The sequence below is a fragment of the Ictidomys tridecemlineatus genome, chromosome 10 (assembly GCF_052094955.1).
Source record: "Ictidomys tridecemlineatus isolate mIctTri1 chromosome 10, mIctTri1.hap1, whole genome shotgun sequence".
Lineage (NCBI taxonomy): Eukaryota > Metazoa > Chordata > Mammalia > Rodentia > Sciuridae > Ictidomys > Ictidomys tridecemlineatus.
In genome coordinates, this window is record NC_135486.1 from 91,162,621 (window position 1) to 91,450,978 (window position 288,358).

The following is a 288,358-nucleotide window of genomic DNA, read 5'->3' on the forward strand; positions in this document are numbered from 1 at the left end:
CTGAATGTTTGAAATCCATGCCACAGGCCCCATCACCACAGTTCATTTGTTAAAGCCGTAGTCCCCAATATGATTTGAGCACTGTCATCATATTATAGTGGAAAATTCCAAACCTGACTTCATGTGACAGGTCACAGTCAAAATACAGATGCGCTAAAAATATGAAATAACCTTTGGAGTATGTGTATAAGATACATATGAAACAAATGAATTTTGTCTTTAGACTTGAGTCCCATCCCCAATTTGAGTCCCATCCCCAAAATATCTCATATCATATATGCAAATGTTCCTAAATCAGAAAAATCTGAAATTCAAAACATTTGGCTGATCTTAAGCATTTCAGAGAAAGGGGATTCAACCTTCTCTGTATTTGGAGATGAAGCCTTTGAGAGGTAATTAAGTCATGAGAGGGGAGTCCTCTTGATGGAATTCATAACCTCAGACAAAGAGAGAGGAGAGAACTTGCTTCCTCTCTGCCCTCAGTCATGTAAGGATATGAGGAGATGTCTGTTTATAAACCAGAAGGAAGGACTTCAATAAGAACCAATCATTCTGGCACTCTGATCTCAGAACTCCAGCATCCTAAACTATGAAAAATAAATATTTGTTGTTTGAGGTACCCAGTCCATGGCATTTGTTAGAGCAGTCCAAACTACAATGTATGTATTAGCTACTTTTCCAAAATATGTGGCCATTATGAGAATATGGAGGAAAAGGTGAAAACACATGAGATGGAAGGGTGTTGTTACGGATTCAATTGTACCTCCCCCATTCATATGTTGAAGTTCTAACCCCTCAATGTGACTGTATTTGGCAATAGGGAGGAAATGACGGTTAAATGAGAACCTAAGAACACATTTCTAGTCTGATAAGGCTGCTTTTTTCATAAGAAGTAGAATAGATACCAGAGATGCCTCACGCTATGCATGGAGGAAAGGCCACAAGAAGACACAGTGAGAAAATGCCAGTCTACAAGCCAGGAGGAGAGTCCCCACCAGAGACCAACTTTTACATACTTTGATCTTGGATTTTTTGCCTGGAGGACTGTGAGAAAATTAATTTCTCTTGTGTGAAGCCACCCCGCCTGTGGTATTTTGTTAAGGCAGCATGAGCAAATAAATCAGGCTTAAAAAGTGTCTTCATCCACATGCTAGTGGAAGGTAAATGGGAAAAAAATAGATGAAACACATAGAGGGGAACAATAACTCACGAACAAGGTCCTAGAGGAGATGAGAGGTAATGGAGTCCGTACAAAAGTGGCTTCCACGAAATACACCTATCATTCTCGCATCCTTGAGACAGGGACTCAGAGGGCTTCATGAGCATTCTGACTTTTTGTATGCACAGTGTTTAAAAGACATTCCAAAGCTGTACCTTTCCCCTTTTTTCAAAAGAAGAAAAGATTCATCTTCTAAAACTAAGCCTTCCACTTGTGCTCACAGTTTCAAAACTTCCAACAGGTTATACATCAGAACAATCACTATAGAGAGCGTTAGGGAGGTTCCTCAAAAACACTAAAAATAGATCCACCATATGATCCAACGATCCCATGTCTGGGTATATATCCAAAGGAGATGAATCAGCATATTGAGGAGATATCTGTTGTCCCATTTTTATTGTGGCACTATTCACAATTTCTAAGATAGGGGATCAACCTAAGCATCCATCAGTGGGTGAATGGACAAGAAAACTGTGGTAGATATAAACTGTGGAATATTCTTCAGCCAGGAGGAAAGAAGGACATCTTATCATCTGCAATAAAATGATGGATGAAAAGATATAATGTTAAGTGGAATAAGTAAGGCACATAGTGGCAAATACCCCATATTCTTTCTCCTATGGGAATATAGCCTGAATGTAGAATAGTGATAACTAGAGATTGGGAAGGAGGGTGGATAAAGGAAGGTTGGATCGCGTGCCAAAACACAATTAGATAAAAGAAGTAAGTTCTGGTATTCTGGAGCACAGTGGGATGACTGTAGTTCACAATAACTTATTCTATATTTTATGAAGATCTAGAAGAAAGGAGTTTGAAACCTCCAAATATAAATGATAAGAAGATGGAAACACTAACTATTGGTTCAGTCCATGTTGTCCACATGTGTTGGAATATTACACTGAACCCCATTGACATGTATGATTAATAAATGTTAATTAAAAGTGTGCTTTAATATACTTTCCATAACCCAAAGATTTCTCGCTCTTATCATTACCTTTCCAATCAGACCACTCCTCTCTATTTCCCCCCCAGCACCCAGTTCCAAAGACCCTAGTTTCAAGTCCAGCATTTTCCAGCCTCTGGTGACTTTCTATTATCATATCTTGCAAACAATTTCCCCTAGGATTTTTCATGGCATGAAAAAAATTAATTTAAACTAAGAAGGGTTTTTTAAAAGTTTAGATCAACATATTATGAAAGATCATATTATAAAATTTATTGAATATAATCTTCCATAATATCTATTCTATGTATTAAAAGGTTTAGCTTTTTCCCATTTATTATGTGACACATAATGTTTGATTTACTTTAATTATGTAAGAAAAGGGATGGTTTATTAATAAATTTCAAAATGATACTGTATGTGATTTGGGAGCTGATGTATATTAAAATGTAGATTAAAATTTAATTGCATGTGACATCATAAGGACTTGGCAACTTGAGTAGATGATGTTTAGAATTCTTGTGTTTTGAAGTTTTAAAAAAATCAACTGATTCATTTTTATACTTGTTAAGTCTAATGATGATATGAAAGGGTTTTTTAGGCTGTTATTTTGCAAGCACTTTCCAAACAACATATTTTTATTAGATGAAAGCCAAATAAGATAAGATTAGTACTATATTTTTGTTCTTTTTTCCTGCTTATTTTTTAAGCATTTAAGACAACTTGATGAGCTTTATAAGAATTTTGATATCTGAGTTGTGGAGCTGATGAAAATGATCTTGAACTAAATTTCTAGAAATTTAAATATCATTTACTTAATACTTTTTAATATCAGTGTCCCTTACATTCTGTGTTAAAACAAAGTCCCTCTTTTTAGCCCCAATATGTGGCTGGAAAAAAATTCACTAAAGGCTATATAAAGGTGGCAGCCAGTAACATTTGTCCAAGTAATTCTGATGTCCACAACTGTTGCATCTGCCCATTGGGGATGGGGTGGGAGACTCATGAATTGTTCTATCATTGCTCCCCTGGGACACCTTTTTCAATGATGGGTGTTTACAGATCACTGGTGAGAACACTGTGTCCTGGAGCAATGGACTTAAGCCAGAATTGAAGTCAACTGAAGGGATTGTTGAGACACAAGTCACTGGGCCACACCTCCTGAATTCTCTGATTCAGTGGATCTGGGGAAGGGCCCAACAATTGCATCTCTAATACTTCTCAAGAGCTTCTGATATTCCTGGTCTCAGAACCACACTCAGAGAACAGTACCACTCTCCTAAACTGTATTCCCCATTCATTTTCCAAGCTCCATGACTTCAATTTTTCTTTCATTTTACCACTCCTCACTCCATACTCCGAGTTCTACCTATTGAAATCCTACCTGTCCTTTAAGGCAAAATTCAATGCCACTTCACCTGCCTAGCTCTTTATCCTCTCTAGAACTCCCCATCCTCTCTGCTGCAAGATGGCTAGTTTGCTGATTGCTTAGTGTGCATACTTGGAACTCAAGCTATAAGATAAACTCAAAGGAAAATGCTCAGAGAACAGAATGTACAAAATGCAGATCTTCTCTTTAAAGAGATTAATTTGCATATTTCACTCTTATTTGCTGACTTGGAAACTCCTTGATTGTAAAAACTATATTTTATTAATTTCTAGATCCCCCCAAAGAGCCCAGAGCATATCTATATATTTAATAGAGTTGCCTCTAGTTTTAATTGACTCATGAAAAATATTATTTACATATTCAGCAAATACTTATTGGATGTGCTATGATGAAGGCAGACCTAATCCCAGCCCTCATAATACTACTGATAATCATGATGATTTATTGAGTATTTATTATGTGCCAGGTGCTATACTAAGTGTTTTATATTGGCTTACTCATTTAAACCTTAAACAATTCTATATGGCAGGTATCATAATTACCATAATTTTGTATTGAGAAAGTCTAAATCATCATTCCAATTCACATACCTAGGGAAGAAAAGAAACCAGGATTTGAAGCCAAGGAAATCTGGTCCCAGAGTCATTTACCATGATGTTATAGCTGCAGAAATACAGTCTAGAAAGGGAGATGGCATTGAAGATAAATGAATTAAACATAATACCAATATGTACTGTGTGTGAGAAGCACAGGATGCTGTGAACACTGTGTCATAGAAGGGGCAAATCCGGTTTGGGTGCAAAGTTTGGAAGAGCAGGATAGAGTATCAGAAAAAAATATTTTTAAAAATGATTTCTAAGCTAAAACATAAAGGATAGGCAGGAGTTCAAGTAGAGGAAAGAGTAAATTCAGAAAAAAAGCACATTTAGTTGAAAAATATTGTGAAATGTTTAAGGAATTCAATGATCACTTAAGTGCAGCAAAAAAGAAACACCAGGGCCACAACATTGAGGGACTTGGAGATGCTGTTAACAATTCTGAAATTCATCCTAAAAGCAATGAGAAGCTACTAAAGTTACCGGAGTAAGACAGTTGTTTTATTGGAAGGGTACAGATTGGAAAGAAACAAATATAAATGTGGGAGGTGGCTGATAGGCTACTACTCTAGCCCAAGCAAAAGTGGAAAGTCTCTCCTGTTAGGATTATGGCAGTGTAAACAGAGAGGAAATGAATGGACTTCAGTCAGATTTAAGAAAAAAAACAAAACTCACTTTTAACTGCATATGAATGAAGTCTAAGCACCAACAAGGATGTAAATTTCTGTCTCACAGAGGGATGTGATGCAGAATGAATGAAAGAGTGGTTTTTAAATTGAAAACTGAAAGATGAAAAAGAATCAGCCCTGTAGGAATCTAAGAGAGAAATTCGTAGGCAAAGTTAAGCAGCACATTCCAAAGCCCTGCTGTGGCAATGAGCTTGGGGAATATAAAGAAGAGATATCAGGCAGAATGGCTTGGGGATCGCCAGAGAGAGTGTGGAGGATGGCAGGAATGGGAGTCAGAGAGACAGGGCCTGGATTACCAGAGTCTCATAAGCCAAGGCAAAGGGCAGAATTATTGTACGTGCAATGGGGATGTGTTCACTGCCCATTGCTGTAACTAAGTGCCTGAGAAAACCAACTTAAAGGAGGATGGATGTATTGGGGCTCATGGTTTCAGAGGTTTCAGTTCATTTCAGCTGGCTCTATTGATTTTGGGTCTACAGTGAGCAAGCACATCACAATGGAGAGAGGCATGGCAGAGCAAAGCTGCTCACCTTATGGCTATAGATCTTTGGGGATCCAGATAAGAGCAATATCAGTGGTATGGTGGTGACTTCGATGAGGAGAGAATGTGGAGGAAGAGATGTTGACACGTTCTGTCCTAAAATGTGTGTGGTGAAAGCAAAAGAAGGAGCCTGAGAGTTGGAAAGGATATGGGAAATACTATGGCATGTTTTGGTGCCAGAGGAAATGGATGATGTAGGTTGGGCAGAGAGACAGCATAACTGTAGGACTGAAGCCTTTAAGAAGGCCAGGCTGGGTGACAGAATTAGAGGGAATGGCTTTAGATAGGAGCAAAGGTAGTCCAACTGAGATTGGAGGTAAAGAACCACACATGGTTACAGATGCCATTGGGTTGTTCAGATTTCGTGGATGGAAGATGAATTAATCATTTTTACTTCCTATTTTTATTTTTACAGTGAAGTATGAATTGAATAATCTGAGCAAGACAGGTACCTGAATATAGACAAGACAGAGAGTAAGAAGATTCACCATAGTCATATAAATTTGAAAGCAACAACAATAACAACAACAGAGAAGTAAAACAGTAAAGCATAACAATGTCCAGTAAAGACTGTGGTTATTAATTTACGCGAAACCAGCCGGCACAATTATGTGATGTTTCTCAAAATATACTCAGCAGTTTGGGTGACAGCATGGGATAGACAGAGAATTGGTTGAAATGGGGATGGAGATACGCCAGGCAAGTGAAAAGAAGGGAGGAGGGGCAAAAAAATGATGGAAGTGAAATTGATGATGAGCTATGGAAATTAAGGAGTGTTTTGTTAGCTCTTTCATCACTGTGACCAAAATATCTAACAAGAGTTACAGTAGAGGAAGAAAAGTTTATTTGGGGCTCAATTTCAGAGGTTCAGTTCACAGATGGCTGACTCCAGTGCTTTGAACCCAAGGTGAGGCAGCGTCATGGGTGAAGGGCCCACAACTGCTCAGCTCATGGGGAGGTCAGGAAGCAGAGATAAAGACAAGGGGCAAGGGGACACAGGGAAGATGCACCTTCAGGGCATGCCCCTAGTGACCCTACCTCCTTCAACCACTTAATCTGCAGTTACCACCCAATTAGTCCACTCAAACTAGGATTGACTAATTTATAGATCTCAGAATCTAACCATTTCACCCCTGAATAGTCCTGCACTAAGAGGAGCTTTTGGGGGACACCTCATATCCAAACCATAGCAGAGATAATGAGGAAAGAAGGAAGGGAATTAATAGATTTAAAATCTTGATAACATTTAAAAATTGCTGGTGTAGGGCCAGGCACAGTACGTGCATGCCTGTAATCCCAATAGCTTGCAAGGCTGAGGCAGGAGGATCATGAATTCAAAACCAGCCTCAGCAAAAGCAAAGCGCTAAGCAACTCAGTGAGACCCTGTCTCTTAAATAAAATACAAAAAAAAAAAAACCCAAAAAATTGGGCTGGTAATGTGGCTCAGTGGTTGAGTGCCCCTGAGTTCAATCTCTGATACTTGACCCCCATTCTGGCCCCCACTAAAAACAAAGAATTGCTGGCCTGGGATTCTAGAGTTAGATCACTTATCCTGCATTTTAGGACAGAAGCAGTTTTCAAAGTTTATGTGGCCAAATGTATTCACTAGTCAGAATTTTTTACATTTCAAAAAATAAATATGGTGCCTATGCCTTTTTTTACATAACACTCTGGTGAGGTTCAGGGTACTGCCTTCTAATCAAACAAATTAGTATTCCTATAGCAACATCATGCATTTCCACACTGAGTAGGATAAATAAAGGCTAGTAATAGACTCACAATAAAATCAGGTCAGTTGCTGTGCCAAACATGTTCAGATATGGTCAGGCTTAGCTTCTGAATGACTGGTCCATAAATATATAAACAAATGAATAAATAAATACAAGTGTCAGAGAGCTTTGAATGTAGAGAGTGTAGACAGGTCATGAATATGACAACTCTCTTTACCCTGACTCATTTTATTTTCATTTTTAAATTTCCCCTTCTTTTCTCTTTTTCTCCTTCAAGAGATTTCACACACTCCCTAAGGAAGAGACCCATAATGTTCAAACAATAGGCATAATTTTAATGTGCTCTTTCTCTGAATGTCACACGTTTATTGTGGCTCATCCAGAGGAATCAAAACCCACTTCCAAGTTTTACACACAACTTGTGAAAGACTTAACCTTCTGGAAAATATGTGAACAAATGTAGATTCACTGAGGTGGGAAGGAATGGAGGACATTCTCTCAGAGAATGGCAGCACTGGACTGGTCCTGAGGTCAGCCCCAATCCTCTGGTTTATATTTTTAGGGAGCATCCACCCAACAGCTGTGCCTCAATCATCTTAGAGATGCTCTCTCCCACTTACTGCCCTAAGTTAGTGAATCATAATCAAAAATTAGAGTTGAATGTGCTGGGAAATGTACATTATACTCCATTGTGCAGCTCTGTGATTACTGTACTGTGTATGCCAGTCCACAGATTGACTGAAAACTGGGTTAAACAGAGTTGTGGCTAATCCTGGACTCCATCCAGCATGCAGATGAATGGGATGAGCCTGATATTTTGGCAAGACCAGGGCTATCACTAACTACACTGGGCAAGTGAACTGAGGGGTAAGTAGAAGAATCAGTTGAGTGAAACTTTAGATTAGCAAGTTAATGAATGTGGCAAGATTGTTTGGAACAATTCCTTAGGATGGGCTATTTAAAAAGAAAGAAAGAACAAACACCAGAAAACTAACTCTCTACATCCTTAAGTTTTAGCAATGTTTCCAAGGAACTGATGAAAGTGTTAGCCTTCTTTTTAATTTACTGAAGTGAATATATTTTTCTTTGAGAATTATTTTAGCTTAAGATTCTGCCATAAAGATGAAGCTCAATGGTAGAACATCTGCCTAGTATGTGTGAGTATCTGGTTCAAGTCCCAGCACTGCAAAATAATAATAATAATAATAACAACAACAACAATAACAAAACTCTTGAGCCACCAGAGAACCAGTCTTTGCAATGATGGTCCAGTTAGAGTTTAATTTTTCACAAATATGGCATAATAAATTCCATTATATGTAATTATAATTCACCAATTAAAATAATTCAAAAGAAAGAAAATATAAAACAACAAAAAATTAATTTTCCAGGTTGGGGCATATCTCAGTTGTAGAGTAAATATTCATCATGTGTGAGTTCTTGGGTTAAATCCCCAGCATCAAAACAAAACAAACAACTGTATTTCAAAAATTTTATAATTTACCAGGCACGGTAGTGCAGCAGCTTGGGAGGGTAAGGCAGGAGGATCAAAAATTCAAAGCCAGCCTCAGCAACTTGTGTGATATCCTCAGCAACATAGTGAGATTATACATCTAAATAAAAAATTTAAAAGGGCTGAGCATGTGGCTCACTGGTGAAGCACCCCTAAGTTCAATCTCTGATACAAAAAATAATAATATTTTTTTGAAAAGCGTAAGGAAACCATACACTTAATTATGATAAGCCTAAGTAGTTAGTTAGCATTGCAATTATATTCCTGACAAAGTACCTCCCCGATGGGAGAGAGTAAACAAAGATAGAAAGACAGAAGACAGGGACATCCAGAGTGAAGTGCAACTGGACACAACATTTAGGTAGAAGTAATGGGAGAAAAGAACAGAAATGCCTAGCACTGCCCAGTTTTGAGGCTCTTAAATGCAAGCCTGAGGAATTAGAATTTAGCTGGTGTGCAAAAGCAATGCTATTGAACAGGTTTTGACTAGGAGAATGGCATTACATATTTACATAGCTTTTCCATAAAACTCAAACCACTTCACATTCTTTTCTCATTAAATATGTCTATGGCTGTAGGGTAACATCAAGTTAATTTGAGTGTTTGTCCTAGTGTTCATTGAATTCCACGACCTGGAATCTATAAATTAGTGTGCCGGTGACTCAAATTCTCTGAACTTCATTTATGAGTAATATGTAAGTGGGGATAATAATGCTAATCTTATAAAGTCCCTGCAAGGATCAAATGAGAGAATATATAAAACACATTTAGTAGTAGATGGCACAAAGTAGATGCTTATTATAAATCAGCTCTCCTCCCAGGCCTTCCAATAATTAGGATGATACTATCAGAAATGAAATATCCTCCTTTTTATTTCTTTTTTTTTTTTCTACTGAGGATTGAACACAGGGTCTCACACTTACTAGGCAAGTACTTTAAAAGCACCTTCTTTTATTTTAAGACAGGATCTTGCTAAGTTGCCCAGGCTGAATTCAAATTTGTGATCCTCTGCCCCAACTTCCCAAATATCTGATATTACAGGCAAGCACCACCACACCCAATCCTTCCCCTTATTTCTTTATTCAAGGTAACAAATTTATACATAGCACCTGGCTAGGGTCTAGGATGTAGAGACAGGAAGATTAGGCCTATTTTCTCAAAAATTCTGCAATGTCATAAAGGGAGTAGAAATCATATCAATCATCAGAACACCAATTAAGAAGGAGAATTAACCAAATACTGGAGAGCAGAGAGTTGGGGGACTAAGCCCAGCCAGTGGGTCTGGGAAGATTTGGCAGGAGAGCTGATAGTGTAGTTGGTCTTTAAAGAATGAAGAGTCTCGATTTGTGAACACAGAACAAAGGCATGTTCCTAAAAGAAAAGGAGGCTCAGGGTGAGTGAGCACTGGATGGTTCCCGAAAGAACACAAGACCAGGCTGTTCAAGAATGCATTTGTCCCACAGTGGGTGTGAAGTTTATCCTGTACCCAGGGATAAACCACTAAAGATGTTCCAGGAGATTTGTGAAACAAAGGTAGGAGAAGAGAGGAGACAGTGAAGAAAACAGGGACATCCACAGACATTTCCACATTTTCAGCTTTGATTACAATTTTAGTGAAAATTATAATCAACATGAAGATACCAAGAATAAAAGTTAGGACAAGTGGATTGAAGAATGAGGGGAGATTATTTGTGACCCTTTGGATTTGAATAGACTGAGGTCCATTGAAATAAAAATATGAAATGGGAGTTCAGTTGAAAGATCATGATGATTTGAGGAATCAGAGAGAGTAGGTGGGAGTTGAAGCCCAGGAAATGAACAAGTTCAACCAGGAGAATTTAGAGGGGTAAGAAAAGAGGGCTAAAGGTGGAATTACAGAGATCACTGTGAAACATAAAATGAAAATGAGAGATAGAGGGAGAGAGAGAGAGAGAGAAATGGAGAGAAAGGCATGATATCAATAATACAGTTAGAAAAAAGAACTAGGAAAAAGAATGTCTGGGAAGCCAGAAAAGACCAGCTGTGCTTTAAGCAGAAAGAAGGTCAAAACATATTTAGGGGAAAAAATAAAACTCACTATATTCCTTTTATAGTCACTTAAAAAACAAGACAAAATGTCTTTTTGAATTTTTTCTTTATGTCTTATTATGTATTGGTTCCAAATAGAAAAACAATTCCTGAAGAGAATATTAGCCTCCCTCACTCTTAGTTCTAAAGGCACCAGCTAGTCTTTCTGTGTCTCCTGTTTTATAACATAATCAATCTCATTTAATGACATAAGATACATTTTCCTGAAACTCTAAAGAACCCTAGGTTACTCCTTGTTGCTTATAGGACAAAGTATAAAAATTTTTTGGCATTAATGATCATTCTTATGCAAGTTACAATCTCATATTCTCTTCTAGAAATATTTCTATTGTCTATTCACGGTCACCAAACAAACCCTAAGCATCTATGCCTAAAATAGTTTACTGACATTTGACATAATTCTCACTAGCCTACAAATGGAAGCAAACCAACTCTGCCATGTCAATTCCCACACATCCTGGAAGCCTCTTTCCTACTAACAGTATACTCTGCTTTTCTAGGCCCAACCATGGCTTCTAGCCTGATAGTAACTCCTAAATAACCTTTGGAAACATTTCTGAACCTCAGTTTTCTCATCAGCAAGTTGAGATAATTTTTACAGTTCTCAGATTCCAACATGGTTTTATCTTATATGCTACAGTACATTCATAGCTGAAGAGATAGGACTTTCTAAAGCAGAACAGAACCATGACATTGTGTTTCTACACGGATGTGCATGCACACACCCACACTGACACAGCATTCCAGTAAGGAATGAAACTGAATATGTTCCAAAGAACTTGATGTGCTAACACTAGGAATTCACCAATGACCATGGATTTGTGAAAGAGCACACATGGGGGGCGGAATGATGGTTACAGTTGTGGGTCAACTGAAGAGTTTCACAAAATTAGAAGCCAAATTTCAGAACAAACTTGAACTTTGGAAAAACACTACCAATAAAATGACCACCTATTGTCTGACATAGGTGACCTCTTGAGACTCAGGTCATGTTGCTCCCTCTCTTGTATACTTCTCCATCCTGAGGTACAGTATCTGCTCAAGTGTTTCTGAGTGTGTCCACTACAGTTTCTGTTTCACCCCCTGAATTCTCTCTTTTCCTGGGGGATCATTATCCTTTCTGTTGTTTTTCTTTCAACAGCAGGTTTCTCTCAAATGTGTGTCAATCCACATTTTCCCCTTCACACTTAGTAAATAAGAAAGTCCTTTATGTGTCTGTCTTTCATATAACAAAATCTTTGATGGGGTATGGCAGTCTTTTATTTGCCTTTTTTTGACTGGAACATCTCACAAACGTGGGAATATTTAGAACATAATAATCGAGTCACTTTTTCAATTTGGAGTAAAGGTAACATTAAAAAATGAGGAGGACTGAGTCAGTTATGAAATCCTATTTTGTGACCAATAGTTGAACAGTTCTATCATTAATCACACAAATGGAAAGGTTTCACCTGAAAAAGAGCAAGCAGAAGGAAGTAGGGGAATGGAGACTTTAAGTGTAAAAGTCAAATAGTGATTGACTGTTGAAAATACCATTAACATGAGATGCACTTGTTCCATATCAAGCATCATTCTGAAAATTCAACATGTAATTCTCCCAACCCAAAAGGTAGATAACAATTTTGTTTTGCCATTTTACACACATGAAATTAAAAGTAAAAAACATTTAAATAACTTACTTGAGACCACACTGTTGTAATTGGTAAAGCCAAATGTGTTATCCAGACTATTTCTAAAATAATCATTTAGCCCCTGCAGACCTAACAATTATGCATTAGAGACTTTAGAATTTAGAACTGGGAGGAATTTATTAGCAATTAGAATTTTCCTATGATGACTTATAAGATTAAATGGCAAGAATGTCAGGAATGCATATTTTCAATGGTCAAGAAGTTACTCCATCAAGATCTCCAAATTCAGGAATGTTTGACAGTGGCTTTGAATTCATTTGTGTATCTGTTCTTTTCAAAAGAAATGTAAAATTCTTGGAGGTATTGAGAATGTCATAGAGTTTTTCATGTTCTTTCCATATTGTTCCATGTACATAGTAAGCAAAATATTTGTTGGTTAATTTTGAAATACTTTCCACTGGCAAGCCTTTTAGAACAGGGTCGATTATCTCTCCTCTGTGATGTTGAGCATGAAGGCAACGGAACAGATTGATGACTTCTAAAGCTCCCTTCTAGGGCTGTGATTTGGTAGGGAACAAAAATAGACAGGAAAAAGCACCAACATCCTTATGTCCTTCTGTGGCACAGTTGGAAAGTGCTATGCCAGGATTTCTGATTTTAAAGGTTGTTTAAAAAAAAAAAAAGAAAGAGAGAAAGATAAAATGAAGTTCTGAGCAATTCTCAAAATGGCTTATTGATCATGTCATCCGGGTCTTCTAAACTCCATCCTGGACATAAGAAATATCAACTTGGTGTTTGGCAAAGGAGCTGGCCTTTCTGATGGCCTCAAGGAAGGATATAAAAGTCATAAAAGCAAGCTGTCTAAATATTTCTAAACTATAGCATTCAAAGATAAGACAAGAGAAGCAATCATAAAGATTTCACTAAACAGTTGTCAGTAATAACACAACTGAAAAATTAAAGCAGGATTGGGGGTAATAGATTCCAAATATCTGCTAGAGTGTTGAGAATACTTTGAAATGATGATTTTTGCCTCCAAATAATGGTGATTTGATATTATAAACAGCACAATATAATAATTTTCAAGCAAAAACTATATGGGTCACTTAGCAATTGACTTTATACTTGAATGCATTATTGTTCTATTTTTTAAGGCTAAGTGAAATATTTCTGAGTCATGAAAGGAAGCACATAGGATAATGATAATAGCCCTCCAAATCTATGCTTGACAATTTAAAAAGAGTTTGTTGTACATAACCATTTTCATCCAAAAGCAAAAACACGAAAACATGATTTGAAGAAAAGAGATATATGTGCCCTTATTTTTAGGGGAAAGTGATGAGAGTACATCAAGTCTTTGAAAGCATCAAATGATCCAATAATATGAAATGTGGTTGATTTAAAAGTCATAATTTTGACCTCATTGAATAAGACAGGCCCTAACTTCTAAATAAGCCATGTATAAATTAGAATCAATTGCTCCTTAACAACTGCCCTCCCTAGTCTCCAAAACCTTTTCACACCCATTACAGATACCCAGTGCCTATGACCCTCTTCAAATCAATGAGCTAGGGCCGCTCCCGTCAGGAGTTATGCACACTGTTGGCCCCCTATCTAGCTATCACTTTATAGCCCAACTATTGAGGACATTCCTCCTTGAAATCTCATGAGAGCAAGCCAGTTGACAAAGACAAAAAAAAAAAAAAACCAACTAGGGTCAAGGTCATAAGAGATCTGACAGCTCAGAGCTGTCAATAATTAAAGGTCAGCTATGTGTGAGTCTAAAATATCTTAATAAACTGTCCTATTTGGCCTATCCTTTGTGATGTCATTGCTGTGGGAAACCATATACAGGTCTAACTATCTGATTTTGGAACAGATATCTAAATTCCTAGGCCAGGGACCAGGCATAATAATCATCTACCAAAATAAGCAGCAGAAGCTTAAATTATGGAATTGAAAATATTCCACTGGGAAAGAAGAAAAACTAAAATATTGAGAGTGTATATTTAATAGTTGTAGTTATAGAAAGAGAAAATCTATGGGCCAAAGAAAAAAGAAAAAGAAATTAAGAAGGCTTTTAGGTGAAACTAGTAGCAAATAATGACGTCCTGAGAACTCCTATAACATAATTATATTTCAGTCAGTTGATCCCAGAATCCTCCAGGCTTCAGAAATCAAGTTATTGAGAGTAGAGTATCTTTTGTATTGAGAATGTCCTCTTTGTTTTAGGCTAAAACTAATGTCAACACAGCATGTTGACAACAAACAAAAAGAAAAGAAAAGCAAGCAAGCAAACAAACAAACAAACAAATACCTATTTTAGTCCATCCTTTAAAAGAAAAATGCTGGGGGTGGGGATTGAGGGGGTGGGGAATAATGAGGCCTAGTCTCAATACTGATCTGGCTGGAATTGAAAAGGACATAATAAAGGTCACAATTGTATAGAACATGTGAACTCAACACTGAAGGATTTGGAAGCTGTGTGACTTTAACTTAATACTGTAAAATGCTTGTGCTTAATTATGAAAGCCTTTGGGGGTTCTTCCTGTTCCCCCCTTCAAATGCAGGGAGTCATTGGTAATAAAAATTACCTGGTCGTGATTAAGAAAGACATGCGTTAGAGGCCAACCAAGGTCCAACATGGTTCTAACAAATTACAACTGAGCCTCTATTTTAGGGCAGCAGGATATCACTCTGGGGGATTTTTCCATCAGCCAAAGTACACCTACCTGGACCTTTGTAGATGTGACCTTCAATTAAGGCAACGATTTCCTCATTACCCATTTTCTACAGGTTTATTTTACAGAGATACTCCCACGGAGCATGAAATGGGAAAACTCAGAAAGAATAAGAAAAGGGATCTTAAAACCAGAATAATCATTATAGCCCCAGGAGGAAGAGGTGGAATGTTTGGGAGTCTTTATAAAACTTTATTTTATTTATGCTGTTTTCCAAGGACAGCTTCTACTAACTGATGTGGTTGTCAAAATTACAGCTAATATATCTTTTGTCAGATAGATGAAGAAGCTCCACTCTGGCTCTCCTCTTGTGTGTTAGAACAGCATGTGGCTGAGGAATATTTTCATGTTAGCAACAAGATCCACCTGCTGGATTTCATAATATTGAGAATGTTTGCTATGGCCACAGCTTAATCAGTATGAGCCCATCCAATATCTGTGTGAAGAATCAAAAATTGCCCCAAAGCCTTCTTTATCAAAAGCAGGGTACTCTCTATGGAGAGCTTCCAACCTCATGAGCAAGTTGGCTATTAAGTCTAAGATTGGTCTGAAAAATACTCTGAAAAAAATAATAGACCTCTGCTACCAAAGCTAGAGATAATATAAAATGAGGACCACCACCAAAACGTGTTATTCTTTGTCTGCTGTTTAATCTAACACCAACAGTGCTTTGTTCCTGGTCTTCTGATCAAACTTGGGAGTGAAGAAGCAGAAACCTAGATCATGGCACATTCTATTTTCATTAACAGTATTCACAGAGGCATGATGCTCCCAGTAACACAACAGCACATGATCAGAGAAACAAAGAGCAATGTCTGTGGTTTGACCTATATCTTTTCAATAAATCTTTTTCTTAAAAGTTTCAATTTAGTTAATTTCCAAAGATTCTTCATGAAATAAATGCTCCTATTTCTCTGTTGAATAGTAAACTTCCTGACTTACCTTATACTTAAAAGTAATCAGGCAGGGAAGAGTTCTGGTGAGGGTTTCTGCATGTTCTCTGTAGATTCTTTGTTTCTTTTATGGTCTTGGTCATTCTCTGTCACTCCTCTAATAGTGCTTTATTTTGTTATCATATTTTTTGACATACTGTCAACTCTCAGTATATTGGACACGGTCTCCATGTTCACTTCAGAACTTCATGGTCTGTGTTAGAAACACATACAATTCAGAAAGAAAATATACTTAGAAGATTTCAAATATCAGAGAGAGTCAGTGTTGGTGAGAGCTATCTCATGTACATCCTGGTATTGTACTCCACAATATTGGATTTTTTTTTAACTGCTCACCAAACAGTGGAATTATTCAATTTTACATCTGAAAAGGTTCTGAAAGATCATTTAATTCAACACCTGTATTTTATAGATGAAAACACTGGAAGCCCAACAGAATGAAGTAAATTGCAAATCTATAGTTTTATGTTGCTTCCACATCCACTTGGAATGTAAGTTGGATTTCTCATACCAGAAGCAGGGCTTAGTCACTTTGACTTAATTTCCAGCTCTCTGCTTACTCCTTGTTCTTCAAGGTGATTGATCCAGAGATCTACTTTATGCATCCACCTCCTAGTGACCACCTTTCCATAGAATAGTTAAATGCAACCTACGATATTATCCTACAGATTCTCTCATCCCAAATAGACTGCACATATATGCTACAGTGACCTCCTCTCAGTCACTGTGGGCCTACACGGAACTCGTGCCTCCCAATCTACACCTGACAGTTGAAATACCTTGTGGGAAACCTGATCGAGTAATGCCCTGGACTTCAATAAAGGCTGTGGCATGCAGGCCTCTCCTCTTGTTCTCTGCCTACTGGTGGAGCATGCATTTGTATCCTTGACATTTTTCTCCTTCCCAATTGTCTTATGAGTCATGCTGCCCTCTTCCCTCTGGGACCTGTGAGTAATAAAATTCTTCTGTTATTTCATGCATTTTGTTGAGTCGTCCTCTCTGTGTCTCATCTGACTCTCACTCCAGAACCTAACATTCTCTCTAATCAGGGTCCTTCCAGAAAAACGATTATTCTTGGAAGGAATAAACTGAACATAGAACAAATAATAGCCATGGGAACATCTACCAGGATAAACCAGTTTTCTATGAGAGAGAAGAATGCTTAAAGGTCAGATATTTAGACCTTAGGCTGTCTACCAGATAACGAAATATCTTGTGAAAACCACATATAAATATTCAGAAGCACCACCCCTGGAACCCTACCAAGGGCAGGCCTGCTCCAGGAGATTCTGCAAAACCAAATTAGAGGAAATACAACAAAACAACATGATCAGAATTGCATGGTCAGAGTTGCAGGAGGGCAGGAAGTGGACTCCCAGCACAGTGCTCTGAAAGTAGGTTGTGCTTTCTGCTCTCCATTTTCATAGATGAGATTCCTTGATAATGTTCCCATCCCCATTGAAGCATGCATTTTAAAATTTCAAAAAGGTCACATTTGCAAAAGAATAAACTACACCACAGATGTGTGTGGGCCTATTTCAAATATATCTCAATATAGTCAAGTAATTCTTTTGTTTCAATAGTTAACATATCTCAAGAAAACATATCTCATTGGCTGAAAAACAGGTCATTTGAAGTCTTTACTTCTACAGTTTTGATTTCTGCTATTTGGTGAACTTCACACTGGGAGTCCACCAATTGTGGTCCATACAAAACACTTGTTGAAGAAAATTTAACTATTTTATAAATGATTATTAAGCCATAACTGTGTAGAAGTCTCCCCAATCTTCATTTTTCCTTTAAAGATAGTTTAAAATTTCAGAGTTCAATGGTATGCTCCAACATGAGTATTTATAATTGTAATCCAGTATCCTTATAAAAATTTTCTAGAAATCTCCTTGCCTCTAAAAATGGGCTACGTATTGCACTTTCCGGAGATAAATTTCTTCAAAGGCCTTTGTGAGAAGACAGAGAGAATAATAATGAAGACTATACACCAAAAAGAAAATGAAGTTTTAAAAATGTACTGCTGTCTGCTTTATAATTTTACTGACAATTGATCCTGAATGAAGTACTAGCTTCAAATATCATAGGTTCATACTATTTGGATTTTTTTTTAATTTTAAAAAACACTAAAAGCAAAGCAAAATCAAACTCAGCCTATGAATGCCAACCATAATAAAAACTAAGAACCAAAAGTTTTATGTATTCTCACTTGAAAAAAAAAACAACTAATGATAATAAAGAGAGGGGCCATTGAATTGTGGACTATTGTGTCTATTGACAGTCCGGCATCCCTTCCCATTTCTTCTGGTAACAAAATTCAAATTTTATTTTTTTCTTGGTTGCCTCTCTGCAGTCTGTCTACCATGCATTCTCATGGCCACATCCAGGTGGGCTGATCAGAGTAACCCCCATCTATCTGAACAACTGACTGGTCCAGGAACAGACACATAATCCATAACTCAAGTGGAGTAAGTCAGAATTTTATTAAAGGTAATTACATATTCTGGGGAAGAAACCATCTTGTCCCCCTAATCCTTTCTTCATGATCATGACTTTGAAGGACCACTTAAGCATGGAGCTGTCCTTAACCCTTTGACATGGTCCCGGAGAGCATGTCCTTGAGAAGGAAACCAACTCAGAAGAAAACACGAATGATGTTGTGCTGACTGGCATCAGTTGAACCTTTGGCTCTAGCTATGCATGAAGCCAGTCTATTCATGACCATTAAACCACTTCACTGTTTAAGCTAATCCAGGTTATGCCTCCTGATGTGCAGCCAACAAACCCTGACACTACTCAATCACGTATCCTGGAATTTTTAAGACACTTCCTCTGAAATGTGAAAGTTGCTCCACATATTTGCATAATAATAGGAATTCACTTGACATGATCAGAACAAATATCAAATACAGAAAATCAGATTTGATGAACCTAAGATGAATAACTGTTTTGAAACTCAAAGTGGATATTCTCAAACGAAGGTCCTAAGAGTCTTAGAAATCAATGAGACAGGAGTTTGTTTTGGCAGACAACATTAAATTTGAGTACGTTTGAGTAAATTTGAGTTTGAGTTAAATTTGAGTATGTTTGGCTACATCTAGTCCATGCCTCAACATAATTACTAAACTTGTGAAATCACAAAGGGGTTTATATTTGCAGAAAAAAAGAGCTACATTGGAGAATGTGATTTTGTACAACAGGCTAGACAAAATAACACCATATGAATTTAAGGATGCCATCTGACCTCATAAAGTACAAACTAATTGAAATTCCTGTAAATTTTCAAGAAGATAAACCAATTGTATTATTTAGCTTTATTTTATCATAGTTTTAACGTCACCTACAGACCCAAATTCAAAACATACATTTCTCATATTTTATTCCATCACAGAATTGCTGCATTGGAACTCTCCATAAGCCTCAGTTCTCACACTTGTGGCATGAGGGGAAGAAACAATGACTTCAGAGGATAGTAAACCCCAGGTCTGTTTCGAACTCTGTGAATGAAAATTAAAATTCAAAAGTCCCAATATGTGCTTGCTTTTTTTTTTTTTTGCTGTGCATTTAAGAATGCAAACTGATATATTTTGCTTTATCACTTGTCACATTACAACTTTACTATCTCAACTTTACATTTCTGTTCTTTTCAGTAGCTGCAAGTAATATTTATACTGGAAAAAATCAAGAAAAAAATGTTCATGAGTATTTTTTTTACCAAACATTTTTCCTTGCTGTCTGCATTACGATGTATCATCCCTGCTGGACTGTTTATATCATTTAAGCAAGAGGAAAATGTGCCTGCCAAAAAGTAACCTACTGTATTAACAGGCTGAAGGCTTCTTAAAATATAAAAGCTCCAAAAAGAAACTTCTTGAAATATAAAATTCCTGTTCTGTTATGTATGGCTTCCTTGGTATAATTTGAATATGAGGTATCCACCCCCAAAGTTCCTGTATTACAGAACTGTTCAGAGGTGAAAAGATTAGATTATGAGAATATTAACCTAATCAGTGGATTAATCTGTGTGATGGATTAATAATTTGAAAAGTCTACTGTAGTCGGCAGTAACTGTAGGCAGGTGGGTTGTAGCTAGAGGAAGTGGATCACTGGGAGTGTGCCCTGGGGATTATCTTCCTTGTTCCCCTAGTTCCTCCCCTCACCCTCTGCTTCCTGGCCACCATGAGCAGAGCACTATTTCTCTGTCTTCTCTTCTGCCACAATGTTCTGCCTTACCTTGGGCCTGCAGCAACCAAGTAGGTGAACTAAGAACTGAATCTCTGAACCTGTTAGCCAAAATACACTTTCCTTCTCTACATTGTTCTTTTCAGGTCTTTTGGTCACAGAGATAAAAAGGCTGATTAAAATAGGGGCTACATAGAAATTAGTACCAAGAAGCGAGGTTGTTGCTGTGACTAACCTGACCATGTGTCTCAGAAGCTTTTGGAACTAGTTTGTGGGAAGAGTTTGGAAAAGTTTGGATATATAGGCCTGAGAAGTCTTAGAATGTTGCAAGCAGAGCTTAATAGATAATTCTTGTGGGAGTTCAGAAGACTAAAATGCCAATAGGAATGTAGATAGTAAAGACAGTCCTCATGAAGGTTCAGATGGGAAGGGACTTTATTGGGAATTGGACTAGAGGCCATTTATGTTATATTCTGGCAAAACTTATCTTTTTTATATAGTAATTAATCTGGCAGAGGAAATTTCAAAGCAGCACAACATTTAGTCAGTGGCATGGATATTGTCATCAACTTTCAGCCAGATTTACTGTGATAACCAGAAGCAAAGAGCAAATAAGAAGGATTTTTAAAACTTGCTGCTTGGCAAAAAAAAAAAAAAAAAAAAAGCAGCAAGTAAATTGGGAACAAAGAAGGTATGGTTGTTAAAGTGATCACAGCCACTAAAGAGATAACAAGTACTTTTCACAGAGATAATATGAAAGACTGAGGGATCTCAAGAACTGGTAAGACCAAAACCTTTCGGTCTCAATGGGTAAAAGTAAAATTTCTTTCAGAAAAGACTATGGGGGCACCCTGCTCCCATGGGTGGGAGTGTCCTAGGAAGTTGTTTCACTGTGCTCAGCCACCAAAACATTCAGAAGCCATTGCTACCATACTCCCAGGGAACCCAGCTGCTGCTCAAGCTGGTGACAGAAATTGGCTTCATCCACATGGTACTGGTTCTGCAGGAATGCAAGATGTTGGAACTGGGTCATGGAGCCTTCCACCAATATTTAAAAGGAAAGTTTGGGAAGCCAGACAAAGAATAACAGGATCAGCATCCCTGCAGACTGCCCCTGAGAGTGTGGTGCATGAATTTGTAAAGGTGCAAGAGAAGCTAGAATGGAAGCCCCAAGAATTAAGAGATGCCAGTAATGTGCACTATCTGCTGAGGAAAGCTGTGGGCTCTGAAGAAAGGCCGGCTAAGAGAGAGGCCAGGTGTGCTACAATGGCAAGGCTAAAGTATGGACTGACTGTGGAGATGACATCTTACCACTGTGTGTTCCAGGAGCTATAAGATGGATTAATAATTTGAAAGGACAATTATATTGGGTAGTAACTCTAAACCGATGGGTGAGGCTAGAAGAGGTTGGTCACTGGGGGCATTTCCTTGGGGATTTATCTTGTTTGCCCAGCTGGTTTTCAGTCTCCTTTTAGTATCATCCTTTCTTCTATACCCCTGTTTCTCACTTTTGGAATGGAAATGTTTACTCTGTGCTATTTATATTCGGATATATGTAAATAACTTTTGATTTTTACAGAGTCTCATAGCCAAGAGTTTACATTGAGTCTCACATGAGACTTTGGACCTGGACTTTGGGGCAATGATGGAACAGTTAAGGCTGTGTGAATTCTTGGAGATGGCCTAAATGCATTTTGCATTGTGAGATTAGACATGAGCTTTTTGAAACTGGGTGGAATGTTATGTTTTAGATATGAGGTGCCCCTCCCCAAAGCTCCTGTATTAATACAGAAACATTCAGAGGTGAGGTGATTAGATTATAAGATCTGTGATTATAAGATCAATGGCTTAGTCCATTTGATGGATTAATAATTTGAAAGGGCAATTATATTGGGTAGTAACTCTAGGTACATGGGTGAGGCTAGAAGAGGTTGGTCACTGCGGGTATTTCCTTGGGATTTTATCTTGTGTCCCTTGCTGCTCTCTCCCCACCCCACTTCCTGGCCACATTGTGTGCAGCAGCACTCCTCTACCATTCTTCACCATGATTAGACCCAGAGCAATGGAGCAAGGCTGATCATGATGTAATCCCCCAAAACTGTGAGCCAAACTAAACTTCTCCTCTAAGTTGTTCTTGTGAGGTGTTTTGGTTACAGCAAGTCCATTGAAACAATGTATTGTGTGGATGAAATCAACCAACTTTAATTTGTCACCTCTTACATAGGAGGAAAGCACTGTGAAAATCTGATGGTTTAACATAATTAATTGAAGGAAAAAAAGCTTTATTGAAAAGAATGCCCACTGAAAACCTAACCAAATCCTTAGACTGAATCATCAGGGCCAGAAATCATATAACAATTTTTAAAAAGTCATATGTACCCATGAAAATGCGTGCAATAATGATGCTGAATCTAGACTTTACACCACTGGAGAAGTACTTTAGTCCTATTTTGCATCAATTGTACAAATAAAATTAATGTATGGATGTCTGGTATAGGTTATAGAGAAAGAAATTTCTCCCTTGAATATTTCTGGGCAGATAAAGAACAAGGAAAAGAATGGGGAGAGAAAGACATTTTTATTGCAAAGAGTTATTTGGCAGACACTTTCCCTGTACATCAATTGATATGTTCATTAATTTGTTGTAAATAATTGTTAGAGAAATTCCTTGTCTAAAAAATACGTTTCCTGAAACTCTAATTTGAAGCCTTAAAGCTGAAATAATACCATTAATATTATTATTCCTGCTTCATTATGAGTTAAGCAGATGTTTGTGAATTGCATGAAAAACTAGTCAACTTTTCTAGGAAGATATGTTCTACCCGAAATGTGCCACAAACTCAACTTTAAACTTAGAAAATTGACTGGACTGGACAGCTTCTACTCAGTTGGTAGAGTGCTTGCCTTGCATGCACAAGGTCTGGGGTTCAATCCCCAGCATCACCAAAAAAAAAAAAAAAAAAAAATTGACAACTGTTTCTGTGGCGAGCCTGGTCTTCCCTGTCAATATCCATTGCCCACTGGAGACCTTCAGCATCTTTCCTCTACCCTTCCTTTCATACATGATGTACTTCACTGGGAAAATGGAAGAGTATAGAGAAATTGCCCTCAACTAAAATAACAAACCTACTTAGAATTATACCCATCAGCTTCTCCTTTCCTATTGCTGCAACAGAGAGATGCTTGTATCTTTTTGCATTCATTCATCTGGGCTTCAGATTGCATACACTCTTGCCTTCTCAGGCTATTTACACCCTGATTATCTTTACTGTGCTTTAATCTCAACATTTCCCTAAACTGGACTCTACCCATCAATGTTTAAGAATGTTCAAAAGGACCCCATCTTAAAAACAAGCAAAAAATTAACCTCCCTTCACATTTATTCTTCCCAAAACTACTGTCTATTTCCTCCGTAGAAACTTCCAGAGCAAATTTTCTCCGTGCATTGTCTTTATTTCTTTGCTTTCCACTGATTCCTTAGTGCGTTCTAATCTGGTCTCTAATCTTGCTCCTCCTTCACTCTGCTGAAATGATTCTTGGTAAAATCAGCTCTCAGTAACCATCACACCATTAAGTACAATTGCATTTTAGTCCTCATCCAGCCAGAACTCTCAATGTTATTTTATGATTTAGATCCAAAATATCCTCCACAGGCCCATTTGCTAAAGGCTTGGTCACCAGCTGTGGCACTACCAGCAGGTAGTAGAACCTTGGAGGTGAGGCCCAGTAGGAGGAAGTTAGATGTGCCCTAAAGAAGATATTGAGACTCCAGCCCCTTCCTGTCTCTCTTTTTGCTACCGTGTACCAGGAGGTAAAAGGTCTCCTCCCTCATCCACCCATGATATACTGTGCCACCAAAGCAATGCAGCCAAGTGACCATGGACTTAAACTATCAGCTTAAATAAAACTTTACTCCCTTTAAGTTGACTGATTCAGGTATTTTTATCACAAGGATGGAAAGCTGATCAGCACAGTACTCAATTTTTGTCCAGTACTTCCTTTTGGAAATTCCCCTTCCAAAACCTTCTTCCACTGTACCTTGTCTATGTGAAAGTTATCACTACACATCCAGTTACAAAAACTTGAATCTTAAGGGTCATCTTTGACAATCCCCTTTCATTGACATGTTCACCTTTATCCTATTACTTCTATTTCCTAAATGCACATAGAATGCACCCTTTTCTAATCTGCACTGCCATAGTCCTTGTTCAAGCTCTTATTTAGTTTCTACTGTTGCTACTTCATAATTAGTCTCCTCACTTCTTCCCTTGATTCACTCATAACCCATTCTCTACACAATAGCCAGACTCATCTAATAAAAATACAACAAAATTAAATTATTTTAGGATAAATTAAAGAGTTCTTAACTGTGCTTTTGAAGACTTCGTTTGATATATATATTCCTAATTTTCAATTCACTGGAGCTCCTGGGCTCTGAAACAAATATATATATATATATAGTGTGTGTGTATACATACATATATATATATGTATATATATATATATATACATATATATATATATATATGTATATTGGTGCTGGGGATTGAACCCAGGGCCTTTTGTATGGGAGGCAAGCACTCTACCAACTTAGCTACATCCCCAGCCCCTTCATTTGATATTTTAAAAATTATTTTATTAACTTCTTTCAAGACTCCTTAAAATCTAGTTCTCAATTTACATAAAACTATGGTTAAATTTTAAGAGAGTAGCCACTTCCCTTTTTTAATTGCTCAGCTTACATTTAAAGATCATTCTACAAAAAGATAATTCTTTAGAAAATCAGAATATGTTGTTTCTAATGATATTTTTAACCTTGCTGTTTCTGTTACTATTATTTTAGTTTTCCTAATTTAAAGGTCAATGAAAGCAGAATAATCTAAGATAATTCTTCCAAATAGTATACTGTTTAAAAACCTAGCCTTAACTTCTGCCACCAACATTTTGAACCCACCAACATGATACAAAATTTAGCATTATCTCCCTTCCTTCCTCTTGTTTGTTATTGAATACACTGTATTACAAAAACTTCACATTTGTTTTAAAATTTTAGATGGTAGTTTTTTTGTTCAGTATTTGAAAACTTTTGAAGATAAGTTTTAAAAGTCTAAAAATGAAGAATCAGAAATGAAAGATTCATGTTTATTGTCTTCCTTCTCTGCTAATACAAATTAAAGAGATAGCTGTGAGACCCCAAAAGACACCTTTTGCATTATAAAGGAAGACAGAAGGGCCAGTTTTTACCTTTTCCTTGTTTCACTTCTCCTGTTCCGTTCCTTCATTTCAAATGTTGGTTAGCTCCTCCTAAAAATATGTTACTGTACTGTTTTTTTGAAATGCCTGAGCTTCGTTTACAAAGCAAACAAAAAATTCGACTATACTTGATTCACTTTTGAGCTACCAACATGAATCTCCATATTGCATCAATCTAAAGTACTTTGAGGAAGTTAGTGGCTCAAGTGGCCTTCTGGGAGCAATGGATCTCATCTTATTTCTGACAAATCAATGAGAACCTGATGAAAGAAAGGGAGCATTTACCATTCAGCCCATTCTTATAAAGGGCCACGGTTCCAGCCCTCCTCAGATGTGCCTTACTTCTGTAGCAGTCCCTAAACTGGAGGCAATAAGGCTGGGTATTCACCACTAAGGGCCTCTGCTGGGCACACTGTGGGGGAGAGGGGTAGATCAATCTTCCCTTCAGTGAAACTAGGTCCTATCTAGTATGAGGAACCGTGATATTAAAAAGAAGTGATGTTTTCGGGAGACCAAAATAAATTCAATTTGGGTATACTGCCAAATTCTTCCTTTGTCTATCACTTATTCTTATGTAAAGTCGGCCTGTCTCCCTTGCTGGGGAATTGCAGAAATCTAAAACTGACCCTTTTCACCAGTTACTGGAATCCAAAAGCAAAAGAAAGATGTTAGCAAGGACAATTTGCTCTGTACCAACGCAACAAGCCAGCAATTATCAATCAGTGCTGTAGGGTTTCATTACTGTGTGTGGAAACCAAAGCGTCCAGGAAAGCCGCAGATAACTTAAGACCAGACAATCAGAGGAAGAATTTAAATATACCTCTCGGAAAGCACATAGTGTATGTCTTATTAGTTGGTTGCCGAAGGACTGGCTAAAATATTCAGCTGGGGAGTCGGAAAGACAGACGTTTTCTGAGAGTTAACCCGCTGGAGCAGCCGGCCCTTCCTTAGAGCGAACCGCGGGAGGAAGCCAGAGGGGCGAGGTCAGAGGATGTTGGGGCTGGGGGTCTGTCCCTCCCGGAGTGCGCGGTCCGTGGATGTATTTGTTGGCCTGGCAGGTCTAGGCTGGGAAATGCACACTCAGCAGGGAAAAGGGAAGAGAGATCGGAGGCAGTTTTCTAAAAACAACGCAGCTCAAGTCTCCCGCTTGTGTCCCCTCGCTCACCCCATCCAGTCACAGACCGGAGGAAACACTCTCCCCGGAGCGAGCGCGTACCAGCGGTAAGATAGAGAGTATCTGCGACTCCCAGACGCCCTGGCCGCTGCTCCCGCCCGGTTCCCCTTCACTGTCAACCTGCCAGGTCCAGAGAGGCGCCTGTTCCTCCGAGCCCAGGACTTAGGTCGCTCGGGTCACCCGAAATGTGATGATGCCCCTCGACCCGCACAGCTGGAACTGGCGGGGCTGCGCCAGGTTAAGCAGGACAGCCGGAAGGCTGTTAATGCGTGCGGGTCGTAACCAGGCGCCCGGGCTTTACTCCGCCGCGCTGGCTCCCCCGGGTCTGTGCTGGGCGCGGCTGGAGTCCCCGCCTTGCTTCCAATTAGCCCTCCAGCTCCAGCCCAGAACTGCCAGGGACCCGGCTACGATCCCTTCCACTCGCCCGGGGCATTTGACCCCCAGCCTTTCTGTGAGCCCTTCCCACCCGCTCCTCTCCCGAGTGAAAGCTCTTGAGGAGGAAAGTGCTGAGGGAAAGGAGGCGCTCTCGGGGACTAGACAGGCTCGTGGCGCCCGGAGGGCTGAGTCTCCAGCTTTGCAGGTTGGCGGCAGGGTATCAGGGACTCGGGCGTTAGAGAAAGAAGGCTCCACCCGCAGCAGAAGAGCGGCAAGTGCGGACGCCAAGAGTGCAACTCGGCACCGCCCGGAACCCTCCTGCACCCTGAAGGGCACGCGTCACCACGCCCAGCCGCGATAGGACAGTGCCTGGCCAGAGGCCTGCGCGCCTTGGGCGTCCTTTCTCCCTGCATGACCCTAGTTCTTTCCGCCAAAACCTTTGACCAGTCTCCTTGCCAACATTCCTAAATCTCCTTTGCCAGCTCTTTGCACCAGGTAGGATGTAGGCTCTGCTTTAGGGGTGTGTACATAAACGCCATTTCCCAGAAGACGTATGACCTTTTCACCTCCCCAAAACTCCTTCAGAGGGGGGTCCGTGGGCATTTAGCCCTGTTAGTGCCTGATCAGTGCCCACAACCTGTTTGTTCCCTGAATTATCCTTGCTATTCATATCTGCATACGCCTTCAGTAGCAGTTCCCGGAAAGCCCTCGGGGATGGAACTGGGGGGCGTCCAGCAGTAACGGAGGACTCACGGCAGTGGGAGGTGGGGGTGGGCCAGAGCTTTGAGGCCAGCATATGTAATTGCCTGTGGCAGGGAGAAGGCACTGTGAGGATCCTGTAAAGATCACCTCTCTGTGTCACTCTTCTCCCTCCCTTGGGATGCACAGAAAAGCTCCACCGGATTCCTAATTTCCAATTCCCTGGAACTCCTGGGCTCTGAAACAAGCAAGGCTGGACAGTGCCTGGTGGCGGCTGCCCCCTAGTTAAAAAGTCCAACACCTCCCACCCTCTCGAGTTCCCTCTGACCCAGAGAGAAGAGCACCAGATCTCGGGGAACAATGAAGTCCGCAGCGTGCGGAGGGCACCCGGGCGCTATTGACACCCAGCCGGGAGCTCGTTTTCGGGCAGAGAGGCAGAGGAGGCTGAAGCTGGGCTTCGCCTGGCGGGGCGGTCTGACACGGCTTTACGTGGCAGAGACACTGCCTCCGCTCTTTCAACTCAGTGGTGCGTCTCTCGGTCTAACCAGGTTTCTCCTTTTGGCCCTGTAATCCCGACCTGAGGTGGCCAGGGGCGCGGGCTGCTTTCTACCATAAGTCTCAGGTTGGCACGGTGGGGAGTGACAGGGGTTTGGCACCACTGTCCTCACCGCCACGGCCACCAGCCCGGATTTAGAGTTTCAAGAAGCAGCCGCCACCTCCCGGGCACTCCTCTCTTCACGGCCGCAAGATCCTCGCCTCCCAGAGCTGCCCAGCTCTCCCCCCGGGGTTCCAGAGCAAGTACGCCAAGGTAGGCCAGCCTGAGGCTGGCATCGATCTCGACACCCCTTACTGAAACACACACATCCTCACGCCCTGGGCGCAGACTCCTAGAGCCTTTCTTCCCGTGGAGATCCCTGCAGGGCCTCCAGAGAGACAGACAGACGGACAGGGAAAGCACACCGAGAGAAACTTGTTCCTCCTAGTCTCCTGTCAGGCAATTACTGGCGAGCCTGTGCGGGGAGAGGGGAGGGAGGAAGCGAGGGAAGGGCTCCAGAAGGGGAGGGGGAGGACGGAGGAGTGGGGGAGGCGGGGGTGCAGTTGGTGAAACTCCTCTGTCTCCCGCTCATCTTTTCATTGCTTGCTCCTCTCCTTCCCGCAGACAACCCGGACCTCCCCTGGGCGCCAGCTCCTCGGCTCCAACCGGTCCAGAAAGAAACCGGATTTTTTTTTTCCTTCTGGAAATTGGCTTTGGTGTACGTCGCCCTACCTCCCTCCTTCCTCCCCCTCCCAGCTCCTTTTTTTTTTTTTTTTTTTTTTGAGACATGGCCCGGGCAGTGGCTCCTGGAAGAGGAACAAGTGTGGGAAAAGGGAGAGGAAACCGGAGCTAAATGACAGGATGCAGGCGACTTGAGACACAAAAAGAGACGCGCTTCTCTGGAATCAAGGCATTGCCTCGCTGCTTTCCTTTCCCCAGGACGGACTGAGGATTTTACGGCTCTAGGAGGAGTTGGAGCGCTTCGGATTGTTTAGATTCCCCTCTTTGCTGTGTATTTCCCCTGCACGTTCTCGTTCTCCCGCGTTTGCCTGGGGATCCGGCGAAGGGAGGATGGAGAGGGGGCTGCCGCTCCTCTGCGCAGCGCTTGCCCTCGCCCTCGCCCTGACCAGCGCTTTTCGCAACGGTAAGTGACAGGCGGAGGCGCGTGTGACAGCGCGGTGCCCCGGGCTTCCCAGCTGCCCGCGTCCTGCCTGGATTCGGCTTCCCGCCTCAGCTACGCGACTCTCACAGAGCTGCTGCGAGCGTCCAGGAATAACCACCTCCCGGGCGTAGGAAACTTTTATCTGGGCGGAGAAATAAAGAAATAAGATCAGTCGGTTTAGGGCAGGAGGATTTCAAGTCCTCTGGCTTCCTCCTGAACTTGGTTGTTTGGCTGTGGGGGTTTTCCTGCAGAGCTGGAGGTAGGCAGAGCTGCCTACCTTCCCAGATCAGCACACCAATTATCTTAATAATGTTTCCTCCCAAAGGCAATTAAATGAGACTCCTTTAAAAAATCTGATAGCTGTTGAAAGTTAATGAACACTTTTCCCCGAGAACTTCCTGGTTCTCTTTCAGTTTCCTTATACTGTTTCCTCTGGTGGGCGACTGCAAGAGATAGCGGTTTGTCTTGTCTGTTGCTGGAACTCCCCCGCCTTTGTAAATCGTCCCTGGTCGGTCTGGAGTATGAATGAAAGTTACATAGTGTCAATAAAGGGATCTGATATATACCGTGTAAGTCACCAGCATATCTGAAAATCCCCAACCTAGTTGCAGCTTTCACTTCGCTTTTAAAACCACTCATTGTTAAGTAAATGAAAGACTAGGGTATAAGCAGTACCATGTAACCTAAATAATGTGTTTTAAAATATGATCTGGTTGTAAGCATGTTCGATTTACACTGTAAAGTAGGTGAGAGAGCATGAAATGTCTTTACAGTAAATCTTCAGCAATTATTATTAACTAATGATCAAATATTTACTTTTGTCTGGCTTAGATTTCAATCAAAGTAATTAGAAGCAAAGAACATCCACTATTTACTATGGTATATTGTTTTAATAAGAGACTGCAAGTGGAGAGGCTCATAGCAAGAGGAATTTAAATCACGCCTTTATGATGGAAGTTAATCTCTCTAATGTGCTTTTTCCTTGAGGTTTTGTGATTTAAGCAATAGATTCCCCCCTGCACCCAGAGGTAACAAGCAGTGTTCTGATAGATAAGCAAAAAAAAAAAAAAAAAATGTGAAAGGGATGGAGCTCAATTTATTAATGAACCTAAGTTGGAGGCATCTTTGTGTAATCTGGCAGGGAAGCAAACACTCAAAAAATTGTGAATGTGGAGTTCGATTTATTAATGAACCTGAGTTTGGCATCTTTGTATAATGTGGAGGGAAGAAAATAACATTCCCTTCCAACTGAACGAACTCAATGGTTAAACTTTTAAAATTATAGCAATCTACCCTATATCCTTCACAATTCCTGATATTACATTTATAGTGGGGGTGGTTCACAAGATGGATTTGAAAGCTTGTTCAAAGAGATTTTACATTCTGAACTCCACAAATACACACACACACACACACACACACTTCTTAATTTCCTTAGCAGAAATCTGGGGAATGCTGAGAATCTGGGCTTCAGTCAGTAAGCTTGACTAGCTAAAGCCATATTGCTCTGCTTGAAGTGACCAGAGCCAGTAAATGCCTCAGTAAGTTAGCAGTCCTCCTAAAGCCATGTCCACCTCCTCCGAGTACCAGTGACTGCTAAATTAATTCATTAACCTTATTTAGGACTAATGGTCTACAGTCATTAGAAATTGCTCTTTCTTAATCAACTGTTAGAGAGATTTAACAGAGCCAGGGAGTCTAGCAGTCCACATTATCTTATTACACTGTCACTTTCTCAGAAGTCACAGATTAAAGAGCTCTGGTGTGGTACCAAGTCCACCTAAATGTCTTCTGAAGTGACTCTGTCGAGTGACTAGAAGCAGTGCTGTTTTATGTCACTCTTCTAACAGATGCCAGACACTGCCATGATGTTTGTACAGAGCTGGAGGAGACTTAATGAGACAGGTTCACTTTCCAAGTTTTCTGCACATTTGAAATAATGCACGAGTCTCAGTAGAATCACGTAACAGAGTCCAGTATGATCATTAGCTGAGATTCTGAATGCCAGTTGCAACATCATTTCTTCTTGGCAGACCTAAAGCTTTTAAAAGCCAATGCAAAGGAAACCAGTATAAGACTATGCCCAATCTAAGAAAGTCAGAAACATCTAGCAAATGAAGAAAACAATATAATTTATATTGTCTTCTTTTTAATTTATGGGAAATGACTTCTGTAATGCATGTAGCTTTATGCATTTTTGATGTGCACTTCATCTTTCATTTCCATTTGACCTGGTTTTCCTGTAATAAAATTCTGTAGATTTATAAATTCATGCTGAGAGCAAAGAATGCCATTCTCTTTCCACAGGGAATCTATTAGATGCAATATTAAAATCTATATATACCATTACTGAATATTTGTGATTGATAGGCTTATATATTTCACTGCTTTCATACCTGTTCCTCTTACATAGTTTATGCACCAAATTTTTATTGCTTAAAATTAAGCATCAATAAATGTGGCAGCATTCCAGGCCGAGGCTCTCCAGTATGAAATTCATCATAAAAAGTGACAATAGGGATCTATGCTGAACAATAAACCAACCCAGAGACTGGTTTATTTGACTTTCAGTGAATCACTTCAGCATTTTTTTAAAATGAGGGCTCAAAACTAGTTAGCTCACCTTTTCCAGAAATGAGAATGTGGAGACATCAGTGTGGTGGGGATTTTTTTCCCCCTCCAACATTTAGGTAATTAGAATTAATGCTTTGTGGCTATTTATTTTTCTTTCTGCCCCATTGCTTTGATCTGGCCTCTGAGCCTGAGCAACTTGGAGAAGTAAAGCAGAATTATTTCTGCTTCACCAACTATACTTTGTTCTCTGTTGATTTGGATCTCAGGAGGAGAGATAACTCAAAATCACTCAGATTTATGGGCAGATAAAACAACAACAAAAAGGGGTTTGGCTTTAAGCCAATCAAAGTCTTGGAGGACAATCCCCACTGATCAATGACATAGACCAGGCTTATCATCAAAAAGCAACACAAGGGGTCGAACAGCTTCTTTTAGTCACCTTCCACTTAGAACTTGCTACTTAATGTGATTACACTTCTTGGGGGATAATTAGGTCTAGCAGAAGCTCCCAGGGGACCATGTTAACATCAATTGAGGGGATTTAATGTTTTTAATGCTAGAAGACCTTTTTCTTGGGCAGAAACTTTGGGGGTGGAGAGAGTCTTCTCAAATCTCAATTTGCTTCTGCCAGAGCCAACCTCCCAGAGATCAAAGAGTGTTCCTTAGTGGAGTGTTGCTCTCAGGCCCACCTGAGGACTTGTGGGGACCTCTTGGAGTTCCCTTGAAAAAGTTATGGAATGTTTATTAACTGTTAATGTATATATAAAACTAAAATACCTAACTGATTGTCAGGGAGAGCTCTACTAAAATGTTATATTTATTACAGATAAATGTGGCGGTACTATAAAAATTGAAAGCCCGGGCTACCTTACGTCTCCCGGTTATCCTCATTCTTATCACCCGAGTGAAAAATGTGAATGGCTGATTCAGGCACCGGACCAATACCAGAGAATTATGATCAACTTCAATCCTCACTTCGATTTGGAGGACAGAGACTGCAAGTGAGTGAAACCATATTTGAACAGGGCACCACAGCACCATCTAGTGGTCATGCATGTCCACGGGGGAAATCCTGTGCAGTAAATTGTAGGATATAAATGGATCCAGAAGGGATTCCAATCTAGGCCAGATCATTTGTCTATGGTATAGAAAATAAATTACGTTTCTGAGTTCCAAAAACTAGGAAGATGATGTTTAAACGTCTAATCGCTCATACTATTTCCTGTTAACAGTTTTGTTTTGGGGAATCTTATAAGAAATGTGTATGTGTGGATCTCTTCTTTCTGGAAAGGACTTGGAGAACTAGAAAGCTAAACTTCTGCTCACATTTATATTAAACATCATGGGTCACCAGGACACATTTTCCACAGATGGTGGGGTTGCATATTTTTAAAACAAATTTGTGACACTTGATACAATGTAAGAACTGTATTATCTTATTGAATTTGACATGGAAAAAAGCAAATTGTCATTGAATCAAAGTCAAAGTGTATAGGATCAGTAAAATGAGTTTTTTTTTTAAAAAAATGGTAGATTAATGACTGAAAGACTTCATGAAATTCTAGAAAATAATTAAGGTACAGTGAATATAATGAGAACCCAAATATACCTATTTTCATCTATTATCCTCTCTGCTTCTATTGTTAAATTACTAGGCATCACTTTGTCATATTTTGCTATTACAAATACACTTTTCTATAGAGAAGCCCAAATTATATTTTTTCACTTTACTTGAAAATACTAGTGTGTTGATGTTGCTTTCCACAGTATGGAAATTATGTTTCCACATTGCATGTGTAAGTCCGCTCAGATCCATTTTTGCCAGTCTCTCTTGTTGTACAGTACACCAGCTGTCCATCTTGTCCACGTAAATCCATTCTGCTACACTAAACATGGTGTAGTCCCCAGAAACTTGAACCTGAAGTTTATATGTGTATATATGAGCAGTATTATCAAAGGAAAATAATTTCTTTAAATCTCAATTCTAAAATATTCCTCAGGGACTTGTTTTTGCAAGTTTTAAAATGGGTCACTTTGGTTTAATCATATAACAGTGTCTATAAGCTACTACTTCCATTGAACACAAACATTATCATGGAGACATATTCATTATTAAAAATATTCTCTCTGCACATACTTCATTTTAGGAAAGAATAGAATAATGTGAAAATATTCCCACCTGTAGGAAGTATCCAACAACCTGTTGAGTTAGTAAACTAACTCTTTATGGTCAATGAAATTAGATCATCTGGTTAATTCAACATTTTGGTGTCTGGAGAATTAGTATACAAGCATAGACTGATAATCGGTTTCTAAATAATCAGCATATATTAGAATGCAATAGAATTATGCTGATTCCAATTTAATCTTTATTTTGTGATTCAAAAATGCTTCAGGGCCTAGTGTTGATTTTTTCATTTTGTGTGGAAATTGCCATTAATAGAGTGTTCCAGTGACTACTAGGAAACAAGGGGTCTGTCGTATTTTCTTTTTCTTTTCCACGAATTCTGTGTGTGTGTGTGTGTGTGTATGTGTGTTGCTTGAGATTGAACCCAGAGCCTCACACATGTTAGGAAAGCACTCTGCCACTGAGTTATACCCCTTTGCCAACCACATATACAACCTGGAGACTTGTCTTCTATTTTAATTAATTAATTTTTGCTTTTTGACCATGCTTTAACTGCTATAGGAGATACTTTTAAGAAACTCTGATAAAACATATTTTTTAGAAGACTTGGGTAAAACAAAAAAATGAGGTCCTACTAGATTTCAATAAACTTATGTTTACTAATTCCTGGTCAAGAAATATGGCCATGTATATGTGTAATATAATAAAGAATTTAAAATAATCACTATAGTTATAAGTAGTGGTGTGCTGGTCAATGTTTAGCACCTGGCTCTTGGAAGGAGTTGACTCAAATTCTAAGTTATAACATTTGCTTCTTTCCAAGGTCTAAATTCCCACCATGTGAACTCCCCTTGTATTGTCATCATGCACATACTTGAAAAGAGACATTCACAACTGGTTCTCGTGACCTAGTGCAAACCAGGTCAAGCACATAACTGGAGTAGAAGTTATAGAAGGCAAGCCAGTTGCATGAGTTAATTATGTAAAGTGCTTACAACAGTGTCTGGTGCACAGTAAACCATAAATCATGATTTGTCATAGAATGGTATGGGACAGGGGAGGGTGGGATTGGAGGATCATTGTTTTCATTTTAAAGATAACATAAAGGATGATGGTAATTTATAGAAAGACAATTTTAATGATATCAACAAGGTATTAGAGAATGTAGCATAACTAAGAAGATTGTTTCTATAACAATCGAACGATGGTGAGGTTTGCTTCGTGTTTTCTTTTTGGTTTTTTTTCCGAAGTTTTATTTGTTTGCTTGCTGTGGAGTAAAGTGGTTTCTTAATTGTCCTAACAGAGGCTCTGTTCTCTGTGAAGCTGCCATCTCCTGGCCAGGGGTGAAAGATGGATACGTTTAGTCTGATGAAGTCAATAGAGATGATGCTCAAGGAAAATGTTTTGTGTCATATTTTGAAGTATAACTACCTGATCTTTTTAATCAAGAAAAATTCCAAGAGGATATAGGAAGACCGACTTTAGGCATTACCTCCACTGTCTTTCCAGGCAGATCCACATGACTCCTGGTCATTGTTGAGGTTGCAGTTGAGATTCTTCAAATGTGGCCCCCTACTTACCTCCTTTTGTAAGGCTGTGAGAGAAGTATCACAGCTTTCAAACCTACAGGTGATTAAAATTCCATAGAAAAATGGAAAAATAACAGAACCTCTTTAAGTGACAAGTTTATAGAGTCCAATGTTTATTTTAGATGCCACAAAACATAGCTTTTGTTTTCCCCTACTATTTTATTGGGGTGTTTGTTGTTTTTGATTTGGAATTTGTTTGTAGTGTAAATTAGGTGATTTACAAAAATAAATGGCACTGACACAAAACTTGACTCAGTATATCACATTTAGAGAGCCACATTGAGAGAGCTGGTAAGCGTTTAGTGACCACTCCTATTAAGAAGAAGCTGTTTATCTTATTTGAGACATTTTACAGATTTACCCTGTTGCAGCTACAGTGTATGTCTAATAGTAGCAGAGAGTACTTGCCATACTGATGTCCCTAGGTTACTGGTAGGATAAAAGGAAGTAACAGATACAAAAGTCCTTTGAAAAGTGAAAATCCATCCACCAAGTAAGTTTTCATCATCACTCTGATGTCTTTAACAACTTGGTTATTGTTAGAACATTTGAAAATGTGAAACTAAGCATATGTCAAACTGAATATATTGATCCTTTAATGGGATGATTGCCATAGAATACACTCTTCATTTTCTCTTGAAATTGTCAGTATTTGTTCAGTCAACTTTCACTGTGAGAAAGCTCAAGAAATCAATTTCTTAGCACATTTGCTTATTGAGAAACATTCTTGAGATACAAATAAGTGATTTTCTTTTCCAGGGTGTAGAATGGCTAACATTATTAGACTAGCTGAATAATTCTGGAAGAAGAATATTTTTATTTAAAATTTTATTGTTTTGGTAATAATTATGAAAAGAAATCTTTTCGTGACTTCAACAATATAGTGTATAGTTAGAGTTTTTCATGTGAATAGTTTTAAGACCAACCCAGTTCATAGGTAAACTATAAGCCCTACTTTACAAAATGAGTGTTAAATTTTCATGGTTGCTACGAAGGTGGGACATTTCCTCATGGAAAGTAAATGTGTGAGTTATGTAGGATAGTTTGAAAATACAATAATTGGTGTTGATGTCACCACTTAATCAGGCTCATCCTAAATAAACATAAAAACCAAGATAATGTGACCCCTTCAGTTTTTTTTTAATTGAACAAGGTGTGCTGTTAGTCAATCAATCAGTAGAACAACAGAGTATCTGTCCATAGGGCCAAACTAGGGTGAGGATTTCTATAGATATTGTTTTGTTGATGTAGGAGAAAACACTGGGGAATGTTCAGGGAGGACAAGGTGTTGAAGAAATGGATGATTTCTGTTTTTTGTATCAGCAAAATCCTGCATGCTCGTGAAGTACCATGATAAGTCCAAAAGAAAGAAAAATGCAGAACAACTGAGTGTTTCTCAGAAAGAAATATCCATTGTACACTGTAGATGGTTTCCAGTATTTACATGGAACTCGTTAGCTCTTACTTCACTAAAGTTTTCTTCAGTGGTGAGGCAGACATCTTGATTCTCATAAAACTTTATATCTGTATAATAAACAAGAATGTCATTGATACAGTAGTTAGAATTTATGAAACTTTTCCGGTTTCCCAGCCATGCAAACTATCAGCATGATAATTTATAATGGTTTGTGACAAATACTGCTGAGCAAAGAGGTGTGTGGTTACATTCAGATCATATGTCGTCATCTGGGGAGCAATAAAAATTTCACAGACATTGGGTTAAAAACATTAAGAAAATAAATGTGAAGCTCCAAAATTATTTTTTTAAAAGTCAAAAAAGGTAAGTAAAAAAAACCTAATAATGTTTTTTTTTTTAAATAACCTAAAAATAACCATTATCAGGGTTTTTTTCCTATTGACAAGACTCTGACTTCAATGTGATTTGACAGTGTTAGTTAATAACATAGTGGAGGTGCTTTTCTTTCCATAATTTAAGATTTATAATCTCATCTTTGTGTAGACCAATAATAGGTGTGTTTTTCTTAATTCAGCGTATTCAAAGGAAGATTTCACTCTTGTAACTTCAAATGAAGTCTAATCACTGAGAAATTATAATTAAATAGAGATGATAGTCAAGTTTGGGAATTTTATTGAAATAAATCACACATTGTCTCTTAATGCTATTTTTCAAATTGCCTAAATTATCACAAACATTAAAATACTACTAATCTTCTTCATTTTTGTGGAATAGAAGTCACTGAACGAAAATTAATCTGCCATTCATTTCTCAAATCTGATTATTCCTGCAAGTTTCATTTTATAATGGTCACATAGTTATTTAATTGGTCATTTTGAGGCTCTGCATTCCTTTTTGTTATTGTTTCTTTGAGTAATATTTTCTAATTTGACCCTTTTTCCCCTTCTTTTGTTCAGCATGAAGGTTTTTGTACACTTATTTTTAAAATATTGCATTAAAATACTGTTTATCTTGATTTTTGAAGTTTTTGGATTTTGTGTTGAAGGCAAGCGTCTCACTTTAGTCTTATATTTTAGAGCATCACTTAGAATTTTTCTAAAAAAACTCTTTGTTTCATGGCAAACATTGGGTAGTTTAAGACAAAGTATTTCTTCATTTTCTATATAAAATATAGAAGTGCATGTACTTATGATTAAAGTATAATATATTTAGAAAAAAATATATATATAAAATATACAACCTAAATGTACAAGTTCATATAAAGTTGAAAGGTAGCAAATGCACATAACCAATACAGAAACAGACTTTTCCATCTTCCAAAAAACCCCTGGAGTCTACTTTAGTCACTAACCTTTACCCGTCGGGGCAAGCCTAACTTGTGTAATTGCATTTGTATGAATTTCAAAATTGAACAAAACTCAACCATAGTCTTAGGAGTCTGTGTGTGCTATTCTCTGAATATAGACTGTGACATATTTTTTTGGAGTAGAGAAAGAAAAATATATACTGTTCCCCTTCTGACAAAAGAGCAGAGTCCTACTGAAGCATTTTCTAATTCATTTCAGTGGCTTCTGTAGGAATTCCTTGTGTTTGTTTCGTATACCACTGTTATGTTTAAATAGACAAAATGTTTTACCTGCTTTATATGCAAGGCAAATCCAGAAAACTCTTTCCTTATATTTTTCCTCATCTCTTCATTCCTGGTTTTGATATTGGAAGACTTTGCTCTGTGGGCAAGCTAGGGGTACTATCACCAAGCTCAATTCAATTGAACAAAGTATTGCGTGGGTAAGAATAAACCCTTCTAGAATAACTGCTGGCCAATGTCGTTATCACTTGCAACATCCTTGATTATTACTCAAGCAGATTATTATCTACTTTCTTCCTTTGGATTTTTTTCATTAACACTGATTTAATTTGAACAGAATCCTATGTGTTTAATAAAATTATTTTTTTTTATTATTCTTTAGTCTAAGTAGTCACATTTGATCATGATAAATTTTGAGTATGACAAGGTCACTTTGTCTTAGGCACTTCTGTCATTTAAATGAAGCAACCTTTATGAGAAGCTCAAAGGAGAAAGTTATTTGATATTTTATCAAATTGAATCAACATGTGTATGACATTTCAAACCAGACTTCTTTTGGGGGTGCAAGTACTTAAGAATTGATCCAAGTGAGACATATGCCTTCAGCTGACATGCATATTCTCAGCTCCTTTCTTTCCAGCATAAAACTTAATATTCATGTGCATGATAACATGCTTCAGCAAGAAGCACACACACCAATTCATATGTGCATGTAGAGGAGGCTAAGAAATAAACTTAACTAATTGCACTTGTAGTATCCATCAAACCTGATAAGTAAGCACCCCGCCCCCCCCCCCAAAAAAAAGACAAAATCAGTGTTCAGATCAGGTTCCAAATGTCCCTTAATTGGATATTTGTAATTAATCCTGACTGTAAGAATCAGTGATTTGGCAGTGTATAGCACTTCAAAGAAAGGTTTGTCCTGCTATTCTGTGTTTGATTAGCATGTGTCTAATATCTAGGTCAATAACTACCGTCTTATGATTGAAATAATCCAGAGTCTTTGCAGATAGTTTAAAAAATGGAGTGCATTTTTTCAGAGCTCTACTAAATTCTAGGATGAGTAGATGGAAAAACCAACCAACTTCTGGCTTCTGTCCACTTAGTTGCTTAAAGAGGTTCAAGTTCATTGGGGAGAACTTTTGCCTTACAACATGTTTTTCCTCATTTTCAAGCCTAAGTCTGTATTGCTGTATCTTATTTGGTCATTGTGGTTTTATTCCCCTTTAATTTAAATAATTATAGAATGTTTGGAAAGGAATGATGTTGAAGGGTTCTTACCACTGGGTCCTCAATATGTCCCCGCCATGGTGCTAAGCACAGGGGCACATGATGTCACTTGATCTTCCTGTCATACCTATTTTAGTGATGACAGCTCTGAGGTTTGAAAGACTTAAATTAAATGCCCAAATTCTCAGCTTCTGAACCTTTCCACCTTTGTGGCCAAAGACATACTTGGAATGTGCCTTTTGAATGAGAGAATTTTCATGAAACGTTGCTGGCTTATTTTTTTATTCAAATAGCCATCTTCTTCCATGAACTACCTTACATGAAAATTTAAACACAAACCAGCCACTTCTGAGGCAGAACTTAATTATACAACTTTTGTTCAGATTAAGTAAGTACTTGTGTAAACGGTGCACAAAAATTTCCAACCAATTGGTGGTGATTTTCCACTCAATCAAAATTTGCATCAACTTAGAAATGGAAACCCCAGGTGAGAAATATCTAAATTCTAGTCCCTCTGGTTGATGGAGCTTGAAAACACAAAGCACATATAAATACGCTATTTATTTAAAACCTGAAAACCAAGCAGCACATGGGTTGAATTATACAATTGGTTAAAAGGACATATGAGATGCCAGCTGCATCCAGCACCTAGTTCCAGACCCAGAAGTAAGGTGTATTCCCTTCCAAAAGCTGCTCATTTTCTTAATCTCAGGAAAGTATGGCTTCCCTATTCCCCAAATTTTGATGCTGGTACTCTCTGCTGTGGTTCTGTAAGGGTTAAGAGGGAATGTTCGCTCAGGCACTGGGTTCCTATGAGAAGCAGAGGAGTGTTTTTTGAGAAAAAACAGATGCTGCGAAGTATTTTGTTTTTATCTGGGTAGATACTTTGTACAAGCAGCCAGACCAGGTTGGAGGTGATTACTTATAGCTTCTGTGATGGACTGGCATGTCACCAAGACAGCTTCCAGTCCCGGCCTGAAAGAGGATGCTAAATGTCTCATGATTCAAGTTCTTGAATTTCTTTAGAATAGCCTGTGATGGCAAAGGCCAATCTAGTCACAATTCCAAATCCTTGTCTGATTCTCCAACCAGTGGATACTATGTGCAAAGCAACTATTATGCAGGATACAAGCTAACTGGGAAATAATGTGGAAAAAAAATAAAATGTGAGCAAATATTTTAGTCTGAGGAAAATAAATGTAAACATTTTTAAAGCATGAAACTCCCCCAAATAAAGAAAGAATATACTTTTAATGCTAAGATAAAAGGTCCCCACATCCTCCACAAGCTTGGTAGCATTTAAGCTCACTTTGTCTTGTAAGGAGTTGTGTTGGTTTTAGCTGGATAAATTAGATTGATATTTTACCTTTTTTTTTTTTTTTAAAAAAAAAGATCTTTCAGTACTAGGAATTGAACACAGGATCTCACTCAGGCAAGGCAAGTGCTCTACCATGGAGTTATGTTCCCAGTCATTTTTAAGATTTTATTTTGAGAAAGGGTATAAATTGCCCAGATTTATATCAAACTTACAATCCTCCTGCCTCAGCCTCCTGATAGCTGGGGTTGCAGGAAACTGCTGTTACTCTTTTCTCTTTATTTTACTCTTTTCTCTTTTATTATCTTAGTTCATACTTGTCTATCCATTCTTGAATAAATTAAGAAGTATACACTTAGTTGTTAAATGTTGTTATAGAAAAGATAATTAAAGTAAAAGAAAATTAAAATTTCCGGATGATCCACTCTTTTGGAAAAATGGCAGCCAGTAAAAATGACAAATACCAATTAATTTGATAGTCTGACATCCCCCTCCCCCATAGCACTGTATTTGCACATCTGGACTAACACCCATCTCCGGAGGTTCTCCATTCTAACTGTACCCAGTAAGCATTTGTTTCCTCATTGGTAGAATTCCACAAAGACAGTAGCTATGTCTTCCGTATGTCTCCACCCTTCACAATCCCAACAGAATGCTTTGCATACGCTAGGCACCAGTGTAATTCAACTAAACTACTGGCACTTTTACTGACATGGAAACCTGGTATATGAAGAGTAGAAGTGAAAAAAAAGACCCCACATATTTCACTGAGAAGAGTCTGTGGTTCACAGTAGGCAATATGGAGAAGAGATCAGCAAAATTCCACAGAGAGGGTTAAAGGGGAAATTTTGGTAACTGTTCAAGGGTTGAGTGACAATCTTTCAGGTAGGACTAATGGAGGCTACTCCCTGGACCTAAAGGCAGTAGCTGCATTTCTGCATCCAGAAAAATATGGTCACATCCATCCCTAGCAGCTTCTTTTCTTCCAAAGTAGGTAGCTCAGAATTGTATTTTTCACTAAGGGGTTCACTAAGTAGGCTGAGAGAAGGTTGAGGGTTTTGTTGTTTTGTTTTGTTAATCACTGATTAAAATTCCACCCCACCACCCGCAGGAAAAGTTTTGCATTTTCCTTACCCTTTATTCCAATGCCAATTTCTTTGTCCATGAGGCTGGGAACACTGCTGATTAATAATTAGGATGTATTGGTTCAGTCCTCCACGGCACACCTGCCTTTCCTACTGTCCTAGCATCATATCTGATGTGTATGTTAGTTCATTAACGCGAGCTGGGGATTCCTGATTATCAGGGGACTGTGTTTCCAGCTCCCTAGGAAAACGTGTTCTGGTGAAAATTAGGGACAAGGGTTATAATTGCACCTCTGCCATTCATTCCCATCTGTGAGACAGGAGATAGGTCATATGGACTAGGTCACAATTATATGAATGGCATAATTATGGCATAGTTAATGCTGCCACTCTGAGAAAGTCAACAAGTGCAGCTTGGCAAGGTGACACAAAGACCAGGCTGCCTACTTCAAGATCTGGCAGAGAAACACTACCTGCATGCAGCTTTTATTTCACCTTTTCTCCTTCTTTGTTTTTGAAGCAGTGCTGCTTTTCTGGTCCTGTCTACCTCAGTAATTCAGTGTTGCTGAGATGCTATAGGTGGAAGTGTCTTATGAATACAAGACAAATACGTGAAACAAAGCCTAGGTATCACAGGAAGTGCATCCGCAGGGTTTGTTCCTTAAAATAAATTTAGACTGTAAACAATAACATCTGCATCCTCAGGAGTAGACACAAATATTTCAAAAGCACCATACATGCCCACAGTAAAGATAGCATCTAATGCTCAGCATGTGTTCAACCAACAAGAATTTCTGAATGTCCTTGCAATAAGTTGACTGTGTTATAATCACCATCTTCTAAAAATCTGGATGGGTGGAGTTTCTGGGAAATCTCATGGAAGATACTATCTCAGTGTCGCAAACTTGATGATAATAGCATGAATGACTTTAAAAAAAAAAATCATTCTTTTCCCATGTACTTGTAAATATGCTCAGCACACTCCGAAAGTGAACCACCCTGTGCTTGAACAGCAAAGCAGTAGCCAATAGCATGGTGATTACTCCAGAGGAAGATCAGTCTAAGTCGTATAACCAAATAGCAGCATTATGTCTGTTTCCAAGAAAGAGGAAACACATGGATTTTTGTAGCATCCATTCATTGGGAAAGGCAACTGGGAAATAAGTATTTTTAAACTGATGGTACGTAACATTCTATCCCTTTCCCTCTTCTTTTTGTATCCCCAGTTCTTCTAGCCTTTTTATCTCTTTCTCCCATTTCTGGGTATGACAGACTGGACAACAGTGGTGGGGGGAATTCCCAGTGGTGACGAGCACGTTTTCAGGAAGGACCTTGGAATTATAACAGAGAAGAGATTACTATTTTAGTCCCTTCTCCCTGTTTCACCCTCATGAATAACCTTTGATGACATCAATGATATCTGCAGCCCTTCAAAAGTACTCTGAGCTCTGTTTTCATTTGATGACTACAGGTGTGCCTGGGATATCCAGCAAAAGGGATTTGTTTTCCTTTTGGGGGAACCACTGTGAGCCTCCATGGGTCAAATGGATTCTGTAGGTCTTTCCTGTTCATGAGGAAAAGAATTCCTCCTTTGGCATTGTTAACCCTGCAATAAGTATTTCATCTCTCTCTCTCTCTCTTTCCTCTCACTGCCAAGAGTAACCTTATGGTGCTCCAAACCATTGGCCATAACTTGGCCCTCATTTCTTCAGCATTTGTGCAACTCTGGGCATAGATGACTGTTTGCCATGTATCAGAACTGCTGCTCTCCTACATCTCACAGCACTGCACTTTCCCCCATCTCTCTGACTGCTTTTGTTTTGCCTGGGCTTCTCTTCCAACACCAAAATACAGGCTTTTCCCAAGATTTTGCCTTTGCCCTGAATTTCTCCTCCTTGAATAACTTTTTTGATCTTAGTCTCTTGGCTCAGATAACACCTGAAATTTCTGGCCAGCCCCATATCTGACCTAGTGGTTGGACTCAAATTTCCAAATACTTTCTGGATGATGTGGACTACCTAAATGATCGACCCCATCTACAACTGAAAACAATCACACTCTGCAGCTGCCCTTGCAAATGTTTTCTCTTTTGCTTTTTCTCTTATTGATTCTTTCATTTCCTACTTATCTGAATTTGAGACTCTGGAACGTCTCCTGGTTCCTGTTTGTCCCCACAGTGTAGTCAGTTTAAAGGCCTTTAAATTACATATCGGCAATCTTTCTCCTGCCTATTCTGTTCCATTTCTGCTGTAACCATCTGAATTCGAATGCGACTTAATCTATCTCTGGTGCTATTGCATCAGCTTCCTCAAAGGGCTTTTTTCTTTCTTGTCCTCTGCTTAGAAACATCCAGGGCCCCACACTTTGTCTTACTTTAGCCTTCGCTTCTCAGTCTTCCCCAATGTAGCTCCCACCTGTCTCTCGGACCTTATTTCCTAGGGTTTCCCTGGGTTCCCTGTACATTCTAGCCCAAACAGTCATCCTGTAGCTTTTCACACTCACCTACGCTTTTCCAAGGCTTAGACTGTTTTCTTCACAGGTATTTAAAGGCTACATGCCCTTTTTCAATAGAGTAGAATGGAACTAGGATGGTGCGTAGTGTTTCGGCAGGGAGACACAGGTGTGTAGCAACGTTTTGAGGGGGAGACACAGGTGTATAAAGGACCACACACCTTTGTTTCCCTGTCAATGTCGCACAACGTCCTAGTTTCATCTGAAATTAATGCTTTCTTCCTAAAGCCATTTTTTAAAAAAAAAAATAATGTTGAAACTAGTCTCTAGATCTTTTAAAATATTTATTTAGTTGTAGATGAACACACAGTATCTATGTTTATTTTTATGTGATGCTGAGTATTGAACCCAGTGCCTCACACATGCGAGTTAAGGGCTTTACCACTGAGCTACAGCCCAGTCCCTCATAAAGCCATTTTTGATGACCACCTGCAGATTAAATGTTCCATCTCTTTCTCTCTCTTCCTACAACCTTTAAGAATTGCACTTATGTGAGATTTTTTTCCCTTGATTTTCTGTTTTGTGTTATAATCACTGATATTCTTCTAATGTTCACTCAATTATATTAGATGATACAAACAGGGATGGATATTGCTTTCTACCACTCTCAGGGCATATCATAGTGCTTTACTATAGTAACTGCTCACTTAATATTTGCCTAATTGAATGACCAGCTGATGTTCCCCGAGTCTTTTCCAGCTTGTTCATGTAGCACAGGATGATCAAGTCACATCTCTTTGTGCAAGGTTTAACTTAGAATATAAATATGCATAGAATAGTTCTCATTGATATGGTAAGCCCTTAATTTTCTTGGGTACGAAAGTCAGATTTTTATTTTGCCTTTTAAAACCTCTATTTCTGAAAGCCTGAATTTCTATCTATGAGTAACTAGTTATATTTCCAAAATTTTCCCTGCAAAGGTAGTGCTTAACTGAGAGCTTTTCTTTCTCTCACAGTTATCTCCATAATCTGTTTTGGAGTTAGAGAGATAAAATGTATTGACATTGTAAGCACATACCTTGATTGCTGAGTATTTTTTGACATCCCCACAACTCTTGGAACTTTGTGTCACAATCCTATAAACTTAGTCTATTGTATATTCATATCTGGGCTCACATCCAAACCACCTTTACATAAATTTAACACAAATAAAATTGAGAGCCTTCTTCCGTTCCAGCTGGCAACCTCAGTCAATGCACATGTGAACTTTGGAGCAGGCTTGCCAGAGAAGATGTACAAAGTGACCTTCTCTGTTAGAAAAGGTAGCCTGGACTGTATTTCTTGCAAAAAGGTGTAAATATGTCAATTCATACCACCAGGAAAATACCAAGACCCATGTCCCAGGGAAAGATTCTTCCCAGAGAGGTGGTGACTTAGCTTGCCCCGGGTGGCTGCAGTGGGGTGTCTGAAGTGGACAGCAGTGGGGTTCACCTGCCCACCTGGCTCACACCCTTCCCACCGCAGCAAGTCCTAAGGCCAGGAGATACTGCAGGTGATGTCAGCCCAGGAGGAAGATGTGAAGCATTGGCACATGCACCACCACGCCTACAAGAGCGAGTAATCTTGTCATTATAGTATTTTTATCTCTCTTGCTGGTTCCCCCAGGTCTTTCTCTCACACGTAGTTTTCTGGAATATTTCCAGATGTTTCTGTTAGACTCAAACAACAACAAAAAGGAAGAGTGCTGCCTCATTCTCTTAGCCCTTGTAGGTCTGCAACCCCAGAACAGAATGACTTAGGGATAAACTTTTCTGTTTCTATGGAGATAAAAGATTAGCCAGGGTAGCAGCAGACACATGGCCTAAACAGACCCTTAGCTTATTCTGCCCTGGACCATTTCTCGGTTGACCATGTTCATAGTTCTCTTGCGTGGTTAATGGTTTAGCCTATGGCGACGCGGCAGATAGTCACTGTGACCCTGAGTTCTGGAACTCGTTCAGCCTCTGTGGGCTGTGTGGCTCGTTCATGTGTTTCCTCTTTTCTGGCCTCTGTATTTTTATCTGTGAAATAAGAGAAATGGGCTCTGTTCTGTTAACTCTTTTTGGCTTTTACGAAGGAGAATCCTGTTGCCATAAAGCAATCTTCCAAAGGTGTCTTCATGGCAGTGTAGCCTGGGTCGTCTTTGGCTTTTGTTAAGCCCTGTCTCACCACCACCAGACAACCACGCACACACCCTGAGTTCTCTTTCTTCTTCTCTGGATCTACTACTACTTTATCCCTGCCTTTTCTACCTCCTCCTCTACTCTTTCCTATTCTCTTCTGTTTTCTTAAACTCTTTAATCTTAAACTTATACACTAAAAACAAAAGACTTGCACATATTAATGGGGTACCATGTGATGTTTTGATACATGGATATATTGTATAATCTTCAAATCATGGCAAACATATCTTTCTTTTCAAATATTTACCATTTCCTTGTGTGAAAACATTTCAGAATTCTTTCTTCTAGCTTTTTGAAATATAGGATGCCTAATTGTGGAATTGAAGAGTTACCCTCCTGTTCAGTAGTGCACCAGGACTTCTTAACCCCCATCTAGCTATAACTTAGTAGCCATCCACCAACCTTTCTCCATTTTTCCCACCCCCTTCCTATTATTTCACCTGGACACTTTTTTTCCCCACTAGAGATTGAAATCAGAGGTACTTTACCACTGAGCTACATCCCCAGGCCTTAGTTTTTATATTGAGACAGTGTCTTGCAAAGTTACATAGGGCCTTGCAAGTTGCTGAGACTGTCGTTGAACTTGCAATTCTCTGGCCTCAGCCTCCTTGGGATTGCAGATGTGCAATCTTTTATGCAATCCATTTATGTCAATTTTCTACTCCTGAATTGTATCAGTTATTGTACACTGTATTTTGTCAAGATCTATTTAAAGGCATCATCCACTCTTTCACTTAGAACTTAATCTTATACATGAACAGATACATTGTACCTAATCAGTTATTCAGAAGAACAGAGAATGTGGCTCTTAGACATCCTTGTTCAGCTGTTGTGGAATATGACATTTTCAGTCTGGAGAGTCTATGTAGGAATGAGGGGTTTGGTCTTGAAACATGATAAGCTGCGAGCCAAATTTTAGGTGTAATTTAATATAATATGCAGTTGATAACCTGAGTATTAACCTAAACTCAGATTTGATCACTAACACAAAAGTAGCTTTTACTGTGTCTTTTTGTGCAACAAAACATTAAAATTAGATTGTAAAGAACAGAAATTACATTGGAAAAAAATATAAAGGTATGACAACAGGGATTTTGTTAATGAATCCCACCTCACTCTTTATGTCTCCAAGGCAGCGTACACCATGTAATAAGCTGTGTATCTATTTGTAAAACAGCCTCAAATTAAGGAGCTTATTCAGATGCCATTGTAAAAATAATTTTCCGAAATTGTGGTCTATCAACAGGAGATAAGATGGCACTTTGTTGTCGCCTGCCGAGGCCCATTATGAATATTGCATTTCAGAGGCAAATCACACTGTAAATACAATGTTCAGATTCATTTATTCCCACAATAGCATTTTTGCAAAGGTGCAATTTCATAATTTGACTTAGCATTGATAGCACATCATCATTTCAAAGCTCTTTATAACCACTGGTTAATTCACACTTCCATGGGAAATAGTTTATTTGTTCCAAACCCATTTCTAAATGAAATATCTAAAATGTATAAAGATAAAGCAACTTTCTAAAGGCTAACCAAGGACAGAGAAGTGTTTAAAACTTGGTATCTTTCTAAGCTGATCCTGATCTGACTGGGCACTCCTAAACAATTGAACATAGATGTGTTACCAATCAAGATTAAAAAGTCCTATTAATCATTCAATTACAGATACATGCAGATAGATGCAAAAATAAAAAGACTGTGAAATGAGTAAACATATTAATTGTACTTCCTTCTCTTTGGTCCTCCTGAGCCATGTTTTCATTAAAGCAAATGATCAACCATGGACTTACAGCTAAAGTTATTTGGGTTATTCCCAGCATTAATTGGAAAATGTCTAGTATTTCCAAACACCAGGATAAAAAAAAAAAAAAGAACTTGAACTGTCAACCCACATTATTCTTGTTATTACATCATTCCTGAGACTAACCTTGGGATTTAAACTATTCATGTTTCTTATCAATGTTGTTTTAGGGATTGCTTTATGTACTGAATATTATACAAACCCTGAGATTGATGGATGGTGAACATGAGTTCACTGTTAAACATTCATCACAGAATATACTTAGAAAAAAAATATATGCAGTAATAAATTCAGAACTCATGAACTTGGAACTTGGAGGAGACTTCAGGAATTCTCCCAAATGTTTTTGCTTGGGTCACCAAAATTTTTTCTCTGAAAATTTCAGCAGCTGCCTCCTATCTCATTCATTCATTCAACAAGTATTTATTGACCACCAACGTTGTACTAATCACTATATTCATGATAGAGCAGCGAACAAAACAGACATTATTCCTTGCCCTCCTGGTCTTTCTGTTCTAGAAAGACAGTGATAAACAAAATAAATCTATTATTCAGGGTCTCTTCTCTGGGCTTCTCCCATGCCCTTCCAGCTTGCCGATCCTCATTATCTTCACCTGCAGGTGCCGAGTCAGGCCCTCTTGGGACCTGGATCTTGGTCTAAACAAGATGTATAAAGAATGTCTGGCTGAGGCAATTGCAAACTGGGCATCCAGTTGGCTCCTGGTTGCTGGTGCTCTCTGTGTAATCCTTTACTGGGGTTCTACCCCTCGGCCAGGCTACTTCTGTTTCCCAAGTTCATTTTATCCCCAAACCCTGAATACTGGACTAGCATATGCTTATTCCCCACATCTGACACTCACTGAAGAGGTCTAACTTCAGTTAGTAATTGCAAGTCCCAGTTAACCCTCTTTCACCTTCCCACCATTTACTGTGTGCTCAGCCCTCATCTCTCAGTGGGGAACTGAACGGCCAGCTGTCACTTTTCAGCTTTGGTTTGTAGTCTTGGCGGCCATGTTACTGACTTTTAAGTGGCATAAATCATACCGAAAGGTTAAAAGAAACCATGGAAATATTTTCTTCCTCATATCCCCAGCCAGGGTCCAAGGATAATAATTATTCAATAAATACTAATAACTAAAGGAAGGAGTAGGATGCTTTATTTTTATCAATCCATCTTCATCTGCTCCCACTGAAGACCCCCAGCCACTCTCTAAAGGTTCCTGAATCTACCATGGTGGTTTCACTCAGATCTTGGGGCAATATGTGCTAACACAAAGCACGCAATAGGACCAAAAAGAAAGAAACATCTCAAGGAGACATGGAAGAACTGACCCAATGATAGCATTTGAGAAGAGACATGGAGACAAGGATGTTAATGACTATATGGTGTCTCATCTTTGAGTCGGAAAGAACAGTTTTACCAGTCACATAGACAGCAAAAAAGCAAGACAAGCAGGTCTGATTTCAGACATTTTGAGATGCTTTGGGGCATTTTAGAAATGTCCAAAAAGAGCCTGGTGCAGGGGCACACACCTGTAATCCCAGCAGCTCAGGAAGCTGAGGCAGGAGGATCTCGAGTTCAAAATCAGCTTCAGCAATGGCGAGGTGCTAAGCCACTCAGTGAGACCCTGTCTCTAAATAAAATACAAAATAGGGCTGGGGATGTGGCTCAGTGGTCGAGTGCCCCTGAGTTCAATACCCAGTAACAAAAAAAAAAAAAAAAAAAAAGAAGGAAAAAGAAGGAGGAGGAGGAGGAGGAGGAGAAATATCCAAAAAGAAACTTGAGCAATGGAAAACTGGACACAGTTGACTGTATAGATTTGGGGCCCGTATATTTAAAAGTTGAAAAAAATGGATAGCATTTCTTAGAATGGCAAGAGCAGAAAAATAAAAGAAATAAGGGCCTTGAGAAAAAGTTACCCTCCGGAGATGGGTGTCCAAAGAAGAATGGTAGGGAGTTAAGAGAAAGGTGTCAGAGCCAGAATAGTGACTGGCTAAAATGAGCATTTCAAAAAGGGAGACATACTTTACCATATCAGACTGTAAAAATAAATTGTAGACATGGTAGATTCAGGAACTGGACTCATGGGACTCTTGAGAAGGTGGTTTCACTCAGCTCTTGGGGCAATATTGCTAACACAAAGCATCAGGTATTGAATGCATGTGAAAAAAAACACAGACCATGACAGTAAACCCTTCTTTTTTACTTTGTATTTGGAAGAAATACACTTAAAACATTTTACTGTTTTCAAAGCAACCTGATCAAGTTCAAATATGTTTCACAGACCTGGGCATAGTGGTATACACTTGTAATCCCCGCTACTTAGGAGGCTAAGATAGGAGGATCACAATTTAGAGGTCAGCCTCAGCAATTTAATAAGACACTGTCTCAAAATAAAAAATAAAAAAGGGCTGAGATGCATGCAGCTCAATGGTAAAATATTTGCCTAGTGTGTGCAAGGCCATAAGTTCAATCTTAGTACCACAAAGAAAAAAAATGTATACGGTTAACCCTTTATTTTTGAGACAAGGAGGAAAACTAGAATCAATTTACATATCTAGGTTTGGTACCACAAATGTTTGCTGTCACATGGTACCCTTGATTTCTTAGCAGTACCCATTTGTAGTACCTTTGAGAGAATTGCTCAGAAAGGAGGTTCATAATGGATTGCAATGCCTGCTATGAACCTGAGGGGAAAATCACAGCATAAGCATCTCAAATCTACCATCTCTAATTCATATGCAGAAGTGACCTCTTTTGGAAATAGGCACATCACAGAATGGTAAGGAAGATGTTTATTTGGAATAAATATATTTGTAAATTAAATAAAAATGCATCTCTTTTTTCTAGAGCATGGAGTCATCAGACATAAATTTTAAAATATATTGTTATCTAAGTCCAATGACAATTTGTTTCCTTGTATTAAAACAAAGTCTGAAGTACATATTCTGTCCCATCACTTTTTAAACATTTAAAAAGTTACTATTTTTTTAGGTTCTAAATAAAAATCTTCCCTGTGCTTTTGCAAATTCCTTATTTTGCACCATAACCATTTTATAGAGACATATACACACACCAAGATTGCATATGTGCAATGGAACTATGCTGCATTTGTTCCCTTACATAAATATTTGAAAACTATAAGAAAATAAATTACCCACAACCCTACCACTCAAAGACAACTATGTATATTGTGTACAACAGTTTGTTTTCTTTACATTTGGAAATAAGCATATATTTAAAAGACTGAGATAATTCCCTTACTAGATAGACAGCTTTTACCCTACCATTGTCTCTTAAAATGACATATTGAGCATTATATTAGACTCATAAATATTTTTCAAACTTGTCTTTTATAAATCACAAAATAGTTATTTTTATTCAAGCTTCTTAGGGTCATTAGAGTGTTTTCAATTATTTAAAAAGTACAAACATGTCAATGATGGGATGAACATCTGTATGCATCAGTCTTTATGTATTTTGGAATTTCTTCAAAAGAATGTTCTAGAAGAATAGTGAGGGCCAAAGAATAGGACAGATGCAAATCACTCACTTGCTTTAGACGGCAACTCCTGGGGGTAGGAGAGGTTGGTAAAGTATATGTTAAAGCTACATTTATGTTTTCAAAATAATCATAAAATTTTAGTGGTATAAACTGATATTTTAAATCAGGAATTAGCACACTTTTTGAAATAAGCTAGGGTCTACATATTTTAGGCTTTGCTGGCAAGACGATCTCTACCTCAGGTGTTCAATGCCACCATTAAAGGATGAGAATACCCATAAACAAGAGGCACATAGATGAACACAGTTATGTTCCAGTAAACTTTTATTTACACATAAAATCAGTCAGGTTTGGTCCTCTGGTTTTCATTTGCTGACCTCTATCTTGATTGAAATTTCTGCTGTTTTGTAAAAACATCTGAATTTGTGGGTGTTGAGAATTGGGAACCAGGTTTACAGTGTTCCCTTTATAAAGGTTTGAGCTTGTGGAAGTCTGAATGCCAGTTATAATGTAGGGAAGGGAGGAAACCTGCTTTTGTTACAAAGTGATTTGGAAACTGAGCAAGGAAGCTATGAATCAGCCTGTTGTTTGAACATATGTAGAGTACAGAGAAGTCTATAAAGTCAGACTTCTGTCTGCCTCTGGCAGGCAGCTGCAGCTCTGTCCCAGTCTTCTTGTGCTTTGAGAAATTCACTCCAACTCCCACAAAATTGGCTGCATCCATGTATGCAAATTAATCTTATCTAATATTGATTCAGTCAAAGCCTCAGTCACTCATTAATCCCAGAATCTCCACACAATTCCTAGGAACACAAAGCTACTCTGAGAAAGAACTTTGTTCTCATGTAACCATCCCAACAGGAACTATTTTTCCCAGATGTTAAGCATGCAATTGCTTTTCCTCAGGTGACCCTTTATAGAACAGCTAAAACTCATCATTGACTACCTTTAGCAAACATGTGAAACACAAAGGAAATTTTTTAAAAAGTTATACTTTTCTAAACAATGCCCACCAAATTGTCAATAATTGGCAATTATCTCTCAAGGATATGTGTAACCTAACCATGGGCATAAAACATGTTTTACCATATGAATTTAATGATTGCTTGCCCCCCTGATCCTTGTTCTGTTGTTGCTTCCAAAAGAACATGGAATTCACACTCTTTATATCAAAATAGAGGGTGAGGAAAATTGCTTCCAATGACTACAAGCTGAATGGACACACACACAGGCACACACACAAACACCCTTCTAAACCCAGAATACAAAGGCAGCTGCCTTAGTAAATACTATATTTGAGTTCAGCAGTGATTTTTATGCTTACTGTTCTAGCTTGATTTATTTATGTTGGATAAACAATGTGAACTGGAGGTAGACAGCTCTCTGCCAATAATAGAAGTGTGTTGGTGGACTAGCCCAAGCAAGCAACAAAGAGTTGGGAAAAGATGAATTTAACCTTTGCAAATTAATACAAACAACAATTTTCCTTCACATACACACACACACACACACACACACACACACACACACTGCTGGAGTTAAAATTTTGATTAGAAATATGTTGTTACTAAAAGATCTAAAATTATGTTCCCATCGTCATAAGCTTTTAGCCATGATGTACATTTTTTAAATGTATAGAATTTTATAAACACACATACTCTTTGGTAGTAGCTAGCAGAGAAAATAGCTCCAGATTTGTACTCTGATCTCTGCATTTGAAGGATCCAGAAGCAAGTCTGGGCAGTGAGGGACTTATCCAGTGAGTGGATCTATAGTGAGAACTTGATTCTCAGGGTTCCCAGGACCCTGATCCTCCTCCTCAAATCACACTTCCTCTTCAACCACGCTCCTCTTCCTGCGTGTTGTTTTTTCCAGGTAGTGTATATTCATGATCTGGAATTTTGGGATGCATGCACCTTTTTTGTAACTAGTCCTCCAGAGGGTTTATAACTTATTCTGTATCATCCTTAGGGTACAGAAAGGGACCAAAGGGTAGAAATTATAGTTCTAATATATCATGACAAACCTTCTAACTTTCTTAAAATATTATTTCCCTGGTATGTTCAGGTTCAGTGTCAAGGTATTTCCACTTGAGAGGGACCGAAATTTCTTAAAAATGTTTTCAGTAGATGATAAATGTTTGTGCAAATGCAGTTCAGCTCATTATAGTACTTGTTATCCACCTAAACACATGAGAACAAACCTTCAAAACTGAGTTACAGCAGATCACCCTGCCTATGGACTCACACTGCCCTTTCTGGGTGCTATGGATTGGTCCACTGTAATAGCACAGGGTGCTCTTATGTAGCCAGAGCACACAGTCACAGAGCACATCATTCTGTAGAAAATCATTCTTCAAAAAGAACTGATTTGACTGTTTATGTTACTTTAGGTCAATCTAGTTGTACACATGCTTTTGCTTTTGGGGTTTCATTGCGTACACTTAAGGCATGTGGTTTTCTACTCAATTTCTACCCTATCAATGGACTGCCTCAAAAAGCAATGTGTTCCCTTCTCTCAGAAGCTTTCAAGCGGTGGCCAGATGCCATCTAAGCAGAGTACCATGCATTGTTGTGAAGACTTAGACCTAGATGGAATTGGATCCATAAATAAAAGGGAACAAGTAGATTATTGAGTACCAACCACATGGCCATTGGTCTAGACGGAATAATTTTCATTTCATTCCCCAGGGTACCTAATGAAAGACACAGCTTATCTCAAGGCTAGGTTTGAATTGGATAATATTATAGGGATAGCTGCTAGGGGACCATCATTGTGCCCTGGGTTTCTGGTACCCCTGGGTACTAAAGACAAAAGGGTCCATGAGGTAATAACTGGTAGCCAATGAAGCAAGTGCACCTCCCAGCCTGTAGGGTCTTGTAGAGCAGGGCACAGATGGCTGACAGAGGACCCATAGAAGGCAAATGTGTCCCAGATTCTCTTCTGGTGTTCGTTTTCTTCCCGGCTGTCTCCTTAGCTTTATCCAGTTTGTTTTTTTTTTCTTTTTGCAATGATGATATGTTATTTCTAGGGTTGGGAGTTGCATTCAAAGAAAGAAAAGTAAATCAGAACAAGAAGAGGGAACTGAGACCAAAAATAGGAAGAATTTTAATGAGAACATATCTTGGGTCAACTCCTAAACTAATTACTGTAATGTGTTTCAGTTATTTTCAAATGCTTGGCTTTGTTTATGTGTTAATCAAATTACATATAGTTATTTCCCAAGAACAGCTAAGTACCTCATAGGAAATACTTGCTCCCTCATGTGATTTGAATCCCCCATTTGGATCTTGAAGGAAACACAGACGCTCAAGATTTAGAAAAATTAGAATCTGCATTTTTTTTCTTTCTAATCATCATGCCAGTATTATTTAACATTATTCAGAAAATCATTTTTGAATTTATATTATATGCCAGTGCCATGGTGGGTGCTGAGCATAGAAAGAAGGACAATGCCTTGTTTGTTGTCCCCGAGGGCGTTTCAGTCAATGAGGAGACAGACTAGTGAACGGATCCTTCACAGCTTATGGTGGTAATTATTATAATGGAAATATAAATAAAATGTTTCATAAATGGTACCCAGTTTGGTTGTGTGTGCCAAACACATCTTAACATTTATTTTGTTCTCATTAATCACCAATTTGTGACTTGGAAACACTAAAAGTAAACATCCATTCACACCATCAAGAGTTGACCTCATTATTTCATTTTTCTTTTATGATGAATTAAGACCCCTATCACTGTCAACTGGAAATGAACTAAGGTAGAGTTTAACCATGAAACTCACAGGGATCTGTTAGTACTTATGGAATGTGGAAGGGAAAAGACAAAGAACTCTACTGCAATTTGTGGAATTTTAAAATATACTATTTTTTTAAAAGGTGGAGTTCATTCCAATGATACGCGAGCCAATGAAAGAAGCCAGTCTTTTAAGTGCCTGCTGATTGGTGCCCCAAATCTTGAGTGAGATATGAATTTGGGACTGGGGATAAAGTTCAGTGGTAGAGTGCCTACCTAGCATGCACAATGCTCTGGGTTCAATTCCCAGCACTGAATTACAAAGAAAAAAAAAATTCAAAGTAGCCCTTTTTCTTGTCAGGTAATTAAAAAAAAAAAAAGGATGAATTTCCAAGAGAAGGATATCTATACAGGAAATTTCCTTTTAAAATTTGTTTGTTTGTTTTGCTGTACTTTGATCTATTTGCATAGTTTAGAAAGAAGATAAAGGATAAGCTTTGATGGCTCTTGCTTGTTTCACTCTTACAAGCTCAGGTTCTCAGACAGGTGTGACTAATTAGAAAAGAATGACAGATTTTCCCTGAATTTGATAGTGCTAATGAAATCTCATGAAGAATATTAGCTGCCTTGGACAAATAAGCACCCAACTTTAAAAGCATGAGCTGTAACTATATCATAAAAAAAAAAAAATCAACCTTGAAACAGACATACCTAGTACTTTTAATGGAATGATGTCTTCAACTAAGGAATCATTGACTATGCTCCCTTTAGTCAAAATAGGCTATTCACTAATCATGGGGAGAAAACCAGTCCTATTGTTCAGGGTCATTAATCTTATTTTCAAACCCTGGTGTCCTCAAAGTTGCCAGAGAACCTCATGTAGTTCTCCTATCCCCCTGTCAGACTCTGAACTGAAGTCCTATCTACTTACCTTCCCTGACTGTTAACAAGGAGGGGACCTCAGCCTGGGCCATGGCTCAGAGGCAATCTTTGTGTTTCTTCAGCCCTACCTCCTCATTAACAAAGCTCCAACTTATTCCTACAACTTCTGTGTGGCCCTCAGACTCCTGGCAAGATGTGGAGCACCTCTGCCATAGATACCTGGTGATGTGCCCTCCAAGAGAGAATCTGACCTGGAAAATCTAGTGGCTGACAACTGGGGGAAGTCCTTATCCGAGAGCCATCTTTTGATCAAGGAGGGGCCCACAACCTCAGAGGAAATCTTTCCTGTTTACAGACTTCTGGCTTTGAAAAGCCCTGGCAGGCTAGGGGCCAGGCTCCTTAGCTTTTATGCAAAGAGGCCAAACAGGATGAAACCAGGATGGAAACTGCATATCATAGGAACCCAGAAGGACAGGAAGTAACCATGTTAGAAGGAATTCTTGATTAAAAGTATAATTGGAAGGTTTGTGTTGGGTGGGGAGAAGATAATGACATTAAAATATGACTCCTTTTTGTACATGTTGCTATAATAAAGCCTTTAGTCCACCTTTTCTCCTTCAGTTAAGTTCCCCATATCACATTATTCTCCAGTTTGAAAAACCTAGAATATTTTTTTCGGTATAGAGATTTGTCCTAGATCTGTTTGGAAGAAAAAACAATCAAAACTTCCTTCTTCTTCACAGGAAATAAAACCTGGGGAAAAACCTTGTTATCCTTTGTAGGATTAACTGTTCTAGAACTAGTAATTAGAAAATTGAAAATAAGAGAAAGGGGTAAAGAATAAAGTTGCTCTTTAGTATGCCTTTTCTACACTTAGTCCCCAAGAATGACACAGATGTTTGTGAATCTTATTTTTTTTAAATGATCAAAAATTAGGCATTGCTATGAAAAGAACAATTTTTCTTACTTCAAAAACTTTTGGATGTGTATGTGCGTGTGTGTGTGTGTGTGTGTGTGTGTGTGTGTTGCCTGCTTTACATATCTCACTTGTGGAATGGGGATTTCCATAAAACACCCTCTCTTTTATTTTATTTTTGGTGCTAGGAGTTGAACCCAGAGCGTCATGCTTGCCAAACATGTGTTCTACCACTGAATCACATCCTCAGCGCCATCCTCTTAATCCCACTCCTGACCTCACCCAGGCTTATGTAAATGGCTGAGCCTCACCCACCAGCTCTACATCCACATTACAGTGTGAGCTCTGCTCATCTGTTTCCAGACAGAAGTCAGTAGTGGCATGCTTTATAATTGTAGCCCTGTGCCAACTAGAGGATAAATTGTCATTACCAGATGGTTCAGTGTTTCAAAAAACGTGTTAGTACAGAATTCCACATCAGCCTCCTTGACTTCCACCCAGCAGGTGATATTTATGGACTGTTTACAAGTTGCTCACATATGGCATTCTAAGAGGTTTGTAACTTTTATATGCAGTCATCCAGTTTATTTATTTTATGAAAATCCCACTTGAAAGGTCAGCCTCATTCTACCTATCTCCTAAACATAAGACTGAAGGGAAAATCCTGAATGAAATCTTAGGTCAGAGGAGCTAAACAAAAATGCTCCAAACTCTCCAAACGTAGTGCTCCCCATGCACATATCCCTGACAACCTTGCTTGTTCCAGCTGCAGGCGTTAACTCAAATAAGAATGGTGTGGAGCCTCTTCTCTATGCCAGTAATGCAACATTCATGTTCTTTCTTGTCCAATGCCTCCTGCATTGGACTCTCTGCTCAGCTCATGTAGGGGAGAGAATGACAAGGCGTGTAAGGCCACACAGTTCATACACAAAAGCTGGCTGTCGTATCCTCCTGTTGGATGTGTGTGTTAGCTTTCTATTACTGTAACAAACACCTGAGAAAATCAGCTTGTGAAGAGAATGGGGTTTTTTTTTAGGCTCACAGTTTTGGAGATTTCAGTTCATGGTCAGTTGGTCCCGTGACTTTTGCCTGATGAGAGGCAGAGCATCATAGAGGAAGCTGAACTGCTACTCATTTTGTGGCCAGAGAGACAAAAAGAAGGGAAGAGGTTAGGGTCCCCTAATAACCTCCAAGGACACTTCAGTGACCTGAAGACTTCCCACTACTCCAGCTCTTAAAGGTTCCACCATCTCGTTTATTTTCTTCGGATACCTTGGACTAAAATCCTGGGATGGTGCTCAGGCAAGGATCAGAGGCAATTCTGGTGAGCAGAACAGATTGAGGCAGGTGTCTGATTCCATTGGCTAGTGTGTTGCACCATGTCTGCAGGGCTGATAGACCTCTGCTTGACAGCTGGGGGTTCTGAAGGGTTGATGGAGACTACTTTGTGGAGGGAGGTGGGACAGGCTTGACATATTCTCTAGAAAAAGAATAATAAGGTTTTCAGAGTCCTAGCTTTGGGGTAGACAAGACCCATGGCCAGCCACTTGTTCTGTGACCTTGGCCAATGTAACTTCATTTCTCTCAACTATAAAGTGGATCTAAAAATAATGCCCAATTTATGGGGTTATTGAAATGTGAAAATGAGATTTTGCAGCAGAAATGCCTAGTAAACTTTCTGGCACAAATAAGTGCTCAATGAACAGCCGATGGTAGTAGTACTAGTTGTGGTAGGGGGAGTATTTTGATTAGTGGGAAGAAAATGGAATTTACATTCTGGCAGATTTCCAGCGAAGACCTAGAAAAAATAATAGCTACAATTTGTGTAGTGTGTACAGTGTGTCTAGTGGAATGTTTATAAATATAATCTTTAATACTCATAAGCTCACTGCAAGATTTGATCATCTTATTTTGCAAGAGAGGAAGCAAAGAATAAAAAGATTAAAGATCTGCCTAAGAATGCAGAACTTGATATGGCAGAAAAAGAGCTTGAAAACAGGTCCTTGTGATATACCAAAACCATCCCACTTCAGAATGGTGTCCAGCCAGCAAAATGAAAATTATAGCCCCTGTCTACATAACTGAAACTATTGTGATTCTTTTCAGAGAGTAAGTGAACAGCACCTGGAAATCTGGGGAATTCAGGTATTATATACAGTTAGGACATTACACGGGCCTTTCAACTTCAAGGCTGAAAATTCATGAGACGTTTCTCCTGGCAGAATAACTGTGAAGAATGAAACAGGCTACATGGAGGGGTGGGACCCAACTGTGTAGACAGCGCATCCTTCACATCCATGAGACTTTCTTCAGCCTAGGCACTAAGTCCCTGTGAAGCAGAGACTATATAGGTCCACTTGCATCTCTGATTGCCCCCAGAGTGTTCAGTCACTGGAGGTGGATATAAGTTTAATGTGACTTTCACACACTGCTCCCGGGACCAGTGCCGAAAAATATCATGCCCTCTTATAAATTCCCTTTTACCAACTGGTAAAATATTCCCAAAGGATCCTAAGATCTTGAAAAGCTTCTTGGTTTCATACAAGTGGATGTTCATGCTTGCCAAAATGAGCAAAATTAACAGGATAACTGAATTTCAACTGTGATGTGTAGCTGATAGAGTGTGTTATCAACAGAAAACATGGCACTTGTTTTCAAGGGATAACATAATTCCAAGGAATTTTTTTTCTTAGAATAGCACCTCAGAGTTTGATTTCCTAGGGTTGTGAGGACATATCCCATCTGACTGCGGGATCTCAGCAAATCTCCAAGGTGGGTGGCAGTAATCCTACCTTTTAGCCCCAAAGGGTTTAAAGAAAAAGCAGTTTCCTTGGAAGTAGGTGTGCTTTGACCGCAGAACACATACAGTGGGGACTAAAATTTGCAGAGGCCCCAGCAAGGTTCTGGGATCCTTTATTTGAGTTAAGTCCAAAGAAAGGACTGGGGTTGTGGCTCAGTGGTAGAGCGCTTGCCTAGCATGTGTGAGGCACTGGTTTGGTTCTCAGCACCACATGTAAATAAATAAAGTCCATTGACGACTAAAATAAATAAATAAATAAATCTAAAGAAACTGAGAAATTCCTAGTAAATGACTTCTTGGAACATCCTTGGAGAAAACCACTTGACTCATAGGTTATGAATTAAATATACCCCCTCAGAAATGTGCTGCTGCTTATAGTCAAGCACGTGGTCCATGGCCTTACTGAATTTGCCATAAATTATTTGGCATCAAGAAGAGAAATGAGTGTTTTGTATTCGGTTTGTTTTAGAGCTTGTGTTGGCTTCCAACTTGTGATTTATAATCAGTTTGTAATTATTCAAGTACTAAATGAAATATTTTTTGTTTAAATTGGATTATTAAGATGAAAATGCTAATCCTGTCTGGGTTTGGTGGCCCAGTGAATTCACTGAATCTCTTAAGCCAACCTCTGTGTGAAGCCCTTAGCACATAGCTGTCAATTATCTGTTTCCTTCCCACCCTTCAAATTCACAGTTCTTACTCAGGATCCACCCTTCCAAGTGCTCTGTCTGCACCCAGACCTCCTGTGAGGACCCAGAAACATCTTGTCCTTTTTTTCATCAAAGAACAAGTCGATTCTGAGGATTCTAGATGAATATAGGCTGCCTTGGGTGTAAGGAGCAGGATTAAGATGAAAGGGCCATTTTTCATAAATCCACTTAAAGTAACTCAAAGCAAAGGAGACCACGGAGGAGTTCCAGAACAATCAAACTTGTTAGCAAGGTCAGTGGACCAGGAGGCAACCCAGCTTCAAACAGTCTCTTCCTATCTTGCTGCTGGTTTTTTCCTCACTGATGGGCCTGAGGATAGAACCAAAAGAAAAGAAAATGCTTCTTAGATTTAAGGACTGTACAGTGCTCTTTGAAAGGAAAACATTTCCAAGGACCTGTAATGTTGAAAATCATTTTTTTTACAATCTTATTTATTTCATGTCCACAAAGAAATTCTCAAATTCACTTATGCCTTATTTTAGTATTCCCATAAAACAAATAAAGCAAAGCATATTTGCATGTTGATACCAACATAAATACCAATCCAAAATAGATAACACCAATTTGATAGGCTGAATGATGGCATTTTGTAGACACAAAATTCCTGTTGCTTTATTTCCTTGAGTTTTAGCAGAATTGGCAACCCTTTTAGCAATTATCATTGTCTTTGCTGTTTTTTTTTAGTTTATTATTGTCATTTTAGCCATTGATGGGTCAATCTAATGGTATATTTCCAAAATATAATATTGGAAAAAAATTATTTTCATGAAAACTTCTTCACTGCCTACTTCTGCCTAAAGTTACTATTAGTGAATTGCTGCTTATCAGTTTCCCCAAATACTTGAACATGGTAACAATAGCCAGGATGCTGATTCTTCTGAGTGTAGTTTTCTATTACTCCTGTGTTCCCAGGTGACGACTCATCTTCTCCCACCACTTTTTTCCATTTCAACAACTGGGAAACTTTTCTTCATCAGATTCATGCATTCCTATAACCTTCACTTGGCACTTATTGAATCCTAAACACAAATCCACTTGTGACTATAAAAGTCACAGCAGTGTTCTGTGTATCTAGGGAGTCCACAATGTATTTACATTGTTGTGTCTTGAAGAGAATCGTCAAGATGAAAAGCTAAAACATTTTAATGCTTTTATAACCACTGATCACTTAAAGAATGCCTGGCTTGAGTTCTACTGCCCAAAGTATCAGGGCTTGTCAAAAACTCTGGGCTATGAGGAGCAGCCATGATGAGATCAAAGCTCAATGTGACTTTTTGAATCATGATGTGTTCTTAATGGAAAGGACCTCAGAGATCTTCTAGGACAATCCTCTCAGGTGGCAGATGAGGAGACAAAGGCCCAGAGAGGTAGGGTGATGCCAGCATTATCCACCTGTTACAGTGGTAGAGTCTGATTTAGATCTCTGCTCTCCTGATTTCTTAGTCACGGTTACATATCATATCACAGTCATATGCTTCCACTGGGCAGTGAACCCTGCAGCTTTGCAGATTGGTAGCAATGGCTCTAAGGAAATAGTACTTGTTTAATGCTATTGTTGCTGTTCAGATACAAAATGAAGATCATGAAGATCAATTCTCTCCCAGGTTCATTTATGCAGGGTGAGCCCTTGAGGATTTCACAAAAATGACATATTCGTTCTTTTCTTCCTCATTAACATTCAAATACTTACTCTTCTGGCCCCTTTGTATCTCTCAGTACAGTGATTAGACATAAGCTTTGCTGAGCATTATTCTGTAAAAATACCAAGTCCCTGATGAGGAACCATGAAAGTTAGTAGGAAGCCAAATGTCACACTAGACTTGCCACATTCTTACATTGTAAAGGCTCATCCCAGCTCCAACACTCTCCAAAGAATTTGAGGTCTGTGGAAACTTCCACTGAATAAAACTGTATGTACACATAAAAATCAATAAGGGATCACTGTTTTAGTTTGAAGAAAATGCATTGATTTTAACTAAGATTGCAAACCCCTACGTTCTACTTAGGTGAATTTGCTCTCACATGGCATTGTTTGGTGGTAACATGAAATCAAGAGCATATTTAATTGCTGTCGGTGACTTCCTTGGGTTCTTCTACAGTGAATTTTGAAGGAAGAAGATTATTAAAACTATGATTGACCAAAACAAAGCGGGGAGTGTGGGGCAGGGGAGGGGGGAGGAGAGCATGCACATTAGGAATGGAAAAGTAAAATCCATTTATTCACATGGCCATGCAAAAGTTATAAGTCCACCGTGTGGTAATAGTGCCACATCTTTCATTTGTTTAATTAATTATTAATTAATTCATTTGAATTTATTTTTAACTGATACACAGAAACATAAAATTTTACGGATCGATGGGTTGATGTTATCAAAACTATGTAATATTTTGATACTCGTATACACTGTGTGGCATTTAAATCAGGTAAAGTATATATCTATGTTCTCAAACATTTAATCATTTCTTTATGGTGAAAACTTTCAAAACCCTTTCTTCCAGTTTTATAAAATGTACAGAAATTATTATCTATAGTCACTCTACTATGCAATAGCACACCAGAACTTCTTATTCCTGTTTAACTATATCTTAGTACCCACTGACCAGCCTCAAATGCAAGTGCTTTACCACTGAGCTGCTCCCCCAGCCCCGAGATCAACATTTTTAGATTTCATGTGAGTAAGATCACAAGATACTTGTCTCTCCGTGCCAGAATGCCACATCCTTATTATGCAGATAAGCTAAGAGCGTTATGGGTTATGAGCATGTGAGTGTGCCCCTATAGATGCAAGCATTCTTCCCTCAGTGATAACATGTTTTCCGTTTTCTCCTCTTTTTGCTGATTATTGAGTGAACATGTTTTAATTTAAACTCAGGATTCAGAACAGAGATTCCCGAAGTCTGTACTGACTTTGCTGCAGACTGCTGGTTGTCCACAGAACTCACCAGGGGTTCTGCTTCTTTATTGGTAACAATTAGGCATCAGAGAAGATGCCTTTCAAATTCCCCTCTGTAACTCTAGTTCATGATAGTTTTGTTTTTTCTACTACTATGGAATTAATTGTATGCTTTGAATTCTTGAAAAGAAAGCCCTGGACTGTTCCTATTTTAAAGACGTAATAGTGCAAATAGTAGGATCCTCAGGAAGCATCCTGTTTCTGTTTTCCTCTGCCTTGGATGCCAAGATATGTCTTAAAGACATTACCAATTATGTCTGTTGGACCTGAAACATTTCAGGGAAGGAAAGGCCTGGAAAGAGTCCCTGCTGGATTATTGTGTTGAAGTTAATATGCAATAAACATCTCTTACTTTGTCTGAGAGAAATAGGTAATCTAAATATTCTGGGGCAAAAATAGATGATGCTGTGTTAGCATACATGTATACATGCCTTTTGACAAATGGAAAGAAACAGAAAATGGTCTCAAATTGAAACAAGACACAGATTGGAACTGTCTTCTAAAATCTTCTTGAAAGTAGGGTTACAGAATATAGGAATGTTACCAGAGAGGCTCTGGAATTTCTTTCTTTGGCGGGTTTTAAAAACAAAACAGACACAGTCTGCTCATCTGCCCGAACTGGATTAGGATGTACAAGTGAACTCTCAAGGACCTTTAGGGCCTGCTGATACCATGATTCCTCTCAAAATGCTCAGGATCCTCTCTTTTGCCTGTCAGTGTCCAGTGTCAAGGTCAGCTTAAGGGCTCCCACACACACACAAAAAAACCTTACTTTCTTTAGTACCTTTACTTGAGCCAAATCCATCAGAACCTCCTGATGAGTGTGTTTTGTTTATCAAAGATTTTAAAAATCACTTTGTTTAGCATTCATAATAGATCAGAAAGACAAGAAGACCCAACAATCAAGAGTTTGACATTGTTGAATTCTGATTTTCAATTAAAACTAAAAAGTAAGTAAATTAGCATAGAGGTATTGCATTTTTAACTCATACATATGGGAAAATATGTTTTGGGAAGTCCATGGAAAAGTATTAGGTTAGGGAAGTTAGAAGATCTGGACCTTTTGACATTAAAACTAATTCTTGGGCCACTTGACCTCTCTAAGCCTCAGATTCCATATTTAAAAATAAGCATATTGAACATTAGTGCATTTCAAGGCACATGCCTCTTCTAAATTTTCCCTCATTTAAACGATTCTCTGCGTCCAGGAAATGCTTAATCTTTGCTTTAAATGTTTATTATAAATAAGTTTACCATCTCTTGAGTTTGTGTGTTTTATTTGTGATAATTGTGTATTTGTATCCACTTTATGGGTGCCTACTTATTTATTAACTGCAGTCTAGATTTCCACAACACATTTCTGGTTCAGTATGGACTGTATACTTGGTTGCTGTATATGTAGTTGTCTGGAAAAGTCTTGTCTCCAAATATAGTGGCTTTCTTTTTCTTGCCTTAAGGCAACAAATGATGAGAGAAATATGTGTTTGTTTCTATTCTTCAGAGTCAGAGCTGCCTCAGGCATAAAATTCTTGACCCTCCGGATTAATCCAAATGCAGTGAGTCACAAAGTAAATATGAACCATGGCTGAATTGCATGGAGATTGTGCAGGTTAAATTAATTGTTAGGACCAGATTTGTACTAGTTAAACCTGGGATCCTAATTCGTGCTGACAAAAATGTCAAATCAGCCTACCAAGGTGCCTGAGACTTACTGCCCAGATAATAGCAGAAAATTTGAACTTGGTAGTTTTATGGATTGGTTTGCATCTAAAATGCAGGCAGCTTTTAAAAGCCCCAAATAAAGGTTTCTTTCTGTGGATACCTACAGCGGGACGATTTATAAAAGTACCCAGTCATTTTCCCCTCCTACAAGTGCTATTGGCACAATGAGGCTTGGTATTTAATCCATAACCCGCTATGCGCTGCACCCTACGGTGGCAAAGAACACACAGAGCCAAAAGAAAGAAATCAAGAAAGCATTAAAAATGTCAGGCCACAAGACCATGTTTAAATTATTAGGTGAGATGCTGTCTTGCATTTAACAATGGCCCAGTACACCTCGAGGCCAACTTCCTCTCCACTTGGATGTTTTGACGGGTTATTGCAATCTGTTCTAAAATTGAATTTCAGTTTGTTTCAATAGCATTTTCCAGTAAATAGGAGTGACTCTGGTATCTTGTTTGTGAATCTTGATGTAATAATCAGAGGTAATTGAAGCATGCACAAGCCACAGAGACTTATGACATGTTTTTAAACAAGTATTGACTGATATGAAACTAATTTAACAAAAACTGGAAATTGGACTCCTCTGAGAAGCTGAGCACAGAATACAGAATCCATCACAAGTGCACAGAGTTTGGCTTTAAAAATGGTGCATACAAGTTTCTTTACCATTCCTGAAAGCATTTAGGTGCAAGTTACTGACAAGCAGGGTTGTGACCAGATGACTACAGCTAATGATCTGATGGCTGGAATTAATCACTTATCCGTCCTGTGTTTTGGATTAACCAAGGTCGGTCATTGCCTTGTGCCTTGATGGCCTGTAGGGATCAGAAAATCTCTTAGAAATAAAGGCACACAAAATGAACTTCAAATAGCAAAATTTTATGCAAACGAGCACATTTTGGAATTTTTGTATATTGTAAATTAACCTTCTTTTGACAGAAAAGATTGTAATATTCTGCATTAATGTGCAGGTATGCATAAATATTTATAGAGAGAGACATATCCCACATAGGTATTGTATATCCTCAGGTTGCAATGTAACTGCTGGATTTATATCCCATTTAATGGAAGCTAAATACTAAAAAAAGGAGAAATGAAAGAGTGAAACCTGTAATTCACATCTCTAAACTATACAAAAGACAAAGATTAGTAGAGCAGTATGCACAATTTTCCATAAGCTTTGGATTTTCCGAAGAAGTAAAAATCATTCATGGAAAAGAATTTGAAATTTAAATGATGAAACAAGTAGTCAGTCTAAAATGTTGGCCTCTGTAGATACTGACCTTAAGTACAAATGGTGGTTTATTTTTATTTTCATGCACTCAGGAAAAGAATGAATTGTATGTAGCACGCTCAGAAGATGAGGGATAAAGATAAAGCAAAGGAAACTGGCTGATGCTTTTTGCCTAATTGGAGGAAGTAGAGGAGAGTGATAATGCAGACAGCACACATTAAGGGGAAAATAATTAACAGCTTCATTAGGCAAAATTTACCATTTGTATGTGTTTCTAGCACACACTAATGTCGGTTAGACTGAGACTCCAACATGGACCAAATTTCTATAAGAGATAATGAATTGCAGTTCTTCAACATACAATTATGTATAAATGTCTCCTGTATCTATAATCCTGCCAGAAATGAACAGAAAAGTTGAGATCTAAACATTTTATTTTCTAAGCACAAATCTTGAGGACATGGACCTCATTAGAACTATCATTCCACCTGTGGAAACTGAAACAGATAGCATTGACATAAGCATCTAGGGATTTATAGACGTAATACTTATTATCACTAATAGGCTTTCAGTACCTAAATCCCAGGACATCTAGCTGAGACTATGCCCCTAAGTATTTGGCGTGCTCTTCTGACGAGATGTTGTTGTCATGATGGCTATTTTAATAAGTTTAATGTAATTGGAACAAAAGCAGCACACACAGTGTGCCTTGAGTTTTCCCAAAAGTGATTTACATGATTTCTAGAAAAAAAAATAAAAATTCTGAAGGTACAAAGGGTTGTCTTCCATAACTACTTACTAAACAATTTAGAAGATTTGGTTTAAATGTTTTTAAAAGTATGAATATAAAATAGTTTGACTCCCCAGGTTATGAGATATCTGGTCCAGTTTTTTCTTGTAGATTCATTTTTTTTCCATAAGTATAAATGCATCTCCAGGGAAACAGTATTGGTTTTGATTCTCAGAAAAATACAAGGTAAATGTAGAGAGATATATTCTATCAACTAGAAAAATGAATTTTGTCAGGACAATAAGTAAGTTATGGCAGTACCTAAGTTAATTCCAGAGCAATATTTGGCAAATGTAAACAGTCCTGAGCTGCCTAATGCCCACACATGTTCTGGGAAATACATCGTTAGGTGATTTCATCTTGGTGTGAGCACCACAGAGTTTACTCTCACCAAACTAAGGTACCGTGGTGTCATCAGGCAGTAGAATCTTTTGGATCTGCCATCGTACACGAATGTTGTTGTCTGGAACATTGCTACGTGGTGCATGACTGTAATTGTTCCGTTTGTACTGACTGAGAGCTTCACAAGGTCAAGAGGAGGTACATTTAGAAGGGATTAAGTACAAGAGAAACTTCACAGAACAAATGAACCTTGAGTTGAGCTTTGAAAGAACAGGATTGGAACCAGCAGGAAAAAAAAAAAGAAAGAAAAGAAAGAAACTTCTAGGAAAGAGATGCCAGGAAAAAAAAAAATCTGTGCAGTTACCCTTAGTTGAGGGACATAAAGACAGTTGCCTCTGTCCCTCAGAAGTACTAATTCTATCCTAAGGATGGTAAGATGGTAACTGGTCAAGGACTTGGCACAAAACACGTGACTTCCCAGAGGATGGCTTCTTATTTGTGCTTTAAAATTAAAATCCGTTAGCTAACTACTGGACAGACATTTGACTCTAAACCGCTCTTTCTAATTTTCTTTACTCTTTCATGTACACACTAGGAACCATATTTTATCTTTTTTTTTTAAACTCTGTCCATCAAAGCTCACTTCAAATTTAAAATTCCATTTTGTTAAAGTCTGAGCTAAAATAAGAAAGAAATTCTCTGTGTTGTAAGCAACCCAGAAAAGCTTAGCTTACACCCACATTGAAACAGTTCTGCAGTTGTGAATGAGCAGAGGATGCTCAGTAGACCACAGGCAGACACGTTGCTAGAGAAATGTCCTAAATTCATCTTCAGATGGCACAACTTCTACTTTTTTTAACCTTCTTTGTTGCATCCCTGCTGTTGACTCACTTCCTAGACACTGACAGGGACATCCAGACCCAAAGATGAGGAGTCAGCTCTATAATCGCTCAGGCCATTCATTCCAGTCCAGGCACCTGTAGGAGACTCTGGGTGAGAAATTCAGGAATTAATTTAGTCCTGTATAGAAGTGCCTGTGGAACCAGTGGTTTTACAAAATTGACTAGCCATTCCAGTAGCAGTGTGGACACAGCTACAATAAAGATATTGTCAATGAAACAGGATACTACCTGTCTGTCCTCTTCAAGCATGAAGCTCTCCCAGCTTTTCAGAAGAGACTGCTGCATAAATATAATTTATTACTCTTTTTTCACAGAAAATTATACATATAATCCAACACATGCTAGGAATATTTTCCTTCTTAATTGCAAACCATAATGGGAGCAAAAAATCAAAGCTTTTGCTAATGATCTTCTTCCATTTGTCCAGAGAATTTCCACAGAAGAGATCAATATTATTACTGTTCCAACATTTGCACGGCCTGTGTTTAACATGTCTGTCACACATTAAGGAGAAAGTAGTTTTTTGAAGATATTGGATGTTAAAGAAGAAAAATTAGAAAAACATCAAGTTGAGGTTATTATTTTTAATGACTGCCAAATCCAACATTACTTCTGCTTCAGTAGTATTTAAACTATTAATCTGTTTCTGAGTGTATATTCATCCGTAAATAATTAAGGGGATTCTTTAGCAAGTAATTGATATGAAGGCCATATGACTTCTAAATTTACAAAAGCCTATTTTAAGATTTTAAAAATTATGAAGGTTATGTGTGCATTTAATTAGTGAAAATGGGTATTTTGCCTGTGTCTGGGAAGGAGGATTATTATAATCTGAGTCATTTAAAAAGATATCCTGAGTCAATGACATTTTTACAGTGCAGCAATAATCTTAACTATATTACACACAGAAAGAAATGTTAAAGGGACTATAGGATTTGGCATGAGATTTTATAGTAGCATGAGGAGGGAGACAGCAAGAGAAAATTCAACATACAAATTAAAGTTACAAAAATAAAAATGTTCTCCATCCATATTTTGAAGTTCTTGGCTACCATGCCTATTTTGTAAAAGAAGTCAGCAGAATAAGTTAAATTCTTTCTTTGGCATCAGAAGGACAAACCTCACGATAGACATGGAAAATGTTTATGTTAAAATTGTCACCCAGGCATTTCTTTGGCCCTCTGCCTCCTGGGCCCATCTATGGAAGACATGGACACAAACCTTTGCTTCTACCCTGTGTCTCTCTCCATTTCTTAGGTCCTTGCTCCAAAGAGTGAGGAGAATTGATTGCTTGTATATAGATTTATTAGTTCAAAAATAACAAGAAGGGCAGAGACTGGAGGGTATAGGAATGGAGGGAGAAGGAAGGTCCAGAAGTGTTTAGAACACAAAGCAGAACAGGATTCCAACTATTTAGCTGCTTTTCATGGCAAATTCTCAACACAGATTAAAGAGCATTTTGAAATACTTACACTCTTTTTAAAAGTGCCCTCCATCCCTGTCTTGGTAAAATAATGATACCTCAGCAATCTTTGAGCAAACTAGAGGAACAATTCCTTTACTGATCCATGTTTGTGCCTGTTTTTTTAGGTGTCATTCTAATAAATTCATGATTTAGTTTTTTTCTTTTTTCACAATACCAAAAAAGAGACTTACCAGGCTGGGGATGTGGCTCAAGTGGTAATGTGCTAGTCTGGCATGCGTGGGGCGCTGGGTTTGATCCTCAGCACCACATAAAAATAAAATAAAGATGTTGTGTCCACGGAAAACTAAACAATAAATTAAAAAAAGAGACTTACCAAGGGGAAGTAAAAATGTAGATGCAGTTAACAGAAGGGCTGTCAGATGGAAGAGGAATTACAAGTGGTCCTAGGATCCATGATTGGAAGTTTCACTAAACACTGAAGAAATCTTTACTGAAGGAACAAACTCAAGGCAAATAAAGAAGACTTGGAATTATGACCAGGGCATCAAAGGGAATGATTCCCTGTCTGGATTCAGGGCTATTTCCATTTCTTGTAGGTTTCTGAACAAGGCTGAGCAATCCCTTGGTAGTAATCTCAAATTAGAAGTGAATCCCAGTGACAACAAAGATTCTCCATACTGTCTTCTAAAAATGAGCTGTAATGGTTGATCTTTCATGTGAGCAGTGGATAGTGCTGGTTTTTCTAGTAACTGGATTTGAAATATTGTTTCAGTCCCTTAAAGTGTTTTAGGCTTCCGTTTTCTCAGCTATAAAACACAATGTGGGTCTATTATATCTTCCCAGTGTGAAATGTTGCTTAGTTCTCTTCACAGTGGTCGCCTTGACTCTAAGTGGTATAACCAAGGCATTCTTTAATTCCTGCCCTGAAAGAGACAAATGAGAGGAAGCATGCAAACTGCATTTGTCAGCCGTGATTGAACCATTTGACCAAGTATATAGGCAGTCTTAGGTATCAGCATCATGTTTGTTTAGCCAGAAACAGTTGCTTTTTAAAACAGTTTCTAAAAGCACTGATTGAAATTAAATTCCTAACATTTAAGGCCAAATAGGAGAAGAAAGTAGGTTCCTAAATTTATCTCTATTTTCCGAAATTTATGTCATCATTTGCTAAGTTGATTCCCTCCTTAAGCTATTTTTTATTGCTTCTCATCTGTGCTAGTGAAAAATAATTGACTTTTCAAAAGAGTACATAGAAAGTCCCCTATGATGCACACTAATTCCATGAGTATTATGTAATAAAATGGCCTTTGATCAATGGGATTGACATATGTTGAGTTAAACCAAGTTGAATAGAGATATCATAGCTGTGAGACTTTTTTAGAGTCTTTAATATGCTGATATAAATTGTGAATATTCATGAAAAGAACATTATATGCAGAATTTCTCAAATTATTTTGCAAAATAAATAAATTTTCCTTGAAGCGTTTTATAAGATTGGTATTCTGGGGAACACATTTTAGGAAATCTAGTTCTGCATTATTTCTCCTTCCTACTTAAAAAAGAAGGGAGGGGCCGGAGTTGTGGCTCAGGGGTAGACTGCTTGCCTAGCATGTATGAGGCATTGGGTTTAATCCCTGGCACGATATAAAAATAAAAATAAAATAAAGTTATTGTGTCCATCTACAACTAAAAAAACTTAAAAAAAAAGAAGGGAATAAACTCAACTGATTAGGAAGTGTCTAAAATGATAATAATATGATCTACATTATTTTCCATAACTAGATGAAAAGAGAATCAAAGTTAATGAAAAATCTGAAATAGGGCCTATTTTTAAAATTAATATGACAATTCCAAGAACCTAAATTGTTTTAATAATTTTCCACTGAAGGGATTCCCAAAAGATCTGGTTTCCTGTATAATTGTAAGTAAGTGCTCATTTGTCCCTAAATAATTCAAGAACTAAAATGCCAAAAAGCCAGCTTATTCCTATTTCTCCCTGTGATTTTTTATCAACCCTATCAATTTTTTTATTCAGAGATGAAATACAATCACCTATAGCCTTCCACATTAAAAGAGTTCAAAGAAATCAATTCACTAAGTAGAGGGAAAGGTTAAATCATTTTATATATTCTGTTCTAGTAAAATAAAACAACAACAAAAATAAAAGAAAGTTTCCCCTTTCATTATGGAACAATTGGTCAAAGCACAGTGTTCCCTCTCCTTTTAGCCTGTGTTGCTTTTATAGTGGGGCCTTCAGTATGATGGAGGGAGATTTTTATACTTTCTTCTAACTTACATTGTGCTTCCTAGAAGAGTGCATTTGGAAAAACTCATATTTTAGCTGAATTGACCATATTTTCTTCTCCCTTATTTATTTATTTATTTGAGGCACTGGAGATGGAACCAGGAGTGCCCTACTACTGAGCTACCTCCCCAACCCTTTTTGTTTGTTTGTTTTGTTTTGAGACAGGTTCTCACCAAGTTGCCAAAGCTGGCCTCTAACTTGTGATCCTTCTGCCTCAGCGACTATGCCTGGCTTCCTTTTTTTTTTTTTTTTCTAGTAATCTTGCCATAAAGATCTTGGGACTGATGAGTGCTTTAGATAGTAGGATAAGGGGTCTGTGTTCTCATCCTTGAGTTGAATCCATGCTCTGATCACAGAGCTGACCTAGCATGTAGTCATATGGTTAAACTTAGCTAGGAAGGTGCCCCCATTTGGAGGCTCCCCGGTAAGGTTTATGGCCACTGCTTGCCTTTCTTCTAAACACACAATTACTCCTTAAGTTCCATATAAATCATGAGGCCACCTAGGTCATTAAAATTCTTTCTTCTCTAGCTTGTTCCTTAGACAAGAGAGAGTTAAAGGTTTGCTGTACACCAATTAAGTACTCAGTCTGAAGTCAGTGAAAAGAAAAACATCACATAAACTAGTGGTTAAAGGATAACCCATGATTCTCTATTTTGTCTTCAACTAGTTTTATTCTATTATATGGGGGAAAAAGACATTTCTGACATTTGAAATATATCTGTCCACAGAGATACTTCTCATATAAATTATTCACCACATTATGAATTGACTTAGAGCATGGATGATTTGGAGCATATGAAAAATGTTTGCCTGGGTGGTAATTAGACTAATAGTGGACCCTTTGTCTACCAGATACACCCACCTTCTGACTACAGAAAATTTCAAATAAGGTTAAAATGAAAAAGCAAAAAGATACTGTAAGCATGAATGCATGAAACTCTAAAGATGATTTACAGCAAACGGTATGCTGCTTTCAATAAACATTAGGGATTAAAGAAAAAGAAAATCTCTCTATGACATGATCTATTTTGCTCATGTGCATTTCATTCTAGCATCATAAATACATTAGGCCCATATCTAAAAGATCACTGTTCCTTGGCTGTGGTTAGCTCAGTGGCTTTTACTTTAAGTAAACCTGAAGGATCTGCTGAACAGAAAGACACAGTTTTGGCTTGACTCAGTGCTCACTGCCCAAACCTAAAATGCAGCTTAACCTTTTCTATTTATTTATTTTCTAATACTGGTGTCACTGAAAGGAAGAGGCCTCTAAGCTATGTCAGTAGACCTATTTTTCTTCAGCAGTTTCTGCCTTCCTCTTTTTCAGGAAAGATGGCTGGTATTTCAAGGTAAGGAACTCCTCCCCCCAAATCCCCCCCCCAACCCCAACAGAATGAATAATCTCACCTACTTGGCTCTGAAAAGGTTCTGAGGTAATTACAGGGGGTGGGGGAGTGGAGGGGAAACCCTAAGAAAACAAGTATTTGCCAACTTTAGTTCCTGAAGCTCTGATTAGCAAACTACCTAGATCCCCACTGAATAATTACTAATTAATCAGAAGGATTTTTTTTAAGCTCTTAAAATTAGCTCCTATAGCACATTAGCTCCTATAGTCTGGAACAGAATTATAGCTTTATTTCTTCTTTCCAAAGAATTAGAAAGAAAATTTGAGGATTATGATTTCGTGATGCTGTAAGCCAGAGTCCCTGCCTCTCCAGAACTGGAAGTTGCACCCTGGTGTTTCCACCCATACCAATTAAGGGGCTTTGTGAGCAAATTCAGCCCTGCACTCTAATAGCACTAGTGCAACTGCAGATCATTAAATCAGTTGGGTTCATGAATGGAAACACTTAACGGATTTAGTGATTTTTTTTTAAATTTAAAAACCAACATACTGTGGTATACATAAATTGCTTTTTTTAACTCCATTACTGATGATGGCTGTAATTGATTTCTGGCAGTAGTATTGAGGCAAGACCACTATCATATTCCAAGTGATATTTTTCAGAATACCAAGTTAAGGTCATCTTCTAAGAGTGAGTCATCTAGAATTGACAGATGTCCATGGGAGATAACAACAGCTAAATATCCTGGACTAACTAAAGTGTTAGTATAGTACACATTTTGGAAAACAGGGTAGTATAGTACACATTTTGGAAAACAAACATCTGCTCCATTTAGTTTTCTGTGTATTTATCTCTTCTTCTTTCCATATTCCAACATTACTTGGAAAGGGAATTTCAAATCCAGACAAAGGTTATTGCATATATTATTTGATTTTCCCTATGATTCTGCAAGTTAATTATTATTTTGCCCATTTTACAGATTAGCAACCTAGAGTTAAGTGACTTGGTCAGGGTTCCCTAGTATTCAGTGGCAGAGTGTGAGGAAGAATTGACTCACATCACAGTCGTCCAGTTTCATCTAAATTGACCACCTGATGCCAGGCAAGTGTCATTTTCTTGCCTCATTGTTCCCTTTGACATGTTGTGGGACATTAGAGATGATGACAGTTAATCAGTTTTCTGTAACTGTAACAAATACCTAAGATAATAAACTTAAAAGAAAAAAAAAGGCTTATTTTGTCTCACGGTTGTAAAGATTTTAGTCCATGATCTATTGGGCCTGTTGCTTTGGGCCTATTGAGAGGCAGCACATCATGGTGAGAAGGTGTGATGAAGCAAAACCATTCACCTTATAGTAGGAAATGAAAAAAAAAAAAAAAGAAGAAGAAGTGTCCAGGGCTCCACTATGCCCTTCAAGGATATACTACCAATAACCTAAAGACCTCCCACTAGGCCACACCTCTTAAAGGTTCTATCTCCCAATAGCACCAGGCTGGGGACCAAGATTTTACACATAGTCATCTGGGGGAAATTCCAGATGTCCAAACTATAGCAGTGACAATTCTTGATAGAGAAAACTCCTTTTTAATCAAAGGTGCAGGAATGGCTCCCAAACTTCAGAAAAGGAAGCAGAATTCAGTTCATACTGCCTCATCTGTCCCTTCAAGGACCATGTTAAAAGCAGCTCAGTTTTCTTAAAAGAAAAATCACTTTGGAAGGTTGCACAGAAAGTAGCAGACAGAAGAGAATATTCTTCATAGAAAAAAAAAAAAGTCAAGACTTAAAGTAAATAAGAAGTAAAAGTGTCCAAAATGCCCCACTGTCCTTTCTTGATGGCTTTTTAACCAGTATCTAAACCCAACTTGAGGCAACCTATGAAAACTTTTTTTTTTCTTTTTTTCCTGGAGAACAGTGGAAAATTGGCAAGAAGTAAAAATTCTCTATGAAACAGGGAGGTGAACAAGTTGTAAATGATGTTAATATATTCCAGATGGTACAGTTTTCCTTGGGAACTGAATTCATTGTAATTAAAGGCATGTGAATTTTCTATAAATACTGAACCTTGTACAGTGGACACTGGAAGACTCCATCACTTCTAGAGCACAGTTGTTTTAAGGGAAATGTTCTTTCCCTTCCATTTAAAATGTATCTTTGGGTTTTATAATCTAAATTGGATCAGAGGAATAGTTTCCCATGTGAAGGGCTTTTTTGTTTTGTATTTTAAAAACTTTTAGCTGTGGTTGGACACAATACCTTATTTTATTTATTTTTATGTGGTACTGGGGATCGAACCCAGTACCTCTCACATGCCAGGCAAGCACTCTACCACTGAGCCCCAGCCCCAGCCCTAGCCCCAATGTGAAGGTTTTTTTTTTTTTGAACCTTTCTTGTCAGTAAGGTGTAATTATGAATTGAAATTCCTCAGAAACAATAAATCAAAACTCCAAATATTCCCTATTAAAATTATATAGTTTGATTAGTATTTTTCACCATATGCTTTGAATTCTTATATACCTGTTTTTGAATTGTTATCATTACTTTTTAGTTTCTAGATATGTATCTTGGACAGATTTTGGAATTTCTGCTTTTACTTCAATTCGGGAAAGTCTGAGTCAATAAGGAACCTGCTTTCCCTTTTACTTTGAGTGACTCCTGTGGGCTCGGAGGTCCCCAAACCCACAGCCTGAATGACACAAGAACATCCAATGGCCTCCACCATCCCTTCCCTTCCGACTTCTGCGCTTGGCCTTACCCTAGATCCTACTATCTCTGCTCTGTCAGGATGATCCCTCCTGCCTCGGGCACCAATTGCAATGTCCTATCCTGATGTTTCTACTAGAGCTTGTCCTATTTGGAAGGCAAAATTCTAAGTAAGATCCACAGCCCCTGATCCCCTTTCCCTGGTGTGCACACACCTTCTCCCAGTTACTCAGATTAGTCAGATACTAATCTCGGTGCGGCTTTAAAGGGATCTTATAGGTTTAATTAAGGAACCAACTGAGTGGACTTTAAGAGTAGGAAATTGTCCTGGGTGAACAGGACTTAATCAGGTAACCATGAAAAGGGACTAAGCTTTTCCTGAAAATGTTTGAAATGAGATGGGAAGAATTTAACGTGAGTGTCTCTGTCACTGGCTTTGAATATGATGAGCCCACATGGAAGGATCACAGGTAGTTCCTAGGATCAGAGAGCAGTCCCCATTGGCAGCCAGCAAGGAAATGGAGACCAAAGTCCTACAACTGCCAAAAAATGAATTCTGTCCCAACAGGGAGAGTTCTGATAAGGACACCATGCTCCAATGAGATGCAGCCATATGACACCCTGAGCAGAGATAGAGTTGTGCCACACCAGACTTCTGACCCATAGAACTGTGAGCTCATAATTGTGGGTTGCTTTAAGTCACTAAGTTGGTGATAGTTTGTCCCTCCACAGTAGAAAATAATAGTCTATCACTTGCTAGATGTTTATTGTCTCAATTTCTTTCCTTCTTGACAGGTTACGACCCATGGTAGCCCTCGTAGTCCCTCACACAGCCAATATTATCTCTTTTAATTTTATTCCAGTCAAACTTTTTTCTTTCACATTTTCTTTCTTCAATTTTGTAAGAGCTTATTTCCTGGGACTGTAAACTCATGTACCTACTGTGTTCCTATCTAAACTATTAATCATCAGTCTTCTATAGCTGCAATGAAATTATAGATAGTCATTATGACCCTGAGGCATTACAGAGCTTAAAGATTAAATTTTTAGTGTGTGAAATTAGCTTTGTGAGCTTCACTGTGTTTTGATTATTAGAGAACTAGTCATTTGAGTATGAAACATGTGGAAATCTTTCCTAAGCTTCCTCAGAGGGCCTATATTGTAAGAACAACCTCAGGTGGACTATATGGTATTAGAATTTCTTGGAGGAAAATTATCTGGAAGCTTTTGGACAAACTCAAGAATAACACTGTGTGGTCTTTTAATAAGGACAATGACATTAAAAAATGACATTAAATGTTTCTACAAACTTTTTTTTTAATGTTCCAAGACAAGTGAGGGGTTAGCCTCCCTATTACAATCAGTGAAGCTGGTTGGGGGTGAGAAGATTTGGCTTAGGTGTATCGAGCAGCCACTGATGAATGCAAAGTTCCCTGATCTGTTTAGCACTGTGTGCTTCACAGCTCAGCCAGTCCAGAAGATCATCCCTGAACTAAGAATTTTTGCTCATTCTGGAGTTATACAAATAACACAAACCTTAGACCCTCAGGCTGCTCATGGATGGAACCTGAGTTTGGTTGATAAGAGTGCTAGGAGTTTAGTGATAAAGAAGTGAAAAATGCTACTAAAATAATCATTGTCTACTCAAATGAATGAGGTTATCAATGTGTGATAATTAGTTACCCCAACAGAAAAAAAATACATAGACATCAAATTACTTAGTATAAATATGCATAAACACATAACAGGTGTAGAGATAATAATGCAATGGTTGAAAATTTAGATTTGTGGCATGTATGGAAAGTACCACTAGAAAAGAAATAAGAAAAAGTGTCATAAGTAAAAATGATCTGCAAATTAGAGATTAATGTCCCACAATTCAGATTATAACACACAGAGCGTATATAGGAACATAGGAGTTTAAGAAAAAGAAATGAATAAAACACACAAGGAAACACCCAACTTTAAAGGAGAAAAATGCTTTCTAAATATAGAAACAAACTATAAAGGGGACTATGACAATATGATAAATGAGACTAGATTCTGTAATTAACATGAAGTTCAAATTTTGTACAGATTTAGAATGGTTTTCATAGAAATGTGGCCACAGGCTAAAAGCTGAGAAGACAGCAGCCAGGTCACACCCCAGCCTCTGTTTTGCTGAAGAAGGTTCAGGAAATTACAGTCAGGGCTCCCAGGTGCCGCTCCCCTTGGTGCTCCAAATCTGGGGCATTGCTACCCTGGCTGGCTTCTGACCTGTTGGTGGTCAGAGGGTCCAGCCTTTCCCACTTAGTTAATTATTGTGGATGGAGCATTGGTCTGTGTGGTCCAGGCTCACCTCTGCTCTGCCTGTGCTGGGGATTAGGCAGCTGGAAGCAGGAAGAAAACTCAATTGTATCTGCCATTCAGTTCTCCCCTGGCACCTACCCTGGTTTCATCTCTATTGCTCAGGTATCATGTGGTCCCTGAATATCCAGCCTGAGCAAGAGGACCAGGACAGCTGGAACCCCATTCAGTGACTACCATCAGTTCCACTTAAACTTTCAGTCAGGAGTCTCCCCGAAGGGCAAGAGGTCTCTGTCTCTCCCTCTTTTTTCCCTCTCATACACACGTGCATATCCACCTTTGTACACACCGAGATTGCTATGATCCACATCTTGTGTGTGTCCCAGACACCTATTTGATAAAAGACTTGCTCTGCAGGATGGTGCTGTTGGGAGGGAGCACAACTTTTAAAAGGCGGGGCACAGTGAGAGGTCTTGTTGTTGTGCCCCAATGTGGGATAGTGGCAGGACTTTAGCCCTTTCCTCTTCCTCTCTTTTGCATCCTGTCTTTGAGGGGAGCAACTTTGTTGTACCATACACTCCTGCCATGATGTGCTGCCTCGCCACGGGCCCAAAAGCAAAGGGGCCAACCCACCATGTGGTGACACCTCTAAAACTGTGAACCAAGATAAACATTTTCTCTTTATAAGTTGATTGTCTCAGGTATTTGTTACAGTACTGAAAAGCTCACACAAAGAGGTTTGCTTAGAAAATTCTAAGAGTCATGAAAAAAACAGTGAACTATTATTTAATGGGGGTACTCTCCTAGCAACAATAACCAACCGCACAAAAGACAACAAATTAGTCATTGTTCATGACTACTATTTTTAAAAGCCATCCCACAAGACATGCAAGAAAGGTAATAACAAGAGTGCCTATTGGATGGAGCTGGAGAATATCATGATAAGTGAAATAAGATAATCCCAAAGAACCAAAGGATGAATGTTTTCTCTGATTTGTGGATGGTAATTCACAATAATGGAGGAGGTGGCCTAGGGAAGAATAGAGGTATTTTGGATTAGGCAGAGGGGAGTGAAGGGAGGGGGGAATATGGGGGCAGGAAGGACAATTGGAAGAATTGGACATTAGTACCCTATGTGAAAGGAAGGGAAGGCAGGGGATGTGGGGATAAGAAAAATAGTAGAATAAAACAGACATTATTACTGTATGTATGTATGTGACTGTATGTATGACCAATGTGATTCTACAGTATGTATCCTCAGAAAAATGAGAAATTATATCCCATCTATGTATGAAACATCAAAGTAAAAAAAAAATACCCTATGTGCATATATGATTACTTGCCCATGTCATTCTCCATCATGTACAACCAGAAGAATGAGAAGTTATACTCCATTTGTGATGTGTCAAAATGCATTCTACTGTCATGTGTCACTAATTAGAACAAATGAAAAAAAAAAGAGTGAATATCGGAGTCAGGTTTGCTCCAAAGTAAGCAATATGGAGAGGATACAAACTCCCTCTTCTATGTGTCTCCCTCAGGTCAGCTCCCCAGCTCTGGGCTCCTTCTGAAATGATATACCTGCCTTCCTGGGATCCCTGTCAAGACTAAATTAGATAATATATATGAGAAAATTTTGTAACATGGAAAATACTGTATAATGTGAATTATTTTTTTTTAAGAGAGAGAGAGAGAGAATTTTTTAATGTTAATTTTTTTAGTTTTCGGTGGACACAAGATCTTTATTTTATTTTTATGTGGTGCTGACAATCAAACCCAGCGCTCCACGCATGCCAGGCGAGCTTGCTACCGCTTGAGCCACATCCCCAGCCCCAATGTCAATTATTATTGCCAGCCTTTCAGAAGGTATATGATCAAATCCAATTCATTTTAACTTTCTGGAACATAAGAAAAATATATTACATAGAGAGTCTCATTGATTCAGTGGTTTAAAAAAAAGGCAGAGTCTTTGATTTACTTTCATATAAAACATCATAAAGATAGCGCTTTCTGATCAAGAAATACAAAATTGTTAGCAAGGCAAATAGATATTGATTTGCCACTTCATAGCCTGGTAGTTAGTGCTTTTCAAAATAACTTTTATCTGATTATATAAAAAAAAAACATTTGTCCATTGTAAAAGTTTTTGAAAAATACAGAAATAAAATAGGAACATAACGTCGCTACCCCAGAGATCACCATTTGTAACAGCTTGGCATATTCCAGTTCTTTTTTTTCAGGCTATACTGTATATAGGGGATTATATTCTGATGTTTTACTTATAATATAAACATTTTTCCTATGTTATAAAGAAAACCTTTTGTTGAACATGCTTTTTAATGGCTACATATTATTCTATGTTGTGATTGTATACAAAGATTTAATATTATTGATTATTTACTTAGAATAGATTTCTAAAAAATGTTTTTACTAAGTAAACCACTGTTAGGTTTTTCATATATCTTGATTAGAGGAATTGCAAGCAAGCCAGAACTGTTAGGGGATAAATCTCATATAAAACTGCTCAAAGCACACATGCAGACAAATTGATTCTTCCTACATCCATCATTATGCATTTTTATTTTCAAATCCTTTTTCTAATACTTTGGGAAAGATCTAAGACAATTCTTAGCAGCACAGCAATTGTTTACAGGCATTTAGTTGGTATCACTATTAAATGCCTTGTGCAGAATAAACCAAAGAAATACTTTTTTGCAGGTGATAATTATGTCAGTCAATATCATTTCTTACTCTGGTGTATGATGTCAGGTATCAAATTTCTCCATTATGAATGTTCATGTGTTGATGGGGGTGTATCCCCTTGGAAGGAGATTAAAAAAACAGCATCACCTAAAAACCCCCTTCCTAATAATTTGAGAATGTCCAGAAGCCTTGGAGGGGCTTGGTACGGTAGCTCACTGTCTCAGACAACACCCTGTAGAGGATTAGCTTTCTTAACATTTCATCCTCTCCACCAAGAGAGTCAGAGGTCATTCGTACTCACAAGAGAAACCTAACTTAAGTAAAGTACGCTATTCATCTATTCAGCACCACATACCTATAAAGTGTCCAAAATGGCTCTTTAGTGACTAAATACATTTCCATTTTCCCATCACTTTTTCCCCTACTTGGCCATTTTCCTAAAACCATAATTCAAACTTTCCAAAAGGAAAAAAAAAATAATAATCTCTGGGTAATCCTTTCAAGAATTCTTAGAAGGAAACTTTTATTATTTGATGACTCTTATGGGAATCCTAACTTGTGATTATTATTAGGATTTAAAATGTTTCAGCACCAACATCCACCTAGGTACGGTGGGGGCGGAGAAGCAATGTGAGCAAAAGGCCACCTGTTTTGCCAAGGCTGCTACACAATGAAAAAACTTGAACGCAGAAGACTTAAGAAATGGGAGGATGTCTAAGGGAAGAGGGTTGGTTACCTCCCGAATATTTTTACTACCCACATTCTATTTACTTCCCAGGATAAGTGGGGAGCATTTTTCCCTGGATGGGGTCCATCTGTACTATGAGTAGGGACAGGAAGAGGCCCAGCTTCTAGGCTCCTGCCTAGAAGGGTGACGATGCTCTTTGGACCCAGGCAGGCACCTTTGTCACCCAGAGCATTCTTTTTCCAGAGCAGGATCCAAAATGGAAGGAGAACTCCTCAATTTTATAAGCCCTCCTACTGTAGCTCTTATGAATTAGATTCCTTGAATGCAGTTCCTGAGTCTCCTCTAGCAACTGGAGCAGGGCTGTTTCCAATGAGTCAGACAGGTGCCTTCACTTTCACCTTTGCAGGCCTCTGTTGTCGCCTCTGGGGATCTTCACATTGCAAGCAATGCGGTGTTTGCCACACTGGCAGCAGCAACAGAGCAATGTGCAGCAGGCTGGGGGATCGAAATTTGCAAACTCAGTATCCTGGGCCTCAGGCCAATGCAGGCTGGGTGCGTTGCTGTGGTGACACGTTTAGTCTCTGGGGAGGGATGCTGGCACACCAGCTGCATTCTTGGCACTGTGTTTGCCAGTGAGAAACTTGTGGAGTGGAACTGGTATCAACTCCAGAGGGAGATGCAAGCTGCTTCCTTAACTTCTTTGGCAATACTATCCTTTGCAACTTGTGCGTAGTACACCCTCCTGAATATTTACAAGAACTACTATTCGTGATACTCTTTGGGGTCTGGTTGGATGATACTTTGAAGGCAAGTGCTAAAATGATAGCAGACTTCCAGTTTACAAATGTAACTATAGCATCCCTGAATAATTCAATTTCCTAAAATTGGCACCCAACTATGCAATGAATTATCTTTTGCTGGGAAGGGATTCTAATCCCCCTCTCACTTTTTAAAAATAGCTTTTTACTGTTGCCAAGAGGAGAGCCTAGTATTTACTATCAGAGGAGGATATGTGAATTAAAATACTCGCTTTTTTTCCCTCTTACATTTCATTGGCATTACATTCGCCGAGCTTGCTAATACCTGAGAGAAAGAAATGCCCTTAGTTCTTCAGAATGCCTGACCCACCTCTCTTATTTGTGCCTGTAAGGCAACATGCACTAAGATTTGGCCACTTAGTATTCAGACCATGTCAAGATTCAAGTAAAAAGCCTATATTGCAAAGCTGGATGCACAGTTGCCAGACCAAACACAGTCAACAGTTCAAATCACAGTTAGATTATAAGAAAGCGTGGGGCAAGGCATGCAGACCTGTCTTGTCAATGAAGCAGTAGAGATAAAAGGAATTACTCTATAAATGCCAACTTGGGAGGCTTTAATGAATACAGAGATGGTGTTCTTTCCAGCTGCCCCCAGTTGACTGTAAAAGCTGGTTAAGATTTTGACCATAAAGCTTTCTTCTTCTTCCTCCTCCTCCTCCTCCTCCTCTTCCTCCCTCTCTTTCTTTGTCTTCTTTTAAATGCAAAACATCTAAGTATTGAGAAAGGAACAATTCCTCTGTGTATTCCCATAGTTTTGCAAATGGACAGCCATGTTAGCAGGCCAAGTGATTACTACTGGAAATATCAGATGTAATAGAGGAAATGCAGTTTAGACAATAATTCACATATGTTAATGCTTAGTTCCATCAATGTCAGCTTTATTTTCTTCTTGATATACACAAAGCTGGCACACAATTTTAACTGATGAGGTAATGTCATTTTTAATTTAGAAAGCCTTAAGCTGTCCACTCAAACCAGTGATATCATCTTTGCAGTTGTCTCCTGAGACTTTATGTAAACGTAAGTAATGTGTCCTGGGCAGTTTGAAAGAGATTGTTAAGGATGACATCGGTCATCATAAAGATTTCTCCCCACTTTGATTTCTTTTAAATTGCTAGATAAAGTTGATATGACTGCCATATTTTAGCCATACCTGAAATTAATATATACCAGGATTTTTGAACCAAGGGAAACATAGAAATAAAATAAAGGTTTGAAGTGAATGAATTGTAATGTGTTCATGTTAGTTCTAGGAGAAAAAAAATGGAAACAAATCAGATCCTCTAGCTCCTATGTGACTTGGCAAATAAAAAGAAAGAAAACAGCAAGATACTAAGAAACAGATAACACCAAATAAACAAAAATCTCTTTATTTCCCTCAAGGACACTAGTGATGGTTTCTACCTTTTAAAGATAAATAAGTTGCAAGCATATCAGTTATCTCAGTGTAATCTTTAGAATAATATTTTATTGCTGCTCTATCATTTGTCTCTTCAATGTATCATTATTAAACCAGATTTTTTTTTTAATCATATCACTTTGGTGATTTCAAGTGTGTCATATTTCCTTTTCAAATGCTATTTCTTGAATCCTTCGGCCTGGTGATTATAGACAAGGTTATTTTCCAGTTTTGAATAAATTTATTTTCTGTGAATAAATTATGTTCTATGATCCACATGTAGAGTGGGGAAGATAATCTGTGTTTGAACCATTGAATGTGTCCACTGAGAGAATTTTTTTTCTAAGAAGTCTGGAGTTTGACAGAACTGAGTCAAATAGTAAAGAATCTGTTTATTATTCCGCGGCCATATGTTTAGAGGGTTGCTCACAGAAATCAAAGTATTGTTCATGGAGAGCTCCAGCTAAGGGGACATTTTGAATTCATAAAAGAACTTCACAGTTTGAAAAGAATGCATAGCATTATGTATTGACACCCCACCACCATAGACAAAGGAACACAATTTAATAATAGAGAATTGTGCTCATGAGATTTTTCTTTTTCTTGTTAATTGGTTACTTTAACTGACATTGTCTGCAAGTATAATGGACACCATTATTCTTAATAGTTCTGCATTGCCAGATGATGTATACAGACATGATGTAGTCCATTTTAATTATTTCATTTTGCTAGATATTTTTTTTTCCTCCATGAAAAATAGTAGTGAATGCAGGAAGCACTTTTTCTCTTGACAGACTGTGCTGCATAATGTTACTTTCTGAATTATTGAAATTAAAAGGGCATTTCTCGCCAACCTAATGTTTCCTTCCCTGTTTTTTTTTTGTTTTTTCTTTTTGTGCCAGGTATGACTATGTGGAAGTCATTGATGGAGAAAATGAAAATGGACGTCCATGGGGAAAGTTTTGTGGAAAGATTGCCCCTTCTCCTGTGGTGTCTTCAGGGCCGTTTCTTTTTATCAAATTTGTCTCTGACTATGAGACGCACGGTGCAGGATTCTCCATACGTTATGAAATTTTCAAGAGAGGTGAGTGAGTATCTGACAGAACAAGTATGACTAAAAGTTGATTTAACATTGATTTTACAAAAGGCAAAGTCAAAAGAAAGACGGGGGCGATGCTGTTATTCTTTCCTAAAGAATATATTTGCTCCTTACAACATGTTGAAAAATGCATTAAATAAAACTACCCATTGTGCGGAAGAAGTTTGTTTAAAATTGAACAGAAGCATTTTAAGAATCAAAATTGCATTATTCTGATGTATTCACCAGTGTGTATAAGGAATACACTCCATAAAATTCTTTAAAGAGTATTCTTTTTACTCTTAGAGTTTGATTTTTTTAATGTGTGAAAAAATGTATTATTCTCTCTTATCTTAAAGCCATCTACATCCTGTTCCCTTTATTTTATTACAAAATTCAAAACTGATAGTTCTCAGGAAAAACATAACTGCCCACCAGCCTCATAGTTTCCATCACTACTTGGGGAGGGGGTATAGGAAGAGGCTTTCTACTCATGGGAGGTTCGTTGGGTGAGGAACCTATTATAGAAAACAAAAGAACAATGCGTTCAGTGGCATTCCCCCAGGAATGAGATCTCAGTTACCCTCTCTATTGCAAGCATTTACTTATCTTCTGTTGCAGTAGTGTGTATTGGACTTTTTGGGGGATAGAATCTGACTATTCATAGGCTCCCAGACTTGAGGTATTGTTAGTTAGCCTTCTGTTACTGTAACAAAACACCTGAAATAAATCAACTTAAAAAGAGATTTTATTTGGCTTACAGTTTTCGAGGTTTTAGTCCATGGTCAAGAGACCCCATTGCTTTTGGGCCTGGGGTGAGGCAGTACATCCTGATGGCACAGTGCACAATAGAATCAACTGTTCACCTATTGGCTGGGACATGAAAAAGAGAGAGGAAGGGTTGGGGTCCCATAATCCCCCAATGACTGGAAGACCTCGCATTAGGCCCCATTTCTTAATGTTTCCACACCTTCAATAGTGCCAGACTGAGGACTAAACGTTTGTCATATGGACTTTTGGAGGACACTCCAAATCCAAACTCTAGCAAGACAAGGTAACTTTATTTGAAAGTCACTGTAGATTCTTCTTCTGTATTAAGTTCAGCCTTTTCTATTACATGCATTTTAAAGTTAGTGTTAATGTGTTGGCAATCTAGGGATAGATGCCCAGGTTTTGAATATATTATCCTGAAGTATAATAGGAAGTGCCGAAGTATAACTGAAAGTTGGTCTAATAGAAAAAATTCAGCCATACCAGTTTGAACATCTCAGGTCCTTTGGGTCAGTGTCAACTGAAAATAATGAAAAGTTGAGTCATTGGGAGTTTGGGGGAATACTGGTACCACCTTGTTAAATTTCTGATATCTGTTTTTGCCCCCATAGAGATAGAACTTTCTTCAGAAATTTCCTTAGAACAAATTCCATTAGTACAAATGATAGTAAACATATAACATCAGTATAAGCATATGTTTATATATGTACATATTTTCTTGTGTTGAAAGCTGTTTGATTTATTACATGAATCATATTACACATATATGTATATGTATAAACACATGCATGTCTACATCCTCTTGCCTTCTTGCCTGGAGAACTACCAAAGACAAAAGATTTCAGAAAGTCTTCAGTTTTTCTCATGAAGATGCTCAAAAGAAAAAAATTAAAAAAAAAAAAAAGAGAGAGATCTTTCAAAACCGATATCCCTGAAATTTGAAAAAAATACCACTATTTCCAGAAACTCCTAATGACTCTACTTTTCTTTATTCTGCTCCTCAAGAATTCTTCACTTATGCTCCAGATGAACTCAGTTTCTTATATTCTTTAGTCTCAGATGACCATAATTTCACTGTCGAGCTATCCAACAGCATCCTTGGGAATCAAAGCCTTCCTTTCTTTCTCTTCTGGACTCTCTACATCTAGCATGACTTTTAGTTCTTACTTTTTATCCAAATGTCTCAACAAATCACAGCTTCCTATATGTCCCACTGTCGTTAACCAAATAGGCACAGATTGTGGTTCTCCCATGTTACTTAGTGCTGACACACAGACATCAAGTGCAGTCCTCAGAACACCTATAATGGGTTTCCATCACCTATTAGGTTAACACTCAGTTCCTGCTTGAGGCTGGATGCCAACTACACCTGTACTTGGACTTGTCCACCTGTGACTCTTCCAGATCTGCAACCTATCTTCCTCCTTCAGGACAAAGCACTGGTTAGTCTCAGCAGAACAGAATGTGAATTTGAATTTTGCTGCTGGCTATCTGTGTGAATGCACAGAGCCTTAGTTTCCTGATCTGAAAAAAAAAAAACCCCCGAAAACCAACAATAACAAAAAATGCCAAACAAATGAAATATGGAGACTATACCCAGCACTGGCTTATTGTGAAAATCAGATGAGAACATGGAAAATATGTGGCCAATGCCTGCCACTGACAACATGTTTGCTAAGCAATACTGTTAACAGTGATTATGGATAAAGAGAGTGCCTTCAAAATACAGAACCCTTGTTCTCGTCCAGTGTAATCATTCTCTTCTTAGGAATTTGACTCTGGTGGTTTTTTCCTCTGGAATCTCTTTGTTATTAATCTGATATTTTAAAAAATATATGCACTCAAGTTGTCATCTGTGTTGTATTCTATATACTATATACAGTATGTGGAATATTTTTGTATGTGTACAAGCATAGAATACACACACACACTCCACTCACTAATATTTTCAAATTATTTCATATCATGTATGTTTTACTTCCCAACTAAATGAATACTACTTGAAAAATGCAAATAACACATATTTTTACACACTGCATACATGTAATTATACACTCCATAGAAATTATTAATATAATACATTTTATATATATATATATATATATATATATATATATATATAATGTTTTATGCCCAGAAACTATTTAGTAATATTGCAGAATCTATAAATCTCTGTTCTTTTGAAAATATGCCTCTTCTTTCAGGGTGCCACCATTTCAAGTTTCCTCAAACACACAAATTATGCTAATCACAGTTTAATGAAACCAGGAAATTGATCTTTTACCTGATGACCTTGAATTTTTCAAAAGAATACAATCCGAGATTTAGACCATTTCTGAATCCCTAGGGCTACCTGTCTAGAGGCCCATCTTTCCCTGACAGTCAGCAAGGCCAGTCCCCACCTCTTAAACCATTCCTCCTGAGTCATCCTAAACCACCCTAATTCTTCCCCCAAAGCCTTATAATTATCCCCATTCACCTAATGAAATTTCTCCAGGAAACCTAAGCCTCCCTACCTATCACTCTATCCCTGTCCTTCTCTTTGGACTGGGTCATCCAGTCTGTGATGCTGGAAGAGGCTGAGCAGTTTTGGTGGGTCTCAGCGTGCAGGATGAGTGTCATTTGTTGAAAGCAGGATTGGCCACTTGATACACATTATACAATTAAGAGTCTATGTATTTAAGCTGGGTGCGATGGTGCATGCCTATAATCCCAGAAACTTGGGAGGCTGAGGCAGGAGGATCACAAGTCTGAGGCCAGCATCAGCAATTCAGCAAGGCTCTAAGCAACTTGATGAGACCCTATCTCAAAATAAAAATAAAAAGGGCTGAGGATGTGGCTCAGTGGTTAAGTGTTTCTGGGTTGAATCCCTGATAACAACAACAACAAACCCCCCCCCCAAGAGTCTGTATATTTAATAATAATTTCAAAGTATTATTATTATCTGACCTCATCATCATTAACAACTTGTGGCTACACAAGTACTCTTGATCTTATGAATAACATCAAAAGCATGTTGTCTATCACTGGCTCCAGATGTGCACACAAGCAACCCTCACATCTGCAGCTTATCTCCTCCTGCTGCACACAGGGCTGCTGGCCTCACTCTCGGGTACTCACTGCAGAATTCCTGAACCCTCCCTGTCCTTTTTAGAGGAAGCACTTGTTCATCTGTGGCAGTAACTAAGATAAATATCAATATGGAAACAAACTTTGAAGAAAATATGAAACTACAGAATCTTTAGATTAGAAGAGATTTTTTTTTTTCCAAATCCGAAACCCAACTCTTACGTTATACACAGAATCTGAGAACCAGAAAGATTAAGAGGCCACCTGAGGCTGCATAGCATGTGAGTGGTAAAGGCAAGGCTGGAACTCAGATCTCCTGACATTCAACCTGGTTCTCCTCCATTATCCCAAGAAATGTCCCCACACTGTGTCAAGATAACTAGGAAACCTGGGATAGCTTTCAAAGGTATGTGATGTGACAGGGACCCAGTGGAAATGTTGGAATCACTTAGTTTTGAAAGTATGCTCATAGTTCCTGTCACTTTTTTTCTTTTATTAAGTCTTCATCCCATGTGGATGAGTTTATCCTTTTGAGAAGGAGGGAATTTTCTTTTTTTTAAACCTTAAAAAATACTTTTATTCTCTAAACAGAAATGAAACTGTTCTGCTGTCCCCATGTATTGTTTCTTACTTCTAAAGTGTAACACAGAAGAAAGCCTTTCTGAATAGTGGCTTTTGTCAATCACATGTTTGGAGAGGCTGAAGAAGTCATTGATATGTCATTATACCAGAAACACATTTTGCATTAATTGTGACTTATAGTTCCCAGCATTTGTTCTACAAATTGCATTAGAAGGTAAGGGAGACCATGGTAGGGTTCAGGATGTGGAATAAGAGATAGCTTCAAAACATTTAACTACTAACACCCTGACTAGGTATTCAACATTTAGAAACCAAAAAGATTCTCAAATGTTTTTTTTTCATTATTATTAAAGCTATGTAGATACCTTTGACAAATACTATATTGGCAATATGGATGAGAAGGAGAGGATATTAATACCTGCATTAGGGGCTGGGATTGTAGCTCAGTGGTAGAGCACTCACCTAGCATGCATGAGGCCCTGGGTTCGAACTTCAGCACCACATAAATGTAAAATAAAGATATTGTGTACACCTAAAACTAAAAAATAAATATTAAAAAAAATAATAAAACCTTGCTGTTTGCTTTGCCTTACAAGGCCAAGCCAGCACATTTCCCCCAGAGAGAAGGATAGAGGTGTCCAGGGTCACTGCTACTATATTTTGAAAGTTAAATTCTAAGGTGTTCCCAATATCCTATAGACAGACAGATAAATAGATACATATATGTATGGGATGGATGGTTGGATGAATGGACTGATTGACAGATATTCTTTGTGAATTAATGGTAAGAACAGTGACTCAAACTGGCAAAGTCACTGTTATCTCAGGAGTCCTAGAGTAATTTAGAAATGGATTTTTAAACCTTTACCTAGACCTGGCCTGGTAAAATGCAATACATTAATAACTTTTTAACCATAATCAAACAGATAAGCATTTGAGGCCATCATGGTGAAGTATGGGCCAACAAGGTTTGGGAGTTATTTTGAACCAGTCAGACTTCTGCAGGACAGGATTACTGCATGCATACAGCAAATACCATTCTTCTGCTCTCCAGTGCCATGGGTTGCTCCTATGAGTGCAAGGAGAGAGGCACTGTTTTGTTTTCTCAGTACACTGTCAAATGGAGATGGAGATTCAGTTTACTGACCTAGCCACTAAAATCAGAGATCTGCGAGTTAAATTTAATCTGCCTTGATGCCTGGTAATTTACCACTGGTTGCTAGTCACATAGAGAGGATATTTACTTAAGAGCAATCTCTAAAACCACCTGACTTGGAGTTCAATCCTTGCATGCCATTGCAGGAGGCCCATCACTTCCAACTATGAGCCACAGTGAGAGAATGATGTAGGGAAAAAAAAATTGTTGAATCAAATACCCCCAGGCTTGATCCTGAGATTCCAAAGGGTCAAGTCATCTTTTGAGTCATTTGAAAATCATGGCAATGGTGGTGGTAATAAAAGGCAGAATGGATAGGTTCATGTTACTATAGGTAGGAGGTAGGTTTTTTGGTGGTGTGGTCAATTCCACCCTACTCAGTGCTAGATACCATGAATTGAAATTGGGCTCATTCATACAGTCATAAGGTTAACCTGTACTATGTATGAATGCCCTGGATCATTCTCAATTACAAATCACCATAATTGGTAAAGTCTTCATAATATTGAAAGGTCATTAAAATTACATATTATAAAAATGTACCTACACACATCATATGTATAAGTACACACGCATTATACACACACATCCATTAACATGCAATTTTAGAATGGTATACTGTACTGTAGCTGATACTTTGGGGAAGGTTAGGATGTCGACATTGATATCAGGTGACTGACTTCCAGCATCGTGGCCTGTAATCACAGTTTATCGGGCCCTCACTAACAGCCACACGTTACCAGCACACCTGTGTCAACACCACTCAGAATGAGTCACTCGCCCTGGGTACATGTACGAATTACCTTTCACATTTAGTTTGTCAAAGAGGCATAGGTCACATCTGGCAGAGTTACTGAGTCACTGGTGTAGGAATCTGAAACCCAAACTCCCTCTGCAGAATTCTCTCCCTTGCCTTTGTAAATGTTCTATTTCACCAATAAAGGGCTGTCAGCCTCAAGATTTAAAGATTTAAGCTTGAAGGGGCTATAATTATTTCTCTAGGGCTCTGTCGAGATTTCTGCAGCTTACTCATTCATTGTTCCCACATGATTTTATATTTGTCATTTTTTTCCCTCCTGCAACAGCAGAAGGCTTTAAATTGCTTCACATAAATGGAAAACTAAGGAGAGCACAATAAATCTGAATTTGACTTGCCATACCTATCACTAATATGAAAAGGCTGAGTAATGCATGATTAGAGAGTGATTATAATGGTGGGCTTTCATTAGAAAAATATTGTCTTTCCCAGGTTATTTCTCAGTGAAGTTATTTAAGTGGGATTTTCACTCTCCTCCTTTTCTCCTTTTTTTTTTTTCTCGTTTATTCATAGGTCCTGAATGTTCCCAGAACTACACAACATCTAGTGGAGTGATAAAGTCCCCTGGATTCCCTGAAAAATATCCAAACGGCCTTGAATGCACTTATATTATCTTTGCACCAAAGATGTCCGAGATAATCCTGGAATTTGAAAGCTTTGACCTAGAGCCTGACTCAAATCCTCCAGGGGGGATGTTCTGTCGCTATGACCGACTAGAAATCTGGGATGGATTCCCTGATGGTAAGAGCTAAGATCAGTACGAAGCATTCCCCAAAGAGGAAAGACCTGCGGGAAAGGGTATGGGGATTCTTTTACAAGTGTCATGATACATGCATCTTTTTTTTTTTTTTTCAAAATAGCTCAAAAGGGCAAGGGAAAACAAAGCAAAATGGCAGCTCTCCACTGAGCCTGAGATGAAGTATTTTATCTCAGAAAGACCTTAGTAATTATCTGTGCAAATCCTTCATTTTATAGATAAGGAAGCTGAGGCCATGAAGGATTATTCAAGGTCTTTAGAACAGAGACCAACACATACATTTCCTGACTAAATCATTTTCCTCATTTCACTGTCCTGCCTACTGGTCATTAATTCAGAAACTGTCAGAGGATGGGATCTTGAGAGAGCACTGAAATAAAACCACTTGTTTTTACAAAAAAAAAAAAAAAACAGACTAAGAATCAGAGAAGTTAAACACTTTTAGATTCCTTTTAGACATTTAGGAAAGAGAATGAGATTATTTGGGCATTCCTCATTTAGATAGATTCCACACTTGCCATTTAAGGAATTTTCATCTTTGGCAATTTGAGTCGCTACAATATATCATTTATATTCTTTGCTCCTATTAACTGAATTAGTTCCTACATCTATATTTATTAAACACCTACTCTGTATTAGGCCCACGGTTCTAGCCACTTGATAAGCAAAACAATCAAAGATGGCTGCCCTTTCGGAGTTCATATTCCTCCGGAGGGAGTCAGACAATAAACAGTGCACAGTACAAATAAAGTGATATGTGCCTGGGATGTTAGAAGAGGACAAGTGGTATCACAAACCCAAAAGGAGAGAGAGTCGGGGAAGGGGTAGGAGGGAGATGTCACTGTCAAAAACCACCGCAGGAAGGAAGGCCAGAGGAAAGGAGAGAGATACAGGGATCTTTTTTTCATAATAGCTCAAAAGGACAAAGGAAGAACAGAGCAGAATGAAAGGATGAGAAATTAGGGGAGGAGGAAATAAAGGTTAAAACTTTAAATAGGGTGGTCAGATTAAGCCGTATCAAGAAAGTAACATTTGAGCAAATATTTGAAGGACATAGGGGAAACTATCCATGTGGACATCGAATGAAAGTTTTTTTTCCCATTCAATCCTAGTGAATTCGAAGACTGAATGGCAAAAATACATACCCAAATTCTGAATGGAGGGAGATAGCATCAAATAATGTGTTGCAGTTGCATTGCTTGTCTTGTGATTAGTCTGGTTTAATATTAAGATTTCTCCAGTGCACACACACTACACAGATCAGAAAGGACAACTTGGAAGTTCTTAGTGGTCATTCAGCTAGAGAAGTATAACCATCTATGAAACAGAATTGGAGTTTATTCTCAAGTAGGAGGAAAAATTGTTAGAATAAGTTGTCAATAAAGAACAAATAGAGGGACTGGAGTTGTGGCTCAGTGGTAGAGCACTTGCCTAGCATGTGTAGGTACTTGGTTCAATTCTCAGCTCCACATATAAATAAATAAATAAATATAAAGGTCCATCAACAACTAAAAATATATATTAAAAATTTTTTAAAAAATAGAACAAGTAGAATGAGAAAGAGATTGCCTAGGTTTTTGAAATAACATTACAATTTTAAGTAATTTTATCTGTAAATTGCATTAGAGAAAAACTGATTTTAGAGATGACTTACATTCATTGGTGTAAATGCACCCATTTACTAAGTTAACCTTGGTTTAATATCTTCTTTGGTCTTTTATCTATAAATAGGTTTATGATGATCTTAGCAATTACTTCATTAAGTAATGAGATTTTTTCCTAAACACAGTACTGACTGATTTCCAAGTATTCAATATGATAATTAGGAAAACAATATTATAATAGTGTTGTAACAATACTTGGGACACTTAATAATGGGTTTATTTGTTCATAACCCAAGTTTGCAGCCTTCCTTTCTAGAACTTTCATTTAAATTGACATCTGAAGAGAAGGTCCAATCAACCAACTTATTTAGAGTATTTTCAGAAAGAAGCACATTGTTATTAGTGTCAAGGGTTTTCCAAAGTAGTAATTTTCTGGCTCTAGAAAATCACTGAGTTGAAGCAAAGAACAATGAACAATAAGAATCATCAGCCTTGCAATTCACCCATGTTTTGAACTATGGTATGTTTCTCACTTATTCCTGGGGAAACTGGCTTTGGACTATGAAAAAAATGTTTGTATCTTTGTTACTGTTTACCTGGTCTTATCTAGCTACACCTGCATAACAACTCTTTTTTAGGCAAAATGAGAAATTGTCCTCCTGTGGTTTTTGTGTCACTAGAAACATTTTGTCATAGTAGTTCAACACACATACTTCCTCTGCCAACAAAATTACTGTTAGTCTTTGATATCTTTTCCAAAAACAACAAGCAGAAGGCGCTGAAGGCTTTTAACCATCAAGTGATTTTATGTTGCACTTTATCATAAACATTGAATTAAATGACTAAGTAATTGAAAGCTATCCATTGATTCAAATTGGCTTTGAAGGAAAACAGTTTACTCCAAAACTCAAAATCCAAGGCATGCATGTTGTCAATCACACATCTCCATCTATCTCTCTCTTTGAAACTCTATGGATTCTCAAGTAACTATTCTGGAGGCATTGGTGGAGGTTTACATATGGTTTGAGCCACAGTAGACATGCTGCCCTGGTGGACATTGCAGGAGCCTGTGCTGAATGTTGGAGCAACAGATAAATGCTTAGTTCACAGGACTAATGTTAGCTCACAGCACTTGGGGGCAGATACAGTCAACCCTCCACCTAAGCTGACATCCCTATGCACAGAACTGCCATTGTTACCCACCTCCCCAAATAATCAACCATCTCAGAAATAAGTCTCATAAAAGGAAGAAGGGAAGTTTTGCTTCTTATTTACTTTTACCTTTAAATTAATCTTCTAAACTACAGTGATAAACATGAATATGCTATTGGGTGTAATTCCAAAATTTATTGTTAGTACTCTAGATATTTTCCTTCAAATGATTTCTTAGTTTAAGTAAGTTATAGATGGCCTATCTTGTTCCTTCAAAATGATTCCTTTTTATTTATTCAAAATATTTTATTTCAAAGGATGATGTCACAGTCAATCTTTGCTCCCCCCATCCCTCATTAGAAAGCAGTAGAAAGCCAATTATCTTGGTTCTAAGATAGAGTTGTAATTATTGCAGAAATTATTGGGAAAAAATACAAACAAAAACAAACAGATAAACAAAAACAGCAGCTATTGCCACCCACTGTTGACAGTGGATCTCATCACCAATACTCTATTTTATACCTTCTAGTTCTGTTCTCCCCCAAAGGATAGCTTGGTGCATCTTGCCTGCCTACATTCTTCTATAATTCAATTTTTGAATTATCCTCGTGGTTTTTGTGAGAGTTTTCATTCATCTCCTTGGCCTTTAGGTCCCTGGTAACAAAGAGGAAATCCAATAGCTGCGTTCATGTAAATACACAAATGAGCACACACACGAGCCGGATAAGAGTACTTCACCCACTCTGGTTCAGATCAATATTGCATTAGCTTGCTAGGCTAAGGTCTCGCTGTTGTTCAGGAAAATTCAATACCTCTTTGTATTATCGTGGCAAAAGCCTTTCACTCTCTTATCTTGAGGGCTCCTAAAGAGAGTTGCATGCTGCTGTCCGGGGGCAATGTTCTAAAGGACAGAAGGCAGATTTACCCAGCATGTCTTAAACATTATAAACCAGTGAGTCATGGAGACTCTCTAAATTATGAGTCTGCATTAGACAAGTTCTCTTCTGTTTCCTCTTTCAAAGAGACTCCCCCTTCCACCCTCCCCAAAGGAATGGGGTGATAGTGGAGGGGGAGGATCGGCCGCCAGAGCTTCCTTGGGATGTTCACTGCCTCCCTTGCCATATTCTTGAGAAGGTCAATGGCTGTGGTGATCAGAAAACGACCCCGAGGATTAGGGCTTTAAAAGTTTGCCCACAAACTAAAGAAAAAGATTATGAAACCACACTAATGGAATTTAAATGAGGGAAAAATGTGAGGGAGGATGAATGGACTCTAAGCTCCCATTTATAATTACAGACAAGAAGTGGGATTCTGTTTGAGGGAAGGGAAGACCTGAGTTTGTGGCTCTAGCAGGATATTTTCCTGGATATGTTATGGGCAACATGGAAGTCTTCAGGGAAAGAAAAATATATTGAGTTCATGGTAGGACCACATCCAGAATGAATCAAATCTAGCAAAAATTAGCATTTATAGAAGAATTTGAGGCCGAGGTTTACCTGAAAAGAAGCAAAAGACAGTAAGTTTTATCTCTTGGAGATACTTTATTCTGAGAACTGGGAAGCCTGATTTAACAAAATTCTCTTCCCATAATGCAAAGTGATAGTCCATGACAAAGTGATGCTCCTTACATATTCTGTTATCAGTCCCCTTCATTGGGTGACCCTCCTTGTTTTTTTGTTTTTTTGTTTTTTTCATGGTAAAGCATTCTATATACACAAGACATTTGGTTATCAGAGAGGATTTCAGTAGAAAGAACAGTCTTTGAATTCAGACATATTAATTACTTTGAATGCATAGAAACATTTTCAGGAATTCAATATAAATATTTTGCAGGAACTCAAAGATATGAACTACTTCAGATTAGTTTAGTTTTTTTTTTTTCTTTTGTTGGGGATAGGGAGGCTGCTTATTTTAAGAGAATTGGTCGGGCTGCAAAAATATCAGCAAAAGATCTACACATTCCAAAAAGGAAGGTGTTCAGATTAGCTGCCCATTAAGAATTCAGTTGGTACTCTGGACCCCAAGAAGATGGGTTCTTGTGGGGTTTGCTTTTGCAATCACACTTGAAACATCTCCCAGGTCTTATCAGCTGTCCTGTGCATCCGAGTTGCATACACAGGCCTTGGATCACCCTGCCCCCTTGAAGGCCTGTTCCCCCAGGGAAATATCCACCTACTGTGCTTTCTTAAATGAAGCAATAATTCTTAGTTGAAATGCACAGAACCATGTATTTCTGGGAGGGGAAAACAGTCCATACCAGATTGTCCTTCTAAGTCCAAACCATCTGGTGTGTTTTTTACCATATGTGCAATGAAAAAAAACCTAGAGAGAAAGGATTTTTTTTTTTTTTGTCTTGCTGCTGAACTGGGCAGGGAAATGGAAATATTCTCCAAGTACAAGGGTCTTCTGCATTATTCATGAAGAAACTTATAATCACTCATTGCCAAGGTTTGTCTAAAGCACTTTAACAAAGGTGTGACCAGCTTAAGCCAAATAACAGTTTGACTTTAATACACATTTGTCAATGTTTTAGATTGTCCATTGCCTCGGGTACACTTTTTCTCCTGTTGTGCATGGGCAAATGGCTGCTTTGGGCCATTTCTTGGCCACCAGACAGTATAATGTAGTCACTTCTCTTAGGCTTAGAAGAGAAAATAAAACAAGCTAGAATGACGCAATTTCCATTCAGTTTGATTATAACTTACTATTATGTATAAATCATTAGCATTTAAAGTTTTAAAATTTTTAAATCATGGCAATTATTTTTTGGTCTTCAAATGCAGTCCTGAGTAGAACATGATCCTTTGTCTTTCACCTAAGTCTGTGATGTGGATCATATTTAGACTCCAGGGCTGAAAGATGGAATGAGGAAGGAAATTGGGCTTTCACGGTCCTAGAGTAGACCCCCTGTACAGCTCTGCTTTTCAGGACATAGGTCTTTCAGAGGATCTCCTTCAAGGACAGAGAAGTGAGGACAGGCAAATCCAAGAGAATGCAGTGAGCACAGTCTAGCTGGAGTCTGTCAGTGCTGGGCTGTGCATACAACTTGGCCCTGGAGATGAATGCCAAGGTGCCACTTGACAGCCCAAATCTCATTCTTTGCAATTGAAGCAAGCATTTCGATTCTGTTCCTGAAAATGATCCTGCTCACTGGGGAATGTGGTTATGCCTGTTACTGCCCTTTTGAGTACACTTTAAAATCCTCTCTGCAAACCTGATCCAATATGTTCGCTGCAAACCAATTAACTAGGGAAGACTTGCTTTGGGTTAGAATAGACTTCTGGATTCTGCTGGGACCCATGTTTGTAAATGGTTATTTTTACATCTGCTGTAGAAGAAAAGACACTTTGACATTCTCTATATTTCTGCCTTTCCAGTTGGCCCTCACATTGGGCGTTACTGTGGACAGAAAACACCAGGTCGGATTCGTTCCTCATCCGGCATTCTATCCATGGTTTTTTATACCGACAGTGCAATAGCAAAAGAAGGCTTCTCAGCAAACTACAGTGTCTTGCAGAGCAGTGTCTCAGAAGGTCAGTATTATTCATCTTGCAAAGCCCTGTGGTAAATATTCCCTGTTATTCGTCTCTACACACCTGCGGCCACATGAAACGCTGAAGCTATGTTTTGTGAACTGGGGTGCTAAGTGTTTATTTTTCTCTTTAAAATTTTTTTTTATGTGTGTTTTTATGAATATCAACAGGAAAAACTATTTGGTGTGCTCTCTCCATAAAATTGTGGATGAGACTCTGAAATTATGGTAAGAAGTGGGAAATGGCAAAAGAGTGCCTCAAAACAATGAAATATGACCAGACCACCTCCCTGTCACCCTCAAATGAATAATAGACTAAGAATCATAAAAGGAGAGGCTTGGAACCCAGATGATAAGGACAAATGGGAGGTAGTTGATGAGCGGAACAGTCACAGAGTGAATAGTGTATGGCGGTTGGTTGTGAAGGACCCTGAGGGAAGCCATTCTATTTTCTTTCTTACCCGAGTAAAAGGAGATATTGATGTAAAAGCAGCGCATTTTAAATTTTGTTAATGCCTTGCTTTCAAAGCAAGAAAGTAACATATTTTTTTTATCCTATTAAAGTACTCAACTAACTCAATCCTTTCTCAAAGTTCAGTTGGTTTCCACCCCTTTTCAGAGTCTGAGAACAAAATTGGAAGAACAAAGTTACATTTTCATATTTCATCAGTTCTGACCAACAAGTCATTTACTGAGAGGACATGGGGTATTTGGAGACCTATTCCAGAGATGCTAGTATCTTCTCGACAAGATCTTACTAGAAAATAAAACAACCAATAACATTTGAAAATTTTATTTGTACTTAATTTGACTAATTAATTGACCTATTATGCGCCAATAAATACTGTTTATATTACAAATAGTGAACCTAACTTTAATGTGTGAAACCAGTGGGAAAAAATTTTTTATGTCATAAAACCTTATCTATTAGGTTAGAAAATTCAGACAACACAAAACCTTGATATGTTAGTCAACCTTAGTATGTTAGTCTACTTTTACTTATGGTCACAAATACCTGAGATATAATACCTGAGATATAAAGAGGCCAAAATTATAAATAGATTGTAAAGAGTTTTAGAGGTTCCAATCCATACTTGTTGACTATGTTGCTTTGGGGCCTGTAGTGAGATAGTACATTATGGTACATCATGGCAGGAGTGCGTGGTAGAGCATAGCCACTCACCTCATGTTCAGAAAGCAAGAGAGTAGAAAAGAGATCAGGGTCCTATAATCCTCTTTGAGGGCACATCCCAAATGACCTAAAGACCTCTCACCAGGCTCCACCTCTTAAAGGTTCTACCACTTCCCCATAGCGCCTCCCGGGGAACCAAGCCTTTCATACATCAACCTTAGGGGATTTAAAATTCAAACTAGGAAACTGGAATTTTCCGGATGGTTGAGAAACTTCCATTTAAATCATAACGATTTGTGTATTTTCCACTTTTGAATTGGAATTTTTCTAAAATTGATTACTTCCTTCCCAATATCACTAAATATGCTAGGCCTAATGGAATACACATTTTGATGATTTGTGGTCATTGATGTGAGCATTATTATTTTATGTTATAAAACTGTGATGTTCTTTGGGCCATATGATGCTGTAGTTTAGCCCTAGTGGACACTTTTATGTTTTAATAAAATAACTAAGAATGTTAATAATTATGACCATTCCAGGATCAAGGGGCATGGAACAAAAGGAGTGAGGGAGAGGTGGCCGAGGTGCCAATTGCAAGGAGTTTGAAAGACAAGAGACTTCCAATCTACTGTCTACTGAATATGAATTGCAAATAGACATAGAGTCTTTTTCAATTTTTCAAGATATTAGAGAAAATAATCCAAACTAAATTTTTTTTTAAAATACAGTTTTTGATGTGTACTCATCTGACAGATGCACAGCACACATGCATGCATTCATTGTTGGAAATAAATCAGAATCTTCACCCTTTCCTAATGTCTTTCAAATATTATTTTTGTCAACCTAGACCTCTTGAGAAAATCGTTAATCACTGTGATGATATTCATGGCCTTATTTTTAAATGATGCCATGAAAATACATGTATCAATGCTATATTTTATTAAGTTCCTTGCTGCTATCTTTTTGTAAAACTCTGAGTGAATGAACTCTTTAGTTTGCCAGATTCAAAAGAAAATTGCACGTTTGATCCCTTATGTTTTGATGACTTTGAGTCACATTTTTTTCCCTCTAGATTTCAAATGTATGGAAGCTCTAGGCATGGAATCAGGAGAGATCCATTCTGACCAAATCACAGCTTCTTCCCAGTATAGCACCAACTGGTCTGCAGAGCGCTCCCGCCTGAACTACCCTGAGAATGGGTGGACTCCTGGGGAAGATTCCTACAGAGAGTGGATACAGGTATGTGCACAAGACCTGGCCTAGCTAGCTAGGGTAGAGGCTGGATGGTTCCAGTTGCTTTGAAAAGCTGCTGAATAGAAGCAATATCAGGTAAAGTGCCTTCAGATGAGAAGAGATGGGAAAGGCCCTAGGCATAACTCTACAGAATAATCCCTCTCTGCACAGTCAGGAGGGCATGTTCAGAAACCCCCCTGAAAATCCACTCACCTTCCCAGATCCTCACTACAGATGGCTGATAACAACTAAAAGATCTGATCTTTTTCCAGCAACTATATACTTTCCTCACATTTCCTATTTTGACATATGTTGATTCTCTTGATGAAATATATACATTCTACTTGTAGCTGTGCATGAAATTACTGTTTCCAAGTTTAGCGTTTTCTGGTTGTTCAGAGTTGAAGAAGGGAAAGTAGGGGTTGCATTGTATTTTTACATAGATCTATGGAGCACACACCCAAGAAGGGGTTTAACTGAGGGCTCAGATCTCTGTTAGTTATTATTCATGTATATGTATGAAATGTATATTAGTGACCTCACTCATGATGTTGATTCTGCTTTTCTTACTTTGCTCTAACATGGTCTTCCCTGCCACAACTATATACCCCACTGATCCCTCCTCATCTTCCCCATTCCCATCCATTGTCACCATTTTCTAGCAACCTAACATACCCTATTCTCATCCCCAATGCCATCCCCAATGCCTGATCTTGCCCAGATTTGACACCTGGATGTTCCTACCCAAGTCCTGATGTACATATTCTTGAGTTTTTCACCCACTGGTAAATGAAACATATGTACCTGGATCTTTAGATTAAACTGTGAATTATACAAAAAGGTATTTGCTAAAGGATCCAGATTTCCTATCCAGGAGAGTATCCAGAGCCTGTCTTACATTTATGCCAGATATATTAAAATGACTAATTCTCAGAGAGAGTTTCTAAGCAAGAAAAAAAAAACCAAGATGATTTATCCTCTCCTTTCCACATCTATTGCTATTTCAGTCTTTTGAGCACAAATACCAGATTTTGTTTTACTTTGGAAAGGTCAATATTAGTTTAACATACACTTAAAATGAAATAGCCTATTATAGGAGACTGAACTCATGCTAACCTCTAAATGATAACACTGAGAAATGTGGAGAGGGTGAGAAAAGATGAGACTTTTACCTTGGGATTGCTGAATGGGGCTCTAGATTAAGCCGGAAACAAAATGAATTTGCCTCTGTCAAATAGCTCTTGGTAACTTGTTTTTCCACATCTCCAAACCAACAAGCAGTTCAGTATGATTGACAGATGTGCCTCTAGAGGAAAGCTTACATTTTGCAGTGCTAAGCATGTTTGCATGGTAATGTAGTCCTATTCTTGGTAATGCTGAGAGCACTCAATAATGTAGGGCCAGTGGTCTTGCAAGAATTCTGAAATTGCAACTGTAGCAATTCTTCTGTGCAAGGCAATTCTATGTCTGCAGAGACATGGAGACCAAATGGGCTTTCACAAAGCATTTGTCAAGAAGACAGGATTTTACATCATTCTTCAGAGTTAGGCACAATTTAAGATTGCTACAGAAGAAAAAAAAAAAAACATCTCAATGCATCCAACTCTTTCTGTTCACAGAATAGCATGGTCAGGAGAAGTGAGGTAACCCAAGTTCTCGTGCTATTCCAGCACTGGGCCAGCTGGAGCTCTGCTCCACATCTTCTCACCCTGGCACCCAGGCTGAGGGAGCTGCCATTTTCTGAAATGGTGCTGCCACCAAGGCAGGAGGAGAAAGAAGGTGTGGACCATCATGCTGGCTCTTGAGGTTCCCTCACAGAGCACTTCCACATATCATTGCCAAAGCACATTACTTAGCCATACTTAATCAAGGGGCAGCAGGAAGGCACAGCTTGACAAGTGCTGTAGGGAACAGAGAGGGGAATGCTTGTTGAACAGCTTGAATGGCAATTGTACCATTCACAGACTACTTACCATTTATTGACAGCTTATGTGGCCTGACATGTGCTATGTACTTGACCTATTTTTTATTTAATCCTCAGCACAGTCCTGGGTAGGAAATGTAATTTTCCCTATCATAAAAACGAGGACACTGAGATTCAGAGAAATTAGTGAAAGTTCAAGGTCACAGATGATGACAGCATTTGGAAACAAGATTGGTTGGACTCCAATGCGTGTTTCTTTAAATGACATTGTGCAATATCTTTTTCATTTGTTACCACTCTTACAAATTCAAGTATATCTTTGGATATACTCTATGCTTTTCCTTAAGCTTGGAAGACTCACACTGAGAAGGGTTGGGTGCTATTTCTAAATCTAGAAGGTAGGGATCTTCTCCTTGGTTGTTCTGAGGGGAGACTGTCACAAAAGCTTAGCTTCTAGTTCATCTTGTGTTAAAATTGTCTTCATTTCCCTTTGGGGCTGAGTGGCTTCATTGACATGCTTGTTGTGTCTGTGTACTGAGCAGGAACTGTTATCATCCACCGATCACCTAATTATGAATAATTTCATGTGTTTCCAGTTTTTCTGAAGCTCCTTGGAAGTGGCTGTCTGGTTGTTTGCATTGGATAGATGTTTTAGAAATTAACCAACAAGCACTACAGTATAATTTAGACTGAGGGCAAGAGGCACATACTTCTAATCACAGGAATGTTAGCACACATACATTTCTATTTTTATGCACAGAAGTATGCAGATGACATTTGTTTTCTTTTCCAGCCTTCTCCTATTTTGCATGAAATATACCCCACCAAAGATTGTTGCTGTAGCAACAACAAGGACAAATACTTGCATGTGTTAAATTAATAAGGTAACATTGGAAGCTGACTTTCCTTCAAGACAGGAACAGTCTTTGGTTCCCATTGTTTTCTCTAGGAAATTACTGAGTGACATAAAAAAACAATGCCTCATTAGCTGTGGATCTGAATGTCCACATTGGTACTTCCTGTGAGATCTGTTGTCTGCCAGGAAGCTTAAAAACAAGCTGAGGAGCCAGGCATTCAGTATGAAGGGACTCGAAGGGAAGTCCCAATCTGAAGGTTTGCACATGGCCACATCCTGCTTAGCAGGCCACATTATGTCTTGAGTGATTACAAAACTCTTGTCAATGAACAGAGTTGATCACCCTGTAAAACTTGCTCATTTCTCCCCCAGAGTATTCCATCCTGTGTCCTAAAGCTGCTTATGTTATTAATTAATTTATTTTTTTTTCCTATTTCATTGTTTCTAGTTAAACAATCAAGGATTCAGAATAAAGACTCAGTGTATCCACGGTACAATAAAAATTCTTCTTAAGTGCATTATTGGAGTCCATGCCATTAAACTCATTGAAACTTAGTTTTCTTTCCTATAAAATAAAGATAATGTAGCCTTCACTCCAAGTTCTAGCAGTCTATGATACTATGAATCTCAGAAAAAAATGCAGTCTCAGTTCTTTCTATTCTTCTCTAAAATCTAAATGCATAGCATAATCTAACTGTTCAGGAGACATATCCTCAGAGATCCTAAATGTAGCCATTCACATCCAAAGCAGAATTTAATTTATTAATTATTCAAATGTTTTATTGATGATAGTGGTCGCCACACTTTAAACGGATTCATCCTTCCAGCTTTAATTAAAGCTCTTGGGAGTACTTTCCTCCAAATAACTGTGACTTTTCCCTGATTAAAATGCCAGGAGACTAAAAACAAAACAAAAACAAGAGACACAATGCCTGGGTGGGATGTGAACTTTTTGATCCAGAGAAATCAAAATGGCACCAGGGACTAATCGATTTCCACACCCTCCAGTGACTTTAGAAATAGATTTGACAAACCAACTCAGACTGCAAATCCACTGCTCTTCAAATTTGAGGGCATTGTCATTTGTGGAAAAAAAAATTGTACTAGATTATTTATGCCTCCACTTATTTCAGAGGAGCACAAAACAATTGGCTTCTCAACCATATCCTGTTTGGTTTGGTAAATCAGCCCTATTATGGATTATTAACACAGAAGAAGGAAACCTCCAGGAAAACAGTCTGCAACTGCAAGAATATATGAGCAGACCCCTGAAACAAAAGTATCTTCTCTTCGTTGCATTTTCTAGAATGGATATTCATTCTGAGATATGAGGAAAAGGAAAATTCCAGAAGAGAGTAGCTAGCGCTTATCTTCTGAGGACACTAGTTTCTATGTTTTCCTATTGTCTGATATGTATTTCTCAGGTAACATTCAAGTCTTCCACACTTGCTCTTTGAAGGCTCTTTGAGAGCAGACACAATATCCAAATCCCCTCATGTAGTATGGAAGCAGATACATTAACAGGAATCACAACATACCACAGCAATGCACACACAATCATCTTCACTCCCTTGAAACAACACTGTCAAAAAAAGAAATGATGGTAGAATGAGTTAGACATCATTACCCTAAATAGATGTATGAAGATATGAATGGTGTGAAAATACAATCAGTAACTCGAAAAATTGTGCTCTATATGTGTAATGTGAAATGAATTGCATTCCACCATCATGTATAACAAATTAGAATATATAAATAATGTAATAAATAAAGTAGAAACTAGATATTTGAAAGTAACCCAAGAAGTGATCTATTTACTCCAAACTGGTCTCCTTTTCAGATCTATTTACTAAGGTAGAAGACCATTTCTGATGGTGCAAGGGATTAATTATTCTCAGAAATGTTCATGTTTTTCTGTTTATGGTCCATAATAAGATACTGCCCTTTATAGTGATCAGATCCTATGGACCTTGATTTGAACTTTAATAGCAAGTAAAATAAAATCAGCTCCACTAGGAGGGAAAAAAAAAAAAGTAAGTGCCATCTTTATAGATGCATCATGTGAAGCTGGTCACATCCAAGGAGACTTTTGGGTGCCTTAGGGATTTTAAAATTGTGAAACATGTTCTAACAATACAATCTAACATATCTACAGCACTTTCCTCTACAAAAGCACCTTTTTGTACACATCCCATCTTAGCTTTAGAAGGTGAGATAAGGACAAATGATTCTTTTGTCCCTGTTCATGTGAGACAGCTGAAGTCCAGAGAAGTTACTACGGTTCACTGAAAATCCCAACTTCCCACCTTGTGGGAAATCTCAGTCTTACACAGTTGACGTGGACTTCCTTCCTCATGCTTGTGAAGCAAGTCAGTGGGCAGTGAATGAGAAGTCCAGACCACAGACAGCTGGTGAATGACCACTTGTGTTTGGATCTGACACAGACCCGGAGTGTGGATGATGCTCACCTGGCTCTCTTGCCACTCTTAACAGGGTTTTTTACCTCCATGCTCTTGTGGCCGAGGTATGCTGGACTGATGATACCCTCATGCCAACTGTTCAGGGAAAAGTGACGAAGCCAGTCAAGTCTTAAGGGCTCATGCATCACACAGGAGACTCTGACTCAAATAAGTCCCTGACCCTCATTTCCCAGGCTCCTTTAGCTTTATGATCTAACAACTACCCCATCCTCATCCAGAGCCATGTATTATTGCTACCAGACACTTCCAAAGTAGCCCGGTCACAATTCAAAACTTGCCTCAGTTACAACTCGTTGAGATTGGAGGCCAAAGATAATTTAAAGCCTAGACCTGATTTCATGAGCTAAGATGGGTACCTGGTAGACCTCCTTTAGCCTCTAAAGAGAATAAATAACTCATAAATCTTTGGAAATAGTTCCTGTGACAAATAATATTATTATATTATAGCTTTTATCATATTTTAAGTGGGAAAGTAATGAATGCTTATTTGATTAGAAGAAGTTTTGTTTTGTTTTGTTTTTACTTAAAACATTTGTTTTTAATCTTTACTTTCCCAAAAATTGAAAGTAGAAATGGAAGTAATTCATCTTAAAGGCATAAAATGTCATTTATTTTAAATTTCATGTAGTATTTTCTCTCCTCCCAGATTTTCTAGACAAAACTTTCATTCTCTGATATTTAATGTGTTTAGTGTAGAATAGGCATCTCCTATAAAATGATGTGTTGATGGTTTTTTTTTCCATTTTCCACAAAATTTCCAGTTTCTAGCAGTTTATAATCTGTAATGCTATATTCAAAATCAGTTCCATCTGCTAAATTGACTAATCCAGAAAATATATAGAGCCAGGTTATCCTGATTGTAAACACTGTGTGTTTATAAACCAGACACTTTAGGGGATGCATTAACTCATTCAGATCATTAGTAAATTGCTGAAATTACAATAAAATGATACTTTATAAATCTGTAACTAGAGAACTGACAAAAATAGCTCCCTGGTTTACCCAAATGTGGAATGATGCATGTAAAACATAATGTTGGCAAATTTCAGAAAAATACAGCTGTTCAATTGAATGTGTTTCCAGGTGTGCTCACTTTCTCTCTCTCTCTCTCTCTCTCTCTCTCTCTCTCTCTCTCTCTCTCTCTGTCTCTCTCTGTCTCTGTCTCTCTCTCTCTGTGTGTGTGTGTGTGTATGGGTGTGTATGTGTGTGTGTTTATAGCAACTAATGTTAACATGCTGTTTTAGTTAAGACACTCATCTGAAAGGTGTATAATTTGCTTTTAAAAAATTTCCCAATATGAGTCTAGTTATCTTACCCTAATTCTGCACTGACTTATACTTTTTTCCATAAAATAGATGCTTTACATCCTACTCCTAAGGACATTGCATCTCTGTTACCTATGTTTCCACCCAGGAAGTCTGTGTTCCCAAAGTTTTCACCTCCTGAGGCACTTTTCCTAATAATGCTGTCTCTGGGACATTGGCTTTTCACATTACAGAAATTCATTTAGAGGAAACATATAGGGACAGATTAAATTTAGAGTTCGGGGTTTGGGTTTTTTTTTCAATGTTTTTAAGGTGAATATGATTTGGGGAAATCAGAAGCACGTGTGACAAGTAATTACTTGGATATTTTTAAGCAATTGTTTTGTCATGTGGAAATTACTAAAATAATGTTAACCATTTGGGTCAAATAGATCACCCAATTCAGTTTTAAAAAGCAGCCAATGGTTTTACTAATTAAAATTTCATGTTAACACACCCTAAAGGAAATGTATAACATTTGAAAATAATATTGAATGAACCACAACTCTTCAGATAGAATTGCACTTAAAAAATACATTATCTTTGTAGCATGAACATTCAATTTTGCTTAGTTTTGGCTTCTCATTAGTTTATGCCAATGTCTATTTGTAATCAACATTCATAGTTATCTACTAGAAGAGAATTGTTTTTTCCCCTAGGAGATCTCAACTTCAAGTGCAATACTAAAAGTGGATGCAAACATCTATGTCTAAATCCCTTAGTTTGCGTAGATTCAGAGGTTAAATGATTTGCAAGACCACATAGAAAATTAATGACAGAACCAGGGCTGAATTTTTAAAATTTTTGTTCTCACTCAATTGTTAACAAAATGTGGAAAGTGGACTTGGGTTCCTTTTGAGGGTGGAATCCTGAAGACCAGTAAACAGGTCTAAATCCCAACTTCGCCTTACTTAGTTACTGAATGGCAGATGATGTCTATTAAATTGAACAGTTGTTGCAGAAGCTACCATTTAGTAAAATATACTATATCTGAAGTAGTTTCTTGGTCTGGACAGTGTTCACCTTCTGGGTTGGATAATTCTTAGCTGTAGGAACTGTCCTGGATAATGTAGGATGTTGGGGAGCATCCCTGGCTTCTCCCCAATAAAAGCCAGAAAAAAATACCGGAGCTCATGCACATCCTAGTTAGAACTACCAAAAATGTTTTCAGACATTTATATCATTCCCAGTTGAAAACCACTACTGTAGAAGATGCCCTAATCAAGCCATTTTTATATAATCAGTCAATCTTTTAAATTAAAAAAGTAACTTGTTGTTTTTTCTTTTCTTTTTTTTTCTCCCTTGGATATTTGTTGCTTTTCAGCCACTTGTAACTATTATTTAAAGAGAAACATAGTTCTTTTGTTTTCCAAAAATACAGATGTATTTGTTTACCTTATGCAGGAAAATCACATCATAAACCTCCCTGCTGATTTATCTTAGGCTTCTCTATTTTTAGCTTTTAAAAATGAGCTATTTTTAGTTAAATAAATACAGATGTTATTTTAGACAACTTCGAAATCAGCAAAGATAAGGATAGGATTTAAAAAAAAGGAAACAGGAGGATAAAATTGCAAGTCATCATTAAACAAGAAGGCAAAATAAGACTGAAATCAGCTCTTCGACATGTGATCGTTGAGAGTCACCAGCCTTTGTGGATCTATTTTAGTTTTGATGCAGTATGAAGTCAAAGGTGTATTATTGTTGTTTCTTTATTTCAAATGTAATCAAAAACAAAAACACTGTGGTTGAAAAGGCAGTCTATTGCTTATTAACTTATCTTTTTATGGGAAAAATAATATTAAGTTTCCATTTCTATAACCTAAAGAACAACACATTAAGAGCTATCAATTACCCGCCAGTTTCATATCTGTGGACCAATAAGAAAGCAAGGTTGACGGTTTCACATCTGTTTTGGGTGAAAGGCTATTCCTGTCTGTGGTATTTAAAATTTAAAGAACTTCTGTTATTATACAATTGGGAATCCTCAGGGAGTAAAATGTTAATGAAATCCATAACATGCACAGATTTTATGATAGCAGTTTTAAGAAATTCCTTTGGTGGGGTTTGTTGATTTCTGTCCCCGTGGTAATAATTGTACCTTTTACAGAGTGCATTAATGTTCACATTTAGGAGCAATGGCTACGTTTATGCTGCGTGTAATGTAACACACCCACTCCTAAGCTTTAAATAACTTTCATATTGCAGTTTGAAAATCCCAGAGCAAAAAAAAAAAAAATGTTCTTCAGAATTGGCAGAACCCATAGTTTGAAACTTCTAGATTACCCACAGCAACCTTTTCCAGCAGGGAGAAGAGTACACCTTGGAAATTCCAAAGCTTGGGAGTGGACAGAGAACCTGTGCCCTCTTATATCTGTCATTTAATGCATGATTTGAAAGCTCTACATCAGAATGGCAATTTTGATCCACATCAAAATAACAAGTTGGAATGCTGACTTGAAAATGAGACAGACAGACACACAAGTATATGTGCACGCGTACACACACGATTTCCTTTCTCCACCCTCTTGCCTCCCTGAACCATCTACTCTCATTCAATTCTCAGTTCAAATAAGGAGAGGAAAGTAGATTAACTTTAAAAATGTTCTATAAATCCCAATAGTAATAAAATGCATTATGCTTTTGCATTTCCAACTATTGAACAGAATAAGCATGGGAGACTAATTGCACATGTTATGACTCAGAATAATCACATATATACTTGTGCAAGTGTATGGTGCATTTTCTTCTCAGCTCTTTTTGCCTCAAGGGGTTAAAAATGCATTGATTACATTCTCTTAATTGCCTCCCTTTAGGAGGATGAGGTCTTAATTCTACCACACTTTTATTTTTCTCACAATTCTAATGCTTGAAACTTCTAACTACATTTTATGGATTTAACTAAAATAAATTTTAAAAAAACCAAATAACTATTTTATTCTTTTAGCAAGCCTGAGAGGGCTATCGATGAAATCCTTCAGGGGGTAGGTGATTGGATGAGACAGCTTCTCGGGTTCTTTCAAGCATTTTAAGATTCCCTGATTCTATTAAAAATAAATGTACTCTATCAGCTAGTGCCCTGAGCTTGCCTAAGATAAAATATAAATATATGGAGCATAGCTGAAATTCATTTTAAATACTATTGATAATCGTGTGTGGCAGCACATAGCAAATTTTTTTTCCATTAAGAAGGTTTCTCTCTTTTTCCTTAGATCAAATAATTCTTTGGATTGGCTTTACCATGCATCTTATCTGAGGATTTTACATTGCAACTTCACTTAGTGGGGCCTGTTTTCCTTGGTTCTTTTGTGCTAGCTTGCAGGGAAGTGCAGTCCACTAAGGGAGATAAGAAAAGGTCCAGACAGTTCATCTTTCATGTCTCTCCAATCTTTGAAGGAAATATCCGTAAGGCAGGGACTTACCCACCATGACAGATGGTTCACACCTTAAAGTCCTGCCAATATCCAGACTTTTTTCCTTTCTTAAAATGACAAATATCACGTTCAATTCTAAGGATTTTATAAACCGTAATACTACTCAGAAAAAGGAGCACCAGAGATCCAGCTGTCTAAAGAAAGTCATTACAGTTGTCTTAGGCTTCTAGACTTGGTATGTTTACTAAGGGCTAATGTTGATGCCTGTAGATCCCATCATGGAAGAGACAGAAAGACCAAGAGCCAGGTAGGTGCACAGGTTAATAGCTACAGGAGCAGGAAATTTGACAGAGTCTTAAGTTTGAAGATCTGGAAATGAAATATCAAATTTCTAGTGGGAAATACTCATGATAATGAAAAGAAGTTAGAAAATCATATGAAATCTGAAATCCTGATGGCATTTCTTAAAATATATATTTCAGGGGGCACACAGAACTTATGAGGAGAACAGAAAGTAATATGTTAAATTCCCAATCTTAACAAAATGAAGTTATAGTGGGCCAAATTTTATTGAATATTTGAATACTGTTTTAAAAATTCAGACTAGTCATTGTTATTCTCAATCATTTTATAGCACACATATTCTATGATTTCTTTAGTTTTAACAGATGTTTCCAAATAGTACATATGCATTTATAAGTATGCTGTTATTTACTTGGAAAGCTTCAATGCCAAGATGAAAGAAATAATTTATTTAACAAATATTTACCATAGGGAAAAAAATAGTCAACACTTTTATGCTTTTAATATGATATGTCTTCTAAAATCAATCACCAATAATAGACAAATGTAATTTGCTGAGACAAACATGGAAATTATCTTACATGACCTCAATTTTGACTTTTCCTGAGTCTTCCAGGAAATAGAACAACAAGGAAAAGTAGGCAGGCAGAGATGATTCGAGATTCCACCTGTACATGGAGAAATTCAGCTCCAATTATCAATAATACAATGATCCAGTTCCCTTAGTGGGTCAATGCTGTTGTTTTCCACAAGAGTGTGTAAGAACATCTGTTCATCTCCTTATTGTTCTTTAGAATGTCTGGTTTAGAATGTGTGTGTTTCTAAGATTCATCTCAATTAAAATCTTTTTATTAAAGGTAATTAGAACAGATTAAGAATCAGCCCATTCCATTTCTTTTTAAATCCTGGCATGCAAATTTCTGCACTTTAATTCTTAACTTTGCATCTCAAAGTACAATGGCAAGGTGGTAGAATTCTCACTGTTCTGAAAGCCTGCAAGTTTTATGGAAAGAATGTCTTTTTCAGGATTTTCCAATATGTGCCTTAACTCTCTTTTTTCTGCCAAGAAGATCCCTCCCAACCCACCTGATGACATATATACAACAGCATGGCCATGTTCCCCAACAGACTTTTCACCTCTTGTCACTGCCAAGTATGTGGTTGAATTAGATACATCCAGCCATGTGTTAAGGATGGTTCCAGTGGATAAATGCAAGTTACCGCTTCTACTGTGTGATGGGCTTCAGACCGTGTGAGGGAAGCAATGAAAGGCTGTGCTGAGAGTGACATCTGCGCTTATGCTCTTGTGGTTTGAAAGTTGTCACACAGACACATTCTCCCATTGTGTGACCCAGGCTGCCATGCATGAAATTAGCAAAATGGACTTTTTTTTTTTTTTTTTAGAACATGTAAACAGTTTGCAATTCTGTCCACTGACTGATAATATTTGGATGGCAAAGAGTCTTCAAAGCACAGAGTGACATCATTCTGTGTCTCTCTCTGTCTTCCGGGTGGAATGAGAAAATCACAGGTCCTTGCTTATTGCTTCTCTCTCCCTTGTTTCCGTATTGCACCTCCATCCATGGAGCACCTAGCAGGATTGTCTTCCTCCTGCTTTATGCTGTCCTTGGCTCAGTTCAAAAGTATAGATCACCAGTCGTGAATTCTAATACTTTGAAAACGCATGTTCCCTCCCAAAGTTCTCCCCATCCCCTTTATAAATGATTTTTAGTAAAAGAATCAGTGTATTGTACCAAAATGCATTGTAAGCTTCCAACAGGGAAAACACAGTTGACCAAATATTAAATTGTGAAGCTCATTTCATCTGTTCTCAGGAATGACTGACATCCCTTTAGAGAGTAACTGTTTACATGCAATTTCTGACAACCAGCTGTACCTAGACAGCCTGTTCTTTCTCTTCTTTTTCTCTCTGGGGTAGCATTCCTTGTAACCTTAGGCGGGTGGCCGACTTTAATCTCAGTAATCCCATCAGCTTCTTGCAGGACTTTTAATGCCAAGTAAAGGAGTTTTCTTGGACACCTGCACTTCCAGATTCTCCATCAACACATGAAACTCTCATTATCATGAGAGGCCCACCTAGATTACCGAGAAATACATGGAAAACTGGTGTACAAGGATGCTGTCAAAGTTTATAGGCCAAGTGACTGATTTAGACCATCACCCCCATCTGCAAGTCTTTAGTTTCCAGAAATTCATCCTTGTGTTTATTTTTAAAACCAAGTTTTTAGGAAGAGGGAGAAGAATTAAAGGCATGACTTACCGAAAACAAATAATCAACAAGTCATTTGTCTGTACTAAAGCAGACAGATGGTATGTACAAATGTATGTTTATCTTGAGTCATTAAGGAATCATCCCAACAATGCAGACAAACTTTATGGGTAGAGTAAAACAATAGCTTTTTTAAAAAATTATTTTTTAGTTCTAGTTGGAAGCAAGGCCTTTATTTTATTTATTTACTTTTGTGTGGTGCTGGGAATCAAACCCCGGGCCTCAAACGTATTAGGTGAGTGTTCTACCGCCGAGCCACAATCCCAGCCCCATAGAACAATAGCTTTTGACGAAGAAATGTACCTTACCTATGCACACTATTTAATATTTTCTTGGTAAAATCTCTTTAAATTGCCAAGACACAGAAAGATGTCTGTATGATCATAACTGCACCTTAGAAAGGAGTTAACCTGTTTTGCCAAACCTCAGAGCCATCTGTGCCTCTGCCAGGGGGCTTGCTTGTGGGCTGCTTCTCTGAGACCAGGAGACAAAGAAATACAAAGATCTTTTAGGGCCTGACATCTGCACTCCTGTCTTAGCCACACAAATTTATAATTTCAACTCTTTATAAAGATTTCATGTGACTCAAGTGAAGCCGTGGCGACCTATAATAATGCAATGAGATGATGCTGATGCTGTTTTTCTGGTGTTTTCTAAATATAGGAACACTTGCCTAGCATGCACCAGGCCCTAGGTTCAATCCCCATCACTGCCAAAAGCAAATTTAAATACAGGAAGGGTATGGAAGAAGCTTAAGATCCCAGATACATAAACATCTTGTACGTAAACATCCTGTGGACGTCATGCTTGCCACTAGCTTAGCTTTAAAGTAGGAAGGTGGAGAAGAAGTTAGACTGAGGTCTTGAGACTATGACAGATAAAGTGAAAAATTATTTAATATCTGCTGCCCTGTGGGGTAACTTCCAAGAAGTGGGACATTTACTGAGTTAATGAGAGGTCATTTGAAAAAGAAATAAAAAAGAATTCTTGACACAAGGTGGACCTGGCCAATGAAACTCAATGAGACTCCAGTTTTAAGTAGTGGCCCTTTCAAAAGAACTGGAAACTTTATGACTAGTTATAATATTTGCAGTAAGAAATACCAGGATAAGAATAATCACATTTTTGGTTTAAGAGTGCAAGTTAGTTGCTCAAACACTTTAATGTTGACTTTAATGACAGGCATTTGGCTTTTGTTTGGAAGAAAGGCGTTTTAGATCTTGCCAGCAGTGCTGGACTTAACACAGCATTGAATTTAAATTCAACAAACATTTATGGAGCATCTGCTAAGGATTAAGGGTATGTGGGGATAGGTGAATTTAAAGTGCAGAAAACTCTGTCCCTTCTTCAAAAGAATAATAATCCAGGTATTTTGGGCAAAGCTTTCTCTGTGTGTATGCATGTGTGCAAGCACACATACACACACACACACACACACACACACACACATGCACATTCAACTCCAATTACCCAAATGACTGAAGGAAAAAAAATATTAAGTCACATTCTCATGGTTAATGTGTGTATATATGCGTCATCGTGATCTTTATAATAACCCTAACAAATAACCTGAATGGGCCAGACATTGGTTTTCTGTTGGAGAGAGGAAGAATCTAAAGCTTAAATTGGCTAATTAACTTGCTTAACACTATCCAGGTCACTCTTTAATGTCAAAGCTACAGAGCTACTTCTGGGGCCTGTACTTTACAGCCACCACATGCTGCCTCTGTCACCCGAATTGTCTCCCTGTAGTACCAGAAAGCACCAAGTAGTTTTAACGTAATCCATTCCCTTTATATAGGGATTTGCTTTTTATTTGACTTTTTCCCTTCTTGACTAGAGGACAAGAAACTTGTAACCTTCTCTTCCTTTCACCCAAACACCTAGCACTTATTTTGTTATAAATGAATAATTGCCAGTCACTATCTTCCCCCCACAATGGGATGGGTATTCAAAACACAAATATCTATCATTATAAACTTGTGTTCCCAACTCACACACCTCTTCTTGGATGTTTCAGGAGCCAACTGTGTGATTTTGATGGCAATGAGCATCCCTGAAGAAAACATCACACATTGTGAACAACCAATATAAAAAATTAAAAATTAAAAAAAAAGAAAACATCACACAGTTTTTATGCTATTTCATTGGACTCCTTTATTTTATTTTATTTTTACTTTTGTATTATATTTTTCGAGGTAGGCATGAACACAGGGTAGGACTGTGGAGTGCCATGAAGCTCAAGTGAGTAATCTCTCTGACTCATGCAGATTGAGGTTAGTCTCATTCTCAGGAATGCCTGGATTCCCAGAGGCAGTAAAAGCACACATTTCAGGAGAATTATCTCAGCAGTGCAGGGTATGATCGTGAGTTAAATTACAATGCAGATTTGATTGTCTGTCACTAGCCTAACACTTCTTGATCTAGACTCCTGGATTGCATGAAGGCCCACACAGAGGGAGTGTGTGTGTGTGTGTGTGTGTGTGTGTGTGTGTGTGTGTGTGTGTGTATGTGCATATGGTGGTGGGGAGGGGAGGGAAGGTCACTTATCCTTGTTCCCTAAAAGAATTTTGCCAAGACATATGAGATAGAAGTGAAATAGTCATCATATCAAGTATTTTCAAATGTAGGCAATTGGGTGGGATATTTTTTCCCCATTCCTTCAGCCTTTAGCTCATCAGTCCTGGATACATCCTCAGCCAAAGTCTTACCCCATCCTATGAGGTCCAATCCAACTCGTTCAAATGAACTTTTTTCCATAAAGCCCTTTCTATCCCCTTTCCACAAGTAACTTTCTCTTCTCCTGAATCCCACAACACCTCATTGCTCACTAGCACTCTTTACTTTCAGTCTGATAATATCATTATTGCTTTATAGGCCTATGTGTTCCCAAGGCCTGGCATTCATAAATGTGAATTGAATTTAATAGATTAAATGATTTTATCTGGATACTTGATATCTTTCCGTTTAATTTTACACTTTAGTTTGAGCCCATATGATGTGTGAAGCACTATGAGGGGGCTTTAGGATACAGTTGTGCAAGCATGCACCTGACTAACTAGTTTATTAGTTGTCAAAATCTGAGCAAGGATCATGCTTCCTCTGTGTCTCAGTCTCCTCATCTACAAAACTTGCCTTGTGTGACCGATATGAGAATTGAAGGAGATGACGTATAGACATTTAGCACTTAGTATAACACCTGGCACAGAGTAGTAGTCCCAAAGATGTTTTTAATAATAATGACAGCAACAATAATAATGATCACTATTTTAGCTATAATACTGTCCTACTGAAAAGATGTGTAGACAGAATGAATTCTACTGCAGAGTTATAAAATAGTTGTCATTCAAACCAGTCTTTCTCTATTCTTCCATTTCTGTACACTTTTTGTTTTGGCAGGAACAAATATCAGGAGCTAGATACCTGTGTATACAATCTGCTTGGTCTTCCAGAATATCTAGAGCTGCCTCTTTATGGTCAACTCCTACACCAATAGCTTTTGACCCATAACCTTGCTTATACCTTCCTTCCAACCTAGTTTCTAACTTGTAGGTCTTCTGCTAAGGAGAAAACAATTTAGTTTGATGATTGTTAAAATTTAGATGGATATTTTTTAAGTTGATGTATAAAAATGTAAGAATTGTATGTATCAGAGGAGTGATGTTTTGACACATATGTATATTGTGTAATATTTAGTTCAGGACTAAGTAACCTATCTCCTCAAAAAAAATTATCATTTGGGGAGTGAAAACATTCAAAATCCTTTCTTTTGGCTTTTTGAAGTATCACTACATTATCCTTGCATATAATCATCCTGCTATGCAATAGTGCACCAGAACTTTTTACTTCTACATAACTATGCAGTTAGGCCATTTTTATTATGAAGCTTTTAAGTTAAATTATTAGCTAATTTCTTAGGGATTACATTTGATCTGTTCTGAGTACTTGTCCTCCGTTCCACATCAAAGGATTAGACTCAGGTTTGAAATTAAATGTAACTTATAAATAAGCATTCAAAAAAATGTTCATTGGAAGTATTAAGTCTCTGAATCTTTTACTGTCCAGCCAGAGCTCTTTGAGAGTCTTAGTTGGAAGAGGGGACCATTTAAATGTCATCTTCTTGAACAAGCTGTTAAAGGTTTCTGAGGTATCATCTGCAAGTTAACGTGCCATTGAAACAAATTACTTCATTTAAAAGGAGAAAAGATTTGCAGAGTGGGTGTGAAATTGTTTAAAACAATCTTTTCTTCAGCATTGAGACTTAATCAGTCTTTCTTTTCAACTCTACCCAGGAGTTTCAAGTTGCCTTAAATGCTGATTACTTGTATCCCAGAGTCTATAAAAGCTATTTCATTTTCTCCTCCTTTGTTATCAGAATGTATTGTGCCCTTGTGTCCAGAGTTAACAGGTTTATCAAGTAAGGAAAAAAATTTAAAATGGAATATTAGTCTAGCTTTTCTGAGTACAATTATGTCTGTATTGAAAAAAAATGGAAGAAAAAAATCTTAGGTTTTTGCAGAGAATATGTGAAGTCTCCCTTTCCATATTTATCTAAAATATATTTACAAAATAAGCATCTTCTGCTGGGTTGTCATGGTATATGCCTTGCTCTGAAAGGTCATTTGAAGCCTTAATTCTGCATCCATCACACTGAGGAAATATAGACCAGTGGTAGAGTCTCCACCCCAAACAGCATTCTCCTCCACATTTGATCGTGAGCATTTCCATATTGGAGTGATTTGTGTATCTAGATTCTGGAAACATCTCCCTCCGGCTGAGATGCTAGAATATTAACCTGCTTCGTGGAGTCCCTCTTGTTTCCTTACACTTTTAACAACAACGGCAGATTTCAGTATTCAAACAGAACCAGATGGAACTCCAGTTCAAAGAACATGTCAGAATTAAATATTTCTTTTTTAATTAGTTGCTTCTGATTTATGCAAAAGAAATTAACATGAAAATAGTAGAATGTGCCATGAATCCAGATGCTACCAGGAGCCCACAGGAGCATTATCTCCTTTTATCTGACAAAAAAAGCAAAGGTCATCCCTTGTTAGGGGACTTCATTTTTCTTGTCCCTTTTCTTATTGTTCTTTTTCTGTAAGGGCAGTGGCAATCAGAGAAGCCAGGCTTTCCCGGGGCCTCTGGGCCATAACAGCCTTATCTAATGTTATTCTAACTGGCTAGTTCAAGTCTTCTGGTAGGAAAATTCATCTATCCTTTCACTTAAAATTGTTTTACTATCAGCAAAGGGTTTTCTAGCAACCAATAGTCTGTTTCCACCTGGGTAAAATACTTTCTTTTAATTTAACTGTGGAAAAAAGGATTAATTCAGACAATTAAGATGAGAAAAGAACATTGATGAGATTTTCCCAGTGTTGTACTTTTCTCATACTTGGGTATTTTCGTTCTTTACTAGAATTTTTAAATGTTTCTTCATAGCTTTTGCTAAAAATGATCCATAACCATCATCTTTTTTTCAACCATATAATCATTTACAAAGTTGTACTTTCCAGTTCAAACTGAAAAACAAAGTAGTCACAAATGATTTCATACTTCCTACAATTGCACAAAACATTTAATTTACAAAAGGAAGAGCCATTGGATTTCATGATTATTGACTAAGAAATTCTAAATTGCCTTTCTAGTAATTATGGTTTTAAAATATGGACTGGGGGCCACATGGGTGCAGTGGCTCACTGCACCAGGCCACTGGGTTGATCTGGGATATAAGTCCCAGCTCAGTCACTGATAAGTTATGTGACTCTGGACAAGGTTCACATATCACTTTATTCCTCAGTTTATGTGTCCATAAAACCTGTCTTGTATGATTGATATGAGAATTGAAAGGGAGAATGCTTATAAATTTAACCTTTAACAAAATGCATAATATAAAGGTTTCCCTGTGCATTTTCTATTAATAGGAGCAATCTTAGTTATCAGCATTTTTCGATGTAGCACAATAATGACAAACTACATAAAGAGAAAGAAAATTATGTTACTAGCTCTGTAGTGATTATATTCTGATTCATAACTGTTAAGTCCAAGATCCTAAATTTTAGAAACACAAACATCAGGTGCTGTGAATTCAGCCCACATAGACTAGAATAGCACCCAGGCTTACATGCTCAGACTCTGTCAGAAAACATATGTTTTATCTAAGGAAATGAGACAATTGCTAAAAAATATTTTCTTTAGCTTGTAGTGTCAAGTGATGAATTAAACAGCTCTTTGAGTCATCAAAGATGCTCTAAAGAAAATTCAACATAGCCCTCCCCCCCAAAAAAAAAAATATTTTCCTGTTTTTAATCAGAGCTCAGTTCTTTGTCCTTTATTTTTTCAGGCTCTTGTATTGACCTGCCCAGGGAGTGTTAAAAGCGGGTAAATGCTCCCTTGCCAATGCAACCTCAATGGGTAGTATTTTATTGAGCAAGACAGATTTTCATTTTCAAAATGAGGCTTCCCACATTATGACATTACCAATAGCTGGTTATGTATTATTATAGGAAGCAATGATATTCATTTCATGGCTCAAAGGCTGCATGCTGCTGTTTAACCAGCAGTTTGCAAAGATTTGTTGCATGATTTACTACACAATGCTAAAACCTGCTGCTTTGTCCCCAAGTGATTCTCAGTAAAATGTGTGCTCCTCCTCATTTCTCTTTATCTGGGGAATGTGTTTCCTGCCTTTACTTAGACAATGCCACAGCCATAAAGTGCGTGTGGACTGTTCCTGTAGACATCTTAGAACAAAGAGCAAGTCAGGGGCATGGTCAAGACCCAGAGGCATGAAGGATCCTAGGTGCACAGGATCTGCTATAGCACCACCTCCTGCCCCTGAAAGTAGACAAGGATAACTGTCTTCTACAAGGGTCCTTCTTCCCACCTACACGACGAGTTTGGGATATTCGCTTCTGTGTCTTTAGCAGTGCCCTTTCTTTGTGGGTGGAACACAGTGAAAGTGAGATTTGGGTGGACAGTCTACATCAGCTTAGGATTTTATATTGACATTGGAAACAAGGTGTCACATGGGTCATTTCTGCTGATGGTGCTGTTTAAGCTAAGTCAGAAAGCTGCCACTGGAACTCCAAAGAAGTTTGATCAACTTCTCAAAGATAGTCTACATGCCATCAGATAAGTACCAGATGTTTATGTGAGTCACACACACACAAAGGGAGACGTTCAACGATTTGAGAGATTGCACTTGATGTTGGGTTCTGCGTGTCCCCACTCCTGTCTCCACACGCCTTCACCACCACCCTTCATGTTAAACAGAAGTTATTGAACTCAAATATGAAATCACAGCCATCTTCTAATTAAAAATAAAACAGCTGGGAAATAATGATATTCTTTCAAAATCAGAAAATGGTGAGTGGAGAAGAGCTGATTGGGTTTAGAGAAAGCAGGTTACTTAATTATGGTGATTGTATGTCTGGATTTTTATGGAAAGAAAGGAACTATTGTTTAGTACCGTGAACGCTGCAAAACACAGAGTGGTGTCATTATGTAGAGCACTCTGGGGTCATATCTTTGTGTTCCCAGCTGCGTGTCTTAAGTCGCCAGTCACGTCTACCAGAATGTGAGGTTGGTGAGAACTCATCATAATTCAAAGAGCTAAACCACCAAGAGAATGGTCAGTGGTTGCTTTTGAAAGGTTTTCAGGACCGCTGATGATTTTGACTTCAAGACGACCACAGCATACGCTCTTTTAAGATCAATACTTTTTTTGACACGTCTACTAGTCAGGGAAGCATGGTAGGTTGCTTAGTGTGCAGTATTTCATTTATTCATTTCCCCCTGCTTTCCTCTGCACTTCTCTTTTCCTCTAGAAGATTCTTTCTCTTTGTGTCCACTTGCAAACTCCTACTGTGCATCCTCCCATACACCTCTTAGACATGAAAGTCCGCTCTGTAATGTCTCCAATTCCCTCTACCTCCAGTTCTCTGATGAATTGTTTAGTTCTTCTTCTGGGCCACTTTATGTGCACCATCCCATACTATAATCATGGGTTTGCTTCTCACACTATTACTCTTCTTTATATCCTAACAGTCCAATACAGAACTGAGCAGAGAAGCAGTAATAAGTGTCCACTGAGTGAAAAGTCGAATCTAGTTGAGCAAAATTCAGTACCTTAGTAGACTAAGTAGACCATATTATGTCAGTTGTACAGTGGAATACCGTGACACCATTTAAAATAATAATGCAGAAAAATGTTGTTGGCATAGAAATATGTGCATGAAACTAAACAAAAGGGCAGGTTATCAAGCACAGAAGTCATTTGGCCTCATTTTTATAATCACAACATATACAAGTATTCACATATATTTTACATATGTACCCATGTATGTAATTCGTAATTCAAAGAGGATGGCCAGTGGTTGGTTTGGAATGTTTGTCATGACCAGTGATCATTTTGACTTCAAGAAGACCAGGGTAACATGCTCAGGTTGGAAGGTAGGTACCTGGGATCTGCAAATTAAAATGACAAAAGATGGATTAACCAGAGATAAAACATAAAAATTCTATTAATATTTTAATTTTATGTCAGCAGGGCTTGGTAGAAAAGAGGTAACCACCCCTCTAAGTGGTTAGATTTGGGTGAATATACAACATTTTAACAAAAGGGGATAAACTGTGAGAAATGACTTGACAAAAGACGTGGGATTGGGGCTTCCAGGTCTGCTAAACTGTGGGAAAGTGACTAGTGTATATATGAAGGGGACTAATGGAAAACGAAAGTCATTTTAGTAAGGTTTGTTCTTGCAAACTCTTCTCAGTTCTCTCAGTCTGCAGTGATAAGGGTCATATTCCTCCTCTTGGTACAGGAGAGAGGGGAAATTCATGCCATCTTCACAACGGGAAATGAATGCCCTGCTTTTAGGCAGAGAAAGGGCAAGGTAGAATACTTTTCTTGTATCTGTTCATTCTCAATTGCCTTCAGATCAAAATAATCTTTACACCAAAGTGGTACATTTTGGGGTGGACTACTCTGACACTCTTCTGATATAAACCTTCAGGCATTAAGTCCTTCTGGGTCCCCTGACAGACAGCAACAGTGTAAGTAGTGATACTAATGAGGCTGGACAGGCTCTGTCCCCTCCCAAACTAACTTAGGCACTTCGGAGTGGATGTGGGATGCCATTCCAGAGAATTCCCCAAAGGGACTTGGAAAGAGAGGAGTTGGGTTCTCAAGGGAGAATCCACAGTGTCGTGTCGGGAGACTGGATCTTGTTAGAGTTTTGGGTACCATCCGATTTTAATTGCATTGGTTTTGGTCCCAGCCCTAATCATTTTATGAGGTTGTCATCCATCTTTCCTAAACCCAGTGGCAGTAATGTTAGGAAGAAAAATGAAATGAAATTTCAAGTGTCCCAGTGTGGCAAATAAGAGAATCTGCAGAGTTTTAAAGCACAGCAGGAAACTTCATGCAATTACAAGGAGATGTTACTAATGCATTTCATTGCTGTTGAGAAAAGAAAATATCTTCTCTTTTTTCAAATGATTCATGCACATGTTTGGGGGAGGCTTTGTAGCTGGAATATTGGGCATTTTCCTGAATTGAATACTAGTTAATTCCTGTCCATTGCTCCTTACTCTAAAGTTAGCTCTTGTCTTAGGCTTAGGATTCTTCCAATTGACCACCAAATAGCTTCTTTCTTACCCACCAGCTAAATCGCGCTCAATAATAATAACAATAATAATAATAATTAATAATAATAAAAGTAGGAAAAAGACAACCAGGGAATGAAGTTCTAGAGTTATTTCAAATCAACTCAAGCTGAGTTATGCACTCCTGGGAATTTAATCTTTTCCAAACTGAAGAGCCATCTGTAAGTTTGACAGGAAGGGTTTATTTAAATAGCTCTGCTTCATGCTCCCCTGAACTTCAAGATTTTAAGGACCCTTCAGCTTGAAAGTGGATGTGGCATTGGACATGACTCAATGGACAGTCAGTAAAGCACTAAGTGTTCTGAGAGCATTTGAAAACAGTTGAAATTGTTCAGCCCAGCCATGTCTAGAGTGTCCTTTACTTTCAGATTGTGGCATTATGAAAATCAGTTTTTGCAGCAACTTGAGATTACTTATTTCTGGAATATAGTGAGATTAAGGTGGTCGGATAACATTCAGAGCACTAGTTAAATCTGAATATGAAGGAATGAGTCAGTTATTAGTATAATTAATGTTTCAAATATTGCAAGGGCATAATTAAAATGTTTTTAAATCTGAAATTCAAATTTAACTCTGATATCTCTGTTTGCTAAGTGTGACAATCATTGATCATCTCTTCTTTTTGAAATTTGTACAAAACGGGGATGGGAAATTTTAAACACAAGGTTTACTACTGAAAAAAAAAAGGCAAATTTCAAATTTGAGTAAACAAGTATGTGCACTTGATAAAATTGTGTTGGGTAAATATTTGTTAAATTAAAATTAAAATCATCTACCATTATCACCTTAAAATATCAGTTTCTAGTGAAATTGTGATTCATTTTCTCTTAAGCCTGGTAAAAGCATGTACAGCATAGAATTCACCTCTCTAAAATCAAGGAAATGAAATAAAAGATTGTTTTGCGATGGATGTCATCCCCCTTCTTTCCAAAGGAAATCTATTATCGTATAATTGTGTAGCTTAAAATTTACTTCTATGTGCTGTTTTTCCTGAATGTAACTCATGGTTCACTTTGGAAATGAATTGGCAACTCCTTGATTTAACTATTCCAAGGGCCTTCAGGAAAAAAAGCAATTCTCGAAAGACAATAGTCATTCTTCATGAGGCAGGCTGCGCATGATATGGAAATTCTTTAGGTGTTTGTTGCCTGTAGGCACTGGAGGGTTAATTGAAATATTGTTTTCTGGAAATTGGGTTGTCAAGTAGCAAGGAGAAAGCAAGATTCAGAAACTGGGGATGGGTTTGGGGGTTTTGTTTAGTTTTACTTTGTTTTTGTTGCCTTTTTCAAGGATGATGGCATTCTGTTGATAAATGAAAATGTGCTATTGAAGTATTTTATCAATGCTATTCAGTTGTACTATGTAATTACTTTCTATGCCCTTTAAAAAATATTTGCCATATAGTTGTATTTCATTTCTTTAAACACAGTTTGTTTCCTGTTCATATCATAGATGAAGGGAAACAATTTTTATAGGAACAATCACTGTGTTAATAAAAAGACATGAAAATATTTCTAATGTATAGAAACTAGTAGTAACTTTAATTTTAAGATTTTTATTTATGGGCTGGGGATGTGACTCAGTTGTATCATACTTGCCTAGCGTGCGTGAAGTCCTGCGTTCAATCCCCAGCACCACAACAATTTTAAAAAGAGATTATATTTAGTTATTAATGGTGGACATAAGGAAATATAAAGAAAGAAAAACTAATTGACTTAACTGGAAAAATGTTAGACATACAAAAAAATGAATTATATGAAGTCAGACTTGAAAAGAATCTTCCATTTGTGTTAGTTAGCTTTCTGTTACTATAACAAATAAATGAGATAACTTATAAAGATAAAAGGCTTATTTTGGCTCACAGTTTTAGAAGTTTTATGATCGACTGGCCAGTTGGTTTGGGGCCTGTGGAAAGGTAGCACATCATGGTAATAGTATGTACAGAGCAAAACTTGTCACTCCATCTAAATGGCCCACCCTGCAGGGTTATGAAGTAAGTCAGTGAGAGATGAAGGTGAGGCTGTCGTGTTGAGTGAGGAGCTTCCCCATTGGAAACTTACTGGTAGATGCTTACAAGCCCTGGCAGTTGTTGAACAGAGATATTATTTCTTCTCAGATGATGCCTTGGGGTCTGCCTGCTTCTCAAGCTGAGCAAATGGAGCAAGACCACAGGAAGATATGGGGAAGGAAGGAATTTAAAGATGAAACAAAAATTCTTATTTTGCCTTTTTCCTCTCCACTCCATTCCAGATTCTAAGTCTGTGGTCTGTTTCTCAAACCAAAACATTCCTAGTGCTTTCAGATCAGTATTGTTTCAGCCTTCATTTTATTGGAAGGAGGTAGGATGCTACAAAAGGTTGAGAAATTTGATCCTATTAAATGTAAATTCTAGTCCAGGCCTCTCCCATGGTCAATGTGGGTGTTTATCTTGTTGTCTTGATTTACTCTTTGTAAAATGCCAATATTAATGTGCTATTTGGAAAGTATGCTTCATGTCTTAAAAACATATAATGACACAATATTAAACCCAGTTTTCTCCTTTGCCCCAAGCTATCTTGGTTGCAGAAGTAAGACAAGTTTCTTTTTTTTTTTTTTTTCCTAACAATAGAAAACAGCCTAGGCAACTGCTGTCTTTGCCTTTCTGTTGAAGGAACGGAATGGGAACTTGGGGCCAGATGGAATAAAGCCCCGTTGGTCCCTGCTGTATCAAAACTATAATGTGCAGCACCAGCAAGAGATGATCCAGGTGGTGGTGGTGCAGGCACGGCCCACTGACCACAGTTTGCAATTTTCTCGTAGGTAGACTTGGGGTTCCTGCGCTTTGTCACTGCTGTCGGCACACAAGGTGCCATTTCAAAGGAAACCAAGAAGAAATATTACGTCAAGACCTACAGAATAGACATTAGCTCCAACGGGGAAGACTGGATCACCATAAAAGAAGGAAACAAACCTGTTGTAAGTTTGGCTGCCCCCCCACCCTCCCTTACCCCCTCCCCCGCCCCGCCCTCCAGCAATTCAGTCTCTTAAATGGATGATCAATTTTTACTTGTTTGTTGGGGAGCTTTCTGTCTGGCCTGGTTTATTTTTGAATTGATTTAAAATGAAAAGTGCAATTAGAGGTTTAAATCTGACCAAGGGGGTCTCATGTTCCCAGATCCAGAAGCCAAGAGGAAATTATACAGATGTTTCCAAGAAAAGTCAATACCAGGCAAATTAAGTGACAGTCTCAAGAATCACTTGAACCCTCCCCCAGGAACACAGACAATGCATAGGATAAACACTGTCCTCTTAGAATCTTAAGAGTTCTGTCTCTCTTCTTTCTTCCCTCTTTCATAGGTTAGATTCGTTCTTTCTGTAACAGGCACGTTTTAGAAACCACCTTTTCATCTACATTAGTGGTTTACAAACTAATTTACAAGTGCCTTTGGCTGCATCTTGTAAGAAGGGATAGAACTAAAGGTATTCACTGTGTTCCCTCAGATCACACAAATGACATGCTGCCCTCTTCCTGCTTTTAACTGAGGAGGTAGCTCAGACCACCCTGTGTCCCCCAGCTCTCGGCAGCCATTCGTTTGCACCCATGGTCTGTGTTTCTCAGTCTGTCTGTTTATTTGAAGTTATACTTGCTCTGATTTACTAATCAAAAGATTTTTGAGAATTCATATTCACTGTTTCTCCCAAATTAAAAGCTTCCCCTGGAGGCTGAATAAAATACAAAAACAAAAATAAAATAAAAAATTATATTAGAGATAGCAGCAAAGATTCAGGTAACTTGAGACTGTGGGCTTGGTAAGAGGCCAGTGAATATGTCCTTGTCTCACTTTTGAGCATTCTTGGCCTGGAGTTTCTCCTTTTGGGTCTGGAACTGAGAAAAACCTCTGGAGGTTGAAGTGAGCGAAGAACCATTAATCCCCTTGATTAGCAGCAAAATCTCCCACTCTTGGTTGGGAAGGCAAGATGGAAGCAGATATCAGTGGACAACTGCTCTGTGGGAGGAAGCCTCTGTGGACAGACAAGGTCAAGGCCTGTCTGGCCCTGCGGGACGTGGAACCTGTTCTCCATCTGGGGAAGAAAACTCCTCACAGTCAACACATATGGAGATTAAGCAAGTCAATTATGTCCCTAAGTTTGAACTTCTTATTTTAGAGTAGATCTTTGAAGATGTGCATTAGTTAAAAATAAACAAAACCTCACTAATGCCAAGTATGCATTTACAAACAAAAGGAACCCAGAGAGAGGGGTTAAAAAAACCTTACACACACACACACACACACACACACACACACACATTTCTTTTAAAGGGCTATTTCTCCCAGTTGTCCTCTTCAGCCACTGTCCACTGGTTGATTTTCTGTGGTTCAGACGGGGCTGTCAGAGAGCCCACCCAGAGTCACAGGGGATGTCTCAAAGTGCACAAGGCTCACACTAGGAACACCCCGGCACACGGCAGGGCTTCTAGGGTTGGAGGCAGAAAGAAATAAGGAAGGATTCAACAGAGATGTAGACTTGCCACCTGGCTGAGCAATTTAATTGAATCTAAATGAAACAAAAACATCCAGCTGGAGTCAAATTATTGCTACCTTTCCTTTTTTTTTTTTTTTTTTTCCCTGTATTTTTGGACTTTTCAGCCAAAGGCCTCTACAACCTTTCCTATTTTCTCAGGGAGCATTGGATGGACCTCATCAAGATCAGCCTTCACCCAGTAACAAGTCCAATAGGCCCCTCTCAGCAGGACAGAATGTGTGTGCTCATGGGGTTTGCCACAAGCCACGTGAAACTCCCTCAGTGTGAGCAAAATGTGAACCTCCTAGATGAGCACTCAGCACTCCCAAACAACTTCTGGTCTCTTTGGCAAGGGGGCTCGTGGACCTTGTAAGGAGAGCAACAACTTTTGGGGCTCTTCCCCTTCCGGCAACTCCCCATTATTTCCTGCCACATAAAAATGCTCCCACACATATTATTTCCAGAGAGGGATGCTGCAATAGGACAGAAATCTAAAGGGCATCACAGGCTAGGATAAATTCTGATGTTAAATTGTCTCTTGAGAGGCTCATGCAGATAACCAGTTCTGTGATGCTTTTGACTGCCTTCAGTTAGGCACGCCACTTAAACTAAAGTGAAGCAAAAACATTTTGCTTTTGCAAGCCCAACTTTTACAAGCCCTTTCTCTTGGGGAGAAGAGCAAACCTTGGGAAACAAGCCTCTTCTCCATGTACTTATCTGGGAAGCTGGAGAGAATCTGCACATCCCTGGTGGGCCCATGCTCTTAATGATGTCACCTAAGAGGTTGTATAGAGAAGTACAGTGCTACCTACACAAAGCACAGGACTGTCCTTGATCCAGAATTGACATTAAAATCTCAGGAATGGAGACTTTCACTTATACCCAAGTATAAGTGCCAGAATGTTCCACAAGGCAAACAGTCTCATTCCTCAGAGATCTTTTGGAGAATGCTGCCACAGCCTCATAGCCAGGCAGAATGGCCCAATGGATACTTGTGGGAAATTGGTTCTTGCCTGGCACACTTTACATCTGCAATCCCGTGTCTCATCTTTCTTAGACTAAAATGACTTTTTTTTTTTTCTTTTTGGTACCAGGGATTGAACCCACAGGCATTTAACCACTGAGCCACATCCCCAGCCCTTTTTATATTTTTATTTGAGACAGGGTCTTGTGAAGGTGCTTAGAGCTTTGCTAAGTTGCTGAGGCTGGCTTTGAACTTGAGATCCTCCTGCAGCAGCCTTCTGAGTCATGGAGCCTAGAGGCATGAATTACTGTGCCCAGCTAAAATGAATCATTTTTAAAACTAGAAGCAGAAACCCTGAAAAGGCTGACTTAGTTAAAAAGCATGTGTAACTCCATTTAGTTTGGGCCACTAAAACCTAATTTTACCAAGGATCCAAAAAAATTAGTCATTAATTCATGTCTGGGGTGAAATCTCTCATAAAGGGACAGAGTCAAAAAGGAAGCTAGTACCTGACTTATTATGATAGTGCGAAAACATAACCTATAACCTCAAAAAGCCATACACCACACTGAATTCAAAAAGCATTCTTTCTGGGGGTCCCTGGGAAAGGAAATGTCTTCAGTATTCTGCAGTCCTCTGAGAAAGTTAATAACTTCCCACTTTTTAAGATAAAAGCATGTGCCTTTTAATAAATGTCATCCTTGTAAGTGATTTTAGAGGCTGTAGCCTCTCAGAAAATTGAATAGATAATTAGGACAACATTCTATATTTGACATGATTCTTTCTGATTACCATCATTTGGAAAAATAACATGACAAGTTATTAACGCCACTTCAACTTGATAGACAATGCTGAAATTGTAAATAATTTTTACAAGCATTTGTGAAAATACATTTTTTATTTGTTTTAAATACAAATTTTTCTGTGATTAAAGGACCCTTTCTTCTCCCATAAAGATCTTTCAGGGAAATACCAATCCCACCGACGTTGCTCTTGGAATTCTGCCCAAACCACTGATAACACGATTTGTTCGAATCAAACCCATGACTTGGGAAACTGGCATATCTATGAGATTTGAAGTATATGGCTGCAAGATAACAGGTAAGCTCCAGTTGAAGATTGCTTGGTTTTGATTGGTGCAAACCATCATAGGCAAGGAGAATAACTTGGTAATAATGTGATCACTTTTAGTTAGTAGTTAAGAGTATACACTTTGGATCCTTTACTACCCATAATTCTGCTTCTTTGGACAATATCCTTACATCTCAAAGCCTAAGTTATCTCACTTGGAAAATAGTTGTAGAACATGAACCCCATGTAGGCTACTTGTGATAATGGATATGAAGCATTTAAGCCCAGTCTGGCAGGTAGCAGAAATTTGTTTCCTGGTACCTTTTCCACTAGGTTATATGCTCCATGAAGACAAGCTTCTTGCCTTCCATCTCTGCTTCCTAGGTGTGCACTTCACTGATGGGTACTTGGTAGATTTATAGCAAATAACTGTTTCAGAAAATTTTCTCCACTGACTTTCTCTTTTTAATTTTGAAACACAGTGATGATGGCCTAGGAACTTAATCAATACGGATAAGCCTCAGTTAAGGAACATAACTGATGAGAATTTCTCCTTGTAATCACTAACTATCCAGACTCTCCTATTTTTTGTTGAATGAGCACATTAAAATACTTAGATGGGAAATCAAGTCATAAATGTTTGGGTTTTTATTTCAATTTGTTTCTTCAAACATCAATAGTCCTAATAACATTAAAGTCCCTGTTAAATGTGGAATATTCCCATTTGAGAGATGAAGAAGGTGAAATACAAGAGATCAAGTGATGGAAGAAGTAGGTTAGGTCAGGACAGAGTGGTGTGACTGCAATTCTTACTGTGTTTTCATGGTCATCAGCGCTGCAAGGGCTTGTCCATTGATCTCATTGTACAATTATTCTGTATTCTGATGTAGATAACAGTAATGTTGGAATTCCTTACTGCTTAAGTCAATACGTTGCAAAACTTTTATTAAAAAAGCAATGGCAATCCAAAAAACAATACAAATGTAATCTTTGTAGTAAGCTTCAAAGTTTAAAAACAGATCAGTAGACGATCCACTTAAAGGTAATTAAAATTGAATTAACTTCCAAACTTCTGTGAATCATCTTTCAATATTCTATCACTGTACATATTTAGGATATTTAACTTTTTACTTCACTTTTATATTTATTCTCTTAGTATGATTCTTTTTAGAGAAAAAAATACTGACTTTTGAATAGGGGGGAAAAAAGGAACCCCAGAATTTTCCATGAAAGTACAAGCAATTTGAAGATGAGCTAATGAGGGGAAAATACATTTGTTCACGGTAGAGTACATTTCGGAAAATAAAAACCACATCTGACTCCATACCAAATTTTTATTTATTTCCATCTCAGAGGCAGACTTGTTTATTGTCTTAGAATCTAAGAATTAGAAAGTTCAAGGACTTGGAGGCAGGAATTGGGTGGAGAGAGGTTTGGAAAAGAAGAAGAAAAAAAAGAACACTAGAAATTAGACATAACCTTGGCTTTACTTTTGATCAGCAGTTGAATGTCAGAAAGTTCTACATCATTTCAGAGCATTACAAATTTGAGAGACTACCCATAAATTTGTAGGATTAGGGCCACTTGAGGTCTGAGTAGAAATTTCTGGCCCATTTCTCCAACCTTATCTCATATCATTATATTTAATAAATAAAGTAAACTTCATAAAGACTCCAGATATGTTGGGCTGAACTCTGAATTTCCAACCTTTTAAAGATTTATGTCACATTCTTTTACTTATATAAAATATTTATTTGAACCCAAATTGTCCTTTTTAATTTTCATAAAGACATTCCCAAGAGGAAATTCTAGGAATGTGAGCAAAGAAGGAAAATAATTTATTGGATTTTAAAACTGGCTAAATGGCTTAGTTATTTAGAAATAGATGTCTAAAAACCGTATTCTAATATTTTTAAACATAGTCTATTTTATAATTATGGTAAATAGCTAATTTTGTTTTTCAAATAAAGTACTTCCTGTACTTTTAAACATGACCCCTAGTGTAATTTAAATACTTTCTCTCTAGTAAGATAGCTAGAATCTCAAAATAACTGATCTGGGATGGTTTTATGAGAGGCCAGAATATAGTGATGGCCACATGAATAGGGGTATATAATCATATCCAGGTTTGACTCAGGACTGTCCACTTAGCGAATATCTGACCATGGGCAAGACATCTTGTTTCTCTGATGTCCATTTCCTGATCTATAAGATTAACCTTAATGTAGCTGTAAGGGGAATTAAATGAAAGCATATTCACAATATACCTGGCTTTCAGTGAGTGCTCACTAAATGGTACCCAGTAATTTTAAAGTAGGATGTGGTATTCCATAAATTGAAGCTAGAATAAGCCCTCGAATGGAGACCTTCTAATAAGACAGTATCAGTGTTTCCTCTTGGTTATGAGAGCAGAAAATTTCCTTTTATTGAGGTCATGGTCCCCTTAGCATGGAGATTAATAAATGAGTAGAACTGAAGTATCCCTGCTGGATTAGAAAATTCATGAAAGCAAGGCCTCAGTTACCTTATTTTCCATTGTGTCCTTTATACCTGTAACACAGGTATACAGTAACACAATAAGCACTCTATGGTTATTTTTGAATGAATATACAGTTCTATCCATGCCTTCTAACAAGGAAGTGACCTCAAATTTTTTACCCTATCCAGTTGAGTAGGCAGATCCTAACAGTCTAAATTTGAAAAACAAAAAACTACAAAATTAAAAATTACTCTGTGAACACATCACAATGACCATCTTAGATGCCGTAGCTAAGTCACTGAGGAAAGAGTAGCTTATTCTCATTTAGGGCCTCCCATCAAATGCAGTTATTATTTTCTCAGTCTTTGAAAACTGGTTAAATGGATATTTGATTTACCAAGATGTCTCAGTTTTTCCATTAAAGCTAAGTACAGAGATGTTACTATAATATATATATATATATCACTTGAAATATCCACCTCAGTACCTACTATAAAATTTTTTCTCCCTCTCATCCAGGATTGAATGTTCACTTTCCAAACAGGTTGCTGGGTAAAATGCAGAATGTTCAGTGCAGATAAATAATGAATATTTTTTATATAAGTATATCCTCAATATTGCATGGGATATATTTTTTAAAGTATTCATTATTTGTTATGAAATTCTTATTTAGCTGTGCATCCTATTTTTTCTTTTTTCATTTGTTTGTTTGTTTGCTAAATCTGGCAACTATTTCCAAATGGTTTGTATAGTTAGGCTAAACTACATCTGAACATTCTATGGAAGAATGCAGTTTAAAACTAGCATCTCAGTCAATTGAATTAATTGCTAATATAATTTTTCTCCTAATTATTAAAAGTAAGTAACATAGTTATTGGTCAAAGGCAGATTTGGTCAAAGGCAGATTAAGGTGGCCTTTCATGGTTGTTTTGGATGAGGTGGACATAAGGAAGAAATAGCAGGTCAACTTTGCACTATGAAGATTACGTTAGCTGAATGGTGACTCAGTAGCCCACAGTTTCTGGAGATATAAACTGTGCCTCAGCCAGCTCAGCATTAGAAAAAGGGCATTGATCTGGTGAAGGTTCTGCTCTCTTTACAATACTCAAGTTAATTATGTTTTTCTACAAATGGTAACATCTGGTCCCCATTACCAACTGAACGTTGACTTTATAAGAGCTGGTTTTGAATCAGGCAGGTGTGACCACAGTGGCCAAAAAAATGTGATTTCTATTTTTAACACTATAGTTTCATAGTCCCTTAGTAACATACCTTTTGTAAATCTTTTTTTAATCTCCATTGAGTTTTTTCTTGGTTTCCAGATCCCAGCCTGGAGCAAATACTGTGGCTGAATGACAGGAAAGGGTACTTGAGAAAATGACAGCTGTCTTTTATTGTATTAACAAGTTGATTCATTCAACAAATATTTGCTGAGGACAACATCGTTTAAAACAGTCAAAGAATGACAGAAAAAAATAAACAATTTGGTTCATGCCCTCAATGAAATTAAAATCTGAGGAGGCAAAAAGCAGCAATTTAAAGAACTGAATATGTTGATAAATTATTGTGAAGAATCCCAGAAAAAGAAAACCATGTCTACTTGCAGAGATTCAAAATGTTGAAGAAATGATTTGGCATTTGAAAATGAGTCATTATTTTTATGCAGATCAGATAGTGGAAATGGCAAAATAATGGGGGAATTCTTAGTGGAGAGAATGAATGAGAGAAAGCTTTCCCTAAGGACAGGAAGTACTTCATCTCAATTGGCTCATGTAAAAGGGGTAGATGAGGAGAGGCCTTGTATGAATGTGAGGTAGAAGGTCTGGCATGCCTGGTTGAAAACTACGTGCATAATTCCCAGACAAGCAGGCACTGAAGAATTGACATGATCAGAACTGTCCAACTCATGTGGAAAGTATCTGAGTAATTAATTCTTAAGGGTCAGCTGATAACATGAGTGTAGTTTAATTGCATTAGAAGCATGCCTCTTGCTCAGGATGGTTTTATTTTTAGGCTATATTTTTTTTTACTGTTAGCATGGGGAATTGAGTTGTTTCAATGAAAAGTAGATTATCATCCCTAGGCAGGTTCTTGATTGAGATGTATGATTTTAAAAGGAGAATAATTGAAGCATTGGACACTTTGTTATTAGGCCACCAATCACTTAATCAATAATTGATGCTCTATGCTCAAAAGCTACTTGAGTTGGTATAGAAGATATGAAAAGGTCTATAATGTTGTTTATTGCCTTTGAGGATCTTAAAATCTTGCTGTAGATAAAAGACTAATAATTGTAAACCAGTACAGTTCACTGCTAGGCTCTGGGATACTTTCCATACCTGCCACCATATTTCTGGGGAGGGATGTCTCAAAATGAAGACGAGAGTTTCTTGAGAAATTTCCATGGTAAGTCTAAGCTGGATTTTAAAGTCTGGGCAGAATATTCCTGTCAACATGAGGAGAGGAGGGGTGGCAGGAACACATTGAGCAAAGGCAGTGATGGGGTTATATCTATGGTACATGAAAAGAGAACTAACTGGAATATGCTGTTAGTACTTAGATAAAAATAGATAAGCGAGCTAAAACCAAAATAAAAGTCTGGAAAACCCAGATAGAAATTTTTGATATTTTCCTAGAAATAATGGAAAGCCATGGTATATATTTTAAAGATCTCTCTTTTTTATTATATGGTAAAGTATATGACATACAATTTACCACTTTAACCAATTTTAAATGTACAACTCAGTTGTAGTAAGTACAGTTGCATTGTTGTACAACTACATTACCCATTGTCAGAACTTTTTAATCATCCTAAATTAAAACTCTACCCATTAAACACTGATTCCCATTTTCTCTCCCCAGCCCAGTCCATCCAATGGTCATTCTACTGGCTGTCTCTATGCATATGACTATTCTAGGAACCTCATATTAGTTGGGATTATGCAGAACTTGTCCTTTTATGTCTGTCTTATTCTATTTGGTAGTGGGAGCTTTTTGAGCATGAGAATGACATGGAAAAATCAACGTTTCATGGAAATTTATGTCTAGCTGTTAATGTAGTCTAGATGGAGAACTGGGGTGTAGGAAGCCAATTACACTATCATTTAGCCCCCTACCTATGGCTACTCAGATCATGATGATGCCCAAAGAAACAGAAAGTGCAAGAGGCAACCTCAAGCTTGTTTGTTTGTTTTTTTTTAAATGAAATCATGACAGTATTTGATAGCAAAACAAAAGTGCAAAATAAGAAAAGACAAGATGACCAGGCAGAAACTAGGTAATTGGTGACGCCACCAATTAAAATTCAGAGTTCAGTAAAGGGATTCAGTGTCAATGGAAAGGACTAGTTTAGTCTGCACATGGCATATTTGAGATGACAGAAAGATATTCAGGTGGAAAGTTCCTAATACAATTGAAAAGAAGGATGAGGAGGGGGAAGATGATTACTGTTCTTCAACACTCAACCCAAATGTCACCTCCCAGAACTCCCCTCTTCTCTCTCCAAGCTCAATCAAGCTCTGTGTTTCCACCTCCTTATCATCTTCTTTTTATCTTTGTTTTAGCAACTTTCTCAATATGGGTTTTGCTTTTTTATATATCTCCAACTGATGATTAATTCTGAATTTCTTTTGGGCAGCACCTGTCCTTGATCTGGGAATAACTTCTGAGCACTAATGGGACTGAACCCTCCAGAGTTGGACATTAAATGCAGCAGAACTAAAAATAAGCAGGGAGAGGGAATATGTGTCTTGCTAAAAATTTTCTTTACTGGGATATGAGTGAAGAAAGGGGAAATTCTATAAAAGTAGGAGAAAGGTTTAAGGGAGGGAAGGCTCTGGTGTAATATAAAATAATCCAAAGACTGAAAACATCTGAATGGATAGAAGACACTGTCTTTATTCAGATGATTGCATTTTCTTTCTAGAAACTATTTTCCCATAAAATAATTTTGCATTATCTGTTTCTTTTCACCTCCTAGATTATCCTTGCTCTGGAATGCTGGGCATGGTGTCTGGACTCATCTCGGACTCCCAGATTGCAGCATCCAACCAAGGGGAGAGAAACTGGATGCCTGAAAACATCCGCCTGGTAACCAGTCGCTCTGGCTGGGCACTGCCGCCTGCACCCCACCCCTACGTCAATGAGTGGCTCCAGGTGGACCTAGGAGAGGAGAAGATTGTGAGGGGCATCATCATTCAGGGTGGGAAGCACCGAGAGAACAAGGTGTTCATGAGGAAGTTCAAGATAGGGTACAGCAACAATGGCTCCGACTGGAAAATGATCATGGACGACAGCAAGCGCAAGCCCAAGGTGAGGTCCAGCTAAGAGGTTCCCGTCGAAGTTCTTCCTCAATCCCGATTTAAGTCAAGGACTTCCAGCATTTTCTTGAGGAAGGGCTCATTCTTATTTTGTCAATAGGACCCCAATTATAAGGAAAACGAGAGTATAGGAATGAAAGTGATGTCTGAGGTCAACATGGAAAAGAATTGCCCTTACCCTCTTTAGAGGGAAAAGTCTCAGCTCAACATTCAGATGGGAGGTAGATAAGAGTGAGGTTCGGAGCTGGGGCTGACTACAGACTCTACTTTGTCTATTTGGTGTCTTTTCCTCTTCTCTCATCCACCGCTGAATTAAGTGTTCAATTTTTAAATTATTTATGTAGTTTTACAGTGCTGGGATCTAACTCAGGGCATTGGACGTACTAGGCAAGCATTCTACCACTAAGCTGCAAGCCCAGTCCCTTTTTTAAATTTTTAGTTGTGATAAAATACACATAATTTAAAATTTATCATCTTAATCTTTTTAAGTGTGCAGTTCAACAATGTCAAATAAATTCATATTTTTGTGTAGCTAATTTCTAGAACTTTCGCGTCTTGCAAAACTGAAATTCTGCACCAATTACATAACAACTCTGTTTCCCCCACTCCTCTTTCTGTGGCAAGCACCATCCTATTTTCTGTCTCTATGAATTTGACTACTCTAGGAGGCTAGAGTATCATACCATACTAGAATAATACAGTATTTGTCCCTTTGTGACTAGCTTATTACACTTAGCATTCTGTCCCCAAACTTCTACCCTTACTGCAGCATGTGTCAGAATTTCATTCCTTTTGAAAGCTAAATAACATTCCATTGCATGTATACACCAAATTGGTTTGTCCATTCATCCATGGATGAACACTTGGGTTGCTCCCATCTTTGAGCTACTGTGAATAATGCTTAAGTATATTTTTGATGTATTTGGAACCTTTTAAAATGCAGTTGGCTCTTAATAATCCAGTGAAAACAGAAGGGAATCTCAAGATAAAAATATTCCAATATTCATAAAAACATGTGGCATAATTCTTTAACTGAACAGATATGCTTACATAATCAACTTTTACTTAGGCTGATGGTTACATTTGCATTTCCTGAGTACACAACACCAACTTGGAAAGATTCCCCAGGAGTCTGCAGGGTGGCCCGGAAGTGGGTTTAGGATTAAAACAAGGATCAACCCACAGGCAATCATCAGCTTAGTTTCTTAGTTTCAATATGAGAATTGTATTCAGCTGATGATACTTCTCACACCAACACAATTGGCCTTTTAGCCTTAGCCTTTCCCATCTCTGCTTTGCCCAGGACCTTTGCAAAAAAAAAGAAAATTTAGCTTATTGGAGGGAATATTGTTCTTGCTTTATCCTTGCTCCCACTCTACCAAGTGTAGTATAGTGACTCAGGCCACAGGCATCTCAGGCAGGAAATATAACCCTGGCTAGTGCTGCCAGCTCCCACTCCCTCCAGATGTGGGGCTTTGAGAAGACCTCTCTGTCCTCTATGGACTGCAGGTCAGCATCAGAACAACTGGCCACCGACAGAGCTGGTACTCTCAGAAGAGTAAGAAATTCTCCACCGTCTCTCCCTGTTTTAACTTGTGGGTTCTAAAAATTTTCAGTGCTATATTTACCTTTGTGTAGCTACTTTCTTTTCTGTGTCCATTTCCCTTTCCCCTTTTATGTCTACCTCTCTCATCCTGGTGATTAAGAAAGGAAAATAAACATCAGAACTGGAGATTCTTATAAGTTGGTCTTTTCTGAGGAGCAGGGAGCATTATGATTTCATCAGAGTGTGAATATGCTACAGATCAGCAACTTCCAGGGGCTGCTGTCAATGGCAGAGTGTGCTGTTGTGACACATTCTTCAACACTAGAGTTCTGAGAGAGACAGAAAACAAATCACCATATGCTTTTGATAGGACGCTTCATATGCTTGCCTTCTTTGTTATCTAATCCACGCGTCTGCAATCGAGCCTAAAGCTATCACTCTATTGTAGTAAACCGAGTACAGAATTCCACAAGAAATCCATGCATGTGTTTTAACTTTAACAAAATGCTCAACTCAAGATTGGTTGAATGTGTTGGGTTTTATTCCTCAAATATCCATCATTATCATCTTCCTATGATATTTAAAACCATGAAAGCTTGTAAATTGTTTATGTAGAGACTAATCTATGATTCCTAACATGCCCTTCAAATAAAACCTCTAAAGATGAAAAAGGAAACTGATAAAACCTTCAATTTTAGAGCAGCACATAGTTTTAATTATATAAAGATGTTTAAAACATATTTTATCGTACAAATGAAGCTACCTGCTTAGGATGCCAAGTACCTTTTAAATAAAAGTAAAATGAGTACTCTGTTTCATAAAATAAAACAGTGCTTTGATAGGTATAAAATCCTCTTGCCCTCCCCTTCCTGCCCACAAACAGTGCATGATGGAGAAGGTATTGACCCTTTAAATTAACTAGACTTTTCAGGAACTGATAGAGCCAAACAAAGCCCTTGTCTTCTAAAATATAATTAGTTGCAGAACACCATGGTAATTCATAAGCAGGTTACTGCTATCAAAATTAGTCCAGGTCCATATGGGTTTGAGTTGTGAGTATTCTGCCCAGCTCACTACTGACAGCTTTTATAATATATTTATAGTGTGTCAATTCTATGCTCAAGTTAAAATTAAGAGAGGAGCCTGGGATTCCATAGATGCCAATGCTTTTCTCCTGTGATCTTTGGAGTTATCTTAATAGACAGATTTTGCACGTGTGCAATGGTATTTTCATTATAATTAGCATCTTACTGACAACAACTTAATTGGGCCTAACAATAATATATGTCAGATTCTCAATTACTGGCGGCAATTGCAGTTATATCAAGAGTGCAGGACCCTGATAGTAATTCACTCTTTAAAATATTAAAAATAGAAAAAAACTAATTATGAGAAGTAGCTTTACGTTAGTATTTTCAGATTCCTGGTAAGTTTTCTGTTGGAAAAGACCAATCGATTTACTTCTATAACTCAGAAACCCCCTGGTCATATTACAGCCTATCCAATGTGTCACCACGTATGTGCTTCCACTCTCTTGTCATAGCATTTACATCTCTAAAAGATCACATCCTTTACGGCTCTGTGATGTCTTGACCAACTATTGGGCCTGGTTCCCACTCATGACTGGCAGCCTTAGGGGCCAAGCAGTCCATCTGAGCTACCAGTTCTAGTAGCTGGTTGTCACCAGCTAAATACAAATTAATGAAACTATATTTCTTAGGCGTGGGCATTTTTTTGGACCTCAGTGTTCTCACCTATTAAAATGTAGGCCAATTGTGGTGACCTGTGCCTGTAATCCCAGCTATATGGGAGTCTGAGCTGAGAATCACTTGAACCCATGAGTTCAAGACCAACCTGGGCAACAGAGCAAGATACTCTCCTTCAAAAATAGATAGATAGATAGATAGATAGATAGATAGATAGATAGATAGATAGATAGATAGATAGATAGATAGACGGGTGAACAGATAAAATAAGGAGTCTAGACTATGTGATTTCTAAGAGCAGAGATGTCTTAATCCCAGTTAAGACTGGCTGGGTGCTAATCCTAACTCTGCTCCTTACTGTTTACATGGCTGAGGCAAATTCCTTGAGCACTCTGCTGTCAGTTTACTCATCTGTGAAAGATGAGTAATAATAGAATTTACCTCCTGGAGTTGTTTTGAGGAATAAATAGGTTAATATATTTTAAGCACTTAGTGTGTTACACTAATGAACACCACAATAGAAAATTTATTTTTCTAATCTTTCTCCCCTTCTTCCATTCTCAACAGATTCAAGAGTGATTTTTGGAGAAGAGGGGTTTTTTTTTGGAGGTTTATTCATTTCTTGAAAAACAAATGAGGCCTAATCTTCACCCCAGTTTCTTTTGATTCCACACAGCGATTTTTACCCTCCTGTTGATGTAACAAGGGAAATAAATTAACCCAGCAATAGTGCTGGCAATAGGGGCCTAAAAAGGGTCACAGTGCCTTCAAACTAGGCATGCATGCATTTCAAAAGGGGTGCCAATGCATACTACAATTCAACCAGGAATCAGAGTATTCCTGGGTAGTCAGGACCCTGGTTTCTTTCCTGAGATGAGGTCTTTTATCTACACATGGCTCCAACAAGTGGTACTTAAGAATTTCAGTGAGTTGGAATAAACCACATTCTTCATAAGCAGCCTTTGCACTCCATTAAATTGACTGCCTCTAGACTGGGGGTGTAGCTCAGTTGGTAGAGAGAGTACCTGGCATACACAAGGCCTTGGGTTCTATCCCCAACACTCAAAAAAAAAATTACTATTCTCTACTTCAAGAATTTAATTTCTTCTCTTCCAGAGAACCAAGTTTTACCAAAACTATGACTCTGTCATTTAAGTGAATGTAACTGTAGTATTCATTGAAAATGTGGTTATCTATTATAGACTCTGGAAATGACTAGTTTTCTTCCTGAGTTATCTTCCTCCACCTCACCTATCAGGGTAGTGATAAAAGTGTTACTTCTCCAAGGTATGTCAGTATATAATTCAGAAATATGTCTCATGAAATGCTCAGTTTCTGGTATAGCCTCAGTGCTTCAGTGTGTACTATGGGGTTCCTGTGAAATGACATCTGTCACCTCTTAGAGAGGGTTTGTTTTTTTCTTTCTCATTTATGAAAGAAATGTTCACCATTTTCAAAGTGGTGGAATGAGGCCTATTTCTCTACTCTCTGAGGAGTCCTAAAGGAGGTGAAAGAGTTCAGGAAATACCATCCCCAAATCTGCCCCTCTGGACTTCAAACTCTAAGGCGCTTGGGGCACAGAATGTGCAAGGAAGAAATTTCTCTGGACTTCCTTATCTGCCTAAAGAGGTATCCTCCAAAGGAACTCAGCTGCTATGAATCCTGTCCCAGGAATCTCATCCACTAGGGAAGAAAAAGATCAATTACAGAAAAAGAGAACAGCAGTCAATACCTCACCCAGACAGACATGTTATCAGCTATTCTTCCAAGAAACCTTTCATCTTTTCCAAGTCATTTACTAAGTTTCCTACATTGCCCCCCCTCACACCTATGAAGAGGATATGTGAACTTCTATATCTTGCTGAGTACTCAGTCAGTTATCTAGCATGTTTTACTCTATACATATGTAATAAACTTGTGCACCTTTTAATCTATCTACTATTAGTTTATTTCATAGACTCACTTATAGAACCCTTAAACATAGAGGAAAAGTTTTTATTCTTCTGCAGAGGGTAGAAAAACAACAAAAAAGGAGGTTTCTTTTTAAATACCTTGTGTTGTTTATGCTTCACAGTCTTTTGAGGGCAACAACAACTACGACACACCTGAGCTACGGACTTTTCCACCTCTTTCCACACGATTCATCAGAATCTACCCCGAGAGAGCCACTCATGGCGGACTAGGGCTAAGAATGGAGCTGCTGGGCTGTGAAGTAGAAGGTAATTACAATTTCTAGAGTCCCTTCTAGTTTCCTCCTTTTTTTATTTCCCTTTTCATGCATTTCTGCCTCTGATGGTGCTTTTGCAAAATTGCCACCTTTTCACCCAGGTGACTCCTCCATCTTCTTGCCTGTCAATCAGTGAGGCTCAACATTCTAGCATATACCATGAAGCAGCACCTTCAGAATCTTCCTTTTATGTTAGTTGTTTGCATAACTCTCCTCAGATTCTATAGAATTGTAGCTCTTGACTTTTTAATCATAATTGTTTGAGGTGAAATTTGCATAACACAAAATTCATCATTTTAAAATAAACAAAACAACCCCAGGACACTTACTACCTTCATAATTTTGTTGTAAAACTACCATGTCTTTCAAGTTCCAAAACATTTCTTTTACTGTAAAGTAAAACTTCTTACCCATTAAACAGTTTCTCTTCTATTACTCCTTTCCTTAACCTACCAAGTTCTTTGACTTTTTAATATTGTTTAGAATTCTGTATCAGATCTAAGTTTCTGTCTGTGATATTGACTACTGTCACCTACTAGCAGGAAGCAGCATTTGACAAGTAAGACATCAAGACTTATCTTGGATGAATTTCTTAGTCTGCTGCAAATTTCTTAGAAACAAAGCTTTACATGAGATCATATGTATGAAAGTATGGTTGGATCTGTTTAAAAATATGACTATATACATTTAGATGGTTATATGAAGGTCATAACAAGGACAAATCCAGTGCACACACTGACCTCAGGTCTGCACTCTCTTTTAACATATAATGATCGAGATGGATGTTTTGAGTTGGTTATTGTACCATTTACTGCTTTTGTGCATTAGAATTCCCATCTGCCTTAGATTTGGGCATAAATGAGTAACCTTACACCGGCTTTCCTATACCATAGAGATTTTTTTTTTCCTCCAGGTTAGCTTGAAGAATGGCTATTGTTGGTACCCAGATGTTAATCAATTGAGCATATGCTCATAGTTGTTTCAAATAATGCTTTTTAATATCACCTTGTTTGGGTTTCAAAATTATTTGTGTTTTGAGCTAACCAAAGGTAATTACATTCCTAAGCACATTAAATACCTTGAAATTTTTCCTCTGCACTACAGGATCTTAAGCTTTCTATCAATCACTATACTAGTGAATAATTCATGGCTACTTTTCTATGTGTTTATTTAAAGGTAGGTCATTATCTCCCACTCTTTTACTGGGGGGTTGTTTCCTTATCTGTAGCCATGTCCCAGACCTCTGAATTAGCCAATCGTTAGGAGCACAAACCAAGAATGACCATGTGACAAGGCTTTGGCAAAGATGCCAAGAGAAAGAAGGGATGGACAGATAGACCCTACTTACAGACACATTTATTCTTTGCATGAGAAATGTGGTCATCTAGAAACGGGAGGCTTGGTGCTACCAGGTGGGTGTTTAACCTAGATTCTGGAAGGCAGCAATGATTTAGGAGGTGGAATGAATAGACAGTTGAAAACACTGAGCCTTGTGGCAGTTTGCCAGTGTCAACTCAGTAGTGAGTGAGCTAGAAATCGTTAGTGAAGGGATTTGACTGCAGATGTTTCCAAGCACTCAAGAAAACGAGGAAGTAACCCCGAGTCTTATGAGAAACCAATATCTGAGGAGAGTAGTGTCAAAGTATTTTTTAACACAATTGGTGAAAGGGACTGTTATTCTTTCCCCTTAAATTGATCGACAAGACTTATTAAATATCTGCTTTGCCTCTTGTTCTATGGGAAACACTTAAAGGGACACAGAGAAGATGAGGTACACAATCCAGCCTTCCATGAGTGTCTTTCCTATTTTGAGGGAGCACTTACATATCGAAAAAACAGAGAACCACAGAAGATAAAATATTTTCAAGTAGGGAAACTGGGGCACAAAAATCATTCACTTTGTACATTTTGCTATTGAACCTAGGCACTGTTCTGGATTACTTTCAATATGGGACTTCTCTCTTTTAAAAAAAATATTTATTTCTTAGTTGTAGTTGGACACAATACCTTTATTTTATCTATTTTTATGTGGTGCTGAGGATAGAACTCAGGGCCTCGCTCGTGCTAGGCAAACACTTTACCGCTGAGCCACAACCCAGGCCAAACTTCTCGTTTCTAAACAGCATTAGGAATGCAGAAAAATCAGTAAAATGAGTAAATAGTTTAAGATTGTAAAAGCAACATATTATCAAGGACAGCTTAGGGAAGACAACTACATGGATTTCCAGAAAGGGTTCTGCTGATTCAGTGGTGGCAATAGAGCCCAGGAGACATGTCTGTGCAGTTTACAAAGTCTCCATTGCATATCTAAATGGTGTGTATGTTATCTGTTCAGGATGGTTTCTGAGTTACTGAGTTATCTTTAGTGTATGTATTTGGAAAGTTGAAGAAATTGAACTTAGCTATATGTTTGCATTAGTCGTAACTCTGCTCGGTACTTAAGCACAATAACAAACAGGATCAAGTTTTTACTGAGAAAGTAGCAGTTACTGGTACATTCCTACTGGCCAGAAGCTGTAAGAGAAGAGGCCCCCCAACTCTCAGCATCTTGTATGGTTCTCAAACATCAAGGGAACTGTACCTTATCTCAAGTCTCATAAAGTGAAATGCAATCCTGAAAACTGTAAAATATTAAACAGATTGCAAAAATGAGTAACAGCCTGAAAAACAAAAAAGTAGACTGAACTAAATTTAAAGGACTTCAAAAGCAGTCTTTGATTAATGTTGGCTACCTTTCAACTACAAATTCAAAGATATGGGAATACCTGCCAACTCTGGAATGCAGTCCCATGGGAGTCCAGGTAACATGACCTCAGGATATATGAGACAACTCCTCTCACACACCTGCTCTGGCAAGAGGGCTCACAGGTTGAGAAGCTACATAGAAATGGAATAACTCTTTTAAAAAAGAACAATGTGGTTCTATGTGTGAATATTGATGCTCCCTTTTGGGGAAAAAAATCATAAACCTAACAAATTTGGTCAATACTAAGTATACAAAAGAATTCATGACAAGTGAATTCTCTAGCACCTTGAAAATGAAATGAAAAACAGTTCAAGCAAAATCTCTCTCATCAAAGTTCTCAACTCCAGGCCAGTGAGAATTCAAGAGCTTTACGGAAAGAGGATGTTTATGTAGAAAACAATATATAAAATGCTAAGGCAGCCAGCTCCACTCAGCAGATACAGATCAAATACCAAAGCAACTCTGGTGCATTCTGCAAAATCCAAGTGTATTTAGCCCCTGAAAGAGAGGCAAAGCATGCCTCTGGCCTTCTTACTACAGATTGGAGTTTTCTGCAAAAGCTTTAGCAGATTCAACAGCCCAAGCCTTGAGAATACATTTCAGAGGTGTGAGACAGTAATCCTTGGATCTCGTTTTCAGCACCTACAGCTGGACCAACCACTCCCAATGGGAACCCAGTGGACGAATGTGATGACGACCAGGCCAACTGCCACAGCGGAACAGGTGATGACTTCCAGCTCACAGGTGCAGAAACCATCTTCATCCCATTGCTGTTCCATTTCAGTTCATGTTGTGGTTGAGCCCAGCTAATGTCTGTGTGTGTTCTAACAGCTCACGGTGGTGGGCATGAGTGTAATGGCAAAGCTTCACTAGGAATAGAGGCAGCCTGACCACATCATCTTCATTTCCACACATCTCCAAGTCACCATTTGAAAGAATGGGTTGTGTCCTTTTTAGAGCCAAAGGTTAGGATTCTCTTAATTAAATAAGAATTTCTCCAAGACTGAATGTGCTAAACAAATACTCATCTTCAGACCCTCCCTCCTGCCATAACATGGTGCACCACTCATTCATAGCTACACTCTTCAAAATGTTCATCTTCTTTTCCTAATGAGGACAATAATTTTTTTGAGTGGAGCTTTATCTAACTAATTGATTCAATTAGGCTTATATTTGAAATGTAACTTTTAAGTAAGGATTCTGTAAATCATTTTACATGAAAATTTACAAAGGTAGAATTAGTTGTTATTACACATCACCACCCACCAGCAAATATCTCAGAGATGGTGTGTGCTGAATGCCTCATAGTTAATCCAGTATTACCCCCAAATCTCCTACAATGGTAAAAGCTAGAAAGTGACCTTATCTTTTACTTGAAATGGCAGAGGAAAATATTAGGCAAGTGGGGAAACAGGATTTGGAAATTGATAAGGGAGCTTGAATTTGCACTTGATTGTTACGAAAGGTATCATGGGACCATAACTGCTACCTGGGTCAAAAATGCAGTTTCGTAGAGCATATGACTCTCCTGTTAGATTAAGCTTGAAACTTTCAGTGCAAGTCTGTATTTTTGCCAAAAATGGACTCAGATAGCCCACATAATTAATTTCCATGGTCAAAACTGAAGTTGTTACCATGTAACTTTATGAAAGAGCCAGGCTATTGGCTAATATGTTCATTTAAAATTCAGGGAATGTCCCACCATTTCCAATTACTTCAGAAGCTCTTCTCTCAGGAGTCAGAGAACTCTGCACTCTAAAATGAAATAAAGGGTTAAAAAAAAATCTGCCCAGAAATTTAGTGTCCTATGAACTGGGTTTACATTTTAATCTCACCTCCTAAAGCCATTGCTCCCCAGATTTCAAGCATTATCACTTACATTCACATAACCAATAAGCATTACATTGTTATGAGCTTTTGAATGTAAATATTACATATAAGTAACCACAAGCCATGAAAATTAACTAATGCAGAGGTATTTTTCTATGTCAGATGTCAAGTTCAGGTTGAAAACCCTGATGTAAAAAACTACCATTCCATGAGTAGGTCCTGTGGAACCTTCCCAGGATTGCCTGTAAACACTCTTTCACAAACCTCAAGATTATGTGGACCTTGTCACACATCTGTAGTGAAATTCCTCATAAAAAGGAATGATCCCAGAATCACAGTATACCCTTTTCAATTGCCCTCTTTTGGAGGGGTTCTTTTCTTTATAAACCCTAAAGTGGTCAGTTAATATTGATTAGAAACAAAGCCTCAGATTTAGTCCATATATCAGAACAAACAACCTTCTCATTTTTTGCAATAGTTCATGACTGAATCAATTGAAACTGAAGCCTTTGAATGAAATAGGGCAAGTATGTTAGCCTGGAGCAAACTGTGTATGGCAGGGAGTCACAAACCACAGAAAATGGGTCATTTATAGTGGAAACACTGACAACCCTTTAAAAGTATAAGGTTTTGCTTTACCTACAATGTTTAAGATTGTTTCTTGAGTCGAGAGAGAAAATTTTAATTCTATTATTTTTTTACATATTACCACTGGGGGGAAGTTTTCTCATGCCAGTATATTTGTTTCAACAACTATTCTATGAATATATGCATACATTAAGAACTTCTGATGGTGTTGATAATGCCCACCCCACATCCTCATTAAGAAGTAATTTTAAAAGATATTCTCAAGTTTCATAGTCATTTCCTATATCAAGGTCAGTTTTTCCTTTTGTAAAAGCATATTTTGCTTTATGAAGCTATGTGCTATTCTTTTTCAAAAAAAAAAGGTTGTGCTCCTATGAATTGTTTTCAAGGAGTAAAACCCTCACCTAATCCAAGCACCTTTGTACATCTAAACACTGCACCTCTGTGCTCACATGCTATTCCACATCCTTTTTGCTAATTATCTCAGGCTTTTCTGTCAGGGCTATAAACTTTGGATGTTCCGTGTAATAAAACCAAATCAAGAGCATTCTCACTTTAACCCTGATATGTGGGAATGTGGAAATTGGGACCAAAGCTCTCTTTGGTGGTGTTCAGTTACTTAACACAGATGGTGTCTATTTAATTTCTCCTCCTGGGGTAACCTATTTGTGTAGAGAGGGAGAAATACTCTAGAAAAAATGCTTATCACTTATTAACAACACCAAATTTGGGGTGAGCTGTACCCAGTATGTAGAAACGAGGAGAGTGTTTGCTTTACCATGCTTGCTCACTAAGGTGAAAATTTACCCTTGAAGTTACTCATTTGCAAATGCCTTTGAAGTCATTAGATAATACAATTGGCTTCAAAGGCATGAGGAGGCCAAATTTCACATTGGAGCTGTGTGTACCCAACAGTGGAATTTGGCTCCTAACCTATAACAAAACTGATAATGCATATCGGATATAAAAGTGAATTTTCACCTTGAATCTTTCTCCTCTAAGACCACTGGGAACAGAATGCTAATGTATTCTGGCCTCCCTCCAATTCTACCATTATAGACTCACCTTCTTAACCCATAATATATATAACTCTTTTTTTCCTAGTGCCTGCCTTACTGAGGCCATGCACACGTGTGACCATTCATGCAGCATCTTTACTGGGAGAACTGGGGTAAACGTGACTTGGTGCTGTAATTGATTAACTTAGAAATCTTAGACCATTCCGAGAGCACAATTTTATATCTCTCTGATTCATGGTATCAGCATATAACATGATTTCTGATCTGTGGGATCTGCAGGATAAGCTTGGCCTGAATAAATCCTTATTGAATAATACTGTTGGAAGTTGCATAATTATAACACCTTGTAACTATCTCTGAAATTTCCCATAAGTCATTGGCTCACCCCCATGCCCTTACCCTGAATTGGCCCAGTACTTTATCTTTCAGAATAAAAGATTTCCTCCAACCATAGTCTGCATGGCAGATACACTTAAGTAGAAACGACCTTCTTAAGCACCTAAGTGATAAAAAGTAAACCACCATTTCCTAAATTTGATGGATTATTAGACTCATCTGAGAATCATTGAAATAGACAAACTTCAAGGGCTTACCCCTAGAGAGTCTGGTTCCTAGTTATGTCTGGAAAGGATGGGTGGAGAGGAAACTGCAATTGCAACAAGCAGTCAAGGTCATTCTTAAGGTTGGGCAAGTTTAAGAATATTACTTTATAACAGAAGTTTGATGGTGTGTAGAAAATGGAAAAGCTGAAATGTGGGCAAGGGGGAGGTAAAGTTAAGTCTCCATAAGGTGGTTGCCTATCCCATGACCAGGAATTCCAAAGAAATCCAAACTCATTGAGAGCTTACAATGCTGTGGGTACTATTTGTTCAAGCTTCTAGTTCCTTGGGATGTGAAGAAACATTTATCCCTTTCCCCTTTTTGTGGTGCTTCCTGCTGCTTCTCCAAACCACATACTGGGTGGAATATTTGTCCTTGAGAAAAATAAACAGCTATAGCAGCAAAGGAAAAAAAAAAAGGGAGAGAGAAAGGGGTGGGAGAAGAGAAACAACTACCATCTACTCCACATTAAGCCTCGGATTTCTAAATAGATTGTGGAGACCAGCCTTGCAATGCCCCTAAAGGCATACATCTGAAACCTTGGAAACTGTTTGAAGCTTAGAGGTCTAGGTCAAGTTTAATACTCAAGTCATCCAGGACATTCAGAGGCTCTTGCCTTTCACTGTTGCAACTGTTTGTTGCACTTAGCCTGTGAGTCAGTGCATGCCATTGGGACAAAGTCTCAAACTCCTCATGCTTTACAAAGAAACGTATTAGGATATATTCAATACTTGAAACTTGCTAAGATAATGGATTTTATGTGTTCTCACCTCAAAAACAAAAATAGGCATGTGAGGTAATGCATATGTTAATTAGCTTGATTTACAATGTGTGTGTGTGTGTGTGTGTGTGGTGTGTGTATGTATTGAAACATCATGTTGTACATCATAAATCTAGATATATGTTTGCTGATTTAGTGAAATATTTTAAAACACAAGTGTCTTAGATGAAAAGTAATGATATTTGCATTTGAAATTATGGTGGGCAAAATTTCAGTGAAACAATTGTTACAGCTGGAATTAAAGGAAGGATTTTCTGTAGCAAATGTTTGCTTCTGATTGATGTAAACATATGTAGCTGCACATTATCTTGCATTTTCTTATTTTTTGTATGTTATTGCTTTTGTTTTCCAGGTGGTACCACTGTGTTGGCCACAGAAAAGCCGACAGTATTAGACAGCACGATACAATCAGGTACCAAACAAATGATAAAATGTGGTAGATTCCATTTGCCTCCTCCAGTGCCCCCCCCCACAAAAAAATAATGCATCGCTGTGCTCTGTGCTTTCAGTTTCCCTGAAAGTCCTAGAAGGAGAGATGCCATGCAGCATCTGGTCTCCAAGCATGAGCCATAAATATTGCTTTCTTTTCATCCACATGTATATGCAGCAGGGAGTGAGATTTCCTTCTCCATCAGTAATTGCCAAATGGTGACAATCCCAGCTCTCCACCGAAGGAACTGAGTAACATACTTTGTTTAAACGCAGCACATCTAGGACATGGACTGTGTTTGCAAACTTACAGGAAAAGGAACTCTCACAAGCAGCAGCCTGACTATTTATTTTCATCACAATTCTGCAAAACCGAGACACGCAAAGTTTGTCAGTTCTGCTGGCCACGGAGTTGGCAGTTGTACAACAGCGTTTGCAGTGGGCGTGCCACGCAACAGGGCTCAGGAAACCGAGAGGAGCGCCCTCAGGAACAGCCCCCTCATCCTTTTATTAATAGAAAAGGCTAATGACTTTTAAAGCCCTCGCAGTGCTGTTTATCAGAGGCCAGCGCCAGTGCCACAGTGACTCAGTGGCTTCCCTTTCGGTCTCTCTTTTTTTTTTTTTTTGTTAGTATTCTGTGACATTCTTCCCCACAGGCACTCACGAAGGGAAACAGTCAGTATAAGCAATCAGAGGTTTTAAATACTTAAAAGTTAATCATTAGAGTAAGGTGAACAGGTCAGTTTTCCAGCTTCTTCCATTTCCTTTATTGAAGCTCAGTCAGCCTTGGCCTCCACAGTCATTTATTAATGGGGCGTGTGGTGTGTATTAATGTTTCCTCAACAGTACGACACTCCCCAGCGAGGCAGAAAGTAGAAAGGGCCGCTCTAATTAGTATGCTTCCTTAAAGGACGCTGTCACTCTTGGCCTGATTCAACTGCAAAACAAACTTCTTTTTTTTCCATTGAACTTAATCCCAGATTTCCCTTGGTATGCTCAGGTTGACAAAATTCCTGCTGCCACACGGCTGGCTCACACATCCCCAGATACCAAAAGGTTTAGCAGAAGAATAAGCACCTAAATTCTGAAAGTTCTTAGCCTTGCCCAGGTTCTTTTCAAATTATAAAATGTGGTCTTTGGGGCTTGTGCAGCCACCCCTGATAAAGGAAGTGGAGGGAAGTGCTGCTTCTTCCCGGCTTCCTACCTTTCCTGAGAGTTCTCTGCCCTCAGCATGGTTCTCTGTGGAGAAGTGATAGTGACTACCAGGTGGCTCTTTCTGTGTGACTCTCTGCAATCAGGAAGAGGAGCGAGGTGAATAAATGGAGTTCTGATAATGTCACCCGCATTTTAACTGTTGTTTTAGTTTCTTCTCTTCCCAGAGAAGTAATTAAAGCCACTGTGAAGTTGCCAACTCATGTGTTTTATCTCATCTCTCTTCTTGCCTATTAAAAATGGTAGGGATCGTTTTTTAAAAAAAAAAAAATGAAAGTGAACCACAGCTGTGGAGAAAATGGAAAATGACATCAAATTCTGAGACTGGAAATCCTCTCTAAATGTGGAAGGTCTCTATTATCAGAGCAGGAGTGATTTGGGTAACCCATTTGATTTGTGCATGAGCTCAAGGTCACTTGTGGGATGGCTTCACCAAGGGGGCCAGGCAGACTCCTTATCTAGGGTCTGCTGTGGTTGGAGGGCAGGTGTACACAGCACAAACCAGCAAGACCCATTGCTACCACCATTGGAAAGACATCAGTTCAAACCATGCCACTTGCTGATAGGGGTGGTCGGATATTGTTGGAATTTCACAGTTGGCCCACAGCCCTTTATAAAGGACTTGGTTTCCTGTTTTTCCATTGTCTGTGTTATGAGTCTCATCTCCAAGCCTTCCTTGGTGGTTAATGGCCTGTTGAACCCTTTTTGAAAGTGTTCTGTGCCTTGTCACCCTCTGGCTAAGTCCATTCTCAGAAAGCTTCACGAGGACCTAAGCAGGCTTTGCATTGGAGTCCCCTCTGCTGCTGTCTAACTTTGGGGTATTCACCCAGTGACTGGATTCATCTAATCAATACCTTGATTCATGCTGTTCTGCAGACTTCAGATTCTTCTGACATCTTCACAAGCAGCAGCAGATCAGACCCCTAAACTTTCATTATAATTCAATTTTGCAGGAGCCATTATAGATTCAGGCAAAGTTATTATGATTTCATTTTGAGGATTCTTATCATTAAAATAAACTCAGTGAGCACACAATATTCATATACTGTCTGGGTTCTGGTCAGATGCATAAAAGCCTATTAATATTCCTCTTGAAAATGATGAGAACCCTGCATTTTTTAATCCGGCTCTCTCTGGGGAGGGCTCTTCTTCTCAGAGTTCTTTAGACCCCTGCAACCCACAGCGTGTTCTTAACCCATGATTACATGGGCCTTGGCACCTATACTTGCTTGGGCTGAAAGACCAGTCTATGGGCAAGCTGTGAACATACTCAATAGAAGCTTTGAATACCAGATTTAAAAAATTAAATCCTTGTGCATATCCAGTGCTAATGATTCATCTGCGGGCAAGATAGGTTCAACAAGCGCAGCTGGTGCTTACAGGGGCTATAAATTTGTTTTAAGTTCAGAATATTGTTTCCTGCTATTTTTAAGAGTCAAGAAGGGATTTAGCCAGATTATTCCCATTGAATTTAATGAGAATTGTGTGCAGCTACAGGGGCCTAGTAATATTTTGGAAATTTAAAGGTCCATAGTCCTATATAGTTATTCCCTTTGTCCATTTGCCTTTTATTTTTGTCCTTTCTCTGCCCTTTTCTTCTCTCCTTCTAGGCTTGTCTCTTTCTCCGTTTTTGGCTTTCTTTTTTCCTACCTATAAATGTTTACGGGTATTTTGTGTATTTAATTATTTTTCTATTCTGGCCTGAATTGTCAACATTGAGCTACGTACTCCACTGCCCTCCCCCAACAAAATGCATTGATTTAATAACATTTCTTTTAAATAAACAAGATGGCCCTCAATTATATGAGCAAGGCAAGAAGACATAAGAACAGTAAAGTAGGGAAAAAAAAAAAACCCAGAGCAGTTCTGCTAGTTAAATTCACAGGATTGGAAAGGCCTTTGGAAGATAAAAATGCCCTTCACTGCAGCGATAAGAAATGCTAGAACTATCTTTCCAGGCAAAGCTGTTCCCTTCTCTGGTCATTACAAGAATGTCCAAGTTCATATACTTCATGTAATTAGAATGTTAATAGTCAAAATAATGGACGATGTGGTTTTCTGCACTGTCGTGTAAATTTAATGTATTAACAAGGCAGATAGAATCAGAAATGTGTGTACTGTAATGGCTTTCTGCCCTCCTGTATGTATGTGTCTCATAAAGTACATTTCAGGAGAAAAATCAAAACGGTACTTACAGTAACATTTTCCAATATTAACATTCTCTAACATGAGATTATGCAACAGTACATTCCAGGGCCAGGGACATTAACATCCGAAGTTGCTCAACCATTCTTTCACTGTTTAGTGGACTATTTCTTCTGCACAATTCATCTTGTTGCACCAGAGTGTGGTCAGTTTGGAGGAGAGTTTCTCATTCCTTAAGGAGCCCTGTTTCATGGTTATGATAGACTAGACATGAAATACACCTCTCCAATGACACTATAGCTGCAAAACACAGCCCTTCTGTACTCACTGACCATGCTCACATTAAATACACCTCAAGGCTTACTTCGTTTTTCCAAAGTGGCCCTGTCCACCCTTTGAGAGGTCACATTAATATTGGGGAATCCATCCTGCTCAGTTTTAACTATCCATATAGCGGGTTCCTTCCAAAATTTGACATTAGCCTTGAAAAAGGTTCCTTGGAAACCAGAAATGTGGAGTAGATCATCCTTATCTATTTAATAAATCTTTCCATTAAAATTCCTCTGGCCCTTGTTAAAGTGGGGGAAGGGGCAGTGGAGACCCAGACACAGAGGGGGAAGCAAGAAAATCTGTGTTAAACACTTGGGCAAGTTAAAGAAAAGCTCAAAATGAGATCTGGTCTCAGCCTGACCCTAAGGCAGCACTATCCAGACTTCCATTATTGTTCATAGCAGTTCTTTTGAGGCTTAAGTTCAATTGGCTAGACGCCCTCATCTTTCTATCCGTTTCAATGCTGCCATCTTGTGGCTTGCCTGAACTCAAGGAGACCCACAGGCCCTCCTTCACTGGAGAAAATAGCCCTTTTGTATGCCTCTCTTCGTTTAGGGGGAGGTAAGTGTGGGACAGACAGAGCATGAGAATTTCATCTTTAGAATTATCCTTATTGCTAGCTTATTTTTTACCAAAACAAATTCCTAGTATCAATGATTTCCTGTTTTCCATTCTTAAAATGTCTAGCTCCTTTCAAAAAGGAGGAATAAAAGAATAAAGCTATGAGTTTTAGCACACAACCATCGTCAGCACCTTGTAAAAACCATGAGTTGAATCATTCCTGTGAATCTATTCATGCTTTCTTTTCAGCTTCCAAAGGAAGCATTCTGAAGATTAAAAAAATTAAAATGGGTGCCTATTTTAATGTGCTTTGGCTTTTCATGACCTTGCACTGGGGTTTTAAGTGGAGCGAACAATTTATATGCAAATTTAGAAATTCACTAAAAAAGCAGAAACTTATTCTTAAATTAATTGACCTGATGGAAATTCAGGGGAAAAAATAGTCTTAAGAAAATACTGCAAAGATTTCTACCCTGACTGGCACTAAAGACCTGAAACATCAGCTGGTGGGGTGCAAACAGCTTCCAGGGTGAGGCATTCAACCAACCCTCATCTCTAGGTTTTTGAGATTTGGGGGTCTATCTCTAATAACATTCTTTTCATTGATGGATATCAATTTATATGGCTCATCCTCAAGAACAGACTGTCTTTCATGTTAAATACTGTGGAAATAAGGAAAATGCTGCAAATGTAATATATGTGCCTTGGAAAGTAGCCTTCCTGGAAGTTTTATGTAAACCCAATTTGACAGGCAGTCCATAATCTTTTTAAAACTGGATACAAAATAATAGTAATACTAAATGGGATTTTGCAAACATTTTGACATCTCCATACATCAATTGATTTCTTGGTAATCCTGGATTTTGTGGCTTTCCCAGAATTTTTGAACGGATGTGAAGTTATAAAAATCATGCTGTTCGTGATCGTATAAAAGGCCTTTCTGACCCTGAATGATTAAATTTGCCTTTCTCTGCTTGTCTCTGTTTTTCCTTTCCACCCACTGAAGAGTTTCCAACATATGGTTTTAACTGTGAGTTTGGCTGGGGCTCTCACAAGACATTCTGTCACTGGGAACATGACAATCACGTACAGCTCAAGTGGAGTGTCCTCACCAGCAAAACAGGACCCATTCAGGATCATACAGGTAAAGAGGAGGGCACTGTGGTCTAAGGGCATTGCAAATCCTTTTTTGGTAAAAGAAGGTACTACTGGGGGTTGGGAGTGTCTGGTACTTGTGAATTTAGGGGCCTTGGAAAATGCTATAATCAGTTGCTGATTTTCTGAATAAACAAAGTCTCATTCCCAGATAGAGAAGAGCTTAGGGCAAATAATGGGAATATGATTGAATTGAGCCACTGACTAGCCTCCTTTAAGAGCAGCAAACTGGGAAAGAATGGGTGAATTGATTCTCATCTTACACTTTTTTCCTGAACTTTTTACTGAAACAATTTTAAGCATATTCAACAGCAGAAAACGAAAGAGTGAGCCCTATATGAGCATACCTCTCCTTCAACAATAATCACATCATAAGAATCTTATTTCTTCTCTATCATCCCTGACTCTGGATTATTTATCTCTGTCATTCCCAACTCTGGATTACTTTATATCAAGGCAATATGTGTTTTCACTGATTTTACAACTATGGAAGCAAGAGGCCAGTCCGATGCTTACAAAATGGGTAAGATTCTTATTCACTGGGGCAAGCCTTTTAAATCTTTTCCTCCTGCCATGTAGGAACCTGACCACACCCCAGCTCACAACCCATCCTCCCCTCCTCCCTTGTTTTTCTCCTAAGATTAATGAGTGAGGAAGGAAGGAATTAGAAAACAAAGAGAGCTGACATTGGCTCCAGTGAACTCTTTTTCCACCTCCATCCTGTTCCCCTCCTAATCATTTTATCACCCAACTTCGAGGTACCATATAAATAAACAGTAGGGTCCTGCCAAGAAGACTCTCTCTCTCTCTCTCTCTCTCTCTCTCTCTCTCTCTCACACACACACACACACACACACACACACACACATACAAACTACACTTAAATAAACATACTTACAACAAAACCCAAATTCCTACTCCACTCAGTGATAAAGAACAGAAGACTAAGACTCAAATAATGGCTTCCCATAAGGTACCTCAGAGGGGCATTTGGAGATGCTGAGAAATCTGATTAAGTTCTCTCTGGACTGGTAGAGTGGATGACTGGGTCTGTGGGCTGACGGCTGGGCACAGGGCTCTTCATGTATTTCCCATTTTGTTGTTCACTTTTTTCCTCAGTGAACATAACCATTAAGTAGGTTGAATAGGCCTCCTTCCACCACGGCTACCTCCTTGCCTAATGAGAATGACAAGGAAATTGGATAAAATTGGACTTCTTCAATTCTGAGACACTTTCCATTGAATCTTAAGACAAGCAGTTTTAGAAAACTTAAAATACTTTGACTGTAAATGGCACTGTACATATAAATGGCATCAAATTAACTAAATGCAATTAGCTGAAATGAAGGCAGTAATGGTGGAAAAATTGATGCAAAGTGAAGCAAAATGGCTCAGTAGGATCTGACATTCAAAGGAGGTTAAAAGCTATGTTAGCCAGAGACAAAAGCTAAAAGGCTTGCAGAAGTAAAGTGCTAATTGAGAAAATGAAGACAGAGTTCCTGACCCAGAACTGTGATAAAACCCCTGAAAGGGAAAATATCAGCGCTTTATGTGTTGGAGTATCAGAGAAGGAGAGCTCGTCTTAGATTAACAGCTGAGAAGTGTGATTCAGAAGGATTTGGCTCTTTTGTTCTCCCAGCCACCCAGATTTTCTTGGCTGTGGTACCAGGTCTGCTCTGACTAGAAAGAGCCTCCCACAGCATGAGAAATACAATCGTCTGAGAGAGATGGGTGAGCCTGATGTCTTAAAGGCAGGAACTTGTTAACAAGAAAAAAAATCTAGATAAAAAGAGCTATACATATAGTTCACATACACTCACAGATGGACATTGGATAATATATAGCATTTTTTAACAATACTATTTGGAACTTTGCAAATCAGACATTGAGGTATTATTATTATTACTACTATTTAGTGAAAATGCCCAATTTTGAATTGAAAGGAATCCCACTTGGTTTGATCTACGTTTGATCTCATAAGTATTAAAACTATGTACTTCCTTATAGAAGATGCCTAAAGTTCAGCCTCTTTGCCTCATTCATTGGACAAATGTTTTGGGGGTAACTCTTTTACATGGCAGAAGCTGTGTTGGACATTGTGTAGGGTATATGCAAATATAGTCATAGATCCCTTTATGTTCACATGGGATTGGTTCCAGGACCCCCACAGATATCAAAACCTATAGATGCTCAAGTCCTGTGTATAAAATGACATGGTATTTGCATAGAACCTACCAACATCCTCCTGTGTACTTTAAATCATCTCCAGGTTTCTTATAATACCTACCATAAAGTAAATTCTATGTCACTAATTCTTAGCCCATATTGTTTAGGAAACAATGACAAGGGGAAAACAGTCTGTACCTGTTCGACTATGATGCAGTCTTCTTTTCAAATATTTTCCATCAGAGATTAATTAAATCTATGAATGTGAAACTCATGGATGCAGAAGGCAGATTGCACAGCACCATTTTGTACAAGGGTCTTGTGCATGGACTTTGCTTCCATGGGGTCCTGTAAGCACCCTGCTGCAGATATTGAAGGACTGTTGTATACAGAAGGGCATTCTTGCACTTGAGGAGCTCACAATCTGGTTGTGTGTGAGAAACCATTACAGTGCCACTGAGTGAGGGCATTCAGTGGCAGAGATGAGCTGTGATTTTAAAAGAACATGGAAGGGGTCAGAGGAAGAGGTCCTGTCTTAGAAACTGGCTAAGCTAGGCTTATTTTAATGAGTTACAAGTTGGAGTGGTTGGACAGATGCTTCATGTACAGTAGTTAGATTTATGGCAGGCAAGTGCTATGAAGAAATCCGGATGGGCATAAGGCAGGAGAGAGCAACTGAGGAATTTTAAGCAGAGGAATGATATGAGTGAATTTTTAAAAGACTACAGTGGCAGCAGGGCAGAGCTGTGAGGCACTTCTCAGGCAGCCTTCCTCTCTCCACCAATGACCAACTCTCTCCTTCTTTCTACCACCTGTTCCCCAACTAGCCTAACTAAACACCAAAAAATAAGCTCATAAATAGGCTCCATAAATGCATTTCCTCTCTGCAGCATTGCCAACTTCAGTCTTTTTCCAGAAGGTTGGAGATGCTGAGGCAGGGTGGGTGTATTTTTTCCCTGCCCATCTCAGTGGACCAATCAGTCACAGCACTATCATACAGGCAGGTGACCATGGCTTGGTGGGACAAAACAAATCCCAGGAGTAAATGAATCTGCTTGAACACAAGGGAACCTCCACAAGGGCAGAGTGAGAGAGATGTACCATACATCCTGCTAGAGTTTTGGCTTATTTACACCCTTTTTTCATTTACTTGGTTTTAAAGAGAGTGTTGGGGGTTGGAGACGGGGATCTTATGTAGGCAGTCAGGTAAGGAAAGAAAGCTGCTCACTATCACCCACTTCCACCCAGACACTGTTGATACAGGTGATCAGACACAAGGACATGCCCACATATGCACAGTGAAAAGGGGCCTTGCAAACACATAAGCCTCCTGGGCAGCAAACAAAACATCCTGCTGTCCACCGAGGCTGAGCATCACATTCACACTTACATCAGGTGAGGCATAAGAGTCAGTGATTTCTATTTGCAGAGCAAACAGTGAAACATGAGTTGTGTGTTTAGACCAGGTGGTGGCAGGAGGAAATGTTCCCACTGGGGGTAATTAAAAGCAAAGCCAAGAGTCAATCCTCACCACTCCGCAAGTGTCGACGTTGCCAGAATGGCACATTCTAATGAGCCTCAAAAAATGCAACCTTGCTTCTCCTTGAACCAGAAGTACATCAAATAGAAGCTGGACTCAGAGTTGACAATCAGGCTCTTGGGCTATGTTTAAGGAATTCATAGAAACATTGACATAAACTAAGATAATCAAATTTAAAAAGAATGAGCAAAAAGAATTACTAGTTTTTTTGCAAAAACCACAGCTTTATTATTGTCAAGTGACCAAAGCACCATAACCAACCAGAAGTCCTACTGCTCAGATGATGAATATGAAGACATCAAAACTATTCCATTCGATGTTTGTGTTTACTTAGTTACTACTGAAATGATCTTAAAGTCACATTAAAATAAATGTTCTTAGACAGTGAGACCACTTTCTATGCAATCTGGGTACAAATGTGCTTCCAATCTACCTATCAAAGGTACCAAGGTCAACTTGCATCATAGCTTTGTCTATTTGACAATGCGTTCCAGACATCGACTATTCAAATCAGTATGGCTTGGCAGCCTTCCCCCAATCAAATGTTAACTTGCAGAAGTTTAGAATAGGAACTCTGTGCCTTTCCTGGGCATTTTCCTTCCGTAGGATATCTGGGTTCTTCATGCTCAGCTTAGAAAAGAAATGTTGATTGATGGATCTTGAAAGGAAAGAAACAAAGGAGCACATACTTTGGCCACACTCCCTAACACAGTTCTTTGTCACATCAGGAGATGGCAACTTCATCTATTCCCAAGCTGATGAAAATCAGAAGGGCAAAGTGGCCCGCCTGGTGAGCCCTGTGGTCTATTCCCAGAACTCTGCCCACTGCATGACCTTCTGGTATCACATGTCTGGTTCCCACGTGGGCACCCTGCGGGTCAAACTGCGCTACCAGAAGCCAGAGGAGTATGATCAGCTAGTCTGGATGGCCATTGGACACCAAGGAGACCACTGGAAGGAAGGGCGTGTCTTGCTCCACAAGTCTCTGAAACTCTATCAGGTATGACCCCCTTTCCTAGGTTGGAGAGGAAAATAGGTTCAGGAAGCTGGGATAATATTTGAAAGGTTATGCAAATGAGATGCAGGAATACTTCCAAAAATGATTTTAGGTATTTCCTAAACCTGAGCTATTGCTGCAGGGATAATTATCTCCATAGTATATTTCACAGTCTCCTAGTTTATAAGAAGAGAAACAATTTGCCGAGAAAAGGGAAAGGCTTCTTGGTTATCTATTTCGGAGCTGTCACAAGATATCATTGCTGGTTTTTCCCCATTTTAAAGTTTGTGTTATAGAAAGAGAATGTAAGGAGAAGTTCTCTGCCATCACCAGGCAGTTGATATGGATTGATGAGCAGAGTGTGTGCTTATGCGATATCTCATGAATTTAATTTATGTGTCATTGCTTTGGCTGAACAAGCACTTGTAAACACTGCTATTTGGGATGAGCATTCAAATACTGTGAAAATGATCTCATTCTGTTAGGTGATTTTTGAGGGCGAAATCGGAAAAGGAAATCTCGGCGGGATTGCCGTGGATGACATTAGCATTAATAACCACATTTCGCAAGAGGACTGTGCAAGTAAGTACAAGTTTTATGTAGAAACAATAGAGCACTTGCCATTGATAGTCATTGACTTGCTCATTTAGAACAAAATTTCAGCATAAACTGTAGGCACATTCACATGAAATGCATATTCTGGTGCAATGGGTTTAAAATTGAGCCAGTCTTCCATACCCTACCCTCTGACCTAACCTAGTTCATTTAGACTGTCTGATTGGTGCCTCCAAAATTTGATCAACAATGTGGATTCCAAAGATTTTATCAAAGCAGAAAGAGCTTACAAACTACATATGGCATACCCAAACATTTTGATAAAAAGTGGAAAGCTCAGACATCTGGATAATTCCAAATATCTGAGTATATAAACAAAACAGCAGGCTTTTGAAAATTTTGATCACAGTGAACTTAATAAGATTATATTGTTAATGAATCACATAAACCAACATTCTTTTTGTAAATAAGTAGATGTTTCTGACTCTAAAGAAAGCCGAAATGACTTGAAGGATAAATGAATTCAGAGACTGCCTACTGTTTCGGAGTTGATCTGTATGGGTCTGGTACTATATGCATAAAAAATCTGACATAGAAAACCAATTCATATTCCCTAGTTCTTGATATATAATTACAAATAGCATCACTAATGGCAATGTAATAGCACAGCAATTAGTCTTAAGCTCCATTTGCTACACTTAAACTTTTGTTATATATCATTATATAATAGGACGTTAATTATTCTGAAAATGGAATAAGCCTATTGGGCAAATTTAAGACAAAGGAGGCCTGTTGGCTTTAATAGATTTTTTGGTCATTTCATCAACTACAAAGCTTTTATTATACAATATATTGAATGTGTATAATTCCTAAAGTAGCAATAATTTGATAGGGTCAATTGAAGAAATTGTGTGGGGGGGAATTCAGATCTGTTTTTCATTGTATGTAAGGAAATCTATTTAATGCCATAAGCCCTAGCAGATCTTCACACAAATGATACAGTGTAGTATTTCAGTTGCAGCAGTTTTACAAATCACCCATGTCCAAGTCTACTGCAATTAAAATGTGTATTTCAAATAGTTACACAGTGCATGTAATATCATTGCTTTCCCATTCCAAGTTGAGAATAATGTTGGTGATATTTTAGGGATGTGAGCACAAGCTAAAACAAAGAAATAAAATTAAATTCAGCTGAAGAAGCTTTAACTGATCATACACTATGTGCCAAGTGCCACTGTGAGTGTAGATTAAGACAATTCTGTGAGCCTTTTGCTTTTTGTGATTCGTCTACTTAGCTGTAGGTGCTAGCAGCTATTATCCTTAGAAAATAATAACCAGAGTTCCATTTGAGTACTTTATTTACATGTCAAAGATAATTACATAATTATTCTTCAAATACATATTCTTGAACATCTAGCCACGGGTGATATTACAGTATAAACTAGTTATTAATTATTCATTCATTCATACAACAAAAATTTATTAAAGCCCCTATTATGTGCTAGACATTATCTTAAATTCTAGACAGTATTCTATAGCAATGAACAAAAAGCTCAAAACTCTCCCCTCCCCTATTCTCAGTACTATGAAAGATATTGGGACTTTACTTCTTCCAGAGAATTCTATTTTATTTTATTTATTTTTGATAATACACATGATACAGTTTCTTGCCTCAAGAGTTACCTTGCGGGGCTGGGGCTTTAGCTCAGTTTGGCAGAACACTTACCTAACACATGTGAGACACTGGGTTCGATCCTTAGCACCACATAAAAATAAATAAATAAAATAAAGCATGCTGTCCATCTACAATTACAAAAAAAAAAAATTAAAAAAAATAAAAGAGTTACCTTGCTATTTGGGAAGCCAAACTAATATGCACCAAACTTAGGAAACAGTCATCTATAAACTATAGCCTGGTAACCATAGGTACAACCCCACTTCTCTTTCCAAGAGCCAGATTTTCCCATATTCCAAATGCCCAAACTAGGTCTCTCCACCCTTCTCTTCTAAAACAACACACACTAATGATAGCCATGCTACCAGGATTTCCATGTGACCCCTCAAAGGGAGTGATGCACCTGATGCCACCAACTTTAAAGTCATTTCACATGGACTCTGTATTGCTCAACAGTGTCATTTGGTGGATTTGGATTGTACTAAAAACTTCGTAAGGGGGGCTGGGGTTGTGGCTCAGCAGTAGTGCACTCATCTGGCATATGTGAAGCACTAGATTTGATCCTCAGCACCACATTAAAATAAATAAATAAATAAAATAAAGGTATGTGTCCATCTACAATTTAACTCTATAGGAAGCCCAGCTGAGGTGTATGCCCATGTGCATATGTGTGTGTCTATGCTGTGTGTATTATATTTTGTTGGCAGTTCAAATATCTTTTCAATTTTGTTTGACTTATCAGAACCAGCAGACCCGGATAAAAAGAACACAGAAATTAAAATTGATGAAACAGGTAAATATGTTTTGTGGACAAATTATTTTTAAACTTCTTGTGCCTTTCATTATGTATGTCTGTGAAGAAACTTCCCTGGAACTCTAATACACTGACATATCAAAGCAGTTTGAATAAAATAAACATGTATGCCTGAGGCACTGAGTTAGTGGATTGGATTGCAGTCACAGAATACCCTTTCCTAAGCTGCCCATAGGACTTTTGGAACCTCAATGACAGCTTGGTTTATTATATAAGTGCGGCTCACCCTGGCCTTTACCTGCCTGAGCTTTATTGCTGAGGGATAGTCAAGTGAAATGCTGTTATTTTATAGTTATGAAGATAGAAAACTAGTGAAGACTATTTTCATACGACAATTTGACACCAACTCAATTTTTTGCATTTCGTTGATATGCAGGTAAAATCCTTAAGAGTCTAGAGCCCTGGCTGTGTGCAGTGGCACATGTCTATAATCCTGGCAGCTCAGCAGGCTGAGACTGAGGTAGCTAAACTTATAAGAGGATTGCAAGTTCAAAGGCAGCCTCAGCAATTTAGCAAGGGCCCGAGCAACTTAGTGAGACCCTGTCTCAAAGTAAAAGATTAAAAAAGTATTGGGGGTGTGGCTTAGTGGTTAAGTGCACCTGGGTTTAATCTCTGGTACCAAAATAAAAATTTAAAAAAAATTAAAAATAGAATCTACAGCCCAATTTCTAGAATGATCTGTAGCATTTGATCCATCTTTTCCCATCTTCCTCTACTGGAACCCTGGTTTGGTGATGATGATGGCAGTGTTGATAAGGATTTACTGAGGAACCACTATGTTCCAAGCATTTCATATACATTACCCCCATTTAAACCTCACAGCAGCTCCATTGGGTATGTTTATCTGCATTTTATAGATGAGACTAAAACTTAAGTGATGCAGCTAATTAGATGGTAGCCTTGGACTTTAGTTTGATTAAGTCTAAAATGTGTTTCATTTAACACTGCTTTGGATCAAATGCAAGACATTTGGTCAGAGTTAGGCTTTGCCTGGTGTTATTTTATTCCCAGAAGTTCCTCCTGGCTGGCTCTGGGGGTTGTTGGACACTTGCCCCAACATTACTCATAGCTGCTGCAGGCAGCACTGCACCCAGAACATCAGTGTTCATCACCAACTGTTGCCATTAGAAACGTGGTCCTAGATAGCCAGACCTGGGCTTGAGACAAATAAACATGGCACTATGCTGTTGAAAATATTAACACATTTCCAAGTCCACACAGTGATGTAAACTTTATTAGACGCTGTTTCAAAACAATATTTCATCAAGGGAGAGAATATTAATATGCCCCTAAGGCTTGTTTTCCCCTGGTTAGGGATTTGCATCTCATATTTTTAGTTTTCGTTGATTGGAATCTTTGTTGATGAGAACATCATTAAGTAAACACCACGCATGTTGCACATTAGCATTTTAGTCCTGTTCTAGTAGCAGGTAATTAGGCTCAAAGCTCCCATGTTAATAATTTCTCCTGTTCCACTCTAAAGAAAACATGTCCCCAGTGACTCAGCTGCAGAGCAGTGTAACCGTCTCCAGTGAAACTACCAGCGTTGTGGAGACGCTGATTATTAAATGTCTTCAATTCAGCATGACACAGACACGCTTTCTTGATTTGAGCCACAAAACCTTTTATACCAGCATTCTCGTTCTGAAAGATCTGTCCTTCTTTAGGGAAACTGCTGTAGACTTGGGGAAAACCTTGTTTAACTTGCCAGTTTCCCAGGTGGGAGAATAAACACATAGGTAAACTGAGCCGGACTCAGGGAATGTTCTTGGAAGCTCAGCACTGAAAGTATCCCTGTGCCTTGGATTGTAGTCAGAGACATGCACAGGGAACATTTAATACACCCCACCCCAAACTACCCCCTCACACACACACACACACAAACTAGGCAAATGATGACTATTTGGCAAAGTGTAATGACCGTGTATCTGGCCCAAGATGATAAACATAGATTACAATCTAGTGCAAACAGAGACTGCATGAAATCTGAATTAGATTAAAACATAAACCTCACTGTTGATGCAGAATCCTCTTTTTCTATGTGCTAAACTCTCTGCCTCAATCCCAGCCCCCTCACCTCCCACACCTCACTCCCAACAACCAGTCAAAGGTGACAGGCAAAAACTGGAGCCTGGAACTTACTCTAATTTCTTTTCTCTTTCTGGATTTTTCTGTCTGCTCTCATCTGGTCCATCCGTGGTGCTCATGGAGTCAATTTTGTCTCATCCTCAGGTAGCACCCCAGGATACGAAGGCGAGGGAGAAAGCGACAAGAACATCTCTAGGAAGCCGGGCAATGTGCTGAAGACCTTGGATCCCATCCTTATCACCATCATAGCTATGAGTGCCCTGGGGGTCCTCTTGGGCGCTGTCTGTGGGGTCGTGCTGTATTGTGCTTGTTGGCACAATGGGATGTCAGAAAGAAACTTGTCAGCCCTGGAGAACTATAACTTTGAACTCGTGGACGGTGTGAAGTTGAAAAAAGACAAACTGAATACACAGAGTACATATTCAGAGGCATGAAGGCGGACGGAGGTGAAAAGACAAGTTGGAGAATCCAAGTGGAAGGACTTAACTTTGAGCGTGCTGGGGAACTGTTGATCTGCTTTCACTGTACAGGCTGGGAAGTGCGTTGATGACACTGAGCCAGGCTTTTCTCAGGAGCTTCAATGAGTATGGCCGACAGACATGAACAAGTGAGCTGTGTTAACAATCGGAATCATGTACAGTCAGCTTTCTTCTGTTGGTTTAATTTGAATAATCCGATGCTGGTGTTGAGACCAAGTATGATTGACTTAATGATTCATTTCCACTCCCCCTTCTCCCTTCTCTCTCTCTCTCTCTCTCTCTCTCTTTCTCCTCTTCCTTTGATGGATTCTTTTCAGAAACTGTGCAAAATCCAAGATGCTGGCACCAAGTGTATTCAGTGGGGCCCTTTTGATGGACATGCTACCTGTACCCCAGTGTCCAGAATATATTAGCATAACTGCATTTCGGTGGACTCCTGAAGTTGTTCTTGTGTATAATTGCCCACGTCGTGCATAGGCAAAGAAGGATTAGGATGTTTTCTTTTGCAAGTACTGTAGCCTCAGTACCGATATCGTGTGTCAGCTCTGTTTACGAAGCAATACCGTCAAATTTTCTTGATGTTTTCCAGTGTTGTACTAAAAGTCTCGTGCTCGTGAACTCCATACAGGAAACCGTGCCATCACCAAACACTGCTGGCAACTGGGTGTACTGCTGACAACCGCGACAAAAATCCTTGGCACTGGCTAGTCGATGTCCTCTCAAGTGCCTTTCTGTTTGTACTGGTTCATTGTGTTACATTAACGACCCACTCTGTTTCTCACTGGTGAAAGCCCTACTCTTTAATCAAACCTGGTGGCCCACTGACCAAGAAGAAAGTATATTTTAGTGTGAGACGTCAGCCCCCACCCCGGGAAGGCAAGGGCTCTGAAGATTTGGCAACGTGGCTTAATTGTTCTGCTTTGTCTGTAGTTCAAATCCATGTCTCTTGACCCTTTTGTATAAAGCTGCAATATTCTCTCTTATTGTTCTTTCATATGGAATGTATTTTCAAATGTAAACTCTTTGCTCTTTCTCTCCTCTTGTCTTTTTTTCTCTCCTAGAATATAAGCATTTGCCATTGTCCAGAAAAGAAACTTGCAGCTTTAACCTGCTGGTAATGGCAAACAATTTTACTAGACTTTATGTTTAAAAATAAATAAATAAGGGAAATTCCTAACTTTGCCCTCCAAAGTCTAACTTTGGTTTTCTCGTTAACTGGTTAAAGTGACAGTATCTTTTTTCCTTAAGCCATTTGTCTGTCTAAGTTCTGATCAGAATGAGGTTTGATAGAAATGTTTGTGTTTAATGGAAGATGGTGATAAGTTGAGGGAGGAAATAATACTAATTGGCTTTCAAATGAGACCTAAAGGAAGGACTGAAATAAAATCTTCCAAATATCTAAAAAAAAAAAAAAAAAACCATAAAAATTTTACATCCAAATATGCAAAAATGATCCATGTGAACCTTCTTGTTTTGATATTGAGTCAGACAAGGGAAGTGGAAAAGAGAACAGTTAATTTAAGAAAGAAACTATAAATCTTGTTGCCTGGGGGCAGAGTATTTTAAGATAAGGGGGTGGGGGTGGGGGGACCTAAAGTCAAAACAAATGTTTGACAAAAACCAATCCGCAGCAACTCTTAAAAAAATCGACTTGAATGAATGCTTCTAGAAACTTCCAGTGGCTCATAAAGAAAAAGCCTGCCTAGAGCTGGCAAGACCTAAGCCCCTAACAACACAAAGAAATAAATATCTCACAGGCAGCATGTTAATGAACCAAAAGACAATTTGGTTGTTTTGGTGTGTTTTTTGTCACACCATGTGTGGATAAGAATTTTTAGACCTTTCTCCTTTCCTGCATTACTGCAGGGCTCATTCAGATACATTTGTTGGGAGTCGCATTTGCATCGTGGAAGCCACAGTCCCATTCATCTTGTTTTAATGGGATTGAGAATGCCTTTTGGTTCCAGGAAAGTATCGATCACCGGGAAAGAAGAATAGTTTTTTGTTCCCAGAGGCATTCATTCAGTTGTTATAATCATACCAGGAGAAAAGCATTAAGTAAGACTTGATTTTGTTTTTAAGGCAACAGACTTCAAAGTTGTCCTCAGCCAAGGAAAAATGATACTGCAACTTTAAATTTTAAAGTATCTTGCACTGATAAATATATTTAAAAATTATATGTTTATAAAGTTATTAATTTGTAAAGGCAGTGTTACAAAATGTTCAGTTTATATTGTTTTAGATTGTTTCGTAATTTTTAAAGGTGTAAAATAACATATTTTTTCTTTATTGAGATCTATAAAACTTTCTGTAGTAAAATGTTTTCATTTTACTGGTATATTATTGCTTCATGTTTTGTACCATCATAAAACTTTGTGCAAATTTTTTTTACAGAAATTTTTATTTTCTATGACAATATGACACTTGTAAATTGTTGTTTCAAAATGAACAGCAAAGCCTTAACTTTAAATGACATTTGTATTCTAAGACTCTGAGTAGCATAAAAACCACATAAAACTGAACTGTAACTTAAATTCCAAACTATGACTACTACATTCCAAAGAAACAGTTGAATTAAACATTTTCATAAAATATCCCAAACCTGATGGCTTTTATTATATTAGCTCTGTTCTTGTTAAAGAAGTTGGTATCACCCCACCATCCAATAACTTTGAAAAACTTCTTAAGTTCCATTTTTAAAATATCCTCATAATGAGCAAAGATTAACAAGACATTTCCTGAAAGCAGAATATGGGACCAACTTGGACACTATCAAGACAAAGGATTCAGAATTTGGCTTTACATGTGGAAATTTTCAATCCCACAATGTTCTATATTCTACTTGGTAACATTTGTTTTATGACATTCCCAAATAACTGCTGATAAGTTTTGGTCATATAGAAAATAAATGATAAATATTTTTATGCATATACCTATGCTGAATTTAGAGAAGGGAAAAATTGAGAATAGCATTACAACCAGCTGTTTGGTAATTCTTGGGAAAATGCCTAATCCGTCTGGGACCAAAATAACTGGAGAAAATATATAACAAAAACAAAGACAACAGAAATGTTGAGCCAGAGCAGGTGGAGTAGAGTCCTTTAGGAAGTTTATTATAGCAAAATTGGCTCGACCAAACCCCACTGTCCATAGATCAATAATTCTTTCTCTACCCTCCTCTGATTGCAGAAAATCTTAGTACAGAAAACACAGGGACTCCTTGTGGAATGTACTGCTCTGGATCACTCTTCCCAATGAATCAGTATTTCCTCCACTTCCTGCTTTCCTCTGGACACTTCAGGCATCTCCCAAGATTTAACCACGAATGGAAAATATTCCCTTTTGAGAGGATTTTTAGGTCTCTCTGCTTTGAGAAGAGTCAAAGATAGAGATAAAGCAAGCTCATCACTTCCCTAAACTTAAATAAATCCTATTGACATTCATAGATGTTTCCAGAAAATATAATGACCTGCAAGGAATCTATCAGAATTAATCCAGGCATTCTTTCTGAAAAATGCTGAGGACCATGAACTAATATTCTTTGTTTCATTGTTTGAGAAGAGTTTAAGCATGGATACTTTCCATTCCTTATTGCTAGTTAACTGCTAAGCCAAGCTTTCCTCAGGTTTAACAAGGTAAGTCGCTGTATAATACTTTCCAAACTCAGGAATTAAACACGTCATGAGGATTTGTACATTTAACTTAAAACATGAAAATAATTTATTGTCCTGTCTCCTGTCTTTCCTGATAACTCATTGCTACTGGAGCTGAATTGCACTGTATCTTTGTGCAAATCAAATAGACATTCCTTAATGTTTCCATTCTGTAATGTTTCCGCCTCCCAGTGGGAATTAGAACTGTATATGTTGCATTAAAAAGCTGTTCTGCCAAGAAGTAGCTCTTTTCCCTAAACTATATCCACTAAGGGATCTTAAGCAGAATTTCAACTTGGGGTTGAAAAACTTGAATGAAAGGATCCTTACATTGCATGAAACTTAGCATCCAGAAGCATGTGAGAACCAGATGATAACTGTTTTGAAACACTGCAAGACAAAAGATGGGAATGGATCAGAACATCACATTATCACACACACATAACTTGTAAGCCCGCAAGAAAAACACTATGAAGTGACCCTGTCATTTTAGGGTAGAATATGGCAATCTTCTGGGGTGATGGCCTTGTCCTTTTTTTTAGAGAACATTAGCTAATTACACAGTATCTCTGTGATATAAATTTTATAATTTTATTGATTCCACCATATAAATGAGGAATCTAAAGTTCAGAGAGATTAGGTGATGAATCCAGGATGTATTTGGTCTCATCTCCCCTTCCATTTCTTCCACCACTCCATGGCCTGGCAGTAGCTTGCAAGGTGTTCACTAGGGCCCTGCTACTCAAAGAGTGTCCCATGAGGTAGCAGCAGTAGCACCTGGAAGCCTGTTGGAGAGGCAGAATCTCATGCAGTACCCTAGACCCACTGAGTCAATTTTTCCCTCTTATTTTTATTTTTGGTGGACACATCACAATTGTACATATTTATGGGGTCCAATGTGATATTTTGACACATGTGTACATTGTGCAATGATCAAATCCAAGCTTAATGAGAGCCCCGGAGGATCTGCATTCTCATTTATGCGTCAGAAGTCCCCACACAGTCTGCTGCTGCCTGAACAAGGTGTATGAGTGTCTGTATCACTTCTGGTGGTGATTTCTAAACATTCAGAGAAAAGGGAGACGTCTCTGCAGTCTTTACAAAGACCTTTTTAGGAAAGTCTGAGAAAAAGCAACCAGGAAAACTAGTGAATTTGAAATCTCACTCACTAAACCCACAAGCACTGTGTGGTCATTCTGCCTAAGGGCTTGAAAGGGGCCTGGAACATGGACTTTTCTGAGAGGAAAGAGATATTGATACAGTATTTTACTGGATTAAAAATCCTGGAGTGCTAAAGAAGCAAAACACTTTTTCACTCATCATAGTGTAGTCAGGAACAAAGGCAAGCACCAACTTAGGAAGAGCCAAATCCTCCAAAGAAGTTGCCTCAATACCACACAGTTTACCACTGTATGAAGACCAAAATCCTGAGTGATAAAACTAGACTGACCCCTATTTCCTTGATGATTTCTAATCTCCTTCCTTTGGGTTCATCCAAATAAGTGAGAAAGTATCAATTAGAACTTTCTGGTTTAATAGTGACTCCCAAGAGCAACTTTTTCTATGGAGAGTGTCTCACCTCCACATCTTAACACAGTGGTACCTATTTTGATATAGGAACTCGATAGATGGTTAATATTCATAGCAAGAAAACTAATTTTTTCACTATTTTATTATCATAGATGGATGTAGCTTGCTCTTGCAGAATGTTGGATTAGAATGTCCTGTGTTGGTGCTACCTTTTACAGCTTGAATAAGACAGAGACTCAAGAGGACAGAGAGTAGGTTCTTGTATCTTGTAATGCTCTGACCAGTGTTTGGGTATCCCATCTTTTGGGAGGAGGTGGTACTGGGGATTGAAGTCAGGGGTTCTCAACCACTGAGCCACATTCCCAGCCTTATCTTGTATTTTATTTAAAGACAGTATCTCACTGAGTTGCTTAGTACCTTGCTTTTGCTGAGGCTGGCTTTGAACTTGCGATCCTCCTGCCTCAGCCTCCCAAGCCACAGGGATTACAGGTGAGCACCACCATGCCCAGCTCCACCTATCATTTTTGACATGAGCCAATTCCATGCCCCTTCTCTAAGACCCCATCACCATCTTTAAGAGACATGATGCTGTCAAGTCTAATGATCTTGATGTAATTCTTTCAGAAAACCCCTCCATCACCTATTAGAGCTATCATTGATCCAATTCTGCCAACTTCTGAAATTTTTCAACGTTGATTAAATTGTGTCTTGACTTTGAAGATAAGACATATTCAAATCATTATCCTCAGATCTTGAACAATTCTTCTAATGTGATTCACACTCTCCTGTTAAAAGGATCTAACTATGAGAGATTTTTATATAATTTTTCTCAGGTTAACTTTCAATTTTTTCTATATTTAAGTCACTGAGATTCCTATTACAGGTTGAGCATCCTTAATACAAAAATATATAATGCTTTAGGATATAAAGAATTTTGAGTGCCAACATGAGGTTTCAAGAAACAAGACTCAGATAATGGGTCACAGTCAAAATGCAGAAGCACCAAAAATATTATCTTCAGGCTCTGTGTATAAGGTGTACAGGAAAAACAAGGAATTTTGTATTTAGATGCCAGTCCCATCACCAAGGTATCTGTATTAATCAGCTTTCCATCACTGTAACAAATATCCAAGACAAATCAACTTAAAAGAAGGAAAGGTTTATTTTGGCTGACAGTTTCAGAGCTTTCAGTCCATGGTCACTTGGCCCTGTTGCTTTGGGCCTATTGCAGCACAGCATATCATGGTGGAAATATGTGGTGAAAGAGGGCTGTTCATCTCATGGCAGACAGGAAGCAAAGAGGAGGACAAGAAAGGGCTGTCTCAATATCCCTTTAAGGGCACACCTTTCCACTATATGCCCTACCTCCTGAAGGTTCCACCCCCTTCTAATAGCTGGGGACCAAGCCTTCAACACATGGTCCTTTGAGGGGTTGAGGGGCATTCTAGTTCCAAAGTTTAGTGTTCCAAAATCTGAAAAACTCTGAAATCTGAAACACTTCTAGTCCCAAGCATTTTAGATAAGGGATACTCCACCTGTAGTTGTAAATGACAAATAAAATTTCATATATGAATTAGAGGTTTGGGTGGTTGGAAAGGTCCATGAAGTGGCACCAGTTTGGTCTCTTCTCTGATCCCTAAACATACAGAGCCACTACGTTAGATATGTGTGTTTCAACTAATCAGCGAGCACACTGTGGAACCTACTCTGCACATATTTCTTAACTCCTCATCGTCATGACCAGGAGGAGTTTTATGATCCTTACTGTGTACCAGATTTTACTAGATGTCTCAATGAATCCTTAAAACTACCTTATGGTTTGAGGAGAGAAAAAAATGAGGTTCAGAGAGGCTAAGAAATGAAACTACTGTCACATAGCCTGTTAGAAAGGGTCATTTCCAAGACTGAAACCCAGGTCTGTCTACCACAAAGCTGATCATCCTAATAGCTCCTCCCTGCTGCCTCAGCAGTTGCAAGAACAGTCTTCTTGTCACAGGTCAATTGAGGAATGCTTTGGAATGTTTTGTACTCTAATCTCACTTGACCTGTTACTAGTTAGCTTAGGGTAGGCTATGCTATGATAAGAAATAAACTCACAAATATCAGTGGATTAACCCTACCATAAATGCATATTTTTAAATTTTGTCTTTGAATACTAATTATACCAAATGGATTTCATTGTGGCATATTTAAACATGCATATAACAGAATATGATCAATTTCACTCCCCTGGCCCTCCCTCCTCCTCTCACCTGATCTCCGTTTCCACCCTAACAGCCTCCCTATTTTTCCCTTTAACTTTCACTTATGAGAGAAAACATGTGACACTTATGTTTCTGAGACTGGCTTATTTCTCTTAATATGATAATATTCAGTTCCATCCTTTTTTCTGCAAATGACATAATTTTGTTCTTTATGGCTGAATAAAACTCCATTGTTCTATATAGACCACACTTGCTTTATCCATTCATCTGTTGACAGACACCTAGACTGATTCCATAATTTGGCTATTGTGAATTGTGCTGCTATAAACATGGGAATGCATGTCTCTCCAACATATGCTGTCTTTAATTCTTTTGTATAAATACCAAGCAGTGGTCCACCTGGATCATATGGTAGTTCCAGTTTTAGATTGATTTCCATAATGGTTGTACTGATTTACATTCCCACCAACAAAAGTAATAAGAATTTATTTTTTCCCACATGCTCACCAGCATTTATTGTTATTTGTATTCTTGATAATTGCTATTCTGACTAGAGGAAAAGATAAACTCACAAATATTCTCAACAAAGGTAAAAAATCAAAGATGTAATTTTTTTTTCTCACACAAACTCTAATGTGGATCTAGTCGCACTGCAGGAAGCTCTAGTCCCAAGCAGTGACTTAAAGATTCAAACATATTACCTCTTGCTTCCCTACCAACCACATCATGTGGCTTCTGGTCTCGGTGCAAGAGAGAACGATGAGGTTGCTAATCGTCCCCTAGATGTGTCTCTTAGATGCTGCAGCCTGAAGTTGACATAGATCCTACCAAATTTCAAGGGCTATGAGCAAAGTAGAGAGCCTCTGTACATTCTGTGAGAGGTGAGAGTCTCTGCCACAACTTGCAAAGGCAAAGCCACACTTCTGGGGAAGTTACATGAGCTTATAACTATGCCTGTCGTATGGGGAAGTAAGATAACTCTCAGACTGGAAACCAGCTATAACTTAGGGGAAGCAGTCCAACGAGATGTCAAATGACATCCCATGGCTCTTCAAAGATGAGCCTCCTGAATGATGGATTGTGAGAGGCATCCTCCATTGGAAAGCAGGTCAGGAAACAGGAAGTGAAGAGCCCAAGCTAAAGGTTTATGGGATTATTTCAGCACTTTTGATTCAGACATGTTACTTTAGGGGTCAGTATATAAAATAGGACAGACTCTGAGTCTTGGAAGCAAACTTTTCATTTCTTACACTTCTCATATATGCTTTTCTATTTCTACCTGAATTTCCCATGATATTGAATCATTGCGTATTTGATAATTTTAGTAATATTTAGTAATAATTTTTGAAGTACCCATTCATCTCAGTTATTCAAGTGAGACAGAGGAGAAAGATATCCAGCCATATATTGGTCAAACTAAAATTTTAAATGTCAGGTAATATGTAGGGCTCTGTCTCTGCCCACTCCCTGTTTTATTTATTTTTATAAAACTTGTCCTCTTTTATTTAATACACTATATACTGACTTTTTAATGATCTACATTAATAGAATGCAAATTCCATGGGGGAAGTGATTTGCATCTGTTTAGTTTTCTGTGGTATCCAATGCAGTATTCAGAACATAGAATAAATGGTGCTTGGCACGTGGTAGTTGCTAAATAAATATTTACTGAATAAAGGAACTCATGGTGAGCAGCCAAAATAAGAGCTCCTCAATGGAAATGGGAAATCAGGAGACAAATTTGGGAGGCAGGTTTAACCTACCAGAAAATTATTTTTCTGGAGCAAGAACTTGGAGGTTAAATTGATGGAGGTTTGTTCTTAAAAAATTTCTTTCACACCCTGCTTGTTCCAGAATTTAGAACAAGATGACACCTCTGCCAATTCTTATGTCTCCCACAGAGACAAGCAATCCTCCTGCCTAAAATCCTCCTTTTCCTATTTCTATCCAAGAGCAACCATCTTCACCTCACAGGATTTACTAAGTACAAAAATCACTATGGTGAGGCTGGGGGTGGGTCTCAGCGGTAGCACACTTCCCTAACATGTGTGAGACACTGGGTTCAATTCTCTGCACCACATATAAATACATAAAATAAAGGTCTTTATTCAACAACTAAAAACTTTTAAAAATAATAAAAATTTTTTAAAAAATCACTGGGGCCTCATTGCAGTCTATGTCCCAACAATTATGGAATGATGAGCTTTCTGGATATCTTGGAGAAAATGACACATAGGGTAACACTGTGGGATGCCAACATTAGGGATAGATTTGGGGAATACAACTAGATCACCCACAGGATCAGTTAGGAAAACTGACCTCTTGCTGAGTGGTTCCAGGATTCCTGAAAGTTCTCCAAACACTTAGGTATGAGCTATGATTCTGCTTCTGATTTTAAATGATGGATTAAGCATAAGCCAACATATTTTTCTCCCAAGATTTTATTTTGTTGACAAAAATTGTATTTTAAAAATAATAAAATTGTGGTGCTGGGGAGTATAGCTCATCAGGAGTACATTTGTCTATCATGCTAGAGACCCTGGATTTCAACTTCAGCACCACAAAATATTACCACCACCAATAATAATAATAATAATAATAATATCAAAATTAAATTGTAATAGAGCTAAGAAATAAAGTTCAACAACTGAATGGAAATGTTGAGAAAACACACATAGAAAATGAGTGAAACAGACTATGAAAATTTCAAGTTAAAATACTGAGTTACAATAGTCCCACTTAAATGCAAAGGAGAAAATTAAGACAAGGAGGAGGCAGGAAATGGTGAAAGGTGAATTACAAACGGCAAAAGAGAAAAAGGAAGAGAAACAATCATTAAAAAAAAAACCTATATCACAAACTTTACTTCTCCTGATAACTATAAAACTGTGATTAGAACAGCAAAAAATAATCACCAAAAAAGATGATGACTACAATCTACTTCAGTAAACTTCAAAACCTAAAATCAAAGGAACTGAAGGGTGCAGAGCAAGCAGGGAGGTGTGGCAAGGCCTGTTTGTCACCCAATTCTACCCTTAGTGGGACACTTACCACTGGGTTAAAAAAAAAAAAAAAAAAACCTCTCGCTGAGTTACACTAACTGAGAGCACGCCCTCATTCCTTTCCTTTTCCCACTAAGAAGTGGAAAATCACTGGGAAAACTGATGAGATGGGAGGAGGTCCCCGTGAAGCTCTCTGAATCGGGGAATCCAATCTGAAGCCCAATTTGAGCTCAAGGTTTCCTCTACCCTGGAAAAGAGCTACACCTTACAGTTAGGTTAAGGGAAACCTAATGAGGTATAGCTGTCTGGCTTTCCAATTTCTTCTTTTAATAATTGAATCCCCAAATTTCACCTGCACACACGACTTCCAGACTAAAGTCTACAATTCCAAGTCCCCAAGCTACTGGGACCATGTCACTGTGTTCTAGGCAGGCACATGGGAAAAGCGGTGCTTGGAATTCAGATTCATGTCTTTAAAAGACAAAGCAAAATGAATTTTACCCTTTCTGTATCATTTTCCCAGTGTGAATTTGCAAGAAGAAGCTGAGCATGACTCTAACTCATAGAAAACTTGATAAGCAACCAGACAGAGGAATCAAGGGTCTCTGAGACCAGGGAGCTGCCACCCTCTGTGCTGTTGACCTAGACTGCTGATGTTCAGACACTCTAAAACAGGAAATGTAAACTTCTTTGTCCTATAAGTCACTATCACTTTGTCCTTTGTGTCCAAACCAGTATCACATCTAATACCTGATTAGGTATCTAATTTGGGGCATTTAACAAAATCTTAGAGAATTGAGTCCAGATAACTTAACAAAGACTGGACACCAACTAAGATGATCTTGTTTTCTCACTTTTTATACTATAAATCAGAAGGAAGAGAGTCAAGAGCCTCTGTATACCCAAGCATAGACAAAATTTTTAAAAGTATCCTGGCATGAGGCAAACAATAATAGCAGAAACAAAAAACATCAGGAGAAAAACAAGTAACATAATCAAGAAGAAAGTATAAATCAAAAGACAAATGAGATTGACTCATAATTACTTGATGTTATATAGAAAGCAAGAATACAATAAACTGAAACTTATGATTAGACAGTAAAACAACAGGATATGCCAAAATAGGGCTTGCAGAGGAGACAAACTTGAGAAACAGAGTAGCATTATTACAGTTTTAATAAACACTTAAGAGCAAGTAAAATAGTGTTGAAAATAGAATTACTGACATAAGAGGAAAAGCTTGAGATAATTATAACAACTGAAGATAAAGAAGAAAAAGATATTAACAGTACTGTAAAGGAAAGAAGCAAATCATCATAGCATAAAGATACTTTTTGTCTTTGGATTAAAGAATCCATCTAAGGAAAGAAGGTGTATTGAGAGATGTAATGTGAGAAAATTTCCTTGAGATAAAAATACTGTGTTTCAGGAAAGTATTGAGCATGGAGCTATATGTGAGTTGGGCTACTGAACTATTAGAATGCTAAAAGAGTGTTTCAGACATCCAAGCAATTAAGGCAAGTTTCTAAAAAGAGGGAAAAGAAGTTAGTCTAACCTGAATAGTCCCCAGAATGATGCCATTCAAAACAGTGGAATCAAATCTATAAAGTTTCAAGGGAAAGAAAGTTTGATACCAAGAAAACTCTGCCAACCTAGGATGTTATTCAAAAATAAAGGAATCAGGCAGATATTATTTTAAATAGGGAGAAAAAATCATGAGGTACAATACTCCTGAGCTGCTATTGAAAGAACTACTTGATGATCAAATTCAAACAATTCAGAGATGAACTGAAAATAAGAAAGCCAAGAATGGAGAATATGTGATAAAAGGATAAATATTAAGCTCCATGACAACCAAATTTGCATTACACAATGTGAATGTGATAAATTTGACTAATGCAAAAATAATGGTATGTCTAAATATATTTACCAGGATGTGAGAAAAATGGGGTGAGAAAAAGTGAGAATGCTGATGATGTCCTCTCTATTCTGATGTCCCCTTCCTACAGAGCAGGAACTCAGTCTGTATTGTTTTTAATTAGAACATCTGTTTCTCCTTAGAAATTTGAACATAAACACATTTTCCTAATCTCCTTTGTTGAACATACAGTTGATCTTTTAGTAACTAATAGTGATAATAGTGAAGAATAATTTTTGAAGTTCAACATTTCCTTCATTTTTCTTTAGTAGTTTTTTATTATCATTAAGTAAAATTAATTTTTTAAATTTAAATTGCCTCTATAATATAATCCTATTTATCTAAAAATAATTTATCCATCCATTTTCAATCTATATTATACTTCAACTGCTTTAATAATAGAAATATTGATGGGGTTTGTTTCACTTGTATTTTTCTGTACTTTAAGAAATTCAGAGTAACACAAGAAAGAAACTGTTATCAAACTGATGGAGAAAACAGATGTGTCAAGGAAATTGATTGAATAGTTTTGTGTGCTTGTTTCACTACATATTTTTCCTTTCCCCCTCATTTTAAGCCAGGCAGCCATCTAGCTTTGTAATTCCTTGCCTCCAGCATTTTTTCTTGATGACAAGCAGCTGAAGTCAACTTCATAAAAACATAAATCCATTGAAAAATCAATGTTAAATATCTCACGATGAGTGAGGAGAGGAAAAAGATTTAGGGAGCAAGGAATGACAGATTGAAATTCTCTTAGACTGGACACGGAAGACAGGTCTCTGGGTTCCATACACTCCCGTGGCATTGAGATCCACTGGTATTAGTTTCCAGTCTTCCTAAAATTCTTCATGCCCAGAGACATGAGAAAATTTAGAATTAGAGAATTTTAACTTAAAATTTAAGCAAGCATGCATTATTATTGTCTAGAATATTTAAACCTTTCTTTTTACAAATTTAAATTCCACATGTCAGCACTCCTCTTGAGGCATTTGCATTATTAAGAAGATAAGGCATTAGCTAATCAGAACATTGGCAGCATTGCTTCATCTCATTATGCTGGTTCTAGCCACAAAAGACTAGTGTGGCTTTTAGAGAAAGAATTTTGGCTTCATGAGATATTCTGGAAAGGGAGGAAAGCAGGAGCATGTTCGAACAATGGAATCTGGATAATAAGACAAAACACCAAGAGAAGAAAGAGACTTCACCAAGGGAAAAGATGCATGGCAATCAAAAACAAATTACCTACCTAATCATTTCTGAAATAGGTCACACTAGAAAAATGACTTTTTTCAAATCAGTAAGGTGTCAATCCACCATGGGGTCACATGATAAGTCAAAGTATAAGAATGTCCTGGAACAATGAAAGAACTCCGTAAGATGACACATACATGGAGAATGAATGATTGGAAAATAGATTAATCCACAGAATTCAAGGTACTATGGAGTCTAGATGAGTATCTTTGGCCAACTAAAGCTATCAACGACCTACATCCATCACAAGAAGGCAACAACTGCTTATAAAAACATTCAAAAAAAAAAAAAAAACCAAAGACCTCAATAGCCTCTCTGCTTTAGAAACCATCTTAGAAGCAACCACTCTAGAAAGGAAATGTTTGAGTCAGTAGGTCAAGCTCAGTTCCATCTTTCTCTATTGAGAGTCCAGAAACATGGCACCTGCTTTCCATCAGTATATACTTGAAGGCCTATCGCTGGTGCACCTGTAGGCTCTCTCCAAGCTAAAAGAGGGCATCAGTCAGCCAACCTCATTCCCTATTGATTCGCCTCCATTATCAAATTCCTGGCAGAATTTTGGGTTTCCAATATCATCTTGAAATTCTGGTTTCTAACTCCTCCTTGTAAGTTCCTGTGTTTACACACTTTTTACTTATGGGAATCCATAATATGCAAAGCACTTTGCAGTTAAGCACCTTGGAAAAGAAACTTTTTAAAAGGAAATATGATGATGATGATGATGATGATGATGATGATGATGATGATGATGTCCAATTTTCCCATCACACTCTGAATTCCATTTGAAGTTAGCAGAAGCCCTCTGAAGAGTAGCTCCAGCACAGAGTTATGCCAACATGTAATGTGTCTGTTTTCCTGGGAAGTCATTCCTCAGTCCCAGGGGATCAGGGAGATGCAGCAATGTTTGTGAAATACAGATCCACAGATCGACATCTGCAAGTACAGGGTAGTCTTATTTGGAATCACAAGGTAAGTATACCTCCTAATGCAGAACAGCTGATCTGTCATGCAGTTGCAGTCACTCTAGGCCCTGACTCTGAGCTCCAAAGAGCATGCTGTGCAAAGTACATATCAAACGTTGCCTTTAAGTCCCTCCAACCCATTCTTGGCAGTAAACTAGGAACATACCATAAGAGAAAAAAGGTACAGACCCAATGATCTATTGTTTAAATAGACTAGAGTTCTATACCTCTTAAAGAAATTCAAATGATTCCACTTAACTTCTGGTATAAATAAATGACGTTAGATGAGATAAAACACTGTAAGGTGTTATTATTTATATAAGCAACCCTTTAACAAATTCAGTCAATTTCCTTACCTAGTTAACTTTAAGTATCTTGAATGATCTGCATTGTAAAAATCTTATTTCTAAGTTCATTCACTTCTGTCTGAGCATGAAGATAAATTTCTGTATTAAACTTTGCATTAACTCTTCATAACTCATGCTAACTTGCAAGCCAACACAGACTGTTTTAAATCAATATGTTCATACTTTCTCATATAAAAAAGAGGATGGGAACCAGAAATGAATTGAGATAATTCAGTGTAGGCCTGTAATTTGCATTTGTTCTGATCAATAATATTCCAGATGCTGTTCAATATAGTGGAGAGGACAAAGGCTTTGCCTCTAGAGACCTGAGTATTTATCTAATTCCTCCCTTTTTTTTCCTCCTCCCTCATTTCTTCTTTCCTTCCTTCCACCCATTCTTCCACATATATTCATTAAGCAGCAATCTGCAAAAGGTTTTATGTCATAGAAAAAGATATATAAGATCTGGATCATGCCCTCGAGGGACTTATAGATTATATGGGAAATGTGACGAAATGAGAAAAAATTTAAATTTAAGCAACACTAGGAATAAATATCAATATCATTGTTCACTCACTATGTAATGTTCAAATTACTTTATTGAGCCTCAGTTAACTCATATATAAAAATGAAAAGAATACTGTATGAATCAAAGATTGGTTCTGAAGAATACATTGGAAATATGCCTAAAACACTTAGAAAGTTGCATGATGACTTCTTTTCTTGAAAAATTCTAGACCAAGTCAGAGAATCTAGTCACAAATTCTGACTCTGTTACATGTTTGATGTGGGGATAGTCACAAAATGTTTCCGGGTCCCCAAAATCTTCCTCAATATAAGGACAGAGTTAAATGAGCTAATCTTAAACACATCCTCCACTCCTTAATTTGCTTTTATGTATTCCAAAAAAGATACACTTGAAATTTTGGCAGAAGAATCACTTAAGTTGATTAGAAAGATTAATTCAGTAGTAGTTTGATAGGGGCAAATGTAGAGTTTGTAGATATCTAACTTGAAGCAAGAGAAAAAAGAGGTCAATATTAGACATAATAAATTTGAGATCAATAAAATAATATTTCATTTCCACTTTGACTTGTCAAATTGACTAGAAAAAATAGCAGCCTTATTAGCACTAGAATCTCCAGCACGACTAATAAATGGTAAGGGGCCATGCAGACAGGACCCAGGAAGACAAGAGACCACAGTGGACATTACAGATGCAGCTGATCTCTCAGATAAATGAAGCCCCATGAGTGATCTCAACTACGGCATATGTAGCAGAAGATCCAGCCAAGAATGTGTCATTCTTGTGTTATCAAGTTTGGGTTTTGAGACGGTTTGTTACCCAGACATGGGCAGACAGAGCATATGGTCTATAATAAGTCCTGCATGATCTAAGTTCTTATAGACACAATAATATAGCTATGTTAACACAATAAGAGAGGTTTCCCTTCTCTTTAGCTTCATCTCATGCCATTTCTACCTCATGCTCAGTGAAATACAGCTACACTGATTAATTAGATAGATAGATAGATAGATAAACTTGATTAACACATTTTACATAAATTTGTGCCATTTATGGGGTACAATATGATATTTGGATACTTGCATATATAGTGTAATAATCAATCCAGGGAAATTAGCTTAACTCCATTACATTTATCTTTTTTTTTTTTAGTGAGCACATTCAAAATCCTTTCTAGAAATATACTATATGTTATTGTTAGCTTTAGTCACCCTGATGTGTCATAGAACACCAGAATTTATTCCTCCTACCTAACTGTACCTTTCTTTTTCCTTTTTTTTTCTTTTCCTCTTCTCCTTCTTTTTCTTGTGTTGTGGATTGAACTCAGGGCCTCCTATATGTGCTCTACCACTCAGCTACATCCCAAACCCTAACTGCTGGCAAACCTCTCTATTCCTCAGCCTGCCCTGTCCTTCCTGCCTCTAGAATCACTATTTCACTCTCAAATTCTGTGAGATCAGCTTTCCTAGTTCCACATATGCAGCATTTATCCTTCTATGCTTGGCTTATTTCTCTTATACAAATAATTCAGGCCTGGGAAATCTCTATATGTGCTTTCTTTTCTTAGAAAGTTCTCTTCACTTGTTCTGTTTACCTAGTTGCCTCAGGTCCCAATTTAAATATCATGTTGTCCTAGAAGCCTTCCCTGATCCCCCATCTAAATTTGGTCCTCTGTTATTCTTTTTCAAAGTCCCTGTTTTTGACCCACATTCCAATCATTAGTCTCAATTACACATTTATTTGGGTAACCGTTCATTTCTACTCCCTCACTAAGTCACAGAGAGCAGGGATCCCATCTGTTGTGTTTTTTTACTGCATCTCCAGCACCTGGCACATGGTAGGTCCTCAAAAACCACGTGTGGATGAATAACTCAAAGAAAGTGAGGTTTAGCTGCAGTGGGCTTAGAGCTCAGGAGGGGGGTTATATAAGGAAATGAATTGAGAAGCAGGTGTTCATGCTGGCAGTGGGTGAACCATGTGACCAGGAGATCAGAGAAACAGGAGTATTTGAGAGAGCAAGTGGACCACAAGTAGGCGTTCCTATGCAGTATGGTAGCCAATGAGAGAACCCAGCTTCTGGACTGGGATGAAAGATAGAAACACAGTTGCCAGGAAGAAACTAGGACCTGGAACAGCCAAATAATCTTCACCTGTGAGAGGTCTTCTCTCCTTGGGTATCACATTAACAGTAGCTCCCAGAAAGAACCCTCATCACATGTACAGTGGAATTCCCAGCATCATCCACCTCTTCATCTCCCTTGCCCTTTTCTGGGATGCTTCTCTCTGTGATGCAATGTTGCTTCTGCTAAAGTTCTTTCTCTGAAGTTTCATGTCCAGAGCCTGATTTATTCTTGCCACACCACACCTTGCTATATAGGCAACACCACCAAAATGGGGAACACAACACTTTTTCCCAAAAAAAAAACATGCACATGGGTTATTGTTTATAGTACAGTTAAAGTTTGGGAATAAATTATGCATGTTGGGGAATGAGTTTGTAGGGAGCTGATGGAAGAGCTATTAAAAGCTGCATTATTTCCAAATGACCTAAAATAGAACTTAATATTACACATGCATTGAACACCCATAAAGCTACTTCCAATACTGGCGACACCTCAATGGACTTCTTTTCTTAAAAAAAAGACAAACAAAAACCAAGCTTCATATAACACTTGATGGTACTCCTCTGTTGAGAAGAAACTTAGATCATTTTCTCTTCTTGCATATTCTACACTTTCCTTCTTCTCCACTCTAACCCCTGGTAATTATTGATATCTATAAATTATTGATAATATAATTGATGTTTAAGAACTTTCCATGTGCCTGCTACCATTTTAAGAACTTCTTGTGCCTGTCTCACTTAATCCTATGTCAATGAGTTAGGCATCCTTATCATCACTACTTTTCAAAGTACCAAAGAGAGGCCCAAGCTTGAGGAATGTGACAGAGGTGGCCAGGCAAGCATGTGGTACAGACAGGATCAGAGAAAAGGAACCTGAGTCTGAGATGATGGCCTATACCTCCCCTAACCAGCCAGACTGGAGGCCATCACACCTCCTATTCATGACCTTCCTGGCCTCAAACTAAAAACTCCTAATTTTTGGTACTCAGCAATTTAGCTTTCTTTCTCTTCCAGCTTGATGCTTATTTAAGGCCAGACAAGCTCAGGTTTTCGGCTGATAACCTTTATTAAATTCTCCTCTCTTTTCCCTGAATGAATTTTTACTTAATTCTGCTCTTCCTAGCAGGGAAGCTTCCTTTTCAAGGTTCCCTGGCCTCTACTCTAAAGCCAAGGTCAAGCAAACAACTAAGACACAAGGGAAGTGTAAAGGAAACAGTGAAGCCCCTCCCCCCATAACTAGGATAAGACCGTCGCCTGTTTCTATCTCAATATAAACAACTTATAGCCATGCCATCCATTAATTTCCATCTGAAAAGGTGCCAGCCTCTATAGTTTACTATAAAAGGATTTGGCTTATCCTAGTGTCTATCACCATCAGGGAAAGAATCAATGTGCTACAATCGCTAAGCTATGGAACCAACTTAGATGCCCTTCAACAGATGAATGGATTAAGAAAATGTGTTATATATACAAAATGGAATATTGGCCATAAGGAAGAATGAAATTATGGCATTTGCTGGTAAATGGATGGAACTAGAGAATATCACACTAAGTGAAATAAGCCAATCGCCAAAAAACAAAGGCCAAATGTACTCTCAGATATGTGGATGCTGACACATAATTAGGGGGCAGAGAGGAAAGAATAGAACTCATTGGATTAGACAAATGGGAATGAAGGGAAGGAAGGAGGGGTGGAAATAGGAAAGGTAGTAGAACGAATTGGATATAGCTTTCCTAATGTTCATATATGAATGCATGACCAGTGAAATTTCACATCATGTACAACCACAAAAATGGGATCCTAATTAGAATGTTAACCTCTATGTATTTATAATATGTCAAAATATACTCTACTGTCACATACATACAAAAAGAACAAATTTTAAAGAAAGAATCAATGTACTAAGGGAAAAATAATTGAACCCCACTAATGTTTGTGGCTGTCACTACTTTTCAATTATTTTATGACCTCACATTCTCGTGGCTTAAACTTACTTTTCAAACTCATTTTTTAACAACCTGGTATGGTGCTGTAACCCTTTTGGAGAGAGAAAGCAGGAAGGTGGTAAGCACCTGATCAAGTTCACCCAGACCTAGTGGCCCAGGCAGGAAAGAAGCACAGATCCTTCCAGAGAAACCTGATCCCTAAAATTCACTCCCACTTATTTAAACCTTCTTTTCACTAAACCCTCTCTCAAAGACTTACCATCCCTGTTTCTGCATAGCTCAAAGAGAAATTATGAGACACAGAATCAAGTGGGAAAAAAGATTTCAGTGGGGATCAGAAGGAAAACTGGGGATCTCGCAATATTAAATCATAAAGATGTGATTGTTGAAGTTGCTGGAATCTTGGTTCACATTTCATTAGCTCTTTAAGACATAGTGACAGAATATAACACATTCCCAGTGGGGTTGAAACTCTGTCATTTCCTGTTGGGGAACAATGATTTTTATTTATTCAGTGCCAATGTGTCTGCATACTGTTCTACTGTGTCAGGATAAAAATGCACCGGAGGGATCACAGCTATTAGAGAAGACTCAGGAGTGTGTAGTCACCTACCACATGGGAGGCTTGAGTCTCTAGATGATCCTGCAGGGATTTTTCATCATATAAAGATTCTCAGAAAACCAGCTGGCAGCCATCTTCTCTTGAACACAAAGGAAGGGTAGACAAAATATTGTAGAGGAAACCCTGGAACTGAAATTTACTAAGCTTTACCAAAAGTCTCCTAAGGAATCTTGGTTATTTAAGGTATTTCTATTAAACACATTCTACAGACTAATGTTTTTGAGAAGTGCTATGTACAACTGTATCCTTCTTGAAAAATCACATTACAGTTGCTTGAATATGCTGAAGTACAGCTTAATTTAGAATCTCCCCAAAACTATTCACCCCTGGAAAAGTTAGTTTATTTGCAGTACTTTGATAGTGTACCCATTCTGGGAGAAGGTTAGATAGTAAGAGACTAAGAAATGTATTTGGTTGTATCAATGAAAGACAGGAACAACGTTTCCCTCATTTCTGATTAGAAACACGGCCCCCAGGAGGTGAAGAAGCAATCATTGAGACACTTTGGCCTACTTGAACAAATAAAAGACCCAAAATTAAAAGCTTTAGAGCAATATTGGTACGAGGAGTTCCGATGTAGAAGAATGTCAGGCAAGCTTCTTGATCAGAATTATTACTTGTTCCCCATCCCTTTCTTTTGACACTTTTTGTCTATGCTAATGAGTCTGACATGATAGCTCATCATCATCTCTTTGCTTAATCATCATGATTCCCTCTGTTGTGTGTTCATAATTTTAGGCTCCATGGTGGAAACCAGGATTTTCTCCTCCCTGACTGTGTCTATGTATCATAATTGAGCCATTTCCGCCTCTCTGGTCACCTTTGTATTCTCCAAAGTGCATCCTCTGTACATTAATCCTCTAGTTAAATATTGATAGCAAGCCTCTGCCTTAATATTTGCTTTGTTGTCCCATTATTGCTACATCCAGGCTGATTATTTGTTTTTGTCTTTCCAGCCTGTTTAATCAGTATTGAGTCAATGTTCCCCATGTTTAAACTTCTTATCCAATCATTACTGGAGAGTGCTCTGACATCAGCTCTGAAAGAATTCTTATCTGGTGTATGCCCTGTCTTAGCCAGTAGGGGTCAGAAGGGCATTTCTCTCTGGGGTCAAGCATTGGTAGTGAGAAAAGAAAGCCCCGAAGCATTGTCTTGGGCTGAACATCTCTCCTTGAATCTTGTCCCCTAAATGTAGCTGAAGAGAGAAGTGTCACCAGGACCAACAGGGCAGTGTTTGTTACAGAAGTTGGCTCTGGAGTTCTGGAGGTCATAAACTTGCCCAAGAGCTGTCAGCCCAACAAGGACTATGGAATGGCAGGAGGTGCCAGGGTGTCATTCCTGGTCTTGATAAATCTATTGGAGATGTTAGAGCAAGTTACTGCCTCACAGGTTAATGTGGAAGTATTAAGTGGTAAGTAGATAGGAAACGTCTTTGAAAATGTACCATTCTGTGCGGCTAAACAAAGATGCACTAAAACACAGAGATGTAAATACCGTCCCTGAAGGCAAGCAAATCATTCTGCTTTAATCAGAATGGTATGGAGGCAGCCTTCAACTCCTCGTTCCCGAACTAGAAGCTGTGACATCCCAGCAGAAATACCACCATTGCTTTGTAAATGTATGTATTTTAGGAAAGGAGTGATGATTAAATTTTAGACACCATTTGAAAAATATCAAAAGAAAATGATTAACTAGCTAGGAGAGAGGATTTTCAAATGCTCCCAACACAAAGAAATTATAAATGTCTGAGGTGACAGAGATGCCAATTACCTTGATCTGATAATTACACATTGTGTACATGTATTCAAATGTCACACTGTAGGTAACCCCCAAATGTGTACAATTATTATGTGTTAATTAAATTTTTAAAATAAATAAAAATCCTTAAAAGAAAAAAGATTAAACAGTTGTGCTCTGGGTGATTTCCAAACCCTGGTTTTAGTTTGTTTATCAGTGACTCCAGAAGTCTCCTTCTGCCACCACTCACAGAAGACAGGAGGCAAACAAGCAGTGAATCTTCCAGAAGCTGACCGTCTGGTTTTCAACAATAGGGAATCTTGTGGTTTAGAGATCTTGGGTAACAGATATCATGTGTAAATACATGGCTTAAAGTTTCCCCAGTAAAAGTTGATAATACAAACAATGACTTCCCTTGGTAAAGTAGGAGGACACAGTCTTAACTTTTCCAGTCATTTCCAGGTGACTCCTCCCATTCTCTATGTTCCAGAGAACCTGGAGCTTCTGAGGCAGTAGTGACACCTGCCATCAAGAAACCAGAATCTGAATGTCAGCCCGGAGGAATCTCCTAGTTTTGTGATTGATCCATTAAGTCAGTGTTTTTTGTTTTTGTTTTTGTTTTTGAGTATTTGACACTTCCCTGAACCTCCATCTTCTGTCACAGTGTCATTCTTTTGTCAAATGCTGGAGTGCTCTCTCTCTCCTCTGGTTCTCCCTCCCTAGTGGATTGTCTTGGAATTTCTCACCCAAATTCCCATTCAATGTGAAACTTCCTTGTCCCCTTAAATGAGAGAGAAAGCCACTCTCTATGTACCCAAAGGCTAGAGACAAATTCTGCTTACAGCATTATCACATTATAACTTTATAACTATTTGTTTATTTTCTGTATTGGCCTACAACCAATGAAATGAAGTCCTCTCTGGTTAGTTCAACATGAGGCATTTAATGCAATAAGCTAATTATAAAAGTATTGAGAGACTCCATAAAAGTATTGATAATCCACAGAGTGATAATGAAATGTCTCAGATTTTAGTTAGGCTTGGGATCCTGTCACATGTTTGGAATTTGAGTCCAAAAATCAAGGGTCCCTAGCCAGATCTTGTCCATGCAAGCTGAGGCCTCTGATCCACGAACTGAAACAGAGAGAAATGGGGTTGAACATTCTGGCATCTCCTAACATTCACACTCCAATCTCCAGGCAGTGCTTTCACTGCTGTAAACATGGCCCCAAGCCATGTGCTAAGAGAACCCAGAAAATTCAGCTTTGGGGGAAATGTCTAAGGATTAAATCTACATCAAAAAAAGCAAGTGATCTAGACAGACAAAAGAAATTATAGGAATACACATAGGAAAAGAAGAACTCAAATTGGCACTATTTGTTGATGATGTGATTCTATAACTAGAAGACCCTAAAAGTTCCACCAGAAAACTTCTAGAACTGATAAATGAATTCAGCAAAGTAGCAGGATATAAAATCAACACCCATAAAGCAAAGGAATTTCTGTATATCAGTGACAAATCCTCAGAAAGGAAAACAAAGAAAACTATCCCATTTTCAACAGCCTAATAAATAAATAAATAAATAAAATACTTGGGAATCAACTTAAAGAAAGAGGTGAAAGATCAATGTAATAAAAATTACAGAAACCTAAAGAAAGAAGTCAAAGAGGACCTTAGAAGATGGAAAGATCTACCTTGCTCTTGGATAGGCATGATTAATATTATCAAAATGACCATACTTCCAAAATCACTATATAGGTTCAATGCAATTCTGATCAAAATTCCAATGACATTCCTCATAGAAATAGAAAAAGCAATCATGAAATTCATCTGGAAAAATATGAGATCCAGAATAGCTAAAGAAATCCTTAGCAGGGAGAGTGAAGCAGGTGGCATCACTATACCAGACCTTAAACTATACTACAGAGCAATAGTAACAAAAACAGCATGGTGTTGGCACAAAAACAGACTGGTAGACCAATGGTACAGGTAGAGGACACAGAGACTAACCCACAAAACTACAATTATCTTATATTAGACAAAGGTGCCAAAAACATGCATTGGAGAAAAGATAGCCTCTTCAACAAATGGTGTTGGGAAAACTGGAAATCCATATGCAACAAAATGAAATTAAACCCTATCTCTCACCATGCACAAAACTCAACTCAAAATGGATCAAGGACTTAGGAATAAAACCAGAGACTCTGTGTCTAATAGAAGAAAAAGTAGGCCCTAATCTCCATCATATGGGATTAGGCTCCAACTTTCTTAATAAGACTCCTGTGGCACAATAATTAAAATCAAGAATCAATAAATGGGATGGATTTAAACTAAAATGTTTCTTCTCAGCAAAAGAAACAATCTGCTAGGTTAATAGAAAGCCTAAATCTTGGGAGCAAATCTTTACCCTTCATACATCAGATAGAGCACTAATCTCTAGGGTATATAAAGAACTCAAAAATCTAAAAAATAATAATAATAACCCAATCAATAAGTGGGCCAAGTATGTGAACAGACACTTCTCAGAAGATGATATACAATCAATCAACAAATATATGAAAAAAATTTTCATCGTCACTAGCAATTAGAGAAATGCAAATCAAAACCACTCTTAAGATTTCATCTCACTCCAATCAGAATGGCAGCTATTATGCATACAAACAACAATAAGTATTGGCGAGGATGTGGGGAAAAAGGCACACTCGTACATTGCTAGTGGGACTGCAAATTGGTGCAGCCAATATGGAAAGCAGTATGAAGATATCTTGTATACTGGCAGTGGAACCACCATTTGACCCAGCTATCCCTCTCCTCAGTCTATACTCAAAGGACTTAAAATTAGCATACTACAAGGACATAGCCACATCAATGTTTATAGCAGCACAATTCACAATAGCAAAACTGTGCAACCAACCTAGATGTCCCTCAATAGATGAATGGATAAAAAAATTGTGACATACATACACAATGGAATGTTACTCAGCAATAAAAGAGAATAAAATCATGGCATTTGCAGGTAAATGGATGGAGTAGAAGAAGATAATGCTAAGTGAAGTTAGCCAATCACAAAAACCAAATGCCAGATTTTTTCTTTGCTTCAAAAGGAGGCTGATTCATAGTGGGATAGGGAGAGGGAACATGGGAGGAATAGATGAGTTCTAGATGGCGCAGTGGGGTTGGAGGGAAAGGGGAGGGGCATGAGGTTATTATTAATGATGGTAGAATGTGATGATCATTATTATCCAAAGTACAGTTATGAAGACACAATTGGTGTGAATATACTTTGTATACAACCGGAGATATGAAAAATTATGCTGTATATGTGTATTAAGAATTATAATGCATCCCGCTGTCATCTATAAATAATAAATAAATAAATAAAAGCAAGTGACTTGCTCTCATACCTGTCTCCCTGTCTCCCTCCGTAGATAGTAGGTTTCATTTTGGTATCTCCAGCACAAGAAATAAAGTACATACACTTGTTCAGTAAAATACTCAAAGTGAGACTCGTTTTCCTTATATTCCTGTCAAAGGAACTTAAGCCTTTATAGAAAAATAAGAGCAACCATCTTAGGCTTCCTTAAGCCATTTTCTTTCTCCATCAGACTGAAAAGCCCCCTCCCCCTCCCCTTTAATGATGGTATTTCCATCTTGTCTGTTGGCTTCTCACAGTTTCCTCATTCCCAAAGTTCCAAGGGGATGATAAGAAGCCGCTGGTAATCTCGTTTGAAATTTGCATTGAGTTCAGTTGTCTGTTCCCTAGAGCCCTACTCTACAGGCCAGTCAGGCTAAGAAAGGAGAGTCTTTGCTATCAAACACGTTTTAAGTCTTTTCATTATCAATGCGTGAGCACAGCATATAATGAGGTCTTGTAGCAGCAGATAGGGAATTCATTTCTCAGCCAAGAGGCTGAACTTGTAGCTGCCAGATCCTGGACCATTATCTATAATTACTTCATGAGTATTCCACAAAGATCATTTTCTTTGTAAGATAGAAAAGTCAGGTCTTTCTGAAGGCTTTGTAGATTAAGTCCAGGCCAAAGCAAGATGAGCTGGTGTTGATATCTAAAAGGGTGTGTTTCTCCTCTCTAGGATGAAGCCAGGAGGCCTCTGCCCAGCCATGAAGCCACTTCCCATGAAGTAAGTGACATTAACTATGGGCATTTATTAGTCTCTGAAACTCTGGGCTTTTTGCCACTTGACAGTTTTCATATGAAGAGTTTATGTCTGTGAAAGTTTCTATCTCTGTCATCACATTCCACAAAACTTGCTTGTAAATCAGCTAGTTACTGGATTCCTTGCACAAATTCAGGATGGAAAAATAAAAATCATGAGCTACTCCACAGAAAAAAGAAAATTCTGGAAAAATCAATGAGAGAAAAAAAATATTCTTGTTTGAGGAAGATGACTGAGGAGTGGGGGAGTGATGTGTTAGAGCCAATTCAAGCCAACTTCTAAAAGTCGATTCTGTGTGTCCATCTGCAGCTTTGTGTTCAGTGAAGTCATACTAGAAGTTTGAAGTCAACCAGAATGGGAGTATTTCCACTACAGACATTGACAGATACTATACATCAGGGCCTTTTACTCTTAATCCTTTCAAAGATTTAGCTGTAAAACTTTAACAGAGAGGGAAGGATCCCATTTTCCAATTTGTGATACCCGCTCCACCACCACAAATTAGATTTATTAACTTGCTGGCACCCACAGGTATTGTGGGGCATCTCACTAAGAGAGAGTTGGGGAAGTTGTTACGGGATTTGGACTTGTGCAGAATGTTTTTTAATAGAGAGCAGGGAGAAGGAAACAGCTCTACACTGAGTGCTGCCATGAAGCAGAGGCAGCTGAAGAATTGGGTACATGGCAATCATTACTCTAGTGGAGGAAGACTGAAGTGGAGCTGAGGGAGTCATTGGGAAAGAAGTTGCCATTAGGTAAGAAAGCAGTAATCACTCAAAAGGACAAAGGTTGCCCATCATTTTGAAGCTGTGGTATGGCCTTGGGGGACAGGCTGTTTATGTGGCCTTGGCCATGTCCCGTTAGAAGCCTATTTCTTTTTTTTTTATTTTTATTTTTTAGATTCTGTTAGAAACATCATGGTCTGATTACTAGCAGGTCTAAGAAATGGACTCAGGGTCCTGTTTCCTTGGAAACTGCAAAGTTTAAGCCAGCTGTGGAATACTGTGTACAAACCCCTTATCGTCTGGTTTGGAAACCAAGGCCACTTCCCTATGTCAAATTGACCCAGGAGTCTCAGATCCCCCAGGCAAAAGTGGGATATTAATTCCCATGGAATCAAATCACACAGAAAGCTTTCCACTACACTGGGTTCTTTAAAAAAACAGTTTCACTGATGTCAATGAACAAAAGCAATTTTTGCAGGTTCTTACCTTCTACCCAACCTTCACCTGCTCCCTGTTGCTTGCTTCAGGCTCACTGATCTCACTGCTAGATCCACAGGGACCACAGCTACATTTTACCTAAAGGAAGTATAGACAGACACAAAAAAAGCTTTTAAGACTTTGCTGTCTTAAACATCTTTTGTCTCCAAAACAAAGCACAAAGTCTGTACTTAGCAAATGCTCGTGGAGTGAAATTCTAGGGAATGAGGGTTATTTGGAAGCGAAATGGGACTTTGGCCCTTCTCAGCCAACATTGTTTGGATAACTCCCTCTACACATTTATAGGTTGTTTGTTACTGTAGTGATCAAGTTCCTTTTTCTGTAGAAAGTTCCACTTCAAAATGGTACAACTAAGGAAGGAAGGTGTGGTATCTGCAGCTGTGAACCCTAGGTGTGGCCCTTGCTACAAGTAAACATAAAACATGGCCATTCGCTACTGTTCAGATCCATCAGGCAACTGGCCACAAGTCACCAGACCTGCCAGGAGGGTTCCTCTTAATGTGATAGCCACCTGCACCAGAATCACCTGAGATATTATCTTTAAAAATGCAAATTCTCATTTCCACCACAAATCAACTAAATTGGAAATAGCACTGGAAACCGGGATGTGCAGTTTTCACAAGTTCACCTGCGTGATGCTTGTGCTCATGAAGATTTGAGACGACTGATTGACGTGGTGAGATGTATCTTTGTTTTTCTATATGCTCTCCTAATCTAATAAATCCATGAAGATTTTTTTGTTGTTGCTGTTGTTTGTTTTATGTTTGGTTTTTGCAGCAATGGGAATGTTTTGATTCTCAACAATTATTTACTTTCCTATTCAACTAACTTTCACCAAGTACCAGGTACAGAAGTAACCGACAAAGCACACTCAAGGTGTCTTCCAATAAACCCATCAATCAAGGCTGTTTTTCCTGAATTGAGAGAGATTTTGTTGAACTGTATTTAGACACACACACACCCCGCAAAAAAAAAAAAAAAGGAAAAAATAGCATATGCTTCTTGATCAATCATCAAAATTACAGATGTTTACAAGCAAAGATGTGTATAGGGGTTACCTCTCATGCAGTGTGACTAGTTGGGGATAGGAAGAGAAATATGCTTGATGCACCACCCCAGTTTCTGTTGTCTCCACTCCCTCATCCACTCTTCATCTCCTAGGTTCTCAACTGACAGCTCCATTCAGAACCTGGTGCATCTTCACCTACAGCTGCCGATGCAGCCACTCCCAAGAGCTATCACAGAACCTGAGGCAGGAAGAACTGTAGATCCCACACCTTGGCCTTTATCTGATCAGATTCCCTGGAAGGTCTGCTTCTCCCAACACTTCCAAACTTCAATGATGTTCCCTGTAATGAGTAGGCTCTCACTACACAATGGCTAGTGAGATGGGGATGTCAGGCCACAAAAAAAATGTTCTTGTGGGGTAATATTTAATTAGCAAGGGAAAAGAAACCAGTATCCTTGGGCTCCTCTCTTAGATTATTTACTGTCACATTTAAGTGCAGAATGAAGACATTTGCTGATAGGCAGGTATGTAGATATTTCAATTTCCCTACAACTGTTGTAGAATGTGAACCTGACAAATGAGAGACAATCAAGAACCAGGAAGTCACAGAATCTAGGATTCAGGGGCTCACAAAGAGGGTAATGGCAAAAAGAAGTTGAGCCGGTAAACTGAATTCCTTCTCTGCTATGAGAAGACCTCCCAAGAGCTGTATTAAAGAACAAACTGAAAATGCTTTTGAACAAGGGTTTGAAATAGCAGAAGTTCTTTCTCATTCTGACTGTCCTACAGAGTAAGACCTTAGGGAACCAATAATCCTACATGAATTAAATGTAGGCTGCAGTAAGATTACCAGCGTATTCTTATTGATCGCTTGTGAGGATAGAATTTTAAGTGGAAATCATTTTCCCTTGGCATGTTGAAGGCACTGGTCCATTTTCCCCTGGCTTATTGTATTGCTCTTGAGAAATCCAATGCTATTCTCATTCTCAATCCTTTATATGTGACCTGATTTTTTGTGACCTTTTAGGGTCATTTTGTTAACACAAGTCTCATGATGTTATGCCCCTGTGTGGGCCTTTCTTCAGACTTTGGTTGTTGTTCTGAACATGTCATGGACCCTTTCAATGTGAATACTTTTGTCCTTCAGCTCTGGGAAATTTTCTTGTATTAATCCTTTGATAATTCTATACTCTGTTTCTCTATTTTCTTATTTTTTATTTCTGGAACTCCTATTGGTCAGATCTTGAAATTTCTCATGAATCTATAGTTTTATATTTCTTCATCTCCTATTCTCCATTTGTCCTTTTATCATCTACCCCCAACCTGAGATGTTTCCTTCTTCTCTAGACTTTCTAATGAAATGTTGGAAGAGGAGTATTCTACCTTTAATCCCTTTAATCACTTTCTTGTTCTCTCATTATTTTCCTTTCCCACTTTTTTTAAGTGTTGGTAAAATACACATAACATAAAATTTGTCCTTTGATATTTTTAAGTGAGCAATTCAATGATATTGAGTATATTTGCAATGTTGTACAAGCACCTTTCCTAACTATTCCCAAACTTTTCCATCAATAGCCTACTAAAACTTTGCACCTATTAAACAATAACTCCTCATTTCTCCTTTTCCCCTTCATGTAAACCACCATTCTACTTTCTGTCTGGATAAACTTGAATAGGTTTATCAATAAAATCATACAATATTTCTTTGGATCTGGCTTATTTCATCTACATAATGTTTTCAAGGTTCATACATGTAGCGTGTATCTAAACTTCATATTTCATTGAATGCATACAACACATTTTATTTGCCCATTCATCCATCAATGGACATTTGGGTTATTACTACCATTTGGCTGCTATGATAATGCTGCCATAAGTATTGTTGTATAATACCTGTTTAAGTCCCTGCTTTTAATTTGGTAGCATTGTTATGGTTAGATATGAGGTATATGAGGTATGACAAAACTCATGCTAGTTAATTCAGAAATGTTCAGAGGTGGGATGACTAAATGACTAGATTATGAAGTTGTAACCTAACCAGTAAATTAACCCATTTGATATATTAATGATTTGCATGGATTACTGGGTAGTAACTGTAGGCAGGTGGGGAATGATGGGAGGAAGTAGGTCACTAAGGGCATTACTTTGAGGATTGTACTTTGTTCCTTGCCCCTCAACCCTCATCTCCCTTTCTCCCTCTCTCCCCTCCCTCTCCTTCCTGGCTTCCATGAGCTGAGCAGCTTTCTTCTGCCACACCCTTCTTACCATGATATTCTGCTTTACCTCAAGCCCAGACCACTGGAGTTGGCTCACCTCTAAAACCACAAGGCCAAAATAAACTTTTTCTTCTTACATTGTTCTTGCCTGACATTTTTTTTTCACAGTGATCAAAAAACAAAACAATACCTACTGACACAAAAAATGGTACCAGGAGTAGGGTGTTTACTGTGACTTAAATGGTCATGTGAATCAGAAGTCTTTTGAGCTGGTTTATAAGTAGAGTTTGGAAAATCTTGGAGATACCTTAAAATGTGTAAGCCAAGCTTCATGGGTTATTCTCATGGGAGCTCAGAGTACCAAAATGTCAATAAGAAGGTGGTCAGTAAAGACTATGATAATGAGATTTTAGAGGGCAACATGGACTCTATTGTGAACTGGACTAGAGGCAAACCAGGTTACATTCTAAGGGGAAAAAAAACTTCTTTACATGATGCCTATGTCCCTTTTTAAGTGGAATAATTTTCTTTTGGCATGTTGAAGGCACTGGTCCATTTTCTCTTGGCTTATTATATTGCTATTGAGAAATTCAATGCTATTCGCATTCTCAATCCTTTATATGTGACCTGATTTTTTGTATTCTTTTAGGGTCATTTTGTTAACACAAGTCTCATGATGTTATGCCCTGGAATTCAAAATGATGAAGTAATTAATCTGGTGGAGGAAATTTCAAGACAGGGCAGAATTCAGATATTGGCATGGGTATTACTGGTGTCTTTTAGCCAGTTTCACTGTGAGAATTGGGAGTGAAAAAAAAAAAAGAATGGAAAGACCTGAAAAACTTCCAGTTTGGGGCTGGGGTTGTGGCTCAGTGGTAGAGCGCTTGCCTAGCACAGGCAGGGCCCTGGGTTCGATACTCACCACCACATTAAAAAAAAAAAAAAAGGTATTGTGTCCAACCACAACCAAAAAATAAAATATTAAAAAAAAAAAACCTTCAAGTTTGGCCAGAGAATAAGGATATATAAAATCTGGGCTGTGGAAGATGCGTTGCTGAAGACATCACTGCTACTAAAGAGAAACTAAGTACTTGCACAGAAACAATAGGAAAGATACCTTGAAGGCATCTCAGGAATCAGCAAGACCTCACCCACTGCAGGTTCAAATGTGCAAAAGTTAAAACTCATTTTAAAGAACTTGATACACACTGATCACACAGGGAGGCCTAGGAAGCTATTTCTCCAGGATTCCTTTCATAGTTCTTAGCTTCCCAGCCCACACAGAGGCCACTATAGTCATGGTCCAAGGTGGTTCAGCTACTACTTAAGCTGGTGGCCGTCCTTGGTGTCATCCACACGGGACTCATTCTGCAAGAATGCAGGATTCTGGAATTAAGGAGTCCCAGATGTTTCCACTGAGATTTCAAAGGAAGCCTGAGAGAGCAAAGTATGGCAGGGTTGTAATCCCTTCAGGTTGTGACTAAAAGGGCACTGCATGAAGCTGTGAGAATAAAGCTGAGGCTGGAATGGAGATCCCAAGTATTAAAACATGCAAGTAATGTGGAATGTCTGCTGAGCAAAGATGCTAGTTGCAGACACGCCTAGTCTAAGAGAGGGGCTATTTGTGTTGAATCAGCAAGGTCAAAGACGTAGATCTGCTCAAGTCCCTTGGAGATCATATCTTACCACCATGTCTCCCATGGACATGGAGCTACATGTCTTATTTGTCTAGCTGGGTTTTTGTCTTCTTTTGTTCCCATCCCTTCTTTTCTTTTCCCCAATTCTTTATAATGGGAATGTTGATCTCATGCTATTATAGATTGGATGCATGTGACTTGCTTTGATTTTTATTGGGACTCACAGTCAAGAGTTTGCCTTGAGTCCTAGAGGAGACTTTGGGACAATGTTAGAACTGTTAAGATTCTAGGGGCTGGGGATGTGGCTCAAGTGGTAGCGCGCTTGCCTGGCATGCGTGCGGCCCAGGTTCGATCCTCACCACCACATACAAACAAAGATGTTGTGTCTGCCGAGAACTAAAAAAAATAAATATTAAAAATTCTCTCTCTCTCTCTCTCTCTCTCTCTCTCTCTCTCTCTCTCTCTCTCTCACACACACACACACACACACACACATTCTCTCTTTAAAAAAAATGTTTAAAAAAAAAAGATTCTAGGGACTCTTGGAGATGTCCTAAATAAATATTGTATTTTGAGATATGTATAAGATTTGGAGGGCTCAGGGAAAGATGTTATGATTTGGATATGTGGTGTCCCCAAAAGCTCATGCAGGAATGTCTAGAGGTGAAATGATTAGATTACAATAGCTGTAACCTAATTGGTGGAGCACTCCATTTGATAGATTAATCATCTGAATGGATTACTGGCTGGTCACTACAGAGAGGCATGGCTGGAGGAAGTAGATCACTGGGGTCATGATTTTAGGGATTATATTTCATCCTTTGATTCTTGTTCTTACTCTGTGAACCCCAAGTAGAACTATGAACCCCAAGTAGACTTTTCTGCTCTAAGTTGTTCTTGTCATGTGTTTTGGCCACAGAGATAAAGTGGAATTGCTCCATCATGTATTTACTTTTAATTGTTGGAAGAACTGCCATCATGTTTTCCACAGTGACTGCATTATTTTTCATACCCACCAGAAATGCACAACGGTTGCAAATTCTCTACAATCTCACCAATATTTATTTTCTGGTTTTTGTCTAATTTTTTTGTTTTGTTTATTATAATAGCCATTTCAGATCTTATGATGAATAGAATTCTAGTTCCTGATGAGAAAAGAGCATGAAGAACTTACCTGGATACCTATCTTTTCTTCGGGTAGATTTTCCACCGGCGTCTCTATTTTAGCACTTCATCTAAAAAGATGTTTCAAAGCCATATCTTATGCCTTCAGGTTCTGAGCCTCCCTGGATGTCAGAGGGTAAATTTGCTCACCATTTATACTATCTCTTCTCAGAAATCTAGGTTTAGTTCCCTCCATTTTCCTAAATCATTTCAATATCCACACGCTTCTCATTTCCTGGGAAATTTTTGTAATTCCTTGCCTACTACTTTTACTGCCTTTGAGAATTTGTTTCTTCTTTATTCCTATGCTGGCCCATTCTCAATCCTTTATATGTGACCTGATTTTTTTGTAATCTTTTAGGGTCATTTTGTTAACACAAGTCTCATGATGTTATGCCCCTGAATTCAAAATGTTGAATTGACCTACACTGACCTCATATGAAAAGAAACATATGAGGTCAGTGTAGGCTGTCTTACCAAGAGTCCCTACTGTCTTCTTTAGCATTCCTGCACGTCTCTTGCACTGTGGTTACTGTGGTTTAACATTTTCCAAAGGATGTTTTTGGGAACCAGGGTTTACCAGGGCTGTGAATAAAGACATGTAAAGAAACAATTCCATGACCAAATAAGTAAGTGTTAGGTCACTGTTTCAGTCAGCCTTTTCTCTGCAGTGACTGAAAGACCTGACGAGAACAATTAGAGGAGGCAAAGTCTATTTGGGGGCCCATGGTTTCAGAGGTCTCAGTCCTTAGAGGGCCAGCCCCATTCCTCAGGACTTGAGGTGGGACAGAACATCATGGTAGAAGAGGTGAGGCAGATCATCCTGGTGGAAAAGTGTGGTGGAAGAAAGCATCTCAGGACCTTATCAGGAAGCAGGAAGGTTTCACTTGCCAGATAAAAAATATATATATACCCCAAAAGTCCCTACTTACGATTCCCCTCTTCCAACCACACCATACCTGCCTTCAGTTACCACTCAGTTAATCCCCGTTAGGGGACTAATTCACCATTTGGGTTAAGGCTCTCATAATCCAATTATTTCACTTCAAAGCTTTCTTGCATTGTCTCACCCATGAGCTTTTGGGGGACACCCCAACAGTCACAGACACCTTCCAACAGTGCCAATGTCTTTCTAACAATTGAACAGCATTCCAAGAAACACCTTCTGAGCTAGCTTAAAATGCACATAAGAAAACCATTCTGATTGCATGATGGCACACCTCCTTTGTGATTACAAAAGCACACACATGCACACATCTATATGAGATGGAGCTTATATCTACCTTGTTCCCCAGATTGGATGCTAAATTATTTTAGAACTAAGGTACTCAAAACAACATGCCTCAGTCTCTTCAGAGGAATTCCAAGCATATTTTGATTAACATCATAGCAGCTTGTGTCTAGAGCCACCCAAGGTAAGCACTTCCAAAGGAATCAGCTGTAAATGAATACAGAAACCCTGAATATATTTTTAAGTCTTTTCATTCAATGGTCACATCTTATGTACTCAAATGAGGCATATCCTATAGGGTGGCTTCCAACTTCTTAAAAAACAAGGATTAATCTCTCCAAATGACCAATGAAGTCTTTTCCCTTGACAGGCATCAAAACCAGCAAGGGTTTGGGCTTCTACGTTCTTTATTCTTTCTGTTAAGCTCTTCCTATGAAGTTGTCCCACATTTGATGTGTTCTTTGTTCAAATACCACTCATTCTCTGCCAATTTAGAAAAACATGCTTTAGTTCTACTGCTACAGCTGAAAGGAAGGATAAAAGAGGGTCTGGGAATTTTTTTTTTCAAGGATGGGTGGGGAGAAACCTTGCCAAAGGCACCCAGCGATTTTCTTGATTCCTGATTTTGACATTTCTTTCATGGTTTGTCTCTTTTCTGAGGAAAGATGCTTCTTGTATGCCAAATGCCACTTGTTACAAATGCAGTCAGCGTCCCTGAAACACTCACGGGGTAACTTCATGATCTGCTGAAGTGTCTGGCTGACACACAGTGCAGCTCAGCTGCCAGGACCCTAAGTGAATGCCGATTACAATTAAATGCAAATTAGTTGCAGCAGTACATACATAATTCCTTCAGCTGCCTCCATATTCCAAGGCACAAATGCCATTCCAGGCTGTTATAATTAATTGCCCCTGGATAAGTGTACGGCAAGAATATCCCTATCATTTCATCTTCCATCACTGATTTACATGTCTGACATGGGGAGTGTGTAGTTAACCAGTTAGGCAGTTTAATTAGGTTAATCGACGCAGCCACCAGCATGCTTTGGGAGTCACTTACACACTCTTTGTTCCTCGTTCACCTTGTCTCTATGCACTGCAGCATGATGAAGTGCAGGTGAAACCAGGCACGTGATAACCCTGCCCTTCTGTGGGTCTAGGTTGGTGTTTCTGCAGTGCTCAGCATAGTGTCTAGCACATAGTAGATGTTCATTAAATTTTCTAAATCTGTTAAATTTCACCACGGCAATGCTTTCTTTCCACGGAGGTCAGAGGATCTCTATGGATGAGAGAGCCTAAGGATATGCAGGGACAATAGCTGGTGAGGACAGAACCTGTGATCAAGTGTCCACCTTGTTATGTTTCTGAAGCTGCCACACTGAGCCGAAGGCCTGTTTGGCCTGGCCAGGATCCACTGGAATGTGTTACAGGTGGAGTGTGTCGGGATGCCATCTGGGAACCACATGGTCCCATTTTCCTATCAAGCAGACACTCAAGCGTTCACAGCATGGTGCTGCTTTCTCTGCCAACACCCTACAAAATGTCTTTGCAGATGTCTCCATTTGACCAGGGAGCGTTACAATGGTCACATTCATTAAATGAAAAAGCTTACAACCAAATAGTCTTTCTACGATCACTGTCACTGTGAAGTGGTGGTCCAGCTTGGGTTACATATTCTATCATATCTTGCAGCTAGGTCGACTCATTTGATTAGTTCTCACCAAAGGTACTGATGGACTGTACATCAACTAAAGACAACCTGTGAGGTCTATGTTTTCTCCCTCTGAATCCAGGTGGGTTGTGAAGCTCATCAGCCCAAATCATGAAAGGAGATGTAGCTCCCCCCCACCAAGTCTTCTTGGGATACCCACCCTGGGAACCAAGCCATTCTGCCATGTGACAGCCCAGCAGCTTCATGAAAAGTCCAAGTTTAGATGTTCTACCTATAGCCACACACCAGAAACACCAGCCTCTGACATGGAGAGCTAAACTGGCCAACAACTGCAGTCCCCAGCCAAGGAGCTGGCCCACAAGATACCACATGGAACTGAAGCAAGCTGTTCCCACTGAGCCTGACAGAATTGTAAATTCATGAGCAAAACAAATGTTGTCATTTTTGTAAGCCACTACATTTGGGGTGGTTTTTTTTAAAGAAACAATAAAAAACCAGAATATTCATATGAGTGGAAATGATCTGTGTCACTTCCAGTCTGAGGCATTTTAAGAACTGGGGATGCCTTACTCTCCCTCCCTGAGATCCTAGGGGCAGCTGGACTACAAGCAACAAGTATCCCAATTGCTACACCATGACAAGTCTTCCATTGATCAAGCTGTTCAGGAGCTAGAAATACATTCCTAATGCATGAAACCTTTAAAAAATAACAGTTTGTATTTTCATAGCATCTAGAATTGCTCAGTTAATTTTTTTCTTATTTGTCCCCAATTTTCTATTTCTTTTGTTTAATTTCTAAGTTGTCTGAGTAACACTAACTCTTGTCACTAACTTGAGTTTCTGTTTTGTTGTACTCACACCAGTAGATATGCAAAACCGATACATAGAAACTTTGAATCTTCTGTGTGAGCACATAGCGAAAGGTCGGGGTCTGCCATTGTTGTCCCTCCTCAACACCTCAATGACATGTGGACATTAGTCTAGAACAAGAAGAAAGGGAGAAAGCCAGCATCAGTCACCAAACTGGATCTCCAAGCTTCATTGCAGGGGCAACCTTGTATGGTGAAACTGAAAACTTTCACATCACACATGGGCCTTTGGAGTAGACCTTTTTAACAATGTGGCCATTCCATAACCAGTTTAGAAGGATGGGCTCTGCTGCCAGAGAGAGAGAGAGAGAGAGAAAGGATTATAGGTTCTGAGTAGCATCTTCCCTTGGCCTCTAGGCCCCATGGATAAGGGATCAGTGATCATTTCTTGAGCTCTTCATTGACAAGAACCTTCCAACTTTCCTGGTTCTGAAGGGTCATAGGCCACCAAACTCTCCCCATAATAATGCAACATCCTAGAGATTCATTGCTTACACTGGGAACACCAAAGCAGCGAATATTTGCTCCTTTCTAAATATAAATATGCTCAGTGTAGAGGGAGGTGGATGATGAGCTTCAGGGGGTCTCTTTTAGCATTTCAGAATTTTAAGAGGTCCCAAAGGCCTTGCTCTCTGCCTAGTATTAAAATTCACTTCCTAGACCCGAAATACATCTGGAATAATTGGAGAAATCCTTCTGCAGAGCTCAGATTATGTTCATGATGCCCTGAATGGGGAACCTTGGTGTGAACTGCTGGGTTCCAGGAAGTGACTTTTTGAGTGTTCAGCATAAATATCAGTGCCTATGACCTGATACCTGACCCATGCATCCCCCTAACACCAAGGGACCAGTTCCACATCCACCACAGTGTTATCCCTCATCTCTACTACTCAAAACTCCCTAAAGCCTTCTTTGCTTAGTGAGGAGGAAAAATTCTAAGACTGAATGACAGTTTCCCAAGGAGCAATTGGAATCCAATCCAAGATGCAAATGCTCTACCACGTAGGGAAAACAACAATAAAAATATCCCTGGTTCATGTTTACTTTTTTGAATTTTAATAAGAACTCATCTCATCAGTGGATTCCAAATCCTCTGAACTCATCATTCTCTGCCATTTCAAATGCAATCACCAAGGTGTGTCTGTGGGTTTTGCTCTTCGTTGCCAACCCTGGAAGGGGGGGTCACATGCCATTTCCCCCAAATAACCTGTGGGAGAATTTTTTGTTTTTTTCTAATTTTTATGCTTCATCAGAGACCCCAGAGTAGAATCCAGATTTTCACAGTTCATTCTTGAATTGAACAAGCCCCTTTTCCATGGGGAACTCAAGAATGTTAGAGATTCCCTCGTCTTTACATGGTTTTGAGCCGGGTCTAATCCCTTATCTTTTCATGAGCTGTTTGGCTCATGCTGTTTTGATTTCACTAGAACAGGCTGAGCCTCTGAGATCCCTGGCTCTGGCCTCCCTTCTTCAATGGGTCCCTTTGGGCCTCTGAGCTTAATGTCTTCAATGGAGATCTTGTGGGATAATGTTTCCAAATTTGTTTTCCAGAGCCTCAGCCCCTGGGAGCAGTCTGGCCTGGGTTTTGTCAGTCCCTTCCCAGCCCCTCCCTTTTGCTTTGCTTTCTTCCCTTCCTTCCCCTCCTCTTCTCCTCCTCCATCAGCAGCTCCCTCCCTCCCTGTTGGCTCCAACACTCTCTGCTGACCTTGGAGAAGCGATAAAGGCTTTGGGTGGCTGTAATCAGCTGGGGAGACTCAGAAGTGCCAAAAGCCAATTTCTCATGTTCAGCCTCCTCCATCTTTCACTAGTTCCTAATAGTTTGGGGGATTTTAAAGGCTTTGTTGATGTGTGAAACCTCTTTTCACCCATCCGTGTCCTTGAAGGTCCCTCTAAAGGACCAGCCCCTGTTGGCAAGATTTTTAGTTGTTGTTTTTTGTTTTAAGCAGAGAACCAGGCCTGGCACGGTGGCTTCACTACATCCTTAGGACTAAGTGATACATTACCCACTTTCAATGGTCCAGTTGGCATAACATATATATATATAAGGGGGAGTGATTTTAGGCAGTACACCCTCCAGTGCTGCCCTCCTCCTACAGCCATTGGCCCTCTTACCACTCCCTGTATTGCTGAGCAGATTGAGTGCATCTGTCAAAAACACATGAACAGAGATTCTTGAAAAATCCAGGTTCTCTAGCAAACCAACATGAAGAGGAACATGAATCAGTAATGACTTGCACTATGCTTTGGGCCCAGTATTTCTCAGATCCCAAGCACACAGCTATGGGATTATATTAGAACTTCAAGTTCCAATGGGATTTCAGATGTGACCTTCTGCATAATGACTACTGTGCTTCCCATAGAAAAGCTATTAAAGTATTGGAGTGACAAAGGAAATGAAGGACGGAGTGTTCTAACAGCATATTTCCCAATATACACACTCCATACACAAGAGTGTATGACTTGTTCGAAACCACATTGGAGCCATTCCTGCATTTGATGCAGGAAACATTTATGCAAGAAGTGCCAGGAGCCAGGGGATGCAAATTCAAACACAAATTACCCTGTCCACAAGTCCAGTCTACTCGGGGAGATGAGCTTGTAACCCTGGCTTTACCCACACATGGCCCCCAGCCAAGACCCCAGGAGAATCTAGCTAGGGCTGGGCCTTAGGATTCAACTTGAGTTAGAACCCACAGCATCCTGATACTCGGGGATACTGGAAGTGCACACAGATTGTGAGGGGAGAATAAGGAGCAGCTGGCTGTGCAGAGGGAAGGAGGGAAGAGTGGGGAGAACCAGGAGAGCTGAGTGATAGATAGATTGATTGATTCATTCATTCATTCAGCAGATGTTTAGTGAGCCTCCAGAGTTTCCTGGATGCTAGGTCTTTGACAGTGAACACAAAAGACTTTTAAATCCCTATTTTTGTGGAGTGATGGACCCTGATTTTCTAGAGCATCCAGATTGGTGGAGATGTGAGGGAAAATGTATCTAAGGACAGGGAACAGCAGGGCAAGAAGACAGCTTAAGTGGCAGATGAAGAATGGCTTTACTAAGCAAGGATCAGGGGAAGAGGGACAGATTGAGGAGTAAACAAGGAGTCCAAAGACTGTAGCTTCTGCTAAAGATGCAGAGAAACATCTTGGGAGGAAGAGAAAGAAGAATCAAGGGGCTAAAGAGGCTAAATTATGGGCTCTAGAATGCATTGTGGATGATGGCAAGATCCAGGTTTAGGACCATGGGATGCTATAGTGAAGTGGAGGCCAAGATAAAGATCCTGGGAGCTGGGAGGATTTGCCCATTCACTAAAAAGGAAGTAATACACAGCACTGTTTTGCGTATTGTATATGTGAAAGGATAAATTTCATATCAGCTGTGAAGTAAAACCAACCGTTGTTTTAAGCATTGGGGGTTTGTTTTCTTTCTCTTTAAATGGAAGTAAACCATGGGTAGATATATATGTATATCAATTTTCCTCTGAAAACCAAGCTGTTGATGAATTTCCTTAACAAAGTATATTCTTTCCTGTGACTAGCATAAAATTGAAAGGAAGAAATTGCTAGAAAATGTCAATTTATTCCATACTTTGTTCCTCTAGCTGAGTAGTGATTTTCTTTCAGTACAGGACTTTTAGTCTTGGTTTGGGAATGCCATCCACATAAAAATGCAAACATTTGCTATTTTTGTTTGTCCTGAAAATAATATGTCAATAAACTTTCTCCCCTTGCCCTGTATGTTTGTTAATTCTGATTCTTAATTACAGCTTTGCGTAACAACAACAACCCAAAGTAAATGGCTAAATAACTCTTTTGCTGGTGTTTTGTTATGCTTTGCTTTGCCTTATTTTACAAATTTGACTGCGGTTTCTAAAATGTCTTGGATTCCTTAAAGGGAGTTATGCTATTTGCGTAGATGAATATCTCTATCCAATAGGCCTGGAAGCTGATACTAAAACTGCTGACCAAAAGCGGATGCATGTGTAACCCTTGTCTCCCCCACAAACTCAGGAGAAGAAAGGAAAATAACTGAAGGACCATGTATACAATCACAGCAACATTTAGTTTCTAGTGCCAGCGTTCACATAGCTTCCTTGACAAGGAGTTGGGACCAACTAAAGGAGAGCCTTCTGTATGTACATGGCAGCACATGGTAGAGTTGGGACAGCCTGTGTTTACCTCGTAGGTCCACCAATTTGTAAGTGGCAAAGCTTAATTTTCCTCAGATTCACACTGAGAATAGGATCTCTCTCCCCTCCCTCATTTCTCCACCAATTTGGATGCACTTCAAGTACCCCCAAATCAGAAGTGACTTTTTTTTTTAATCTGTTTTGTTTACTGTGATAGTACCAGCATCCAGAATGATAGACTCTCAGTAAACATCTGCTGAATGAATGAATCCATCACTTAACTCTCCTGGTTCTCCCCACTCCTCTCTCCTGCCTTCTGCATGGGCCAGCTGCTTCTCACTCTCCCCTCGAAGTCTGTGTGCACTTTCAGTAGTCCCCAACCCTGAGAGAGCCTCAGGATGATGCAGGGTCTAACCCAATGTGCACCCTGAGGTCCAGCCCCAGAGATTCTTCCTGAGGGCTTCACTGGGAGTCCTTAGTGGGGAAAACCCAGGGTTAAAAGCTCATCTCCCTGTTTAAACTGGACGTGTGGACAGGGATTGTGTGTGAGGTAGTTCACACCCCCTGGCTCCTGACACCTGTTGTGTGTTTGTCTATTGTCTAATCATAGCAAGTGGTCACAAAGGGTGCCTGTATGCATATTTTGTTCCCAACATCTTTGGATTGCCTCCAACTCTGGCTTCTCAGCAATGTTAGATCTTGTTGTCCACAAAAGAGCTGTACTTATTTTACTCCATGGTATCAGGGAATTCCCCCCCAGGCTCCTGAGGAGCTGACCAATGGAGGAGGTCAAAAGAATTCCTCACTTCAGCTCCTCACAGTTCTGGACACTTCTTTTTTGCTTAGTAGAAAAGGCACTCCCCACTCCCACCCCCATGCTGGTACAGGAAATGGAGCCACATTCCTCGCTTGGTTCAAGCCTTTTCCCAGTGACCCAAGAGGCTGGAAATCCATCTCAAAGTCCCCTTCACAGTTTCTTCCTGAGAACCCTGGGATCTCCAGTTGCAGAACAAATATCTTCACCCAATACCTAGAGACCCAGAGGTGACATGGTAACATGCACACTGGGCCCAACTAATCATGGGAAGCATAATTTCGTCCTTATGATCTGCATGATTGTCAGGAAAAAGGTAGTATATTTTTGAAGAAAAGAACACTAGGTTTGGAGATTGGGGACTGTGGTTTGAGTATGTCTCCTTCCCATGCTAGCTTTGTAATCTAAAGCAACTCATTTAGCTTCTTTCAATTATAATCCCCTCGTCTGCAAAAGGTCACAGGAGAAATAGCCATCTCCAAGGTTTTTGTTAGAATTCCATATAAATGTAAAGTTTTATACAAAAACATGGCCCCCCCAAAATTTCTGAGATAAATCAGAAATAGGTGAATCTCCCTCAACGGCAGCTGACTAATCTGTGTGTTCCTTCCCTCCCTTGCCAGCCCCACTCCACTCCTCGGTCTTATCACTGCACTGTGGAACTAAAAGAATGAATAAGAAACACACATTCTTATTGTAAAATTCTGATGGAGTACTCAGCGGAAGGTAGAGTAGGTTATGTCTATTTGGGTTGAAACCCCTCTGTGAGCGAGCTGCAGATTGCTTAGTTAGCCTGCCGGAGCTCCAGTTTCCATGGAGAGGCTGCACCCGGAGCACACACCTGTCTCCTGTCATGTTGTATCTGAGTCAGCTCTTCATTTTACATTAGCAGGCTTTCTCTTCGAAACACTCCCATTTTGCTACTACATGACCCCCTCTTGTGCAGCAGAGTTTGCCACAGACGACTCATCAACATGGTTCTGTGCACATAATTGCATCGTCTCCATGGCTTGGCACATCCACGTAAATAGCTTTGATTAGTTTCAGTCTCTCTTAATAGTAACGGTTGTGTCTGCCAAGGAAGGCTAGACTTGAGCTTAGACTAAATCAATTAGCAGCAAGACACCCACTCCCCCTGCCTTTTTGCTCTGCCCTTGCATCAATGACTGAATTTGCAGCATGAACGATCTCCACAGTGGCCATGCCAAGTTCTAAGCCAGGGCTTTCAAAGGCCTGCCTGGCTCCTGTCACCTCTGGATACAACTTTTGAGAGTACTGGCCAGTCTGGGCGGAGAATAGCTGCCTCTGCTGTATGCTATTCTTCTGAGGTTTTCCATAAATTGTATCACACTTGAATAGTATCCTCTAATTTTAGCTGCACCCAATAGAGCCAAGTTACATGGTTTTAAAAATAATATTGTTTCAATTATGTAACAGTCTTTAAACCCTGAAATTCACACTCTGTAAAAGCCCCCAAGTTTAGCTCAGTGCCAAGAAACAGCATCAGCAGTAGTTGAACCACAGGGCATATGTGCATTGGAAATAAAGGTGGCTGCTTTGTCAACTAGAGTTCCCTTGAGCTGGCTGAGCCTCAGAGCAGAGGCTCCATGCAGAATCTAGAGATGACTGGTTATCTCTTATTTATTGATGCTTATCGACTGGAAACTATTACTGGGTGTCGCATTGGCATGACTGTGCCTTGAAATGACTAGGCTTGCAAGAGTAAGGGTGAGTCACAGCTCCTGCCAACTTTCAAGTATATACCCCAGGTTAGGGATTTTATTGTCTTGCATATGGCTCAGATAGAACTTTCTGGCCCCTCTGATTAGGAAGGAAGTAACCAAGTTGAGCGCAGCCTTCAAGATGGATGACAATTTTCCCTTAGAGGATGTGAGGTTTTGTCTCTTGTTCATATTTCTGAGACAGGTTGAACAAGTCTATGTTTCTTCTTTTTTAAAAATCTTTTTTTAGTTGTAGTTGGACATAATATCTTTATTTATTTTTATGTGGGCTGAGGATTGAACCCAGTGCCTCACGCATGTGAGGCAGGCGCTCTACCACTGAGCCACAGCCACAGCCAGGTGGTTCTTCTTTGGTCACTAGATTTCCACTCTGAAAGAAAGGGGATTTGCCCTCAATGACCAGAACGTCATCTTTCCCCTCCTTTTGTATTTTACTTCCAAGAGGAAAGAACCAGAGGTGGTAGATTTTTAAATTTTAACTAGCTAAAATGTACGGTGCCTGATCTCTGTCATTCATAAATTAATGCCCATGGACACAGTCCATGAAATATTCAAGGTACAGGATTACCATATCCAGAACTGGAGCTTGATCTTCATAACTAATCCCTGTCCTATCCAAGGAAAGCAAATTATTGAATAGACCCAGAACAAGAATCTGTGAATCATGTAGCATCACATCAACAAAGCAAAGGCAGTGGCACAGGAAATACATTCAATTGTCAGCTGAGTTGCTGATGGACTAAAACCTTCTATCACCCCTGCTAAAGGTAAGCTGAGGGCACTATGGGAACCAGGGAGGGAATGGTGGAGGTGATCCTTGAGTTAGTTGACCAAGTGATGTGAAGGTGTGAGCTTACCATTCAAAGAAAGCAGCAGAAACAGACGAAGAGGAATTGGGGGATAGTTCGTTATAACTGACTGCATGGGTGGGGAATGGAGAGCCAAGTTTCTAGAGCATAAGGCAGGAAGCCTTCCAGTAACTTGCAAGGAGGAATTTCAGAAAGGAGCCAACATGATCAGAAGTGAAGTTTCTAAAGCTTACTTTGATGGAGAAAGCAAAGAAGACAAGAGAGGAAGCAGAAAAGCCAGTAGGCTAGCCAGGAAGAGAAATGTGGATCACTCAATCTCCAGGCAGTGTTGGTAATGATGAAAGGATCCAGAGCAAAGAAACAGTGAGATAATCAATCTGACGTGGGGGCTGGTGAGGGGTGGGAGGTGGACTTGGTCTCCAGGGCTTCTGGCTTGGGTATCTGGGCAACATTAGAATTCCTCACTGTGCATACACACATGGGAACAGGTTGGCAGAAGGAAGACAAAATGGAGGATGGAGGGACGATGCTCTGTTCCATTGACACATGTTGAATTTGATGCTTCAGGGCTCCTCAATTCCCCACCCTATGCAGCATGCATGCATGTGGTTTAGTTGAACAAGTTCAGGTCCTGAATACCCTCAGTGCCCTATGTAATCCCCCTCACCACTACCCTCATTGAGGAACTCAGCAAGATGAACTGCAGGTTAGTTTGAGAAAGCAGGTCAACTTTGTTTTTTTTTAATTTGCTCTTTTTAGATATACATGACAGCAGGGTGTATTTTGACATATTATACATACATGAAATATAACATTCTAATTAGGATCCTGTTCTTGTGGTTATACATGAAGGGGAGTGCCACTGGTAGTGTATTCACATATGAACACCGGAAAGTGATATGAAAACTGGTCATCTTTGATCTGATGTATTCTTTGAAATCACATCAATGCAAGGGACAACGGTTGTACACAATATGGGAGTGCTACTGAGTTCATAAGATTACAAAGACAACATGTTTTTCAAATCCCAGTATAAAAGATTATCACCGTTTTTTTAAATTCCATGGAGCAAAAACTGTAGCTTCATTATAAATTCTGGAACAGCCCACTGGTTGTAGTCAATTTTGCTAGATTTAGGGGGTGATGAACAGCAAAATGAAATGAACAGCACCTATTATGAGAAAAAGTAGCTAGAAGTTGCAATATTGTATATGATAGCCTCAAGGATTTTGGAATTTTAGGGGTCTTCACAAACACAAATTGTTATAATTAAATGTCTGTATTTCATATATACTGTTAGGGAGCTATCAGCAAAACCCCAGAATGAAAGAGACTAACTCTGATTGGGGTGGTGGAAATCAGTAGGGGCTTCACAGAGGTGTAGGATGCTCTCTGAATCACACAGGGGATGGGAGGACACATAGGTGTTTATTCCAAACTCTACATGGGGTCTTCCTTCTATTGTGAAATACAAAGGTCACAATCACATCAGAAGGGTGCACATTAAGTCAAACTACATAAAACAGTCATTTTTATAGAGAACAAATAGTTGGATATTGAAAGTTTCATAGAATTCCATTTAGTAGCCCTTTTGAACTGAGGGCTCGGTTTAAAGAATTCCTACTATGTGCTACAAATCCTGCAGCCTCTAAAGAGGCTCACCTTATCTTTATGTCGCCTCCTGCTGGAGCAATATTCTAAGGGCTCATTCTTGGCTGGGATTTACACAGTTTGAAGCCTTATGATGATTTGGAAAATCCTTGTGCATAATCTACCTTGTTCCCTGGGTTGCCAGTCTTGAGGACATTAAAAGAAAATAAATATGATTAGGTCACATTTCTGAGGGCAAATGCTACTGGTGGGCCTTTCATTTTAAATTCTCACTAAAATTAAGAGTCTTAAACCTCAGCAGCTTCTAGGGAATCCACATTAACTTCTTGCATCTTTTGTGAAAGAGATTAATCGCAAGACCCACACCATAATCCCAGCCCTGAAACAAGTCCTGAACCTTGCCCAGTGTTGAAAAACTCAGCTTGAACCCCGCCCTGCACCCCACAGAAGAGTCCTCTGAGGCTTTTCTGAGTCAAGTCTTTTTGAAGCACACATGCTCTTTGGAGCTGATTACTGGTGCTGTCAACTGATGAGATGTAATGATTCCCTGAAGCTGAGGTCATGAACCTAGAGCATATTTTAAAAAATGTATTAGAGAACCATTTCAACATTCATGTGGGGATGAGGGGAAAAATATGTTGATAAATAATTTAAATTGTTACATTTTGGCCCTGTCTCAGGATTGGGGACTCAACCACAGCATGATGATGGGAGTATTGTACATCGTGTATTAAAATTCACCCCACAAATGGCATTTTATTTCATTGTTTTTAAAAGAGAGAGCCTCGTTCTAGAAAGAAAAATGCTGTGGAAACCCAAAGATCTCACAAATGTTCTCAGACATGACTTCATTGGCCCCTGCAGTCCCTTTTATAGCTCCCATTTGGCTTGGTTCAGATGCTAGTATACTGGCAGAGGCGGCCAAGGTCACACCCTATGTTGGCAGAGATGTGTCTCTCAGAGGACAACATGCACTCAGTGACAACTGAGAGGAAACACTGCCTTAGCAGCTTGGCGTGGAGCTAGCAATCGCTTTCCTTCTGTGACCACAGTGCCAAATGTGGGCAGGAGAGGGGGAAAAAATGCTATAGTCCCCTCCACCCGGCCTTATTCACAATTTCACTGCAGTTTCATTTACTTGCCGTTAACCACAGTCTGAAAAAATATTAAACGAAAGGTTCCAGAAAAAAATTATTAGATTTAAATTGAGTGCTATTCTGAGTAGCACTATGAAACCTTGTGCTGTCTTGCTTGGTTCTGCCTGGAATGTGAGTGATCTTGTCGTCCAGCCTCTCTACACAGTAGGCACTACCCTCCTGTTAGTCACTCAGTAGATTTCTCAGTTATCCATTGAACTGTCACAGTATTGCACTGCTTATGTTCCAGGAACCCTTATTTCACTTAAGAATGGCACCAAAGCACAGGAGTAATGATGCTGGCAATTTGGAAATGCCAAAAGAGAAGCTATAAAGAGCACGTTATCAGTGAAAAACTATAGTAGGATATTTTGAAAGACAATACAGATTCACATAATTTTTATTACCATATATTGTTATAATTGTTCTATTTTATTAGCATTTATGGTTGGAAATAAATATGTTCCTACTGTTGCTATTTTACAAATTAAACTTCATTATAGGTATGCATGTATGTATAGGAAAAAGATTATATATATATATATACACACATACATACATACAGAGAGAGAGAGAGAGAGTTTGGTATTATCTGTTATTTTGAGCATCCAGCAAGGGTTCTTGCTCTAATAAGGTGCCAAGGTCTCGGCTTGGCACCAGAATCACGAGCCACCACACAGCTTTGTAGGTTCAAACAGCAATTCTTTATTCCAGCTCTCACACCGCCTCCACACAGGTCCAGGGGCAATCACGTTCTGCCGTCTCCCGCACAATTCACCTACTCCACGAGGCTATCTCCAAATCCCATTTCAATCTCACGAGAATTCAACGGGAACAAGCAGCAGGAACACCCTAATCCCAGCAATAATCTTCAACTTCCAACTTCCCTAAAACCCATTATCTTAAACTGGCAACGCCTTAAACTCAAGGAGCCGGTTACTTCCTCAAACCTGATCAGCTCTAAACCCGGATCCGCCTTGGTCCTTGAGCAAGGTCACCTTATTAAAGCATGCATGCAATGTCCCATCGAATGTCCTCTAAGCAGCATGGGGTATGCTTGGCAAGGAAATTTCGATGCGTCATTCCTACTTGGTAATGGCCCTCAGCAATAAGGGAGTCCGCTGACTAACAGAGCTGACTTCCATGAATGTTTGACATTGTGGAGCCCAGCAGGCCCTTGGGAGCCCTATTAAAAGCTGCCCTGGGTGGGCTAGCAAAAGCAACTGGAGAAGACTGCAGGCCCTGGGTCATCATTTCGACTAGATCAACCCCCATGACATCTTCCTAAACTGTAGTCCCACCCCCTGTTTCTATGCATGAAGAAAATGAGTCCCAAGAGGTACCATGCCTCTTCTAAGGTTACAACAAGGAGTGACAGAAAAACATATCTTCTAATTTCAAAAAAATACTAGGAAGGAAAAAATGAACAAGCAGGAGAAAAAGGGGGAAGATGGCATAAAAAGGGCAGGAGGAGGAAATAAATCATCACAAGGGCAGGATGCTTTCATGTCCCTGACCATGGTCTGTGGTTTGCTGACTGCCCTGGGTTACCTGTGTGTGGTCTGGCTGACCTCACCTGGGGAGATATGCAAGAGAAGCCTCAAACTCAGCCACCACTCAGATAGGAATGGAAACTCATAAATTAAATGCCACACATCCACACATCGAGGTGTTGGGCATTGGATTCCTGGCACAGAGGTGCTGGCAGGGCAAGTAAAAGGCAGAAGGGGACAAAAGCAAAGGAAATATGAATCTTGGGGAACCTAGCGATTTGTGTGTGTGTGTGTGTGTGTGTGTGTGTGTGTGTGTTTGTGTGGTCCTCCCCCTGAGTCTTCTATTTACTTTAAAATCAAAAGTGAAGGCAGCACCCCAAGAATGAGGTAACATTGCTTCTCTAATTTTCCTAACCCTTGAGGTTTATTTTTGTTGTTGTTGGGGTGGAGTGTGGATTTGAGGTTTGTGGGGGAGGGGCATTGTCTTGTTTTGTTTTCAAGGGAGTGATGCATGATCAGAACTTTCTGGATTTATTGACCTTGAAGGAAAGAGCACCGCTGTCTTAAAGCCTTGTGCCAGATGGGGCTGCCAGCACTAATGGAGGTACTGTGGGCAACAGAGTAACACTGAGCCCCACGGGTGCAGTGGGGAGAGGCACAGGGGACAGGAAGCCCCAGAACGCAGCACCTTCCAAGGCATCAGAATGGTATCTCCATTTCTTTTCTCTTGCAGACAGGCCAGTGGGACATGTGGTTAGAAACAAGGATGAATGGCAAAGAGAAAGTCCTCATGCCCTGGCTAAGGGCGCCTGCCAAGAGGTGTGTGTGCCAGCAACTGCTCACAGAGGCAGGCTGTGGTTATAGGGGACCCTGATCAGAAACATTCTGTCTTGCTCTGCTTTGCTAACTCCTTCTCCTCCTAACTCCCAAACTATGTGTTTCCTGAGGTCAAAAGTCATCCAATTAATGCTCCCACTTTCTGGAGCTGCATAGATAGGTTAGCCCAGGTTGCCTGACTCCCTTCGGGGTTAGTGTGAGCTCAGCAGAGACCTGGGTGTAGCTGAGAGCCATGACAGCAAGAAACCAAAATTGAAAGACTACATGTCCCTGGCAGGCAGGAAATGTGAGCTTATCTTTTATTCCTCACGCGGCCGGGGCAGGACCCACACAGGATGTGACCAACATAGATCTGTGCCTTAGAAAGCCTGAACAGAGTGGCACTGCTTCCTGGAAGCCTCCCCTGGGCCAGGGAAAATCCCCAAATGGTCAGCTATACCCTATTCTCCTCCTCCTCCAAAAGAACTAGCTGATCCACCTTGCCCTGACGATAAATTCTGAGCTGACTTCCTAAGAATGTCTCAGATCACAAAGAGAGAAAGAGGCTCTAGGCTCTGTAAAGAAGCATCACTGCATAATCTTTCCACAGAAATGAGCAGAAAACAGAGGTTAGAGGCATCCTTTTTGGAAATAGGTCAATCAAAGGAAATGGCTTCGAAAATCACCTTCCATTTGCCTTCAGGGTCTATTAAACTTGAAAGAAATCCCCAAAGCAAGAGGTGGGATATCTGTCCTTGTCGGTGTCTACAAACAGCCTAAATGCTCAGCACTCTGGAATGATTCAAGGCGTGATGGGCCCTGGCAGAGGGCAGAGGAGGAACAAGGCCACCCCCAATATTTCATCCATCCCCATGATTTCACATGTAACTTCTGATGTTATTGTTCAAGCCAAACTCATAAGAATGCATTGAAAACAATGCTCTAGTTTACACTCTTTCCAGGAATGTATAAAAGGAGACACGTTTGCAGATCAGCCAATCTCATGGTCTAAGGGGTTCATGACTAAAGGCCCCTCTCCAACCCTGGAATTCTTTCCATTTCTGTGCTTCACAACTTCAACTGGTCCTTTTTGTTTTGTCTCCAAGCTCTGAAGACTGGGCAGTACGCCTATTAATCTCGAATGGAATCTTGAAGTCTCCACCACTTCCATTTGAAAAAGAAATAGCTTTGCCTTTTCCATTTGATTCGACAGTATAAAATATTTATGATTCCTCTGGCACCTTCAAGCCCCCTCTCTCCCATCGATTCTCTCAGTCAGCACTAAGTGCTCTGAGGAAAGTACTTCCCGTCCATCAGGGACAAGCCCAGGATGACAATATCCAGGGAGTCCAGCTGCTCTACGTCCACCGGGTCACCAGCCAAGCTACCACTGCTCATACAGGGGGTTCTTGGGGGTTTCTAAACCCCCACAGCTGCTTTGCTGAAGATGTTTGCTGCCTTTGGACCCTAAGGTCTTGCTTTTCCATTGTATTTTCTTCCACTGGGTGTTCACGCTACAATCAAACACAAATGACAGCTTTGGGTCTTCTGGGACTTCAGGGGCTAAATCAGGATGATTGAGAGTGAGGCTGGTCTGGGAGGTTCAGTGCAAATTCCCAGAGTGCTGTCATTTCTAAACAGTGTGATTGACCCACATGAGTGGTTCAATTTTCCAGAGAGGAAGGCACCCACATTGTTCTTCCTGAAGCTGCCTAGAGGTTGTTATCTTGTCCTGCTCACTCCTTGCTGGTCCTATACAGAACTCTGACCTCAGTGTCAGAAATTCTTTCCAACTTGCCTTTCTGTTTTAGGGGCAGAAAATCGTGCTGGAAATGCTGTGAGATACCAGTCTCAACTGACTAAAGGGAAGATACAGAGCTCTATGTCTCTAAACCTTTCCAGAGTTATTAAGAAGGTTAGATACATATAAAGATCTTAAAACAGTGCCTGGCATTTGGTGAGTGCTTAGTAAATACAAGCTATTATTGTTGGTGCAATTATCATTTGATTTTTGTTTTGTTTGGGGGTTTTTGTTTGTTTTTTGATAAAGCAATATCAGTTCTAGGTACCAAGGATGAGACAATGTCTCTAGGAAATGGCAGGTAAATGTAGTGGACAGAAAGCCAAGGAAGAAGGTGAACTTAGTTTAGGGCAACATGGCCTCAACTTGAAATCCCTTCTATACTTCTTGCCCTTATAACCCAAAGTCAGTAGAAAGAGCATATGAAGGATGTTGAGCTGCAGGTTGACTAGGCTGACCCCGCACTCCTATCCCCTAGTATAATTCTCCATGCATAGTTGGTAGGCAATAAATCCTTAATGTACAGACTTATACTTAGTATCCCCCTATATCTTATATTTGCATTTTCTCAGTGTCCTGAGGGTTCTTTCTAAGAAGGAGATATTTTTATCCCCCTACTTACTCCAGATTCCACCACTAAAATGTATTGTAAATGTAATAATTTAAAATGTATAGGTGTCTCAAATTCCCAGGATCTGTCATTTTACCAATGGTATAACCACACAGTGTTTAAAAACAAGAGTTCTGGAGTAAGACAGACCTAGGTTCAAATCTTGGCTCTGATTCTTCCTTGCTGTGGGCAAACTATTTAAATTCTAGAGGCCTCAGTTTCTTTATCAATGATATGGGGATAATAACAGTGACTGACTCATTGTCCTTTGTTAAGCAGAGACTTCATAAGATATTATAAGAAAAAAATATCAGCAAAGTGGGTGGCACATGCTGATTGCAAAAAACATGTTGATTACTATGGTCATTCATATTTTTGAGTCAATGCACTGAACCAGAAAACATTTAAGTTTTACTGAACCTTCTAGAGTCAATGCCACAAGCTATCAAAATAGCAATTGATGGTTTTGTTCAGGATGGAAGGAGAGGTATGTTTGATTAAGTGATTCTGTGGGCACCCCTCTGGTGTCAGCAATGGATTGCTACCTCCTCTAGCCTGACCAAGAAAAGCAAAGGAAAGAAAACCCTGCTACTGGGCTGGAAGGTAGAGTGAGCTTATTCAGCCTTTTTCTGTGCCAAGGGAGGAAGGCTGGGGAGGGGCAGAGCAAACAGCAGACTGATTCTGAGTCAAATGTGGTCAAGCTGGCAATGGGACCTATTTCAGTCATGAAGTTATTTTAGGTGGTAGCAAAGGAGGTTGGTTTTGAGGTTGCTTAATTATATTGTCTGCCCTGAAAAAAAAACAAATTCATAAGCTGCAGAACATGAAATAAATGATTACAAGTCACTATGGCCAACGTGGTGCATTCCCCTGAAAGCTCATAATCAAACAGGCTGCTGCAATAATGGTCTGCTGACCCGAAATGGTGCTGCCCAGGCTCTCCTGGGTGGACCCTGAGAAACGCATTAGCTGTGCATCTCTCCCATGTGAAACTTCTGGGCCCGTATGGATACGGTTCAGCAAATATAGTTGTTTAATGCAGCTACATTTGCCCAACCAACATCAGCATGTTAGTGCAATAGAATGTATTACACTCCGTCATGCTGGCACTTTCTCCATCTGTTTACATTTAGAATGGGACTCACTGCCAAAGATTAGGAATCCCAGTGCCCACAATTCAGAAAACACAGGCCAAGGGGTAGAAATAAAAACAAATTGGAAACTACTTGTTGCTGGCTGATTTAGTTGGATTCAGATGGACTAGGAATTTTTTCTTAGTCTTTCAAAGAAGGACTTTAGTGGCAGGAAACCTGAATGGCCTCCACATAGTCCCTCCCCAAAGCTACCACCTTAAATCTGGGCTAACTTCTCCACCACTACTGCAAACTCTTCAGGGAAGGTAAAGACATGCATTTATTAAGCTAGAAAACTAAGAAAAATAACATGCTGATGTTGGTTGGGCAAATGTAGCTGCATTAAACAACTATATTTGCTGAATCCTATCCATAATAAATGCCAATCCGTTAAATAAATAAATGAGTTACAGTTTGATTTTATGGTGGTTTCCAAATATGCTTCCAAGTTCTTTAACTTGCATTGAGAGATCAAGTCTACAACTCTTAAAAGTGGATGGATTTGTGATTGTTTCCACCATCCTATTTTAGTAGAAGTGGCACTATATGATTCCAAAACTAAACTATAAAAGCCAGCCCATTTGATCAACTTGTCGTCGTCGTCGTCTTCTTCTTCTTCTTCTTCTTCTTCTTCTTCTTCTTCTTCTTCTTCTTCTTCGTCTTCTTCTTCTTCTTCTTCTTCTTCTTCTTCTTCTTCTTCTTCTTCTTCTTCTTCTTCTTCTTCTTCCTCTTCTTCTTCTTTTTATTAATAGTCATCCTAAGTCTCATGATACTTTTGATTTACGTTTCCTGGATAATGAATGACAATGAGCATTTTGTCATATACCTGTTAGCCATTTTTATGAATGTGGAGAAATTACTTGTGCCCTGGAATGGGAACATAAAATTGTATAGCCACTATGGAGAATGATATAGAGTTTCTTCATAAAAATTTTTTTAAAATAAAACTGACATATGATCCATCAATCCCACTTCTTGATGTACACACAAAATAATTGTAATCAGGATCTCAAAGAGATATCTGCACTCCCAATATTCATTTTAGCATTACTCACAATAACTAAGATGTGGAAACAACCCAGGGTCCCTCGACAGAATGGATAAAGAAAATATGGGATACATACACACACACACATACACACACACACACACACACACACACACACACACACACACACACAATGGAATATGATTCAGTCTTTGAGAAGAAAGAAATTTTTCCATTTGTGACAATTCGGTTGAACCTAGAGGATGTTATGCTAATTGAAGTCAGTCAGTTAAGGAAGGACAGATACTGCATGGTTCCACTTATCTGAAGTATCTAATATAGTCAAACCCATAGAAGCAGAGAATATGATAGCAGTTTCCAGGAACTGGAGATGGGGAAATGGGTATAAAGTTTCAGTTATTCTAGATGAATAAGTTGTGAGATCTGTTGCACAACATGGTAACTTATAGTGAACAGTACGATGTTGAACATTTCAAAAATTTGTGAAGAGGGTAGATCTCATGGTAAGCATTGTTATAAAAGGGAGGAGAGGCACAAGGAAACTGAGGGAGACAATACGTTTATTGCCTTAACTGTCACAAACATATCACAGATGTCCATATGTGTTCAAACTCATCAAATTACGTACATTTAATATGTGTAGTTTTTTTGTATAACCATTATACCTCAATAACTTTCTTAGAAAATCAGACAAAAAAGGTAGTCTTATGATATTTATAAATAAGTGTTTATAAATCCATACAACTTTCATAGTTACTCTTGGGGCTCTGAGCAATAATGGAAGATGTCATCAGTAACCCTGAGATGGCCATCTTGGAGAAAACTTGAGCAATGAAGTATGACACACAGGGAGAGAGAGGCCCAATATGACCCTAGGCATTTGACATATCAGTGAAGAAACCTGCAGGTGACTCCAACCCCTTTATGTAAGTGACCCTCAGCCTTTTGGTCTTCCCAACTGAAGCACCAGTCACTGTGGAGCAGTGATAAGCCATTCCCTCCATGCTCTGTATGAACTGCTGAGCCACAGAATCCACCAGATTATTGTATACCTATATATGACAAAAGACAAATGTAACCTTCTTCAAGTTTGAAAGCAATAGAGCCTATGCTACCTATCCCAGTCTCATTAATAGCAACCCTCATGCTCAGGAAATTGATCTTAAAATAACTTAAATTTCCTCTTCAGTTGAAACCCATAACTTTTTTATTTACATCTGGAGACAAGGATAGCAGCTGGTTCCCACTCTCCCTTTATCAGAGACTTTGCATAGTTGAAGATATTAAGTAACTAGCTTTTCAGCCTTTTCTTCTGTGGGTCAAGCACTCTGAAATCTTTGCAGATTCTTTAATCTCTAAAAGAGAATTTTATATTTATCACTCTCTAAAAACAGATGTCAACAGCTTTTGGAGAGACAAAAGACATGGTAACATAATAAGAGCTTTAGATCAAAATGACAATCCTTTCTGCATTAAAGGCACTTTATGGTATGCAAAGTATTTTCACCTGTATTATCTTTGGATCCCATAACTACCCAATGACATGAATGAGTAATATACTTATTCTTACTTATTAAAGTTAAGATGCTTTCTCAGAATCATACTTGCTAATGGCTGAGCTAACATTAGAAAATAAACCTCCTAGAATTGCAAGTACATGGACAAAGACAGAAAATTGAAATAAATAAGATCAGCTGATGTGTTTGAATGGTGAATTATTTTCTCTTCAATGTTCCTTGATTATAATTTTGCTTCTTCAATAAACAAAATCAGAACTTCTTAAAGAAAAGAAATACTGGGTCTTTATAAAGCATTTGGGCAGTGTTGAAATATTTTGAAATATGTAATTTTAAACATAAATAACTCAGATTGTAGGCACAACAGAAAACTACACAGCAAATTTTCTTCTCACCGCTGTCATTGACTTTAATTTTTCGAGTTCTAGAAAATGGTGGAAAATCTGTTGTGGTATAGAAATAAAAATATATTTGAGTAGCACTGTGTTGGCCTTAAACATGTGGATGCATTTGTACTTAAACATCAATTACAAAGGCATTCTATGCATGAATCAGTAATTAGGCCCTAAAGATGCACCAGAATTTTATGGATACTATGTAACATCTTCATCAACAAGCCACCTGAAGACAAGTTTCACCTTTGTCCAATCCTATGGCAATAATAGCAAGTTAAGGCATACTGGTCTATGAAGTAGGTATGAATTCACATTTATTCCCCATGTCAGACCTGGTGGGTATAACAAAAGCAAACAGCTAGACACAATGTATATTTATATGTCCTAAAAGGAAGCAAGGAAGGCTGGGGTTGTGGCTCAGCAGTAGAGCGCTCACCTAGCACAGGCGGGACCCGGGTTCGATCCTCAGCACTACATATAAATAAAGGCATTGTGTTATGTCTATCTGCACCTAATATATTTTAAAAAAAGGAAGCAAGGGAGGATAGAGTTTTGATGAGCCTAAGAAACAAGTAATAGGATGGAGTATAAAGTGAATAAGATTGGCAGTTATTTCTACTTGGTAAAGCGAAGCTACATTTTCAGGAGCATAACTGTCAATGGCCAAAATGAGACTAGAAGGCAAAGAGTGGAAAGAACGACTGAAGTCCATGCCATTAAGAAAGAGCAGAGATTCCCATTTGTTTCCACAGAATTCCATAAAGAATGGCCCATGGAAACCCATCTTTGAATCTCTGGTGCAGTAGAGAAGTCCAGAATTGATATGTTTAATCAGTATCCCAGGAAATTCTGAGGCACACTAAAATATGTATGTTCATTCACACTGTCTACTCAACAACTCAAAAAGTTACAAAATATATCACCCAGGCAAGGTGGCACATGCCTGTAATCCCAGCATGAGGCAGGATGATCAGGATCACAAGTTCTAGGCCAGCAATTTAGGGAGACATTGTCTCAAATAAATTAAAAAGTGCTGGGGATGTAGCTCAGTGATAAAGTGCCTGAAGGTTAAATTCCCAATATAGTGCCCCACCAAAAAAGAGGCAGCTGGATTCCAGGGTGCCATATTGAATCACAGAAACTTGTACAAACTTTGGACCCGATGATTTTATAGTGGTCTCTGAATCTCTCAGATTGATTTACAATGTGTCTGGGGCAATAAGTATATAGCCCATTTATATCAGAATCAAGCGGTATTATAATTGGCAAAAACAACAACACATACCAGTTCTTGTGAAGGCGACTGCCACCAGCTACCCTGCTGCAGTGGAAAGGATGTGGGCACAAACCATTCAGACTTGGGTGTGTCACTTGAGACCAGGCCAGCGCCAACAAAACACCATGCTTTCCTCCACCCTTTCCGACTGCCCCAAGACTGGCACAGCGCTTACTAAGATCGAAAGTAACACTTGCCTATCTAGGGACCAACAGTTTTTTCTAGAGGGGTGAGTGAGGTGCCAGACAGAGAGATGCCACCAGAGATAAATTTTATAACCCCAAACCAGATACTTCAGCTGCCCAATGTGCTATACATCTGACCCTTACCCTTATGTTCTGCCAGACCACAATGCAACAAGTGACAATGGTACATTTACCATCAAGTCCTGATCACAAATCCTTGTAATCTTAATTTGTCATTCCGAAATATATGAAGAGTCAGGCATGGTGATATACACCTATAATCTCATCTACTAGGGAGGATGAGGCCGGAGGATTGCAAATTCAAGGCCAGCCTTAGCAATTCAGCAAGACTGTCTCAAAAAAAAAAAAAAAAGTACTAGGGAAAGCTTAAAACTCCATTGAGTTCAATCCCCAGTACCATTTGTTTTTTTAAAGTGCTTCCAAAATGCAAAGGTACTCTTCCTAGGCCACAAAGGCTTCTTTTGCTTAATGGTGTTTTAGAAATAAATTGGCAATGAGAAGTACCACATTGTTATGGAGCTATTGTCAGTTGGTTTCATCTATCAATTTATCAGTGTCATTTAGTAAGAAATAGCCTCCAGTTTAGAGATGACGCTCCATACATAACAGGAAGGATTTGAGTGTTCCTCATCTGCCAGCATATTACATAATAGAACATGTCACCAGGTCTCAAATGAGGCAGCCAGCCTCAGTAGGTAGGTGACACTGAAGCCAATATGTGCTTAGACAAAAAAAAAAAAAATTGATTCAATGCCTTCAGAATGTGGGATGCAAAATGAGATTCTGTGGGAGTCAGGGGTCAATGGCAGAAGAGTGAAAGAGAGAGATCTGACAGCTCCCAGGCTCTTGGCAATTTGTTCTCACTTGAATAGTCGAGAGGGAACACTGAAAGATGAAACACCAATACCCCAAAGCACTTGATCATATTCACCATTTGGCCAGATTTTCTGTCCGTTTCCACCTCTCCCACCCTCCTTCCTTGAGCTGCAGAACAGACCTAATTAGCTGGTTTGATTATCACTTATCAACTTTCACTGGGATAAACAGCAGTTAGGCAGTGGTAGGGACAGGAATCCTGTTTGTGAAGTCCCAGTTAACCCTCAAGCAGATCATACCCCTAATGAATCAACAGCAAACAAAGGCTGATGATTTTTATTCAGGGTTCCAGCATAGAATGTGGGAACTCTGAGTTTTCTTTCTAACTCTGGATCGAGGCTGAATGACCTAAAGCCATTCAGTTAACCTCGCTGTATCTCGGTCTTCTGAAAAATGAGGCTAATGGATCTGGCATACAGCAGAAAAGTACTGCGGAGGAATAATGACTAAAAATTACTATGAAGCCCTTTGCAAATATCAAAGTGGTGATGAAGCAATAATGAGCTTTGACCAGAAGCCATGTGTTCCATGGGGGAGCTGCTTTAATTGCTCCTGTTCATTATTAAACTGATGTCTTGAGAGTGGAAGAGGTGCTTTGGTGGTCTTAGGCTGTGGTGTGAGCTTGAGCAGATATGCAATACTGCCCTCTATCGGCACTCAACATATTAATAAGCCACAGCGGCTAGATTCATTTTCCTCATCTGCATGTCTTTGCACATCACACCGGAGACCCAGAGAGCCTGTGAGCAAGGGCCTGTGACCGACCGCTCAGCAGAGGGCTTTTGCTTCACAGAATGTGGTACGTGTCCATTAGAAAGCTGCTGAGTGGAAATCTTATTCCCTGGGATTTTAAACAGCCACATTTTCTAGTATTTGACATCAATGGGACATTTAGCAAATGGAGTGCCAGATGGAGCTCCTGGCTCTATTTTCTGTAAGACACTTGAGAGTTGGAACCCTCTGGATGTTTGTATTTGATAGGATTGCTCACCGTAGGGCTGGCCATGGCTCAATGGACATGGGGCATTCTGCAGGCCTCTGAGGTCAGGGAGCGTTGGGACACACAGAACAAAGTGGCAGCTCTACCCACACAAAAGCTTTCCAAGCACCAGTATTCTGGGTAATTCACTTTAACATTCACTCCTTCACTCCTCAGTTATCTGAATTTCTTACAAGCCACATGCAAGAATGCAGATAACACTTTCCCAAGCATGGTTTTCCTTTTGGCCTTTGGGCCTTTTGAGCCTCTAAATTAAGGCAGGACAGAACTTGGTGACACTGTCTTGGAAATCAGAAAACTAAGGCTTGGAACAGCGAGGAATTGACTCATAGTTACACAGTATCATCACATACATACAGGAAAGCCTGTATTAAAATCGTAAGTTTTTTCTAGAACATTTAAGTGTGTTCCACCCTTCTCTATATGACTACAGGTAAATATATAAATCATTTTAGTTATTTGATGTTAATAATTCACTTTCATGTGGATCACAGAATTTAAGATTATAGTTCCTCAAAATTGCTTTATTACTCTCTGTATTTATGATGGCTCACAGTACATCTTAGAGACGACATTTTGAATTTTTGATATGTTCAAAGTTGTCCTGCAATTTTGCTGAAGATATCTGATACTAATCTAGTCAATGAAATAATGATTCTGTGAGAAAGAATATTTGAATTTCTCCTTCCCATCAAGTTGCCAATGTCTCTGGTATTCTGTCAGGTAGATGTCATGCTGCTTTATCAAATTGGTGTGAGATAGAGCGGACATTGTTCTTTTTCTATGATCATATGCAAAGGCTATCTAAAATTCTAGTTTTGTGATTCACTGCTGAGGATTTTGACCTTATATGTACAATAACCAGAAAGTGTTTAGACCTCAGACTGCTGGTCCTTCTGTAGTTTGTGGGCTGTTATTTTTACAGGTGTTTTCCTCAGTTCCTATCTTAATTAAGGTCAGGAGAGTTCATGGGAAATGAAACTGTGTTTCCTCTCTTTTCCTCCTCCCTGCACGGTTGACTTGAATTATAAGCCCACAGATGCGCTCTACCGATCAACAACTGAGTTGTTTACCACCACAACCAGGAGATGCAATGATTAACTGTTGTTTGCAGGCTTCAGAAAAAAAAAGTTTTCTCATAAAGATATGGGGAGATGATCTGTGTAGCTGACACATTCTACCATTGTCTTAAATTTACTAGTAATACAGTGGCACCTGCTTCCTAACTGAAATGATAAAACCAGTCTCAGGCTGCTGCTACCCAGGAATCTGAAGTATCGGCCCAAACTTAATATGATTCCCCACATACCAAACAAACTAAACTACTCTTCTTTTTCTTTTTCAAAATAAAACATTTATCCTTTATGAGCCTTTCAACAAAAACCCATAAAGAATATTTGTTTTCTTTTCCAGTCAAGCTAATAATGATCATCACAAAACAAAATCTTTTCCGTTTATATTTATTAAGCTTCCCCTGGCTCCCTTTCATTGAGAGAAGCATTTGAGAACAGGTTCAACAAATCTCAGCTTCAGAGGAGTTTTAGAAAGCACCTGTTCCAACCTTCCAACTAATACAGAAATCCATTCTTTTTCTAATATTTTCACTATCAAAAGTCCCTCTCTTTAAAAGGTTGTCAATTCCAACTCAAAGGGCTCTAAAAGAAGAATCAAAAGGAAAAGCCATTGTTTCACTGGACTTCGTGTCTTAGGGAGTGTTAATTTTAGATATGTTCACAAGTAAAAGAAGACTGAGCATGCCATTCAAAATTAGGCCATTGCTATGAAATAATGGCACCACAGACAGAAACTGAGAGATTTGATCAGCCTTGTCAATTGTGAAAAGAGAAGTCTTACATAAAGAGGCTTGGCCAGCCCCCAAGCAGAGCCTTTTACATGCTTGGTGATCATCTCCATAACAGTGGTGGAATGTGACATTTTGGTCAAACACAAGCACAGAATACCATGTAGCATATATCCAAATTAAGTGAATCACTAGCAAATACGTCCTTAAAGTCTACAAAAACAAACCACAGGATAGTAACAGAAGAAAGTGACGACAGACGAGTTATAACATACAGCTAGCCAATTTCTGAACATGGTCTTTTGGCTGACTAGACTTGGACATGGGAAGAATTATGTTGCTCAATTTACAACTTATTAAAGAGAGAGAGAAGTCGTTGATACAGATGGCTGGTTCTATATCAAAGAAGACTATGAGATGTGATACTACTGAGCTTCTATTGAGCAAACTGTCAAGCAGTACTTAACTCACTTTTTTCCATACCTAATCATTAGAAAAGAATGAATTTTCAAAAGGTTAAAAAAAGACAATATTCTTAGTAAGCCGTGGCTTTGCTCACTTATTATCTGCAAAAGCTTAGACATGCTGATAGAATCGGTTTCATTCCTTAGGCAAGGCAGTAATTACTTTTTCACATGGTGCTCATGCTCTGCAGTCAGTTGCCCACGACGTGCCGAATTGGAATGTCTTTGTTGGGGGCAGGGGAAAGGGTGGAACTGGAAGTTTATTATAAGTTTTATGCTGGTAGATGAAATCTTCCTCCAAAATATACCACAAAAATTACTTTGGATTTACCAGAAGAAACACATGGTACCTACATAAAGCATGAATACTTTTAACAGTAAGCCCCAGACTAGGGATTTAGTTCAGTGGTAGAGTATTTATCAAATACTTGCAAAGACTGGGTTTTATATTTTTAAAAATTTTTAAAGTAAGTCCCAAAATAGGAACCATAAGTGTCAAGCATCAGAAGAAAAGCGTCATCTTGGCCTCAGTGCACTTTGAGTTTAACTTTTACGACACTGTGAATGAAAATGTGTTCTCTATTACTTTTGGGTGGTGCAGTGGAAGAGCCAGTGGACTTGTGTCGTGGTCACTGTGTGGCTCTTAAGCAAGTGTGCCTGATTTTGGATAACCTCACAGAGGCCTCCATGTGCCTTCTCTACAGAAAGAAAAAGGCTGGAATCAACTCTTCTCCCAGATTCATTCAGTCCTTATACTCTACGATTTTTAACTTCTTGGATGAAAAATATCCCACATAGCAGTGGAGAACAAAAGACATCAGAAAAGTCTCCTGAGCCTGTGGTCCACAGAGGGCTCCTGGATCATATGTTTTTGAAGAGGTATAGGAGGTTAGTGCCCTGACTCCCATGTGGGTGTGAATTAATCATCCTATCACTGAGTCATCTGTGACCTTAGAGAACTCTCTTAAATCCCTTTCATTTTTATGAATTCATAAGTAGCAATAAGCTTTCCAATAAACCCCCTGTCCCATAAGATCTCATTTATAAAAATTAATTAAAGAACATCTTAAGGTTTCTACTCCATGGAAGTAAATTTTCTAAAAATAAAGATGCTACTAATATTTACTTTTAAAACAGCAACAGGGACCTAAAGACCTCTGGTACTGTCATATAAATTAATTTCCCCACAAAAAAAGAATATTTTGAGTACACTGTGACTCATTGCTTAATTACCACTTTTCTTTGCAACCGTGATCTTTCTCATTTTTTTCTCTTCTGAATTTACAAGCTGTGTATCAGAATAAGTCACCAGCTTGAACCATCTCCTTTTCTTCACCAAAGGATTTCACATGGCCAGCTGGAATTTCCTTTTTTTAAGATGCTTGAAAAATCTGGAATGGTCTCACTGGTTTATTTCTAAAGTGGGGGTGTCCAACCAAGAGCCAAAACTGACATTGTGCCTAGAGGGTCTCCTCAGCATGGCAGTAATTTATACTTCACATATGAAAAGTAAATGCCAAACAGTTGTTCTGTATATACAGAGCAAAATGTCATAGAATATCAAATGTTGAGGTAGCAATACCCAGACAGATTTCAAAAATTGGGTAAAGGTCCCAGCACATCTCCAGAATATAGCTATGTGCATGGTGGGTGACCACTGGGCTTTCACTGGTCATCAACGAAAAGCTCATTGGAATAGACCATGGAAGGCCCCACTGCACTTCACAAGACTCTTTAGCAACTGTGTGGTTTCTTTCCTTCAGTTTGAATCAACTCATCAATTCACATGGAGGACGCTTTCATGTGGAATTTTAATATTTCAGGGTAATAAATCATGTCTCTCATATTAACATTAGCAGAACAAGATATGAAGCGACTGATGATTTTTTAATTTGATACTAATTGTAACATAACTATTTTTCATCTTTAAAAATCTAATCACAAATATAGACCAGAAAATAGATGATTCAGGCCTCTAGTTGTTTTCAATACATTCTGCAGGGGAATTTTTAGCTAATTTCCCAGAGGTGCACAACACTGAAAAATATTTCTCAGTACTATTTTTAGGAATAAGTCCAAACATTTTTCTGTGACCCTGAGTTAACTGAGCTATTTCTGGACCTGAACTATAAATCTGAAAATTGCAGCCTAGGGGACCCCAAGGAGACCTTCCCATTAAGACCTGCTCTCTTCAGAAGTAAAGGGGCAGAACTCCAGAATGTGGAAGTGTTCAGAGACAAGCCAAAATCATGTTAGACCTAGAATGCAAAAAGGAAGTTAAAGAAAGAAAATTTCTGGTTTTGCTCTGGAAATGGGAAGCATGAGAAGTGATTGACTCTGAGTCTTCAAGCTTGTGGAGGACCTTGACACACAGGTGGCGACTTTGAAGAGATGGACTCTGCCTCCCTAAGGATGTGTCAGGAGAAAACAGACACAAATTGCCAACACCACTGGGGGCTTATGTTAGGCACCAGGAAACATTTCCTGACAGTGAACGCTGTTAAACCCTGGAATGAGGCTCCCAGGGAGCATGGGCAATCTCCACTCTTGGCAGGTTTAGAAATTAGATAGATTCTTATCTGCTGGAATTAAAGCTATGGGGAGAAAACTGGACAACCTTGAGAGACCCCTTTCAAGTATAAGTGTCTCTACACCCCTGTGGTTGGAGGAAAGGAACTAATGCAAAATATGAAGAAGGATCTCAACTGACATTTCCTTTTTCTATCAAAATGATAATTTTCTTTTTTTCTTAAAAGATGTGTATCCTGAAGAAATTATTATTTTCTATTTGCCTTTGATAAAAATAGTGCCAACCACTTCTGGTTGTGAGTGTGTGTGTGTGTGTGTGTGTGTGTGTGTGTGTGTGTGTGTGTGCGCGCGCGCATGTTTCCAGAAGCCCCTAGCAGAGTTGACAAAAAGTTCTGGCAATGTCTGCCACAGTTCAAAATGAGTCAGAATGAGTTCTCCAAGAAGGTTTTCATTAAGGGGGGCATGAGAAGGCAAAACCACTCAGGGAAATGGCATGCAAAAACCATGGGATGTTGGTCTATGTCGTTTTTAAAAAGAAGGGGGCGGGGGAAGGAAACTTGAGTTTTTGTCTAGAAGCCACTTGAGGAATTTGGTCGCTGCTGATCCACATGTTCTGAGTGTTGGGAAAGGCTACCCTTGTATTCAATCAAGATACTTCTAAGAAAATTGCATGAGTTTCTTATAAGCTTCCGGATAAGAGCTGGGTATAGCTGTTTTGCAGCAAAACACGTGGTTTTCACACATGTTGCTGAGGAGATCCACTTGACAAGAACATCTTGGGAGGAGAACCAAGAAAGAAATTTGAATCTCTCTGCAGACTTCTTTTTTCACTAAGTTTAAACTTAGCCCAGATGTGATCTGCCCCCGCTCAGCCAGTTCCCATGCTTTCAGAGCATTGACGCCATATAGAAAAGGAGACCCTTCCTGCAGAAAGTGGTCCAGCCATTCCAGTAAGTCAGTACAGGAATCCATTTTGTCTCTTTTAAAATACAGAGTTAATAGTGACTTCAAAATCGTTTCAACAGCCCTTTCTTAAGGAAGCTGAAGCAAGTGCCCTTAGGGAGTGCTTATTATCTGTTCTCTGTTGGTTGTTGTTTGGGGTACAATATGTAGTTTTCCCCTGGCAGCAGGAAAATTATGTTATGGAAGGAAGGACATCATTCTGCCTGGCTCGAAATGCATTTCCCAAGAGATCTCAAACTGAGGCTGTGTTGATAAAACACACTACATAGAGGAGAGAAAATATTTTTCCTTTTTCTGTTTTATTTTCCTCCCTTCTTCTTTCTTTCTTCTTTCCTTCCTCTTATTTGCCCTTTCTAATCTTTTGGCTATACATCGTTGGAAGAGATAAAATAAATATAAAAATAAAATAGAGAAGAAAATTGAACCCCTAACTTAATATAGGCAGCCTCTGTCTGTGTAGTGAATGAGCTAAATTACAGCAATTTCTACATAACTATTTCGTTCCCACACAGAAATTGGCCCATCTGTAGATTGGAGCACCTGGCTGCAGTTGAGCCAATTTAACTTCTTCAGAATGGTACATATACAGAATTGGGGATGTGGCTCAGTGAGAGGGCACGTGCTTAGCATGCCCAATACCCTGGGTTCCATCCCCAGCACCAAAACAAAACCAAACAAATTAACAAAAGAAAACTTTAAAACTTTAGTTGTAAGCTCAATACAACTGTGTTGTAAATAAGAACATATTGATAGGGTTGTGGTTGTACCTCAGTGGTAGAGCACTTGCCTAGTATGTATGAGGCACTGGGTTCAATCCTCAGCACCACATAAAAATAAATGAATAAAATAAAGGTATAAAAAGTGCAATAACAGTTTTTAAAAAGGTAGTTGATCTGCCTTCATAAAAAAAAATTGATTACATCCCAATAGAACTAGGTATACTGCCTTCGTTGACCTTCCTAGCTCTCAAAAGTTATATTTTGGATACTCTCGCTTCTCCCTTCTAATGGGCTTCACTGGATTATTTATTGTGCTTACTGGTAACCACAAACCATTTCAAGATTCCATCCCTAAAGTCCCTTTCATTTCAGGTGGTTTTAAAGCTAATCTATTTGTTCTCCATTCAGAAAGATAGCACCCAGTTATCTGTGATTGGAACAACTGACCCAGCTTTAGAAATAAGAGCAATAAAACAAAATCTTAGTCACATCCTGTAAAAACAAGCTCCTCTTACATAAACTTTTTCCATTTGGTCCTCTGAGACCCTGGAATAAGTAGAGGAACGTGGCTAAGCATTGAACTCTAGCATACTTGTATTTAAACTTCAGTTATGAGTGTCTGAACTATATGACTCTAAACTAATAGCTTACCCTCTCTGAGCCTCAGGTTTGTTATCTCTTAAATGTGGGTTCAAGTATCTTCCTCACACAGTTATTGTGAAGATTAACTGAGATGATAAATAGGAGACATGTGGTACAGAGTATATATCTGGTGCAATTGGTATCCTTTGGCCCATTGTTAAAGCTATATCCCCACCCCAAATTTATATGAAGACCCATAAGGAAATTGGAAAAAAGATTTGAAAGAGGACCAAAGAGACTGGACATAAAGCCAAGAAGTTAGTCCTCTTCCATCTGTCTTCCAGACTTCTTTCTCTACCTCCTGGGTATTCTGTGTGGGTTCCCAGATGCAGAAGTTGGTTTTACTTCTGAAACTTGCAACCGTCATTAAAGTAATTCAATTGTTCTGCTCTTCCCTTCCAGAAGAATTAAGAATAGCAATGACCAGATGCTCTCCTAGCCAGTTCCCACATTACCGCCTTCCCTATTCTCTAAAAAAAAAAGTGACCTTCTGACCTGATCCAACTGTAAGGCTGTTGTGAACTTCCTGGGCCAGGGTCGCCTGGGGTCAGGTACATTAATATCCATCCCATCCTCCGAATCTTCCTGGGAATTGTAAAAACCCACCCAGCTCCATGATAATGAGCTTTAAGGGCCCTCCTTCCCATTTCCAAAAGACTTTGGGCTTTATACCCAGTGAAGCTGCATTACACTTGGCTTTCAACTCTGTCAATGTATCATACACTATTCTGCAATCTGGGAATTTATTAAATCCTCTATTTCTACAAAACACCTCTCCTTGATAAAACTGCTCATTAAAACCAACAATAAATAATAAAAAAAAAACTAAGTCCTTCTTGGGGAAGAATTGCAAAGTTTCCAAAATAGTTAGTATTTATTGGAGACACACTTGTTGAAAGCAAATGAAAGAAAATACCAAAAGAAAAAGAAACAGAGACCTCAATGGATCAGTGATGCATTTTTTTCTTTGCCTCTGCTTAGGGATACTTCAACAGGGAACAGAGCATAGAGAGCGCACTGAGAACTAATTGAGTGAGTCAAGTTTCAAGCAGCTAGCACAAACCGTGTTTGTTTTAGAGTTCCAACTGCATCTATCCCTATAGGGGAAAACAAAGGGAAACCTAAAAATTCAAAGTGTTCCTTCAAACGAACGCTTCAACTAGAAGAATGAAATTTGGGGGGCCAAGTGCGACTGGAGTACCGTTCAGCAGGGGCACATTTTCAAGAGGGGAAAATGGTAACAAGTGACAAGGATCTGAGGTTTATGGGGTTTAGCAGGGCCAGGTCTTGGGAGGAGTTGATCAGTTACTTTTGGTGGGCTTACTTTCAGTGGACAAGGGGATTATGACAGATAAGGGAGATTGTGACAGGACAGATTCCTGAGGTCGCTTTTTCCCTCAGGGTTTTGTAGGTCTCCATTTCTCTCACTTCTTGGCCAACATGGTTCTAAGAGTATGAACTAAATCAATCTTTCCAACATTATATAAAGCAGTGATTTTCATACAAACAAGGGAAACTGAGTACTTGAAGGTCACAGATTTAATGATTGGTAAATTTGGGAACAAATTCAGGCTATCTGAGTACTCTGTTATCCTGCCAGGCAGTTACTATTTGTAGGGGACTCTGCTTTAGCGTTTTTAGAAAAATTAAAACATAAAGAACACGGTTTTGGTTGAGTTTTTTCCCCTTAAGGATAAGGATAAGACCACTTCACTTCTAAAGTACACCTAACATTTAATTTTAACAAATGCAAAATTGAAAAAAATTCTAAATTTTTCAATGATTTTTCTTTTCTCTTTGAGCCAAATTACCATAATATCTGTTTCCAGAAGCCCTCTTCCCCAAATTTGAAGAACTCCTATAGTGATGTCTAATCATAATTAGAAGCATTTTTCCTTGCTGTGATAGCTGTTCAACTGTCACACAGATTTCAGCTCCAGAACAGTGGGTTCCAGTGCTGTACTACTTTGAGAAAACTAGTATAGGAATTGGGTGGAAAATGTTAAGATTCTGTCAAGTTTGAAAATCAATTTTAGAATCTTTCCAGACATTCTCTGGGTCTTGTTGGTTGAGCAGCGAGGATCTGAGTACTATCCTTGTGAGTCACACCAGTTCTCTAGGCCAGTCTAGTGTCTGATCCTTGGGACAGTAACTGATGCAAATAAATCTTCATTGATAATTCTGACATTCTGAAAGTTGCCTATAGAAGAAAGCAGTCCTTGATTCCAATAAATAATGAATATTTATTATAAATAAGTTGATATCTGCAGTGTTGAATTTTGAATTTAATATTGTGCTAGCCATCAGCTTGACTTTAGCTGGTTAAAAACCCACTCCTAAGGGTTGAGGTTGTAGCTCAGTGGTAAAGCACTTGCCTAGCACATGAGAGGCACTGGATTTAATCTTCAGCACCACATTAAAAAAAATAGATAAAGGTATTTTTTTTAAAAAATCCTACCCCTAAATGTTCAGGCATCTCCAACTACAACTGTATTAGGAGCAAGCTTAAGGTCTGTCCTGTGTGTACAGATTGAATGAGTTGTTTTATTCCTCTTATAATCTTTTTGGAGTCTTTTTTTTTTTTGTGTGTGTGTGTGTGTGTGTGTGTGTGTGTTTTGCAGTGCTGTAGATTGAACCCAGAGCCTTATGCATGCTCAGCAGGCAGCCCACCACCACTGAGCTATAATATCAGCCCACTTTCTCTGGTTTTAAAGGTCATATATATTCATTGTAGAAAAGTTGTAAAATAATAAATAACCAAGCTATAAATACTATATTCCATATTTAATAGATATTGGTGAATATAATACTAAAATGTGTACACACACATATGTACCAGACAATATAACATAATTATTTAATAATAATCTGCTATTATCAAATAACAGTATATTGTGAATATTTTTCCATGTTATTAAATGTTCTGTTTCATTATTCTGACTGGCCCATATTCTATCACATAAACATGACATAATCTTATACCACAAACATTATTAATAGATATGTTAGTTATCTATTAATGTAAAATAAATCACCCCAAAACTTAGCTGCTTAGAACAGTAAGCATTTATCATTGCATAGCTTCTGTGGGTCATAGCTTAGTTGGTCCTTTGGCTCCAGATGCTTCCCAAGGCTGCCCAGGTTTTGGCAGAGACTACCATCATCTCAAGTTTCAAGCAGCAACACCTGCTTCCTGGTTCACTTGTGGTTATTGGCAGGCTTGAAGTCCTCACTAACTTTTGTTTGGAGATATCAATTTTTTTCATGTGGTCCTTTCCATATGTTTGTTTCAAATGTAGTAAGTTGTTTTCTGCACAGTGAGGATTCAAGAGAGAATGTGAGAAAGGGCACCCCAAATGGAAAGCACAGTCTTTTGGACTGACATATTCTGTTTGGTAAAAGTTGTGAGACTAGTTCACACTCAAGTGGAGAGAAACCCACAAACACCTAAGGTCAGACAGTAGGAACCATGGAGGGTCTTATGACATACACATGTATATATAATTCAAATATTAATGATAGGGCAATATTCTTTTTAGTATCTTAGAGGAAATGTAAAGTTGAAATCTACAAATGCATGTTGTTTCAGACTTTGAATGAAAATACAGTAAAACTTGTCATGTCCAATTTTTTAAGTCAGATCACTGAATATGATAAAAACTCATCTATGAAGGGTCCAGGCATAGAGGTGTGAATTGCATAACCAGCGCCAGGGAACCCCCCACAAGCTGTGACTCATGCCCTTCCCCTGTCACTTCCTTTGCAACACAGAGTCCATCAACACTGAAGCACAAATGACCGCACACAACTATGGGGAAGTGACCAAACAGCCTCTCAGTCTATCACTTAGAAAAACAGTGACAACTCAAATGCTGGTTAGGTACAACTACCATATGCAATCATGAGTGCTCACAAGTGCCTTAGCTTCTCCCCAGTTCAGCCTCTCCCCAGTTCCATGATTTCTTAGTGAGCAGTGTCCAGATACTTGGACACATAAGACAATTAGGATTAGCCTGAGGACTGAAGAAGTCCTAGAGATGGTCCCCAAAGCTAAATGGCATTTTAAAAAGACTTTCCCAAGCCCTTCACAGCTATAGGACAGGGTTCTCCACCCTACTTACATTTATTGCTGCGTTCTATTTTTTTTTTCTTTTTGGCAATAGGTTGGGCGCTGTGAGAAAATCAAAGAGGAATGGACTATAGTCCTGATCCTCACAGTGCTTACAACCTTTCTGGTGAAACAAAAATGTTAACCTTGAAAATGAAGTAGCATATGCTGCCAAGTGTGATTAAGTACTAAATGAGTGGGTGATCGATTAGCAGCAGGTCATGATGTTAATCTACACTCTGCTCTGCCAGCTATAGCACAGTGCACAGTGACATGAGTCAGAATGTCAGGTGACTGGTACTGAAAATGACCTGAGGCACTTATATGTGCATAATCAGCTACAACAAAAGGGGGGGGGGGAAGTGAAGCAGGAGGGGAAGAACTCCATTCCCTTCCATCTCCCAGCTACAGGATGCTATGCCTTGACTTCCCCTGACTACAGTCCTTTGTTGAGTAGGAGCCTCTCATCTCTTTCCATCCCCCACTTCATTAGAGGGAGGAAGTGTATTCAAGCTCTTTTTAATTTTGTTCTCAGTGCATTTCAGTTCGGCTTCTTGGCTTGTTCCATCTCAGGCTCATTAAAGATGATTTAAAATATTTTACCTTACCTCTTTATTCATTTGGTTCTTTAAAGTTTCCCTTCCCCACTTGTGTTTTATTATCACCTCTACATTCTAATCATGTTCCCAGCTGCAAATATCATCACACAACCTTGTTTTAGCAATAGGTTTCTTTTTCTTTTATCCTCTAATTGGAATTTACCTTCAAAATCTTCCAGGACTCTTTGCCTGCACACTCCTAGTTTTATTATCAGCCTTCCCTATGATTCACACCCTCTCATGTTAAATCTTTCTCCCTTCAGGAAGCCAAACACTAGCTTTTTATTTAGGTTTCTCTATTCAGTTACTCATTTCTTAGAAAGATCTGCTTTAGAAACTAACATTCACCACAAAAAGCAGAGCCCAAGTTGTGATAAAAAACCAGCTAATTTCTATAGAATGAGATTAGATAGAATTCCCCTTGATTCTACCATGTAATAGATACCTAGGAAGGAGGGTTGAAAGTAACAGGAACAATTTCTGTTTTAAAAAATAAACTTAGACCTGATTTTTAAAAGTGCCCTATGTGCCCTCCCTTTTCTTTCTTTCTTCTTCTTCTCTCTCTCTATTTCTCTCTCTCATTTTCTAGTGCTAGAGATTGATCCCAGAGTCTAACACATATGCTAAGCACACACTCTATCACTAAGCTATATACACACCCCAGCCCCTTTTTAAAAATCTAAGAAATTAAAAATAGAAATTTTGTTTGTTCCATGATTTCTTAGTGAGCAGTGTCCAGATGGCAAGAACAATTGACGATTGAACTCAGTAGAAAAAGAAAGGCAAGTACCAGCATGTCGGCCCATCACTCAAGGAAAGCACAGATGACTGTCACAAAGAGAAACCATCTCAGAAACAACGAGGAACTTGTCCCTGCCCCGCAGGCCAAGTGCCTTCCAGGAGTAGTGATGACCAGGACAGGCTGCAGGGGCAACAAAGAAGGAGTTGATCCTTCTCAGTTATTCTGTAGGAATTTTTTAATTTCTGAGGGGAAAAAAAGGAGGAGTGTAGGGGCAGCCAAGAATCTATCCTGAAGAGGCAACCCACTGCATTTGGAATGAACCATTCCTAAGGGCAGGGGTGGGAAGGCAGGCCTGTGAAGAGACTTCCAAGACATTTCACAGAACAACCAGCTGTAACTGGTTAACCACTGTAAACAATTTCTCTTTAAGAATGGTGTGAACTCAGAAGGAAAATAGAGTGCTTGAAAGGTGTGTAAGTCATAGAAGTAAATTCCTATGTACTCTAAATGGAGGAATGAAGAGCCCTACATTAGAGGGAAATAGCATGAACTATTGAATGATGATGTCAACTCCTTCTGAAAGTTTTCTGTACTAAATATAGTAGGGCTTTGTATCTAACCGTATCATTCATGCCTTTTATGGCCACACTAGCCTGGCCTCCATTTATGTCATGGAATCAGCAGGCATTGTTGGCCTTCCGAAATCTGTTGTCAGCTGATTAGATTCTTTCTTGAACATTAAAATCCTAGAGTTTGGTCAACAGATACAATGCTACAGATAGGAAGAATAAGATCTGGTGCTCTAAAATGCAGCAGGGTAGATATAATAAAAATAATGCAGTGTATTTTTACCTATCAAATAAGAATTAGAACAAGGATTTGGAATGCACTCATCACAATGATTGAAGTTTAAGTAATGGATATGCTAATTATCCTGAGTTGATCATTGCCCAACATATACCATATATATAAGAATCAAAATATCACACTGTAACTTTTAAATATGTACAAATGTGATGTGTCTACCAAAACCCAAAAAATTTTAAATAAAATTCTTAAAATTATAGAGAAACCCTTACTCTTGTGTGTGGTTGCTTGACAAATAAGTAAAAATGACTGGATTCTTCATCAATATCACAAACCAAGCAGAATCTCATTTTGTCCCTACATGATATTTTGATAGAGTGTGCTTAGGGTTCTTATGAATACAGTTATTTTACTGAAGTGTATGCAAAACTCCAAAAATGCATCACTAATCTTGGCATTCAGCCACAAATCACCTGGGTTCTTACAGATGGACAGGGAGTATCAAGAGATGAGGTTACAAAGAAGCAGGAGACCACAGAATAAGGACTGAAAGAAGATCTCATTTAAGAAGCAGAAGTAGAGTACAAAACTCTGCAATATGCTGGGCACACTTTTTATTCCAGCAGCTAAGGAGGCTGAGACAGGAAGATTGCTAGTTCAAAGCCAGACACAGCAAGTTAGCAAGATCCTAAGCAACTCAGTGAGACCCTATCTCTAAATAAAATACAAAAAAGGGCTGGGGATATGGTTCAGTGGTCAAGTGTCCCTGAGTTCAATCCCTGGTACAAAAATAAATAAATAAATAAATGTTTACCAACTGTATAATATTCCAGGCAAGCAGTTAGCAATGAGATTTAAAAAAAAAGAAAGAGGTGTTCAAGGGTGAAAAAGTTTGAATGAAAATCCCTATGCATTGTTGTCACAGACTGGAAAAAAAAATTTGCAAAATATGTTTGTATCTGAAAACATATTTGTATCTGAAAGCACATAAATAACCAAAAAGAATGTTCAAAATCACAAATCATCGGGGAAATGCAAATCAAAACCACAATGAGATAACATCTCATCACAGGTAGAATGGCTATTATCAAAAGGCATAAAAACAACAAATACTGGCAGGAACAGGGAGAAAGGCGAGCTTATACACTGTGAGAATGTAAGTACAGCCACTATGGAAACCAATTTACAGGTTTAACAAACTATTTTTAGTTTGTTGAGGAACCTATAAAACTACCATATAATCTAACATCTCACTATGAGATATATGTCCAAAGGAAATGAACTCAGTACACATACACATACAAAAAGATAGCTGTATTCCCATGTTTATTGCATCACTATTCAAAATAACTGAGAAATGGAATCAATCTAGGTATTCATCAATAGATGAATAGATTTTTTTAAATGTGGTATGTATACAATAAAGGAATATGATTTGTCCATTAAAAAGAATGAAATCATGTCACTTGTAGCCACCTGGATGGAAGTGGAGGATACTATGTTAAGTGAAATAAGGTAGATATGGAAAGATAAATATCATGTTCTCACTCATTTATGGAAGCAAAAAAAGATAATCACACAGAAATAGAAAGTAGAGATAACTAGATTCTAGGAAGGGAAGGGGTAACTATAGTATACTGCATTAATCACACATTTAAGAAATAACTAGAGAAGCAGAAACCAGAGTCCCAGAACCCGCTGGGTGGGTGTCATGGCTGGGATCACCACCACCAAGGCAGAGAAGTGCAAGGTCCAGGTTCTGCAGCCACAGGCCAGTGATGGCAGAGGAAAGAGCAGAACACTTCCAACAGAAAGCAGAGGGTACAAGGCAGGCCTGGGAACAGGCTGAGACTGTGGTGGCCTCCTTGAATTGTAGGATCCAACTGGTTGAAGAGGAGCTGGATCATGCTCAGGAGCTTCTAGCTGCTGCCCTGCAAAAGCCGGAGGCAGTGGGATGACAGTAAGAGAGGTATGAAGATTACTGCAAACCAGGCCCTAGAAGATGAAGGAAAGATGGAACTCCAGGAAATCTAATTCAAAGAAGCTACGCACTTCCCAGAAGAAGCAGTGAAGAGGAAGTGTGAAGAGGAGGCTGGTAAGTTAGTGATTACTGAAGAAGACTTGGATGGCTCAGAGGAACAAGCTGAGCTGGAAGTCCTGTTGCCAGAAGATGAGTGAGCATCAACTGATGGACCAGAACCCAAAGTGTCTGAGCGCTACTGAAGAAAAGTATCTCAAAAAGAAGACAAATATGAGGATGAAATAGAAATTCTTACTGATAAACTCAAGGAGGCCAAGACCCATGCTGAGTTTGCTGAAAGATCAGCAGCCAAACTGGAAAAGACAATTGATGATTTGAAAGATAAGCTGAAATGCACCAGAGGGGAGCATCTCTGTAACCCAAGGACTCTGGACCAGAGCTCCCCAGTCCTGCCCTGCTATTGTTCCTTCCTCTAATCCTGACTCAACCTGAGGCCAGCCAGCCTTGGCCTCAAGGTGACCCATCACTTCTCTCTTTCTCTTTTTCACCAAATTGTCTTTGCCTCTTTCCAGAGATTCCAGCTGGGCTAGAGCCTGAGCAGCTTTGGGAATAACATTTAAGGGAATGTGAGCAAAATGTGAAGTGTCTTTAAAAGCATGTTGTGAAGCACACATTTTGTAATTACTTTCTGTTGCCATAGCAACTATTAGTAAAACATTCTGAATAATTCCACAGCTCTGAATCTAATTCCTTTTTCACTTTTGGAAGGTAACTTTTTAGCCTAATCCATATTTGCCTTCTCCACTAGAGGAAGAAAAAGAGGTGTGGGCCTGTTTTGCTGACAGTCGGAGCCCAGGGAAAGGCTCCACGGTGGGAATCCTCACTGCTTGGTTCAAAGCACCTGCCAAACCAGAAAAGTGATTCCAAGAAGAGAAAACCAAAACCAAAATCTGTGCATTTTAGGGTTGGTTTATTTTTTTCTTCTAGTTCTAAGGTATCTTTGGACAACTTTATTTTATTTTTTACTTTTTTCATTAGTTATACCCAAATTAAGATGCTGAGACCTCTGAGACTTTTGTTTATCTCTTTGTTCATCATGGGGCTGGGAATTGAACCCAGGGCTCTAGACCATATCCTCAGCCTGGAGTCGAAATTTTTTGTCCTATCTCTTACCTGCTTCCCAGCTGTTCACAGAATGATAATGGACCCCTTAATCTTGAAGTGATGACTTAATTGCTCTCCTGCCTTTTTGAAAGAAAGAAAATTCTGTTTTTGGCTGGAGCTGTATAAAACTCATCCCCTCACCCTTGCTGGGTCTGAAGCGGCTGTCTTTAAGAGTATCACATCATTGTGTATCAGTCAGTGATGGAAAAATCTGGGAAAATGCATGTACAATTTTTGTTTACATTATAGACTATTTTGAAACTTTTCTTCTTTGAGGATGGGGTACCTCGCCACCTCACCTGGCTGTGAGTGTTCTCTATAGTCTGGGCTGGCAGTGTGCTGATCTTTCAATATTTCTTTCCCCATCCAATTCCCACTTTTAGTGAGGTTTGTGCAATGTCTGTTAGGTGTACAACCTTCAGCTTATTAGCTTAAAACGTATTATTTTTTGTTGGGGACTCTTTGGGGACATTTGAGAGAAAGAGAAACCGATAGTGCAACTGTTTTAACACTGAATATTGATGAGTGTCTTTTTGAAATAGAGAAACAGTTCCTCCAAAAATAACTAAATAAATGTTTGAATCTTCCCAAAACATTGAAATGATAATATTTGAGAAGATGGAAATGCTAATTATTCTGATTGGATCCTTAAGTATTCTACCTATGTATTGAAATATCACGCTGTACCCCGTGAATATGTACAATTATTATGTAGCAATTAAAATAAGAATAAGAAAAATAATCTAGAATACAGAAAGAGTATTTATAATTCAATGAGACAAATTATACAATTTTTAAAAATGATTTCAACACACACCTCACCGAAGAAGATATACAGGTAGCATTTAGGTACATGAGAAGACTGTGACTAATCATCAAGGAATGCAAATAAAAATCACAATGAGATGTCACTGCCATCACTGAGATGGCTAAAATTAAAAATATGACATACAAAGTGATCAGAAATGTGGAGAAACTAAAACTATCACATACCACTGGCATGAATGTAAAATGGTGACTTTGAAAATCAGCTCAATAGTTTCTTATGTTGATACACCCACCTAACCCAGATGATTTGTAGACAAACATTTATAGTAGCTTTATTTGCAAAATAGCTGAAACTAGAAAGAATCCAGTGACCGTCAATAAGTCAGTGGATAAACAATAGAAAGGAATGTACACGTGGCAATAGGGATGGTTCTTAAAATAATTATGCTGAGCAGAAAAAAAACAGGCATAAAAGCATGTGTCATATATGATTCATTAATGTATAAAACTCCAAAAACACAAATGTACCTATGATGATATGAAGCTAATAAGTCATTGCCTGCATATTGGAATGGGATGAGAGGAGGGAAAGGGACAATGAGAAACTTTTGGAGGAGATGAAGTGTTCCTGGTCTTGGCTGTATTGACAATCTCATGAGCATGTACTTCAGTCAAAATTCTTCAAGTTTTATATTTCCCGTATGCACAATGTATTGCACTTTGATTTTACATAAATATAGCATTGTTTGAAACATAAAGCGACCATATCTTCAGATTCTCCATTATTAAATCACAAGATCTAAACCTCTGCTTTAATTCAAAAGTTTCAGTGTAAACTCACATGAAATGTGAAATCATAATTGAGATATCATAAAGCAGTGAAACTAATCTACCATACCAGATAAATATGACAGATCTTAGTCCATTTGTATTTAAATGAGTTAGATGAAAGAGATTTTCAGAAGTGTCAAGAGACAAAAACTAAAAATTGATTGACACATGTGACCCAAGCAAATGCCAGTTCAGTCCCATCCATTATTGAGGGACTTTAACAATGTGAGCCTAAAGAATTTTTTTACAAAATCGATAATACTATTAATACTGAATATCCTGTGATGGCCTACTGGTAAACACTAAATAATAGTAATACTAAAATTATCTATCAAATGAGAAAATACCTATGAAAATTTTTCTAAAGCTATAAAGCATGTAAGAGTTAACAATTGTATTCTGATATAATAATTGCTGCATGCCAGGCAGCATCTTAAAAGGTTTTTGCTCAGATAATCTTTCTAACAGCTTATGAGGCAAGTATCATGGTTTCTCCATGCACAGTGGATGAGCACCCAGGGGTAATAAGAGGGTAGGTAATTCTCTCCTGGATGCGTATCTAGGACAGGGCAGGGCTGTGGCTTTCTGAGACCTGCTCAGACTTCACAACCCATAGTGGTGAGCATTACATAACAGCACCTCCCATAACATATATGTGAAGGAAATCAAATGCATAAGCAGATGCATCCACACCTAGGGAGGCCAGATTCTCCATTGTGTTGGCTTCTCGAGCTCTGTAGAATGTGATGTTGGAGAGAACTCAATATGACATACTTCACTGTAGGGCAGATCTATTATAAAGTGGACTTCAAACCTGCCCCTTATACATATTTATAAGTAGAGACCAGCTCCCCTAACAGGACAGAAAGGTGTCCTTCTCACCATGAAGTAACAGGTACATGTTTATTTCTAAATCCTTAGCAGCCATTTTACCTTTGCAAAGAGGTTATGTCCAGATGAAAGAGTGGTCTCCTGTGGGGCACAGCTGAGCTGGAAAGCAAGATTTTCTTTCTCAACACCTGGCTTTTATTTATCATATACTTTGCGGAGGCTACTGTTTCGTTCACTCCATTTTCCTACCCATTCTTCTAAATATTTCTGCTCTTTTAAAAAATTTTTTAACCTTCCTCTTTTCCTTCCTATTGTTCTTACACCAACTACTCATTGTGACTTAATTATCTGTATATAATGTCTTGAGCTAGCCAATGAAATGGTCTTACAAAAATAAAATAGGGAACCGAAAATGAATGACATCCACATGATATCCAGCCAACTTTCAACGTCCCCACTATGCTGAGAGAAACATGGAACATGGTGACAAAAGACACTCCAAAAGGAGAAATGAAACTACATGCTCTACTGTGCTATATGTAATATGCATATTACAGATGATCATACACTGTGTTTAATATATAAGTATATATAATTGTGCAATGAATACATTTCAAACCAAGTCATTACTTTACTCTATATATTATTATTTGATATTTTGTATAATTTTGCAGAGAAAAAAATTTTTGGCGGGGGTCTGGGTATTAGAGATTGAACTCATGGGCACTCAACCACTGAGCCACATCCCCAGCCTTATTTTGTATTTTATTTAGAGACAGGGACTCACTGAGTTGCTTAGTGCCTTGCCTTTACTGAGAATGACCTGGAACTCCTGATCCTCCTGTGTCAGCCTCCCAAGCCACTGGGATTACAGGTGTGTACCACTGCGCCCAGCAAGGAAAAAAAAAAATTTAATGAAAGAATTAGATCTTACCCTTTAGGACAGCCTGATTTCCCTGATGATAAAACTCATTTCACATGTATCTTCTATGTAATGGAATTGTAACTGAAAACGTAGGTTCCAGTGGTATCCAAGGTGGATATGTTCAGGCTCATCTTCATATGATAGAGTCGCAATATGGGTGAATAAAATAAGCCAAAATTTGGTTGTACTTTTTTAAGAATTTCACTTTTCAAAGTGCTGAGTTTGGTACTTGAATTAGATTTAAGTTTCTGTGTATTAACAGTGAAAGTTCTTCAGATGTTGCTATGCTTTGGAAGCAACCCCCAAAGGCCCATATGCTAAAGGTTTGGTTGCCAGCCTCTAACACTATTGGGAAGTGAAGGCACTTTTAAGAGGTGGGACCTAGTGGGAGCTCCTAAGTCATTGGGAGCAGGCTCTTGAAGGGGATTATGAGATGCCTCTTCCTTTCTCTCTGCTCCTTATTTGCTATGAGGTGAGCACTTTGTTTTACCATGTGCTCCCCACCATAATATGCTGCCTTACCACAGGCCCAAAACCAATGAGCCCACATGAACTGAAACCTCCAAAACTGTGAGCCAAATAAAATAAGTCTTTTCTCCTTAGAGTTGATTGTCATAGTGACAGCTAAGTAAAATAGATATCCAGTATTTAGAGGACCCCTTTTGGTTTTTTTGAGGAATTCCCCAGGGAGGAATTGGTGGGAGATGGGCTCCACTCCCTCTAGTGAAGCTGGAAGAAGCAGATTTCCCCCTTCTCTACCTCCTCGATAAAGGTATAAGCTTTGTGTCCTGGGCTCAGAGAGTTGGATCACTGGAAACCAGTGATCAGCCTGGTCTAAGGAAGCACTGACTGGCAGGTGCAGAGTCCCTGGCATGGTTCCAGGGGACAGCAGTGCTGGGCCAGCAACAGCACCCAGCAGCAGCCTACCTAGCGTGTGCTAAGCATAGCATTGGCTGTGATTCCAGCTACTCAGCTTCTCTTGATTCCGACTATTTGCTCCCTGCATCTCTGCATGGATTAGGAGAACTCTTCAATACCATCCTCAATATCATTCCATCAATTTCACTCTGTCTGAAGTCAGAGTTGGTTTCTCTTATTTAAAACCAAAAGGCCAGCCAGGTGTGGTAGTGTATATCTATAGTCCTAGCTACTCCAGAGGATAGAGCAGGAGGATCATTTGAGCTCATGAGTTTGAGACCAGCCTGAGAAACATAATGACCAACATATGGGTGTATGTTTATGGGCAACATCAAACAAACAAACAAAAAAACAACAACAACAAACAAAAATAGCAAAAAAAACAAAAGGACTGTAAGTATACCATAGAGATCTTTTCCTCAAATTTACATTTTGTCCCAATGCAACATTTGTTTCCATAGTAATATTTATTCTATATACAGCAAATCATAATTCAAACAGATGGTGATGTGGGGGTAATATCTGAACTAATAAAAATACTGAATTATGCATCTTTTTCTAAATGCAGTATTATTCTTTTGAAATGCATGAAATGATTGGAATGAGCTTAGTCTGGTTCCTGGAGGAAAATTATGTGAAAAATACATTAAAAATGAGCTGTTTAGCAAATAAATTACTTGTTAACAAAGATTCGCTCCTACAGTTTTAAGAGTATATTGAAAGTTGGATATCTTGGGGAATTATAAATATCCTGCAGCCTATTTTGTTTGTGATACTAATTGAGTAAACAGAACTTCAGAGGCTGGGATTTGCCTTCAGGAAATCAGTGTGAGAGAAATCAAGATAGTTTTCCTTTTCAAACTGTTTTTCTGGCTTAAGGCTTTGATTCTTTTCCTAAGGAATTGGCAAGTGGGGACAGAATAGAAGAATTCTTGTATAGAGTGAAAATATTCCTAGATACTATCATTTGGATCTTTAATGTCCCCCAGAGCCTATGTGTTAAAGCCTTGATCACCAGTCTGTGGTGCTACCAGGAAGCTGTGAACCTTCAAGAGGTGGGACCTAGTAAGAAGAAGTTAGGTCACTGCGAGCATGCCTTTGAAAGATACATTAGGACTCTTCTTCTATTTCTTTTTGCTTCCTGGTCACCATGAGATGAACAAATTCCTCTGCCATGTGCTCCCTCTATGATGTTCTGTGTCACCAGAGACCCAAAGCAACAAGGTCAGTGGCCATGAACTGAAACCTCTGAAAACTTGAGCCAAAACAAACCTTTCTTCCTTATAAGTTTCTTTTCTTAGGTATTTTGTCACAGTAATGGAAAGCAGACTGATACAGTAGATAATTGATAAATTACTAAAATAGCAGGGGATGAGGTTGCTATTCATTATAAAAGAAAATTACAGGAAAGAGTATGAGAGAATCATGTTTGGAAAGAAGAGCACTGGGTAATTCAAGACATAGTCTCAGTCTGGGGACCATGTGAGGATAGGTGAAGACTCTAAACATATAAGGAGAGGTGAGGAAACTAGGAGGAAAAAAAGAACAGCAGGTGAGAGCAAAAAACTCTAACCCTAGGAACTTCACTGTTTTTCAGTTCATTTGTCAGAATTCTTACCCATTTTGAAGTAGTGGAACACCAGTTAATAATTTGCTGTAATATGAAAAGCCTCCTATGAGGGGATATAACCTATTTTGCATTTTAACACCAGTTCATACGAAGATTGGTCTATTCCCTCAGGCTTTTCAGGTAAGCTTCTTCTTATGCTCAGCCTAAATATCATTTCATTATTAATTTGTTTTACTGCTTAGTCTTCTATATTGGGATTCAAAAAATATACTGGCATTTGGCCTCAGAAAGGACCACACTTACTCCCAGTGTTGGCCAAGAAATACATCGTTGAAGTTTGTCTTGTTGTCTGTGTTTATTGCTGCTTTTACAATTTCCCCTCATGAATCCGTCCTTCCAGATCGTTCATCACTTCTGCGACTCCAGAACTTGCCACAAGCTGTCAATATTTCTCCAGCTCTTAACAAACATCTCTCATTTGTTTTTTCCCTTGACTCACCTGTCTGTTTTATAAGGAATGAGGGAAGCTTGAATATTAATGCCCGGAAAGCACAGAAATGCAGCAAGAATCCAGATGCTATAAACATAACAAACCAATGAGCCAGATTCTCCCAGGGACTAACTTGCTCCCTGAAGGCAGACCCATGCAGCCTTCTCAGAGAGTACTCTAGACACTTCTATTGGTCACTATTAAGTAAACGTTTGGAAGATGGTGACATTCAATATGGAGTCACAATAGGGGAGCGAGCAGACGAGAGGCCAGAATCCTAGAGTTGAGTTATTCCTACCTTGGCCTCTACCTGGAATGAAACTTTCAAATGTTTGGTGTTCTCACCTACTTCACAGGGTAGCTGCAAAGATGCAAGAGGTTATTTGCATAAAAGCTTTGGCGTCGGCAATTTAAGTTTGAACTCTAGATATTCCTTGGCTAAAGAGCTTTAGTTAAGACCCAAGCCTCTACTTTTTTGTCTGAGGAATGGGGATAATGGCAGCATCATCATAGGATTTTTGTGATGATTATATGAAATCATATGGCGTGTGGCACGTTTGGGGTACAAGACAAATGTTAGGTCTTTCCCAATGTGAGGTACTAAGCATTAATCTTAAGAATTATTGCCAGGATTTTTAAATGATGTATAAGTTAACATATTAAAATAGTAGGCCTGAAAATGTTCTGTTTATTATAAATGTTCTGTTTATTGTAACATAAACAAAGCATTTTGGAAACTAAACTACTGCACAAAGTCAGGAAGTTCCATTATGATTACATAAAATCTTTCAAGTAATTCAGACCAAATTTTACCATCTTAGTAAAGCATAGTATTTCCCAAACTGAAATTAATTGTCTTGTGTGTTTGTGAAAGAAATCATGGACTAGGATATTCAAAGCAGATAATCTAAAAGTCAATTCTAAAAGGCCAGCATCCCTTTGAAACCCACTCTATAAAGTCACAAGATGAGAAGATCCCTAAAGAAGGAATATTATTTACTCCTTTTTGTAGACCCAAATCCTGGCTTATCATACATGTCTAATAAAAGTTATAGAACTGAATTCACTAACTTAAAAAAAATCCAAATATGTGGGTGATAGGGGAGACTCAGAGAATAAACATGTGATTTGGAATTTTTTCATGGATGTAGAGATAAGTCCCAGAAAAAACCATCTCATCTTCTGAGGAGACTTAGACTGGATGGAGAAAGATCCACAGTAGGCCCCTGTTTGGGTCTGAAGTAGCCTTCTTAGTGGAATAAATGGAGCCCAGTCCTTTACCCCACCTTCATCTGACCCCTTATTCTCAGCACTCACTTTTATCCTGTCTGCTGATGTGTTGAAACTACCTCAGCTTCCACACACCCAATGCACAAACTCAGCTGCACAGAATCCACTCTTTACCCGCATCCCTTCTGCTTCAGAAACACTCTTCCTCCTCCATAAACCTCATATCCAACTCAAAGCCCATTCCCAGCTCCAAATGCCTTTTTCAGATGAGGACCCCATGGTTGATTCTTCTCTCTCCTGCATCTAAACTGCTCATATGGAACTGATTTTCTTCCATGAGCCCTGAAAATATCAAAGATGCTCCCATTAAAAAAAAAGTAATAAACAAAAACTCTCCTTAACATGGTGACCTTTTTCATCTATCATCCCATTTCTATTCTCTCTTCTGCAGAAAACCTGAGGAATATTACCACTTTGTTTCTACTTCCTCTCTTCCCACTGACTCCACTTACACTGCTCTGGGAAGACCAATCTCACCAGTTTCCATCGGTGACCTCTTACTATTAAATATGTTGGGTGCTTATTTATCTTAATCACTCTGTACGGTTTATCAATGTTGACTTTATAATGCATATATTCTCTTTAGTTAAACCATATTTTCTAAATTTTTCTCCTACTTCTTTTGACCTTCTACTTCCTTTGACTTTCTCCTCTACTCCAATTTAAGGTCCATCTTCCCCTGTCCATCCCTTTCATATTGACCCTCAGCTTACTCCATCCTACACCCATTTCTCTTCTCACTCTACCTCTATAATCCCATCTATTCACTAAGTTGCCCAACAACAAGTGATCATGTCTGTCTCTGGAACTGTTGCTTCCTCAGAGCCTTGAACTTTTTTTTTTTTCCTAATGAAGGCCTTGAGGGTGACAACTTGGTACAGGTAAAGAGGATCCTGGTCCAGGAATGCAAAGGAGAGATGCTCAATTCAATCCCATCTGTGTTCCTGCAGCCGCTGGATTTCTGGGAGTTGGCTCCTAAATGAGCCAAACAAATCATTGATAACCTAGAGAGCCCAAGTATAGGAAAGACCTACTCTAGCTTTGAAAAAAATGGAATCACGTTTCTAGAAGGTCAGGTGAACATTCTGGGAGGTTTAGGGAAATAGCTATAGGGATCTGGGCCACCAGAACATCATTGCAAAATAGACCAGACTCACCTGTCAGCCTGCAGAGCCCAAGCCTTCCACAGCAGCTCTCTGTGGCAATGAGATTCAAAGGAAGTCTCTCCAAAACCCTCAGAGATTTTGCACAATTCAGCTTAATGCGGTAAATCTCAAGAGGAAGATACTAGTCTTCCTATTATTATAAAATGTGAGGGATTAAGTCCTAAATTGAAAACACAAAAGAGAGGCAATCCTTTTTAGGACCTTTAACTGCAGTGCACAGTGACCCTGGCTAAGACACCATGATTTTTTTTTTTTTGAGTGATATTTTCTCTGTACACAGAAGCCTTAGCAAGAGAGGAAGCAAACAAAATATGTGTTCTCACTGAAAGTCCTGAAAATGAGAAGCAAAATTTAGATTTTGCTTGTGTTTATTATTGAGGTATTCTGGCAAATCTGTGTTCCCCTGAGAGCCCTGAAGGCAGCCAACATTCTGACATGCTCAGTAAATAATGAGCAAGGCCCTTACAGAATGTCTTGTATGATGGCTCCAGACATGATACTTGCCATGACTTGATGAAAACAACTTGCCAAGAGAGCAGAAGCCTTCAGTCCTCCTTCTGCAGAGCATCTCACATCAATTCCACTCCTAAGGCCTGCTGAGGCTGCAGCTGACAGTGAAAGCTGATATCATTCCTTCAGGAAACTGGAGCTTGGATGCATCCAAGAGTTTGCATTCATACAGTCATGTATCTCTCAGGTGCAGCAGTCCCTCTTTGTCTCCCGGAATATATACCTTCTGGCCAGAAAGCCTTCCTATTTCATCCAAAAGGCAAGCCCCAAGATCAGTCATCATTCTCAGCAAAATTGGCATCTCTCGCCTTTCCCTTTTACATCCTTCCTCATTTTCTCAAAATGCCTTTCTCAAATGAATAGTGCTGGTGTCTGGCTGTGGAGGGACCTGGCTGCATCACCTCACCAACGAAGCCCTCTCTCGTCCAGACCCACCCTGACACTTCCCAACACAGGAGCCTACAGTGACTACCATTCATTGAGGTCAATTTTCTCAGGGAATTTTTAGCTTGTTGGGTTCTATGAGTCTTTATTTTTAAAACATCTTTAATAGACATATTTGTTCTTAAACTTTGATATATGAGTGACTTGAAAATGAGGACTAAATAGATAGGGACATAAAGGTCTATTTGGAAGCCAGAGTGACTCTGGGACTCCTCGAGGCGGACTGTGGCACTACAAAGATGGCTGTGTTTTTCTCCCACTGGTGAAACTACCCAGGACATATTAGCTCACTAGTCAAAGTAATAATGTCTCAGCAAAATTTGTTGAATTTAAAGTTTAGACAGCCAATTAACTGCCTCCTGGTTCATTCACAGGCAGTTCCAACTCAGTATACCACCATTTGAACTCATTTTCTTCAGTGCCATTCAACACACACATACACACACACACACACACACACACACACACACACACACACACACTAAAACAAAAGTAAAATCTATTTCTCCCTCCCTCAGGTCCTTCTCCCTGACTCTAGACCACATTTGAGGAAAAATGAGAGAGAGAAAGAGAACACTTCAAGTGAGAGAAATAGCTCTGAGTAATGTGGTACTTTGAAACACTAAATATCTGTCATAGAAATAATATTTGTTTCTAAAGGAGGCTGAGCTACCTTTAAATGAGATGCTTGTTTTTTTCATACTCACAAGCATGGGGGTTCCAGAGCAGAAGTAGTCAACTATAAGAAATGTAAAATTTTTCTCTTCTATTACATATTTATGATTCACCTTATTTCGGGAAAAAATTTAAAGAAACTCCAAAATACAGAACAGAGTAAGGTAAACTAAAAGAGGAAAGAATAAAAGAAAGAAAACAAAGAAAGTGGGGCTAAGAATTCTGACAATGAACATTCTATAATGAATTCTTCACTTACAACTGTTGGGTAATAAGGGTAATAAGGGAGATTCTATGCTTTTCAGTAAGTAGTTAATGACAAAAGTATGATTCTCAGTGCCCATGACATTAAAAACAAACCATTGCTGAGGATGAGTACGACTTTGTCCCCAGGAAATAGGTGTGTTCCCTCTAAGTAGGACAATGTTCTCACTGCAGATTCATAACAAGTTATATGGGGTTGTGTCTTATAACAGCCTGCTTCATTTAGGACTCTTCATTATGCCAAAATACCCTTCAGAAGAAACAATTCTTTAGGGGCCCATTGCAGTGAAATGAAAATTTTTAGGTTCCAACTGCTCCTGTTCTACTCAGGGTGTGAATTCTAGAATGACTGAGGAAAACAATAGGATGGTCAAACTTTAGCTAACTGAGTTTATCAATATTGATCAATACTCCAAATAAATATTGGATAATAAGCCCCTTATATTTACATATATGTACATATATATGTGATTATACATATATAAGGAAATCAATTTAGCCACTATGGAAAACAGTATGGAAGTTCCTCAAAAAACTAAAAACAGGTCTACCATATGATCCAGCTATCCCACTCCTGAGCCTTTATCTGAAGGAAACGAAGTGATCATACAAAAGAGACAAGTGCATACCCACGTTTATTAAGACACTATTCATGAGAGCTAAGATACAGAATCAAGAAATAATTGGATAAAGAAAAGACAGTATATACACACAGAGGAGAGTATTAATCAGTCATAAAGAAGAATGGAATTCTATAATTTGCAGGAATATGATGGAAGTAAAGGACATATGTTAAGCAAAATAAGCCAAATACCAAAAAAAAAAAAAAAGAGGCATTTGTGAAGACTTTTTAAAAAATTTACCAGTAGAAGACAGACTATTAGAGACTGGGAAGGGATCAAGGAGAAGTGGAGGAGAGGAGAGGGAGGGAGAACATAGAGGAAGGGCGAATTGACTTGACCAAGGCACTATGCATGCATGTTTGGAAATGTCACAGTGAATCTCATTAATTTGTACAATTAAAATGTGATAATAATTATGATTTTTAAAGCATTCCCTGGCAAATGGCAACAGTGCTGTTGTTCAGTCATCATCTTCCATTACAGATGAGCTAGGAATTTCACTGATTGCTTTCTGTATATGCACAAAACATGGAAGACCATGATCTCAACGTACTAGTAAAATATCATGACCACAGGGAATTTTTTATTTATTTATTTTTTTTTCAGAGAGAGAGAGAGAGAGAGAGAGAGAGAGAGAGAGAGAGAGAGAGAGAATTTAATATTTTTTAGTTCTTTGTGGACACAACATCTTTGTTGGTATGTGGTGCTGAGGATCGAACCCAGGTCGCATGCATGCCAGGCAAGCGCGCTACCGCTTGAGCCACATCCCCAGCCCAACAGGGAATTTTTTAGATAGGTGCAACCAGATGACCACTTTAGGCAAACCGATCACACCAACGTTATGTTTCATTCTGAGCAGGACTGCTCCCTCAGGTAACCTCCAACACAACTGGGAAATATGATACAAGGAACAACTTAAGATACTTTTTTTCAGAGCAGTTATTAATGAACCAGATTTTTAAAAATAGGTAACACCTATCAAATATAATAGCTTAAATTTTTTAGTTTTTCCAGTAATGTCTAGCTAGTAGTTCAGCTATTCCATTTCTCTTCCTCCTGGGCAAATGGAAGGGCTGTGCTTCTCTGTCCCAGTGGAATTTGGGTATAGTGATGTGACTTTCTTTGACTAAAGAAATGTGGAGATTAAAAAGTCACTCCCAGTAGCATGCTTTTTTTAGGTCTTTAGGGAATAGACCGAAAGGGGAATAGCTGGGTCAAATGGTGGTTTCATTCCCAGCCTTCCCAGAAATCTCCATACTGCTTTCCATATTGGCCGCACCAATTTGCAGTCCCACCAACAATGTACAAGTGTACCCTTTTCTCCACATCCTTGCCAGCACTTGTTGTTGTTGGACTTTATGATGGCTGCCAATCTTACTGGAGTGAGATGGTATCTTAGGGTGGTTTTGATTTGCATTTCTCTGACTGCTAGAGATGGTGAGCATTTTTTCATGTACTTGTTGATTGATTGTATGTCCTCCTCTGAGAAGTGTCTGTTCAGGTCCTTGGCCCATTTGTTGATTGGGTTATTTGTTTTCTTATTGTTTAATTTTTTGAGTTCTTTGTATACTCTAGATATTAGGGCTCTATCTGAAGTGTGAGGAGTAAAGATTTGTTCCCAGGATGTAGGCTCCCTATTTACCTCTCTTATTGTTTCTTTTGCTGAGAAAAAACTTTTCAGTTTAAGTAAGTCCCATTTGTTGATTCTAATTATTAACTCTAAAAAGAGCATGCTACAGGGACACTGCTACATAAATGTTCATAGCAGCACAATTCACAATAGCAAGACTGTGGAACCAACCTAGATGCCCTTCAATAGATGAATGGATAAAAAAATGTGGCATTTATACACAATGGAGTATTACTCTGCATTAAAAAATGACAAAATCAAAGAATTTGCAGGGAAATGGATGGCATTAGAGCAGATTATGCTAAGTGAAGCTAGCCAATCCCTAAAAAACAAATGCCAAATGTTTTCTTTGATATAAGGAGAGTAACTAAGAACAGAGTTGGGAGGAAGAGCATGAGAAGAAGATTAACATTAAACAGGGATGAGAGGTGGAAGGGAAAGGGAGAGAGAAGGGAAATTGCATGGTAATGGAAGGAGACCCTCATGGTTATACAAAATTACATACAAGAGGAAGTGAGGGGAAAGGGTAAAAAAAACAAAACAAGGGGGAGAAATGAATTACAGTTGATGGGGTAGAGAGAGAAGATGGGAGGGGAGGGAAGGGAATGGGGGATAGTAGAGGATAGGAAAGGTAGCAGAATACAACAGACACTAGTATAGCAATATGTAAAACAGTGGATGTGTAACTGATGTGATGCTGCAATCTGTATACGGGGTAAAAATGGGAGTTCATAACCCACTTGAATCAAAGTGTGAAATATGATATATCAAGAACTATGTAATGTTTTGAACAACCAATAATAAAAATTTAAAAAATTTTTTAAAAAGGTAAAAAAAAAGTCACTCCCAATTAGAAGACTAAAGAGGTAGTGTACAATCCTAAAGAGGTAGTGTACAATCCTCCAAGATCCTTTTTCCTCCCTTGAGAGTCAACAAAACATAGAACTGGAGCTTTCCTTAGACAGTCTTCGCTAGGTCCATGTAGAGCACACTTGCAATGTCTACCTAATTCTGCCCCTCTCTCACTCATCAATACCAGGCTCCTGGTCACACAGCACCAGTTCCTACTTGACAGACTTTTCACTAAACCTGGATGCCTTCTCCTCTTCCCTCTCTTCTATTGCCACACAGTTAACACCTTTTGATTAGGCACAATTTGTGTCGCCTCTTCCAGAAGGCTTTCCTGAAATTGTCAGTTCATCCTTGAACTTCACTAGAAACACATTTTTGTGCTTCCATGACATCTTTCACATTGTTCCAATGTTGCATATGAAGTTGAAATGCCCTTCTCTCTTTTATTTGGTTTTGAGCTCCCCAAAGTAGATACTAACCTATTCCGAATCCATGTATTCTCATTTTCCCATTCACACCTAGCAAATAATATGTGCTTAATAAATATCTGTTGGTTGGATGAATGAATGGCTTAATGAATAGTGAAGGAAAATGACTGGGTCAAAGAAGAGAGGTCTTGTCCCCAAAGGCCATACTAAAACCTCAGAAGACCTTGTTTCTACTAGTTTCCAGATAGTATATGATGACCACTCCATAAATATTTATGAGTGAATATTTAATTAAGGCCTTTATTTTTCTTCTTATGTCCAGGTTTACTATCTTTCCAGAGAAGGAACTTCTCTGTGGGAAACTCATTATTTATGCTCTCTAAGTTTTGCATATTAACACAAGTAATTTCTAAAGACAGCCCTGGAGCTTGTTCAATGGAATGACATTGGGCAAACCAATTAACCTCTCTCTTTTTTATCTGTTAAATAAGAAAACATAGCCATGTACCTCTCTGTCTTTAAGTGCCTCCCTATACTAGAAAACAAAGGCAGACAATTTTTAAATTATTAGCACAAAATAGTTGGTCATTGATACTGAGCCAGAGAACAAAATCCTGGAATAAATATCTGAAGTAGAGATCACATGCATATTGTGCTTCTAACTTATTGATAAAAATTATGTCGGCCATTCTCATCAGACAGTTAGAACACTTGCATTCTCCCCTGTCTGTGAAGGTCAAGGTTCAGGGCCTGACTGGTGTCTCTCCCATTGTGTTAACATGTTCAGACACTGTGCTGGCATTTTCAGGCTGGTTCATGAAGGAATTGAGAAAGGTCAGGATTTCAGTTCTTATCTTCATTATTGGATTGTTTATACAACAAGCCACTTTGGGCTCTCTTCTCTATTCACGTTGCTTAGTGACAAGAAAACCACCTTCTCTTTCCAATAAAATATATTAAAAATAAAAACTTTTTTTAAAAGCTGGGTCAAACTTCCTCAAAGTCTCAGGAAATGAGAAACCACAAACAAAACAATTTAAGATCTTTCTAAGGGTAATATGAACTTTATTTTTTTCTGATAGATCTCTTGTGAGAGAGAGTGGGTATGGGGCTTGTTGCGCATTTTATATTCTTCTTAGGATAAATATAGAAGCTGTGCAAACAAGCCGTCATTACTTCTATTGTCATTGAAGTTGGCTTGCTGGTCCCACTGCAGTCACCCTTGGGAGAGTAAGTAAAGGACAACAAATGTTGGATTTTTCTCTCTAGATGAAATTCTGCATTCCAAATTAGCTTAGTAGATAAATCAGTCACAAGGAGTAGCACAGGGTCGCTGGTATTCAAGACCATGAATCACAATCAGGAAACAAATGGTAAGGCAGGCCACCCATGGGAGAACAAGCTCATTGTCACACTGGGGTGCTCTCCATGTGAGCAAGATTGAAACCTCCATCCTTCTCTAGCTGAATGGATGTGAAGCATAATAATAATGCCACCTGGCATGGAAGAAGAACATGATGCTCATTCACCATGACAAGGGACTCAGCTAGCAGTTCAGTGTTTCTGAATCATTATTTTATAGATGAATTAACAGAGACCCTAAGCATTCCCAGAATCTGACACAGCAGGACTGAAGTCTGATTCATGGGCTGGTGTCCTAGCCACACTGTTTTTGGGAGGATAATCCAACCTTATAGCCTAAAAAAGTGAGGAGCAACAGGCTGAGTCCTCACTCACTCCTTCCGTTAGTGATTGGGTAACATGAAAAAGTCAATTGCCAGATGCCTTCAAGAAAAGAAAGAATATGCACCTTCAAGAACACACACTTTTAGAGTACAGATGCTACTTGACTTCTAATGGGGCTGTAACCTAAGAAAGCCATCGTAAATAGAAAATGCTATGAGTCAAAAATGCATTAAATACACCTAATTCATCAAACATGAGCGTGTAGCCACACAGTTAAGCTGTAGAGTACTGGTTTTTTCCCCCTGTGATCAAATGGCTTCCTGGGAGCTACAAGTCACTGCTGCTGTTTCATGTCACATATCACCAGTCTGGCAAAAATCAAAATTTGAAGTACAGTTTCTACTGAATGCATTTCATCTTTGTGCCATGATAAAGTCTAAAACCATAAATCCAATCATCATAAGTCCAGAACCATCTATCTATTACTTTATATCTCAGCTTACAGTATCCTAGGACAGGAAACTGAGATTTTAAACACAGCTAATAAAATAGAAGAACAAGAACAACAAAATGAGTAAGGAGGAGTTTCATTTTTATTCACATATTCATTTATTGCTTTAACTCCTCACAGCAAAATCTGCAGCCAGATGTAGACTCTGGCTAGGGTGCTCCAGCACCAAGAAAATAGGTTTCATAAGAGTTGGTTCATGAAAATATAAGTAAAGTGTATAATAGATAACTTGGCTTTCGTGAAAGACTAAGAGTAAATGAAGATGGATAGTTCTGCCTATTTCCTTTGAAATGACACCTCTCTCAGCTTCATAAACCATTCTGTAGCACTTATTTAAAAGCCACTCTGAATCTAGTCCACAGATGGGCTAGGGTAGGCCTCAGTGTTAAAGTGCTTGCCTGGCACACACCAGGCCCTGGGCTCAAAACTCAGCACCCTATAAAAAGAGAGAGATAGAATCTACCCCAATTACATCTAATCTCATTGGCAATCTCCAACAAATAACCTCACCTCACCTATGTAATAGCAAATAGTATTCAATGTTGAAGATACACACACATACACAACACACACACATATACACCCACGCATTTCACACACACACACAAATACATTTCACATATGTGTGGTGGTGGGGGGGCATCCCTAACTGATACATAGTGAACAATGATCCATTACACAGAATTCCCACTTAGATTTTGCTTCAATAAAGTCTTGGGTAGATAGGCAGTGATGGGAAAATAATTTGAAAGAATGTATTTTTCTATTCAGATTTTCTCAGGCATAACAGAATTTCTCTGCTTTTGCAAGGAAAAGATTTTTTATGCTCTTCAATTCGTCTCATCATTAGGTAAATCCTCTCTCTTCTTTCTTCCTTCTAAGTGGCCCCAATCCTCACTTTCTCCCCGATCAGCTTTTATGGAAAAGATTACTAACTTAATGGAGTCACATTTGAAATGCATTTGTAATGTATGAAGGAAGCATTCAGAAATATAAATTCTCTAAATAAAAGTGTCAAGCTCCTAGTAAAATGAGATGGATTTATTTTTCTTTTGTATATCTGTAGCATAATTCGTTTCTACCATTAAAAGTCTGGTGCAGAATACCAAGATTCACAGTTTTTTTTTCCTCTAGTAAAAAACATTAGATAATTCCTCCACTTAAAATGATTTAACTTTCCTGCAGATGGCCTAAGCAGGCTTGGGATATGTTCAGAGGCTCTCAGCAAATTAGCTATAGTCATGTCCTGGGATGAGTAGACCCTTTGAATGTCTAAAGCAGATTATTTAAGAGAAAGAAGGGAAGTAGACCAGCACTAGAATAATAATTTTTAAAACCTTCTCCAAGTATTTGTAATGCTGCAAAATCTTGATTTAAAGAATGGCTTATTATTTCACAGATGCAGATGCACCAAAAGTCACATCGTGTCTCTAAAAGCAACCGCATGCAATAAAAGCCAAGTAGAATGCACTTTGACCATAAGGTGTATGTTAAGGCTGTCTCTCACACTCTGTTCAAAAGCTGTTCCAATATTTATTCAAATTAGGCAACAAGGCCTAGTGCCCTGAACCACCATTCTCATGCAAGAAGGAAGAAGTAGTCAGAGGGTGATCATATTATATAGTAAAAAAACTATTGAAAAGAACCAAGCATCTCTACAGAATAAGTTTAGCACTGTAATCAAATAAGTAGAACTAGGGGATACATACTTCCTTATTATATATTATAGTGATTAAGAATAAAAGTACTAAGTTTATGCAAATAAATTTAATAGGTATCACATTTATACTGTTTTATCAGGAAGAATTGGATTTGTCTGCAAGTGAAAGAGAATCCAAAAATAACAGAAGTATAAAAATGTTAGACACTTATTTATCTTACACCTAAAGCATTCTGGCTGAAGAATTAAATCTTCTTTCAGGAATAAGGGTGAGAGAATGGTTTCCAAGTTTCTGGAATCAGTCTAGGGGAGGAGAATTTGAACACAGGTAAAAACTCACTGAGTAGGGTGACCAACAGTCCTGATTTGCCCAGGAGTGTCTCATTTTCACAAGTCCTTGAGGAATGACTCATCTCATCTTATTATCAGAGTCTGAGGCCAGAGGCCCAACTCTGAAGATCAAAAAAATCAGGTGTGGCCACTCCTCAAAAAAACCAAATGGAAAAATAGTGAGGAAACAGGAAAAGAACTTAAATCAATATGGCCCTACTGGGAAGACAGGTGGGCTCAAGCATCTCAGCCTTATCTTTGGGGGTATTGACATGAGCTTTAGGTATAACAGGGAAAAAAATGGGTCTGGGGATGAGTGGTAGGCATAAGCAGTCTTAGTCAAGGTATGACTGGTTGACATTATCTCAGTTCTGGTTCCAATGGGTGGCTACTGAGAAGTCCTTTTCACTTGAGGGAAGAATCTCTGCTTTGCTGGATGTTTGTCTCTCAGACCTGTGTACTGGAAGGGGAGGCAACCTAGCCCCCATTAGAATATTGCTCCTTCTTGTGGGTGCAGTCTCATTTTGGGATTATCTGCCTGTAAGACTCCACTGTACCCGGAAGGTATAGGGCAATGACTAGAGACATCTGGAGGACATGGTAAAAGCTGGTGGGTGAATGTTCCTGAAAATCTTTTAAAAATAACTTCAAGGGGGATGAGGTAGGTTAGGTAAACTTAGGTCTAATAAACCTTGTATTAGCACGTCTAAGTGCAGAACTGAGCAGGAAAGTCATCAAAAGTTTAAGATAACAAAGGAGACAGATACAAAATGAAGGTACAGATGTCAAGCTTTTAATCATGCTTTACCTGTTGGGCAACTGTAGGATCAAGTAAAGCAACAGTGCTTTTAGCAAAAGCAAGTTCTAATTTCCTGTCATCCTCTGGGCCAGGTGATAGTTCTTGTCAACCCAACTAGGTTCTGTATTTAAATCTTTCCTCCTCCATCAGCTTCTCCCTTTCTACACACTTATTTAATACCCACTGAGAGGGTCAGGCGATGTCCAGATCCACCTCACTCTGCAACTTGTTCCTAATGGGATTTGGTTCACCTGGCATAGGAAACGCTATTTCTTAAGCATAATTTTTTTTTTACTCTTTCTTCCATGGGAATTTAGATCACCATTAACTAACAAAGAAGGGGGAAAGGCCATGAGGACCCTGTCTGAACAATAGAAGCCCAAAATCAAAGTCCTTAGGCACCATAATATTTGAAAAACATAATGGATGAATACAAAATAATGTAGAAGGATTTTTTTCGCAATATATTGATAAGTGGGAAAAATAAGTTTCTAGGACAATGTAAATAGTATGATCCTACTCTAGAAAAATGTATGTATAACATTTATTTCATATATTGAGAGAGAAAAGAGACTGGAAGAACTTACAATAAAATGTTAAACATTATACCCATGCAATAGGACTGAGGGAGATGCGGCTGTGGTGGAGAAGAGGGTTCTGTTCAAAAGCTACTATGAAGGAAGAAGGGAAAGACTCAGCAGCAGATTTGATGTACAGGAGAAGGAGGAAGGAGCAACCAAAGATGACAGTTCATCTGATGGGTAGAGGACAGTGGTGCAGGTAAGAAAAACAAGGAATAGGCACAGGGGAGGGGTGGATTCACTTTGGAGACTCTGGTGCCTTTTGAATGAACATTCCCAGCAGATAATTGGAATCAGAACTGGAGCTCAGAGGAGAAAAAGTTCTGGAAATGCAGACTAGGAAATCAACTGCCTAGGAATAAGAATTACAGCCTTGGGAAAAACAAAACTAGAATATTAAAAAAAAAAAGGACAAGAAAAAAAATTTTTTTTAAAAAAGGGGGTGGGGGTGGGGAGAAGAACATCTATTCAAGGCACAACACCGAGCAACACTTACCCCTGAAGGGTAAGAGAAGAAGAGGACAGAGATTGAGCAACAGGAGAATAGGATCAGGGAGATGCTAGAGATGGCAGGTAAAATAAATAAAAGATGGACCAGAAAAGAAGAAAGAGTTCCAAGTTGACTGCTTCTGTCTGGGCTAACTTGTTACTCTTCGACCTGATAGAATTTACAGGTAACTCCTGAAGTCTCTCCCATTATAGAGACACCCTTTATATGAGGAAATTTCATTTGCAGTTAAGACAAGCTTGAAAACAATCCTCTCCCTTCCCTCTCTTCTTTCCTTGAACCTCACAGAGTACAGGGGAGGGAGCAGGTGATTCAAATTGCAAGTTGGAGAAAAAATAAGTCAGCTACCTGCCTGCTTCTTTCTACCTAGAGCAGCTGGGAAAGAGGTGTAGCTATAACCTTGAGAAAAGTTGAGAGCTTTGACTCTGACTCCGAATTAGACATACTAATTACTGATTAGAAGACCTTTCATTACCTGAAGGTGACCATAAAAGTCATGGTCATCCATGAGGAAGAGACTAATTAGCTCCATGGAATAAAGGAGCAATGGGAGACAAAAATAAAATTGCTTAATAATTACACCCTGGAGTCCCACTTGGTTCAATGGAATGGCTATAAAAGGACGAAGACATTGAGACCACTGCCTTTCCATGAGGTAGTAAGGACACCAAATAAAATGGTTTTTGTTGTCTGGGAATTATAGCCAAATTTGAAAGTTGAAAATAGTCACATGAGATGTCCTCAAATTCTAAAGAGAGCAGACTCCAGTGCAAGCCAGACACATCTCTAAGTTTATTTGACCCTGTTACCATCAACCCACCATTTGTTTTCAATCTATATCTATAAAAATTAGTTGAAATTGGGCATTACTGACTTACAGGAAGGGTGCTAAAGTCTTTTCATTCTCTTCCTTTCTAGCAGGTGAAAGAAAGGGCGATATATTCCTTTTCTGGTTCTTTGCAGCAAATGCCCTCAAAGTTAGTGGCTTAACATGACAGAAATTCATTAGATCACATTTCTAGTGGTTAGACATTCAGGCACACTGTAGTTGGTTTCTCCGTTCAAGATGTCACAAGGCCAGAATCAGGGTGTCGCCTGGTATACTCCGTCCAAGGTCATGTGGTCAGTGGCAGAACTCAGTTTCCTGCAGCTGTAGGACTGAGGTCCCTACATCCTTGCCACCTGTCAGCTGGGGTGGCTCTTGGGGCCACCCACATTCCTCATCACATGCCCCGCTCCATCTTCAACACCAGCAGCAGAGATCCTTCATTGAATCCCTCGCAGCCTTCAAATTTCTTTCCAGGAAGAATCCTTTTAAGCACTATCTTAATTAGGTCAGACCCAGCCCAGATAATCTTCCTTTCTTAAAGGAAAGTGTCCCATGTGACGTAACCTATTCTTGGAAATAAAATCTACCATATTTGCAAGCTTGCAGGGTATTCACACGAGGGCCAGGGATCTTGAAGCTTTCTTATAATTTTGCCTGATTCAGATCTTCCCTTCAAACAGCCAAGCTCAGGGGTGTTTTAAGATGATGATTTGTGAGGAGTGAGGGTGGATGCGGAAGAGTCCCAGGCACGGGTTCCTCGACTGCACAGCCTCTAAAGCAGCAGCCTTGCTGCTCTGCACACAATGCCCTTCAGGCAGACACAGAGGGGCACACAGCGGTAGTGAGGTTTGCATTCCACCCTATAGAATGGTTGGGATGTGTAAGCTGCTCTGAACATTGCAGAATGCAGTCACTCTTGATCAGGCTTATACCCAAAACAATACCTGAGAGGCGGGGGTTCAATGTCGCTGTCCCAGAAGGTGAGGGAGCTGAGAGGGACAGTCACAACATCAGGCCAGGTAAGTTCCCCACATCAAGAAACTGCAAGCCCATCACCCTCCAAGGCACCCACCTCAGTCACCTAATCAGCCTTCTAATGCCTCCACGTGGGAGCCATCAACATCCAGAAGAGATAAGAGCCACAAATAAATGAATGCTGTGGCCCCTTTTCCCTAATCACACCTGCCCTTTGATCTCAACCATGCAGGAGCCTCAAGTAAGAGATGAGAGAAATGAAAAAGCCAATGCCTCTCCACTCCTCTCTACAAGACCCAGGGCCTGGACTGTTGTTCTTAGGAAAAAGAGTGACAGGAGCCCTACCTTTGGTAATGTATTAAATATTTTTATGGTTGCTGGAGATTAAACCCAAGCCCTCAGGCATGCTAGGCAGGCACTGTGCCCCTGAGCCACATCCCCAGCCCAATATATTAAATTTTAATCTGGACTTTCCTATAGTTTTTTGAATAATATTTTCTATAATAACTGAGACACTATGGGGTCTATCATTAAGAGAAAGGAAATGGAAATGCAACAGAGCATACAGAGAGGTCCCATTGGAGAAAAAATAAGTCTATTTCATGCATGTTGCCCACCAAATTCATACTGTTTAATAAATGAGTTTCAGTTCAGTACAGACACTCTGAACTCTTAACAGAGAGGTCTGAGCTTTGGGGAGTAGATCTACTTGGTTCCAGTTACCTCGAAGAGTGAGAAAACACTGAGAGGCCTTGTCACCAGCGCCCAGACACCAAAGCCTCAGAAGTGTGAATATGAGCAAGTGTGTATGCATGAGTGTGTTTTTTCAGGTGAATATGGGTGCATATATGTGTGTGAGGAATGTTTCTATGTGTAGAGAGTGAGTATGGGATGTGCACATGAGTGGGTGTAAAAGACACACAAGAGTGAAGGTGTGATTGTGCATGTTTTCAGTGGTGCCACTAAGAAGCGGATGGCCCCATGCTTCAGAGGAAAGAATGAAACGTAAGACAATGCTATGAGCTCTAAAAAATTGCTAAAGAAAATAACTAAAAGAAGGCAGGTGGGTAAAGTAAAAAGTTTACCTGCAACTTGGATTCTGATGTAGGCACCAGGGTCTCCATGTAGGGAGGAAAAGCCCAATTTAATGTCTGTTCCTGTGGTCTCAGAGTTGCTCACTTTACCTACCCTCTCCTAGGCCATCTGTCAATCTGCTCCTTTATTTCCCACAGCTGCTGTGTGATCTAACTACTGCTAGACACTGAGCCTAGTTCTTCCTGTGTGTCCTGCTTCCAGGGAAACTAATAGGAAGAAACCATACCATGGTCTTCCCAGCAAACCTGGGACAGCTTGCAGATTCGGTCCCTGTGCACTGGCTGCTGGAAAAAACACAGGAAGCTATGGGATTTCTTTTCCTTTGTCTTTTCCTCTCCTTGCAATATAGCACCTTTCTCTGATTTCTGAAGAAACCTGTTTCTTTCTTATTTCCCTGGATTCTTTAAGGGGAAAAAAAAAGCAATGCCTAAAATGGGCTGATATTCATTTCAGGCACAAATAGTTGTACAACAGCTTTAGATTTCAGAAAGGGTACGGCTTCTATTTCTGTCAGTTTTATGACTCACTGAAACCATTTTGTGATTATTTCTTGTCCTCTGTTTTCCCAACTGAATGACTTAAACACTGCTTCTGAGAGGCAGCTGTTTCTAGAATATTGCAGTTTATTGAGTTCGCGAGAATTGTGATCATCGGCAGCACCAACCTTTACAAAGAGAATCACAGGCACTTTAATTCCAATTTGCTGACTTACAGAGGAAGCAATTTCTCCCCGTTGTATCCCTACATCAAGGAACATGAACAATCAAACAGTCACAGTCTTAGAGCGGCAAGGATTCTCAGCTAGCATTTGTGCCAATTCTTTCATTTTACACATGAAGAAACCAAGACCTAGAGAAGTTAACTAGTTACTCCGTTAACTAGTTACCCAGTAACAAAGCTGCAATTAGCTCCTGGCAATCCTAATCCCAGTCTAAAGCTCTTGTCTTAGCTATATGCTGCCTTGCAGATGCTGGTTATCTCTATAATAAATTACAGCACATTTGCCCAAATATTGACCCTTCTAAACTCCAGGCAAAATCATTTCTAGATAGTCTTCATTGGATATATAATTTTCTATTAACCTCTAAATTGGTGCCAAACAATGTGCTGTCTTATGCGCATGAACACAGTTATTGCTGGTTAAAATGTAGGGTATTATTAAATTTAGAACACTGACAACAAGAAATCTATTGCAGAGAACATATTTCTTCTCAGTGTAACCATGGAGAATAGGCTGGTCAACATTTATTTTATATTCACAAATATAAAATAAAGGACAGTGAATTCTCAGTTGCTGAATTAGATGACTGGCAAGGGAATTTGGTATTGGTATGTAATATACCTATATCTTTCACACACCGTGTGCTCCATGTGTGTTAAATGAAAATCTAAGTCAGAATGAAGTTGAGAGTCAATCAGGTGATGGATGGGAAAGCAGGTAGAAATGAGGCACAGGGATAACAAATGGTCCACGTGAGGAGTCTCCTCATCTGCCCACCTGGCCACAGAGAAGGCTAGCCACAGTGCACATACCAGAACACATAGGAAGCAATTTAAGTCTAGCAGTCAGCTATTACATTTTTTTTTCCTCTGTTACTTTGGCAAAATATCTCAACCCAGCCCAACCCTGAAATAAAGCTTGATGTTTGTTGGTTTGCTGGTTTGTTTACTTTAGGAATTAAGAAACATTCTGGGTTTTGGTGAGTTTGACAAGTCTCAAGGAAATTGCTACTTCCTAATTCTGCCCAGTTTTCCCCTGACCATAGAAGTAAAGAGAAGTGAACATCCCATGCACCCACAGAAGGGAGAAGAACAGCCACAAAAAGAGTTCCTGAGTATGCCCTGATTGATCAAGTGCACCTCCATCTGGTACTGAAAGTCATCAAAACAAAACACCAAAGACTGAGGAATGTAGCCTGGGCCACATGACATCAAACCAAGCAGAGAGACTCCCCTCCAGGAGGTGTTTAAGTGAATCTGAGGAATCAAGGTATTCTAATTAAACACATAGTTTGAGAGAAGTGTAAAGTACTTGGCAGAGAATCAGTGAAGGAGGAAATTAATAAGGTTCAAACCTAATGTTAAGTCAGTCTCCTGAATGCCAAAAACCAACAAAATGTCTTCAGTTGTGTTCTAATTTAGTGAAACCCTGTTCAAGGGTAAAAAGAAGCAAGGGATCCAGCTGCAGGGGCCTGTGTGGCTGTTGGCTAGGTCAGTCCTATTGAGCAAATGTCAGGGCAAGGCAAAGATGAGATAAGGTGGGAGAAGCTGCCCAGGTTGATGTGGGATAAGATCCTGCCTTCACTTAAAATGTTCATTGTGTGTTCTTTTCAACCAATTTTAATTTTTAAAAATATCTAAAATGTAATTGATCCTGACTGTTCCGTTACTTTGTGCTCCCCCCACCCCAAATTTAGTGCTCCGTGAATTCTTTGTAGCACTCTCGTCTTAGGGAGCCTAGTAGATATAAGTGACATAAAGTAGATATAAGTGACCATTTCATGTATTGAATTGTGCCCCCTGTATTCATTAGCTTTCTGCTACTGTAACAAATATTTTTGAAATAAATAAACTTAAAAAGAGGAAAAGTTTATTTTGCCTCATAGTTTCACTTGGTCACTTGGTCTTGATGCTTCAGGCCTATGGAAGCATTAGTACATGATGGTAGACGTTTGAAATTGAGAAGATCTGTTCTTCTTATGGAAGATAGGAAGCAAAGAGAACGGCAAGCAGGTCTGGGATCCCAATAACCCAAGAGCACACCACCCAATGACTAAACTTCCTTCTAGTAGACCCTTCTGTAGGGCATGATGTAACATGTGGGGCATGTTGCATCAGAGAAGAGGAAAACCTAACTTGCTACCCGCTTCCTGGTCCTGGGGCCACATGTGGCTAAGATAGCATAGCGCTTGGCCATCCGCCAGGAGGTGGTGTTGTGGGTGGTGATGAAAAATCAGACAACCTCTAGGACAGGCTCAGAACCCTTCCGCCCTCGTGGACAGCCCTTGTCTCCCATTACAGCCTGTAGGATGGGTGTACACGTGAACTCTCCCCACCCTGCTGACCTTTATCCTGATTGGCTCCTGTACATTATATTAGCTGTGTGTGTGTTTTCTCATTAAACAAGATCTTGCTTTGACTGGTCTCCCTGGCACATCTGATTGTCCTCCAGCGAGGGAGGGCTGGGAGTGGGCCGCCAGTTGACTTTTGCCTTTCTTGGCTCATCCTTGTCCGGGCGTGCTTTCCCCAACTCTCCCGAAGGTCAGGAGGAAAGGGGGGCTAAAAACCCCGACACCCTACCTCTTAGAAGTTCTTTCACCTCCCATAGTACCATAGACTGGGACCAAGTATTTAACACATGAGCCTTTGAAGGACATTCAAAATCCAAACTCTAGCATCCTCCCAAAAAATACTGAGGTTCTGATATCCAGTATCACCTCCAGAGGGTGATCTTATTTGTAAATAAAGTTCTTACAAATGTAAGTAGTGAAGACGAGGTTGTACTGAAGTCAAGTGGGCCCCAGTCATATATGATTAATGTCCTTATAAGAAGGACAGTGGGGCACAGACACGTGAACGGGGAGGATCATGAGAATTTGAAGGCAGAGATCAAGGTTGTGCATCTACCGCAATGACTTCTTCTAGAAGCTAGAAGAGAGGCATCAAACAGATTCTCCCTCACAGCTCTCAGAAAAAAAAAAAACAGTCATGCTTATACCTTGTTCTTGGTCAAAAAGACATTGAACACCCTTACCTTACTGAACATCTCTGCTCAGCAACATAGTGCACTGTAGAGAAGCAGTTGATTTCCAAGTGATCCTGAGGACTGCTCAGGATTGCAAAAAGGATATCATATCACATACTGCTAACCTGAGAAAGGATCAAAATTCAAACGTGGAGGTGCAGCTTCTACTGAACGTGCATTACTTTTGTACCATTATAAAGCTGAAAAGTCCTAAGTCTGGGACCATCTCTACATCAAGGCAAATCCAGAGACTAAGGTGAGAGGGACCAGAAGTAAAAGCCAGTTACCTTGGATGGAAGTGAAGCAGAGTGAGACTCAAGCCCATGATCACTCTCAGGACACAGCAACCCTATAAAAATGCCATGGCTAAGTAGGTCATAGGGGAAGAGCATCCTGAGGACAGGTAAGTGGTCAAAGCAAATGGTCACAGGGGAGCACAGGCAAGGATAGGAAAATAACACTGAGCAATTCTCTCAGGACAACTGCTTCTTCCTGGGAGAGCACGTGTGCATTTGACTTTGAGCCCAGCACCTGTTAGGTGCTCAGCTGGGTACCAGTTGCTTCTATGTAAAAGGAAGGAAGGAAGGAAGGAAGGAAGGAAGGAAGGAAGGAAGGAAGGAAGGAAGAAAGGAAGGAAGGAAGGAAGGAAGGAAGGAAGGAAGGAAGGAAGGAAGGAAGGAAGGAAGGAAGGCAGAAAGGAAGGAAGGAAGGAAGGAAGGAAGGAAGGAAGGAAGGAAGGAAGGAAGGAAGGAAGGAAGGAAGGAAGGGTGTCTTGAAATGAGGGGTTAAAAGTGAATGCTAGCCAGGCTGGGGGATATCAGAACATAAGGAAAAGGAGAGATGTGAACAATACAACTTCCTTAACCTCATCTTAAAATTCATTTTTCATGAAGAATTTGCATTGGATGTATTTTTTTTTCAGTGTTGGGGATTGATTTTTTTTATGTTTGATACTTAAAAGAAAAAAGCAGGAAGGAAAGGAGAGAGGAAAGAAAAAGGGAGGGGAGAGAGAAAAAGTACGATCCCCCAGCATCTTATGTCAGACTTGGTCTACAGAGGAGCAAACTCCTGTCCACATCTTAGATTCTTTCTCTACCTTTTGACTTGATCCTGAGGAGGAGAGGGGTCTCCTTTTGAGAGCTTGATACTCATGGGTCCAGGTTGCTGAATTAAAGATGGGTTCCCTGGCAAAGCATGGCTTTTATCTTTACTTGGGCTTTCCGGATTGCAGCAGTTGATATGATCAGAGGAACAGGATTGTTTTTAATCTCAGGGAAGGAGATCTGACATCTCCACTCCCGTTGTCAAGGGGAGTCCTGCCAGCCCAAACTACTGACCTGGCCATGAGCTCAGGGGCCTGAACTTGTCAGCAGTGATCATAGCCACTATGCAACAATGAAATTAGGCAGCGCATGTTAAAGTTAATCCATTAGAGTCACTTATTTTACTTGCAAAGAAATCTTTTTCTCATCATGTTACAGTCCTTCATTAATTGCTTGAAACTTGCCTTCAGTTCCAAATTTTAGCTTTATAACATGAATGGGTGTCTCTCTGTCTTGCTTCTTGGCTAGGTCACTAGTGTTTGTAAGTATCTTTGCTTCAAATTGCAGTTTCAGTTCCTCGCTCTTGTTTATTTTGGAGAGAAAAGCCAGAGATAAATAGGTAGAAATTTGGGGAGGAGGAAATGAAGGCCAAATTTTGACTCCAGCCTAACACAGGGACTGGAGCAGCTTCTACAAAGGTCAGTGCTTGGATAAAGGTCTTCATACACAAATTACAACACTACATTTTTCACTTGGCATGCATGCCACAGATGCCATTCATTAGAACCTCACTCACATTCATCAGCTACCATTTAAGTGAAAATAGAAAATGTTTATGGTTTCTGAAAAATTAAAGACAGTTGTTTTGGTTTTTTTTGCAGGAGTCCCAGGGATTAAACCCAGGGTCACTTTACCACTGAGCTACATTCCAGCCCTTTTTGTTTGTTTGTTTGTTTGTTTTATTTTGAGACAGGCTCTCATAAGTTGCTTAGGGCCTTGAGAACTAGATAAGGCTGGCCTTAAACTTGTGGACCTCCTGCCTTAGCCTCTTAAGTCACTGGGATTATATAAAACAGTGTTTTCTTAAGTAGCACTCCATAGATCAGAATCTCCTGGGGTAATTATTAAAAATGTACATTTCTGCTCTCACCCCACCATATCAACTGAACTAGGATCTCTGGAAGTGAGTTAAATAAAGCAGTTTTTTTTTTCTTCAGTGCAGAGAATTAAACGCAGGGTGTTGCCCATGCAAGGAAAGTACTCTGCCACTGAGATATATTGTCCACCTATCAAAACTGAATTTTAAATAAGCTCCCATGTGTTTTTTTTTTAATGAGTCTTGAAGTTTGAGGTCTAAAATATTATGTTTAGGACTGGAGTTGTGGCTCAGAAGCAGAATACTCGCTTGGCATGCGTGAGGCACTGCATTCGATCCTCAATTCCACATAAAATAAAATAGTTATTGTGTCCACTTGTAACTAAAAAAGTAAATATTTTTTAAAAAATAAAATAAAATATATGTTTATCACATTACAAATAGTTATCATTTCAAGTTGGATTCTGAATGTCCCTCGAAAGACTGTGTATTGAAGACTTAGTGTCCATCCTATGTTGTTACTGGGAAGTAATGGAACCCTCAATAGATGGTGCCTAGCTGGAGGAAGTTAGGTCATTGAGAGCATGACTCTGGAGGGGATATTGGGACCAGGTTCTTGTCTGAGTCTTTGCTTCCTTTCTACCATGAGATGTATAGCCTCATTCACCACACACTCCCTCCCATAATGAGATGCCTCACTGGATCCCAAAAGCAATGAGGCCAACTGACCATGAAACCTCTGTAATAATGAGCCAAAATAAACCTTCCCTCCTTATAATCTGTTTATCTCAGGTATTTTGTCACAGTGATGGAAAGCTAAGTAATATTGGTATTTTCTTACCATGAGCACAAGAACTGTAGTAAGCCACCTTTGACCATTCTCCCATGGGTTTCTTTTCCTCCTAACCCCATGTTTGCCTACTAAGTTAAATGACTTCTCTTGTCTCCTCCTCAAAGTTCTCCCCTAATCCAGACTCAGACCTGATATTTCAGACATTCTAGTATAGATCTGAGTATTTATGGGATTACATGGGCGAAATAATAGAGCTCCTCACAGATAGAGACTCAATACCTAAAAAGTTAAATTAAATTGTATAGCATTGCTTTGTAAAACCAAGAGAGGAACATCTTCCTGAAGCAAAACATTGGTGACCATTAAATCCACAAAGGGGCAAAGGGTAGACTTCCCATCATCAATGGTTTCAACTGGAGGCAATTTCATCACCCTAAGAAATACTTGGCAATGTCTGAAGGCATTTTGGGTGGCCACACTGGAGGATGCTGCTGGCACTCAGTAGGCAGAAGAAAAGGACACTGCTTAACATTCTGCAGGGCCCAGGACAGCCCCCTAAACAAGGAAGTATCTGTTCTGAAATATCAAGTGCCAAGGTTGAGAAACCCAGCTATAAATCTCAGGGCAGTTATCAAAAAGGTCAACCAGATTTTTCTAAGATTAGATGAAAATGGTGACATTAGGGATAAGAAATGTAGTAGATGAACTGTAAATCCAGAAGCAGAAACTAGAGATAATTGTAGGGAAGGCACAAGAACAGGGTTTGTAGGTCAGCGGTAGAGCATTTGTTTATCATGCACAAGGCCCTATGTTCCATCCCCAGTACAGAAGGTACTGGGGAGGGAAGAAGAAAAGAGAGAAAAACTGAAGGGCTTGGGGGTTTGACAATTGAAATAAGAGAAAGAAAACTTATACTGAATACCAATGTTACAGACACTGTCATTTTTGAACCAGATTAATTCATCCTTTATTCCAAAGTGATATGGTTTAAGTGGGGTGTATGATCACCCAACCACCTCAAAACATCCCAGCTACCCTTGCATCTAGATATGCTTTCCTGATCAACTTCTTACCATTGGCATGTGAGCTGAAGTGACATGTGTAACTTTCATCTTAAAAAGGAAATGTATTCTCATGTTCATTTTCCTTCCTCTTGGTGAGCTGGAACATGCACATGCCCATAACCCAGCCTCAGCCACAGACAAAGACAATGTCCTAGAGCAGAAATCAGCAAATCTTTTTTTAAAGATCTGGAATACAAATATTGTAGGCTTTGTGATCAATTTGGCTTTTACTGCAACTACTCTTTTCTACCCACTAAATGTAGATAGTATAGATAATATGTTAACAAATGGGCATGACTGTGTTCCAATAAAACTTTATTTATAAAAACAATCCGAGGGCCAATTTTTAAATTTTTATTTATTCTTATTTTTTTCTTTCCACATTTTTATTGGTGCAGTATAGGTGTACATAATAATGGAGTGCCTGATGGGTCTTCCAGTCCTGATGGGAATTAGAACTGAACAACTAAAAAAAGGCCCCAATTCTTTATTTAAGGGAGACAACATCAAAGGCAGGGATAAGGTTCCAGAGGGAGGGGTCTCATTCCAGTGCTTGCTTCTCTGTGTGCAGAGATCTTACAGTAAAAGCTTAGTTGGCATTTGGCAAGAAACACCCATCTCCAGAGGCTACCTGGCTCCAGGTTCACTCCCATCTCCTGGGCTACGCTAGAACTTGTGTGGTGAGCTAAGTAGGGCACCACAAGAATCAGGTGTTCTCAAACCAGTGGATTCCTGTTGGGAGTTCCTGATATGAGGCTTCCCTCCCTAATGGCTCAAACATCACTCAGTCCATGCATGGGTCATGGGTGCCTTCTCACATAATTCTTTAAGATAAATACCGAGGAATGGTATAGTGGGATCATATGGTGGTTCCATGCTTAGTTTGAGGAACCTCCATACTGATTTCCATAATGGTTGTATTAATTTACAATCCCACCAGTAGAGTAAAAGCCTTCCTTTTTTTCTCCACATCCTCTCCAACATTTATAGTTGTTTGAATTCTTAATGGCTGCCATTCTAACTGGCGTAAGATAAAATCTTAGTGTAGTTTTGATTTTCATTTCCCTAATTGCTAATGATGTTGAACATTTTTTCATATATTGTTGGCCCTTTGTATTTCTTCTTTTGAAAAGTGTCTGTTTAGTTCATTTGCTCACTTATTAATTGGGTTATTTAGGGCAGGAGTTGGTGTTAAACATTTTTAGTTTTTTATTCTAGGTACTAATCCTCTGTCAGAAGAGAAGCTACCAAAGATTTTCTCCTACTCTACAAGTTCTCTCCACATTTGAGGGCCATTTTTTATATAAACTTACCCTAGTAGATGAGAGAGAAACAAGATAAAAAGATCATAGACCTCATGAACTTCATGGAATAAGATACCCCACCAACTTGAGCCTTTACTAGGGACTGTTAACATGAGAGAAAAATGAACATCTTTATTCTTTAGACACTACAGCTTTAACAGTTTTTGTTACAGCCACTTAACCATTATCCTAAAAGATTATAATTTTTAGACTGTTAGGCACCTTATATATTTTTTCATTTAACCTCTACCCAAAGATATTGAGACAAATATTATTCCAACTATTTTAGAAATAAGAAACTGAGGGTCATGGAAATACAATGCCTTGCCTAAGGTAAAAAACAGCACAGCTGGGATTTGCTATTTGAATTGATTTCTAATTACTTACTATGAACCCTTTGAATATGATTACAAAAATATTCAAAGAACCACCAAATGTGATTTTAGGAGGGAGTAAAAATGATTCTGGACTCTGTCCGAGATACTATGCTACCTCATTAGGAAAGTGGCTGACATGCAAATCACATGCAAAAAAGCATGCAGATTTCTCCTAGTTATTAGGAGACTTCTAGTTTGTCGTTCTTGTTTTTTGGATGCAAAATGGTTTGTGTCATCCCTTGCTTCAAAGAAAGACAGCTGTAGCAAGTGGGAGTGAATTCTCACCCATAAAGCATGCAGGGGCTGGTCTTCCAAAATCAGCCACGATCACCCGATCACCCCATTCACCTTCACCCCTGTCGCTTGCTTTTTAACATAATAAGAACAATACTACATGCATTATGATTCAAGAGGATGAGAGGCAGTCAGATGCCTTCTAATTAATAAAACTAGACTATGAAACCAGAATAAAATATTTTGAGTGTTCTGTGCTTTTTATTTAAATACTCAGTGACTACGACTCCTCTGTGTGCCGTGAATCATGCAGTGAATAAGTGATTTAAAGTAACTACTAGATTATGCCCAGGAGGGCCTGCCAATATGGCTTGCTATCAATTGCCACTTTATATCAAAGCTAATGGAATGAAATGTAATATGAAATTCTGGTTTGGAGGAAAATAAAAGAGTGGTTGTCCATTGATTAAATTTACCTGAAAGTCTGACATATTCATCGACCAAATGGCATATTTCTGAATGAGTCATGTGCTTTTAAGAGGCTGCCAGTAAAATGCTGCTTGCATTTTAGCCCAAACACTGAAAATATTTGTTGATCAGGTTAATGCCTATGGTCCTAGGTACTAGGAACTTCAAAAACTCCAAACATGCCCACTCAGTACTTTGGACCTTGATGGATCCTATATCTGTCCACTACTGAGGACCCCAACCCAGTGGGTTAGACCACAGACCAAAGTGGTCCTTGAAAATAAATTAGCCCAAAAATCACATCTCACAGATGAGTAAAGTTTTCTGCTATACTGTCTGCATCATCCAATCACCCCAAACTTTGTGACTTTAAACAACATAGATATATTAGTTGTGTAGTTTCAGACATCTATAGTGGGTCCATAAGCCTTGGTTTCTTCTGGAAAGCCCATGGGATAGCACCATCTTTCTCCCCTGACTTCCTGTCTCCCTCTTAATCTAGAATAACCTCCCCATCTCAAGAACCTCAATTGTCACATCCACAGAGTACCTTTGGCCACATAAGATTACATATTTGCAGATTCTGAGAATTAAAGCACAGACGTCTTTGGAGGAATGTTATTCTGTCTACCATGCTATCAAAAAAGTTAATGTTGTAAACAAGACTTTGAAAGTAGTTGTCTTCAACCTCAACTGACATATATTCAGGCATTTTGTTAATTTCTGGCCAGTGCAACCATAAGAGCTCAGAGCATGTGCACAACAATCAGTGGCTTATTCTGGGTGTGACTCTGCCAATCACAAGCTCTGTAGACTTGGATTGAACCACTTACGAATTGCCAATTTTACTAAAGCATTGAAACCTTGGAGGAAGTAGCAGGAAATTAGGCATGGGAGACAAGATGGTAGAACTGAAAAGTTTAGCTGAAGAGTTTCATGCTATATGTGACAACAGAGATTTTCTTTGCTTTGCATGCCCTGAAACTTTTAAGACTTAAAATAAGGTTATCATGAAAAATGATTGATGAATTAATGAATGAGTGTTTCAATTTCACCAACAAATTCACTTTAGAATTGACCACAGCATAAAGTGAGTGTTCAATAAATATTCGTCAAGTGAGTGAATAAAAGAATTAATGAATTCTGCTAGAAATGTGGTTTAATGACTTTCATTATTTCCTTTTCAATAAAATTTACTAACTTGGATTCTCAGTGAGAGAATACATGATTGGTCCATAAGACACAGAGGATGATTAATCTTATAATGATTTCCACAGGAGATTTTGGCAAATATGGCCAGATTTTATGATTTTTTTTAAATCTAATGAGATTCCCCAAATCCAAATTTCCATATTAGACTGCCAAGTTTTACATTTTTTTCTCAAATTATTTTAAACATCATTCAGGACAACTGAAATGTCTGCCAGCCAAATTCAGTTCATGTTCCCCATTTTGCTACATCTTTTCTGCAGTCATTTTTAGTTTTCAGGGATGTAGAAGGCTGATACTGAAATAGCCTTGAACTACTATCTTATCAGAAATAAAAAAGGAAGGGAAAGAAGTATGAGTTCAGGGAACCCACACAAATACACAAAATGACAAAACCTAATAAGAGAATCCATGTTAGGCTCTTTAAAAAAAATAAATAAAACATGAGAGAAAATGATGGTAACCTGGAGCAGGCAGGTCTGTAGCCAGACCCCAGCACCCATAAACATGGTTCCCTCTTTATAAGGTATAAGGTCTTATTGATAAATTAAAGAGTGTCCAGGGACCCTGGATTCCTGAACCCCATTTATATCTTTAACCTGCCATTGTAAGATAAGAAACAGTTTAGAACTTGTCATTTTCATAATTGATATGCACCACTTGTTAATTGTTTATGGATATGTTTTATTCAAACACATGTAGTTTACTTCCTGGAATTCATGACGACATAGTATTATCAACCCAAACTTCTAGGTCCCTGGTGCCTTCTTAGATTTGCAGGTCAGTATGCAGTGGTTGCTCTTTCAGATATAGGCTTAAGGAGACGGCACTTCAGATTAGGTAATTCCTGTGATCTCATCCCAAAGTTCCAGGTTGGCAACTCTCAGGTGACTATGAGGCCTATGAGTCAGTGAGGCCTTCTGGGCCTCAGCTTCCACATCTGTAGAATAAGGAAGGTGGTTACAAAATGGCTTCCAAGCCCTTCCAGACATGGTAGTCTCTGATACTATGACTCAGCCTCGCTGGGTGATGCTGCCTGCTTCTTCACGTCTCACAGACTCCAGTGATGCCCACCAGTGTCTACCAACAGTGGAAGCCACAGGGGGTACAAAGATCTAAGTAAGGAGATCATAGAATCCACTTCCTCAGTATTCCCACTTGACCAATCAGGTTTATCAAGAGCAGCTTCCATAGCAATCTTCCTGAAAGGCTCACCAATTATTTGTACCATGGTCTCATAGCTACATCTGTCCAATTGAAGAATAGAAAATTGTTCTGAACAATTCTGGGAAGATGCAGAGGAGGATTATATTTATCACTGGCAGACTCAGAAATATATTTCTTCTTCATCCTTTGAATAAATGATTCTTGGAATGCAATACACTTTAAGGAATTGAATACTTTTTTGTTTTCTTCCTGGAACTTTCTGTTTCTGGACAGTCTCTAAAGGCCAGTAATAAATATACACAGTCATATGGCTGAATGATTATCAGAATGCCCTTATGTATCTGTTACATTTGTTTCGGGAAAATTCATTAATAAATAAACATATCCATAAATACGCCAGATAAAACAAAGGTAATGAGGCTCACATTTAACAAGTCAATACTAAGACTTTTTAGGGGATTTTCCTGTAAGTTTCCTGAAAGGGCCATAAATCTTTTCCATTACCTACTTTTATCTATGAGTATTTTCTTCTGATTAAAAATTTACCCCCCTACATTTAAAAATCTAGTCAATTACACAGAGATATGAAAAGATGATGAGAACATGGGAAATAGCAAGAAACCATGGTAGTGAATCTTCTGATTACACAAATTCTCTTAATGACCCAGTGATTCAAGTCTACCACCCTGCGTCTTAGGAGAACAGGTGAGTGGGTAGGATTAGCAACCAGTAAAAAAAAGTGATTGTTGGGCTGGGATTGTGGCTCGGCAGTAGAGTGTTCGCTTAGCACGGGTCCCGCCCAGGTTCAATTGTCAGCAACACATAAAAATGAAGGCTTTGTGTTGTGTCCATCTACAAAAAAGATATTCTCTCTCTTCTCTCTCTCTCTCTCTCTCTCTCTCTCTCTCTCTCTCTCTCTCTCTCTCTCTCTCTTAAAAAAAAAGTGATTGCTACAAGTGCTAAAAGGACCTCCTCTACTGGCATTGGCTTCTGTGCCTACAATTCCCACATAGTAAGGACTCAAATTAATTAGCTAAATCTTGATTGGTCAAGGCACAAGACCACATTAGCTTTGTACATCAAGGTGTATGCAAACGTTCAAGTTAGGGAAGGAGATTCTACTAAGCATTCACTGTTGATGAAAATACCTCCTAAGCCTAAAAGTCATTATGGGAAGAAGAGACTTGAAATCTTATAGATTTGATTGAATCCAAGCCCTCACACTTGCAAACTAGCTATATATCTTGCACAATGCACTTAATATTCCTAAATCTCGGGCTTTATGCTCATTTGTCAAGAAGTTATGATAATGGCCAATCCACATAATGGTTGAAAGGCAGAATAAACCATCATATGTAAATAGCCGAGCACATAATTGAATGAGTAGATGCTCAGTAAATACTGAGGTTTCCCTCCAAAATCGTGTCCACTTACTAACCTTGGCTCTCTTTTTATTTTAATTCAGATTTCCCAAGTAACTCAAGTTGTAAAAATTAATGTTTAACAAACAACTCAGAACTTTTTTTTCCTCATTCATAAGTACATTACCGGATGATTTATCAAAATGCATATTATTTGTTTTTGGAACTGGATGGTTAGAATCCAGAAAAAGAAATCATTCTAAGCTGCAACGCATTTCTATATAGTATGCAGTCTGAAAATTTGCATTCACTTTTTCACCTTTGTTTTGGGAAAATCCTTTAATTGTATGAATCTGAAAGAAAGTCCTCCATTATTATTTCTGGTGTTTTAAGGTGACCATTGACCTGAATGCAATGTTTTATGCTGAGAATTGTTTGAAGAATTGGAACATTGCTAGACTTAATTGAGCCAAAGCTAGTTAAAAATTTCTTTTTTATTTTTAATCAATACACAATAATTGTATATATTTGTAGGGTACAATATATTTCCACATATATCTGATTCTCTCTGATTAAATAAATAGGTACCACTATTTATCAACAATACTAACTCATTGTTATTTTCATAATAAATAAAAGTCAGATTTGAGAATAAAGTATTTTCTAACTAAAAAAAAAATAGCAACAATGCCTTGCCTTTTGGAGGGGAGGTGGTGATTTTCTGAGGGAAGAATATGGAGTATTTTTTTTACCTCTCTGTGACTTTAGAGAGCTTTGGGTACACTGCTGCTTGTGCTTTGGAAATTTTGTAAACTCTAGATTGGAGAATTAGCAGAAGATAAACAGGGCCTGTGTTTCTTATCAGAAAACTCTTCACACAAGTACAGAGACCAAGGGAAGTATTGACTTGAGCTTGCCACAGACCTCCTTGGGCAGGAGTATCCACGGCCATGAACAATGACCCAGAATGCAGCTGGAAATGAGGACCTCCGAGGGAGTGAGCACTCTTTTGTTAGATACTGAAAGCAGAGGAAAATTGTGAGGGAAGAACCAAAGATGAGACAAAATGTCTTGTCTCTCTGTGTGCCTCATGGTAGCCTAGTATCAACTGTCCTATGAGTAATTCATGGAAGAGGATTTCTTCGAAGGCATATGGAGGGAGTGAAGAAGCACTGCCCAGAGTGATGACCAGGGTAGTGGCACAGACTCAGAGAGATGGCACTGCTGTAGAACAAAGGACTCATTGAAGAGCACGCGTCAGGCAGCACCAGGGATCAGTCTCAGCTGGAGTGAAGATTCCACATGGTTAAGGGGAGGCTCAAGCCACTGTTGAGTAATAAAGGAAATCTAACCACATTGTACAGTCTCGGACTATGTGGGCCTAAATATTTTGCTTACAAGTGAATCATTTCTCTGACCACGCTCACCTCAGTTGACCTAGTTAAACCAGTTTCCAAACTAACAATTCCAAAGAGCAGAATGGAAACTCTCTGTCCCCAATCACCAAAGCCTGGCATCCCACATCAGCCCACCCAGGGAGCCAACCTGGAGCTTTTGTGCTTGCTTAAAACATTCTCCCCCTGCATTCTGCCTTTGAAAACAAAAGAAGAAGACAAGGGGAAAAAATGTGTGGAGCCAGCCCTGTCATACAAATTATTTCTTCATAAATTCAGTTCTGAATTATGCCTCAGTAGCAAGACTGACTCTGTGTTTTATTCACAGAGGAAGTCCATAAGGTCTCCCAACTTCAGCTCAGATGGAATTCTATGAGGCTGTTCCGCCTTTGCCTGATCACATTTCCAGACACCAGCCCAGCAAAATAAGCAGAGGATAAAATCACTTAGAGCCATGTCTAATGCACAGGATAAACATGAGTTACTGGAAAGAAGAGTAGGATCAGTAACAAGGAGGGGAAGCGGGGAAAAAGCACAAAAGACAGAAGACAGAAAAGGAATCACACACCACTCAACAGGGGAAATCACTGCTTCTTATGGAGGCAGGTGCACTGGGTACGTTTGTGTATTAAATCATCACTAGGATTTAAAGAGCCTGTGTAAGAAAGCAATACCACAGATTGATTCACATGCTATTTATAATTCCTTAACAATGTGTGATGTTCTGCAGTCAGAAAGATAGATCATGGGAATAGTTTGCTGGGGAAAAAAAAAAAAGAACTAAACATATTTATTTCTCTCCACTGAATGAAGTGGCACAAACACCATTTATATTATTTCCAGTGCCATAAAAATGTCCTCGTTGTTATGCATAACACTACATAAAACATGGTGCAGAGAGGATTCTTGCTTGCTTGGGCACAAGAGTGGAGGGACTAGACTGAGGGATGGAAATCGGGACTCCCATAAACCATATCCTAAGGTCTCATCCCCGCATCAAGGAGGGAAAACCAGGGTGATAAGTATCAGAGCCTTCAGTCTTAACCCTTAGCAGGGATCCTTGAAACCCGCCCCCCAAAAAAGAGAGATGCTCAAATTTCCCTTAAATCTTGTCTCTAGAAAGCTGGGCCTGGAGGCTTTTTAAGGTCCTGTGTGGCCTTGAACCCCTCCCCAACGCTCAGAAAACGGAAGGCTGAACCACTGGCTGTCTCTACTCCCATTTGAAACACCAAGCAGGGATTCCTTGCCTTAGCGAAGGTCCACTTGGAACAGGAATCTTTGTAGTTTCACAGGAAAACACCTTCATTTTCTTCCCACTGCTTTGGAGGGTGCTTTGGAGCTCTGCCTCATGAGGCAATAGCTAAGTATGTGCTCTTTGCATCACTGTATCAAAATACCTGAGATAATCAATTTAAAGGGAAAAGACTTATTGGGACTCACCCTTTCAGAGGTTTCAGTCCATAGTCACTCAGCTGTGTTACTTTGGAGTTGTTTTGGCACAGTACATTGTGGCATGAGCATGTGGCAAAAGAGGCCTACTAACTGGGCATTTTGGCACATGCCTGTAATCTCAGCAACTGGGGAGGCTAAGGTAGGAGGATCTTGAGTTCAAAACCAGCCTCAGGAACTTAGCAAGAACCTGAGCAACTTAGCAAGAACTTACCGCAAAATAAAACACAAAAATGGCTGTACTTGGTTAAGCACCACTGGGATCAATCCCTGGTACCAAAACAAAAAAAAAAAAAAGGAGAGAGGCCTATTCATCTCAAGGGGTCAGGAAGCAAAGAAAGAGGGGAAGGGATCAGGGTTCGACTATCCCCTACAAGAGCATGCCCCCAGTGATCTAACTTCCTGCGACAAAGCATCACTTCTTAAGGGTACCACCTCATTCCAATAATGCCATAGACTAGTGACAAAACTTTTAACACATGAGCCTTTGGGGAACACTTATCCAAACCGTACCACTAAGTTTTCTCATCACTTACAGAGAGAGTTCATGATCTTTGCAGTGGTAAACAATCCTCAGCTTGAGGAAAAGTAAGGACTTCCACAAGCCAGAAATTGGCTTTGGGGAAAGTGTGCTCTGAATCACTTAGAAACCACTGACACTTCAGTCCCCTTGCCTGGGCTTCTTTGCTGTACTTGACACTAGGTGTGTAACACTGCTGAGCAATTTCCCCAATGCTGGGTGAACCTAAGAAAGAGGATAATATAAATGGTAAGAATAATGCTATTTAGGACCACCAGTTAGTATGGGCAAATAAAAAGACACCAAACCAGGAAGAGGTAGCAGAGAAATGGAGCCCATCAAGGACAGGGATATTATTCTAAGGCCTGTCACAATGTCCTGTGTGAAATATGCACCTACTGTTTTCACTGAACTGCACTGATGATGTACACCGAACTAGCCAGTAATTTTCCTTCAGCCCAATACCTCCTTTCTACCAGCACTCTCCTCTCCACATTCATTTCCAAAAATGTCCCTGAGAATACAAAAGGTATACTTTGTAGAAAATATTACTGAAATGTTGGTTTAAATTATGAAGATCTAAGTTCGATTTCAATTACATCTTCCCTTGTAAAAAAAAAAAAATAAGTGATTTATCTTTTCTGAGCCTCTTTTCTCACCTGCAAAATGAAGACTGTTCTAGGATCTCTGAGGTTCCTTCCTACTCTAAAAAGTGTATCCCTCTGTGTTAGTCAGCTTTCCATCATTGTGACAAATGTCCAAAATAAATCAACTTAAAAAGAGGAAAGTATTATTTTGGCTCACAGCTTTAGAGGGTTTGGTTCATGGTTGGTTGGCCTATTGCTTTGGGGTGTGTGGCAAGGCAATACATCATAGTAGGAGCACATGACAAGAAAAGCTGCTCAATTCATGGCCACTGGGAAGTGAAAGAGAGAGAAGGAGGGTGGGTCCCCTAATCCTTTTTAAGGCTGTACCCCTAGGGACCCAACTTCCTTCCACCAAGCTCCAGCTCTTCAATGTTCCACTACGTCCCAATAACACCACAGGCTGAGGACCAAACATTTAATCCATGGGTCCTTGGGAGATATTTTATATCCAAACTAGAGAAACCTGTAAGTTTAAATGTGAAAGAAATCATTTCAAGGACTGCTAAGAAGGTAAAAGAGGCAACAGATACACATATGTTTATTAACCACTAACCAAGTGCTAGGCATTTCCATAGAGGATTGTCCACAATAAAAAAGAAAGAAGAAGCAAGAGTGATCATTTCTCATTTAAGCATCCTGCCAGCAGTTCTATATTTAGAAAACACTAGTTAATTTTATTTGAGTGTGATCATATTTTTTATAAGTTTCAGGTCAGTCTGCACACAATTTGGAATATATGTAGTTACATATTTTGCACTTGTAGTTGGTAGTACTTTCCATCACATTCTCTTTCATCCAATAAATGAATACACTAGGACCTCACCAATGACTGCCTTGGAGGGGAAGCTGCCTTTGAGGGATTTCAGTGACTCTACACAAGGGGTCCAATGTGTACCTGTTAGTTCCAATTTCCATCCTTTAAACACCCAAAAAGAAGTCTGCATGTATCACATTTTTTTTTCAGATGAAGAGAGACAATAGAATCAATAAACTAGAAACATAATTTAGAAAGACATTTAGAAATAACTGGATGTTTAACTTTAGATAATTACCACCAGCTGAATTTTTTACAGTATTTTTGCAAATACTTTCCATCCTCTTTCAAGATGTATGTCACTTGCAAGGCAACTCTTTAAGAAGTAGCTATTAGTCTTTCTTTTTTCCTGATATAGTTAATTCTGAAACAATTTGTGTTGCTGTCATATATAATATCTCATTTCATACCTTGTGCTAGAGTTGGTTATTGTGGAATAGTACAACACTACACATCTACTAGAACTTTGCTGAATTCTCTTCTAGTTCAAAGTTTGCCTGCTGATTATCAAACAGAAAGTGAGTACCTAAGAGCCCCAATGCTGCAGCTAGAATTCCTTGGTTCTAATCCCAAATCCAGCATTTTAGTTTTAGAAAATATTTGTCAAAATGCCTTCAATATTTTATCTCTTACATTTGTGGAATGGTTTTGTTGCTATTTTAGTGTCTCTTTTTACACACATGTTGATATTTCTGTTTGTATTTCTCTATAGTTTTGCTTGTGTCTCTACTTTTCTTTCTTTCTCTTCCTGATGCTTTTAGAATTTCTTGGCCCAATTCTTCATCTTACTTATTCTTTGTCTTTATCAACTGTGATATTCAATCATTCACTCAACCCCTTCTCTCAACAATTATGTTTCCAAAATCATTATTTTGCATCTTTTTATGACTGCTTGTTCCTATGGAATTTTTGCAATAGTCTCTCATTTCTCTATTATGTTAACAGTACGTATCCTACATTCTTGATCAGTTTGGCTTTTAATTCTGCTTCCTCTAGTATAGTACTGCCCGTTTCCTCCCTCTCTTTCATTATACTTTCACTGTTCTGATACCTGGCAACTTCCCTCATGTATTTACCTTTTATCTTCTTGGAACAAACAATTACATTCATTGGTATCATTCTGCCTGGAGAGGATGAAAACCTAGGATCCAGTTTCATCTCAAAAGGAATTGAGGAGCTCCTAGAATTGTGATCTGGTCTCTAGCCTTCCCTCTTCTCCCCAGGCCATCATCCCCCTTCCCAAAGAACCTCCTTGTCAACCAAGGGTCTGTCCTACGCAGCACTGATGTGAAGTGTGCCATCTTCTTTTCTGTGTGGCAGGCCCGCCAACCTGCTATCCTCATCTATTGACTTCCCATCCCAACTGGGTTTCTGAGCACCCTGGGATAACCTAGCCTTGTAACTTCAGATGATTTTCTTGCTATATGATAGCCATAAAAATTGACAATGAAGACAGAAGAGGGAGCAACTAGGAGATTCTTCTCAGCCCCTCTGCCTCTCTTAGCCTCTGGTCCTCTCCTACTCCAGATAACCATTCACCCAATTGCTGTTCTTCCCACACTACCATTTGTTCTTCCAAGGTTGTGGAGGGTGTGGTCATTTTCCGACTTGCAGGGTCTGATAGCCATGGCCACTTACTTCATTCAATTCCCTTTCTTTCCCATGGCATTTCCAGGATTAGATTCAGAGGAAGGAGTCAGCAATCTGGGCCAATTCTCCATACCAGCTTTGAAGTAGAGATTGGACCATAGCATAATTTGTGCTGAGAAATCTTATTAAGTCTCCTGTTTCATTAATGGAAAGATGCAAAAATAGTCTGGAACTGCTTCCACGCCTCCTAGTAGGTGTCCTTGCTTCCAGGCTCAAGACCTACTCTTCTGCCTTTTCATGCCAGGCACCACCAATTTAGTCACTCTGGTAAATCACCTTCAGCCTGATGCCTCTCTCAGAAATTGCTGATGGCACTTGGTCATAAACTACAGATTTTTCAACCATTATTTCAGGCCCTCTGCAAATGAGTTTCAACCTAATATTCCATATTTTTAATTCTGTGTAAGAACCTTCTCTCTGGTCTTTCAAAATAGACTTACTTAACTTCCCTTCTATTAGAGATTTCCTCCTTGGGAAAATCCTTTATTTCTATCTCTTACCCACATGTCACTCAACCAACTCACAGATATCCATAAACAATTGCCGCAGTCTCTCCAACTGGGGTTGCTCTTTCTCCCCCTTGATTTCCTAAAGCAAGGATTTGAACGCCAGTGATTTGGCACATATTATTGATTACTCACTAATATTTTGAAATGTTCTCAGATTATAGATTCCTTAAGTGTAGGAGGTTTTTTTTTCCTCATTATCATGTTGAACTTCCATAGTCTTGGACATGATGTTACGCACATAAAGGAAATCAACAATTATTTATTATTTATTGATTAATTGAAGCCTTCAACTAATTTCACAAGTAACTTGGTTTGGAAGCCCCTAGGCCAGATGGAAGTCAGTTCCTTTATTTTCTATCTGCACTCTCAGCTTTGTGCCCTGCACCAAAATATTTGAAGCACTGTGTGAGTTTATCCTTAACATCAAAACAACTTCATTTTTATATCAAATCTATAAATAGGTTGCATGCTCTCTCTCTGGCATCTCATAATGACAACCAAAAACAGTGATAATTAATTTGTTGTGCTCTGTGAGAAAGAAAATGTTGCCCTTCTGGAAGGCATACATGTTTTTAAGAACCCAGGCTGAATGTAATGACCTTGACATCCAAATTAGTGGTCAGAAAACAAACAGAACTCCAGGACTCATCCCAGAAGGACTTAGCTGCCTATTGTTACTCAGTACTAGATAAGACCATGAACAAATCTAATTACTTGATACCTTATCTGCCAACCTCAATAGATCACCCTTCACTACTTGGGAGCATCTTAAGTTTACAAGACAATTGGAAATGCTGACGCCCTGAACATCATGATTACTCACAATTTACTTTATCACTGGAAATTTACTCCTGAGTAACTTGAAATTTCTTGTTTTCAGATCTGATCCCTATAGTTTCAAAGTAGAAATAAAATATTTGTAACTATGTAGGCCTCAATAGGACCACAGATTTAACCTCAAAATTAAACACATGAAAATTAAAGATATTATTACCTGAAAAGTCACAAAAGCTTCAACACTAAAAAAATAATGAAGTCTACTAATGAAGCTCAGTGGTGAAGTGTTTGCCTAGCATATGTGTTTGCCTAGCACATGCCTAGCATATTTGATTCCCAACTCGCAAGAAAAAGGAAAGGAAGGAAGGAAGGAAGGAAGGAAGGAAGGAAGGAAGGAAGGAAGGAAGGAAGGAAGGAAGGAAGAGATAAAGAGGAAAAAAAATACTAATTACCTCGATTTGATCAATGCTTGCTCTATGCATGTGTTGAAATATCACACTGATCCTCATTAATATACATAATTAATATATGTTTAAAATTTTAATTTTCTAAAAAAAGAAAAATTATAAATGCTACAACACAATTGCATTAGCTTTTCTTTTTGGCCCCTGTTATATTCTACTTTCTCAAATACAAAAGAAGAAAAGATTAGAAATTTTCATCAATATTATACAATGGAAAAGAATTAAAACTTTTAAAATTAAAGGACATGGGTTAAAATCTTACTCTGCCAGTTTTTTTTTTAACTGTATAGCTTATGACACAAGCTTTATCCATCGTTGACTTGTTTTCCTCCTCTGTAAAATGTGAATAATAATATCTGTCTCATGGTGTCCTGGAAGAGATGTCTCTGAAAAAGGGTCCAAGTAGTTTCCAGAGAAAAGGGGGTGTTCTTGACATATGTAATGGAAAAAAATTTCAACATGCGCCAATCAAAGGCATACACAGAGACTTATTAGGAAAGTTGATACATATTCGAGGGACAGTGGGGGCAATCCTAAAAGAGATGCCTTTGGAGCAAAGCAAGGAAAA

The 288,358-nt window shown here is 38.8% G+C and overlaps 1 protein-coding gene and 1 pseudogene across 5 annotated transcripts; both read left to right on the plus strand.

The window, feature by feature from the left end:
• The first annotated feature begins 28,344 nt into the window (after positions 1–28,344).
• Positions 28,345–169,211, plus strand: Nrp1 (neuropilin 1). Of its 5 annotated transcripts, none has more exons than XM_078023424.1 (18): positions 28,345–28,531; positions 28,883–29,402; positions 32,821–32,995; positions 85,902–86,083; positions 92,986–93,213; positions 99,363–99,518; positions 101,725–101,891; positions 126,885–127,040; positions 130,509–130,653; positions 137,082–137,413; positions 142,748–142,892; positions 146,286–146,390; positions 150,817–150,876; positions 156,148–156,285; positions 160,731–161,002; positions 161,485–161,581; positions 163,972–164,022; positions 166,276–169,211. In XM_078023424.1, exons 2-18 carry the CDS (start codon positions 29,330–29,332, stop codon positions 166,563–166,565), a joined length of 2,772 nt encoding a protein of 923 aa, XP_077879550.1. In that variant the 5' UTR covers positions 28,345–28,531; positions 28,883–29,329; the 3' UTR covers positions 166,566–169,211. The 5 variants fall into 5 exon arrangements, with proteins under 5 accessions (XP_077879550.1, XP_077879552.1, XP_077879551.1 ...); XM_078023426.1 differs by lacking the exon at positions 28,345–28,531 and adding an exon at positions 28,573–28,712; XM_078023425.1 differs by lacking the exon at positions 28,345–28,531 and adding an exon at positions 28,574–28,717.
• A 71,871-nt stretch (positions 169,212–241,082) lies between these two features.
• On the plus strand, positions 241,083–241,828 carry LOC101978696 (uncharacterized; annotated as a pseudogene).
• Positions 241,829–288,358: the final 46,530 nt, after the last annotated feature.

Coding starts and splice junctions, on each gene's coding strand:
- Nrp1 (XM_078023424.1), top strand. CDS start 29,330: ATGGAGAGGGGGCTGCCGCTCCTCTGCGCAGCGCTTGCCCTCGCCCTC. Junction 29,403..32,820: donor GACCAGCGCTTTTCGCAACG/GTAAGTGACAGG, acceptor TATTTATTACAG/ATAAATGTGGCGGTACTATA. Junction 164,023..166,275: donor AATTAAAATTGATGAAACAG/GTAAATATGTTT, acceptor TCTCATCCTCAG/GTAGCACCCCAGGATACGAA.